Source organism: Hyla sarda, chromosome 6 (genome assembly GCF_029499605.1).
Source record: "Hyla sarda isolate aHylSar1 chromosome 6, aHylSar1.hap1, whole genome shotgun sequence".
NCBI classification, from domain to species: domain Eukaryota; kingdom Metazoa; phylum Chordata; class Amphibia; order Anura; family Hylidae; genus Hyla; species Hyla sarda.
In genome coordinates, this window is record NC_079194.1 from 179733217 (window position 1) to 179987740 (window position 254524).

Consider the following 254524-nt stretch of genomic DNA (forward strand, 5'->3'; position numbering starts at 1 on the left):
TATGGTGCCAGGACAGCAAAAAAAAAACACATGGCATACCATTTTGGAAACTAGACCCCTCGGGGAACGTAACAAGAAATAAAGTGAGCCTTAATACCCCACAGGGGTTTCACGACTTTTGCATACGTAAAAAAAAAATAAAAATAAATAACTAAAAGGTGTGTTTCCCCCCCAAATTTCACATTTTTGCAAGGGTTAATAGCAGAAAATACCCCCCAAAATTTGTAACCACATCTCTTCTGAGTATGGAGGTACCCCAAAAGTTGACCTGAAGTGCACTACGGGCGAACTACAATGCTCAGAAGAGAAGGAGTCATATTTGGCTTTTTGAGAGCAAATTTTGCTCGGGGGGCATGTCGCATTTAGGAAGCCCCTATGGTGCCAGAACAGCAAAATAACCCCCACATGGCATACCATTTTGGAAACTATACCCCTTGAGGAACGTAAGAAGGCGTAAAGTGAGCATTTACCCCCCACTGGTGTCTGTCATATCTTTGGAACAGTGGGCTGTACAACATTTTTTATTTGCACAGCCCACTGTTCCAAAGATCCGTCAGACACCTGTGGGGGGTAAATTCTCACTGCACCCCTTATTACATTCCGTGAGGGGTGTAGTTTCCGAAATGGGGTCACATGTGTTTTTTTTTTTTTTTTTGCATTTGTCAAAACCGCTGTAACAATCAGCCACCCCTGTGCAAATCACCTCAAATGTACATGGCGCACTCTCCCTTCTGGGCCTTGTTGTGTGCCCCCAGAGCAGTTTGTGCCCACATATGGGGTATCTCCGTACTCGGGAGAAATTGCATTACAAATTTTGGGGAGCTTTTTTCCCCTTTACCTCTTGTCAAAATGAAAAGTATAGGGCAACACCAGCATGTTAGTGTAAAAAGTTTATTTTTTTTACACTAACATGCTGGTGTAGACCCCAACTTCACCTTTTCATAAGGGGTGAAAGGAGAAAGAGCCCCCCAAGATTTGTTAGTCAATTTCTCCCGAGTACGGTGATACCCCATATGTGACCCTAAACTGTTGCCTTGAAATACGACAGGGCTCCGAAGTGAGAGCGCCATGTGCATTTGAGGCCTGAATTAGGGATTTGCATAGGGGTGGACATAGGGGTATTCTACGCCAGTGATTCCCAAACAGGGTGCCTCCAGCTGTTGCAAAACTCCCAGCATGCCTGGACAGTCAACGGCTGTCCGGCAATACTGGGAGTTGTTGTTTTGCAACAGCTGGAGGCTCCATTTTGGAAAGAGTGGCGTACCAGGTGTTTTTCATTTTTATTGGGGAGGGAGGGGGGCTGTGTAGGGGTATGTGTATATGTAGTGTTTTTTACTTTTTATTTTATTTTGTGGTAGTGTAGTGTAGTGTTTTTAGGGTACAGTCGGACGGGCGGGGGGGGTTACAGCGAGTTTGAGCTGCCGCGCAAAATTTGCTGCATTGCAAACTTGCAGCCCGATACTCACTGTAAGCCGCCTGCCCATGTGAGTGTACCCTGTACATTCACAGGGGGGGGACCTCCAGCTGTTGCAAAACTACTACTCCCAGCATGCCTGAGAATGTTTGGGAGTTGTGGTTTTGCAACAGCTGGAGGCACACGGGTTGGGAAACACTGAGTTAGGAAACAATGTTTCCCAACCAGTGTGCCTCCAGCTGTTGCAAAACCACAACTCCCAAACATTCTCAGGCATGCTGGGAGTAGTAGTTCGGCAACATCTTTAGAGCCAGATGTTGCCGAACTACAACTCCCAGCATGCTTGGAGTTGTAGTTTTGCAACATCTGGAGGACTAGTTTGCAGACCACTAATACAGTGGTTCCCAATCTGTGCCCTTCCAGATGTTGCAAAACTACAACTCCCAGTATGCCAAAACTGTCCAGGCATGCTGGGAGTTGTAGTTCTGCAACATCTGAAGGGCCAGATGTTACAGAACTACAACTCCCAGCATGCCTGGACAGTAAGGGCATGCTGAGGATGTGTAGTTTTGCAACATCTGGAAGGGCACAGTGGTCCAAAAACTGTGGACCTCCAGATGTTGCAAAACTGCAACTCCCAGCATGCCCAGACGCCAAGGGCTGTCTGGGCATGCTGGGAGTTGTAGTTTACAGGGTCCTATTACAGCAATGCATGTCGCTTTACGGCGACGTGCATTGCTGTAAAGGGCCCGACCGCGGCTGAAGATCAACTCACCTGTCGCCGCCGCCGCCATCTTCCTCGCCGGGATCCGGGTCTTCAGGGACGAGGTAAGTACCGGGGCCGGTCCCCAGCACTCCCCCGTCCCCCGCCGCGTCCTCCGGTCTTCCTCCCGTCCTGTCCCGACTTTCAGGGGCCGGGCAGGACGGGAGGAAGTAACCGCCCCCCTCCTGCGATTGGTCGGTTCACTAACCGACAGATCGCAGGGGATCGGAGGAGGTGGCCGGCTTGCCACCTCGCTCCGATACTTCAGCATGGTCCTGGCTGTCTGTGACAGCCGGGATCATGCGAAATTACCGGGCGGTCGGGTCCCAGAGACCCGATCAGCCCGGTATCGCCGCAGATCGCAAGGGCGATTTCCCTTGCGATTTGCGGCGATCGCCGACATGGGGGGCCTACATGGCCCCCCTCGGCGTTTGCCCTGGATGCCTGCTGAAGGATTTCAGCAGGCATCCAGTTCCGATCTCTGCCCGGCGAGCGGCAGAGACCGGAAAACGCCAGGACGTACGGGGACGTCCTGGGTCCTTAAGGCCCAGGGTGCGGGGACGTCCCCGTACGTCCTGGGTCCTTAAGAGGTTAAAGGGGTACTCCCATGGAAAAAAAAATTTTTTAAATCAACTGGTGCCAGAAAGTTAAACAGATTTGTAAATCACTTCTATTAAAAAAATCTTAATCCTTCCAGTACTTTTTATCGGCTGCATACTAAAGAGAAATCAAAAAAAGAAATGCATTTCCTCTGATGTCATGACCACAGTGCTCTCTGCTGACCTCTGCTGTCCATTTTAGGAACTGTCCAGAGCCGCATATGTTTGCTATGGGGATTTTCCTCTGCTCTGGACAGTTCCTAAAATGGACAGCAGAGGTCAGCAGAGAGCACTGTGGTCATGACATCAGAGGAAATGCATTTCTTTTTTGGATATCTCTTTAGTATGCAGCCAATAAAAAGTAATGGAAGGATTAAGATTTTTTAATAGAAGTGATTTACAAATCTGTTTAACTTTCTGGCACCAGTTGATTTAAAAAAAAAAAGTTTTCCACGGGAGTACCCCTTTAAGCATTCATAACTCTGGGATACTTTTACTTTTAATTCAGATTCCGAGGTTGTTTTTTCGTGGCATATTCTACTTTATGTTAGGGCTAAATTTTCATCGATACTTCTTGGTGAAAAATTCAAAAATTTTATGAAAAAATTGAAAATTTTGCATTTTTCTAACTTTGAAGCTCTCTGCTTGTAAGGAAAAAAGACATTCCAAATAAATGATATGTGGTAGGCCTTAGGGGTAGAGGTAGTATAGTCTGGGTATTGCTTCGGTATATCGGGGGTTAAGGGTAACCCTATAGTTCGTGATGCCAGGCTGAGATCTAGTATGCTGAGGTAATTCTCCGGCCTATCGCCGCCCTTCCCAGTAACGATAGGTGCCTGCATAAAATGACTGAAGGTACTTGAACTTGAACTTGGATAAACTTTACTTAAAGGCTTGCGGTACATCCAATGAACAGTAACAGTCTCCTAAATACAGTCTCTATACACTTCAGTGACTGACAGTTGTTGCAGACCTTGACTTTGGATATACGTCTTTGAATTTAGGGTAATTTGCGAAGATCCGTCCAGATTTAGGGGATAGATAAGGTCCGGTGATCTTGCAGAGTGCTTAGGGATTGATACACTCACAGTTTGGTAATGATCAGCCGTTGCCGCAAGGCTCAGGCCTAAACTCACGGATGACAGCAGCGCAGATCCTTCTCTCACAACAGCCTACAAGAAAAAGAGAATGAGCAATGGCCGCCGCTCCCTTATATGGGCAGGGGCAGGGCCGCTTTGATTGGTCCGAATAACTGTCACCGTTACAAGGAATGATGGGTGAAATACATCATAGGGACCTCCAAAGGTCCTTAAGCAAAAACCATAGAGTTTACCTGATCACGTGACCCGCAGGTCCTGCTACGCTCCGTACAGGTAATTAACCACTTATATACATTTGTACAACTAGATATATAGAAATCCTGAGTAAACTGTTAGTTTAATGACTATCTAGATGAGAGGTGACAAGGGGTGGACTAAATAAGAAGGACCCCGACGTCCTAGAGACTCTGGCTATGGGGACCTATATACAGGTACCGTATAGGATATAGGCGGTACCGGGATACCACAAACCCCCTTACTTAAGATAAGTCGCCCTCGACGCCTGTCCCCTAAGACAGAGGGACTAGGACTAGAACAGGATGATCTATAAATTTGCTATACATCCTAAGCAAACATTGAACACATTTACATTCTCTGATACTCTTACTAGTATCTGAACTAGACAATAGAAATCTATCTAGACATTGGTACTATCTAGGCATTAATGCTGTCTAGACATTAATGCTATCTAGACATTAATGAAGCTATCTAACCCTTAGTTTCAAGCTTCTAAAACATTTTATTAAGCTTACTATACACTTACTAGGCAATTAGGCAGCTATCTGACATGTAGTTGCTAGCTCCTAAGACATTTTATTAGCTCTCTACACATTTTTATGAGGCTAACTAGACATTAGTGTTAGGATTCGGCTAGCTGGATGTGGATCCTCTGTGTCAGCGAGGGATTGGCTTGGACCGTGTCGGTGGACCGGTTCTAGGGTTGCTACTGGTTTTCACCAGAGCCCGCCGCAAAGCGGGATGGTCTTGCTGCGGCGGTAGCAACCAGGTCGTATCCACCGGCAACGGCTCAACCTCGCTGACTGCTGAGAAGGCGTGGGACAGAAGGACTAGGCAGAGGCAAGGTCAAACGTAGCAGAAGGTCGGGGCAGGCGGCAAGGTTCGTAGTCAATGAGGATAGCAGGAGATCTGGAACACAGGCTTTGGACAACACTAAATGCTTTCACTGGCACAAGGCAACAAGATCTGGCAAGGAAGTGCAGGTTACTTTAAGAATTATGTGTTTAATCCTATATTTGCAAGAGCACCTACTGGCCAGGCAGAGCATCTCACACACGCAAAAAAGGAGAAGTGTGAGTGTACCTAACAGTGGCAGGAATTGGGTATCAATATGCTACAATTCCTAAAGTGTTTTCTTAAGTGAGATATTTACTTTGGTGTATGTACTAGAGAAACTTGAAGTAGTACACTTAAGTCAGTAATCTAGAGTACTATGTGTGCAAGTGCTATTATTTTTGTTGAGACAGGTGCTAGCGATGGGCGACAGCCATAATACTACCCTCGGAGGAGCCGAGGTGTCACCTATTTAGCAACTACTAAACACCTTTAGCATTCTATACATTTGTATGTACAAGAATTATTTAAGTTTTTAGTGTTGAGTGTACACGTGCAACACACCGACATTTTTCGTGTACAGATCTGACTCACTTTTTATGTACATAGACATTAGACTATCTTTCTATGTACAACCCTTAACTATTTTTTATGTACACAGAAACGAGGATACCTTCCTGTGTACAAGAACTATATACATATTTACTATACAGACTTACACAATTATCAACACTCCAACATGGTTCAGGCGCATTCACCTGATAAGTGCAACATTTAGTATAAGAGTTCTTATGAAGCTGCTGGTATATACATAAAACAGATGTGTAAGGACCAGCAGTCCACCTACACTAGGAGTCCAATTAAAGGGAAATATACAAAGTGGCATGTAAGGATCAGCAGTCCACCTACACTAAGAGTTCATGGAAGGGAAAGGTAAACACGGCCTTAACCACAACTCAGCCGGGTACAGTCCTTAATGAATCTCCTACAGGCTAGGAGTCTCTTGACTTAATAGTCAGGCACAAGCTTAGTGGTTACGTTGCTGAACTTGGAACTGGAACAATCTTAGCACAGTCCTGCTAGGCACAATTCTTGAACTTGGTTGCTGCTAAATAAAAGTGGTTAACACAAGAAATAATCTGACATTACTTTAAAGTCCCTTCAGAGAATATCCTTCTTTACTCTTGTTGTGCCTCTCTTGGTTCCTCTGTACCTCCCTACATCAGAGGCAGGTGTAGAATTTACATAGCTTTGCCACACCACATTGGTGAGGATGGAGTGGTGGAAAGCAGCATTAGAAGGGGACACACAGAGGAGGTGTATAGGTTACAAGATGACTTGGATAGACTAAGTGTCTGGGCATCCACTTGGCAAATGAGATTCAATGTGGATAAATGTAAAGTTATGCATCTGGGTACTAATAACCTGCATGCGTCGTATGTCTTAGGGGGGATTAAACTGGCAGAGTCACTGGTAGAGAAGGATCTGGGTGTACTTGTAGATCACAGACTACAGAATAGCATGCAATGTCAGGCTGCTGCTTCCAAAGCCAGCAGGATATTGTCATGTATCAAAAAAGGCATGGACTCAAGGGACAGGGACATAATGCTCCCCCTTTATAAAACATTGGTACGGCCTCACCTGGAATATGCTGTTCAGTTTTGGTCACCTGTCCATAAAAGGGACACTGTGGAGCTGGAAAGGGTGCAGAGATGCGCGACTAAACTAATATGGGGCATGGAACATCTTAGCTATGAGGAGCGATTAAAGGTACATTTTCCAAGGTAATGGTTGAAGTACTCTGTGCATGTACTCGATCAGCTCCGGCTCGTCTCCAAACACCCATTGCGGCAATTTTGGTGAGCACGGTCTTGCAATTGGCAAGCTTGATCGAGGTATGACCTCAGAGTTGGAGGAGGAAGAATAGGCCGCCTCTGGCGGGGTACTCACTGCAGACTCCTCCGATGGGATCTCGGCCCACGAGCCCCAAGTTCTGTGGTGAGGGGACAATCTCACCGGCGATGCACCTCCAGGTGTCCCTGCTCTCTCTGCTGGAGGTGTCTCTGGCCAATCGTTGTCATCATCAGGCAGTGGGGGAAGATTGCAGGCCCCCTCTTCGTCTAATGACAACCGCTGCAGACGGTCAGCAAGTTCTTGGAAAAGTCGGGCTGCGACTGCCACAACTTTCTGCTTTTTTGGCGCCATTTTGCTAACTTCACCACGTGTGTCTGTACTCTCCGGCTCTCTGTGCAGACTGAAGAGGTCGCTGTGCGTGGCGTCTTTTGTAGTGGGCTTCCCCAAAATGGCGGCCGGCAGGAAGGATGTTATCGGTGCAGCCCCGACTTCCGGTCCCTCCAGAGACGACTCCTGTGTCTCCAAGTTCCCTTTTGGCTGTGACACAGCAACTTGTCAGCCACGCCCAGGGGCGCGGGGGGGCACAGCGTGGGCTTTCTTCACGCGCTTTTCCGGCAGCAGTTCAGCTCCGCCTGTGCCGACCGGACCAAAGAATCGCAGCATGAACTCATTATGCAGTTTACACATCTTAGTTGTAGATGAATTTTCGCCTCCCCCTTACTTTTCTCGTGGCCCCCTTGTATGGCGCTCCACAAGCACCGCTCCCGTACACAGCAACACGGTTTACAGCTCATGAATAAAGTTCGTTTTCTGGGGGGGAGTACACTTTCACTAGTGGCGTCTGTATTAAAAAATCTTAATCCTTCCATTTCTTTTTATTGGCTGTATACTAAAGAGATATCCAAAAAAGAAATGCATTTCCTCTGATGTCATGACCACAGTGCTCTCTGCTGACCTCTGCTGTCCATTTTAGGAACTGTCCAGAGCAGAGGAAAATCCCCATAGCAAACATATGCGGCTCTGGACAGTTCCTAAAAAATCTTTTTTTGATTTCTCTTTAGTATGCAGCCGATAAAAAGTACTGGAAGGATTAAGATTTTTTTAATAGAAGTGATTTACAAATCTGTTTAACTTTCTGGCACCAGTTGATTTAAAAATTTTTTTTTTCCATGGGAGTACCCCTTTAAAGTGACAGTGGTCAGATGTGCAAAAAACGCTCTGGTCCTTAAGGTGAAAATGGGCTAGGTTCTTAAGGGGTTAATACTGAAAATTACTACACAAAGATCAATTTCTCCACCGAATCTGCATGCACTATTTTTTTCTCTGGTAAACTACCGGATTTCTGACGTACCCCATTCGAGTCAATGAGATCCGTCCGAACCTGGTGGTGACCCAGTGGTGTCTGTCTGACACCCCTCACAGAATGTAATAAGGGGTACAGTGAGCACTTATGCCTCACAGGTGTCTGACAGATTTTTGAACAGTGGTCCGTGAAAATGAAAAATTGTATTTTTCATTTGCACAGCCCCCTGTTCCAAAGATCTGTGAAACGCCAGTGGTGTGTAAATACTCATGTTACGCCGAGCGCTCCGGGTCCCCGCTCCTCCCCGGAGCGCTCGCTTCACTCTCTCCGCTGCAGCGCTCCGGTCACGTCCTCTGACCCGGGGCGCTGCGATCCCGCTGCCAGCCGGGATGCGATTCGCGATGCGGGTAGCGCCCGCTCGCGATGCGCACCCCGGCTCCCCTACCTGACTCGCTCCCCGTCTGTTCTGTCCCGGCGCGCGCGGCCCCGCTCCCTAGGGCGCGCGCGCGCCGGGTCTCTGCGATTTAAAGGGCCACTGCGCCGCTGATTGGCGCAGTGGTTCCAATTAGGGTAATCACCTGTGCACTTCCCTATATTACCTCACTTCCCTTGCACTCCCTTGCCGGATCTTGTTGCCTTAGTGCCAGTGAAAGCGTTCCTTGTGTGTTCCTTGCCTGTGTTTCCAGACCTTCTGCCGTTGCCCCTGACTACGATCCTTGCTGCCTGCCCCGACCTTCTGCTACGTCCGACCTTGCTTCTGCCTACTCCCTTGTACCGCGCCTATCTTCAGCAGCCAGAGAGGTGAGCCGTTGCTAGTGGATACGACCTGGTCACTACCGCCGCAGCAAGACCATCCCGCTTTGCGGCGGGCTCTGGTGAAAACCAGTAGTGGCTTAGAACCGGTCCACTAGCACGGTCCACGCCAATCCCTCTCTGGCACAGAGGATCCACTACCTGCCAGCCGGCATCGTGACAGTAGATCCGGCCATGGATCCCGCTGAAGTTCCTCTGCCAGTTGTCGCTGACCTCACCACGGTGGTCGCCCAGCAGTCACAACAGATAGCGCAACAAGGCCAACAGCTGTCTCAACTGACCGTTATGCTACAACAGTTACTACCACAGCTTCAGCAGTCATCTCCTCCGCCAGCTCCTGCACCTCCTCCGCAGCGAGTGGCCGCTCCTGGGATACGCTTATCCTTGCCGGATAAATTTGATGGGGACTCTAAGTTTTGCCGTGGCTTTCTTTCCCAATGTTCCCTGCATCTGGAGATGATGTCGGACCTGTTTCCCACTGAAAGGTCTAAGGTGGCTTTCGTAGTCAGTCTTCTGTCCGGAAAAGCCCTGTCATGGGCCACACCGCTCTGGGACCGCAATGACCCCGTCACTGCCTCTGTACACTCCTTCTTCTCGGAAATCCGAAGTGTCTTTGAGGAACCTGCCCGAGCCTCTTCTGCTGAGACTGCCCTGTTGAACCTGGTCCAGGGTAATTCTTCCGTTGGCGAGTATGCCGTACAATTCCGTACACTTGCTTCAGAATTGTCCTGGAATAATGAGGCCCTCTGCGCGACCTTCAAAAAAGGCCTATCCAGCAACATTAAAGATGTTCTGGCCGCACGAGAAATCCCTGCTAATCTACATGAACTCATTCACCTAGCCACTCGCATTGACATGCGTTTTTCTGAAAGGCGCCAGGAACTCCGCCAAGATATGGACTCTGTTCGCACGAGGCGTTTCGTCTCCTCGGCTCCTCTCTCCTCTGGTCCCCTGCAATCTGTTCCTGTGCCTCCCGCCGTGGAGGCTATGCAGGTCGACCGGTCTCGCCTGACACCTCAAGAGAGGACACGACGCCGTATGGAGAACCTCTGCCTGTACTGTGCTAGTACCGAACACTTCCTGAGGGATTGTCCTATCCGTCCTCCCCGCCTGGAAAGACGTACGCTGACTCCGCACAAAGGTGAGACAGTCCTTGATGTCTACTCTGCTTCTCCACGTCTTACTGTGCCTGTGCGGATGTCTGCCTCTGCCTTCTCCTTCCCTGCTGTGGCCTTCTTGGACTCTGGATCTGCAGGAAATTTTATTTTGGCCTCTCTCGTCAACAGGTTCAACATCCCGGTGACCAGTCTCGCCAGACCCCTCTACATCAATTGTGTAAATAATGAAAGATTGGACTGTACCATACGTTTCCGCACGGAGCCCCTTCTTATGAGCATCGGATCTCATCATGAGAGGATTGAACTTTTGGTCCTCCCCAATTGCACCTCGGAAATTCTCCTTGGACTTCCCTGGCTTCAACTTCATTCCCCTACCCTGGATTGGTCCACTGGGGAGATCAAGAGTTGGGGGTCCTCTTGTTCCAAGAACTGTCTAAAACCGGTTCCCAGTAACCCTTGCCGTAACTCTGTGGTTCCTCCAGTAACCGGTCTCCCTAAGGCCTATATGGACTTCGCGGATGTTTTCTGCAAAAAACAAGCTGAGACACTACCTCCTCACAGGCCTTATGATTGCCCTATCGACCTCCTCCCGGGCACTACTCCACCCCGGGGCAGAATTTATCCTCTCTCTGCCCCAGAGACTCTTGCCATGTCCGAATACGTCCAGGAGAATCTAAAGAAGGGCTTTATCCGTAAATCCTCCTCTCCTGCCGGAGCCGGATTTTTCTTTGTGTCCAAAAAAGATGGCTCCCTACGTCCTTGCATTGACTACCGCGGTCTTAATAAAATCACGGTTAAGAACCGCTACCCCTTACCCCTCATCTCTGAACTCTTTGATCGCCTCCAAGGTGCCCACATCTTCACTAAATTGGACTTAAGAGGCGCCTATAACCTCATCCGCATCAGAGAGGGGGACGAGTGGAAAACGGCATTTAACACCAGAGATGGACACTTTGAGTATCTGGTCATGCCCTTTGGACTGTGCAACGCCCCTGCCGTCTTCCAAGACTTTGTCAATGAAATTTTTCGTGATCTGTTATACTCCTGTGTTGTTGTATATCTGGACGATATCCTAATTTTTTCTGCCAATCTAGAAGAACACCGCCAGCATGTCCGTATGGTTCTTCAGAGACTTCGTGACAACCAACTCTATGCCAAAATTGAGAAATGTCTGTTTGAATGCCAATCTCTTCCTTTTCTAGGATATTTGGTCTCTGGCCAGGGACTACAGATGGATCCAGACAAACTCTCTGCCGTCTTAGATTGGCCACGCCCCTCCGGACTCCGTGCTATCCAACGCTTTTTGGGGTTCGCCAATTATTACAGGCAATTTATTCCACATTTTTCTACCATTGTGGCTCCTATCGTGGCTTTAACCAAAAAAAGTGCTGATCCCAAGTCCTGGCCTCCTCAAGCAGAAGACGCCTTTAAACGACTCAAGTCTGCCTTTTCTTCGGCTCCCGTCCTCTCCAGACCTGACCCTTCCAAACCCTTCCTATTGGAGGTTGATGCCTCCTCAGTGGGAGCTGGAGCTGTTCTTCTACAAAAAAATTCTTCCGGGCATGCTGTCACTTGTGGTTTTTTCTCTAGGACCTTCTCTCCAGCGGAGAGGAACTACTCCATCGGGGATCGAGAGCTTCTAGCCATTAAATTAGCACTTGAGGAATGGAGGCATCTGCTGGAGGGATCAAGTTCTCCTGTTATTATCTACACCGACCACAAGAACCTCTCCTACCTCCAGTCTGCCCAACGGCTGAATCCTCGCCAGGCCCGGTGGTCTCTGTTCTTTGCCCGATTTAATTTTGAGATTCACTTTCGTCCTGCCGATAAGAACATTAGGGCCGATGCTCTCTCTCGTTCCTCGGATGCCTCAGAAGTTGATCTCCCTCCGCAACACATCATTCCACCTGACTGCCTGATCTCCACTTCTCCTGCCTCCATCAGGCAAACTCCTCCAGGGAAGACCTTTGTTTCTCCACGCCAACGCCTCGGAATCCTCAAATGGGGTCACTCCTCCCATCTCGCAGGTCATGCGGGCATCAAGAAATCTGTGCAACTCATCTCCCGCTTCTATTGGTGGCCGACTCTGGAGACGGATGTTGGGGACTTTGTGCGAGCCTGCACTATCTGTGCCCGGGATAAGACTCCTCGCCAGAAGCCCGCTGGTTTTCTTCATCCTCTGCCTGTCCCCGAACAGCCTTGGTCTCTGATTGGTATGGATTTTATTACTGATTTACCCCCTTCCCGTGGCAACACTGTTATTTGGGTGGTCGTTGATCGATTCTCCAAAATGGCACATTTCATCCCTCTTCCTGGTCTTCCTTCTGCGCCTCAGTTGGCTAAACAATTTTTTGTACACATTTTTCGTCTTCACGGGTTGCCTACGCAGATTGTCTCGGATAGAGGTGTCCAATTCGTGTCTAAATTCTGGAGGGCTCTCTGTAAACAACTCAAGATTAAATTAAATTTTTCCTCTGCATATCATCCCCAGTCCAATGGACAAGTAGAAAGAATTAACCAGATCTTGGGTGATTATTTGCGACATTTTGTTTCCTCCCGCCAGGATGACTGGGCAGATCTCCTTCCATGGGCCGAATTCTCGTATAACTTCAGGGTCTCTGAATCTTCCTCCAAATCCCCATTTTTCGTGGTGTACGGCCGTCACCCTCTTCCCCCCCTCCCTACCCCCTTGCCCTCTGGTCTGCCCGCTGTGGATGAAATTTCTCGTGACCTTTCCATTATATGGAGAGAGACCCAAAATTCTCTCTTACAGGCTTCTTCACGCATGAAGAGGTTCGCGGATAAGAAAAGAAGAGCTCCCCCCGTTTTTTCCCCTGGAGACAAGGTATGGCTCTCCGCTAAATATGTCCGCTTCCGTGTCCCTAGCTACAAGTTGGGACCACGCTATCTTGGTCCTTTCAAAATTTTGTGTCAAATTAATCCTGTCTCTTATAAACTTCTTCTTCCTCCTTCTCTTCGTATCCCTAATGCCTTTCACGTCTCTCTTCTCAAACCACTCATCCTTAACCGTTTTTCTCCCAAATCTGTTCCTCCCACTCCTGTTTCCGGCTCCTCGGACGTCTTCTCGGTCAAGGAAATTTTGGCTGCCAAAAAGGTCAGAGGGAAAAATTTTTTTTTAGTAGACTGGGAGGGTTGTGGTCCTGAAGAGAGATCCTGGGAACCTGAGGACAACATCCTTGACAAAAGTCTGCTCCTCAGGTTCTCAGGCTCCAAGAAGAGGGGGAGACCCAAGGGGGGGGGGTACTGTTACGCCGAGCGCTCCGGGTCCCCGCTCCTCCCCGGAGCGCTCGCTTCACTCTCTCCGCTGCAGCGCTCCGGTCACGTCCTCTGACCCGGGGCGCTGCGATCCCGCTGCCAGCCGGGATGCGATTCGCGATGCGGGTAGCGCCCGCTCGCGATGCGCACCCCGGCTCCCCTACCTGACTCGCTCCCCGTCTGTTCTGTCCCGGCGCGCGCGGCCCCGCTCCCTAGGGCGCGCGCGCGCCGGGTCTCTGCGATTTAAAGGGCCACTGCGCCGCTGATTGGCGCAGTGGTTCCAATTAGGGTAATCACCTGTGCACTTCCCTATATTACCTCACTTCCCTTGCACTCCCTTGCCGGATCTTGTTGCCTTAGTGCCAGTGAAAGCGTTCCTTGTGTGTTCCTTGCCTGTGTTTCCAGACCTTCTGCCGTTGCCCCTGACTACGATCCTTGCTGCCTGCCCCGACCTTCTGCTACGTCCGACCTTGCTTCTGCCTACTCCCTTGTACCGCGCCTATCTTCAGCAGCCAGAGAGGTGAGCCGTTGCTAGTGGATACGACCTGGTCACTACCGCCGCAGCAAGACCATCCCGCTTTGCGGCGGGCTCTGGTGAAAACCAGTAGTGGCTTAGAACCGGTCCACTAGCACGGTCCACGCCAATCCCTCTCTGGCACAGAGGATCCACTACCTGCCAGCCGGCATCGTGACAACTCACTGCACCCCTTATTAAATTCTGCGAGGGGTGTAGTTTCCAAAATGGGGTCACATGTAGGGATCCACTGATCTGACACCACGGGGGGCTTTGTGAACGCACATGGCCCCTGACTTCCATTCCAAACAAATTCTATCTCCAAAAGCTCAATGGCACTTCTCCTCTTCTGAGCATTGTAGTGCGCCAGCAGAGCACTTGATGTTCACACATGGGGTTACAAATTTTGGGGGCATTTTTTCCTATTACCCCTTGTAAAACTGTAAAATTTGGGGAAAAACCTGCATTTTAGTGAAATTTTTTATTTTTTTATTTACACATCCGACTTTAATGAAAAGTCGTCAAACACCTGTGGAGTGTTAACCCCTTAACGACGCAGGACGTATATTTACGACCTGCTCCGGCTCCCGCGATATGAAGCGGGATCGCGCCGTGATCCTGCATCATATCGCTTTGGTCCCGGCGCTCATCAACGGCCGGGACCCGCGGCTAATACCACACATCGCCGATCGCGGCGATGTGCGGTATTAACCCTTTAGAAGCGGCGGTCAAAGCTGACCGCCGCTTCTAAAGTGAAACTGAAAGTATCCCGGCTGCTCAGTCGGGCTGTTCGGGATCGCCGCGGTGAAATCGCGGCGTCCCGAACAGCTGATCGGACACCGGGAGGGCCCTTACCTGCCTCCTCGGTGTCCGATCGACGAATGACTGCTCCGTGCCTGAGATCCAGGCAGGAGAAGTCAAGCGCCGATAATGCTGATCACAGGCGTGTTAATACACGCCAGTGATCAGCATAGGAGATCAGTGTGTGCAGTGTTATAGGTCCCTATGGGACCTATAACACTGCAAAAAAATGTAAAAAAAAAAAGTGTTAATAAAGGTCATTTAACCCCTTCCCTAATAAAAGTTTGAATCACCCCCCTTTTCCCATAAAAAAATAAAACAGTGTAAAAAAATTAATAAATAAACATATGTGGTATCGCCGCGTGCGTAAATGTCCGAACTATAAAAATATATCATTAATTAAACCGCACGGTCAATGGCGTACGCGCAAAAAATAAATCCAAAGTACAAAAAAGCGTATTTTGGTCACTTTTTAAACCATTAAAAAAATGAATAAAAAGTGATCAAAAAGTCCGATCAAAACAAAAATCATACCGATAAAAACTTCAGATCACGGCGCAAAAAATGAGTCCTCATACCGCCCTGTACGTGGAAAAATAAAGTTATAGGGGTCAGAAGATGACCTTTTTAAACGTATACATTTTCCTGCATGTAGTTATGATTTTTTCCAGAAGTGCGACAAAATCAAACCTATATAAGTAGGGTATCATTTTAACTGTATGGACCTACAGAATAATGATAAGGTGTAATTTTTACCGAAATATGCACTGCGTAGAAACGGAAGCCCCCAAAAGTTTTGTCGCACAATGATTTTTTTTTTCCGTTTCGCTGTGCATTTTTGGGTAAAATGACTAATGTCACTGCAAAGTAAAATTGGCGACGCAAAAAATAAGCCATAATATGGATTTTTAGGTGGAAAATTGAAAGGGTTATGATTTTGAAAAGGTAAGGAGGAAAAAACGAAAGTGCAAAAACGGAAAAACCCTGAGTCCTTAACCCCTTCACGACGAGCGACGTACATGTACGGCGCCGTGAAGTGTCACTTGGCGCGCGGCGACGTACATGTACGGCGCGGGGTTCCGGGAGCGCCGCGTCGACGGTAGCGGTGATCGGACCGGGATGACTGCTGTTATCTAACAACAGGCATACCGGCACATCGCCGAGGGGGGTCCTGAGACCCCCCCATAACCGTGATGCGCGCAAATCGCAGGTCAATTCAGACCTGCGATCTGCGCGATTCCGGGTCATACGGGTCACTGGTGACCCGGTGACCCGGAAAATAAGAGGGATCGGGGGTGTCCAAGACACCCTCGATCCCCCTAAAGGGATAGGAGTTTGGTGGCAGGGGTGCCACCCCTCCTATCCCTGCTATTGGTCGGCCGAGCGACCGACCGATAGCAGACCGGGGGAGGGGGGGTTAAAGTTCGGTTCCCCCGCTTTGCCCACCTATCGGTGTCCGGGCAATACGGGGGAACCGTACAGGGATGGTCGGCGCCTAAGGTCCCTACCTGGATCCCGGTGCGCGATCCTCCATGCGGGGATCCCCCACGTGCGGCGGCGGCGGCTTCCGGGTCCTGCTAGGTGAGTTGTTGCCTAGCAACATCCGGAGGGCCACAGTTTACAGTGGTCTCTAAACCGTGGCCCTCCAGATGTTGCAAAACTACAACTCCCAGCATGCCCAGACAGCTGTTTGCTGTGTGGGCATGCTGGGACTTGTAGTTTTGCAATATTTAGAGGGGTTCAGGTTGTAGACCACTAAGTGGTCTCAAACTGTAGCCCTCCAGATGTTGCAAAACTACAACTCTCAGCATGCCCAGACAGCAGTTTGCTGTCTGGGCATGCTGAGAGTTGTAGTTTTGCAACATCTGGAGGGCCACAGTTTTGAGACCACTGGACAGTGATTTACAACTTGAACCCCTCTAAATCTTGCAAAACTACAACTCCCAGCATTCAGGAACAGCATAAGGCTGTCTTGGCATGCTGGGAGTTGTACTTGCGTGCCTCCAGCCATTGCATTACTACATCTCCCAGCATGCCCTTCCGCAATCAGTACATGCTGGGAGTTGTAGTTTTGCAACAGCTGGTTGGAAAATACTGAGTTAGGTCATAGAACCTAACTCAAGGTTTTCCAGCCAGTGTGCCTCCAGCTGTTGCAAAACTACAACTCCCAGCATGCATGGTCTGTCAGTGCATGCTGGGAGTTGTAGTTTTGACCCCCCCCCCCCCTCCCGTGTGAATGTACAGGCTACATTCACACTGGCGGCAGATTACAAAGAGTTCCCCGCTACAAATTTGAGCTGCGGGAAATTTTTCGCCACAGCTCGAAACTCCTAGCGGGAGACTCAGTGTAATCTGCCGCCAGTGTGAATGTAACCTAAAAACATTACACTACACTAACATAAAATAAAGAGTAAAACACTACATATAAACACGTACACTGCCCCCCCCCCCCACCCCCCTCCCCAATAAAAATGAAAAACGTATTGTATGGCAGTGTTTCTAAGATGGAGCCTCCAGCTGTTGCAAAACAAAAACTCCCAGCATTTCTGGACAGCAATTGACTGTCCAGGCATGCTGGGAGTTTAGCAACAGCTGGAGGCACCCTGTTTGGGAATCACTGGCATAGAATACCCCTATGTCCACCCCTATGCAAGTCCCTAATTCAGGCCTCAAATGCGCATGGCGCTTTCACTTCGGAGCCCTGTCGTATTTCAAGGCAAAATAATAGGGTCACATATGGGGTATCGCCGTACTCGGGAGAAATTGCCTAACAAATTTTGGGGGGCTTTTTCTCCTTTTACCCCTTATGAAAAGGAACAGTTGGGGTCTACACCAGCATGTTAGTGTAAAAAAATAATTTTTACACTAACATGCTGGTGTTGCCCTATACTTTTCATTTTCACAAGAGGTAAAAGGGAAAAATGCCCCCCAAAATTTGTAATGCAATTTCTCCCGAGTACGGAGATACCCCATATGTGGGCGCAAAGTGCTCTGGGGGCGCACAACAAGGCCCAGAAGGGAGAGTGCGCCATGTACATTTGAGGTGATTTGCACAGGGGTGGCTGATTGTTACAGCGGTTCTGACAAACGCAAAAAAAACAAAACCCCACATGTGACCCCATTTTGGAAACTACACCCCTCAAGGAATGTAATAAGGGGTGCAGCGAGAATTTACACCCCACAGGTGTCTGACGGATCTTTGGAACAGTGGTCCGTGAAAATGAAAAATTTTGCACAGCCCACTGTTCCAAAGATCTGTCAGACACCAGTGGGGGGGGGGGGGTAAATGCTCACTGTACCCCTCATTATATTCTGTGAGGGGTCTAGTTTCCAAAATGGTATGCCATGTGGGGGTTATTTTGCTGCTCTGGCACCATAGGGGCTTCCTAAATGCGACATGCCCCCCGAGCAAAATTTGCTCTCAAAAAGTCAAATATGACGCCTTCTCTTCTGAGCATTGTAGTTCGCCCGCAGTGCACTTCAGGTCCACTTATGGGGTACCTCCATACTCAGAAGAGATGGGGTTACAAATTTTGGGGGGTCTTTTCTGCTATTAACCCTTTAAAAAATGTGAAATTTGGGGGAAAACCAACATTTTAGTGACATTTTTTTTTTTTTTTTTACATATGCAAAAGTCGTGAAACACCTGTGGGGTATTAAGGCTCACTTTATTCCTTGTTATGTTCCTCAAGGGGTCTAGTTTCCAAAATGGTATGCCATGTGTTTTTTTTTTGCTGTTCTGGCACCATAGGGGCTTCCTAAATGCGACATGCCCCCCAAAAACAATTTCAGAAAAACGTACTCTCTAAAATCCCCTTGTCGCTCCTTCGCTTCTGAGCCCTCTACTGCGCCCGCTGAACAATTTACATAGACATATGAGGTATGTGCTTACTCGAGAGAAATTGGGCTGCAAAAATAAGTATACATTTTCTCCTTTTACCCCTTGTAAAAATTCAAAAACTGGGTCTACAAGAACATGCGAGTGTAAAAAATTAAGATTTTGAATTTTCTCCTTCACTTTGCTGCTATTCCTGTGAAACACCTAAAGGGTTAAAACATTTACTGAATGTCATTTTGAATACTTTGGGGGGTGCAGTATTTATATTGGGGTCATTTATGGGGTATTTCTAATATGAAGACCCTTCAAATCCACTTCAAACCTAAACTGGTCCCTGAAAAATTGCGAGTTTGAAAATTTTGTGAAAAATTGGAAAATTACTACTGAACTGTGAAGCCCTCTGGTGTCTTCCAAAAGTAAAAACTTGTTAATTTTATGATGCAATCATAAAGTAGACATATTGTATATGTGAATCCAAAAAAATTTTATTTGGAATATCCATTTTCCTTACAAGCAGAGAGCTTCAAAGTTCGAAAAATGCAAAATTTTACATTTTTTCATCAAATTTTGGGATTTTTCACCAAGAAAGGATGCAAGTTTCCACAAAAATTTACCACTATGTTAAAGTAGAATGTGTCACGAAAAAACAGTCTCGGAATCAGAATGATAATTAAAAGCATTCCAGAGTTATTAATGTTTAAATACAATATGTCTACTTTATGTTTGCATCATAAAGTTGACATGTTTTTACTTTTGGAAGACATCAGAGGGCTTCAAAGTTCAGCAGCAATTTTTAAATTTTCACAACATTTTCAAAATCTGAATTTTTCAGGGACCAGTTCAGTTTTGAAGTGGATATGAAGGGCCTTCATATTAGAAATACCCCAAAATTTTTAACCCAATTTCTTTTGAGTAAGAAAATACCTCATGTGTATGTGAAGTGTTCGGTGGGCGCAGAAGGGAAGGAGCGACAATGGGTTTTTGGCAAGGGAATTTTGCTGAAATGGTTTTTGGGGGGCATGTCACATTTAGGAAGCCCCTATTGTGCAAGAACAGCAAATAAAACACCCCATATGGCCTACTATTTTGAAAATTACACCGCTCAAGGAACGTAACAAGGGGTACAGTGAGCCTTAAAGGGGTTATCCAGGAAAAAACTTTTTTTTATATATCAACTGGCTCCAGAAAGTTAAACAGATTTGTAAATTACTTCTATTAAAAAATCTTAATCCTTTCAGTACTTATGAGCTTCTGAAGTTAAGGTTGTTCTTTTCTGCCTAAGTGATCTCTGATGACACGTGTCTCGGGAAACGCCCAGTTTAGAAGCAAATCCCCATAGCAAACATCTTCTAAACTTGGCGTTTCCCGAGACACGTGTCATCAGAGATTACTTAGACAGAAAAGAACAACCTTAACTTCAGAAACTCATAAGTACTGAAAGGATTAAGATTTTTTAATAGAAGTAATTTACAAATCTGTTTAACTTTCTGAAGCCTGTTGATATATAAAAAAAAGTTTTTCCCTGGAATACCCCTTTAACACCCCACAGGTGTTTGACAACTTTTCATTAAAGTCGGATGTGTAAATAAAAAATAAAAAAATTTCACTAAAATGCAGGTTTTTCCCCAAATTTTACAGTTTTACAAGGGGTAATAGGACAAAAAGCCCCCAAAATTTGTAACCCCATGTTACGCCGAGCGCTCCGGGTCCCCGCTCCTCCCCGGAGCGCTCGCTTCTCTCTCCTCGCTGCAGCGCTCCGGTCACATCCTCTGACCCGGGGCGCTGCGATTCCGCTGTCAGCCGGGATGCGATTCGCGATGCGGGTGGCGCCCGCTCGCGATGCGCACCCCGGCTCCCGTACCTGACTCGCTCCCCGTCTGTCCTGTCCCGGCGCGCGCGGCCCCGCTCCCTAGGGCGCGCGCGCGCCGGGTCTCTGCGATTTAAAGGGCCACTGCGCCGCTGATTGGCGCAGTGGTTCCAATTAGTGTGTTCACCTGTGCACTTCCCTATATCACCTCACTTCCCCTGCACTCCCTTGCCGGATCTTGTTGCCTTAGTGCCAGTGAAAGCGTTCCTTGTGTGTTCCTTGCCTGTGTTTCCAGACCTTCTGCCGTTGCCCCTGACTACGATCCTTGCTGCCTGCCCCGACCTTCCGCTACGTCCGACCTTGCTTCTGCCTACTCCCTTGTACCGCGCCTATCTTCAGCAGCCAGAGAGGTGAGCCGTTGCTAGTGGATACGACCTGGTCACTACCGCCGCAGCAAGACCATCCCGCTTTGCGGCGGGCTCTGGTGAAAACCAGTAGTGGCTTAGAACCGGTCCACTAGCACGGTCCACGCCAATCCCTCTCTGGCACAGAGGATCCACTACCTGCCAGCCGGCATCGTGACAGTAGATCCGGCCATGGATCCCGCTGAAGTTCCTCTGCCAGTTGTCGCTGACCTCACCACGGTGGTCGCCCAGCAGTCACAACAGATAGCGCAACAAGGCCAACAGCTGTCTCAACTGACCGTTATGCTACAACAGTTACTACCACAGCTTCAGCAGTCATCTCCTCCGCCAGCTCCTGCACCTCCTCCGCAGCGAGTGGCCGCTCCTGGGCTACGCCTATCCTTGCCGGATAAATTTGATGGGGACTCTAAGTTTTGCCGTGGCTTTCTTTCCCAATGTTCCCTGCATCTGGAGATGATGTCGGACCTGTTTCCCACTGAAAGGTCTAAGGTGGCTTTCGTAGTCAGCCTTCTGTCCGGAAAAGCCCTGTCATGGGCCACACCGCTCTGGGACCGCAATGACCCCGTCACTGCCTCTGTACACTCCTTCTTCTCGGAAATCCGAAGTGTCTTTGAGGAACCTGCCCGAGCCTCTTCTGCTGAGACTGCCCTGTTGAACCTGGTCCAGGGTAATTCTTCCGTTGGCGAGTATGCCGTACAATTCCGTACTCTTGCTTCAGAATTGTCCTGGAATAATGAGGCCCTCTGCGCGACCTTCAAAAAAGGCCTATCCAGCAACATTAAAGATGTTCTGGCCGCACGAGAAATTCCTGCTAATCTACATGAACTTATCCACCTAGCCACTCGCATTGACATGCGTTTTTCCGAAAGGCGTCAGGAACTCCGCCAAGATATGGACTCTGTTCGCACGAGGCGTTACTTCTCCTCGGCTCCTCTCTCCTCTGGTCCCCTGCAATCTGTTCCTGTGCCTTCCGCCGTGGAGGCTATGCAGGTCGACCGGTCTCGCCTGACACCTCAAGAGAGGACACGACGCCGTATGGAGAACCTCTGCCTGTACTGTGCTAGTACCGAACACTTCCTGAGGGATTGTCCTATCCGTCCTCCCCGCCTGGAAAGACGTACGCTGACTCCGCACAAAGGTGAGACAGTCCTTGATGTCTACTCTGCTTCTCCACGTCTTACAGTGCCTGTGCGGATGTCTGCCTCTGCCTTCTCCTTCCCTGCTGTGGCCTTCTTGGACTCTGGATCTGCAGGAAATTTTATTTTGGCCTCTCTCGTCAACAGGTTCAACATCCCAGTGACCAGTCTCGCCAGACCCCTCTACATCAATTGTGTAAATAATGAAAGATTGGACTGTACCATACGTTTCCGCACGGAGCCCCTTCTTATGAGCATCGGATCTCATCACGAGAGGATTGAACTTTTGGTCCTCCCCAATTGCACCTCGGAAATTCTCCTTGGACTTCCCTGGCTTCAACTTCATTCCCCAACCCTGGATTGGTCCACGGGGGAGATCAAGAGTTGGGGGTCCTCTTGTTCCAAGAACTGTCTAAAACCGGTTCCCAGTAACCCTTGCCGTAACTCTGTGGTTCCTCCAGTAACCGGTCTCCCTAAGGCCTATATGGATTTCGCGGATGTTTTCTGCAAAAAACAAGCTGAGACTCTACCTCCTCACAGGCCTTATGATTGTCCTATCGACCTCCTCCCGGGCACTACTCCACCCCGGGGCAGAATTTATCCTCTCTCTGCCCCAGAGACTCTTGCCATGTCTGAATACGTCCAGGAGAATCTAAAAAAGGGCTTTATCCGTAAATCCTCCTCTCCGGCCGGAGCCGGATTTTTCTTTGTGTCCAAAAAAGATGGCTCCCTACGTCCTTGCATTGACTACCGCGGTCTTAATAAAATCACGGTTAAGAACCGCTACCCCTTACCCCTCATCTCTGAACTCTTTGATCGCCTCCAAGGTGCCCACATCTTTACTAAATTGGACTTAAGAGGCGCCTATAACCTCATCCGCATCAGAGAGGGGGATGAGTGGAAAACGGCATTTAACACCAGAGATGGACACTTTGAGTATCTGGTCATGCCCTTTGGCCTGTGCAACGCCCCTGCCGTCTTCCAAGACTTTGTCAATGAAATTTTTCGTGATCTGTTATACTCCTGTGTTGTTGTATATCTGGACGATATCCTAATTTTTTCTGCCAATCTAGAAGAACACCGCCAGCATGTCCGTATGGTTCTTCAGAGACTTCGTGACAATCAACTCTATGCCAAAATTGAGAAATGTCTGTTTGAATGCCAATCTCTTCCTTTTCTAGGATATTTGGTCTCTGGCCAGGGACTACAGATGGATCCAGACAAACTCTCTGCCGTCTTAGATTGGCCACGCCCCTCCGGACTCCGTGCTATCCAACGCTTTTTGGGGTTCGCCAATTATTACAGGCAATTTATTCCACATTTTTCTACCATTGTGGCTCCTATCGTGGCTTTAACCAAAAAAAATGCTGATCCCAAGTCCTGGCCTCCTCAAGCAGAAGACGCCTTTAAACGACTCAAGTCTGCCTTTTCTTCAGCTCCCGTGCTCTCCAGACCTGACCCTTCCAAACCCTTCCTATTGGAGGTTGATGCCTCCTCAGTGGGAGCTGGAGCTGTTCTTCTACAAAAAAATTCTTCCGGGCATGCTGTCACTTGTGGTTTTTTCTCTAGGACCTTCTCTCCAGCGGAGAGGAACTACTCCATCGGGGATCGAGAGCTTCTAGCCATTAAACTAGCACTTGAGGAATGGAGGCATCTGCTGGAGGGATCAAGTTTTCCTGTTATTATCTACACCGACCACAAGAACCTCTCCTACCTCCAGTCTGCCCAACGGCTGAATCCTCGCCAGGCCCGGTGGTCTCTGTTCTTTGCCCGATTTAATTTTGAGATTCACTTTCGTCCTGCCGATAAGAACATTAGGGCCGATGCTCTCTCTCGTTCCTCGGATGCCTCAGAAGTTGAACTCTCTCCGCAACACATCATTCCACCTGACTGCCTGATCTCCACTTCTCCTGCCTCCATCAGGCAGACTCCTCCAGGAAAGACTTTTGTTTCTCCACGCCAACGCCTCGGAATCCTCAAATGGGGTCACTCCTCCCATCTCGCTGGTCATGCGGGCATCAAGAAATCTGTGCAACTCATCTCCCGCTTCTATTGGTGGCCGACTCTGGAGACGGATGTTGTGGACTTTGTGCGAGCCTGCACTATCTGTGCCCGGGATAAGACTCCTCGCCAGAAGCCCGCTGGTTTTCTTCATCCTCTGCCTGTCCCCGAACAGCCTTGGTCTCTGATTGGTATGGATTTTATTACTGATTTACCCCCTTCCCGTGGCAACACTGTTATTTGGGTGGTCGTTGATCGATTCTCCAAAATGGCACATTTCATCCCTCTTCCTGGTCTTCCTTCTGCGCCTCAGTTGGCTAAACAATTTTTTGTACACATTTTTCGTCTTCACGGGTTGCCTACGCAGATTGTCTCGGATAGAGGTGTCCAATTCGTGTCTAAATTCTGGAGGGCTCTCTGTAAACAACTCAAGATTAAATTAAATTTTTCTTCTGCATATCATCCCCAGTCCAATGGACAAGTAGAAAGAATTAACCAGATCTTGGGTGATTATTTGCGACATTTTGTTTCCTCCCGCCAGGATGACTGGGCAGATCTCCTTCCATGGGCCGAATTCTCGTATAACTTCAGGGTCTCGGAATCTTCCTCCAAATCCCCATTTTTCGTGGTGTACGGCCGTCACCCTCTTCCCCCCCTCCCTACCCCCTTGCCCTCTGGTCTGCCCGCTGTGGATGAAATTTCTCGTGACCTTTCCATTATATGGAGAGAGACCCAAAATTCTCTCTTACAGGCCTCTTCACGCATGAAGAGGTTCGCGGATAAGAAAAGAAGAGCTCCTCCCGTTTTTTCCCCTGGAGACAAGGTATGGCTCTCCGCTAAATATGTCCGCTTCCGTGTCCCTAGCTACAAGTTGGGACCACGCTATCTTGGTCCTTTCAAAATTTTGTGTCAAATCAATCCTGTCTCTTATAAACTTCTTCTTCCTCCTTCTCTTCGTATCCCTAATGCCTTTCACGTCTCTCTTCTCAAACCACTCATCCTCAACCGTTTTTCTCCCAAATCTGTTCCTCCCACTCCTGTTTCCGGCTCCTCGGACATCTTCTCTGTCAAAGAAATCCTAGCCTCCAAAAAGGTCAGAGGGAAAACTTTTTTCTTAGTGGACTGGGAGGGTTGTGGTCCTGAAGAGAGATCCTGGGAACCTGAGGACAACATCCTAGACAAAAGTCTGCTCCTCAGGTTCTCAGGCTCTAAGAAGAGGGGGAGACCCAAGGGGGGGGGGGTACTGTTACGCCGAGCGCTCCGGGTCCCCGCTCCTCCCCGGAGCGCTCGCTTCTCTCTCCTCGCTGCAGCGCTCCGGTCACATCCTCTGACCCGGGGCGCTGCGATTCCGCTGTCAGCCGGGATGCGATTCGCGATGCGGGTGGCGCCCGCTCGCGATGCGCACCCCGGCTCCCGTACCTGACTCGCTCCCCGTCTGTCCTGTCCCGGCGCGCGCGGCCCCGCTCCCTAGGGCGCGCGCGCGCCGGGTCTCTGCGATTTAAAGGGCCACTGCGCCGCTGATTGGCGCAGTGGTTCCAATTAGTGTGTTCACCTGTGCACTTCCCTATATCACCTCACTTCCCCTGCACTCCCTTGCCGGATCTTGTTGCCTTAGTGCCAGTGAAAGCGTTCCTTGTGTGTTCCTTGCCTGTGTTTCCAGACCTTCTGCCGTTGCCCCTGACTACGATCCTTGCTGCCTGCCCCGACCTTCCGCTACGTCCGACCTTGCTTCTGCCTACTCCCTTGTACCGCGCCTATCTTCAGCAGCCAGAGAGGTGAGCCGTTGCTAGTGGATACGACCTGGTCACTACCGCCGCAGCAAGACCATCCCGCTTTGCGGCGGGCTCTGGTGAAAACCAGTAGTGGCTTAGAACCGGTCCACTAGCACGGTCCACGCCAATCCCTCTCTGGCACAGAGGATCCACTACCTGCCAGCCGGCATCGTGACACCCCATGTGTGAACATCAAGTGCTCTGCTGGCGCACTACAATGCTCAGAAGAGGAGAAGTGCCATTGAGCTTTTGGAGATAGAATTTGTTTGGAATGGAAGTCAGGGGCCATGTGCGTTCACAAAGCCCCCCGTGGTGTCAGATCAGTGGATCCCTACATTTGACCCCATTTTGGAAACTACGCCCCTCGCAGAATTTAATAAGGGGTGCAGTGAGTATTTACACACCACTGGCGTTTGACAGATCTTTGGAACAGGGGGCTGTGCAAATGAAAAATACAATTTTTCATTTTCACGGACCACTGTTCCAAAAATCTGTCAGACACCTGTGAGGCATAAGTGCTCACTGTACCCCTTATTACATTCTGTGAGGGGTGTAATTTCCAAAATGGGGTCACATGTGGGGGGAGTCCATTGTTCTGGCACTATGGGGGCTTTGTAAACACACATGGCCTTCAATTTCAGACACATTGGCCCTTATTTACTAAGAGTGTTGTGTAGGTTTCTTTGTGGATTTTAATTCCCTACAATTTATTTTCCACGGTATTTACTAAGCTTTCCCTACATTTTCCACTTTCCCAACATTTTGCTTTTTTTTTTACACATGCTCTGACCTGTAGGGTTTTCCTCCGCTGAAATCCACCACATTTTCTGTGGAAACTTTAGTAAATATGTTGGGATTTTGTGAAAATGTCTGGAACGCGCACCTTTTCTGTGACCATGCCCCCTTTTCCCGAAGGCCACGCTCGGGTTTTCTTAGCGAAATGGAGAGTTAGTTGGTTTTTTTTCAATCCAGGTGCATTTTCAGGTGCAAATTCAGGCGCAGACAGAATTTCAGGCGCAAATTCTGGTGTAGACAAAATTTTAGGCGCACTGCACCCGAAACTGGCGCACAACCCGACAAAACTTGTCGGGTTTGCAAAAGAAAATGAGGGCCATTTTCTCTCCAAAAGCCCAATGGCGCTCCTCCTCTTCTGAGCATTGTAGTGCACCCACAGAGCACTTTACATCCACATATGGGGTATGTTCTTAATCAGAAGAAATGGGGTTACAAATTTTGGGAGGCTTTTTTTTCTATTTTCCCTTGTGAAAATGAAACATTTAGGGTAACACCAGCATTTTAGTGAAATTTTTATTTTATTTTTCATTTTCCCATTCAACTTTAACACCCTGTGGGGTGTAAGGCTCACTATACCCCTTGTTACGTTCCAAGAGGGGTGTAGGTTGTTTTGCATCCGCAGAGCATTTTACGCCCACATATGGGGTATTTCTGTACTCGGGAGAAATTGCGTTACAAATTTTAAGGGTCTTTTTTTTCTTTTTACCTCTTGTGAAAATAAAAAGTATGGGGCAACATCAGCATGTTAGTGTAAACATTTTTATTTTTTTACACTAACAGGCTGGTGTAGACCACAACTTTTCCTTTTCATAAGGGGTAAAAGGAGAAAAAGCCCCCCAAAATTTGTAGTGCAATTGCTCCCGAGTACGAAAATACCCCATGTGTGGCCCGAAACTGTTTCCTTAAAACACGACAGGGCTCCGTAGTGAGAGAGCGCCATGCGCATTTGAGGACAAAATTAGGGATTGCATAGGGTGTGGACGTGCCTACAGCTGTTGCTAAACTCCCAGCATGCCTGGACAGTCAGTCGCTGTCCAGAAATGCTGGGAGTTGTAGTTTTGCAACAGCTGGAAGCTCAGTTTTGGAAACACTGCTGTACAATACATTTTCATTTTTATTGGGGGGGGGCAATGTAAGGGGGTGTATATGTAGTGTTTAACCCCTTATTATGTGTTAGTGTAGTGTTTTTAGGGTACATTCGCACTGGCCCGGGTTTACGATGAGTTTCCCGATAGGAGTTTGCGCTGCAGTGGAAAATTTGCCGCATCTCAAACTTGAAGCAGGAAACTCACTGTAAACCCGACCATGTGAATGTACCCTGTAGCAGGGATAGGAGGGGTGGCACCCCTGCCACCTCACTCCTATCCCTTCAGGGGGATCGTGGGTGTCTTGGACAACCCCTATCCCCCTTATTTTCCAGGTCACCGGAGACCCGTATGTCCTGGAATCGCTGCAAATCACTGGGCATTGGCACAGGATGCCTGCTGATAGATATCAGCAGTCATCCCGGTCCGGTCCCCGCACGGCGGGGAGCGAAATTCACATGGGCGTACAGGTACGCCCTTGGTCCTTAACCCCTTAAGGACCAGGCCATTTTATACCTTAAGGACCGGAGCGTTTTTTGCAATTCTGACCACTGTCACTTTAAACATTAATAACTCTGGAATACTTTTAGTTATCATTCTGATTCCGAGATTGTTTTTTCGTGACATATTCTACTTTAACTTAGTGGTAAAATTTTATGGTAACTTGCATCCTTTCTTGGTGAAAAATCCCAAAATTTGATGAAAAAATGAAAATTTTGCATTTTTCTAACTTTGAAGCTCTCTGCTTGTAAGGAAAATGGATATTCAAAATATATTTTTTGGGGGTTCACATATACAATATGTCTACTTTATGTTTGCATCATAAAATTTATGAGTTTTTACTTTTGGAAGACACCAGAGGGCTTCAAAGTTCAGTAGCAATTTTGAAATTTTTCACAAAATTTTCAAACTCACTATTTTTCAGGGACCAGTTCAGTTTTGAAGTGGATTTGAAGGGTCTTCATATTAGAAATACCCCATAAAAGACCCCATTATAAAAACTACACCCCCTAAAGTATTCAAAAAAACATTCAGTAAGTGTATTAACCCTTTAGGTGTTTCACAGGAATAGCAGCAAAGTGAAGGAGAAAATTCAAAATCTTCATTTTTTACAATCGCATGTTCTTGTAGACCCAATTTTTGAATTTTTGCAAGGGATAAAAAGGAGAAAATTTTTACTTGTATTTGAAACCCAATTTCTCTCGAGTAAGCACATACCTCATATGTCTATGTTAATTGTTCGGCGGGCGCAGTAGAGGGCTCAGAAGGGAAGGAGCGACAAATGGTTTTTGGGGGGCATGCCGCAGTTAGGAAGCCCCTATGGTGCCAGGACAGCAAAAAAAAACACATGGCATACCATTTTGGAAACTAGACCCCTCAGGGAACGTAACAAGGGGTAAAGTGAACCTTAATACCCTACAGGTGATTCACGACTTTTGCATATGTAAAAAAAATATATATATTTTTTACCTAAAATGCTTGTTTTCCCAAAAATTTTACATTTTTTAAAAGGGTAATAGCAGAAAATACCCCCCAAAATTTGAAGCCCAATTTCTCCCGAGTACGGTGATACCCCATATGTGGCCCTAAACTGTTGCCTTGAAATACGACAGGGCTCCAAAGTGAGAGCGCCATGCACATTTGAGGCCTAAATTAGGGACTTGCATAGGGGTGGACATAGGGATATTCTACGCCAGTGATTCCCAAACAGGGTGCCTCCAGCTGTTGTAAAACTCCCAGCATGCCTGGACAGTCAACGGCTATCTGGCAATACTGGGAGTAGTTGTTTTGCAACAGCTGGAGGCTCCGTTTTGGAAACAGTGGCGTACCAGACGTTTTTCATTTTTATTGGGGAGGGGGGTTGTATAGGGGTATGTGTATATGTAGTGTTTTTTACTTTTTATTTTATTTTGTGTTAGTGTAGTGTAGTGTTTTTAGGGTACAGTCGCACGGGCGGGGGTTCACAGTAGTTTCTCGCTGGCAGTTTGAGCTACGGCAGAAAATTTGACGCAGCTCAAACTTGCAGCCGGATACTTACTGTAATCCTCCGCCCATGTGAGTGTACCCTGTACGTTCACATTGGGGGGGGGGACATCCAGCTGTTGCAAAACTACAACTCCCAGCATGTACGGTCTATCAGTGCATGCTGGGAGTTGTAGTTTTGCAACCGCTGGAGGCTCCGTTTTGGAAACAGTGGCGTACCAGACGTTTTTCATTTTTATTGGGGAGGGGAGGGGGGCTGTGTAGGGGTATGTGTATATGTAGTGTTTTTTACTTTTTATTTTATTGTGTGTTAGTGTAGTGTAGTGTTTTTAGGGTACAGTCACACGGGCGGGGGTTCACAGTAGTTTCTCGCTGGCAGTTTGAGCTGCGGCAGAAATTTTGCCGCACCTCAAACTTGCAGCCGGATACTAACTGTAATCCTCCGCCCATGTGAGTGTACCCTGTACGTTCACATTGGGGGGGGGGAACATCCAGCTGTTGCAAAACTACAACTCCCAGCATGTACGGTCTATCAGTGCATGCTGGGAATTGTAGTTTTGCAACAGCTGGAGGCACACTGGTTGTGAAACACCGAGTTTGGTAACAAACTCAGTGTTTTGCAACCAGTGTGCCTTCAGCTGTTGCAAAAGCTACAACCCCCAGCATGTACGGACAGCGGAAGGGCATGCTGGGTGTTGTAGTTATGCAACAGCTGGAGGCATACTACTTTGGCTGGGGATGCTGGGGATTGTAGTTATGCAACAGCTGGAGACACACTGGTTTACTACTTAACTCAGTGTGCCTTCAGCTGTTGCAAAACTACAACTCTCAGCAGTCACCGACAGCCAACGGGCATGCTGGGAGTTGTAGTTATGCAACCACCAGATGCACCACTACAACTCCCAGCATGCACTTTAGCTGATTGTGCAAGCTGGGAGTTGTAGTTACACAACAGCTGAAGGTACACTTTTCCATAGAAAGAATGTGCCTCCAGCTGTTGCAAAACTACAAGTCCCAGCATGCCCATAAGGGCATGCTGGGAGTTGTGGTGGTCTGCCTCCTGCTGTTGCATAACTACAGCTCACAGCATGCCCTTTTTGCATGCTGGGAGCTGTTGCTAAGCAACAGCAGGAGGCTGTCACTCACCTCCAACGATCCTCGCCGCACAGGTCAGTCCCTCGTCGTCTCCGCCGCCGCCGCTGCTCCTGGGGCCCCGATCCCAACAGGGGCGCCGGGGATCGGGGTCCCCAGCACCTGGGGTGCACGTCCCGCACCCGCTCACGTCCTCCGGAAGAGGGGCGGAGCGGGTTGCGGGAGTGACACCCGCAGCAGGCGCCCTGATTGGTCGGCCGGTAATCCGGCCGACGAATCAGGGCAATCGTGAGGTGGCACCAGTGCCACCTCACCCCTGCTGGCTCTGGCTGATCGGGGCCGTCAGAGCCAATAATTCCGGGTCACCGGGTCACTGGAGACCCGATTGACCCGGAATCCGCCACAGATCGCTGGACTGAATTGTCCAGCGATCTGCGGCCATCGCCGACATGGGGGGTCATAATGACCCCCCTGGGCGATATGCCCCGATGCCTGCTGAACGATTTCAGCAGGCATCGGGGACCGGCTCCGCTCCAGATGGTTGCGGGGGGCCGGTAAAACACATGACGTTCTCATACGTCATGTGTCCTTAAGGACTCGGAAATGGAGACGTATGAGAACGTCATGTGTCCTTAAGGGGTTAAATACCAGGGCGTCAGGGCATACCTGTACGCCCGTGGTCCCTAAGTGGTTAAACAGTGGTAATGGTAGTGGTCTTGGTGTGGCATAACTATTTGTCCCTTGTATAGTGGTGTTATTGGTGTTATTGGTGATATTGGGCTGTGTGTAGTGATGTTATTAGAGATATTGATCCATGTATAGTGGTTTTTATTTTCTTACAGTATGATGGTATTATTTAATCACTGCAGGAGTAATATGTTGCCCTGAAGTGGTGGTATTATTTTATGTTTCTAAGCCCAATACTATGATAAAATCCTGCTTGTGCAAAGGGGAGGGGGCAGGGATATCCACACATAGGCTTAAAGGGGAATTCCAAAGGATAGGGGATAAGATGTCTGACCGCGGGGGACCCAATGCTGGGACCCCCGCGATCTCCCTGCAGCAGCCCTCATTCTATGCGTAGCTGCGCCTGCAGTTTTGGAAACCACCAGGCTTCCGAGACGGGAACATGACGTCACGCCACGCCCCCTCCACTTCTGAGCACGTTTCATACAGCGGGATCGTGACTAGGGCTTACGTGTATGCCCAATGTCTTTAAGGAGATAATAAAGTATATAAACGTGCATCTGTCACATGTTTTATAGACAAGTGTATGTATACATAGCACACCTTCATAGAAGCTGTTCTTTACTTTATTTTACTAAAAACACCCACTTTAATGGGGCTAGGAATGTCAAAGAAGCCTGTCCAGAAGTCCGCCGTTTCCCCTGGCTGCAGCGCCTCTCTCCTGTGACATCATGCCCGCAGTCAGACCTTAAGCTAGGAACCCCAAAATTTCTCATGACAACCCTGAATACATGTCAAATACAATATGGACACAAAAAAATCAAGCTGACAAAAAATGGCCTGAAATTAAGCTTCAAAATGCTTTGAATGAAAAAACGCCTCTAAAATTCCCATGTAAAACATGAATATTCAGAGGTATTTCTGTATAGTCACTGCCACACCGCAGAGTTGGGGATTGTGCCTTCTGCGATGTGCCAGGATGGGAGCTATAGTAAAATGTCTAATGGATTTGCTTTTATATTGTGCAAATCCGTATGATCCTATAGCATGGTAGAGGGAGAATTCCTTTCTAATTCTTGAGAGTCAGCAGCAGAATGACTGAGATACAATAGAGAGCAGGATCTGCCCTGGAAATCTACCACAAATTCTCTACACATGATCATGTAAAGCTGTGGTCTGTCACTTCATCCTCAGCTGCCTCCTCCCCAGGGCTAGGCTTCTCCCAGATCCACCCTTTACCAAGCAGGAACCGTGTTTGTTCTCAGAAGAAAACATCTACAGCACAGAGCAGACCGCAATGTTGGGTAAGTCCTGGACTGTGCACATTTCTCTCAGCAAAGTGCAAGATTCGTAAGGATAGCAGGGATCAAATACATGATGAGAAAGGCCTTATGAGGTGGGAGAGCTTTGTCTCTTTAAGGTTTAATCCTTGATATTCTTAAAAACAAAATCCGCCTTGTGAGCTTGTGTTTTGGTTGCAAGAATTAGTTTCATACAGTCTGCTACATGTCCCCATTTCCCCCCAGTTCTTTGGATAATGGTAATACAAACTGCTTAAATGGTTTCTCATAAGATAAGTCTTAAACAACCTTACGATGGCAAAGTTTTTATGAATTTCCGGCGAGTTTTTTTATTTTGTAATTTTTTTTTAATTTTTATTTATTTCCCCATAAAAGCCAAAATTGCCTCATGGCGTTTTTTGGGAAACAAACCCCACAACTAGATGTTAGCTGGGAGTCAGTAGGGAAATATGAGATGCCAAATCCACGTGCTATTTTTATAATTTTTTTTCTATTGCCATTTTTGGGCTCAGTGACCGTTTTCAAACATCGCAGCATGCTGAGCCTATGGCGTTGGTGTTTTTTTTCTTCTATGTGAGAAAAAAAACGCAAGAAAAAGCAATGAAAGTTTGGCATTTTTTTCTAACACACACACACACACCAGAGGAAAAAAAAAAACTGCCTCTTTTCTGCCATTTCCTCACAGGTTTTTTTTAATGTTTTGGTTACTTCCAAAAAACAGTAAGGCCCCATTCACATGAAATTCTGTTGCAGTGGCACATGGCGGAATTACTGCAGCTGAAACATCTGGCGTAGAAATTCAGATTTTGGAAAGAATGAACATGGTAGTGGTCCCATTGCCGGCTTGTTTTGCAGGTGCCTGCTGCTAGCGGATATTTCAAAGGTTTTTATTTTTTTTATTACTTCGAAAGGGATTTGGAAAATTAACTGGAGCCCTACTGGTTGCTATGAGCAACTGCACCACTTTCCCCATGCACTAGTTTTGATAAATGTCCCTGTAGACACATCAAGAAAAAAGGGAAAAACTAGGTTAGGGCAGAACCAAAATAATAGAAAAAATACCGTATTTATCGGGGTATACCACGCATCGGCCTATAACACGCACCCTCATTTTACCAAGGATATTTGGGTAAAAAAAGTTTTTTACCCAAATATCCTTGGTAAAATGAGGGTGCATGTGTGTGTATGTGTATACCCCGATACACCCCCAGGAAAGGCAGGGGGAGAGAGGCCGTTGCTGCCCACTTCTCTCCCCCTGCTTTTCCTGGGGTCTAGAGCCCTGCTGCCGCCGCTTCTCTCCCTCTGGCTATCGGCGCCGCTGCCCCATTGCCGGGGCCACTGCCCCATTGTCTCCCCCATCCCCGGTTGTATAATTACCTGTTGCCGTGGTCCAGTCCGCGCTGCTTTTGGCTCCGGTGTGGCGTCTCCTGCGTTGTTGGTATGCGCTGTGAGGCGCAATGACGAGTGACGTCTTAAGCGCGACGTCACTCGTCATTGCACAGCGCATAGCAACGACGCAGGAGACGCCACACCAGAGCCAGAAGCAGTGCGGACCCGACCCTGGCAACAGGTAGTTATAAGACCGGGGATGGGGGAGGTAATGGGGCAGCGGTGCTGATAGCCAGCAGGGCTCTAGACCCCAGGAAAGACAAGGGGAGAGAAGCGGGCAGCAACGGCCTCTCTCCCCCTGCCTTTCCTGGGGGCTTCTGCGGGGTCAGAAAAACCAGGGATGGGGGAGGCAATGGGGCAGTGGCGACGGCGGTCTCTGGACCCCAGGATAGGCAGGGGCAGAGAATCGGGCAGCAACGACAGGTCTCTGGACCTGCAAAAGCCGCGGCAGTTCATTGATTTAAAGCGCTCGCTTTAAATCATTGAACTGCAGCGGCTTATTGGCGTATAACACGCAGATAGACTTTAGGCAAAAAAATGTTGCCTAAAAAATGCGTGTTATACGCCGATAAATACGGTAATCCATTTTATTGATATCACTACATGTACAAGCACTATGGCCCTGATTTACTAAGTATTGTGTTTCTTTGTGGGTTTTAATTCCATTAAAGGGGTACTCTGCCCCTAGACATCTTATCCCCTATCCAAAGGATGGGGGATAAGATGTCAGATCGCCGGGGTCCCACTGCTGGGGACCCCGGGGATCGCTGCTGCAGCACCCCGCTATCATTACTGCACAGAGCGAGATCGCTCTGCACGTAATGACGGGCAATACAGGGGCCGGAGCATCGTTATGTCACAGCTCCGCCCCTCGTGATGTCACGGCCCGCCCCCGTCAATACAAGTCTATGGGAAGGGGGCGTGACGACTTGCCATAGACTTGCATTAAGGGGATGGGCCGTGATGTCAGGAGGGGCGGAGCCATGACGTCACACTGCTCCGGCCCCTGTATCGCCCGTCATTACGCACAGAGCGAACTCGCTCTGTGCAGTAATGATGGCGGGTTCTGCAGCGGCGATCTAACATCTTATCCCCTATCCTTTGGATAGGGGATAAGATGCCAGGGGCGGAGTACCCCTTTAAATTTTTTTCCACTCTATTTACTAAGGTTTTGTACTTTTCCTTACATTTTTTTATTTTTATTTTTTTTATTTTTTTTTACACACATGCTCTCCGTCGGGTATTTCCTCAGCTGAAATCCACCACATTTTCTGTGGAAACCTTAGTAAATATGTTGTTTTTTCTTGTGTAAATGTTGGGGACATGCCCTTTTCCCCCGAAGGCCACGCCCCTTTTGGGGTTTTCTCAGTAAAATGGAGAGTTAGTCGGGTTTTTTAATTTCTGGCGCAATGAGACAGAATCTGTCGCACAACCCGACAAAACATGTCGACTTTACAATAGTAAAGCAGGGCCTATATATTAACCCCTTAAGGACCAATCCCATGTTCAGCTTAAAGGAGAACTTCGGAATAGGAAAATTATCGTCCACACTGCCAGCAGTAAAAAATAAATAAACAGGTACATACCTTCCTTCGCTCCTCCGGTAACCGGTTCTTGTCTCCGCTGCGGTCCTCTTCCTGGTGGTCGGTGAGTCATACTGTGCTCAGACAATCACCTGCCACACCTGCTGCCGGGTCCGAAAACGTCACACTGCAGCTCAGCCTATCGCCGGCTGAGTCGGAACTTCGCTGTGGTCGGTGATTTGCTGAGCGCAGTATGACTTGCCGACCACCAGGAAGAGGACAATGGCGGAGATTGGAGCCAGTTACGGGAGGAGTGAAGAAAGGTACGTACCTGTTTGTTTTTTTACTGCCAGCAGTATGGACGATAATTTTCCTATTCCGGAGTTCTCCTTTAACTCCTTGGGGATGGAGGGCATACCTATATCCCCTCAGCCCACTTCCTTTCTATAAAGCGGGGCCACGCTGTGGCCCGCTTCATAGCTGGTCGGGCCCGGCCTCTAACAACGGCCGGGACCCGTGGCTAATAGCGCGCGGCACTGATTGCGGTGCCGTGCGCATTAACCCTTTAGACACGGCATTCAAAGTTGAATGCTGCATCTAAAGTGAAAGTAAAGCACTGCCTTTCAGCTCAGGGGTCTGTTCGGGATCGCCGCGGCATCCCAAACAGCTGTAAAGACAGCAGGAGGGCCCCTCCCTTCCTCCTCGCTCTCTGATCGCCGAATGACTGCTCAGTGCCTGAGATCCAGGCATGAGCAGTCAAGCGGCAGAATCATTGATCAATGGTTTCCTATGATAAACCATTGATCAATGTAAAAGATCAGTGTGTGCAGTGTTATAGCCCCCTATGGGATCTATAACACTGCAAAAAAAAAGTGACTAAAGATTATTTAACCCCTTCCCTAATAAGTTTCAATCACCCCCCTTTTCCCAATAAAAAAATAAAATAAAAACTGTGTAAATAAAAATAAGCATATGTGGTATCGCCGTGTGGAAATGTCAGAATTATAAAAATATATCGTTAATTAAACTGCACGGTCAATGGCGTACGCACAAAAAAGTCCAAAATACAGTATTTTTGGTAACTTTTTATACCATTAAATAATGAATTAAAAGCGATCAAAACAAAAGTGGTACCGATAAAAACTTCAGATCACGGCGCAAAAAATGAGCCCTCAAACTGCCCCATTCGTGGAAAAATAAAGTTACAGGGGTCAGAAGATGACATTTTTAAACGTATACATTTTCTTGCATGTAGTTATGATTTTTTTTCCAGAAGTACGACAAAATCAAACCTATATAAGTAGAGTATCATTTTAACCATATGGACCTACACAATAAACATAAGGTGTCATTTTTACCGAAAAATGCAATGCGTGGAAACGGAAACCCCCAAAATTTACTAAATGGCATTTTTTCTTCCATTTTGTCGCAAAATGATTATTTTTTTTTCTGTTTCGCCCTGGATTTTTGGGTTAATTCACTGTCACTGCAAAGTAGAATTGGTGGTGCAAAAAATAAGTGGAAAATTGAAAGGGTTATGATTTTTAAAAGGTAAGGAGGAAAAAATGAAAATGCAAAAAGTGGAAAAACGCTGAGTCATTAAGGGGTTAATCTGTTGGTCCATACGATTAAAATGATAGCCAACTCATATAGGTTTTATTTTGTTTTACTTCTGTTAAAAAATTATAACTTTGTGCACGAATATTAGTATGTATAAAAATGTCCCCTTTCGACCCCTGTACCTTAATTTCCGTATACGGGGATGTGTGAGGGCTCCTTTTTTTTGGCCGTGATCTGCAGTTTTTAGCGGTACCATTTTGCTATTTTGATGGGACTTTTTGATCATTTATTATACTTTTATTTTTTTTATTTTTTATGGTAATAAAAATGATCAAAAATTCTGGACTTTGACCATGCGGTTTAATTAACATTATATTTTATAGTTCGGACATTTACGCACGTGACCATACCATATGGTTTTTTTTTATTTTTTTCATTTCTATTATTTTTTATGGGAAAAGGGGGTGATTCAAACTTTTAGTAGGGAAGGGGTTAATTCACATTTCCAAACTTTTTTTTTTTTTTTTTACTTACCATTTTTTTGTCCCCATAGGGGGACTATTAAATGCAATCTTCTGATTGCATACACTGTTCAATGCTATGCCATAGCATAGTATGGATCAGTGTTATTGGTGCTTTATTTCTCCAGGCTGCTGAGGCCACTTGGAGCATCAGAGTGTTGAGCAGACAGTAAGGAAGCAGGTAAGGGCCCTCCTGTCATCCTCTCAGCTGATCGGGACACCGCGGGTTTACTGCGGTGGTCCTGATCTGCTCCGCTGAGCTGCCGGGAATGTATTTTTCTCATTTTAGACGTTGCAATCAACTTTGGGGTTAATGCCGGGCATCAACGCGATCAGTGATGTCTGGCATTAGACACAGGTTCTGGCAGCTGATAGCCGCCGGGACCAGCCCGCTCATGAGCCCGCGTCATAGCAGGGGAGCTGACACAGGGCGTACATGTACACCTTGCATCCTTAACAAGTTAAAAGGGTTATCCAGCAATAGAAAAATAGGCTATTTTTTTTCCAAAAAACAGCACCACACCTGTTGTGTGTGATATTACAACTTGGCTCCATTTACCGTATTTTTCGCACTATAGGACGCACCGGCGTATAAGACGCACCCAATTTATAGGTGCAAAATCTAAAATAATAAAGATTTTTAACCCAATAGTGGTCTTCAACCTGCGGACGACCTCCAAATGTTGCAAAACTACAACTCCCAGCATGCCCGGACAGCCGTTGGCTGTCCGGGCATGCTGGGAGTTGTAGTTTTGCAACATCTGGAGGTCCGCAGGTTGAAGACCACTGCATAGGAGGTAATACTCACGTGTCCCCGCCGCTCCAGACCCGTCACCGCTGCCCTGGATGTCGCTCCATCGCTGTTGCCGTGTCCCCGTTGCTCCGGAACGTCTCTGCTGCCGGCCGCGTATCCTCGCTCTCTGTCGCCGCCATCACGTCGTTAAGCACGCCGACGCACGTACGCGACGACGTGATGACGAGGAAGGAGAGCGCCGGCCATACAGGGGATCCCTGAATGGAGAAGACACCGAGGAGGCAGGTAAGGTCCCTCCCGGTGTCCTGTAAGCACTAACTCGGCTATTCAGTCGGGCTGTTCGGGACCGAACAGCCCGACTGAACAGCCGGGTTTAGGGTCACTTTCCCTTCAGACGAGGCGGTCAGCTTTGATCGCCGCATCTGAAGGGTTAATACAGGGCATCACCGCGATCGATGATGTCCTGTATTAGCCGCGGGTAACGGCCGTTGATGGCCGCAGGGACCGCCGCGATAGGTGTGTATCCGCCGTATAAGACGCACCGACTTTTTCCCCACAGTTTTGGGGAAGAAAAAGTGCGTCTTATACGGCGAAAAATACGGTACTTCAATTGGACTCAGCTACAAAACCACACCCAACCTGCAGACAAATGAGGTGCAGTTTATTTGAAGTGATCAGCTCTGTTTTTCTAATGCCGGATAAATCCTTTAACCACTTCTACAAATACCCAAAGCCAGATATTACGGGGAAAAAACAACAGTATAAACTTTGCAACATGTCTCTTGAGAACGTAATTATATCTCCTCGAAAATAAACGTCTCTATAGAAGCAATTGCAGTTCTCATTAGGGAGTTCCAGTATTCCAGCGAGCCTTGACATGAAAATTCTGTTTATTGAAGCTGCCCTACAGTAGACTACAAAACACTCATTGGAGACACTTGTGACTAATACAGCAAGGCAAGCAAAATGAGCAGCCAAAAATATATAGGAGGTAACTTATATGAAATTGTGTAGTTTGTAGTCATACACCAGCCCCCCCCTCCATGCATCTCTATGGGAGAGTCGGAATCCAACAACAGAGCTACAGTAAACTAACACTAATGCCGCACAGTTATACAGCTGGTAATATTTATTACATTCAGGGTCTATAGATATTGATGGCCATTGTAATAATCAATGTAGAATGCGTATCAGTGAGCAGATATAGGCTTATGTACATGGTACAGCAAACAGGATCACACATAACCAGGTTTGCCCTATTAGATGGGTCGACATGCTTCCATCAATCCCTATATAATGTGAGTGCCCCTTCCCTTCCATCACTTGTCGGCCACACGTCCTCTATTACACAGAGAGATATGCGGCCCACAAACTATTATTATTTTGTCAAAGTTGTCAAAAAGAATCGATCAGCTGATGAGTGTGTGGTGTCCCGGTACCGTATTGCATACCGTACCTTGGTTAGGGGTCCCCAAAGTCAGAGTTCCTAGTAACTGTGGGGTTCTGCTTCTTTAGTCATCCCCTAGTCACCCCTCATATAGTTAATATATTACTAAAATAAATGTACATACTGTATAGAAAGTGTATACTTACCTTGCATAGCGTCGCGTAGGGCCTGCGGGTCATGCGACTGTAGTTTAGTAAAAGGACCTTTGGAGGTTTTGGGTCATGTGATACCCACAGTGCCTTGTAAAGCTGATTGGCAGATGGTCTGGACCAATCCTAAAACGGCCAGCCCCTGCCCATATAAGGGAGCTGCAGCCAATAGACACTCTCTTGTTCCTGAGCTGCAGAGCAAGCAGCATCTCTTTCCTCGTGGGCTGCTGTTGAGTAAAGATCTGCGCAGCTGTCATCGGCAGCCACTGGGCCAAAGCCTGCCGCCTCGTCTCGAATCAAACAGTGAGCTTCTTCTAGCAAGGACCCTGGACCTAAACATAACCCTAAATCCAGCAGATCTGCGCATACTAAACCCTACTAAGCTAAAGAACTTACAAAAGTCCCAACCATACGTCAATCTCAGCTGAGCTGTACATAGACTTGGTTATAAAGACTGTTCCTGTATTCGCATGTTACAGAAAATCTTCAGTAAAGTTTATTCAAGTTTTCAGCAAAGCTCTGGTTGTGGACAATACTTTATTCTGCATCTACCTATCGCTCTTGGGAAGGGTGGTGATAGGCCAAGCCATACAGCATTTAACCCTCACCCTGGTGACACGACTGACAAGAGTTAATTATAACCGTGATATACCTCACAGCAACACCCCAACTGCCATACCCCCCCAAGGCACCACAAACGTTTACACGTTCAACCTGTTTGGCCCATAGTCACTTCATGAAATAGGATCCTAACTCTTGTTGGGGGAATGGAGAATGTTTAAAGGGGTTGTCCAGGCAAGAAGGTTTTTTTTTTTTGTGTGTTTTTTTTTCTTAGCTGGCCTAGTCTGCTGTGAAAATAAGAGAGATTCATCTAGCCTTGTCCCCCACTGCTGCCAGTTTCCCAAACTTCTGGTGACATACCATGTGGGCAGTCACTGCCTGCTCAGCCAATGACTTTGCTAAGGGGACGAATCTTGTTCACCAAGAAAGACACTGGAACTAGTAAAAAGAGGACCAGAGGTTAAAGAAATCGGCAGCAGCGGGACAGGCCAGGTATGTATATCTCTTTATTTTCACTGCAGCGGAGGCCATGTTTAAAAATAAATAAAAACATAAAAAACTCCCTGCCTGCTAGGCAACTCCTTTAACCCCTTAAGGACCAATCCCATTTTGACCTTAAAGGACAACTGCAGCGGAATTACACTTATCCCCTATCCACAGGATAGGGGATAAGTGTTTGATCGCGGGGGGGTCCAACCGCTGGGACCCCCCTCGATCTCCCTAACGGGGCGCCGGCATTAGCGCCCATGGTGACATAGCGTCTCCTCCCCGTCCCCATACAGTTCTATGGGGGATGCGGGGAGGCACGAATGCTGCCTCCCTGCCTCTCCCATAGAGATGTATGGAGGAGGCTTGCCAGCCGCAACGTCATGCTGTGGCTGGCATGCCCCCTGCACGGGAGAGCCGCGGCCCCGTACAGGAGATCGCCGGGGGCCCCAGCGTTCGGACCCCCCCCGATCAAACACTTATCTCCTATCCTCAAGATAAGGGATAAGTGTTTGTACCGCTGCAGATGTCCTTTAAGGACCAGGCCAATTTTATTTTTGCATTTTCCTTTTTTTTTTCCTCCTCGTCTTCAAAAAATCTTAACTTTTTTTCATATTTTCATCCACAGACTAGTATGAGGGCTTGTTTTTTGTGCGACCAGTTGTCCGTTGTAATGCCATCACTCATTTTACCATAAAATGTATGGCGCAACCAAAAAAAATACTACTTGTGTGGGGAAATTAAAAAGAAAACCGCAATTTAGCAAATTTTGGAAGGTTTCGTTTTCACGCCGTACAATTTACGGTAAAAAATACGTGTGTTCTTTATTCTTTGGGTCAATACGATTAAAAGGATACCCATGATAATATACTTTTCTACTATTGTTTTGCTTAAAAAAAAAAAATTTGATAACTTTTTAACCAAATTAGTATGTTTTAAAATACTTCTATTTTGATGACCTATAACTTAAAAATTTTTCCATGTAAGCGGCGGTATGAGGACTAATTTTTTGTGCCATGATCTGTACTTTTTATTGATGCCACATTTGTGTATATAAAACTTTTAATTTGTAATTTTTTTTTTATAAAATGTGACTCAAAAGCAGCGAAGGTTTATTTTTTTATTTTTATTATTTTTTACACGTTCACGCTGTTCAACATACGGGATCAGTAACATTTTATATTATAATTGTTTTTACACTTTATGGGGGTAAAATGGTGAAAAAAGGACATTTCACATTTTTATTGGGGGAGGGGATTTAAAAAAAAATAATAAATTTTTTTTTTTTTTTTTTTTTTACGTTCATATTTACACTTTAATAGTCCCCATAGGGGACTATCTATAGCAATCCTTTGATTGCTAATACTGTTCAGTGCTATGCATAGGGCATAGAACTGATCAGTGTTATGGCGACCCCGGGAGACGGCTGGAGCCAGGTGAGGGGACCTCCGACCGGCCTGCTGGATGATCGAATCCCCGCGGCAGCGCTGCAGGCGGTCCGATCATCCATTTAAAGTACTGCACTGCAGCCGATGCCGTGATCTGTATTGATCACGGCATCTTAGGGGTTAATGGCGGACATCTGCGCGATCGCGGATGTCCGCCATTACCGGGACACCGCTCATGATGCGAGGTCCGGTGCTCGCGGTCATGACTGAGCGTAAGTTAAGTACCATGACATACATTGTCGTTAAAGGGGTATTTCAGGAAATTTTATTTATTTATTTTAATATCAACTGGCTCAAGAAAGTTAAACAGATTTGTAAATTACTTCTATTGAAAAATCTCAATCCTTCCACTATATATCAGCTGCTGAAGTTGAGTTTTTTTTTTCTAGCAACAGTGCTCTCTGCTGACATCTCTGCTTGTCTCAGGAGTAGAAGAGGTTTGCTATGGGGATTTGCTTCTACTCTGGGCGTTTCCCGAGACACGTGTCATTAGAGAGCACTTAGACAGAATAATAATAATAATTTTATTTATATAGCGCCTACAGATTCCGCAGCGCTTACAATTATGGGGTACAAACAAAGACAAGTATCAGACATAATATTACACAATAACTATTCAAACAAGAGGTGAGGGGATATGTTGGGGATATGTTGGGGATATGTTGGGGATATGTTGGGGATATGTTGGGGATATGTTGGGGATATGTTGGGGATATGTTGGGGATATGTTGGGGATATGATGAGGCCAATTAGAGACTGTTATAGGCCTGTCTGAAGAGATGTGTTTTTAGGCCACGTTTGAAACTATGGATGTTGTTGTTGAGTCTGAGGGATTGAGAGATAGCATTCCAGAGAACCGGTGCAGCACGAGTGAAGTCTTGGAGACGGGAGTGAGAAGTTCGGATTACAGAAAAGAACTTAACTTCATAAGTACTGAAAGGATTAAGATTTTTTAATAGAAATAATTTACAAATCTGTTTAACTTTCTGGAGCCAGTTGATATGTGTGTAAAAAATAAATAAATAAAAAAGTAAAAAATATATATATTTTTTCCTGGATAACCCCTTTAAGTTTCTCTGTGTGTGCCTGTCTGCTTCTCTTCACCTGTTGGCCAGCAAACCTTTATCTAGCCACTATGGCAGGCATAGGTAGCCTTTAGCACTGCAAATGTTTTGATCTACATATCTCATGATGCTCATGCTGCCAAAGCATCATGGGAGACGTAGTCTAAAACCTCTGCACTTCCGGAGATTGCTTATGCCTGCACTATGGTTTCTATAGACAGACTATTCAGCCTAGCACACACAGCACTGGCATCGTACCTGCACTTAAAGGGGTACTCCGGTGGCAAACTTTATTTTTTTTTTTTTTTTTTTTTTTTTTATGAACTGGTGCCAGAAAGTTAAACAGATTTGTAAATTACTTCTATTTAAAAAATCTTAATCCTCTCAGTACTTTTTAGCAGCTGTATGCTACAGAGGAAATTCTTTTCTTTTCGAATTTCTTTTCTGTCTGACCACAGTGCTCTCTGCTGACGCCTCTGTCCGTGTCAGGAACTGTCCAGAGCAGCATAGGTTTGATATGGGGATTTTCTTCTGCTCTGGACAGTTCCTGATACGGGCATCAGGTGTCAGCAGAGAGAACTGTGGACAAGACAAAAAAGAAATTCAAAAAGAATTTCCTCTGTAGCATACAGCTGCTAATAAGTACTGGCAGGGTAAAGATTTTTTAATAGAAGTAATTTACAAATCTGTTTAATTTTCTAGCACCAGTTGATAAAAAAAAATAAAAAATTTCCACCGGAGTACTCCTTTAACACCTTAAGGACCCATGACGTATGCATACGTCTCCACACCCTGGGCTTTAAGGACCCATGACGTATGAAAACGTCCTGGCGTTTTCCGGTCCCTGCTGGGCAGAGATCAGAATCTGATGCCTGCTGAAATGCTTCAGCAGGCATCCAGGGCAAACGCAGAGGGGGGCCATATCAGCCCCCCATGTCGAAAATTGGCGCAAATCGCGAGGGAAATCGCCCCTGCGATCTGCGGCGTTACCGGGCTGATCGGGTCTCAGGGACCTGACCGCCCGGTAATTTTGCATGATCCCGGTTGTCACAGACAGCCAGGACCATGGGACCATGCTGAAGTATAGTATCCCCTGCGATTCCTCGGTTAGCTAACCGACCAATCGCAGGGGGGGGGGGGGGGGGCGGTTTCTTCCTCCCGCCCTGCACGGCCCCTGGAAGTTGGGAGAGAACGGGAGGAAGACCGGAGGACACGACGGGGGAGTGCTGGGGCCCGTCCCCGGTACTTACCTCGTTCCTGAAGACCCGGATCCCGGCGGCGGAGACGGCGGCGAGAGGTGAGTGGATCTTCGGCTGCGTCGCGGGACCTTTGCAGCAGTCCAGACCGCCGTAAAGCGATCTGGATTGCTCCATCTGGTCCCCTTACACTACAACTCCCAGCATGCCCAGACAGCCCTTGGCGTCCGGGCATGCTGGGAGTTGAAGTTTTGCAACATCTGGAGGTCCGCAGTTTTGGGACCACTGTGCCCTTCCAGATGTTGCAAAACTACACATCCTCAGCATGCCCTTACTGTCCAGGCATGCTGGGAGTTGTAGTTCTGTAACATCTGGAAGGGCACAGATTGGGAACCACTGTATTAGTGGTCTGCAAACTGTAGTCCTCCAGATGTTGCAAAACTACAAATCCAAGCATGCTGGGAGTTGTAGTTCGGCAACATTTGGCTCTAAAGATGTTGCCGAACTACTACTTCCAGCATGCCTGAGAATGTTTGGGAGTAGTGATTTTGCAACAACTGGAGGCACACTGGTTGGGAAACATTGTCTGTTTCCTAACTCTGTGTTTCCCAACCAGTGTGCCCTCCAGCTGTTGCAAAACTATAACTACCAGCATGCACTGATAGACTGTGCATGCTGGGAGTTGTAGTTTTGCAACAGCTGGAGGTTCCCCCCATGTGAATGTACAGGGTACATTCACATGGGCAGGGGGCTTACAGTGAGTATCAGGCTGCAAGTTTGCGATGCAGCAAATTTTGCGCGGCAGCTCAAACTCGCAACGGAAAACTCGCTGTAATCCCCCGCCCGTGTGACTGTACCCTAAAAAAACTACACTACCACAAAATAAAATAAAAAGTAAAAAACACTACATATACACATACCCCGACACAGCCCACCTCCCCAATAAAAATGAAAAAAGTCTGGTACGCCACTGTTTCCAAATTGGAGCCTCCTGCTGTTGCAAAACAACTCCCAGTATTGCTGGACAGCTGTTGACTGTCTAAGCATGCTGGGAGTTTTGCAACAGCTGGAGGCACCCTGTTTGGGAATCACTGGCATAGAATACCCCTGTGTCCACCCCTATGCAAATCCCTAATTCAGGCCTCAAATGCGCATGGCGCTCTCACTTCGGAGCCCTGTCGTATTTCAAGGCAACAGTTTAGGGTCACATATGGGGTATCGCCGTACTCGGGAGAAATTGCCTAACAAATTTTGGGGGGCTTTTTCTCCTTTAACCCCTTATGAAAAGGTGAAGTTGGGGTCTACACCAGCATGTTAGTGTAAAAAAAAATATTTTTTTTTACACTAACATGCTGGTGTTGCCCTTTACTTTTCATTTTGACAAGAGGTAAAAGGGGGGGGGGGAAGCCCCCCAAAATTTGTAATGCAATTTCTCCTGACTACGGAGATACCCCATATGTGGGCACAAAGTGCTCTGGGGGCGCACAACAAGGCCCAGAAGGGAGAGTGCACCATGTAAATTTGAGGTGATTTGCACAGGGGTGGCTGATTGTTACAGCAGTTTTGACAAACGCAAAAAAAAAAAAAAAAAAAAATGTGACCCCATTTCGGAAACTACACCCCTCACGGAATGTAATGAGGGGTGCAGTGAGAATTTACCCCCCACTGGTGTCTGACAGATCTTTGGAACAGTGGGCTGTGCAAATTAAAAATTTTGTACAGCCCACTGTTCCAAAGATCTGACAGACACCAGTGGGGGGTAAATGCTCACTGTACCCCTTGTTACGTTCCTCAAGTGGTCTAGTTTTCAAAATGGTATGCCATGTGTTTGTTTTTTTTTTTTTTTTTTTTTTTTTTGCTGTCCTGGCACCATAGGGGCTTCCTAAATGCGACATGCGAGATGGGGTTACAAATTTTGGGGGGTATTTTCTGCTATTAACCCTTGCAAAAATGTGAAATTTGGGGGGAAACACACATTTTAGTGAATTTTTTTTAACATATGCAAAAGTCATGAAACACCTGTGGGGTATTAAGGCTCACTTTATTCCTTGTTATGTTCCTCAAGGGGTCTAGTTTCCAAAATGGTATGCCATGTGTTTTTTTATTTATTTATTTATTTTTGCTGTTCTGGCTCCATAGGGGCTTCCTAAATGCAACATGCCCCCCCAAAAACCATTTCAGAAAAACGTACTCTCAAAAATCCTTTTGTCGCTCCTTCGCTTCTGAGCCCTCTACTGCGCCTGCCGAACACTTTACATAGACATATGAGGGATGTGCTTACTCGAGATAAATTGGGCTACAAGTAGAAGTATAAATTTTCTCCTTTTACCCCTTGTAAAAATTCAAAAATTGGGTCTACAAGAACATGCAAAGATTGTGAATTTTCTCCTTCACTTTGCTGCTATTCCTGTGAAACACCTAAAGGGTTAAAATGCTGACTGAATGTCATTTTGAATACTTTGGGGGGGGGGGGGGTGCAGTTTTTATAATGGGGTCATTTGTGGGGTATTTCTAAGATGAAGACCCTTCAAATCCACTTCAAACCTGAACTGGTCCTGAAAAATAGTGAGTTTGAAAATTTTGTGAAAAATTGGAAAACTGCTGCTGAACTTTGAAGCCCTTTGGTGTCTTCCAAAAGTAAAAACACATCAATTTTATGGTGTCTTCCAAAAGTAGATATATTGTATATGTGAATCAAATTTTTATTTTTTTTTGGAATATCCATTTTCCTTACAAGCAGAGAGCTTCAAAGTTAGAAAAATGCAAAATTTTCTAATTTTTCATGAAATTTTGGGATTTTTCACCAAGAAAGGATGCACGTTACCACAAAATGTTACCACTATGTTAACCCCTTAAGGACTCGGACGTTTTTTGCAATTCTGACCACTGTCACTTTAAACATTAAGAACTCTGGAATGCTTTTACTTATTCTGATTCTGAGACTGTTTTTTCGTGACATATTCTACTTTAACATAGTGGTAAAATTTTGTGGTAACTTGCATAATTTCTTGGTGAAAAATCCCAGAATTTCATGAAAAATTAGAAAATTTTGCATTTTTCTAACTTTGAAGCTCTCTGCTTGTAAGGAAAATGGATATTCCAAATATTTTTTTTTTATTGTTCACATTTCCAATATGTCTACTTTATGTTTGCATCATAAAATTGATGTGTTTTTACTTTTGGAAGACACCAGAGGGCTTCAAAGTTCAGCAGCAATTTTCCAATTTTTCACAAAATTTTGAAACTCTCTTTTTTTCAGGGACCAGTTCAGGTTTGAAGTGGATTTGAAGGGTCTTCATATTAGAAATACCCCACAAATTACCCCATTATAAAAACTACACCCCCCAAAGTATTCAAAATGACATTCAGTCAGCGTTTTAACCCTTTAGGTGTTTCACAGGAATAGCAGCAAAGTGAAGGAGAAAATTCACAATCTTCATTTTTTACACTCATGTTCTTGTAGACCCAATTTTAGAATTTTTTAAAAGGGGTAAAAGGAGAAAATGTATACTTATATTTGTAGCCCAATTTCTCTCGAGTAAGGACATACCTTATGTCTATGTAAAGTGTTCGGCGGGCTCAGAAGCGAAGGAGCGACAAGGGAATTTTGGAGAGTACGTTTTTCTGAAATGGTTTTTGGGGGGCATGTTGCATTTAGGAAGCCCCTATGGTGCCAGAACAGCAAAAAAAAACACATGGCATACCATTTTGGAAACTAGACCCCTTGATGAACGTAACAAGGAATAAAGTGAGCCTTAATATTGCACAGGTGTTTAGCGACTTTTGCATACGTAAAAAAATAAAAAAAATTCACTAAAAATGTTTCCCCCCCCCCCCCAAATTTCACAATTTGTAACCCCATCTCTTCTGAGTATGGAGGTACCCCATAAGTTGGCCTGAAGTGCACTATGGGCGAACTACAATGCTCAGAAGAGGAGGAGTCATATTTGGTTTTTTGAGACCAAATTTTGCTCGGGGGGGGCATATCGCATTTAGGAAGCCCCTATGGTGCCAGGACAGCAAAAAAAAAACACATGGCATACCATTTTGGAAACTAGACCCCTCGGTGAACGTAACAAGGGGTTAAGTGAACCTTTATACCCCACAGGTGTTTCACGACTTTTGCATATGTAAAAAAAAAATTTTTTTTTACCTAAAATGCTTGTTTTCCCAAAAATTTAACATTTTTAAAAAGGGTAAAAGCAGAAAATACCCCCCAAAATTTGTAACACAATTTCTCCCGAGTACGGCGATACCCCATATGTGACCCTAAACTGTTGCCTTGAAATATGACAGGGCTCCAAAGTGAGAGCGCCATGCCCATTTGAGGCCTAAATTAGGGATTGCATAGGGGTGGACATAGGGGTATTCTACGCCAGTGATTCCCAAACAGGGTGCTTCCAGCTGTTAAACTCCCAGCATGCTTGGACAGTCAACGGCTGTCCGGCAATACTGGGAGAAGTTGTTTTGCAACAGCTGGAGGCTCCGTTTTGGAAACGGTGGCGTACCAGACGTTTTTCATTTTTATTGGGGAGGGGGGCATGTGTAGGGGTATGTGTATATGTTAGTGTTTTTAGGGTACAGTCACACAGGCGGGGGTTCACAGTAAATTTGCCGCAGCTCAAACTTGCAGCCGGATACTTACTGTAAACCTCCGCCCATGTGAGTGTACCCTGTACATTCATATTGGGGGGGGGGGGGAGACATCCAGCTGTTGCAAAACTACAACTCCCAGCATGTGCTGACAGACTGTACATGCTGAGAGTTTTAGTTTTGCAACAGCTGTAGGCACACTGGTTATGTATCACTGAGTTTGTGACATTACTCAGTGTTTCGCAACCAGTGTGCCTCCAGCTGTTGCAAAACTACAACTCCCAGCATACACGTGCATGCTGGGAGTTGTAGTTTGCAACAGCTGGAGACACACCGGTCGTGAAACACTGAGTTAGGTAAAAAAAAAACTGAGTTTCACAACCAGTGTGCCTTCAGCTGTTGCAAAACTACAACTCTCAGCAGTCACCGACAGCCAATGGGCATGCTTGGAGTTGTAGTTATGCAACCGGCAGATGCACCACTACAACTCCCAGCATGCACTTTAGCTGTTTGTGCAAGCTGGGAGTTGTAGTTATACAACAGTTGAAGGTACACTTTTCCATAGAAAAAATGTGCCTCCAGCTGTTGCAAAACTATAAGTCCCTAGCATGCCCATAAGGGAATGCTGGGAGTTGTGGTGGTCTGCCTCCTGCTGTTGCATAACTACAGCTCCCAGCATGCCCTGTTTGCATGCTGGGAGCTGTTGCTAAACAGCAGGAGGCTGTCACTCACCACCTGCTGCTGCTCCGCTGCAGGTCAGTCCCTCGCCGCGGCCGTCGCTCCTGGGGCCCCGATCCCAACAGGGACGCTGGGGATCGGGGTCCCCAGCACCCGGGGTCGTCTTCCCGCTCACGTCCTCCGGAAGAGGGGCGGAGCGGGTTGCGGGAGTGACACCCGCAGCAGGCGCCCTGATTGGTCGGCCGGTAAACCGGCCGACGAATCAGGGCGATCGTGAGGTGGCCCTGCTGGCTCTGGCTGTTCGGGGCCGTCAGAGACGGCCCTGATCAGCCAGTAATTCCGGGTCACCGGAGACCCGATTGACCCGGAATCGCCGCAGATCGCTGGACTGAATTGTCCAGCGATCTGCGGCCATCGCCGACATGGGGGGGCATAATGACCCCCCTGGGCGATATGCCGGGATGCCTGCTGAACGATTTCAGCAGGCATCCGGCTCCGGTCCCCAACCGGCTAGCGGTGGGGACCGGAATTCCCACGGGCGTATGGATACGCCCTGCGTCCTTAACATATTTACAATGGGGGGAACACTGCAGGGGGCCCTTGGGACACTGCCTGACAGGGCAGGGAAGGTACGGGGTAACACCATCCGGTACTGGGCCACCTCATATATGTGGTGCCACGGGGGTTGCTAGGAATATCTGATCACTTTTTGACGCCTGGGCGCCGTTATCCTATACATGGTCAGAGGTTGGAGACAGTTTCTCCTGGGCCAGACACGGGGAGTAAAGAAAGACAACAGGCCACTAGGGTTCTGACAAAGTCCTCAGACTTTCTCCACCAGGCTTGAATTTCCTCTATGCTGGAGATCCTTGCAGAATGGCTGGATAAGACGTTAGGTTTGTTTTGGACCTTCCTCAGAGCTTCTCCACATACAGCTCACACCTTTGCCACACTTGTGCTCTGAACACAGCTCTAGGCTTAACTCGGGGCAACCCCTCCCCCCCCCCACTTCTCTATATACTAAGGAATTTAGGGGTTCCTATTGGGAGGCAGGGTCACATGGGCCTGCCTTTTCCTCTCTTAAAGGTAGAACACATAAATAACACATAACATAATACTTAGGAAAATATACAAAACATCTGATAAAGTGCTTGAACATTATAATAAAAACCAGTCTTTTAGGGGCCCAACACCTGTGCCACAGGTCTGCCTGAGGAAGTTCGAAGCCCACAGGACAGCCTTTAGTCCTGGGACACCACATATAAATTCATTAAAATAAAAAGGGCCTCTTAAAAAAAAAAAAAAAAGCTCTAGATTCTTGCCAATTAGGTGTTGCACTTCCCTGAAAACTGCTGTACATTGCCTTTTGTTAGGGGAATTCTGTCTGTAGCAGCAGAGACCAAGGCACAACATTGGAAGATGGGGTGGGGCTTGCAGGGGGAGATAGAGACTGTATGCATTCAATCTGAGCCTGTCTGTCTCTTCCAGAGGGTTCATGCTGTGTCTGGAAGGTATATCAAAGCTTCTTTCACATCTGTGACCACTAATAATAATTTGCACAGCCATCCCTTGTGTAAATACTTGTGTTCTTACTATGTACACATTGCAGCCCTCTCCCCTCCTTTTGGTTTGTAATCACCACTAGCAGCGGCAGCATATTACTCAGATCAGGGACCTTTGTGATATACCGTATTTTTCGCCGTATAAGACGCACTTTTTCTTCCCCACTTTTTCTTTGGGGGGAAAAAGTTGGTGCGTCTTATACGGCGAATACACCCCTATCGCTGCGGTCCCTGCGGCCATCAACGGCCGGGACCCGCCGCTAATACAGGACATCACCGATCGCTGACCGCCGCGTCTGAAGGGAAAGTGACACTAACCCGGCTGTTCAGTCGGGCTGTTCGGGACCGCCACGATTTCACTGCGGCGGTCCCGAACAGCCCTACTGAATAGCCGGGTTAGTGCTTACAGGACACCGGGAGGGACCTTACCTGTCTCCTCTGTGTCTTCTCTGTTCAGGGATCCCCTGTATGGCCGGCGCTCTCCTTCCTCGTCATCACGTCGTCGCGTACGTGCGTCGGCGTGCGTAACTATGTGATGGCGGCGACGGAGAGCGAGGATACCCGGCCGGCAGCAGAGACGTTCCGGAGCGACGGGGACACGGCGACAGCGATGGAGCGACATCCAGGGCAGCGGTGACGGGTCCGGAGCGGCAGGGACACTTGAGTATTACCTCCAATGCAGTGGTCTTCAATCTGCGGACCTCCAGATGTTGCAAAACTACAACTCCCTGCATGCCCGGACAGCCAACGGCTGTCCGGGCATGCTGGGAGTTGTAGTTTTGCAACATCTGGAGGTCCGCAGATTGAAGACCACTATTGGGTTAAAAATCTTTATTTTTTTAAATTTTGCACCTATAAATTGGGTGCGTCTTATAGGGCGAAAAATACGGTAACTCCTTCTTTGCTGAACATTCTGATCATCTTAAAAACCCAGTGCACCAATAACTCCCTTCTCCCACTGTATTTTATCTATAGTACTGTACGGTGTTAATTATCCCCAGCACAGTGCCAGCCTTTTGAGTCCAGTGCTTTTTCTGGCACCAGCAGAGACTGCTCATTATGTTTGATCAATTGTACAAATACGATAACAAATATTAAAACCACAGAAGGAGGTACAGAAGTAGAAATACGTTTTCTTCTCAACAAGGAAGGCAGGAAAATGATGACCATATGTGCAGGTAAATGCAGAAAGTAATGTAGAGCTATTTGTTGCCCAAAGTAAGATAGGTTGAAGAAAAGGGAATGAGTTATTGAGGCACCTGAGAATCTTGCCAGAATGCCTGGTTACATATCGGAAAATTACCATGACCTAATTCTTATACAGTGTAAACATAGGCACCCGGCCCAGATTTTCACTTCTTAAAAATTTCAAAAAAAAAATGCTCTGGTAAATTGTAACCCAATCTGTGATTAGTTGCTATGGGAAATGCAGACAGATTTTGATAAATCTGGAGTACCTGTTACTATAGTGTTCCTTATGTAATTAGCAGACACTTTCCCATGAACTTGCTTTTAAAATTATCAACATAAATATGTTTAAAATGTAATCTAAAAAACTGTTCTGTTCCCTGCCACAATTAAAGGAGAACTACGGGATTGAACATTTTATCCCCTATCCTAAGGATAGAGGATAAGTTTCAGATCGCGGGGGGTCCGACCGCTGGGGCCCCCCACGATCTCCCGTACGGGGCCCCGGCTCTCTGCATAGAGAGCACGTGCCGACCACCGCACGAGGTGGCGGCTGACACACGCCCTCCATTTACTGCTATGGGAGAGCCGAATCGCTGCCTTCGGCAATTTCCGGCTCTCCCATAGCAGTGTATGGAGGGGGCATGTCAGCCGCTGCTTCGTGTGGTGGCCAACACTCCCTCTCTAACCAGAGAGCCGGGGCCCCGTACGGGAGATAGTGGGGGGCCCCAGCGGTTGGACCCCAAGCGATCTGAAACTTATCCCCTATCCTTAAGATAGGGGATACATTTTTCAATCCCGTAGTTCTCCTTTTAATACAGTTTGGTCTCCTCCTGGCTTGGCAGGAGACCAAACTAAGGAAGTGCTTCTCTGCGCTGAGCTTGATTGACAGCTGCACAGAAAGTGAAAGCGCCACAGATTCCCACAGAAAGCTGCACAGAAAGAAAGCTGCAGGAGAACCTCACTGATGGCAACACAGACTGAAATATGTACAGAACTTGAGGTCTTCTATTCATCACAGCTCTGCAACCATGTGAGGGTAGAAGTGGTCCCCCAGCAGTCCCCCAGGCTTCAGTGATGTCATGCCTGCTGGGAAATGACCACTTTCTCCTGCTGGGAAATTGCACTATGTGAGCAAGAAGAAAGGCAAGATGCACAGCTTTTAAAGCTCTGAAAATTTTAAGGGCTGGAGGGGTGTTAGGAGTAGTTAGGGAACATAGTCTGAGTTAGTTTAGAACAGTTTATTTGGTGACAGGTTCTTTTTAAACATCAAATTTATCACAGCTGTTTACCCAGTTTTGCACCAGACATTTGGCACCACAGGAAGCCCTGGAAGTGAGTCCTTCGGCCGCCACTGCTAGCGGGAGGCCCGGTGAGGCCAGCGGTCGGGGGGCGCGCACGTTGGTGGCCTTGCTGCAGCAGCCACGAACACGGGACGCGCATGCGGCACATCCCGTTAGCGACGTAGGGGGCATGGATCGGCGGCCTGCTCCCACGTGGTGCCCATGGAGAGGGAGCAGGCCAGGAGAGGAGCTGCGAGATCCCCGGCTGTTTGCAGTTTTTTCTGGACGGTTTGCAAGCGTTGCTGCGGGGTAGCGGATTGGGGGTGGGGGAGTCGTCGGTTCCTGGGTGGGGCGCAGCGACTAAGGTAGTAGGGCCGGGTGCGCCGGAGGTGGCGGTTGCTGCGGTGCCTGCTGGCGGTGCTGGGGTTGCTTTTGGGGGGTCTTCTCCTGTTGTCGCGGCTTCTGGGGCTGGAGGGGGTGTTAGGTTGGCTGATGCGGCTAGGGTGGAGGTCTATGTTTGCTCTGAGGGCCCCTTAGGGGCGCACCTCAAAGCGGAAGTGAGAGAAAAAATTTGGAAGCGGGAGTATGTAGATATTTTTTCACTGCTCCCGCTTGAAAAATGTAATCTGGACAAGGTTCGGCCTGACGAGTCGAAGAGGTTGGAGAAAGTGGAGGAGGAGGAGTGTCGGCGGTATCGGCTTATTCCGCGGACCTTCTCGAACTGGCTTCAGGCCTTTGCGATTTTGGCCAGCATAGTGGGGGAAAAGGTGCCTGAGCACTGCTCCGTCCTCTTTTGCTATATGGATGCAGTGGGCGAGGCTTATCGGGTCTATCGGGGCTTGGCTGCGGTACGATGAACAGTTCCGGCAGCGGATGGCGGTGTGCCCTGACTTGCGGTGGGACCATAAGGACATCGGGTTGTGGATGCAGCTTAAGGCAGCTCCACGCAGCGGGACTGGATTGCAGTCCTTTCAGGATGGCACCGGGGGAGTTGGGTCAGGGACGGGGCGGTCGGCGGGAGCAGGTAAAGGGTTGTGTTGGCAATTCAATGAGGGGAATTGCAAGTTCAGAGCCGAGTGCCGTTTCAAGCACGAGTGTTCCGGCTGTGGGAGGTGAGGCCACGGTTTGTCCCATTGCTTCCGTAGGGGAAAAGGCAAGCAGGGAGAGGCTGACCAGAAGAGGGGCGATCCCGGTGCAGGTGGCAAGGATGGAGCCTTTCCTTGCCAGTTACCCAAATAGTCAGGTGGCGGAGTTGTTGCGGTCTGGGTTTACGGATGGCTTCCGCATTCCCTTTACAGGGGTTGAGTCGGGGGGTGGGGCGGTGCGGAATCTGGTCTCGGTGTTGGCCCACCCAGAGTTAGAGAAAAGTTGTTGAAGGAGGTGGCGTTGGGTAGGATGGCTGGACCGTTTGAGTTGCCTCCGTTGGACAGCTTGCGGGTGTCCCCCTTGGGATTGGTGCCCAAGAAGGAGCCCAACTAATTTCGCCTCATTCACCACCTCTCTCATCCGGCTGGGGGGTCGGTGAATGATGGTATTGACCCGGCGCTTTGTGCCGTGTCGTATACCTCTTTTGACGCGGCTTTGTCTTAGGTCCGGAGGTACGGCGTGGGGGCCTTATTGGCCAAGACGGATATTGAGGCGGCTTTCCGTCTGTTGCCGGTGCACCCGGACAGTTTTGAGTTGTTGGGGTGCTGTCTGAGGGATCAGTTTTTTGTGGACTTGTCTGCCCATGGGCTGCTCCATCTCCTGCGCGTATTTTGAGCAGTTTAGCTCCTTTTTGTAGTGGGTTGTGCGGAGTGAGTCCCGTTTGGACTCAGTGTTGCACTACCTGGACGACTTTCTTTTCTTGGGTCCGGCTGGATCTCGGGTGTGCACCATTCTGTTGCAGGAAATGCGGGCGGGCTGGTTTGGTGTCCCGTTGGCTCTGGATAAGACAGAGGGCCCTGCAACTTCTGTGAAATTCTTGGGCATAGTTATCAAAACTATGGCCATGGAGTGTCAGCTGCCTGAGGACAAGTTGGTTGAGCTGAGTTGGTGGCGTGGCCATGTCGGGTGCGCAAGTCATTGCTGGGCCGTCTCAATTTTGCGTGCCGGATCATGCCCATGGGGAGGGTTTTTTGCCGGCCCTTGGCGGCGGCTATGGTGGGTGTCACTAAACCAAACCACTATGTGCGATTGTCGGCGAGTTTGAGGGCTGACCTGGGGGTGTGGCTGGAGTTTTTGGGTAAGTACAACGGTCTGTCTGTGGTGATTGGGAGGTCGGTGTCCAGTGTAGACTTGGACTTATATACTGATGCGGTGGGGGGCTGTGGTTTTGGGGCTTACCTTCAGGGTCAGTGGTGTGTGGGGCAATGGCTGGTGACGTGGCGGGAGTCAGGTTTGACTAGGAATCTCGCTTTCCTGGAACTGTTTCAGATTGTGGTGGCGGTGGTGGTGTGGGGCGAGTTGTTTCGCAATAGGAAGGTGTGCTTTCATTGCGACAACATGGGAGTGGTCTTGGCCATAAACAACCAGACGGCGAATTCACCGCCGGTGGTTACACTGCTGCGGCACTTGGTGTTAAGCGGGTTGGTGGCGTTGTATGTGCCTGGGGTGGATAATTCGGTGGCTGACGCTCTCTTGCTCGCTTACAGTGGGACCGCTTTCGGGAACTGGTGCCGGATGCCGAGGAGACCGGCATTCCGTGCCCGGAATGGCTGTGGCGACTGGTCTAGAGGTGGCGCTTGCTTTAGTCTGTCGGTCAGTGAGCCAGGCAACCTGGGTGTCATATCGGCGCTGGTGGATGGATTGGGAAAAGCTGGTGGGGCAGTTGTCCATTGCGGGTGCCTCTTCTGACTGGGAGGCGGCTTTTTTTTTGTTTTACGTTGGTTGGGCGTTTTGCGAGGGAGTGTCGCCATCGGGTATTAGTCGGCGGATGTCTGCGTTGGCTTTTTGGTTGAAGGTTAGGGGTTTCCCCGACGTGACTGTCGTTTTTTGGCGCGTCAGGTGCTGCGGGGGTTCCGGAGGGGGGCGGTGGCCAGGGATTTGCGGCGTCCAGTGTCTTTTCCGCTTATGGGGCAGTTGGGGGCAGCGTTGGTGGGGATTTGTTTCTCGGACTACGAATGTAGTTTGTTTCGTCTGGCTTTCGCGCGGGCGTTTTTCAGCGCGTTTCGTATTTCCGAACTGGTGGCTCCTAGTTGTAAGCGTGTTGGGTTTACTTTTTTCGGACGTTTGTATTGTCAATGGGGTGTTGCAGTGTTTTTTGCGGCGTTCAAAGACGGATCAGGTTGGTCGTGGGATGGCTGTTCATTTGGCGGCCTTGCGGGGCTTGCCTGTATGTCTGTTTTTTTGTTATACTGCCTTTTTGGAGGTGTGGGGGGGTTGTAGGTCCCCTTTTTCTGCATGCGGACGGCAGTTTTTTGTCAGTTTATTGGGGTTTTTCGGAAATGTTTGGCAGCACTGGGGTGCGCAGCGGAGGGATACAGCTCTCACTCCTTCCGTATTGGTGCGGCCACTGAGACGTCTCGATGGGGCCTGGGTCATGAGGTTATTAGGCGGATCAGGAGGTGGGTGTCGGAGAGGTTTCAATTGTATGTTCGTCCTCATTTGCTGTGAAGCATGTGTTTTTTGTGTCCTGTTGTCTGTATTGTTTGTCTTTGTCGTTTCAGATGCCGGCCCAGGATTGATCTGGATCGTCGGGCACTCTTATGTGGTGCAAGGTGGGGTGCGGGCTGGTGTGCGGCCGGCTGGTCGCCAGTTGGGGTTAGCTAGCACTGAAGGGCAGGTTCATTGGCTGGGGAAGAGTGCAATGCGGTGAGCCGAGTTGTTGGCGAGGGTCCAGTTTTTTTGTCCAGCTGGACAGGGCTCCAGATGTTATTGTGATTCATCTTGGGGGTAATGATTTGGGGGTTCGGAGGTCCGGGGACTTGATTCGGGACGTTAAATTGGACCTTTTTGAGGTTGTGGTCCTCCTTCCCTGGCCCGGTAGTCGTCTGGTCGGAGATGGTGGCCAGGCACAAGTGGAGGCAGGCCCGCTCGGTTGTTGCCTTAAACAGGGCTAGGGTCAAGATTAATAAGGTGGTCGGCAAGTTTGTGGAGCGGAATGGGGGCCTGGTAGTGCACCACCGGGAACTGGAAGGCGGGGCTCCCGAGTTCATGGCTGATGATGGTATCCATCTCAATGTGTTTAGGATGGATTTGTGGCATCTGGAGATTAAGGAAGCGGTGGTTAGAGCCCTTGGTTTGTGGAGGAACGGGGACAAGTAAGGGGGATCACTTGTCGCCGTTGTGGCGGGGGCAGGAGTGGGACCTGGAGGCACCTGGTATGGCATGATGGTGATGGAAGAGAGTGTGGAGGTGGGCTGGGAGCGGTTCCCAGCCCGATGGAGAAGTCATCAGGGGGAAATGGGTCCCAGGACGGTTGAGGGGCCTCACAAACGATGTCCCTGTGCAGGTGACTTGCGGCTAGGGGCAAGTGAGGCCCCATAATAAGTTGGTTAATAGTGCCTTCAGGTCCTCCTCCTGTGATAGGGACATTTCTATGGTTAACACTCAGTACTGTACAGGATCAGGGAACGTGAATCCTTGCTCCGGTACTGTATTCAGGAGGTGCTCTGCTTACCCAGTTTTCTGAGTGATTAGATGACGTGATGTGCGGGGTGAGCAGAGGGCCGCAGAGTAGTAGTAATGCTCCGGACTGGGAGCGTGGGAGTGGAGATAAGACTGGGATTTTTTGGGGGGGATTTTGGGGTTGTGAGGAGGTGCACCAAAATGCACCATCGTCTGTGTAGATAAAAACCCTTGCATCGGCCCTGATTCTATATTGTCCTCATTATTATCCTCATTATTATTATACTATATACTGCCCCCATATTATTATTCACTGTTCCCCATAATATTATACTGCATCTATATCATACACGCCTCCATAATATTATACACTGCCCCCTGATATTATACAATACTTGAATCTCCTATATGAAATGAAGATCTGCAACACACTTCATCTTTACTTTACTACATGCCTCAAGACTTTGTGTACAGCCTGTTTTTTCCTGTCCTTTATTTGTGCCAAAAATGTCTCTTACTCATTAATTTTTTTAATTAATTTTTTACCCTCTATATTTTCTATTATTCTTGTAGTCTGTTCTTGTGCTTATTCCATTCAGGAAATAAGACTCAATACTGTAAATTGTACAACGTAGTTCTTATTAAGCATATACAACATATGTTTTCTCCTTCTATAAGTAAATGGAAAAATGTATGCTATTTGTATTCTATGGCCCAGATTGATCAAAGAATGCCTACAGTAGAGCTATTTTCCCACGTTTATTTGGGTGTTGGGTTTGACTAGCGTGCATCTTATTTATCAAGAAGGTGCAGCAGGATGATGAATTTTGCGCAGCTCTACTGTGGTGGGAAAAGCTCTACCACATACACTTTTTCTAGACGCTTGTGAGGGAGGGAAGTAGACACTTTCCCGGGTCCTGAATTTTGCAGGTTAGGGGTTTTACTTACTTTCACAGAGCTGCCTGGACATTTTTACTTGCGTTTTAGACGCTACAATCAAATTTGATTGCGGTGTCTAAGGGGTTAAATCCAGGCATCATCGGGATGTCTGGCATTAGAGATGGGTCCTGGTGGCAGCTGTCAGGACCACTCAGCTATGACCTGCGCTCAGCTCCTGAGCACGTGTCACAGAAGGGGAGTGGGACACTGTTGTCCACAAGAGGTTAAAGGTTGAATTGCGGAAGGTAGAAATTATTCTCACGCCTACTGGTAGGTGGTGTAGCTTTGCGCCTAAAAAAGTACCTTTGCGCACAAAATAGTGACTTTTGACAAAATTCCCAAATGATAAATGTGTGACCACTGCATGGTGAAAAAGAAAACGTTCTAGGGGTAGGCAAAAAGAGTGAAACTGTCTATATCAAAAGACGCATTAAAAGTCACTAAATATGCTGCTTGCGCCTAAACTGCGCCAAAACATAGACAAAAAAAATGCTCTAAAAGCAATGATAAATCTCCCCCTATATGTTTCTGCACATTCTAAATAAACAATAAAAAGCATAGTAATATATAAACTTGCCTACTCTTTCTGAAAGCAGAATACAGAAGTGGGAGACGCCATAAGAACACCCCAGATGGTAACTATGCGGGAGTCCTGTTCTAATGAGTGGTAGGTACCACTGCTGATAGGGAGACATGGGACCTCTGACCTGCACAGCACTTGGGTTCATGTTGCACCAGAAAACAGCTGTGAAATCGGGGCATTAGTTGACCTTGAATGAGAATGCATTTTGTAGATGCTCTATTTATACGGAGTATATTCATGCCGATCTGTTCTGCAAAACTATACTGCCACCTGCTGCTGGTTATTTGGTTTCCTGGCTGGGGTGTTTTTTTTCCTGCTCTTTAAACTCTGTATATAGATATGGGGTTCATTTTTATCAAAACCTGTATAGAGGAAGAGTGGTGCAGTTTTCCATAGCAACCAATCAGATCACTTCTTTCATTTTCAAAAAGGCCTCTAAAGGAGCAATAATTGGTTGCTATGGGAACTGCATCACTTTTCGTCTACACAGGTTTTGATAAATCTGCCCCACATTCTACATTAATATAAAGAACTCGCTCGTAAATACATTAATTATCTTGCACTGATACTAAGGGGCAGTTAATCATTAGCGCAGATTTATGCGCAATGCGAAAGTGTGTGGTTTTTCTAGTTGCTTTGCAAATTGTATCATGTTGCACACGTCACTTCATAAATGTGTGCAAATGACAGGAAGGGTGAAAAGCTCACACTCCACTCCATTCCAACACCAGCTAGTCACTGCAGAACATTTACACTCCGATATTTTCCTGCACACATTTAGTGCACCAACCAGTGCATCTGCACAGACCATATTCAAATAGCACAAGATTAGATGACAATTTCACCACAACCTGCTATGAAAAATAAAAGCACACTGCGCACGCAATTTTGCAGTTGATTGCCAGTTGATAAATCTGTGTTCTCTAAACTGTGGACCTCCAGTTGTTGCAAAACTACAACTCTCAGCATGCCCATTAACCTTTTCCCATCGCAGCAATTTTTGGTGAGGACATTTTAGAAGGTGACCTTCTAATACTTTATGGTCCAGGGCTAACACTCACATGACTACTGTAGCTGCTTTTTTTGCAGGGAACAGGGATCAGCATGGGCACTCTGAAGACATGTAGTCCTATATACCGCAAACTGATTCTTTGACACTCGCATTAAAGAGCGGACCTGTGGTCAAATCCAAAATCTTGACTAGTTTTTGTTGTTGTGTTTTTTATTTTTATTTTTTTTTAATTTTTTTTATGAATAGATAAGTTAAGGGGCCCTCATCACAGTATGTTGTTTCCGAGATATGACTTTTTATTTCTGGGTGGTCACTTCATTACAATAGGGTTTGTGGTCACAGTGCTGGCTGTGAGGGGGAGGGGTGTAATTGCTGGGAGTGAGTTTAACATTGACTGCTCATAGCCATATATACTGCAACTTTTCCTCTGGATAGGTTTTGGTAAGTCTCCCCCATAGAAACTACTGCTGGCCCATGCCTCCCTCCACTTCACTCCTTAACCTCCTACTGACTGCTATTATTCTGTACCATTATCATGGTGATAAGAATACTGGTGGTTGTTATCCTCCTGCTTGTTGCCTCAGCATTTTCCTCTGTGCGGTCCCCAGTAGTATTGGAACCTTGGGTCTTCCTCTCCTCTGTTATGCAGCGCCTCTCTGCTCTCCGCTCTGTGTGAGGATGAATGTGGCGCTCCCTCAGCCTGTGTGTGCGGGAGCCTCGTAGCCTAGAGTGGAGGAAGACTTGAGGCTCCAATACTGCTGGGGACCGCACAGAGGACACCAAAATGTTATACATTGCACAACAAGTTTGCGCCTGGATATAAAATGGTGCAGTTCTAAAATATGTTACCACGTCAAATCGCAGCTGAAATTTGTCAATGTTTGTCTCTCTAGAGACCTTTCTTAAAGAGTACCTCTCATGATCTTGTTAAATTTTATAACCCTCCCAGGTCACTGCCCCATCATGATAAACCACCCTTTGCCTTTATTTATATTATTTGTCTTTAGTTTTCTACCTTGATATTGCTAAGTATTTTCTGCTCACTCAGATTCAGACTGGAAAGGGGCGTTACCCAGCGGGCGCGACATCATCTAAAGCCATCCAGGGGATAACTTCCTCCCTTACTCTGCTACACACAGCACAGAGCACAGTTCAGTGTGAGATGAGCTATGATTGGAATGATTGTATAAGGCTGCATTACCCCCCCCCCCCCCCCAAATCAGCATTTTCTGCTTTTTGACTTCTGTCAAGCCAGCAAGAGCCCAAAGTCTGTGCAAATGATTGTGGGGGAAATGTGCTCTGGACAAGTAGGGAGACACCTAGTGGCAGTTTTTTTTTTTTATACAAATAAAACATAGAAAACTTTTTTTTTTTTTTTAAACAAAGTGCATTAAAGATTTATTTTATTTACCATAGGGAGTGCAATAGCAAAAAAAATTTTGATGAGTGACCATTTAAGTTTGAGAAAGGTCTCATTGAGAGACTGAAACGTTGCATTTTGTAAACTGGATGGATGAATAAAGCTACTTGCTTCCCTATTGGAGTTCTGACTCTCTACCTTAGATACTTGTTTTGGATAAGGCGTGAGGTTTAGCCTTCAGGGCGCAAAGTTGGACCTGGAGTCCTTGCACAGTGCCGGTTCTTAACAAGGATTGTTTGCTTTCAGGAAAACGTGCTCTTGTAGTCCTGGCTCATCCAGAAAAGACGTCCTTTAATTATGCAATGAAGGAGGCGGCTGTGGAGGCTCTCAAGAAGAATGGATGGGAGGTCACAGTGTCTGATCTGTACGCCATGAAGTTTAATCCCCTTGTGTCTAGAGATGATATTACAGGTAAGTCATCCCATGCTTTCTAAAGAACTATAAAGTAATATGCAGATTCAGCATTAAGGCAACATTATGTGCTAAAAACTACAGAATACTACATACTGTATACATATACAGTGACCCCCCTCCCCCCCCCCCCCCCCCGGCCTACAATGGCCCCGACATACGATCATTTCAACATACAATGGCCTCTCAGAGGCCATCGCATGTTGAAGGCAGCATCAACATACATACAATGCTTTTGTATGTCGGGGCAATCGCATAAACGGCTATCCGGCAGCGTAGACTGCTTCAGCTGCCGCCGGATAGCCGTTTACGGTGCCCCGTGTGCTCCGCTGACGATCACTTACCTGTCCTCGGGGCTCCGGCTCGTCCTCTTCGGGATCCCCTGCATCGTCGGCGCTCTCCGTCGTCATCATGTCGCTGCGCACGCCGTCCCGTCATCCAATTGGAGCGGCGTGCATAGCGACATGATGGCGGCAATGCAGAGCGAGGATGCTGGGGAAGCTGAGGCCTTGCCGGAGCGTCAGGGACACCCCGGGGACGCGACAACAGCGATGGAGGCTGACATCCAGGGCAACGGTGACAGTCCGGAGCGGCTGACACGTGAGTATAACCTCCAATACCAGTGGTCTTCAACTGGTCTTCAACTGTCCGGGCATGCTGGGTGTTGTAGTTTTGCAACATCTGGAGGTCTGCAGGTTATAGACCACTGTCCTATACTTTACATTGCACGGATCCCTCAACATACGATGGTTTCAACAAACGATGGTCCATTTGGAACGGATTACCATCGTATGTTGAGGGACCACTGTACTGTATATAACACGTTTCTTATAGGATTCTTTTATTTTATTGCAACCAAATTGGTGTTCTTTCTACTTGCAGTATCAGAGATGTGATTTACTCTGATTACCCCTAGCAGTTCTTCTAAGGTGTCCATGAAAGGATATCTGTAGCTCTATATTTGTATGGACCTCCTAAGGTGAGCAGTTCCTCCACAGCAATACTGTATGGCCCTATGTTGTGCACCATTGTCTCTTTTCAGTTGATGTTACAAAAGGAATTTACTATTAGAAGAGACCTGTAACGGGGGAGGTTGTCTTCCTGTTTCAGCAGGACATCCACTATGAATATCAAAAATGGGGCATGCTCTTAGTTACCTACCACATGGTTGTCATTTATGTGAAAAGCTAGTATGTACTACTATTTTACACATATTTATCTTCTGTGTGCAGGAGATGCAAAGGACCCTGAAAATTTCAAATATGGTCCAGAGTCAATGAATGCCTGGAAGGAGGGGAGGCTCAGCAAAGACATAGTAACGGAGCAGAAGAAGCTGGAATCTGCAGATCTTGTGATATTTCAGGTATAAACATGCATACGTACAGTTAAGTATAAAAGCTGCAGCAGTTGTTAATAGCAAACCGTCTCATTTCAGCTCTAATTTTTTATATTCCATTCCAAAAATTTAAGAAAGGAAGAATGTCCAGCGCACACACGTGTAAAACCAAACTGCTTTATTGCATGGTTGCCATAGGATACATCGGACACTCAGGTAACGTGACGCATTTCGGCCCACAGGGCCTTAGTCATACGTCATGGTGTATGACTAAGGCCCTGCGGGCTGAAACGCGTCACGTTACCTGAGTGTCCGATGTATCTTATGGCAACCATGCAATAAAGCAGCTCGGTTTTACACGTGTGTGCGCTGGACATTCTTCCTTTCTTGCATATGTTTGGACTAGTCCTGGTCCTGTCCGTGCGCAGAAGCCCGGGGTAGAGCTGGTTCTACTTGCTTGTACCTTCTATTCAAAAAATGTAGGGCCATGTTGCTGACAACTGCACTATTTCTTTGCACCAGTTTTAATAAATATCTCCACTGTTTTTCTTTTACATATTGCAGTTCCCAATGTTCTGGTTTGGACTCCCCGCCATGCTCAAGGGCTGGTTTGATAGAGTTTTAACCCAGGGATTTGCATATACTTTCTCATCCATGTTTGATAATGGACCATTCAAGGTAAGAAAACCAACACGTTACATTTAGTATGCCTTTTCTTGACAACCACTTTTATAAAGTGCTGAGAAAAATGTCTGCTTATGTGTTTTCTTAGGTAAATCTGTCTCTGGAAAGCTGGGTGAATCAATATGGCTTCCCTCATAGCCCCTGCAGGGGTTTCGTGCAGCTTTTCTAGAGTCCTAGTTGTAATGATTTTGGAATGTCTAGTTGTGGGCCACAGAATGTATAATGGAGATTGTTGTATAACTAGGTAGCTGGAAAATAATGAGCAGTGCATTGTGTGTATGTATACTAGATCGCATGGTATATAAAGTGGTGCTACAGCTACATAGACCTGAAGGTAAATATGGTCGGCATCTTCACAAGCCCTAATGTAACTGTATCTGCTGGACTTCTCTGATCAGACCTTTTTCTTCTATCCTGTGGCTAGGGGTTAAGTTGTTCTGATAATGTGTTAAAATGTACAATTTCAGATTTTGCTGCATTTATGCAGCAAAATCTACAATAGCGTTTTATTGTGTATTTTTACTTTCCCATTGAAGGGGTTGTCCAGGGAGTTAAATGCCAGGCTGTGATAGAACAAAACTATAAAAATGCCTACTCACCTGCCCCAATTCCTTGCTGTTGTCCCCCTACTGAGCATTTCCTGGACTTCTCGACACAAGTGTATGCTTAACATATCGCTGCCCAAGAGGGGTAACCGCTGCCACATTTCAGGGTATATTTACATATAACTAATCCGCTGCGGGTTGCCCCCAGCTAATATTTTGCTTGCAGAATTCCCACAGCGGAACTCAGCTAGAGGAATTTACATAGCAGAAAATCTGCAAGTGGATTATGTTGCTACCTGCTTGTGGAAATGAGCTGCAGGCAACCCGCAGTGGATTTATGTGTGAGAACGTATCATAAAACTGTAAAAAGCATTCTCCTTACAACCCTTAAAATTAATGGGGAAAGTTCACAACAAATATGCAACATAAATTGATGTGATGAGGATTTAAAATATGCACCATAAATAGGTCAGTTTCCAAGCAAAGAAATAGAAAGTGGAAGAGATTTTTTACATTCACATCTCTGATACTCTAAGGCCAAATTCACACTATGGATTCCCTTATCCCCTATGGAGATCCCGAGGGTGCTAGGACCGTGCAGACATTGCTGGTCCCCATACATAGAATTTTATTCAGGCTTTATTCTGTCAAAAAAATGAACAAGGTCATGGCCTCCTAGGCTTTGACTTTTCTACAAGCAAATCTGCAGCAGATCTGACCTGTGTGAAAGTATTAAAAATGGATCATTTGAGGTTAGAAATTCTGGTGACAAATTACCATTACAAGTTTCTTACTTTTTTGCTTGTTGTCTAGTAGGAGAATCCACGTTGTAGTAAAACAATTACTGATTTTTTCCCCCCTGTAGAATAAAAAGGCAGTTCTGTCCTTCACCACTGGGGGGCTGCAATCCATGTACAGCCCAGTTGGGATCAATGGAGATATTAATGTCCTCCTGTGGCCAATTCAGGTAACGTGGATCATAACTCATAACGTATAACTGTACTTATAAGGACAGTGGGTGTAAATAAATCGTGCCCAGTCTGCAAAGAATGTTACTAGATAATGTGGTGGCCAACACAGCTGTCCAGCTGCTACCCACTGGAGCCGTCAGTTGGTTTGATGCAACTTGTGCATTTCAGGTGCCGTATTATGTGCCAGATTATGCATACACTGAGGTGTACAAAGGGTTAATATTTACATGTGCATTGCATCACACTGTACAGGGGAATGGTTGATTAAGGGTAGGTTTCCACACAGGATTTTAGGACAGGCATGTTTATTTATTTTTCAATACTGCGATTGCAGCTTTTGAGTCAAAGCCAAAAGTAATTCAATTATATTTCCTATTCCTTTTAAAGGCACTTCTAGCTTTGGCTCCAAAAAAAAAAAAAAAAAAAATCTAAAAAAAACTGTGTGGAAACCTATCCATAGTCACATGTAGATTCCTTGCGAATAGATGCAGTCCCAAGTTAATCCTACTCTCCTGGAGATAGAGGTGGACTTAAGGCTGTTCTACAGCAGTGTAGGTTTGGCCTTTGCCATTGCCACGTCTTGTCCCTCAGCCCTGCTATTCCAGAGAAAACCAAAATTTAGTGAGTCTTGGACATGCTTAAATGGGCACTGTTAGATACAAAAACTTTTGATATGTTGCAAAGCATGAACAACCAATAAGTTTTGAAATAGCTTTCATTAGAAAATTTTCAGTATTTCATAGTGAAAAAGCCAGTCAAACAACTGACCCCCTCCCGCCTGCTTGCACACATACTAGTCCCGCTGTGTCCATGCGCCATCACCTATGTCATGGACACATTTCTTGATTGACAGCTGTAAATGCAGGACTCGCAGCTGGAGGAAAAATCCTCCCACTGTCAGCTTGTGTCCCGCTACTGTCAGTGAGGACAAGCTGGGAGTTGTAGTTTTGCTAATGCTAGGGGAGATGTGAGCAGACCGCATACTGAGGGAGGGGGGCGGAGACCTGCACAGTGAGGCCACGCCTCCTCACTTTGAGAGGAATTCAGACTAGTAAGCTAAATTAAGTATTAAAAAAATTAATAAAGGTTCTAGACAAATAAAAATTAGATGTACATGGTCAGGATTAGGTACGGAGTGATATATTTAAAACAAATTATTTTTTTTGTTTGACGGGTACGCTTTTAAGTTAGGCAAACCTCAGGTACTGGCCATATGTCCCCAGTCTAGTTTGCAACCAAGTTGTTCCTGAGCCCATTTCCAGTCCTGCTGTGGAGATACAATCTACATTTTAGCCCCAAGAAGGATTAATTTCAAACAAGGATAGAATTTTAAAAGGTCCTTGCTGTCTGGATCTTTTATTGGCATCTGGACCAGTGCCACCCTGTCTGCCGAGTCATATGCTTATAAATGTGTCAGAGAGGTTAACAGTAGAATATTGGATTGATACCACTTCACAGCTACAGGACACACATACCACAGGGACTACAACTCCGATCAGACTCCTCCCATGATTTCTGTGGTGACCAACTGGAGCTAATGGGGTATAGTGTCCATGTATGGTGGGGTGCTGCAACACACAGTGGATGTTTCATGACGCAAGAAGTGTAACTCCCCACACTTCAATGTGAAGCAGTCCTCCTGGGCCAAGCACTGAGACAATGAATACTCAAGACCCAGGGTTAGGAAAAACTGCCTTTACTGAAGATCATGGACAGACGTTACAGTTCTTAGCATAGTAGAGTAGAGCAGGGGGAATGCAGAGGAAGCCAAGGAATCATTAGGCCTTGCTGGGACTTGTAGTAGACTTTCTTGTCTGACACTTGACTTGACTGAGCTTAGTTACTGGCTTGACTGAACTTTAGTTGCTTGAAGTTACTGTTACATGTTACAGGAGACAATTAACGCTTACTTGAGATCTACAAAGCATCCATTCAAATTTCCTACCGCCAGGACTAAACCTTTGGACCTCAGCCACTGGAGGGTTTCAATGACGTTATCCTGGACTAGCACTATGGGGGGCCCTTCGACACCGGCTCCTATTCCCCAAAGCTAGGAGTTACCGACTCCTCCTGTGTGGAGGACACTTGCAGATAGAGAAAACCTAAACTCAAGCAGCACTGCTAAGGACTCCATTGTTTCCTTGCAGCACTTCTGTCACTCCTACTACACACTACTACCTCAGACCTCCAACTAACTTGACCCCTCCCTGACTAGACTAGTTAAGGCACAGGGCATGGTCTCCCATTGGGCATAGTGATCACATGACCTCCTCTGTATTTCTCTCCCTTAAAGGCATATTTACTCTTAAAAAGATCAGCATAACTCATACATCAGGAGTCATCATACAACAAAACATAATGTACAATATCACAGCAGGCCCAGAACAGACATTTTGTGAAGAACCTGAGGCAGCATTTACCCGACAGGGCCGTATTCTGTACTGGGGCACCACAGTTCCCACAAATAAATCATAAGAAAATCTCCATTTGCTATCATATTAAATGCTTTCACTATTTACGGTTAAACTAACTCCCTAACGACACAGGGAGTATATATGAAGTCCTGCGCCTGCTCCTGTTATGTGAAGTGCGCTCAGAGGCTGAGCGCGCTTCACACCTGGCAGGTCTCTGTTGCTATCAGCAACCAGGACCCATGGCTAATACCGGAACATTGCCGATCTGGTTGATGTCCGGTATTAACCCTTTAGATGCTGCAATCAAAGTTGATCGCAGCATCTAAACTGGGAGAAAATACTGCCGGTTGGTTCAGCAGAGCTGTTCAGGACCGCTGTGGTGAAATTGCGGCATCCCAAACAACTGAGAGGACAGCGGGAGGCTTCTTACCTTGCTTCCCGTTTATCGCTCTGCTGCTCCATGCCTGAGATCCAGGTTGGAGCAGCAGAGAACCGATAACACTGGTCGATATATAAACAAATATAAACATTATGTGGTATTACCGCGTGCGTAAATATACAAACTATAAAAATATGTTAATTTAAGTTGCACGGTCAATGGCGTACACGTAAAAAAAATTCCAAAGCTCAAAATTGCTTATTTTTAGTCACTTTGTATACCCTAAAAAATGTATAAAAAGCAATCAAAAAGTCCTATCAAAACAAAAATGGTACCGATAAAACTTCAGTTCACGGCGCATAAAAATGAGCCCTCCTACATCCCTGTATATGGAAAAATAAAGTTTATAGGGGTCAGAATATGACAATTTTACACATGCTAATTTTGGTGCATGAAGTTATAATTATTATTATTTTTTTTTTGTAGTAACATAAAATATTAATTGTAACCGTATAGACCGACAGAATAAAGATATGGTGTCATTTTTACCGACAAGTGCACTGCATAGAATTGGAAGTCCCCAAAAGTTACAAAATATTTGTGGTGAAATGATTGATGTCATTACAAAGATTGGTTGCGCAAAAAAATAAGCCCTCATGTGGGTCTGTAGGTGCAAAATTGAAAGTGTTATGATTTTTAGAAGGTGGAAAGGTGACACTCATTTCCACTTTTTTTTTATATATCCTTAGTCCCCATATGCATTACCAGAAGCTCTTTATTGAAAAGATGTGTAGGGATTCTGGAAATAAACTATCTCCTTTTAATATCATTTCTTTATTTCTGTTTTTCCCGCAGAGAGGAATCTTGAATTTCTGTGGCTTCCAATTGCTTGAGCCACAAATCAGTTACAGCATTACCCACACTCCTCCTGAGAAACGCAACCTAATCTTGGAGGCATGGCAGGCTCGTCTGGAGAAGATCATGGAAGAAAATACCATCAAATTTGCAGCTAATGAGGATTTTGACCTATCCTTTGCAGGGGGGTTTGTACTGAAAAAGGAGGTGTTAGAGAATAATTCCAATAACAAATACGGGTTGACAGTGGGTCAGCATGAGGGTAAGGCCTTACCTCCTGATAATCAAGTGAAAGCTGACTGCACCAGTCTTTGAGCATTGCTTGCCACTCCATTGTATCAAATAAAACCGCATATTTTATAGTACTTTGTTTTCACTTTCTTTACTTTATATACAGATGTGGACAAAATTGTTGGTACCCCTCTGTTAGAGACAGAAAGTCCCACAATGCTCCGTGAAATAACTTTAAAAAAGTTAATAATGAATAAAAATGTTACTGAACATAAACTTTTATTGTGGTTTAACAGTATAATTTTGAAAACAATGAAACTGACCTTGACAAAAATGCTGATACCCCTAGAAAAGTTAATAATTTCACAATAGGGACATGTAAAACTAAGATGTGTCCTGCAGTTAGGGTCACAGATGTCTCCAAACTTGTAATCAGTCGCCTATTTAATGGGTGAAAAGTAGTCACTGTTGTGTTGGTATCATGGTGTGTACAATGTTGAACACTGATCACAGAAAACCAAGGAGGGAATGGTCTTGGGAGATTAGAAAAAAGTTATAGGGGGGGCGGGGGGGGGGGGGGGGGGGGGGGGGCGGGGCAATTTTAAAACGTGTGTGTGTATTATCACATTCACTCCAAATGGAGCAACGTTTCGGCTGGCTCACCCAGCCATTATCAAGCAGTGATAATGGCTAGGTGAGCCAGCCGAAACGTCGCTCAATTTGGAGTGAATAAAGACACAACTTTTTTTCACCGACCTGGAGTGCCACTGTTCCTACTTTCTGTGTGTGTGTGTGTGTGTGTGTGTGTGTGTGTGTGTGTATGTGTGTATATATATATATATTTTTTTTTTTACACATACATACACACTATGCAGAACATGTTTATTTGATAAAAAAATAATAATATATATTATATTATATGATATGATTTTTGCAGGCTCCCTCTGCAAACTGCACTCTCAGGTAGGTAAGGTAGCCGCACTGCTCGCTCCACTCATTCCCTCTGCAAACTGCTTTCTCAGGTAGATGATGTGTAGCCATACTGTCCGCTCCACTAGCTCCCTCTGCAAACTGCTTTCTCAGGTAGATGATGTCTATCCGTACTGTCTGCTCCACTGGATTCCTCTGCAATCTCAAGTAGATGATGTGTATCCGTACTGTCCGCTCCACTGGCTCCCTCTGCAAACTGCAATCTCAGGTAGGTAAGGTGTAGCCGCACTGCCTGCTTGCTCTGCTCCCCCTTTCTTGCTCTGCTCCCTGCTCCCCTCTACTTGCTCTGCTCCCCCTTACTTGCTCAGACCCCTGCTGCTCAGCCTCCCCTTACTTCCTCTGCTCCCCCTTCCTTGCTCAGCCCCCTATTAGCTAAGCCTCCTCTTACAGCTCAGCCCCCCTTATTTGCTCAGTCCCCCATTATTGGCTCAGCCCTCCTTACTTGTTCAGCTCCCCCTTATTTGTTCAGCCCCCTCATATTAGCTCAGCCCCCCTATTTGCTCATCCACCTTTTACAGCTTCCCCTTTATTTGCTCAGCCCCCCTTACTTGCTCAGCCTCCCTCCCTTTTTTTTGTTCACCTCCCTTTACTTGCTCAGCTCCCACTTAACTTAAGGGGGCTGAGCTAACAAGGGGGAATGAGCAACTTTGCTTATTTGCTTAGTCCCTCTTTATTAGCTCAGCCCCCCCCCTTACTTGCTCAGCTTTCCCTTACCGTACTTGTTCAGCCCCTTATTAGCTCTGCCCCCCTTATTTGCGCAACCTCCCTCATTTGTTCAGCCCCCCTTAAGTTATTTTGTCAGATCCCCTTATTTGCTCAGCGAAAATAGGGATGATCGGAGCTGTCACTGACAGCCCTGATCATCCTGAGGGATAGGAGCGAGGTCGCAGTGCTGCGATCTCCTCCTATCCCCTGCCATTGGTCAGAACTGATTTTGACCAATGGCAGCGCAGGACAGTGGCAACTTCCCGTTCTGCACACCCCTGGATGTCGGACAGAACGGGAGGAGAAGATGGAGACCGGTACCTGACCAGAAGATGCGTGGGGACCGAAGATCATCCTGGAGACAGCGGAGAGCCCGGCTCAGGTAGGGAAACGACTGAGTCGGGGAATGAAAGTAAAGCGATCTTTACTGTGGCAACCACTAGGGAAAAAAATGCTTAAAAAACGCCAGTGCAATTTCCTGCATCTTGCGTTTTTTTTCTGGCGTTTTTTCATTTGTGTGGAAATAAAAAAGATGCAGTAGTGATGGAGAAATGTATTTAACTAAATTCATATTTTTTATAATGAACTTTTTAAATTTTTAAACAGGGATCAATTTATGTGGGCAGGCAGGGCACTAAAATGTAGCCGACAATAATAAAAATGTAGTGTATGGGTTTTTCACTTAAATTTTTTTTTTTTTAAGGTAGTACTACTACTCCCAGCATGGAATACACTGCGGCTGGCCACTCTTCTATGGTCCCCTGCCCTGCCGTATAAATATATTATATACATACCTATTCATGTTTCCCACAGAGAGTTGTGATTGGCTGGAACAATCTGGCCAATCACAACTCTCTGCGGGAAATAAGGGGTATTCCGGGCAAAAACATCTTACCGTATAAGCAGAGTTTTTCAGCACGATTTTTCGTGCTGAAAACACCCCCCTCGGCTTATACTCGAGTGAACTCTCCGCCCTCAGTGGTCTTCAACCTGCGGACCTCCAGATGTTTCAAAACTACTTGAGGTCCGCAGGTTGAAGACCACTTCCCGGGCCTTTGTCCTCATCCAGCCCCCTCCCCCCTTTTTAGTTTTGTACTCGCCTCCGCTCGGCGGGACGTTTGGGTGAGCTGGTGTGGGCCATCTGTGCTGCAGGACCGTCCGGTGGGGAGGGATAGTCGTTCCGGGCTGTCCATCTTCACCGGGTGGGCCTCTTCTCTGCGCTTCGCGCCCGGAGTAATGACGTTGCCTTGACGAACAATGCACAGTGCGTCGTCGTGAAGGCAACGTCATTATGCCGGGCACGGAGAAGAGGCCCACCCGGTGAAGATGGACTGCCCGGAACGACTAGATGGCCCGGAGCAGCTCACCCGAACGTCCTGCCGAGCGGAGGCAAGTACAAAACTAAAGGTGGGGGGGGGGCTGGATGATGACGAAGGCTCGGGCAGTGGTCTTCAACCTGCGGGCCTCCAGATGTTTCAAAACTACAACTCCCAGCATGCCCGGATGAAGGGTAATGATGAAGGGGGGGAGATGATGATGACAGGTGATGATGCCACACCGGAGCCAGAAGCAGTGCGGACCCGACCCCGGCAACAGGTAATTATAAAACTGGGGATGGGGGAGGCAATGGGGCAGCGGCGCCGATAGCCAGGGGGAGAGAAGCGGCGGCAGCAGCAGGGCTCTAGACCCCAGGAAAGGCATGGGGAGAGAAGCGGGCAGCGACTGCCTCTCTCCCCCTGCCTTTCCCGGGGGCTTCTGCGGGGGTCAGAAACAGTGTATCGGGGTATACACATGAACACACACGCACCCTCATTTTACCATGGATATTTGGGGTAAAAAACTTTTTTTACCCAAATATCCTTGGTAAAATGAGGGTGTGTGTTATAGGCTGGTGCGTGTTATACCCTAATAAATATGGTACTTCCAGCCTAATGTGAGGGAACTATACTGACAGCCTAATGTGGGGAAACTATACTGCCAACCTAATGTGGAGGAACTATACTGCCAACCTAATGGGGGGGGGGGGAGACTATGCTGTGTACTTAAAGGGGTAGTCCACTGCCCCAGCATTTGGAACATTTTCAGCAGGCCAGGGGCGGGTGAGGCGGGTGGCAACAGCTGGAGGCACAAAATGGGTCGGGTCACCGGCAGATCCAGAGAGGTTTCTGGCATGGAAATTCCATTTTCTGTGTCTGCACAGAATGCATGGCTGTCTATGAGACGCTGCATTCCTGTGCAGTCCTAGTGCCGGCATATTATTTCGGTGTCCTGCAGTTTGCGGAATATCTGCACGGAGATTCTCCATGTGGACATTCTGTCTGTGAACTTAGCCTTATAGTATATGTGGGCGCTATTACTGATAGGTAGCATTGAGATCACTGTTTATCTGTGTGCAGTGACTATTACTGTATAAAGAACAAGGTTACAATATAAGGTAAGGGCTACATGGCAAAAATGGGTCGCAGTCAAAGATCACCATGTTGTTCTCCTTGAATGGTGCTGAATCTCAACTAATGTAAGTAAATGTGGTCACACAGAGAAATCCAGCACAAATCAGTTCTTGCTCTTTGGGGGGGGTTTATTAAACCCTTAAAACAGTATCATAAAATGTATGGCTTTCTGTGACCCTGTGGTTTTCTGTAACCACACATTTCATGATGCCATTTTGCGCTGGATTTCTCTAAGTGTGCCCTTACAAGTTGCTGTTGCTCCACAGCGGTCCATGCACTTCGCTCTTGCAAAGGGGGGGAGCTGATCTGCACTAAATGGGGTCACATTGCGACCCCAAATTACCGCAGCCACAAATTAACCCTGGATGGAATTATTACATTTCTCATGTTGTAGTCACAGCCATTTGTGGTTTGCAGCGCAGTCTCATTTACTCGCATTAGCTGAGATGCAGCACAATTCAGGGGGCACAACATAAAGATCTTTGGTCACGCAATGGGGGCCCATTTTTCATTTTTGCCCAGGGCCACACTTAGTCTAAAACCGGCCCTGCCAGCAGGACAATGACCCCAAATATACGTCAAAAAGCACCCAGAAATGGATGTCAACAAAGTGCTGGAGAGTTGTGAAGTGGCAGCAATGAGTCCAGATCTAAATCCCATTGAACACCTGTGGAGAGATCTAATAATTGCGGTTGGGAAAAGGCGCCCTTCCAATAAGAGACCTGGAGCAATTTGCAAAGGAAGAGTGGTCCAACATTCCGGCTGAGAGGTGTAAGAAGCTTATTGATGGTTATAGGAAGCGACTAATTTCAGTAATTTTTTTCCAAAGGGTAATCAAATGTTAAGGGTGCCAATTTTGTCCAGCCCATTTTTGGAGTTTGGTGTGACATTATGTCCAATTGGCTTTTTTTTTCCTCCCTTTTTTGGTTTAGTTCCAATACACACAAAGTGAATAAACGTGTGTATAGCAAAACATGTGTTACTGCAATCCTTTTCTGTGAGAAATACTTAATTTTCTTGAAAAATTTCAGGGGTGCCAACATTTACGGCCATGACTGTATGTCAAAGGAGCTGCAGATATTGTAACATAGATTATGCAGCAATTAATTAAATCATGCCTGTGTCTCTGCAGATGGATTTATGTTTACATAAAATCTATAATCTAAAATCGCTTGCCTAGTAGGCTGTGCTGAGCCACTAAAGTCCCACAGAAGGGCATTCCTCATGGTGTCCCTTCCCTCCTTGATTGGCATATAGGACTCAGCACTGTCCTGCTGTTGGCACACATGCAAGATTTTGAGACAGAACCTTCACGTGTAGCTCACATAACACAAATGAGCAGTGAGAATCCCATTAAGTTAGCCAAGTCCCATAGTTTGGGACCTATGTGCATCATTGAGCTGAGGCACTGTGTGTGTTGCAGGCAGCACTAGGGGCAGGCTCTGAAGCTCCCATTGACTTTAATAGGAGCTTCAGCATGTAACCCCAGTTACATGCTATGTGGTTTCCGGTCTCACATTGAAGTCAATGAAAGCAGGGTTTCCAAGGCTGATACTTCATGTTTACATACAGGAAACGTTGCAGTTTACATACCAAAAACCACTCTGACTATTCCAATGTAAACCTATGGTGTGTAAGTATACAGAATAATAAAGTGTAAATAACAGTGGGTATAAAAACATTTTTATGGTAGAACTAAGATTTTTCACCTTAGCTAAGCAGCAACATAAATGAAGGAGACATTAGAAGGGCATATTTATCTAGTCTATGAAAGCTGGATAACTGCTATAATAAGATCCCTTTAATCACAAGTATAATACATAATTTATACTTCAGATAAAAAAAAAAAAACAATGAACGCAGACTAAAAACTTTCAATGTTTATTTTATCGATTTGAGCTGTTTACAGAAATATAATTGCAAAGAGTATACAAATGTCCCAATAGAAGCAAAATATCCTTTGTTTAATATTTAACACTTTATTACAAGATTGCTAAAAACAATAAAAATACCTCTGCCCCTCGACAGAAAAAACTGTGTAGCTGGTATAAAATAAACTGCTGCTCATGACCCCGGAGCCGTGCCCTGCACCGCTCACTTATGGAAGGAGGATGGAGAGGCTCAGCAGGTCTGTCTGGTGCACCCTATGCCACTAAAATTCAGTGTGATCCCTGGCTGTTACAGCTTCTTGCTCCGTAATTACACATCAACAAAACCATGGGGGTGGTCAGCAGCCATGAATATGTAACTGGCGGAAGCTTAGGTCACGTTGTACGGATGCCATGTCAGGAGTGTGCGATTTATAGATCTTCTGCCTGGTGGGTTTGAATCTATCTTATATTGTACAGTATACAATGGTAATCAGTGGGTCACATAGAACAAGCTCCACTATATTTAAAGCACAACTAGGGAATTGTTTCACCCATATTACAATCAGTACTTATCCTGCCATAGATGCCAACAAGTTAGTGTTCTGTCCTTCTCAGCTTAGTGTTTAATGCACTGTCCATTTAGTGTTTACTAAGATGGATCATACCTTTGTAAACACATTAGAAGCTGTCAGGTAATGATTTGTAGACTGTCAGTGAAGTTTCTGGGAACAACTGTTCCAGCCAAAGCTGAAACTTTTCCTCACCAGCGATCTCATGCGGTTTACTTCAGGGCCCAAACATGGGAACCATATTGTCAGATCCCCTTCTGTAGTCAGTCTAAATAACTGCAAGCTCCTCATGCTCACTGACAGCTCTGCAGACATTGCCGAGTCTAGTCTTGTGATTTCATTTACAGAAAAAGAACAGAACTGATTCTGACAACTTCATTCCCACACTTGGGTAGAGTAGCTAAACTGCATGCCCCCTGAGCACAACCAACAGGGTCCTCACCTAAGGTAAAAGGGCTAATTCCACTGAATGGTGATTTCCCAGTGAATCTGTCCATCCTCCCTGAACACACACATCACAACTGGGATCCTCCAGTGTTTAATTCTGGACAATGATTCCCCCAGATCTGTGATTACAAAAAAACACAAAAAACAGACAAAAGGTAAAGAGAAATGTGCTTTTTTTTGTATCTGTCTTAATGTCACTTTTGTCCATTGGCTATTGCAGCCCCCAAGACAATCATTGTTAATGGAGCTGAAGCTGCAATACCAGTTGCGGCCTATGGACAATAGTAGTGCTGTTTTGGGGGAGAAAAAGCAGGCCCTTTTTTGATATTATATAAACCACCTTTGAGGTCAGGAGCCAGGTCAGTATACAGATATGTGTAATCTTAGGTAATTCTTCTTTGTTAGGCTAGGTTCAGACTACGGAATCTCCGGGCAGAAAGTCTCTGCCCGGAGATTCCAAGTGTGACCAGCGCCAACTGAATCAGCCGACTCTGGGACCGTGCGGGCACTGCTGTCTCCAATAGACTGCAATGTGTTCCGCGAGTATTTCCCCCTGAAGAATGAGCAACGCCATTCTTCAGGCGGATACTTCCAAGCGGATTTTCTGTTCACAAATTCCGAAGTGTGAATGGAAGCCCATTCAATACACTATACATTTTAGCAAGCGGAATTTCTGCCTGCAATTTCAAAGCGGAATTGCAGGCGGAAATTCTGTAGTGTGAACCTAGCCTTATAGTCTGTGAGGCTATGTCCATACACAGTTTTTTGGGTGAGGTAAAATGACCTGTAAAAAATAGTTGTTTTTCCTATTCAACTCTATGGGAAAACAGACATTTGTTGTCACACAGTTTTACAACCATAATTGTTACAGTTCTAAAATAAAGTGCAAAGGACATCTTCTGTGCAGTTTACGTTCCTATATATGTCCATAATTTGGGACGTAAATGTAATTTAATATAAAACAGCCATTATTTGGGCAATAGTTGTTACTTTAGCTCAATAAATGTCTGAAAATACAACCATTTTTTCCTCTGTAAAAACAAAACAAAAAAACTGTTTCCTAAGGTTCAAACAAGCCTCAAAAAACATTGTGTGAACATAGCCTAAAGGCTATGGACAACTTTTGGAAGTGTTTTTTGTTTAAATTTATATGTTGTGATTAAAAAACATTGTATTCATTAACATGTTGAAGCATTTCGCTTTTGCTGTATCACTCACTGTACAAAGAGAGATGCAGAATTCTGTTTAGTGAAATCCCTCACACCTTGTCCAATGGCGCGGTCTCCAGCCGCTACTGCCATCTGAGCGATCATCAAAGCGCAGATCTGATGGTATGATTGGGGCTTCTGCAATATACTATGAACAGTGATACATACAAACTGCAGAAGCCAAATGGTTAAAAAAAAAAAAAAAATTAAACCTATAAAAAATTTTTTTTTTAATTAGCATAACACTCCCAAAAGGTGTCAACAGCCATCTCTCGATGGGTCAATATTTTGAGGACTCCTGATGGGGGGGAATTTGTGCCCACACATTATTTCCTCTAACTCTATAATATCTTCAAACTGTGACCACATGGGGGAGAACGGGGTTAGATACAGTGGGGGAGATTTATGAAACTGTTTCAGAAACCAATCACACAGCAGCTTTATATTTCTTATTGTGTGCCTGAAAAACTAAAGCTGCACTTTGAGTGGTTGCCATGGACAACAAAATATATAGAAAAAGGTCCAGCTCCCAAAAAGAAACATATTTAAAAGTCCAACAATTAATCCATCATCTTACAATCCAAACACAAAAACACCCATGTGAACATAAAATCACAGAAACGCCAAAGGCGTTTCTGTGATTTTATGTTCACATGGGTGTTTTTGCTTTTGGATTTCACATGGGTGTTTTTGCTTTTGGATTTCACATGGGTGTTTTTGCTTTTGGATTTCACATGGGTGTTTTTACTTTTGGATTTCAGATTAAATATTGGACTTTTAAATATGTTTCTTTTTGGGAGCTGGACCTTTTCTATATATTTTGCTCTTTGACCAAAGGAAACTGCTTGGCTATTCAATCTTCCAGATCTATTCCTGCATGCTCCGATATCCTGTGTCTACGAGTTGGTGAGCTGGCTCACACATCTTTTTTTGTGGCTTTTTATGGACAAAAATGCCAGTGTGCCCCACTATTCTAAAGTCATTTTGTCTGGAATGATTTTGCAGCAGAAAATCTTGGGGTTCACTTACATGACTGCATTTGTAGTCTATGCTCCCTCATGACTAGGAAGTGAATGTAGACACCAGATACAGCTATTTAAAAGTTCATACTGCAATACAGGTTTTATAGCCCTTATGCAGTACTTGCAGGTAGAATTGACAGCAGACTATACTGAAATTCTAGCCCATGGAGTCCATAACCTACCAATAATTATCATATGTATGGCTAAAGACAAAAGACAGATGTCTCATGTCAAACAAATCTCTAGGACTTTCTACTAAATTATCAATTCAGTATACTAATCTGTTGTACCCTGCAGTGACTGTAAAGACATCTAAATTTCAAGCAAAAGTTATTTTCAGGCATTTTGTGTCTTTCTGCTAAAGCACAAAAAGTTTACAATAAAGTTTAGGATTTAAGTCACATGACTACCATTCAGGGGTAAAATGAATGTATTAGTAATAATGCAAAAACATGTATTAAGGTTTGCCAAACAGTTAGGTTTCACATTACCCAGTAACTGTACTGTAGGAATTGTGTGGTATCAGCTCCGTCCCTCGCCTCTGGCTCTCGTGCTCGGACTGGTGGGTGGCGTTCCCTTCCGTGAGCAAATAGCAAAAATAGAAAAACGTCCAGCACCAAGAAGGCAGATACAATTCTTCTTTACTGTGGCATCAGTAAAAGTAGGATACACAGAACAAGTAGCCTATGCGTTTCGGGCTATAGAGCCCTTAATCATGGCATCATGCCATGATTAAGGGCTATATAGCCTGAAACGCCTAGGCTACTTGTTCTGTGTATCCTACTTTTACTGATGCCACAATAAAGAAGAATTGTATCTGCCTTCTTGGTGCTGGTCGTTTTTCTATTTTAGTAACTGTACTGTGTACAGTAAGCAGAACTGAAGGTGGGGGCAGGGTGTTACATAATAGGACACAATAAGCTCCTTTCTCCTGCCATACATAATTTGGTGTATGTGTCTATACACCCCTGTTATCATGAACACAACTGCAGGCTAATACTAGTAATTTCATGATCCATCATATTATATAAATATGATTTTATATTGTCGTTCCAGATTTTTTAGGGAAATGTCCCTAAATTGATCCTTTTGCCATCTAAAGCTGGTTAATTTAAGGAACAATTAAAATGAATCCTAAGAAAACTGAGCTGCAATAATACAAGTCCAGCCAACAAAATGTATGTAGGTAATGGGCACAAATTATAGAAGATCCTTAGCATATAACGGTGGTCAGTGACTGGCATGACCGGACTGGTAACTGATCTGGACACAGTTTGCCTTTCATTGTAATGAGACCAAGTAACTTTAAGCCACTTGGGTGAAGGTGGTTTTATTAGTAGTGGAAAAGTAATCCTACCTGATTGAGCAACTTTGTTCATGTGGGTATGCAAAAAATAGGCACACTCAAGGCTGGTCCTGGAAGCTACAGACTCTCTTTCTACTGTTTTCTATCTTTTACTGGAACCTTAAGCTCCAAAATAATAGAACATGGTAAAACCCCATCTGCTTTTTTTTGTGGCCTTGAACATTGCACTATGAAACTAGTAGTCTAGGGCCTCATTCACATCAGTGTATTAGCTGCAATGACTGACTTCAGTTTCATATTTTGTTTTACAATAGAACTATTTCATGTGGTCATGAGTTTTATATCATTATATTCTATTTACCTAATTGCTAACTCACTTCTATGTATGATCTGTATGTGCAGAGCAAGCAGAAGGAAATACAGGTAATATGAGTCTGTATGTCTTTCCATATTTCAATACACTGGTGTGAATGACATCCTAAGGGTACGTTCACAAGGGCATGTTTTCTGCTGTAGATTTGCTGGAGCAGACTTTTCTACCCAATGGGCAGCAAACTCTGCAGCAAATATATGCACACATGAACGTACCCTAAAGGAACATTTGTGCTGAAGCTTCAGCATCTACAACCATTCTAATCTCATAGTATAGGGTCATTAGAAGACTGCAACGTACAAAAAAAAAAAGTTGCAAAGGTAATGAATAAAGATTCGCACTGCTGGCTCCTTCTCGTGGCATATCAAGTTGTAGATTAGAGGAATTTATAAAATCCCAACAACAAAAAAAACAGCAAAAGAACCTGTCTCTTCAGACCTACATACCTTCTCATATACTCCAGGCCATATTTTAAATAAAGAAGCATTTCCAGTTCTTCCCATCCCCTTCTCAAATGAGCTACAGAGACAAAGATGGACAAAATCTGCCACAAATGTGTGCAAAAAGAATATCTTATGTAATGTATTTATATATATAAACCTTTTCATTTTATATACTTATATATACTGCTGCTAACGCACTTTTTTCAGTACATGTAGCAAATACCAGTTTCCTAAATATAAAATAGAGCTTTCAATAAACAAAAAGTAACCCAAAAAATTAAAACACACGTTAGATAAAAAACAGTCAAAAAACTCGAACGATTTAAAACTGTATTCAAAAAAATTAAATGGCCGGCAATGGGCCTCGCTCTGAAAAAATTCCCTTCATATCGGTAATAAACTTGCACTATTGAAACAGTTAAAATCAAGGATTGGGCACTTTTCAGCAATTCCGCTACAGTATTCCACGATGCTCACAAAAGTCTGCTCTGCCAATAAGTGTCCAATCCTGGATGCAACGTCTCCATGGAGGAGAAATTACAGAACACACATACAAAGAACACAGAAGAAAAATTTGCAACTAGAAACAGATAAGATACTAAAATATATCTACATGGCTCAATAAAGTGAAAGTTGCTGCATCTGCCACCTAACTAGACGGCAGCAGAAACACGTTTAAGTGCAGCATTACTTGCCTAACATGTCCCAATCTTCACCCCTCCCACCGAACACTAGAATGGAAAGCCACATCTAGCTGCCATCGGGGGCAATGTTGATAAAGAAAGAAAAAGAAGCACCAGGCCCACATTCTAGATCCAGGCCTGTTTTGCAAAGAACAGTTTCTAAACTGCCTCACTTGCTAACACAGACCACTCTGTAATAACACAGGTATATGCATTAAGCGTACGCTATCACAGCTTCTTGGGAGGGAGATTAAATGGATTCCTTCAGGGAAAAATATAGGAAGAAAAATATATATATATATATATATTATGTACATATTTATATATACATACATACACACCTACATAAACAAAAGATGAAATAAGAGGTAAACATTACAACCACTGGAGAAAGCACCAACGGCTGAGTGTCCCCTTTGGGGGCTCAGGGGTTCTAGCTTTCTGGAGTATGACATCATATTAGCTTTTTAGTCTTGGTAGCTAAATACTGAAGAAAGACAAATACGAGTTGGGAAACACAACACTAAAAACTGTTTCTACTTGGACCGTGACCGATGAACAGAAGAATCCAGTTTCATTATAATCCCATTGACACTGCTCCCGTTGCACCTAAAATGGAAAACAGCAAAATGGTAAATATGTGAAAACTGGGACATATTACGAAATTTACATGGGATGTCATAATTTACTTAACCAACTTGCAGATATGCCATGTGTGTTATCTGCAACAGACCACCCAGTAGATCTCTCATCCCCTCTAGACTTAGCCTAAGTTTCTACTTGTTTTTTTGTCTTGCGTTTTTTGGTTTGAAAAAAACGCCTGAAAAAATGGTAGTGCAATTTCCTGCGTCTGGCGTTTTTCATTTGTGTGGAAATTGCACCTTGGCAGTTTTTTTTTTTTGTACCCAAAATTTGTAAGTATGCAATAGTGATGGAAATTTTTTTATTTAACGAAGTTTATATATTTTATATTTTAATTAATTTTTAATAGTGTGTGTGTTTCACTTATTTATTCTCTATTTTTAACAATTTTTTAGGTAGTACTACTATTCCCAGCATGGAACAGACTGTTCCATGATGGGAGTAGTAGTACATGTAATAACAGACCTATCGCCCCGGGTGTCAGTCGTGACACCCGATGCGATCGTCCATAAGATAGTAGAGATGTGGAGCGGCTCTATACAGCGCTCACATCTCTGCTCTATACTCCGGTGATTCATTCATATTTTCCGCCAAGAGTGGTGATTGGCCGGATGGTTGCAGCCAATCACAGCTCTCTGATGGAAATATGAATGAGTGAGTGGCCGGCCAGAGTATAGTGCAGAGATGCGGAGTGCAGGAGAAAGCCGCTCCATCTCTGCAATAGATAGGATGATTGCAGCGGGTGTCATCCACTGTGATCTTACTGTATAATGTAGAGATGCGGCTGGCCACTCTTCTATGGTTCCCTGCACTGATATATACAGTGATCCCACAACAGACGATGGTAATCCGTTTCAAATGAACCATCGTTTGTTGAAACCATCGTATGTTGAGGGATCCGTGCAATGTAAAGTATAGGAAGTTGTACTCACCTGTGCCCGCCGCTCCAGACCCTTCACCGCTCGTCCCCGCTGCCCTGGATGTCGCCCTCCAGCGCTGTCGCCGCGTCCACGTGGTGTCCCCGACGCTCCGGACCGTCACTGCTGGCCGGGAACGTCGCTCTCACGTTGCCACCATCACGTCACTACACACGCCGCTCCTATTGGGTGACGGCACGGCGTGCGTGGCAACGTGATGACGACGATGGAGAGCACCAGCGATGCAGGAAATCCCGAAGCGGACGCTCCGAAGCCCCGAGGACAGGTAGGAGACCATCACCAGAGCACACGGGGCACTGTAAACGGCTATCCGGCGGCAGCTGAAGCAGTCACCACTGCCGGATAGCCGTTTATGCGATGGCCCCAACATACAAAAGCATCCGATGTTGATGCTGCCTTCAACATGCGATTGCCTCTGAGAGGCCATCGCATGTTGATATTTTCCTATGTCGGGGCCATCGTAGGTTGAGGGGGGGGGTCACTGTATACACATATTCCTATTTCCCACAGAGAGCTGTGGTTGGCTGGAACCATCTGGCCAATCACAGCTCTGCGGGAAATATGAATAGGTGTATAAATACGGCAGTGCAGGGGACCATCTGTACATTATACAGGAGAATAGCATTGGGCGATCTGTCAATTAGTACAGGTACTACTACTACCATCATAGAACACTGTGTTCCATGCTGAGAGTCGTAGTACTAGCTAAAAAAATGTAAAAAAATAAAAATAAAGAAAAAAAGTGAAAAACATACAAACTACATTTTTATTATTGTCGGCTACATTTTTAGGTCCCCGCCCGCCCGCTAGCTTTGCATGGATCAGCGAGCTATGGGCTCGATTGCTCAAGCCTGTAGCTCAGGCTTGGAGCAATCAAACCCAGATCGGACGCGGCGGAGACAGGTAAGGGGACCTCCGCTCGCGTCCTAGCTGATCGTGACATTGCGATTTTATTGCGTCCTTTAAGAGGTCAATGGTACCCTACGAAATTTTATTAAAAAAAGGTATCGCCATCATTAATTTTTTTGGATTGCTCAAGTCCAAAAAAGAATAAAAACCGCCTGCAAAAATGCCTAATTTCAAACCCACATATCGTTTTTCTTGGCATTTTTTCACTCCTATAGACTTCTATGAGAGAAAAACGCCACGATTTTGACAAAAAAAAATAAAAATTCGCCAGTGGCTCAACATGCTGCGATTTTGGAAAACCGCCAAGGAGCTGAAAAACGAAAAAAATAAAATAAAAAAGAGTGAAAAAATGCCTAAAGGATAAAAAAAAATGCCAAAGAGAAAAACGGCAAGTGGAATAAGAATTTTTCTCATTGATTTACAGCTAACATCTGGCCACAGTGTTTTTTGGCCGAGAAAACGCCATGCCGCAGAATTGGCGTCCCCCCCCCCCCAAAAAAGAAAAAAAGTAGAAACTAAGCCTAACAGTGAAGGACAATAAGCCGATATAAATGGAGACACCGTATTTTTCAGACTATAAGACGCCCAACAAGTTAGAAGGGAAGAAACATTGAAGATAAGGAAAAAAAACATTTTCATGCTCATCTTCTCCTACTTTCTGTGACTGACAGCCTCTACAAGGGGTAGAGAAATGACAGGATAGACAAAATGGCTGTAGGAGAAGATGAGCAGCTAGGGGATGGAATTCCTGGCACCTTGCAGCGTTGGGAACACCCTGTGGGCAGTTTAACCTTATTTGTATATTAAAAAAAATATAAAAAAAAAAAACACACCTCTGGAAAAACATTTTCTTCTTCACTAACTCCTGCAATACAAGAGCCAGTGAATTGGTGAATAGGCTACAAGGCATAAATGTCTCCATATAGCCACTTTACCAAAACAAAGATTGATTAATAAATATTAAGCTGTAATAAATATGCATAAAAAAATTATTTTCCCCAATTACACCCAAATGGAAAAGATGTATAATTAATGCAAGGTATGGCCACACAAATATAGATATATCCAGTGCATTAGTGGGTACATGGGTACCACAATGTGGTATATGCACATCAATATATCTGTGACCCCTATAATTGATGGATACACCAGAGACTGATGAATAGTCCAGTGTGTTGGCACTTGGAGCAGTAGAGGACAAAAGAGAAGTGTGTATACATAAGGGCATCTGGTATAGGGGGTCTCTGAAATAATTTATTGAATCTGCATTTGCAAAATGAATATGGACTCCAAACCACACCCCAAAATAAATGAGTCTGGTCAGCCCCTGGAGAACTTGACAAGACGGCCTTATTGGAATTGAGAAGTAAAGGAAAGGTAATGACTCCAATCATGGTAGACCTTGCCTATTAGTCACCGGATGAAATAGTTATATGTTCTGTGACTGAACAGTGTTGCATTCTTTTGCATAATCTGCAGAGTGATGATACTCTTCAGACTATCTTTGTATATCAGTATATGTTCATTGATATATTGGATATATCTATGTTTTTATAGTAACAGTGTTTTCCTGTCCCTGTGAAATTAGGAATTTGTGTTCCATTGCAACTTTCCTTCTGTTGATGGTGTGACCAAACAGAATTTTTACCCCCCTTAAGGACTCTGCTTATTTTCACCTTAAAGGGTTGCTATCACCATCCCATTTTTTTTCTTTCTGTCCATTGCCCATCTATCCCTAACCACCTCCCTGCCTTTACATTTGTTTTTACTATATTAAAAATGCTTTTTTTCTGCCTGGTAGTGTGCTCACCACCAGGCAGACTTCCCCAGCAGGCGTGACATCACTGATGCCTGCTGGGGGGATCCGACTTCCGCCCTTAGTTCAACTTTACAGGGTGCCTCCAGCTGTTTCACCACTACAACTCCCAGCCTGCCCTGACCTCTATTGGCTGTCAGGGCATGTTGGGAGTTGTAGTGGGGAAACAACTGTAGGCACCCTGTGGTGAAAAAAGTGTCAGCTGCAGCTGCCACACATCCCGCTCCCCCAGGCCCCGCCGCGCAACACCCCCCACCCATCTCCCTCCGACCGCCCGAAAAAGACATACCGCTCCCCCAAAGTATTATAAGACCTCAGATCAGACTTGCCCATCCAGAGGATCAGCGCAGCAATGAGTGCGCGCTGCCTCCAGACAGGGTAACGGTGGCGGGCAGGGCCACGCGCGAGGCCAGTGGAGCTGGCCAATGCGCGCAGCCCCAGCTATCAGCGTGCTCGCTCTCGGACATGAGAATTAGAAGCCAGGGGCCGCTAGAAAAGAACGGCAAAGGCCGAAACCTGAGCTGTAAGGGAACTGAGAGACAATCCCAGATCCAGCCCCGACTGTAAAAAGGAGAGAAGACGGGGAACTGAGAAGGTCACCGAGGAGAAGTCCTGAGCTTCACACCAACGAAAATAAGACCGCCAAGTACGGTGGTAAATTCTTGCGGAGGAAAGCTTACGAGCCTTGAGCATGGTGTGAATGACTTGTGAGGAGAACCCGCGGGCCCTCAAAACCGCGGTCTCAACCGCCACGCCGTCAAATGCAGCGACTGTAAATTGGGGTGGCAAAGAGGACCCTGAGAGAGTAGATCCGGGCGGAGCGGAAGGTGCAGAGGAGCGTCGTCCAGGAGCCTGACTACGTCGGCGTACCACGACCTTCGGGGCCAATCTGGAGCTACCAGAATGGTGGGAACGACCTCTGCCTTGAGCTTCCTCAGCCCCCTGAGAAGGAGCGGAAGAGGAGGGAACAGGTAAGGCAGGGCGAAACCCCGTCCAAGGAAACACTAGGGCGTCCACGGCCAAGGCCTGAGGGTCCCGGTACTTGGACACAAACGGAAGAATTTTCCGATTGTGCCGGGACGCGAAGAGGTCCACATCCGGAACGCCCCAGAGGTCGGAGAGCTGCGTGAAGACCTCCGGATGAAGAGACCACTCGCCGGGGTCGGGAGAGGACCGACTGAGGAAGACCACTTCCCAGTTGAGCACTCCTGGAATGTGGATCGCCGAGATGGCCGGAACCTGGCTCTCCGCCCAGGAAAGAATGTCGGTCACCTCGGCCATGGCTGCAGAGGTGCGGGTGCCGCCCTGTCGATTTATGTACGCCACGGCCATGGCGTTGTCTGACTGAACGCGGACAGGACGGGACTGAAGACGGGGCTCCCAATGAAGAAGACAGAGAAGAATCGCCCGTAATTCCAATATGTTTATCGGAAGAAAGGTCTCCCGGGGAGACCAGAGACCCTGAACCGTCCAATCCCTGAACACGCCGCCCCAGCCTGACAGGCTGGCATCTGTCGTAACCACCTTCCAATGAAGGGGAAGGAAAGACAGTCTCTGGATAAGAAGGCGCGAGCGGAGCCACCAGAACAGAGACTGACGGACCATGGGAGGGAGAATAATCTGACGATCGAGAGACAGAGGCGACCTGTTCCATCAAGAGAGAATCGCCAGTTGGAGAGGGCGGTAAGGGAACTGAGCAAAGGGCACAGTCTCCATAGCTGCCACCATCTGACCCAGGACTTCCATACAAATGTGAATGGAGACTGATACCTGAGTCCGCAGGGAGCGGACCCCCTCCCGAAGCGCCAGACGTTTGTCCGGCGGAAAATAAATTCGGGGAAAGGCCGTGTAGAATCGAAACCCCAGAAAGGTTAAAGACTGGGTAGGCCGGAGGACTGACTTGTCCCGATTGACCAGCCAGCCGAAACGAGTCAGAGTGTGGAGAGTGACGTCCAGATTCTCCCGAGTCTGGGCTCTGGTTGGAGCCTTGATGAGAAGGTCGTCCAGATAGGGTATCACCGAGATGCCTCTCGACCGTAACAGGCCCATCACTGGCGCAAGGACCTTTGTAAAGACCAGAGGAGCTGTGACTAGACCGAAGGGGAGAGCTACAAATTGAAAGTGCCCCTCCGAAACAGCAAAGCGGAGGTACCGATGATGGCCTGGAAATATTGGCACATGGAGGTAGGCATCTTTGATGTCCACTGAGGAGAGGAACTCCCCCTGTTCCAGGGACGCCACCACCGAGCGGAGAGATTCCATCTGGAAGTGGAGGATGAGAAGATGACGGTTGAGAGGCTTGAGGCCTAGGATAGGTCGTACAGAACCGTCCTTCTTGGGGACCACAAAGAGATTTGAATAGAAACCCCGAAAAAGTTCCTCTAGGGGGACGGGAACAATCACCCCCTGGAGAAGCAGAGACTAGAGAGCCGCACTAAATTGCTTCGCCAGGGGAGGAGACCGGGGGGCCCGGGATCGAAAAAAGCGATCCCTCGGGAAGGAGGCAAGTTCGATTCGGTAACCGTTGGACACCACGTCCCTGACCCAAGAGTCCTGAATGTGTGAGGACCAGATGTCTCGGAAAAACAAAAGACCAGAGCGGTTGGAGTCCGACTTCCAAGACGGACATGCCCGGAACGAGGGAGCCTTCTTGTCCCTCGAGGGCACCTGCCCGGGCCCTTTGTTGGAGCCAGACGTCCGAAAAGGAAAAAGACTCCCTTTGGGAAGTAGGGCGAGCCTTATTTTAAGGTAACAAGGAACTATTACCTCCCGTTGTCTCGGAGATAATCACATTAAGGCGTTTGCCAAAAAGACGGCCACCCGTAAAGGGAAGCTCAGTGAGAGACCTTTTGGAAGCGGCATCCGCATTCCAAGCTTTAAGCCACATAGAACGGCGGAGGGCTGATAGGTGAACCACAGTAAATGCAGAACAACGGGCTGCCTGCATGAAAGCTGTGCACAGAAAGTCTCCAGCCTTAGCGCAACGGAGAGTCAGAGCAGATAGAGGGGAACGCCCATGTCTATCCGAAGACTCAATGGAAAAGTCAGACAAGGCACCCCTAGTACGCTTGTGAGAGCGTGAAGTATGAGGAGACGAAGAACGGGCCCTCTCTTAGGTCCTGCGCAGGGATGACCCCTTCAAAGCGGACATCATCTCGCGGGAGGCACCGAAGGGGGATCAGGGGGCACCAGGGGGTCTGGGGGAGCAGAGGGGCAGGCAAACCAAGCGGGCTCAGCAGAGCCGGGCATCTTGGTATTACAGAGCTTACAGGTATAGTAAGTCACTAAATAGAAAGGTTACTGTTTAAAGGGATGAACAGCCCAGGGTACTGACATAATGGGGTAAAAAAAGAGAAGACAGGCACTTTCTCACCCAGATCTGTGTCCCCTTGTCAGCTGCAGAGAGGAGAACCTGCTCTCTGCAGCCAGCTAGGCTGAAAAGGCCAGCCAATAGAGAGGGAGGGGCATGCCTGAAGCAAGGCACGTAGTAACTGACCCCTACACACAGAAAATCGCGCCCACGGCGCTGATTGGGCGCTGCTTCATGCCTCTGAGAGCTCCCACGCCCAGTGGGCGGAGCTACAGCCGCCGAGGAAGAACTGCCATGGCGCCCGCTCCTTGTCCCGAGCGCACCTGCCTAGCTGTATATGCGCTCGGGGGAACGGAGCGGGCGGCCAGAGCGCCGGCAGAGGCTGCCGGCGAAGTGAAGGTAAAAAGAAAGCCGGCGCTGAAGCGCATGGCTCATAACAGCGCCGCGGCTGCAGCCGCGTATAAGGCGCTGTAAGATATGACAGAAGCCGGCGCTGAGGGAGCTGGAGCCGAAGAAGCGCCGTGGCTGACAGCCGCATATAAGGCACTGAGTAGTGGCCAAATCATACACACACAATAAAGGATTTTCATAACACATGTGCCTTATAAAAACATGCCCCCTTAGTGTAATTGCTCCCCCTGCATAGTGCAACCCTTGTTAAACAAGCCCCCAAAGCTGAGTGGGCCAAAACAGGGGGTCTCCAGAGGTTGCGAGGCTGTACCTGTGGAAAAAAGTACTTACCTCAGTCAGAAGAACTTACCTAATGGAGTCTTCAGTGAAGTCTTCAGTCAGCTTATGGTCCCCGCATCACGCCTGGCTGCTATGCTCGAGCGAGGCGAGCAGAGACATAGGGGGACCCGGACCCATGAGGTACCACCCATGCACTGACCGTTGGCGAGAGGGGGTTAACAGCGCATATACGCAATGGGGAAACAGTGAACCGCAGTTCCTGAGTCCCCACCTGAAAACAGAAAGAAAAAGGAACAAAAAAACTAACAGAAGACCAGGTCTGGAGCAAACCAGACCCATCCACCTCCTTCAGACACTAAGCTTAACCCGATAACTACCATGGACGAGTATAGACGTCCAGGTTGGCGGGCGTTCCCGCACCTGGACGTCTATACTCGTCCATTCTTCTCGTGGGTGCTACCCAGTGCACCCACGAGATCGCGGCAGGGACTCGGCTGTATCACACAGCCGGGAGCCTGCTGCACTGCCAGGACCGAAGTAAACTTCGGTCCCGGCAGTTTTAACCCTTACAGCCGCGGTCGGAAGTGACCGCGGGCTGTAAGTGTTATGACAGAGGGAGGGAGCTCCCTCTGTCTACTCTGCAGCACCCCGCATCGCGATCGCGGGGTGCTGTGTGTAATACGCGGCTGGCCGGGGCCTGCCACACTGCCGGGAGTGAAGTTCACTTCACTCCCGACAGTTTAACCCTTACAGCCGCGGTCAGAAGTGACCGTGCGCTGTAAGGAGTTCTGACAGAGGGAGGGGGCTCCCTCTGTCTCCTCTGCAGCACCCCGCAGCGCGATCGCGGGGTGCTGTGTGTGGCCGCACTGCCGGGAGTGAAGTTCACAGTGACCGCGCACTGTAAGGAGTTCTGACAGAGGGAGGGGGCTCCCTCTGTCTCTCCTGCAGCACCCCGCATCGCGATCGCGGGGTGCTGCTGCATACCTGGGCTGCCGGGGGTCCTACAAAGACCCCCAGGTCTGCCCTGGGTATTGCCTGAGAGGCACGTCCTAATATGCTGCCTGCTAGTGAAAACTGGCAGGCAGCATATAACTGCAATGCTTTGGAATACTAAGTATTCCAAAGCATTAAAAAGTGTAAAAATAAATAAATAAATAAAATAAAAGTGTAAAAATAAATAAAAATGTTATAAAAGTGTAAAAATATATATATATATTAAAAATACATTTATTAAATGAATCTAATAAAAAAAAAAAAGCATAATGTGTAGGATCGCATTGGCGGACATCCGCAGCATGTAATATGCTGCGGATGTCCGCCACGTGATCCTACACATTATGCAGCAGTCACGGTAATGAGCTCGCTGCTGCGGCTGGGTAGCTTTGTGCGTCCACTCATAGCGGCGGATTTTCCACCAGCAGTCATGAGCTGACACACTGAGCTACCCAGCCGCAGCAGTAATGGATATATTCGCCATGAGCGGGTGCTTATTCCCATAACATGGCGGATATATCCATCAGGAGCCTTAACTGTCACAGACAGACGCGTTATACTGCCAGACGACCAAGGACCAATCAGAGAGGTCCAGCCAATAACTTGTAGGGGTGCGGTATATAAATGGGGTCACTTGTGGGGGTGGGGGTACTGTTCTGCCCTGAAAGCCAAATGGCGCTCCTCTCCTTCTGAGTCCTACCACGCGGCCAAGGAACCATATATGGCCAAAGCGGGGGTATTTCCGAACATGGGACAAGCAGCTAAATAAAATATAGGGTGCATTTCTTTCAATATCAGAAGTGATGTACAAAAAATATGCCCCCCAAATGATGCATTTGTGAAAAATTGCAATTTTCGAATTTTAAACACTGACTTTGTAATAATTCCTGCCAAAAAAACTATGGTGTTAAAATACTCGCTGTACCCCTAGCGAATACCTTGAGGGGTCTTGTTTATAAAATGGGGTCATTTGGGGGGTGTTCCTATGTTCTACTATCTTTTAATTTCTGCAAACCTTGCATAGCACATAAAAAAAGATGTACTTTTCAAATTTTCAACATTTCAAGTTAAATTGTTAGGCTTCTAACTAATTTAAAATGTTAATTAAAAACTAAAAAATGACGTCAAAATAAAGTAGACATCTGAAAGTATAAGTTTCATAAACTATTTGGTCAGTATGTATAAATATATGCAACCAATTAGTGTTAAAATAGCAAAAAATTTTAATTTTTTGTAAAAATTTCATGATTTTTTTGCATTGTAAAAAAAAACTACAAATGATATCGTCTTCCTTTTACTATGTACATGAAGGACAACTTGTGACAAAAAAACAATGTCAGAATTATCGTGATTGGCAAAACGTTACCAGAGTTATTCTCTAATAAAGACAGACATCCCCGATTTGAAAAAACAGGCCTGGTCTTTCAGGGGCGTACAGGTTTATTTGCATTGGTCCTTAAGGGGTTAAACTGACTAGCTCAGAGCCTGAAGGCGGGTATATCCTGCTGGAAGGAGCTGACTTTTTTATTACCATAGTGTCACACCTCCTAGAGACAGCAAGATACACCCACGGTCTGTGTCCCCCAATGGAGCCGATAGAGAAATTGGGTTACATATTTTGGAGGGCTTTTTCCCCTGACTATGGAAATACATCCACATATGGGGTGTTGTGCTGGGCGGGCGCACAACAAGGCACAGAAGTCATAGAGGTCTGTTTGCATTTGAGGCCTATGGCATATCAGTAGCTGACGGTTACATACATTCAGAGGAAAATACAAAAATAAAATACCCACATGTGACACCATTACAGAAAGTACCCACCCTGAGGAAGGGGTATACGGCTAAAGAGGACATTTTGAACACACGGGTGTTTTTTTCAATGTTTATTTTCCAGGAATGGATGAAGGGTAGCTTTAGAAAATTGCAATTTTCAACCTATGCTCTGATTCATCTTTCAGGGAACAACTAACATGTGACCCCGAATTGTCGCCTGTAAATACGACAGAGCTCATGAGCGGGAACTCTTCGCATTTGAGGCGGATGTTTGTTACGGACCTGACAGTTACATACATTCAGAGGAAAATACAAGAAAGGAACACCCACATGTGAGCCTAATACAAACAGTACACCCCCTGGGGAAGGTGTATATGGGTAAAGTGGAGATTTGGAACAGACGGGTGTTCCCTAAATACATTTTTAAGGAATTGATGAAGTGTACTATGGGTGGGGAATGAAAATTGCAATTTTAATACGGATATGCCAATTATATTCCCAGAACGATGACCCAGAGAATAGCCGAAAATAAAAATGATGCCTGCCCCAAACCCTATGCTCTGAATCATCATTCTGGGAATGTGATGTGTGTGGCCGTCCCTATTCTGTTACATCAAATGCGCACCCCGCTCAGGTGGGGAGAGAGCACTTGAGGCAACTTGCAAATTAAATGAGGGAAATGGATAAAAAATTTAGAACTCCATGGAAGTGTGATACTCCCTGAAGCAATCTCTAATGCAGAAGCCCGGATGATCGGGGAAAGTGTCACATTGAGTGGTGGTGTCCTTCAGAATCCCCCTCCTGTGACACACACTGCATTTTTTGGGGGATTGTCCCTTCTTTCCAGTGAGGGGGACCTCACCTGGAAAGTGTTGGCCGGGGACGATCCGGGGAGCCGAAATTCTGACCCGCTCTTTGGCAGTCACCAAAGATTAGGGCCTTTAGAACTGGGGGAATGTCCCTGTGCTGCCAGCGTACTGGGACAGTACAAAAGAGTTATGCAAGGCAACCTATACCATGTAGACTGCAATTTTTTTCTACCATGTTCTTTTTTTCTGCATGGCATCATATGGCTTGAGGACTTGATCAGATAGATCAACTCCCCCCCATATACCAATTGCAGTCCAGAATACAATCGGACTTGAGGACCGGTCCTGCGGTACACAGGGACAGGGGTGCTGCCGTTCCCATGAATTGTGGACAGCATAAGGACATCCCTCTTATCATTATATCTGACCAGCAACAGGTTTTCATGGGTAAGGGCACAGGACTCACCCCAGGGGATAGGTGTGTGTAGGGGATGGGTTGGAAGGCCTCTTTGATTCTTCCAGACTGTCCCACAAGCGACCCAGGATCTGGAGGCGAGGGATGTAAAGAGAGGGATACTAGTATAAAAGTTATCAACTTAAAAGGTGGTAACCTTTATCTAGCAATGGGTGCAAAAGACCCCAAACGATTTTCCCACTAACACCCAGAGTGTGTGTGTGTGTGTGTGTGGGGGGGGGGGGGGGGGGGGACACATTCTGGGGGTTCAATACGGGAATCTCGTCCCTCGTAAATTATAAACTTGCTAGTGTATTGGTTGTGATATATTGCCGGAAGCTGAGTCTCCCCTTAAAGCTGATGAGAGACTCCTCAATAGAGACCTCCCTCCCAGGGACATAGGCCTCCCAAAATTTGGCCCCCGAAGTGAATGATGACCATCCTGATTTTATACAGGCCGCATTATCAGGATAATGCAAACATTTACGAATGGCCTCGAACTGGGGGACGGGTCATGGCGATGCTGTAGAAGAGGGTCTGGTAGAGGATGTCTTCACTCCAGTACTGCCTGACCTTTGGTTTTTTAACTAGGCCAATATACAGCACAAGGCCCCAAAATGTCCTCATTTCGACTGGGAACCAGCTATCGGGCCTAGTTAAAAAGGAGCCCGGATTTGTGGTGATGAACTGTTGGGCGTACAGATTCGTCTGGTCAACCATTAGATTGACAAAGTTGTCACTGAAAAAACTAAAACTAAGGAATCATGTGTTCGTGGACTGTTGACTCAGTCCAGACAAGTTCACCGGTATGGGGCACCAGTAAACTTGGCTGGGGGGCTTGACTAGTATGAGTGCCAGGGTGACTCGCACTAGCATAGGGCACAGGGTCAGGAGCAGAGGAGGTTTGTGGTCCCACATGACGGCATCTCCGCTGCCTTGGTTGGGGGGGGTGTATGTGTGGGGAAAACTTTATTAGTGTATGTGCTGCGTGTGGTGTTTGCATTACTTCCTGCCCTACCCTAACCTGCCCTAATCCTCCCTAACCCACCACCTAACTGAACAAAAATATAAAATAAAACTAAACTAAATAAAACTAGCACTTGGTGGTGGCAGAGGGCGCAGGGGTCAGTGGGGTCCAGCCACTCAGCCAAGAACAGTGGCTGGGGCACTTACACAGACTTCCACACACAATAAATAAATAAATCCCAGAATCCCCGAAAAAACACCTGCACCACAAAAAAAACGTCAATCAATATTACGAAACTGATTAAAAAACATCTGCACCCAAAAAAAAAATGCTTGGGGCAGACTGCAGCGACCTTGTAGGGCCCAGGCCCAGGTCTTTTTCCGGGTCATCGGGTCACCTGAGACCCGAATGCCCCAGAATTGTCTCAGGTCCCCCTCGGCGAGCGGCGGGGACGGGAAACCACAGGGCGTACCTGTACGCCCTGCGTCCTTAAGTGGTTAAAGGGAATCTGTCATCTATATATTTTCTACTAAGAGCTACAGGGATACCGTTTGCTACCCATTGGTACCTGCAACTGTTAGAAGCATTTAATAACTGACAGCTTCCCTTTAAATAATACTACTAAGTAATTTATTGTTTATTAAAACAATAGTAAAGGAGATCTGTAGTGCTCTGAACTTTATCCACTGTCCGAAGGATAGGGGAAAAGTTTTAGATTGCGGGGTGTCCGAGCACTGGGGGCCCCTGTGATCTCCTGTACAGGGCCGTGGCAATGTACAGCAAAGGGGGCGTTCTATCCCTGCATGACGGGGCAGTCGGCACGCCCCTCCATGAATCCCATAGAGATACATGGAGGGGCGTGTCTGCTGCCATGTCATGCGGGGACGGAATGCCCCCTTTCCTGTACATTGCGGCGGCCGCGTACAGGAGATCACGGGGGCCCCAGCGCTCGGAAACATATTCCCTATCCTTCAAATAGGGGATAAAGTTCAGAGCACTACAGATCTCCTTTAAATAAATAATAAAAATATAGCTAAGTCTGTTGAGCAGTTTTTGCTTTAGTTTCATTTTTATTAACAGCACCAAAACACCTTGTCCCTGCCCTAGTATTAATTGGCCCAATTCCTTTTGATGGACTGAAGGGCATCTAGTGACTCTGATTGGGCCACTTCCCGCTAGTATACACTACTTGACAAGACACAATAGCGCAGCAGACCACACTATTGTGTGCTGTCAAACAAGCGTGACTCTATATGGCTTTTATGCTACCCCCTTTTTTGATGGGATGCTGACAGATATGTCTTCCCCTGAACACAGCAGAACACAATGATTTATTCTATAGCAAATACTTCTGCAGCTCAATTACCTCTTAAAAAGAACTGGACATATTGTTCCCCTGATTGTGGAGAGACACCAGTAAATCGCTGATTTTCTCCATATTCTGATCTGTTGTCATTGAGGAGTTCTCATTCATCTGTTGGGACAGGAGTGTGCTCACTGACTGCCCCTCACCTTGGGATTGGCCTGGCTGAGCTAACGCCATTATCTGATCAGGCAATGGTCCGGCTCCTGGAGACATCATCTGACTGCAGCCTGTAAAGTAAAATATAGTAAAAGTAAAATTTTTGTAATTTCTTTAAAAATTTGACAATAATAAACCCTGCAGCAAACATAACTAAACAGCGATTGGAAATAAACTGCCCCAGTGACTACCCAAATATTTGGAAGTTTACATTTCCCATGAAAATCCAAAGCTTTGCATGCTATGCAGAGAAACTGATCCAGCTGCTGGATTCCAGCAGGGGATGTTGAAATCTAAGTTGAGGCCCATAGCATCGTCATTAATTAGGTACTCCGGTGGGAAACTTTTTTTTTTTAAATGAACTGGTGCCAGAAAGTTAAACAGATTTGTAAATTACTTCTATTAAAAAATCTTAATCCTTCCAGTACTTATTAGCAGCTGTATACTACAGAGGAAATTCTTTTCTTTTTGAATTTCTTTTGTCTGTCCACAGTGCTCTCTGCTGACACCTCTGTCCTAGTCAGGAACTGTGCAGAGCAACATAGGTTTGCTATGGGGATTTTCTCCTGCTCTGGACAGTTCCTGACATGGACAGAGGTGTCAGCAGAGAGCACAGTAGACAGACAAAAAATAATTTCCTCTGTAGTATACAGCATCTGATAAGTACTGGAAGGATTAAGTTTTTTTAATGAAGTAATTTACAAATCTGTTTAACTTTCTGACACCAGTTGACTTAAAATACCTCCACCGGAGTACCCCTTAGTGCTCCAACTAATTATCAGTACAGTACTTGTTAGAGTAATATAAAACAATAACTAGTCATAACTCACTGTTCTGGATACCAAATAGGAACATCCCAGTGGTCTGCGGTGATGACGCTGATGCACCTTGTAACTGACTCATGGCTCCCCCTGCTGAGCTGTGGAACATGGTGGCCTGTTGCTGAGGAGGGGGAGTGGTCCCTTGGATGGACTGAGAGTACAGGCTAGTCTGCTGAAGCTCCTGTTGGCCCATACTGTTCTGCAAGGCTGACATTGAGGCTGGCGACATATATAATGCCACCTGTTGCTCTGGAGATGTGGGTGAGGCTTGAACAAGCTGGAGCTGCGGGGAGTTATGAAACATCGGAGACTGTTGCTGGTCATGCTGAGAGTTAATTGGGCTTTGAGCCTGGAACTCCATGTTTTGTGCATGAAATAAGGCTTGGTTTTGTTGCTCTTGGGTAGCCATTTGTTCTTGGCTCTGATTGAACATCATATTTTGCTGCTGTTCTTGTGCAGCCATATTAGCCATAGAACTTTGTGCATTAAAGAGGATTGTCTGAGTCTGCTCATGAGGTGAAGGACTGCCTTGCATACCGACCATGGAGTGAGTTGCCTGGAAAATAGAGGTCTGTTGGTTCTGAGCCTGGAACAGGTTCTGCTGTGACTGCTGTTGCTGCTCCTGGGCGATCATTGAATTCTGAATATGAGACAATTGGGCTTGTTGCTGGAATGCTGCTTGCTGCTCTGGGCTTGTGGCTCCCTGGAGCTGTGGGAGGGAGTTCTGGCTCGAGAAAAATGAAAGTGGCTTCTCTTGAGGCACTTGGCTGCTCTGTAGAGAGCTCAGAGCATACATGTTTGTGGCAGACTGCTCTGGAGGAGATGCAATTGATCCTTGTGAATGGAAAAGTGAAGACTGCATCTGGTCTTGAGAAGAAGAGGAGCCCTGACGCTGCCCAATGGAGCCTGAAGGGTGAAAGAGACTTCCTTGTGTTTCTTGGTTATCTGCTATTGTATTCTGGGAATGGAATAGTGGGGCATGTGAATGTGAAGACTGTTGTAGAAAATTACCTTGCTGGAGTGCCATCATGTCACCAGCTTGTTGGTATAGTCCAGTCCCTTGCTGCTGACCACCTGTTTGAACTCCAAGCATGTTGTCTGCAGATGAGAAGAGGTTGACTTGGGCTTGTCCATCCCCACTGTGCTGCATCTGGACAAGGGATTGAAAAACACTGCTCTGCATCTGCTCTGTCTGGCTCTGTGCATTATCATTATCTGTGGTAGTAGAAGATGGGAAGAGATTTGAGGCTGAGGCAGATACTTGCTGTTGACCTGTGCTGCCATCACTCCCAGTGACTCCCGGAGAGGAGAACATATCACACTGCATTTGCATCTCTTCATTTGCAGTGAGGCTGCTTATTAAGTGAGAACCTTGTTGGTACACAGGTGACTGGATGCTTCCAGGACTCTGGGTTTGGAATATGTCAGATTGCATTGGTCCTGGAGCCTGGTGAATACTTTGCTGCATTTCCATGACCAGGGATGCATTTGTTTCCATAGCTTGCTGTTGACTTGTCATGGAGTTCTCAGCTTGCTGAAGAAGACTTTCAGATCTCCCAGAGAGAACATTATCTGATCTGCTATGCACAGATTCGGATGGTGAATAGATGCTTTGGCTGGGAGAACTCTGTATTGAACCAACAGGTTGAAATATCCCAGAGTTGAGCTGTTCTTGGACTTGCCCCAAAGCAGACTGTTTATTTTCATTCCCACCCTGACTAGAAAACAAGACGCAGGATAACTGCTGTTGAGCCTCCAGAACTTGCTGGACCAGATCCACTTCTGTACTGCCGCTGCTTACCCCCGACTGAAAACTCCCGGACTGAAGCTGGTGAAGTGTATTTTGCATCTGGGTACTAGATGAGGAAAATAAGCTAGTAGATATCTGCTGCTGCAATGTCTGAGCCTGTTCCTGTAATGCTGGCTGCTGAGCCTGTTGTGTAGTTTCTGCCATTTGTGACAAGGTGACCATTGTCCTATCTGACTGAAGAGTGTCTCTGCTTTGTGACTCCATGGCCTGAAATGCTGTTGTCTGCTGTATGATGGAATCCTCGCTCTGGCTGGGAGGTGATGCTTGGAAACTGCTCGGCTGAGTAACTTCTTGAGTCTGGATAGTCTGCTGGTCATTCTCAGGAGATAGGCGAGATACAGTAGGTGAAAAAGAACCAGTGGCAGGTGAACTCTCCAGATTCTGTTGAGCCGATACAACAATCTTAGATGTCTGTGAACAAAATAAAAAGTAAAAAACACTTGATGTTTAAGAAACTTAATTTGAAGATTAATATCAAACTGATGAGTATTTCACTTATTTCCATTAAACTTCCAGAATGCTGATCGGTGTGGACAAAACCTTTACCAAGAGTCATCCTGAGAATAAATGGATCCCTTTACTGTATTCCCCTGCAAAGTCGCAGATGCAGTGTATTCTGCAATAGCTCTGCACAAAAATTCAATTTACTTATCTTGTCCTTATTCTAGGAGATATAATGTCATATTACTGCACCCAAGAGCTACCAGAAGATTGTTCACAAACAGGCAAGTGAACATGGTTTACCACTGGAGGGCACTGCGGCACTAAAAATTTTATATGTAGTTTTATGACACGGATTAGCTGAGTACCCAGGGTTGCCCGATGTTGCTACATAAACCTTGTGGGAAAGGAAAAGCAACGCAGTCCATTCATTTTATTTAATTTTTTTGGCTTTGATTGCACTTGGCCTATAGCTCTACATTTTAATGGAGGAATTTTCTCACCTTAAAATAATCAATATTAAATTAATGCCATTTCAAGAAGTACAGCAGCTAAGTGACATCTGCTGTAGAGAGAGAGAGACGTGTACATTTGGAGCCTGAGCTAGTCTGACAGCCACCTTCGGTTAACTGTCACTAATAGTGTAGCTGTTCCCTTCCACCATGCTTTAAACTGCATTTCAGGTAGAATAGAAGATAAAGTCCACTGCACTCACCAGCAAATATTTTTAAGTCCCTTTATTCTGGCTCCATAGCTGGTAAAACACAGGAGAAGAACACAACAAGAGCTTGGCCTACAGCTGTATCATATCAGACTCTTCACCAGATCCTCCTCTCTCTAGAAGGTCCTGGTAAAAAATGTCTGATGATATAAACTTGATAACTATATGTCGGTGAATACTGTAGACTTTATAGTCAATTTTGTCTGAATATAGTTATTGTTGTCTACGGACATGTGCACAGCTGGCTTATATCTGTGCCATGAGGATTCTGTTTAAGATGGAGCAACAGGGAAAGGTTCCAACTGCTCTGTTGACCCTATTGTTTAAACTGCATGGATGAGAACAGTGAATACAGGACAAGGCAGGTATATAGAGAACCTCTAGAAGAGGCTGCAATTTGCTGCTGCAGGATCCACCCTCTTCTGGGAGGTCCCCCTGTTCCTTCCACTACCCAAAAATCACTGCTCCCCTCAGCCAGAATTGGGATTAATTACAAAACTATAAAGCCAACATGTTACTATTTCAGACAAAGAAATCCAATTGGTTGCATTGGTTCAACAATTTGATACAAGAAAAAGGTTACAACATTGGGGGACATTTCGTACAAGTCAAAGACTTCATATGCTGCCGGACAGATTTTGTAATATATGCATTAATGTGCGACTGTGGTCGGTTTTATGTGGATAGTACCACTCGCCCCATGCACACACGCTTTAGGGAACATATATATGAACATATATATCCCCTGAAATCTGAAAAGGGTTCCCCTAGAGTAATGCAACATTTTAATGAACTTCATGAAGGAAATCCGGCAGCAATGAAGTTCTTTGGAATACAGCGTATCCCATTCAGACCAGGGACGGACAGGAAGAAATTCCTGCTCCGTACTGAAGCCAAATGGATCCTCTGCACAAATGCACATGGTAACCTTGGTCTGAATGACAATCTGGATCTAGGAGTATTTTTATGATACAATGTGCAGAATCTAAGATTAGAAATAATTACATTGCATTTCTGGTATGTTTTTAACCATTTTAAAGTCACTAGCACTTTACTTGTGTAACACGCCCACCTGGTGACGTCAGGTACGAGAGGTGTATAAGCGGCACTGACGTGACCCGGAGGCGTGGCCCGATGAAGTAGCGCAAGCTACGAAACAGCTGTTGCACCGTTTTAGGGAGAGGTCCCGGCGCTACCGCCCGCTGCGGACCCAGCTGCACTATGCACTTTGTACAGCATCACGAATAAAGCTACGTCTAATAGCAGAAGCCTAGTGAGTACCATCCTCATTTTCTTCTTGGAAACATTGCATGGAAGTGATCTGTGCTATCCAGGATAGAGCACCACCTGTACTGCATCACCCCCGCTGACAGATTTTAGCTGTAACACAAACAGACTTTCTATATCCTTTGTAAGTAGTGCCAGATAGTCTGTTTCTCACATTGCTCAATATGTTACTATGTTAGAAGATATGACCAAAAATGTGTCCTGAGCATTACACTGATCCAATCGCCACTACCAGACATTTATCAGCCTTTGTAAAGTTGGACGCACCTTATACAATGGGGAATTCCTCTGGTCTCCAGTTAGCTCCATAGGAGCAACATCTTCATTTTTGATTATGTTGCTTGACTTGTGTGGAGACCCTCTGGCTGGTGGAACCAAATTCACTTGATCCATGTTACAACCAGGCGGGTTTGTAGCTGAGGGAAGAAGAAAGAATACAAAGCTGCATTAGACACTTGAAAAGCTGTCTTGCCTGAAGTTAGAGCTCCCATCCACTTAAAAAAGTGCTGTTCCATTGTAAAGTAACATTTCAAAATGCAGCACCTGAGGGGGCAGTGGATGACACAGCACATATCATTTCTCTCGAATCTATAAATCCCTGTGTCATGGTCCACTTCTTATTGGTTTCAGGATACTCATGACATTTGGACATAATACACTTACTATTGTTCGGAGCCACTGCCACCACATATGTAAATCTTGCTATATTTTCAATTTTTATAAGGCATCATGACATAATGTGAATGAGATCGGAGTATTTTCACATAATAAATCTGATACACTGAACAGCAGAAACCAGAACAAGACAAATTTACTAGGTAAACTAGTTGGTCAACTAAATGTTTGGTTGATAGTATAAACAATAGAGGAAATCTAACATAACAGGTTTGTATAGTTATAGGAATTTTTTCTTCTGACGTGTCAACGAGACAAGAAAGACAATATTATTGGGGCCCCTATTAAAATGAATTGGCCATGTGCCCCTATGTCTTTTTTTTTATACTAGCTACTCTTCCTGATAGGCTTCACATACAAATATATGTTAGGAGGACAGGCTCTTTAAATAATTCATCAAATAGGATAATAATGGTCTGAATCTATAAATCTAAATCAGTGGGTTGTCTGTAATGCAGGACAGAACAGAAATCAGTCACCAACAAGAGTTGTAGGGGTAAAGTCACACATGGCAGATTGGCTGTGGTTAAAAATCCCTTGGATACATATATCTGCAAGTAGTTGATTCTGCTGTGTGTGCATGGATTTCCCAAACCTCCTAAAGCTTAATAAAACAAACAGTCACAGAAATGTTTGCAACAAATCTGCAGCGTGTAAACTAAAGCGTTTCCATTTTATGTTTTTCCTATACACTAATTTTCTTTTTTTTTTGCACACATTACACATTGTTATTAAGTTGACCATAATTATTACTAATTACTGGTCATCTTCTTATACGCTAAAAATGATTTCTTAATATATTTATATATCTTTAAATATAAGTTGTTATTCACTTACTTGCTCTCATTTACAATCATAATTTGGAATGTTATTGTTTTATATATCTCTGTATTGCGCTAGGTAGTTTTAATATTTGTCATGTAGATCATGTGACGTACGGTCACATGATTGCATGTCAGATGGCGAGGCTGCTGTGCGGGCGGCGCCCGTAACTCTCTGATCATGTGAGTGTATCACATGACCGAGATAGGAGCGTGACCTTACCTGGAAACCAGGGAGGATGTGACAACATCCGACCATATGACCAGATCACGTGATTGCTATACAGGCGCGCATTTGGCCCGACGGCAGTACACAGTATGCGGAGGATGTGACGATTCTCCACAGCTGAGGTATAATGGATTTAGGAGGGATACTGCAATGTACTTAGGGATTGGTCCATGATGGGAGGCTGTATGTTATGCATGAAATGATTGGTTGGAGAGAGAAATAAAAGAGGGCAGGAAACCCAGAGATAGCCATGCCCCTGAGGAAGCTCTATAATTTGAGAGAAACATCTGTTGGGGTTTGTACACATATTGGTAAGACTTGTATATTTGCAATAGATTCCGGGACCTATTTTGACCATTGTTACTCTATGCCTATAGCTCTATCTTTAGACTAATATGCACTTATGCACTCTACTTTGAATTAACCTATTATTATTTTGTGAATTGTAAGGCTGTTATAGGATATAGTCTTGGGTCTCTGCATTATTATATTTCCATTACCTTATTCTTACTAATAGTGTATCTCCAGTTGTGATTCATGTTTAAGTGCCAAGTGATGAATTGGTTATATGTTTAGCTTATTATTGCAATTTGATCAATAAAGATTTTTAACATAAAATTTTGGTGTTAGTGTTCACATTTGGGGTACATTTATTATTTATAGCACTACCCCTGTGGGTGTTGGTTGGTAGGCTTAGTACCTTACTTGTTCTCTATTTTGATGTATACATCTGCAATGTGTAAACTAAAGAATTTCCATTTAATCTCCCTAGAGGAGATATTGTTTTTCCTATGTTCTCTACACTTATATTCTTTTTCTGTCAATGTATATTTAATGACATTTCCACAATGTATTGTACAAATAGGTCAGAACTTTTCTGTTTGTTATACTTAAAACCCAATAAACACTATGTGAAAGGCAGTCATAATAGTCATCTGTTTTTTTATTTTTATATAGTAGCCCAACATTGAAACATGTTAAAGGGGTACTCCCCTGGAAAACATTATTTTTTAAATCAACTGGTGCCAGAAAGTTAAACAGATTTGTAAATGACTTCTATTTCAAAATGTTAATCCTTCCAGTACTTATCAGCTGCTGTAAGTTCCAGAGGAAGTTATTTTCTTTTTTTAATTTCCTTTCTGTGCTCTCTAATGACACATCTGCACATTTTAGGAACTTTCCAGAGAAGCAGCAAATCCCCATAGCAAACCTATCCTTCTCTGGACAGTTCCTAAAATGGACAGAGGTGTAAGCAGAGAGCACTGTGGTCAGACAGAAAGGAAATTCCAAAAGAACAGAACTTCCTGTGGAGTATACATCAGCTGATAAGTACTGGAATCATTAAGATTTTTAAATAGAAATAATTCACAAATCTGTTTAACTTTCTGGCACCAGTTGATTTAACAAAAATGTTTTTTCAGGGGAGTACCCCTTTAAAGGCAAAAGAAAAAGACTAGTGAGGTTCAATCTAGAAGGGATGAATTTTGCTAATTACATGCCGTAAAGGAAATATAATATTGTGATGTCTGCAGACATGTGTGCATCTTCTTTTTCGTTGAATCCGGCTCATATGGGCTGGTGAAGCGGATGGACACCAGCCAGCAGCACACACGGAATATTTGCTCAAAGACCAAAAATAGATCTGTTTAATCTGAAGACGCTGAGAGACATTTGTGGCAAAACCTCTCACATTCCCATCTGTTCTCTCACTTAGCGGATACATTCTACTCCCTCTGTTCTTGCAATCTATGCAGGAACCTTTGAAAAGGCTCCAAAATATGGCCAGGAAAGAGTTCTAGAAAATGACTGATCACAACCATTTCTAAGCCCTGGATCTCCTTCCTGTCTGGGGGCTCACAGGAAAAGGGCAAATCATTTATCTGGGCGCATTCAGTGGACACATTCTGATCTCCTTCACATCAAAGAACTGGCATTTTATCTTTAGATCAAAACCTGGAAAGAATTAGCATCAAAACTTGGTCATTAAAGGGCTATTTTAGTAATTGCATACAACGCCTTGATACATATGGGGAAATTTATCAAAACCTGTGTAGAGAAAAAGATGAACAGTTGCCCATAGCAACCAGGGCACTTCTTTTATTTAACAAAAAACTGCTTGTGTGTGGAGGAAGAGTAGTGCAGTTACCCATAGAAACAAATCAGATTGCTACATTTATATTTCACAGGCCTCTTTAAAAAAATGAAAGAAGCAATCTGATTGGTTCCTATGGGCAACTGTGCCACTCTTCCTCTACACAGGTTTTGATAAATCTCTCCCATTAGGGTTACAAAGAATTAAAACTGCTCTAGAGGGTCCTGAACAGAGGATACCCTGCTAGTAACTCAGGATTTACTAACAGGGTATACGATTTATTTTTTTCTAAACTGAACAACCTCTCTTAATCTTCCCAAGGCTTGAGGGCACGTTCACACGCACAGGATCTGCTGCAGATTTAGTTACATTGATATCTGTAGCAGATCCTGTACATGTAAAATGTACCCTGAGGGGTTTCTCCATAACTTTTTCTTATTTTGTCTCCCTACCCATCTCCTTTGGTTTAATTACTGTAGCAATCTTGGGGGTCACAAACTTTCATGGACTGCATTCTCCTGCAATTGAGATTGTTGGCACGCGGAAAAAATGGGTCCAACGTAGTAGTGGACATTTTAAACTGCCCATAGCCCACTTTATTTCTTTATCACCCAGTAAATAGTGCACCTTAACCCCTTATGGAGCAAGCGTTTTTCTGTTTTTGCACTTTGTTTTTTCCCTCTTTTAAAAATCATAACCCTTTCAATTTTGCACCTAAAAATCCATATGATGGTTTATTTCTTGCACAACCAATTCTAATTTGTAATGACATAAGTCATTTTACCCAAAACCCTACAGCAAAAGGAAAAAATAAAAAATAATAATAATTGTGCGACAAAATTGAAGAAAAAATGGCATTTTGTAACTTTTGGGGGCTTCTGTTTCTACACAGTACATTAAAATGACACTTTATCTTTATTCTGTAGGTCCATACGATTAAAATGATTCCCTACTTATATAGGTTTGATTTTGTCGTACTTTTGTAAAAAAAAAAAACATAACTATATGCACGAAAATTTATACATTTATAATTGTCCTCTTCTGTCCCCCTATAACTTTTTTAATTTTCCGCATACAGGGCTATATGAGGGCTCATATTTTGTGCCATGATCTGAAAGTTTAAATCGGTACCACTTGTTTTGATCAGACTTTCTGATCACTTTTTATTAATTATTTTATGGTATAAAAAGTGACCAAAAATACGATATTTTGAAATTTGGAATTTTTTTGCGCCTACGCCATTGACCGTGCGGTTTAATTACCAATATATTTTTATAGCTCGGACATTTATGCAAGTGGCAATACCACATATGTTTATTTTTATTATGTTTATAGATTTTTTATATGGAATTTAGGAAAAGGGGGGAGTGATTTTAACTTTTAATAAGGAAGGTGTTAATGTGTGTTTTTTTCCTTTTTTAATACACTTTTAGTTCACTTAGGGGACTTTTAGGAGGAATCATTTGATTCCTCATACAGATCAATGTGGTTCCATAAAACCACATTGATCTGTGTGCTCTGCACTTGATTGATGAAAGCCTGGTCCTGCCAGGCTTTATCATTGTCAGAGCCGCAGCAGCAGCAGGAGGACAAGAGGTAAGCCTTCTGGCTACCTCAGCAGTGGATCGCCCCCAACCAAAACCAACCCAATACCCCCCCCCCCCTTTCTGTGATCACGCTGTGGGGGGCGATCGATCCCACCGGACCACCAGGGACAGGATAAAGGCACCTTTAGATGTCTATAGTCGTTAAGGGGTTAAAGGGGTACTCAGGTGGAAAAAAAATTCTAATCAACTAGTGGCAGAAAGTTAAACAGGCTGCATCAGGGCATGCTGGGTGTTGTAGTTACTAACTGCAATTCCCAGTATTCCTTGACACAGTCTATGGCTCTGCAGCTGACACAAACCAAAATTACAACTCCCATCATGTTCCACAATAACCTTAACTGTACTACTATACAGTGCAACATGCTGCAACACCCACAGAACCATTCTGACACAAAATGTACCACTTAAACTGGAGAAGCAGAACACCCCCCCAGTAACACATAAGTCCCTATGAAGACTGAAATAGGGATTTTTTTTTCTCATTATGTCTCTCCTAGTTGAGATAGATCTATGATGAAAATTACAGGCCTCCCATCTTTTTAAGTGGGAGAACTTGCACAATTGGTGGCTGACTAAATACTTTTTTGCCCCACTGTATATGTCCTTTGTATTGTCAATCATAGTATGCAAGAATCTCTGGTGTGACCTACAGGCTCTTCCACCATGCATAACTATTAGTGCACACGGTGTGTTTGGTGGGGCCTACAAGCTCTTCCACCTTGCAGCACAGTGCGTGCCTATTGTTGAGCCAGGTTAGCTCTAAATATCGCTGGTGGAGACTTTTGGCTTAGCCGCCTGAGCTGGTGGGGCCTACAGGCTCTTCCACCCAAAAAATTTCCCCCTCTACATGTTTCGGTGAAACAACACAGTCTTCAGGAGGAAAAATACGGCAAACCACCTACAATGTGCTAACTTCCAATATTTATGGATATGGTCCCCATTCATCAATCCGCGTCACTTCTAAGCCAATCAATCGTGAGAATCCATCAATAGTCATGGCAACACGTTAACTTTTGAGTCACAGCCAATCCAATACTTGATTATTTCACATATCCGCATACCTCACATCCTATTTTATCTTCATCGTGCATCAGCATGAAGTCCCGCAATATCTGACGATGGCTCGCGCATGCTCGCAGTCTTATTCTTCTAGTTCATGCCACAGCAAAATCTATATAACCAATCTCTGCGTCTGCACGCTGGTTCCTATGGCCGCGCGAGACTTGTCAGTACTCGTGCATGATCGCGGACTTCAATGCAGGGAATGCCGACATTGTATAATGCGCATGCAGGAAAACTTAGAATTCAAATAGATGTATAATGCACATCCCACTGCGGCAACATTCTGTGCCCTTCCTAAAATGCATAAATCCATCAATCCAGTACGCGGAGGCCAATTGTTTCTGGTAACAACTGCTTGATGGAGGGGGCTAGTGTTTATGTGGATAAAGTACTGGCATAATTTGTGAAATCCTTACTTCCGTATTTATGTGATATGAAGGATACATTATTGAAATTACAAGATATTACAGTTACCAGTACCACTTCACTAGCCTCTCTCGATATAGACTCTCTCTACAGCAACATTAAACAATCACTGGGTGTCACAGCAGTCCCACATTTTCTCAACACTAGGAGCACTTTTTTTTTTCGGAACACAATTTTATTATCGACCTTCTTACATTTATTCTCACACACAATTATTTTTTATTCAATGGCACATTTTTTTCTCCAAACACAGGGCACTGCTATGGGGTCGGTTTGTGCACCGAATTACTCAAATCTTTTTAGAGTGGTGGGAAAACATTATTGTTTTTGGTGATTTATTTGAAGCTTTCACAAGTCACATTTCTTTTTGGGGTAGGTATATCAATGATGTTCTAATTCTTTGGGATGGAGAGAAGGCACTTTTTGAGGATTTTGTTTGTCTTTTGAACACCAATCATATCGGGATGCCATTCACCTCTGAATTTGTCGGCAAATCCATCAACCTTTTTGATCATAACATCTATATTGACGATACAGGCACTATTCATATCAAAATTTACAGAAAATCTACCTCCACCAACTCTCTTTTACATTGGGAGAGTTGGCACCCAAATATGCTAAAGAGTAGCATACCAGTAGGTCAATACCTATGTGCTTGGAGGAATGGTTCGGCAGAGGAACAATTCGAGGAAGAATGTAAAGATCTTTACAGACTATTTAGACAATGGAATTACCCTCATAAACATCTGAAAACGCAAAAAATAGTGACAGAAGAACCTTACTGGTAAATTCCAGACTCCCTGAAGAAACTAACATGATACGCTGCATATGGACCTATGATGGCTATACTAAAATAATGGGAATTCTACGCAAGCATTGGCACTTACTAACCATGGAGAAGGATCTTTCAGATGTTTTGGGAAAAAGAAAACCTAATGTGACATATCGGAGAGGACGCAATCTCAGAGACTATTTGGTTCACAGCCACTTGGAGATGAAGAAAAAGTATGTGGCTGCCTGATAAACACACACACACACACACACACACACACACACACTCACAGCCATCTGCGACTGTCGGAATATGTATGTGGGAAAAACCACACAACCCCTCAAAAGACAATCTCATAACTACTGAATACAATTCAGACCAAAAAAGATACCTCCTTGTCACGCCACATACACTTTGCACATAACAGGGACATTAGGGTACTTCATTTTATGGGTCTTTATGGATCCACAGACTAAAATGTATGGCTCCATCAGGCTTAAATGAGGGGTTCTCATTTGCCGCTTTCCTTTGAGTTAAAGGAGTACTCCGGCGCGCACTTTTTTCCTTTTATCCGGTCCGGGCTGCAAAATAAAAGAAAACACACTTTCTCTTACCTGCCAACGGGCCCCCGGAGCTCCGGTACACGTGTTCGGTCCCCGGGCTGTATTCTTCTTACTTCCTGTTAGCCCGGCACGTCACACGGAGCTTCAGCCTATCACCGGCCGAGGCGGGACATCGCTGCGGCCGGTGATAGGCTGAAGCTCCGCGTGACGTGCCGGGCTAACAGGAAGTAAGAAGAATACAGCCCCGGAGGACCGAACACCTGTACCAGAGTGTACCGGAGCTCTGGGGCTCGTTGGCAGGTAAGAGAAAGTGTGTTTTCTTTTATTTTGCAGCCCGGTCGGGATAAAAGGAAAAAAGTGCGTGCCGGAGTACTCCTTTAACAATGATAATCTAATTTACTATTTTGAAACTTTCTAATGATTAGCAAATCTTCCAGTGGCATATTACATTAATAATTGTTATTTGTTATTTAATAGTAGGATTCACTTGATATCTCGATTCATCATGTATTTTTAGTGGCCAATCATAGATGTTACTAACTGACAATAATGTTGTATGGCACTTTATTAATAATAATAATAATAATAATAATAATAATAATTTATGGCACTCCATTAAATAATTATCAGGCTTCAATATGTTTTATTGATGTGTTAAAGATCTTCATATACTTACCTAGTGAATCAAGGAAGGTTCATATTATACTTATTTGCCCTGATTTATCAAACTGTGTGAGAGGAAAAGTGGAGTGATTTTCCCCCCAGGATCCAATCACAGCTCAATTTTCACTTAACCAGAACTCGTAAGCTGAGCTGTGATTGGCTGCTGTGAGAAAATCCCTCCACTTTTTCTCTCACGCAGTTTGATAAATCTGGGCCATTATGTTTTGAAGCCTCTACTGTTATAGGGGTATTTGCCCATTTGTTCAGTTACCCGCGAGTGAATCTTTTACTAAGTTTTCCGGCATGCGAATTATACAATGTCGGCGTTCCCTGCATTGAAGTTCGTGATCATGCGCGAGTATTGACAAGTCTCGCACGGCCATAGGTACCAACGAGCAGGCGCAGAGATTTCACTCAGCTCTATAGATTTTGCTGCAGCATGAAATAGAAGAATAAGACTGCAAGCACGCGCAAGACATCGTCTGATATCACGGGACTTCATGCGGACGCACGATGATGACAAAACAGGATGTGAGGTATGCGGATATGTGAAATTCTCCTGTATTGGATTGACTGGGACTCAAAAATGTACGTGTTGCCATGACTATTGATGGATGCTCACGATTAATTGTCTTAGAAGTGACGCGGATTGAGGTTGAATGAGGACCATATCCATAAATATCGGAAATTAGCACATTGTAGGTGGTTTGACTAATTTTTCCTCCTGAAAACTGTGTTATTTCATCGAAACATGTAGAGGAGGACGATTTTTTTGTTTTTAATAAGCATTACGTGCATATCTATACAAAACAGTAAGGTGGAAGAGCCCGTAGGCCCCACCAGCTGAGGTGGCTAAGCCGAAAGGCTCCACCAGCGATATTTAGAGCCAACGTGGCTTAACAATAGGCACATACTGTGCTGCAGTAGCTTGTAGGCACCACTAAACACACCGTGTGGACTGATGGTTATGCATGGTGGAAGAGCCTATAGGCCACACCAGAGATTCTTGCATAATAGGATTGACAATACAAAGGACATATAGGTTGCAGTGATGTGAATTTTACCAGGTTCTAATCATTAGGTTTATTTTACCTACATACTCATTAAAAGTTAGGTTTTAGGGGAGTTTTATATATATGGGACTTTAGTGCTCCGGGCTAAAGTGCCTTGGGGCAATTGTAAATATAAAGTCATGGCCGTAAATGTTGGCACCCCTAAAATTTTTCTAGTAAATGAAGTATTTCTTACAGAAAAGGATTGCAGTAACACATGTTTAGCTATACACATGTTTATTTCCTATGTGTGTATTGGAAATAAACCAAAAGAAGGGAGGAAAAAAACGCTAATTTGACATAATGTCCAAAAATAGGCTGGACAAAATTATTGGCACCCTTAAAGGAGAACTTCGGAATATAAAAATTGTCGCCCATACTGCCGGCAGTAAAAAAATAAAGATGTACATACCTACCTCCGCTCCCCCGGGGCCTCCGGTAACCGGCTCCGGTCTCCATAGCGATCCACTTCCTGGTTGCCGGTGGTCGAAGTCAGACTTGGCCAGCGATAGGCTGAGCGGCAGTGTGAAAACGCTTCAGGACACAAAATTCTTCACTAGACCAGCACCTGCGGCCGGGGCCGAAAACGTCACACTGCCACTCAGCCTATCGCCGGCCGAGTCGGGACTTCACTGCGGTCGGTGATTGGCTGAGAGCAGTAAGACTCTCCGACCACCAGAAACCAGGAAGAGGATCACGGCGGAGACCGGAGCCGGTTACCGAAGGCCCCGGGGGAGCGGAGGAAGGTATGTACATCTTTATTTTTTTTACTGCCGACACTATGGGGGACAATTTTTATGTTCTGGAGTTCTCCTTTAACTTAATATTTGGTTGCACACCCTTTGGAAAAAATAACTGAAATCAGTTGCTCCCTATAACCATCAATAAGCTTCTTACACCTCTCAGCTGGAATGTTGGACCACTCTTCCTTTGCAAACTGCTCCAGGTCTCTCGTATTGGAACGGCGCCTTTTCCCAACAGCAATTTTAAGATCTCTCCACAGGTGTTCAATGGGATTTAGATCTGGACTCATTGCTGCCACTTCAGAACTCTCCAGCACTTTGTTGCCATCCATTTCTGGGTGCTTTTTGAAGTATGTTTGGGGTCATCGTCCTGCTGGAAGACCCAAGATCTCGGACACAAACCCAGCTTTCTGACACTGGGCTGTACAGTGCTACCCAAAATCCGTTGGTAATCCTCGGATTTCATGATGCCTTGCACACATTCAAGGCACCCAGTGCCAGAGGCAGCAAAACAACCCCAAAACATCATTGAACCTCCACCATATTTCACTGTAGGTAATGTGTTCTTTTCTTTGTAGGCCTCATTCTGCTTTCAGTAAACAGTAGAATGATGTGCTTTACCAAAAAGCTCTATCTTTGTCTCATCTGTCCACAAGACGTTTTCCCAGAAGGATTTTGGCTTACTCAAGTTCATTTTGGCAAAATGTAGTCTTGCTTTTTTATGTCTGTGTCAACAGTGGGGTCCTCCTGGGTCTCCTGCAATAGCGTTTCATTTCATTTAAATGTCGACGGATAGTTCGCGCTGACAATGATGTTCCCTGATCCTGCAGGACAGCTTGAATATCTTTAGAACTTGTTTGGGGCTGCTTATCCACAATCCGGACTATCCTGCGCTGACACCTTTCATCAACTTTTCTCTTCCGTACATGCCCAAGGACATTAGCTACAGTGCCATGGGTTGCAAACTTCTTGATAATGTTTTGCACTGTGAACAAAGGCAAATCTAGATCTCTGGAGATTGAGTTGTAACTTTGAGATTGCTGATATTTTTCCACAATTTTGGTTCTCAAGTCCTCAGACAGTTCTCTTCTCCTCTTTCTGTTGTCCATGCTTAGTGTGGCACACAGACACACAATGCAAAGACTAAGTGAACTTCTCTCCATTTGATATGCTTTCAGGTGTGATTTTTAAAGGTGAGTTTAAAAGGAGCATCACATGCTTGAAACATCTTATTTTTCCACAATTTTGAAAGGGTGCCAATAATTTTGTCCAGACCATTTTTGGAGTTTTGGTGTGACATTATGTCCAATTTTCTTTATTTCCTCCCTTTTTCGGTTTAGTTCCAATACACAGAAAGGGAATAAACATGTGTATAGCAAAACATGTGTTACTGCAATCCTTTTCTGTGAGAAATACTTCATTTTCTAGAAAAATTTCTGGGGTGCCAACATTTACAGCCATGACTGTATGAATTCCTTCACCACCCCCCCCCCCCCCATTCAGTGGCATCTCCATGCCACTTCAGCAGCCATACTGTCAAATACCAATCTTTCCTTTTGCTTATTTTCCTATAATGTCAAAAACTTTTACAGTAAAGACTGTCAATCCTTTTGTCACTCCACTTTTTATTTTTTTCATCTTGTTAATATTTTACGTATTAATCTAATGTTTTGTGCTCTTTATGGTGTTTACATGATGTAGACAGTTGTTCTACATCATCTAGCAGGGTTCCTGGCTGCTTAAAGGGGTACTCCGGTGAAAACCTTTTTTTTTTTTTTTTTTAAATCAACTGGTGCCAGAAAGTTAAACAGATTTGTAAATTACTTCTATTAAAAAATCTTAATCTTTCGTGTACTTATTAGCTGCTGAATACTACATCGGAAATTTTCTTTTTGAAACACAGAGCTGTCTGCTGACATCTCTGTCCATTTTAGGAACTGTCCAGAACAGCATATGTTTGCTATGGGGGATTTCCTTTTACTCTGACAGTTCCTAAAATGGACAGAGATGTCAGCAGAGAGAACTGTGCTCATGATGTCAGCAGACAGCTCTGTGTTTCAAAAGGAAAATAATTTCCACTGTAGTATTCAGCAGCTAATAAGTAATAAGTACAGCTAATTAAGATTTTTTTTTAATAGAAGTAACTTATAAATCTGTTTAACTTTCTGGCACCAGTTGATTTAAAAAAAAAAAAAAAAAAAAAGTTTTTCACCGGAGTACCCCTTTAATGCTTGTTTAGCATTTATGCCATTTACCCTTATTTTAGTCTCTGTCGGCTCTTCAGGTCTGAATTTCTATTTGAGGAAATTATGAGGCATCTTATTTTCTTGGCAGGGTTTGGACAGGAAAAACAGGAACCATTTCTGAGCCTCTCTGAGGTTTTCCAAGTCATTTTAGAAGAATTTTTCATGGGAGTTCCTTGGCAAAGACTCCATGTCTGTCTCGCTATACTGAGCGGGCCACAAACACTACGTTGTTTTATCACTGTCTGGCACAAAGAATACCTCTGCAGCTGGAGAGCACTGCCCCACATAAACATGTCCCCTGTCACCTGGACTATACACTTTCTATGGGCTTGGAAGTTCCCACCAGTGCTTGTGTGTTTAAGGAATTAGTAGAGGATATTTGCCCTCTCCGTTTTTTATCTCCCTTTTATTCAAAGTCACAAGTCAAGTCCATTACATCCACCATTCACAAAACTGCATTCCGTAGCTCCAGCCTGTGAGAACGGGAATGCAAATCAGTCTACCAAAACACAGGTCACGCTGGAGCCCAGAGGGGATTGGATGTAAACAGCTTTACTACCCAGTTAATGCACGCTGTACTGTAAACAGCACTCCATGGTCCCAAATGACCCCTGGAAGAAAACCACTTCTCAATCACGTTTGCCATTTCCTACAGTGTGACTGCAATCCATGTTCCTTATGCCAATGACAAACAAATCACAATACAATTCTGAACAACAAAGTGGTGTGAAAAAAATACTACAAAATTTAAGAGTACCTGTCACCATATAAAACTTTTACTATAGTGTACCTTGTGTAATTAGCAGACACTTTCCCATTCACTTGCTTTTAAAATTATCAACATAAATATGTTTCAAATATAATATAAAAAAATGGCCATTAGGTGGCTCTGTTCTGTTCCCTGCCACAATTAATACAGTGAGTTAGGTCTCCTCCCGGCCTGGCAGGAGTCCGAACTCAGGAAGCGCATCTCTCCACGGAGCTGGATTGTCAGCTGCACAGAAAAGTGAAAGCTCCACAGATTCTCACAGAAAGCCACACAGACTGACAGCTGAAGGAGAGCCTCACTGAATACTGCTCAGACTGAAACATGCACAGAGGTCTTCTATTCATCACAATGCTGCAACAACATAAGGGCGAAAGTGGCCCCCAGCAGGTTTCAGTGACGTCATGCCTGCTGGGAAACGCCCACTTTCTCCTGCTTGGAAATTGCACTATGCAAGCAAGAAGAAAGTTACACAGCTTTTTAAAGCTATGAAATAGTTTAGAGGGCAGAAGGGGTGTTAAGAGTAGTTAGGGAACATAGCCTGAGGTAGTTGCGAACAGTTTATTTGGTGACAGGTACTTTTTAATATATGGTATACACCTATTGGGGGAGATTTATTAAAACCTATCCAAAGGAAAAGTTGTTGAGTTGCCCATAGCAACCAATCAGCTCGCTTCTTTCATTTTTCATACGCTTTTTCAAAAATGAAAGTAGCGATCTGATTGGTTGCTATGGGCAACCCAGCAACTTTTCTTCTGGACAGGTTTTGATAAATCACCCCCATAATGTAGGCCAACAGTCTCCAAGCTGTGGCTCTACAGCTGCTAGGAGCTGTAATTCTGCAAGTTTCATACTACTTATATAGGTTATCCTGAGCATAGAAATAATCTGTTAGCAATTTAACCATAGATGTAGATATGAAAAGGATATGAAAAGTCATGAACCTACCGTAACACATGACAAAGTATTGCTTGGCAAGCCTCAACAATGAGTACAATTTTTTTTTTCAGGGTTGAGGGGTCTTGCTTCGACTAAAATAATGATGGCCTAACCTCAGAATAGACCATCAATATGACTCGGGCCACCACTAATCAGCTGACGGAAGGGGCCATGGCACTCCACTCTTCATTATTTTCCAGGCAGAGTGCTTTACCTTTAACAGTAGCTGTGCCTGGTATTGCAACCATTGAAAGCACAGTCCCATTAAAGTACATAGAACTGATAAGCAATAGGAGGCACAGCCACAACTAAAAACTTATGATACAGTGTCTGGTAAACTAAAAAAAAGGGAATGTCCTGTTTGCTGGAGGCCCCTCAGTCTGCTTATGGGCAGGGGTTACAGGAGTAAGACCCCCCCAATTGATCTTATAGGCCACCATTAATAGTTTTCCCAGGAAAACCCCTAAATGCGCATGTTATTTTTTGGAAAGAAACTCTGCAGGTCCAGCTACCACTCTGCAATCTAGAAATGCCCAATGATTTTCACAAATACATTCCTTGCAGCGGTAAAGTTTGAAGAAGTCAATAAAAGTTCCCTGTAGACTTCAAATGATCAGATAGTTGTTGAGGGAAGGTAAAATGTCAGATGTTTAAAGCAGGCAGCCCCCTTTATGAAACAGATACAATCTGAGGTTAGATTTAAGTGAAATTCTGAAAACCATATTACTAAAATGTCTTTAACCACTTAACATGATGCAAAAAGTCAAGTAACACACAAATGTCTTTATAGATGACTAGATATAAAATATTGTCCAACCAGAGGTATTATCCATGAGAGGTGAAATACTGTGTCCGCACAAAGTGGTGCTTTCTGGTCACTCATTAGAAAAAGGAGACACTCAGGCTTTGTGCTATGTACGAGACTTATCATAGACAGAGTGTCCCAAGTCTGTAATGTGCCAATATTTACAGGAGTGAGGACATCATTCACTACAATGAGTGTGATTGCCAAATCTGTAACTGAGTACAATGAGTGCTGTAGCAAGAAAATGTTAAAAGAGCAAATAAACCCATCATTGCAAGCTGGCATATAAAGCTAAGGAGTTTTCCTGAGCTAATTCATGTCCATTAATTATGCAGGACCAAATCCTCAAGACAGAGACCCTCAAGCTTTGTGAAAAGCTACCAAAGCTGCATAGTTAAAGGGGCTGTCCAGTGAAATAAAAAAAAAAACTGTATATGGTGTCAAAAAGTTAAACATATCAGCATACTAATATAACGTTATAAGTCAAAGTGCAAAGATCTTCAATTATCAGTGGGGATGTCTCTCTTAAAGCTGTCATGTCCTGGCTGTGAATGCAGAGAGGTCTCCTTTCCTAGCTCATCCCCTCCTGTCTGCTCAGGGACAGACCATTGATGTGAAGAGGGAGAGTTAAGATCACTGCTCAGTAGATTTAAAGACAGCATGAGGCATTTCTCAGATAAGAGAGCAGTGAGCCTGAACTGATTGAAACTACCCAGACTGAGAGAAAATCTTCTTTCTGCCTTAAAATCTAATGAACTGAAAAATGAGCTCAGCCTATATGGAGAGATCTGTGCAGTATGGATAAAAACAGTATATTAGTAAGATTCTTCATTATACTTTTTGACACAGGTCGTTGCTTTTGCCAGACAACCAATTTTAGTCTAATGAGAGCCTTCAAAGCAAACCCTGCTAAAGGAAAAGATCTACTGTATTCGTTTTATACAAAGTTGTTAATATATGACAACTATCAAATCACACAATGGTTGGCCAATCAATACCAATTCCAGCATTTACATGCACATGTTTGTTTAACCCCTTAATGACCAAGCCCATTTTCACCTTAAGGACCAGGCCAATTTTACTTTTGCGTTTTCGTTTTTTCCTCCTCGCCTTCTAAAATCCATAAGATTGTTTTTTGCGTGACCAATTGTACTTTGCAATGAAACCTCTCATTTTACCATAAAATGTACGGTGAACCCCAAAAAATTTTTTTTAGGGAGGAAATTTAAATGAAAACCCAAATTTTGCACATTTTGGAGGGTTTCGTTTTCACACTGTACAATTTATGGTAAAAAGGATATGTGTTCTTTATTCTGTGGGTCAATACGACTAAAATGATACCCATGGCTAGATACCCTTATATTTTTGTACCACTTTAAAAAAATCTAAAACTTTTTGTACAAAATCAGAAATCTAAAAATCGCCCTATTTTGACCACCTATAACTGTTCAATTTTTCCGTATATAGGTTGGTATGAGGGCTCATTTTTTTTTTGCACCGTCTTCTGTACTTTTTTTAGATACCACATTTGCAGATATAAAACTTTTAGATAATTTTTTATAAATTTTTTTTTTTTTTTTTTATAAAATGTGACAAAAAAGCAGCATTTTTGGACTTTATAAATGTTTTACCTTTATGCCATTCACCGTACGGGATCATTAAGATTATAATTTGATAGTTCGGACATTTACACACACGGCGATACCAAATATGTTTATTAAAAAAAAAATGTTTACGGTTTTTGGGGGTAAAATGGGAAAAACTGATCATTTTTCATTTTTATTGGGGGAGGGGATTTTTCACTTATTTTTAACTTTTTATTTTTACATTTTTCAACTTTTTTTTTTAATTTTTTTTCACTTTTTATGTCCCCATAGGGGACTATCTATAGCAATCCTTTCATTGCTAATACTGTGCAGTGCTATGCATAGGACACAGCACTGATCAGTATTATCATGATCTTCTTCTCTGGTCTGCTCGATCTAAGACCAGAGGACCCTGGGAGATGGCCGGAGCCAGGTGAGGGGGACCTCTGGCCGCCATGCTGGATGATCAGATCGCAGCGGCAGCGCTGCGGGAGATCCGATCATCCAATCAAAGTACCGCAATGCCGCAGATGCCGTGATCTGTATTGATCACGGCATCTGAGGGGTTAATGGCGGACATCCGCGCGATCGCGGATGTCAGCCATTACGGGCGGGTCCCCGGCTGCTACTTGCAGCCGGAACCTGCCGTGTATGACACGAGCACCGTTCCGATACTCGCGGTTATACACAGGACGTAAATGTACGTCCTGGTGCGGGAAGTCCCGCCAAACCAGGAGGTACATTTACGTCCGTGGTCCTTAAGGGGTTAAATTGTGATTTTCTTACCAATACAAGTGGGGTCTAACATTCCAAGTACTACATTTTTACACATCTACCATACTTCTGGGAATTTAGAAAGCTGATCTTGCATTTGGCACTACCCGCTTCCTGCAGAACACTATGGACTTTAATTTACAGCGTGCTTCTGTCACACAATGCAGCAAGGCATGCCAACATGATGGAGTGACATCAACCAAGCTGAATGCAGTTAAAGGGGTATTCCAGGATTTTTTTTTATTTGACTATGCTACAGGGGCTGTAAAGTTACAGTTCATAATATAGTGTCTGTACCTGTGTGTGACGGTTTTCTCACAATTCTTATGTGATTTTCACCCCACTATTTATTTTTAACAGCATTCAAAATGACTGCTTTCTCAGATTTTTCCCAGCTTGCAATGCGGTCGAGACCTGACTCACTAGTCAGCTGATGACAGGGAGCCTGTCTGCTTTAATGGGTGGAGCGATCGCTTGGTGGGAGAGAGATCAATCTGCAACTAATGCAACACCTGTAGGCACCCTGATTGAAAACCACAGGTCTTTTGTTTCAATGGGTGGGGTGGCTGATGGGTGGGAGGGAGGAAAATGGAATTGTGGGATTTGTAGTCAAAAAAAGAAAAGTTAAACAGGAAATACAAGTTCATAAAAAGCTAGCCACAGTATTATGGTAATCTCACAACATAGCCATTTAGCCCAAGACAAGTGCAGATGCTTCCTAAGCATGTCCATTACTGCCTGCCAGGTACATACTAAAATAACCTTATGGTGGATAACCCCTTTAATCAGTGCAAACCTATGCAAGTATTGCTGCACCGATACACTGAGGAATCCAACCAAGAGGCGCATGTGTGACCAAAGTTTGGCAGATCAAGTGGACAAAACCCATAGAAACTAAGGAGGAAAATATATGTGCTTTTAGGAGGCAGGAGAAATGATATCTAGTAAATGGTACAGAATCTAAATTTTTTTTTTAAAAATTACAAATATTTTTTGCTTATTAATGATTTCTTAACCCAACATTAATTTAGTGGGAAAGCCCATTAAAAGCTAAAAGATCAATAAAGTACTCACACAACCTCTCCACCAAGCCCCTGTCATAACCAATTGCTGGTTAATGAACCTTGAGTGAGTTTAGTTATCATGTGATACATCTACCAAATACTATATACTATGGCAGCAGCTGTAAAGAGGCTGACACAACTCTCATAGTGAATGTCACAGTTCATAAGTAAAATAGCTTTTACTGCAGGATTTGATGTTGAAAAATATTTTACAACAAAAACAAGCTTTCATATATTAGTAATATCTATAAAAAGGGTAAACAACCAATTGAATGATTTTAAATGGTTTTCTGTGACTAAAACACTGTTTGGCAGAATCTAGGGCATGTGGCAATCCATGGAGTTTGTTTAGAGACTATTCAACCTAGTACTGAAGTAAAGCTCGATTCTAGTGAGCAACATTGTATCTGCATTATTATATAAGCAAACTCTGAAGAGGCTTTTGCACTCTGAAACAGGAGTCAGACACCCACCAATCAGATATTGGTGGCCTATGTTAAAAATAGGCCATCAATTTTTAAAGGGTTACTCCGCTACCTAGCGTCCGGAACATTGAGTACCGAATGCTGTGTGCGGGCTTCCGTGTTCACGCCCACCCCCTTGTGACATTCCGCCCCCTTCCCATAGACTTTCAATGAGGGGCAGGCCGTGATGTCACGAGGGGTTGGGCGTGAACACGGAAGCCCGCACACAGCGTTCGAAACTCAATGTTCAGGACGCTAGGGAGTGGAGTTACCATTTAAATTTAAAGTACCAGAAAACCCATGTGCCTGGTCTGGATAGGGACATCTAGCACATATCCACTTCTAACTATAAACTTATCTTAATTCTACAAATATGAAAGCATACAATTATGGAAGAAGTTGCCTTTTGCAAAAAAAAAAAAAAAAGAAAAGTCTGGGTGAAATTTAGTGAACTTTTGAAACAATATGAAGCATATGAATACCTTTCATAGAGTCTTCAAAAGTACAGGACTGTGATGGACTGGATATCTCTTTCTTTATGAGAACACTTACAGGAATGGCTGCCAATGGAATACAAGAATTAATTACACATTAGGAAAATAAAACACTAAAAATAAGGAGTGAATATTTCTAAGCCATAGCTCTGTTACATAAAAATATTTTCTATATCTCAGCCCCCTTTGCCAATATCCTCTTTTTTAACACACTATGAGGCCTAGTTCAGATGCAACAGCACAATTCACATACATGCCTACAACTTCAAATCTGTGCCCCTCTTTACCAAAAGCAAGGAGGACCATAGACTGTACAGAAGACTAGGACATAGATCTATAACATGGTTAAAAAATAATACACAACGTAAATCCCAATAAAAGGTCTCTTCACCAGCTAAATTTATAATAAAATGCCCTCAAATTATTAACATGTCTATCTTTTATTTACTATAGATTGTCTTGTATATGTAATGTATTCTGATTCCATCCATGCAGTCAATGGGAATGGTGCAGCACAAGGCCCAGAATACATGGCAAATTGTGATTCACAATTGTAGGTCACTGTGTAGCTTGGCCTATGTAATGTGGTCCTAAAACACAGACTTGGTAAGAAAGCGGTACTTACATGGTTCTGGAGTGTATGTGAAAGGCTGAACTTCATGAGATCGACCTGCATTTGTCACCACAAACATTACAACGGAAACAGGGGAAGTGATATGCTGGTCATGGTAAGGAGGAACCTTCACTATAAGATGATTCTACAGCAAATAAAAATGGAATATATAAACAAAATATAAAAAATGATGCCCTCAAAAACAGTGTAATGCCCCAGTAAGAGTTGAAATTCTGCCCCTGTTGATGTGCTCTCCCTACTCTACTGATGACATTCTGAACCCACTGCATCCTCAGTGGATGGATGCAATGTGTTCTAAAGAGAAGGGTGAATGCATCATTAGGGGAAGTAAAAAGTAGCCAGTGCCAGCGCTGGACTGGGTAAGGAGAGTATGCATCATTTTATTATTTTACACAAATATAGCTTCAGTTCGTTTATTTAAGTAATCAGAGATCCCATGAATGTGTCATATGGACAATACACTCAGAGCATTAAACAGCATTCTTGCCAAATTAGCAGTTGTGTCTCTCCAACCCTGATCTGCTTTACATATGTACAGATTTACACAAAATCGCCCTGAAAGTGCTATGGTACCTGGTGAAATAACTCCATGTCTATTTCAGCTTCAGCTTTCCAAGAATTATCATCTGAAACCAAAAGAAAAAAAAACATGATAAATAAAATTCCACAAAAGTACGAAACAACCCAATTTTTATTGACAATCGATGCTAGGCAAATTCCACAAACAACAAGACATTGAGATGAAACAGGAAAAAAACTGCATCTTGCAAGAAATGACAATCAGGATATTAGCAAATTTATGTTAGCAAAGTAGCACAGCATACATATAAACAGTTATATATAGGGACAAAGGCAAAAATAAGTTGCATGTACAAACAAGAACCGTGAGAAAATCATTTATCCAAAGGTCCAAAAATAAAACAGAGCTTGGGCTGAGACTACGAGGAATATTGCCACCTAGGGTCAAGAAAAATATGGATCATATGAATCACATGGCGCATAAACATGTACAGTAGGCAGTGTTAATGAGCCAATGAGGAGGAATCAATAGCAGTATGGGCGGAATTGTTCAAGACATCCCATATTTAATAAAAGTTTGTGAGACCACCCTCACTGATGATAGACCACCTTATCGTTGGGAATAACAGCTCACCAGCTGTTTCCACATTCCAATAGAGGGGAGAGGGTTGTCCATTCAAACAATTAATTTCCTTGCTAGGGACAGAGTCTCCAGCAAGAAAAGCTACTAGCCAATAAAACGTCATGTGCTCCTGATAAACTATTATAGTCATTATAAATTGGTAGTGAGTTAACACAATAGGGATGATTTATCAAAACCTGTCTAGAGGAAAAGTTGCTCATTGAAACCAATCAGATTGCTTCTTTCATTTTTAACAAGGCTTTGCATAATGAAAGAAGCAATCTGATTGGTTGCTATGGGCAACTGGGCAACTTTTCCTTTGCACAGGTTTTGATAAATCTCCCCCAATGTGCTTTAGCACTTTGTTTATTATTCCGTTCTTCAACCTTTGCACCAAGACTTTTACAAATGCTACATAAAGACTCATTGCCAAAAAGAGTAAAACTAACCCCAAAATGTTCTTTAACTATATAAATAGCAAAAAGGTCAAAAATGAAAGTGTAGGCCATTTAAAAAATGATGAAGAAATTATAAACAGGGATCAGGAAAAAGCAAATATATTAAACAAATTCTTCTCCACTGTATTCACCGAGGAAAATGAAATGCCAGGTGAAATACAGTGTGATAAGGTAAACTCCCCAGTACAGATCACCTGTCTAACCCAGGAAGAAGTACAGTGCCACCTACAAAAAATCAAAATAGACAAATCGCCAGGTCCAGATGGCATTCACCCCGAGTTCTAAAGGAATTAAGTATTGTAATAGACAGACCTCTATTTTTAATATTCAGGGACTCTATAGTAACAAGGACTGTTCCCCAGGACTGGCGCATGGCAAATGTGTTGCCAATATTTAAAAAGGGGACAAAAGGTGACCCTGGAAATTATAGTCCTGTTAGTTTAAACTCCGTTGTATGTAAATTGTTTGAGGGTTTTTCTAAGAGATGCTATTTTGGAGTATATTGATAAAAATAAATGGTTTAAGAGGGATCGGTCCTGTCAAACTAACCTGACCAGCTTTTATGAGGAGGTGAGCTCCAGACTGGACCAGGGGCAATCGCTGGATGTCGTATGTCTTGATTTTTCCAAAGCATTTGATACAGTGCCACATAAAAGGTTGGTGCATAAAATGAGAAGGATCGGGCTGGGGGAGAATGTGTATAAATGGTTAAGTAACTGGCTCAGTGATAGGAAACAGAGGGTGGTTATTAATGGTACTTATTCTGATTGGGTGACTGTTACTAGTGAGGTACCACAGGGGTCAGTCTTGGGTCCTGTTCTATTTAATATATTCATTAATGACCTTGTAGAGGGGTTGAATAGTAAAGTAGCAATCTTTGCAGATGATACTAGACTCTGTAAAGCGCTAAACACAATAGAGGACAGTGCACTGTTACAAATGGATCTGGATAGGTTGGAGGTTTGGGCTGAGAAGTGGCAGATGAGGTTTAACACTGATAAATGTAAGGTAATGCACATGGGGAGGAAAAATCCGGGACAGGGTTATATATTCAATGGGAGAACACTTGGGACGACTGACGTGGAAAAGGACTTAGGGGTTTTAGTTAATAGTAAACTTAGCTGTAGTGACCAGTGTCGGACAGCTAATGCAAAGGCAAATAAAATCATGGGGTGCATCAATAGGGGCATAGATGCCCACGACCAGGAAATAATTCTACAGTTGTACAAATCCCTAGTCAGACCACAAATAGTATAATGTGTACAGTACTGGGCACCAGTGTACAAGAAAGATATAGTGGAGCTGTAGAGGGTTCAAAGACGGGCAACCAGGGTAGTACGGGGAATGGGAGAACTACAGTACCCAGAAAGATTATCAGAATTGGGGTTATTTAGTTTAGAAAGAAGAAGGGTTAGGGGCGACCTAATAACTATGTATAAATATATCAGGGGACTGTACAGAGATCTGTCCCATGATCTATTTAGACCCAGGACTGTATCTATAACAAGGGGGCATCCTCTACGTTTAGAGGAAAGAAGGTTTCTACACCACCACAGACGGGGGTTCTTTACTGTAAGAGCAGTAAGACTGTGGAATTCTCTCCCGGAGGAGGTGGTCATGGTGAACTCTGTAAAAGAGTTTGAAAGGGGTCTGGATGCATTTTTGAAGAATAATAACATTGATGGTTATGTATACTAGATATTTAGGGACAGCATGTTGATCCAGAGATTTATTCCAACTGCCATAGTTTGAGTCAGGAAGGAATTTTTACCTCTAGTATGAGGGTTTTTTGCCTTCCTCTGGATCAACTCAGTAGGGACTCATTAGGGATATAGGTTGAACTAGATGGACTCTGGTCTTTTTTTAACCTTATGAACTATGTTACATGTAACTGAGTGATATTAAAAAAAAAACTCCCCTAGGGGTCTCAGGGCAACTTGTAAATCAACACTTTTTAGGGACTAGTCCTTAAGGACCTCCCTAAACTAAAGACAACCTTAATTGGTCAAATAAAACTTAGCTTTTATTAACACTGTTATATGACAGTGCTCTTAGGTACCATTTGTGATAGTGTTTTAAAATTTCATGCACCAACTCAAGTGATAATTTTTTGTACACTGCTCAAAAAATTAAAGGGAACACTTAAACACCACAATGTAACTCCAAGTCAATCACACTTCTGTTAAATCACACTGTCCACTGAGGAAGCAACACTGATTGACAATCATTTTCAAATGCTGTTGTGCAAATGGAACAGACAACAGGTGGAAATTAAAGGCAATTGGCAAGACACCCCCAATAAAGGAGTGGTTCTGCAGGTGGTGACCACAGACCACTTCTCAGTTCCTATGCTTCCTGGCTGATGTTTTGGTCACCTTTTAATGCTAGCGGTGCTTTAACTCTAGTGGTAACATGAGACATGAGACTATAACCCACACAAGTGGCTCAGGTAGTGCAGCTCATCCAGGATGGCACATCAATGCGAGCTGTGGCAAGAAGGTTTGCTGCGTCTGTCAGCGTAGTGTCCAGAGCATGGAGGCGCTACCAGGAGACAGGTCAGTACATCAGGAGACGTGGAGGAGGCCGTAGGAGGGCAAAAACCCAGCAGCAGGACAGCTACCTCCACCTTTGTGCAAGGAGGAGCAGGAGGAGCACTGCCAGAGCCCCGCAAAATGACCTTCAGCAGGCCACAAATGTGCATGTGTCCAAACAGTCAGAAACAGACTCCATGAGGGTGGTATGAGGGCCCGATGTCCACAGGTGGGGGTTGTGCTTACAGCCCAATACCGAGCAGGACGTTTGGCATTTGCCATAGAACACCAAGATTGGCAAATTCATCACTGGCGCCCTATGCTCTTGACAGATGAAAGCAGGTTTACACTGAGCACATGTGACAGAGTCTGGAGACGCCGTGGAGAACGTTTTGCTGCCTGCAACATCCTCCAGCATGATTGGTTTGGCAGTGGGTCAGTAATGGTGTGGGGGTGGCATTTCTTTGGGGTGCCACACAGCCCTCCATGTGCTTGCCAGAGGTAACCTGACTGCCATTAGGTACAGACATGAGAACCTCAGACCCCTTGTGAGACCATATGCTGATGCGGTTGGCCCTGGGCTCCTGTTAATGCAAGACAATGCTAGACCTCATGTGGCTGGAGTGTGTCAGCAGTTCCTGCAAGAGGAAGGCATTGATGCTATGGACTGGCCCGCCCGTTCCCCAGACCAGAATCCAATTGAGCACATCTGGGACCAGTGGCATAGCTATAGAGGTAGCAGAGGTAGCAGTCGCACCGGGCCTGGCGCCTAAGGGGGCCCCAAAGCACATCTTCCCCATAAGAGACCAGTATTGCAGTTGGCATATGGGGCCCTGTTGCAGATTTTGCATTGGGGCCCAGAAGTTACAAGCTACACCTCTGTCTGGGACATCATGTCTCGCTCCATCCACCAACGCCACATTGCACCACAGACTGCCCAGGAGTTGGCGGATGCTTTAGTCCAGGTCTGGGAGGACATCCCACCTCATCAGGAGCATGCCCAGGCATTTTAAGGAGGTCATACGGGCGCGTGGAGGCCAAACACACTTCTGAGCCTCATTTTGACTTGTTTTAAGGACATTACATCAAAGTTGGATCAGCCTGTAGTGTGGTTTTCCATTTTGATGTGTGACTCCATATCCAGACCTCCACGGGTTGATAAATTTGATTTCCATTGATAATTTTTGTGTGATTTTGTTGTCAGCACATTCTACTATATAAAGACGAAAGTATTTCAGACGATTAGTTCATTCATTAAGATCCAGAATGTGTTATCTTAGTGTTCCCTTTATTTTTTTAAGCAGTGTATTTTGATCTCTATCTGTGATTCACTGTATACCAGTATCATCAAGTGCAAGCTATTCTTTAGCATACATTTCTGCTTTTTCCCTTGTTTGGGAATGGCTGCACTTAACCCCTTGGGGACAGAGGGTTTTCAAGTTTTTGTACTTTTGTTTTTTCCTCCTTACCTTAAAAAAATCATAACCCTTTCAATTTTGCAGCTACATCCATATGATGGCTTATTTTTTGCGCCACCAATTCTACTTTGTAATGACATCAGTCATTGTACCCAAAAATCTACGGTGAAATGGAAAAAAAAAAATCATTGTGCGACAAAATTGAAGAAAAAATGCCATTTTGTAAATTTTGGGGGCTTCCATTTCTACGCAGTAAATTTTTCGGTAAAAAGGACACCTTCTCTTTATTCTGTAGGTCCATACGATTAAAATGATACCCTACTTATATAGGTTTGATTTTGCCATACTTCTGGAAAAAATCACAACTACATACAGGAAAAGGTTTACGTTTAAAATAGTCATCTTCTAACCCCTATAACTTTTTATTTTTCTGTGTATGGGGCAGTGTGAGGGCTCATTTTTTGCACTGTGATCTGAAGTTTTTAGTGGTACCATTTATGTATTGATCGGACTATTTGATCACTTTTATTCATTTTTTTATGATATAAAAAGTGACCAAAAATACGTTATTTTGGACTTTGGGATTTTGTTGTGCGTGCGCCATTGACCTTGCGATTTAATTAACGATATAATTTTATAATTCGGACATTTCCGCACACGGTGATACCACATATGTTTATTTTTATTTACACAGTTTTTTTAATGGGAAAAGGGGGGCGATTCAAACTTTTATTAGGGAAGGGGTTAAATGATCTTTATTCACTTTTTTTTCACTTTTTTTTGCAGTGTTATAGCTCCCATATGGGGCTATAACACTGCATACACTGATCAATGGTTTCTCATAGGAAACCATTGATCAATGATTCTGCCGCTTGACTGCTCATGCCTGGATCTCAGGCACTGAGCAGTCATTCGGCGATCGGACAGCAAGGAGGCAGGTAGGGACCCTCTTGCTGTCTTTACAGCTGTTCGGGATGCCGCGAATTCACCGCGGCCATCCCGAACAGTACCCTGAGCTAACCGGCAGTGCTTTACTTTCACTTTAACCCTAAAGGGTTAATAGCACGCAGCACTGCGATCAATGCCGCTCGCCATTAGCCATGGGTCTTGGCCGTTGTTAGAGGCCGGGCCCGACCCACTATGATGTGGGGCCACGGCTTTGCCCCACGTTATAGACAGGGAGCGGGCTGAGGGCATATAGGTACGCCCTCCGTCCCCAAGGAGTTAAATATGTCAGGCTCTTGTGATTTCACATGGAGGTGCTGATCTAAAACCAATAACACCTCCCTAACGTTTCACCAGTTCCCTAGCTTTTTCAAAGGCACAAGGCTTTGAGAAAGCCAGGGAACTGGTGAAACATTAGGAAGGGAAGTGTTATTGGTTTTAGATCGGCATCTTCATGTGAAATCACAAGAGCCTGACATATTTAAGTGTAGCTATTACCAAACAAGTGAAAAAAGCAGAGATTTATGCTAAAGAATAGCTTGCACTTGATGATACTGGTATACAGTGAATCTGAGATAGAGATCAAAATACAAAAAGTCATCACATGAGTGATCACATGAGTTGGTGCACGGAATTTTAAAACACTTTGTCACAAATGGTACCTAAGAGCACTGATATATAACATTTAACTTTAGTGTCAATAAAAGCTAAGTTTTATTTATCAATTAAGGGTGTCTTTAGTTTAGGGCGGTTCTCTGGGACTAGTTCCTAAAATAGTGTTGACATGTAACTGAGGGACTTTAGGACCACCTTTGATCAGGTGTCTTGTCCAATGGGTTAGTCTGCAGCAGTTCACTGAGGGAGGTGGAGGGGGGGTTCTCACAACTCATGTGGAAACTTCTTCCCTCACTTCTCAGAGCTGACAACTGGCTCCTGTTGAGGCTCTGTGACACACCCCCTGCTCACAAAACAGACTGAATGACAAGTCAGGAGTATGCACACACTTCCTGTATTTTGTCGTTTCAGCACAGCTGCTGGCCGAGACACAAAGGCAATAGCTGCAGGGACAAGACGGTGTTTTTGACAGTAGAGGGACCCCTACTGGAAAGTATGGAACATATTTTCACCTAACAATTTACACATTTTTTTGACCAATGTATTTTACAAATATTCTTATCTACATTATGTAAACAGTCTTGCTAATAACTGTGCCTATTTAGGGTGTAGTAGGCAAAGAAAGAAAAAAAAATAGAGGATTCTTGATCATTTTAATATGACACTGGACTAGTAAAACTAAAGTTGTAAATACCTGCAATGTTTTCCTGGAACACAACCTTCGCTCCTTTTAGAAAGTTTTTGCCTATTAAGAACACCTCCTCTTCTCCTTTTACAGAGCAACTGTGCAGACTTTTCTTGAGAATCTCTGGCACCCCTGCAGGCTGAGCTAAAGAGAAGAGAACAGGGCATGTTAGTCTAATAGCGTCTTCTCTATTCATGTACAAAAAGACATCTAGGTATTGAAATTTATTAACAATGTAAAAAAAGATACCCAGGGAATAGGGTAGTGGTTTGCCCTAGAGGATTGACTACTAGAACAGTGCAAGGAAAAGGACCAAAAGTCACATTACTTGGACCACTGATCCCAATGTCAGAGTGACCCTCTAGTATTGGTCCAAGCATTAAAAAGTTTTTTCCTGCAGGCACACAAAACTCTTGTTATGTATAAGGTTCAATTTAGTCCAGAAAGAAATATAAATACTTGACAAGGCCAAGCTGTCGTTGTAATAAGTCACGTTAGCTAGTTTACTATTACGAGTAGTGTTTGGAATGGCACAGCTCAAGCCAAGCCCACAATGATATATAAACATGAACAGTAGTGCAATTCTCATACTAATAATTATAATATGCTTTTTCTCAGGTCCTCCAAACTGTGTTAAAGTTCTATTCATCCAGGCTCTTCTGACCAAAAAACAGAGACCATGTACGTTTTGGCAGGTATATGAATTAAATAGATTTTCTGTGTGCACAGCAGACTGAAAACAAAGTGGGAACAAAGGGCACAAGGACTGAAAACAGATCACTGAATTTTCAAAAACACTAACTTTAATATCTCCTTTTATTTACGCCTTTGACTGTATGCTGTGTGTTTTACTTTCTATGTATGTCTCTGTTTATCTATATATGTAGGTTATGACCTGCCCTAGATCCCCCCCCCAACCCCTTCCCCGACCTCCTGACTGCATCTCTTGCTTTGCCCTCCCATTCCCCTTTCTTTTGCCTGGAATTTTTTATTAATTTTGTTTGCCTTTTAAATACTATTTGTTCTTCATGCCGCGTCCTTTGGGCCACTTTTTTGCACTTGTATTTTGCTGTTTTCAAAAAACTATTCAGTTTGACACTAAAAACACCAACTTCATCATAAACAACATTTTGGATTTCCCATCTGTGTTGCTGTCCATCACAAATACTGGTGAAAACCACACAGCATGCAGCAATACTTTGTCTTGTAAAATCAAGAATATTATGAATCCTAATTGACTCCATTATAGTCCATGGGATCCTCTTGACAATGTTGTTGTCTATCTTGCCATGGATACAACACTGCCATTAATTTCACTGCTAATGTTACTGTTCTCTCTACTTCATATCCCAATAAAGCATTTACTCAGTCTTGTGTTTTCCTAACTCCTCCATATTTTCCACTGAGTTTGAGAAGGAGGAAATGAGTTATTTTGCTGTTCACACAAACTGATTACATGTAAATAGTTTTCATGTTACAAATAAAACTTTGCACTCTTTTCCTTACTTTTAAGTTTCCCAGACTTCTCCTGATTAAACTTTTCCTTATCATTAACATCAATTGGGCTGGCTTGTATGATTTAGGAACTTGAATAGTCTACCAATTGGTATATGTAAATTATATAAATCATAATACCACATTAATACTACCGGTCAACATGGTTTTGTATTGCTGACAATTTTTTTTCCTTTTGTTATGCTTTGTAAAAAGTAAGCATTTAAATAGGAAAATTGAATGGAGAACACTGTGTCTGGAAATTGATGAAAGAGCATCGGGTAAATATTTGCATGTAGATGTAGGTTAAGCTCTCAGAATGAACTTTGATGGTGGTCCTATGCACACCAACTCAATACTGTTCGTGTTTATAGCTGCTATTAGACACCTCAGGTCAACAGACATAAGAAGAAACCAATACTGAACTTCTTCACTATATCTTCACTATAATATGTTTCCATAGTCAGAGTGGTAAACAACTACCCAATGCACATGTATTATACTTCCATAGGTCTTCTTGGTTATCAGCATGATAAGAACCATATCATATAATGGTGGCAATGCTTGAATTGATGTAAAGTGATGAAAACACTTACTACACAAGATTGGGGATGATGGGGTTTGTAAGGTTAAAATTGAACCATCCTTCCGAGGGATGTTTACTCGGAACACAAGCCTCGCTCGCGTGCTCTTCTTCTTGGAACCGGCAATTCCAATTCGGGCTTCAACATCAGCGTTCCTGAGCTTCAGGATTCCAACACAATCAACCCTATGAAAAGAGCAATGTGCATAAAGGGTGAAAATGTGTTGTTGTTTTTTTATTTAATGCAATACCACACAGAAAGCATGGCAGGGTACGGTTTCTATGGCAATTATCGCTAACAGCAATTAACACCAAAAGGGGGGGGGGGGATGGTGGTGATGGTATAAAACAGAAGGCTCAAAACTGCAGCTCAGCAACACAGCTGCAAAACCCCATATTATCCCACAGCATGATCTAGACAACTAGTAAATGGCTCAAGGCCTAAAACACAGACATAAAAATTAATTGGTAACGTAATGTCTGTCGCCCAAGTTTTTATCTTTGGTATTAACCTTAAAAAGGTAATCTGTGAAAAGCGTTACCCGCACCAACCTGTTGGTAGAGGCTAATACTGATAATACAGTGTTTTTGAATGCCTCTGATCATGTGATATTCCCTAAAAATAATTTAAATTAGGTGGCTTTGTGCACTTGGGGTGTTTCCTAGCCTTAAGGTGCACTGTTATGCCTGGCCCCCTTCTTCATACTAAATGTCCCCTTCATAAAAATAAATATACATTTATCTCTATTTCCCTGCCCCTGGGAGATCTCTCTTCTGCACAGTGGGATCTGAAGTACTGCCGGCTCATCGCGACACTGGGAAGCACGGGACTTGGGTAGTCAGAAGGGGAGGATGGTTTAAACAGGTTTGACACTTCAAGCGGCTACAGTGTTCCCTCCTCCCCACTATTCTTTGCCTGGACAGCCTAAGGCTCAGCAGCAGACCCAAACCAATACTGCCATTCCCAGCATTTTGCGCCATAACTTATAGTGCAACATGCTAAGAGTTGTAATTTTTGTTTTGGGTCAGCTGCAGAGCCTTAGGGTGTATTCATGTGCACAGTATCCCACGCATATTTGATGTACAAAATTTGAAGTTACAGATTTTAATGTACAAAAATTCATTGAGCACAGCATAAAATCTGCAGCTTCAAATCTTGTGCATCAAATATGCGCAGCATACTGTATGTGTGAATACATCCTTAGGCTGTGTAAAAATCTAAGATAATACAATTATACAGTAACAATGGGAAAAAAAGTGGGTGGGGCAAGTCATTTTAGTTTTTGGCCAAGCACATCCTAAATTTTCGGTTTTGGCCTTTTGTGCACCACTGGTTAAAACCTTTATAGGGCTGTGTTCACACTGTAAGGGGAATTTACTGTGGGGAAGAAAGATTGGCGTTTCACCAGAGGTTTTGGCAGAATGTCATATGTATGTTTCTTTCGGAAAATGTTCAATGAAAAGGTATGATTTAAAAAAAAGTTTTGGCAGTTTGCTGGCCTGGAGTATTTAGGAATGTGTGAACACAATGCCATGGAGAATAAATGTCAGCAATTATCATAGCAAAGCAATTGGGATAGGCTTTAGGGCACCTGGAGCCACGTCACTTACACAATTCCCATTTGTGTCAACAGGAGTTGCGCAAATTGTGCAAGACAGTTGTCTTGGCTGTTTTTGACCTACCCACTATCTACAGTTGCTCAAAACAGACCTGAGGTGGTCAGGAATACATGATTAGACTTCATGAGCAAACCCCTTTAAAGTGTTCCTGTAATTTCAAAAAACTATTAACAATACAGACATGTCAACATTTTTTGATCGTTAAAGATCTCTTTGCCAAGACGCCCCCCCACCCCCCACCCCCCCCCAACTAACATTAGAACGAGCAGTAAGAGGCATGCAATAGCTCAATTTACTCCATGGCTTGCAGCAATCTACTTCCTGTTTTGAAACCAATGGACGTGGGCAAAATGCAGTCATTGAGTTGACTATGAACTTTTCTGTACACCAGGGTATTCTAGAGAGTCATTGTGAATGCCTGAACATCAGCTAGGAAACACATGGTGCACTGCAAGCTGCATGCATGCTGGTGCGCTGTATATGGACGTGACTGCACTCTGTGCAGATTTTACTAAAATAAAACACATTTGTCAGGCGTTACATGGACGGGACGTGCTGATTAGCTATATTTAGAAAGCTTATAATCAAATAGACCACTCGCGAGAACAAGACGATTAATTGAATGCTGCAAGTAAGAGCTCTACTCAAAGTAAGCCCAGGAGAAGCTGGAGATCTGCTCAGAGACACACAGATTATTAATGGGGTGGCAGTCATTTTATATGAGAAGCCTTTAACTTTTAATTAAATTAAACTATGCACTATTTTAAAGCACCACTGTCATTTACAAAACAAAAAATCCACTTGGCATGTCATCGAGACATGGAAAACATTTGATTGGTTGGGGTCTGGGTGCTGAGCCCCTAGAACAATCACTAGAACAAGCAAGAAGAAGCACTGAGCTATGAACTTCTCAGCCTGTCCTCTCTCTTCCCTTCACTGCAGTAGATATGATGAATACAATCCATCTCCTGCAGCGAGGAGAGAGAAGTGCTTAACTTTTGTAAATTTTGGGGGCTTCCATTTCTACGCAGTGCACTTTTCAGTAAAAATGACACCTTATATTTATTCTTTAGGTACATACGGTTACAAGGATACCCAATTTATGTAGGTTTTAGGTTACTATTTAAAACTATTTTAACTACATGCACCAAAATTAGTAGGTGTAAAATTGGCATTTTCTGACCCCTATAACTTTTTTATTTTTCAGCATATGGGGATGTGTGATGGCTAATTTTTTTGAGCCATGATCTGTAGTTTTTATCTGTACCATTTTTGTTTTGATGGTACTTTTTGATCTCTTTTTATACATTTTTTTATGGTATATGAAGTCACCAAAAATGAGCAATTTTGGACTTCGGTATTTTTTTTAAGTATCTTGCGACTGCATACACTGTTCAATGCTGAGCTTTGGCTCAGGATTGATCAGTGTTACCAGTGCTCTGCTGCTCCAGCCTGCGGTCGCTGGAGGCAGCAGAGGGCCCTCTCGCCGCCCTCTCAGCTGATCGGGACATTGCGATTTCATCGTTTCACTTTTATTTTAGACACCGCGATAAACTTTGATCATGGCGCCTAAAGGGTTAATGCCGGGCATCGTCCAGATTAACCCGGCATTAACCCTGGGTTCCTGGCTGCTGATAGCAGTTGGGATACTCCAGGTTTGAAGCGTGCTCAGCTTGTGAGCACGCTTCAAACACCGGTGGCAGGACCAGGGCGTACAGGTACGCCCTGCAACCTTATGTACCAGGGCACAAGGGTGTACCCATACAGACTGCATCCTTAAGTACCAGGACGCAAGGGCGTACCCATACGCCCTGCATCCTGAACGGGTAAAATATAGATGCAAAATCATAGAAGGTTACAGAATCCTGTAATACTTTTTTATTAAACTATCAGTATAATGTAGAGACAAGCTTTCAGGAGTTCACCATTTATGAAGTCAAAAGCATTTCTGAGCTCATAAGCAGAAAACACACAGGTTACATTTCACAAAATATGCAGGGGTTAAAACAACACGTGAAAAATTAACAATAAAAACTGGGGATAAATTGTCCAGCTATAAGACCACAGACTCCATAGCTAAAGATGAAAAAGGAAGGGGGGGGGGGGGGGGTGAAAGCAGGAGTAAGAATGGTAATAAAGTAGGATATAGAGAAGATAATCCAGCACAGGTTATGTGAAGTTTTGAAAATGAGCTAATAAGCTCAAAGTATCACTTTGGCTTCAAATGCCTAAACTGGGAAGTATAAATCATTCACAAGTCACCTATAGCTTTTATGTCTATAAAAGGTTATACAAAAAAAAAGAAAAAAAAAAGAGAAGAAATATATATATGTATATTTTATTTTTTTATTTTTTTGCAATGTTTCAGGAAAGACTGCATTCTTCACATGGTCCAGTGGTAAAAGAATCTGGAATTTCTGCATTTTAGATAGAAATGTCAGATAACGCCTAATAAGAGCAGCATGCACACATGGCACAGAGACATAAACCTATCACAAGGGGTACAGCAATTCAGCTCCTGAGGGTAAGAGCTGCTGGTAGATTATTTACTTACGCTAGAGTCATCATGTTGCCTGGGTCAAGCATGATCTCTATGACTGTGGTGCCCTCTATATCCACTTCCTTGCAGGGAGTTGTGTTCCTCCCAGTCACTCTGCAGGCCTGGTAGAATCCATGTGGCTTCACTCGTCCAGAATCATTGCCTACAAACACTTGAAGCACCACAGGCTCATTATGACCTTCCAGCTGGAAAAAAGAGGAATAAAATCTCATCAATGTTCGGAACATACAGCGGGTGAAATAAGTATTGAACGAGTCACCATTTTTCTCACTAAATATACTTCTAAAGATGCTATTGACATAAAAATGTCACCAGGTGTTGGTAACAACCCAAGTAATCCATACATACAGAGAAACCAAAACAAAGAAGCTCATAAATGTAAGTTATGTGTAATGCCACAATGTAGGACATTTGCAACTTAAAACAAAAAAAAATAAACAATGGTGTTGGTTACAGGCACATTTCTAGGCTTCTGAATGTACCAGTGTTGGGGAGAAAATACTGAAGTGGAAAGACAATGATTTCACTATAAAGTTGCCTCGACCAGGTGCTCCTCACAATGTTTCTGACGGAGAAGTAAGAAGAATAATCAGAAGAGCTGTCCAAGAGCCAAGGACCGCTTCAAAAAGACCTGAAATTAGCAGGTACTGTCGTCTCAAAGAAAACAGCAAATACTGAAATCTGCCACCATGGCCTGTATGCATGCTCACCTCAATAGACTCCATTGCTGAATAAAAAGCATTTTGAAGCTTCACAACATTTGGAAAAGCCAGAGAAATCCTGGGAGAATATAGTGTGGTCAGATAAGGGCACGTGTGGGATATAAAAAAATAAATAAACCTTTACTCATCTCCAGCGATCTCGCAATGCCTCTGGTGCCCTGCTCTGGTCTTTGGTTAGACAGTTTTCCTGAGTTGCATGCTGACATGTTAGGCCCAGAAAGTGCCCGAACCCAATGTGTTATACTGTCGATCAGTGAATTGCTGACCGCAGCATTGTCGTGCCTTGGCCAGCGATTATCAAGGTGGAATTATGACATACTGGGCCAGGATGTTTCCTGGACCCGACAGTCACACTTCAGACCAGAAAGACAACCGCATTGGGAAACCAGAGAGAAGACACTGAAGCGCCGTAAGATTGCTGGAGATAACAGGGGTGTGGAAATTTTAAAAAAAAAACTACCGTATATACTCGAGTATAAGCCGAGTTTTTCAGCACGATTTTTCGTGCTGAAAACACCCCCCTCGGCTTATACTCGAGTGAACTCCCCCACCCGCAGTGGTCTTCAACCTGCGGACCTCCAGAGGTTTCAAAACTACAACTCCCAGCAAGCCCGGCCAGCCATCGGCTGTCCGGGCTTGCTGGGAGTTGTAGTTTTGAAACCTCCGGAGGTCCGCAGGTTGAAGACCACTGCGACCTTCGACTTCATCCAGCCCCCTCTCACCCCCCTTTAGTTCTGTACAGTACTCACCTCCGCTCGGCGCTGGTCCGGTCCTGCAGGGCTGTCCGGTGAGGAGGTGGTCCGGTGGGATAGTGGTTCCGGGCTGCTATCTTCACCGGGGAGGCCTCTTCTAAGCGCTTCGGGCCCGGCCTCAGAATAGTCACGTTGCCTTGACAACGACGCAGAGGTGCGTTCATTGCCAACGTACTTCTGCGTCGTTGTCAAGGCAACGCCTCTATTCCGGGCCGGAAGCGCGGAGAAGAGGCGCCCCCGGTGAAGATAGCAGCCCGGACCACCTCCTCACCGGACAGCCCTGCAGGACCGGACCAGCGCCGAGCGGAGGTGAGTACTGTACAGAACTAAAGGGGGGTGAGAGGGGGCTGGATGATGTCGAAGGCCGCAGTGGTCTTCAACCTGCGGACCTCCGGAGGTTTCAAAACTACAACTCCCAGCAAGCCCGGACAGCCGATGGCTGCCCGGGCTTGCTGGGAGTTGTAGTTTTGAAACCTCTGGAGGTCCGCAGGTTGAAGACCACTGAGGGCGAATGATGACAAGGGGATGATGAAGGGGGGATGTGTGGGATGATAAGGGGATGATGAAGGGGGGATGTGTGGGATGATAAGGGGATGATGAAGGGGGGATGTGCGGGATGATAAGGGGATGATGAAGGGGGGATGTGTGGGATGATAAGGGGATGATGAAGGGGGATGTGTGGGATGATAAGGGGATGATGAAGGGGGGATGTGTGGGATGATAAGGGGATGATGAAGGGGGGATGTGTGGGATGATAAGGGGATGATGATAAGGGGATGATGAAGGGGGGATGTGTGGGATGATGACAAGGGGATGATGATGAGGATGTTAATGACGGGTCTGGATGATGACAGGGGGGGATGATGTATTTCCCACCCTAGGCTTATACTCGAGTCAATAACTTTTCCTGGGATTTTGGGTTGAAATTAGGGGTCTCGGCTTATACTCGGGTCGGCTTATACTCGAGTATATACGGTACTTGTCCAAGGGACTAAAGCGGAACACAATCTACTTGTCCCTCAAGAAAATCTACTTGTCCTGGTAGATAAAATAATTTCAACCAAAATAGTCTGATCCCCCCCCCCCACTAGACCACCAGGGATGGATATAAGATCCTTTAGACACTGCTGACAGCGCTGATCTAATGGTTTAATAGGTGATCGCAGTATGTCAGGATATTAGCGGCCGGAGAGCTGTAGCTCCTCTTACGCCCGAGACAAGCCCAGAAAAGTCTAGATATAACTTTTTGATAACCTTATAAAAAATTTCTAATATGAAGTGACCAAAAATGAGCAATTCTGGACTATTATTATTACTATTATTTACATTTACACCGTTCACCGTACGGTTTAATTAACATCATATTTTAATAGTCTGGACATTTCCACATGCAGCGATACCACTTATGTTTATTTTTGTACATTATTTTTATTTAAAGAAAATTGGAAACTTTTATTAGGAAAGGGGCTTATTCACATGTATACGCACCTTTTAAAATATTTTAATCACTATTTTTCAGTCTCAATAGGAACTTATGTGTTACTGGGGGGGGGGGGGGTTCTGCTTCTCCAGTTTATATGGTGCATTTTGTGTCAGAAAATGCTGGAAGTTGCATTTAGTTAGCAGATAACTACAACTCCCAGCATGCCCTGATACAGTCTATGGTTGTGTGGGTGTTGCAGCATGTTGCACTGTATAGTAGTACAGTTAAGGTTATTGTGTAACATGCTGGGAGTTGTAGTTTTGGTTTGTGTCAGCTACAGAGCCATAGTCTGTGTCAAGGAATACTGGGAATTACAGTTAGTAACTACAACACCCAGCATGCCCTGATGCAGCCTATAGCTCTGCAGCTGACCCAAACCAAAACTACAACTCCCACCATGTTACACTTTATAGTTCTACAGTTTAGGTTATGGTCCAAAATGCTGGGAGTTGTAGTTTTGGTTCGGGCGTGTTTGTCTGCATCCGTGGGGCTCTTGGTTGGCGGGTGAGTATGAAGGGGGCGGGATTCTGGGGGCGTAATTTAGTGCGGGTGCCACTAAAAATAAATAAAATTAGATGGCACAACTGCCCTAATGCCCGACGTGACAGTCCGCTCCTATACAAAACATTCATGCATACACATATCATACATGCACCAGCCACTGCCCCCATATACATATACACACACACACCCGCCACTGCCCCCCCCCACATCATACATTACATACACACATACACTCACACCATACATATACTCCATACATGTGCACACATCATACATACACCTGCCGCTGCCCCCCCACATCATACATCACATACACAGACATCACACTTAGACATTATACACACATCATACATTATATGCACATCACACAGACATCATACACACATTATACATTACATACACACATACACTCACACCATACATACACCTGCCGCTGCCCACCCCACATCATACATTACATACACATCACACATAGACATCATACACACATACACTCACACCATACATATCCACCAGTGTTTCCCAACCAGGGTGCCTCCAGCTGTTGCAAAACTACAACTCCCAGCATGCCCAGGGCTGGAGGCACCCTGGTTGGGAAACACTGATATACACCATACATATGCACACATCATACATACACCTGCCGCTTCCCCCCATCATACATTACATACACACATCACACATACACTCACACCATACATATACAACCACCCTTCCTGCTGCCGTCTGCATTCTCGGCCTCCTCACCTGAGCCGCCATGAGTGGACATCAGAGCTGTAGTCCCGGCCGGTGTGAGGTGAGATTTCCGTCCTCCCCCTCCCCCCTTGCTCTGTGTTTTCCCCGTGCAAACAAGCAACCGCCCCGTGGTGGATTAGGTCCTGTCTAGACAGAGCAGGGGGAGGGATAGAGCAGGGGGAGGGGGAGGGGGGAGCTGTGTGTGGGGGATGAAGCTGTGCACGGAGCTGTCTACATCCTCTCTCTCACCCTGCTGTGTCTCTGAGCTCCGTCCATCCTCCGGGAGGGGAGATAAGGGGGGTCTGCAGTCAGCTGGAGGCCGCCGCCCCCTCCATACACTCTGAGTGCCGGTGTGAGGTACAGACTGCGCCTCACACCGACATTAAAGAAAAATAAGGGGGAAGGAAGTCTGTCTGTCCCTGCTAGCCCGATACAGGGCTAAATCTATAAACCATTCACCTGCCCGGTGCCCAAAACTACTTGTCCCGGGCGTCGGGCTATAGGATTTCCACATCCCTGAGATAAGTATATATTTTTTTCTATATCCCATACAATGGGCATAGTTTTAAAACTCTACCTCCCCCCAGCGATGGTAACCCCTTTAAGAATTATAGAGGCCAATGAGATTCTGCTGCACTGTGCCTCTGAAATGACGATTCCTGCCTCCACTTAGAAATGCATTGTCGTCTATAAAGACAGCACATTTCCGAGCGGTCCTAGCACTAGCGTATTCTGTCTGTATCCACTGTAAATTTTCTGGATGGACATTCCGCTGTGTAAACATACCCAAAATATATGCAATACACACACCTTAATGCCTTGGGCTTGGTACACAAAGTGCAGTTGAATAACTTACCAACCATGTTAAAACTTCACATTTTATTGCAAACGTAGGGGGATAACATAGTATTAAATAATAGTACCCTGGGCGATTTGGGGCGATTCCGGGTCCCTGGTGACCCAGAAAAAAAAAAGGGTGATAGGTGCCATCCGACACGGCTCCTATCACCCTTTAGCAGCAGGAGTGAGGCGGCACTGGTGGTGATGGTGTTGGGGTGTCCGTAACGGCACCCGCTCCACCCCTACTCCGGAGGGCGAGAGCGGGTGCCAAGAGTATGTACCTGAAGTGGGAGGTCCCGATCCCCGGCATCGGGGTCCCCGGAACGGAGACAGTGGCGGCAGGCAGGATACGGCGTGTGCAGCAGCAGGAGGTAAGGCTGGCCTCCTGCTGTTGCTTAGCAACAACTCCCAGCATGCAAAAAAGGGCATGCTAGGAGTTGTTATGCAATAGCAGAAGACACAACTACAACTCCCAGCATGCCCTTTAGTAGTTTGTGCATGTTAGGGGTTGTAGGTATGCAACAGCTGGAGGCAAAAATTTTCAATGGAAAAGTGTGCCTCCAGAAATTTCATAACTACAACCCCCAGCATGCACAAAGTACCAAAGGGCATGCTGGGAGATGCAGTAGTGTGCCTCTAGCTGTAGCATAACTACAAGTCCCAGCATGCCCTTCGGCTGTAAGTGCTGTAGTTTTGCAACAGCTGAAGGCACACTGGTTGCGAAACACAGAATTTGTTACCTAAATCAGTGTTTCACAACCAGAATGCCTCCAGTTGTTGCAAGCTACAACTCTCAGCATGCACTGATAGACCGTACATGCTGGAAGTTGTAGTTTTCCAACAGCTGGAGGCACACTTGTGGTAAAACACTGACTTAAGTAAAAAACTCTCAATGTTTTGCAATCAGTGTGCCTCCAGCTGTTGCATAACTACAACCCCCAGTATGCACGGACAGTCAAAGGGTATTCTGGAAGTTGTAGTTTTGCAACAGCTGGAGGTTTGTTCCCCCCATGTGAATGTACAGGGTACATTCACACGGGCGGGGGTTTACAGTGAGTTTCCCTCTGCAAGTTTGAGATGCAGCAAATTTTCCGCTGCAGGTCAAACTCCCAGCGGGATACTCGCTGAAAACCCCCGCCTGTGTGAATGTTTCCTAAAAACACTACACTACACCTACAAAAAAGAAAGGGTAAAACACTACATATACACAAAACCCTACACAGCTATCTCCCCAATAAAAATGAAAAACGTCTGGTACGGCACAGTTTCCAAAACGGAGCCTCAAGCTGTTGCAAAACAACAACTACCAGTATTGCCGGACAGCCATTGACTGTCCAGGCATGCTGGGAGTTTTGCAATAGCTGGAGGCACCCTGTTTAGGAAACACTGCCAAAGGGTAATTTTGATATCAGAGGCAAGTCCAATTCTTGCATATGGGTTCGTCCCTATGCAAATCCCTAATTTAGGCCTCAAATTCGCATGGCGCTCTCTCACTTTGGAGCCCAGTTGTATTTCAAGCAACAGTTTAGGGCCACATGGGGGTACTTCTGTACTCGGGAGAAATTGCCTAACAAATTTTGGGGGGCCCTTTTCTCCTTTCACCCCTAATGAAAAGGTAAAGTTGGGGTCTACTCCAGCACGTTATTTAAAAAAAAAAAAAAAGGCTAGTACAGAAATACCCCATATGTGGATGTAAAATGCTCTGCATGCGCACAACAAGGCTCAGGAGTGAGGGCGCCATGTACATTTGAGGTGATTTACACAGGGGTGGCTGATCCTTACAGTGGTTCTGACATAAACGCAAAAAAATAAATAAATAAATAAATAAACACATGTGACCCCATTTTGGAAACTACACCCCTCACGGAATGTAACAAGGGGTATAGTGAGCCCCACAGGTGTTTGGAGAAGTTTAACGTGAAAATGAAATAAAAAATCCCAAAAATGCTGGTGTTTTCATTTTCACAAGGGGTAATAGGAAAAAAGACCCCCAAAATTTGTAACACCATTTCTTCCAAGTATATAAATACTCCATATGTGGATGTAAAGTGCTCTGCGGCGCACTACAATACTCAGAAGAGAAGGAGCGCCATTGGGCTTTTGGAGAGAGAATTTGGCTGGAATTGAAGGCCATGTGCATTTATAAAGCCCCCATGGTGCCAGAAAAGTGGACCCCCCCACATGTGACCCCATTTTGGAAATTACACCCCTCATGGAATGTATTAAGGGGTGCAGTGAGCATTTACTGGTGGGCATTTGACAGATTTTTTGAACAGTGGTCCATGAAAATCAAAATTTTATTTTTCATTTGCACAGCCCACTGTTCCAAAGATCTGTCAAATGCCGGTGGGGTGTAAATGCTCACTGCACCCCTTATTAAATTCTGTGAGGGGTGTAGTTTCCAAAATGGGGTCACATGTGGGTGGGGGGGGGGGGGCACTGTTCTGGCACCATATGGGCTTTGTAAACACACATGGCCCCCGACTTCCATTCCAAACAAATTCTCTCTCCAAAAGCCCAATGGTGCTCCTTCTCTTCTGAGCAGTGTAGTGTGCCCTCAGAGCACTTTACATCCACACATGGGGTATTTTCATACTGAGAAGAAATGGGGTTAAAGATTCATTTACACATCCCACTTTAACCTGTGGGGTGTTAGGGCTCACTGTACCCCTTTGTTACGTTCTTTGAGGGGTGTAGTTTCCAAAATAGTATGCCATGTTTTTTTTTTTTTTCTGTTCTGGCAACATAGGGGCTTCCTAAATGTGACATGCCCCCAAAAAACATTTCAGAAAAACTCCCTCTCCAAAATCTCAGTGTCGCTCCTTTGCTTCTGAGCCCTGTAGTGCACTCGCAGAGCACTTGACATCCATATATAAGGTATTTCCTTCCTTAGAAATTGGATTACAGATTTTAGGGTGATTTTTCTCCTTTTACCCCTTGTAAAAATTGAAAAACTGGGTCTACAAGAACATGAGAGTGTAAAAAATTCAGATTTTTTATTTTCTCCTTCACTTTGCTGCTAGGGTTAACACACATTCTGAATGTCATTTTGAATACTTTGAGGAGTGCAGTTTTTATAATGGGGTCATTTGTGGGGTATTTCTAATATTACGGCCCTTCAAATCCACTTCAAAACTGAACTGGTACCTGAAAAATTCAGATTTTGAAAATTTTGAGAAAAATTGGAAAATTGCTGCTGAACTTTGAAGCCCTCTGATTTCTTCCAAAAGTAAAAACTTTATAATGCAAACATAAAGTAGACATATTGTATATGTGAATCAATATAGAATTTATTTGTCAATTTTCCTTATAAGCATAGTTTCAAAGTAAAAAAAAATGAAAAAATGTACATCAAATTTTTAAATTTTTCACCAAGAAATTATGCAAGTATCGACGAAAATTTACCACTAACAAAGTAGAATATGTCACGAAAAAACAATCTCAGAATCAGAATGAAAAGTGAAAGCATTCCAGAGTTATTAATGCTTAAATTGATATATTGTAAAGCATACAAAACCAGTAGGTTTTGCAATTGCTTTCATAAGAAAATTTTCAGTATTTCATACTGAAAAAGCCGCCAGTAAAACAATCCCCCCCCCGCCTACTTGGACACATACTAGTGCTGCTGTGTCCATGCATCATGAACACACTTCCTTGAATGACAGTTGTGAGTGCAGGGCACAAAGCTGGAGGAAAAATCCTCCCACTGTCAGCTTGTGTCCCGCTACTGTCAGTGAGGACAAGCTGGGAGTTGTAGTTTTGCTAATGCTAGGGGAGATGTGAGCAGACAACATACTGAGGGAGGGGGCGGAGACCTGCACAGTGAGACCACACCCCCTCCCTTTGAGAGGAATTCAGACTAGTGAGCTAAATTAAAAGTGTAATAAAAAAATAAATAAAGGTGCTAGACACATAAAAATAGATGTACATGGGTCAGGATTAGGTACTGAGTGATATATTTAAAAAAAACTTTTTTTGTTGGATCTGACTGGTACGCTTTAAAGGGGTTAAAGCATTAACAAGAGTACAATGTATATTCCCGAATACTAGATTGTCATCGATGACTAATATTTTGCCCATATGGCTTTTTTATTTTATTTTTATATAAACACATGTTTGGCCATCCCTTTTGCTGAAAATAGGCACACTCAATGTTGGATGTGTGGGAGGGGGATCCACTGATTTAAAGATATCATTTGTGACCACAATGAAACAGGGCTTCCAACAGGTACTACAAAATGCCACGCTGGCAGTGGTAGTTTTACCACTTTACAACATTTAGTTTTTACATGAAAACATTTAGGACATAGTAGAGAAAAGCCATCCCTGCTCAGTGTGATTATTACACCTACCTTTACTGTAGGAAATCCCTGTTGTGTTCGGTCTTTCACAGAACCCCGGCTTCCCTCTGTCAGGTATCTGGCACGATGCTGAGTCTCTGGCTGTACCACAATCTTAAGTTCTTTTCCTTCACTCTTCAATGGAAACTGCTCACACAGTATTGGACTCTTCTTCGCTCCCTTTGGAGACTCTGAGGCTCTGAGATGTGATAAAATACATTTTTAGAACTAATTTTTCAGCACCCACCTTTGACAGCTACTCTCATTCATTCAAAAGGAGCATGACTACTCATGGGTAACCACTGACCACCAGTGACCAGAACTAAACCAAACTCATTTTCTGTGATTCTATGTGGCTCCAATGGGCTGTTCCCTTATACACTGCTCAAAAAAATAAAGGGAACCCTTAAAAAACACAATGTAACTCCAAGTCATTCACACTTCTGGGAAATCACACTGTCCACTCAGGAAGCAACACTGATTGACAATCAATTTCACATGCTGTTATGCAAATGGAACAGACAACAGGTGGAAATTATAGGCAATTAGCAAGACAACCCCAATAAAGGAGTGGTTCTGCAGGTGGTGACCACAGACCATTTCTCAGTTCCTATGGTTCCTGGCTGATGTTTTGGTCACTTTTGAAAGCTGGAGGTGCTTTCACTCTAGTGGTAGCATGAGACCGAGCCTACAACCCACATAAGTGGCTCAGGTAGTGCAGCTCATCCAGGATGGCAAATCAATGCGAGCTGTGGCAAGAAGGTTTGCTGTGTCTGTCAGCGTATTGTCCAGATCATTAAGGCACTACCAGGAGACAGGCCAGTACATCAGGAGCCCTTTAGGAGGCCGTATGAGGGCAACAACCCAGCAGCAGGTCCGCTACCTCCACCTTTGTGCAAGGGGGAGCAGGAGGAGCGCTTCCAGAGCCCTGCAAAATGACCTCCAGCAGGCCACAAATGTGCATGTGTCCACTCAAACGGTCAGAAACAGACTCCATGAGGGTCAGACATTTACAGGTGGGGGTTGTGCTTACAGCCCAACACCATGCAGGATGTTTGACCTTTGCAAAGATGGACACTGGAACCCTATGTTCTTCGCAGGTTCACACTGAGCACATGTGACAGACGTGACAGAGTCTGGAGACGCCGCGGAGAATGTTCTGCTGCCTGCAGCATCCTCCAGCATGACCGGTTTGGCAGTGGATCAGTAATGATGTGGAGGTGGCATTTCTTTGCCGGGCCGCACAGCCTTCCATGTGCTTGCCAAAGGTAGCCCGACTTCCATTAGGTACTGAGATGAAATCCTCAGACCCCTTGTGAGACCATAACGCTGGTGCGGTTGGCCCTGGGTTACTCCTAATGCAAGACAATGCTAGACCTCATGTGGCTGGAGTGTGTCAGAAGTTCCTGCAAGAGGAAGGCATTGATCCTATGGACTAGCCCGCCCATTCCCCAGACCTGAATCCGATTGAGCACATCTGAGACAACATGTCTCGCTGCATCCACCAATGCCACGTTGCACCACAGACTGTCCAGGAGTTGGCGGATGTCTGTGGTGCAACATGGCATTGGTGGATGCAGCGTCCAGGTCTAGGAGGACATCCCTGAGAAGCCACCTCATCAGGAGCATGCCCAGGCATTGTAGGGAGGCCATGCAGGCACGCGGAGGCCACGCACACTACTGAGCCTCATTTTGACTTGTTTTGAGGACATTACATCAAAGTTGGATCAGCCTGTAGTGTGGTTTTCCATCATGATTGTGAGTGTGACTCAATATCCACACCTCCATGGGTTGATAAATTTGATTTCCATTGATAATTTTTTGTGTATTTCGATGTCAGCACATTCAACTATGTAAAGATGAAAGTATTTCATATGATTAGTTCATTCATTCTGAGCTAGGATGCGTTCTTAGTGATCCCTTTTTTTTTTGAGCAGTGCATTATGTGTACGTGACACACATGTTCATTTCACAAAACATGTTAAGAGTGTTATGTGAGATCCCAAATTTATGTCTAACATTCACTGAATTACTTTTGTTTTATCTCCCAATTCTCTCCTACCTTTCGACATGCAGTAGTGGTCATCAAGCTTGAGGCTCTTATTGGAGAATAGCCTGATCACCAATTTGGCTAACTACTGTCTATTCTACAGGTCTCTTAAATGTAGATTTTCACCAGTCACTGGTTAGCTAGATTTGCAAGAACTAGCTTCAAATCAATGAGCCGTCTCCGAAAAAAACATGGACACACTATAATAAGGAGGACCCAAAATCAGCATAGCTGGGAATAAAAATTGGAGACCTAACCCTATAATTTAATAATAGGACACTTCGAAAGAAGATACCTAATACATATTAACCCTGCAAAGTGCTTTAATATACAGATCTTTACAAACAACTTAAAAAACAAATAAACAGTGTTATAAAATTTTATAAAAAACAAAAAACGGGTTTTACAAGTACACAATATAGAACAAGGTTCTTAAATTAAATAATGGCTGGCACATTAGATGTTTGCAGAGAATCATTAAGAGAAATCTACATACTTGTGGCAATGTTTACCAAGAACTGCAGGTAAAAGCTGGGATTATATATAAAATTTATAAAATAGGAAACTTCAAAGAAAATATGGGACAACTCTATAGCTCTACAATACATTTACGGACTGCTACTTCTGCTGTTAACTGGCCAGAATAGGGCTACTGACATTCTGACATCTCAGGTAATGACTTCAGAATCAGCAGCATCCATTAGACAAATGGCACAAGATCTACAGACCTGGAAAGTTTCAGTCCCATGGATAGAAGCCTTCAGGAGTGAAACAATGGCAAGATAATATTTATATAAAAAAATAAATAATGACATAATATTTGATATTTCATGTATCAATGTATGTTTCCATCTAAAAGATATAGCAGTGCTCGATTTGTTATTTAACTGTTTAACTGCTCATGCAACATATGATAATGCTTAATCTTATATAAAACAGAAGTTAACATATAATGGCTAGTTGTGCACAAGGACAAACTACAAATATACACAATGAAACTAACTTTATTAAGATGAACAATAATGGAGCCATGCCCCCCCCCCCCTGCACTAACCAGAGGTACTGGCTGGTAGTGCAGGGGACACTGATCAATATGCTGCCTACCATGCCCAGATCCGTCCACCGTTCGCCCTTTATCTTCATTATTCCTGATATGCAAATTATCTTCTAACTGGCATGGGCGGGGTTACAAGGCTCCATCTGGCACTGTGATGTCAGCTCCACTCGTCCGCAGCACAGCCCGGCTTATGAATATTCATCCCCGCCCTACACCTCTCCCTCTCCTCCACGCTCTGTACAGGACTCCATTGCGCACAGGAAGCGGCACATGCGCAGTGGAGTCTTGTACAGAGCAGGGAGGAGCAGAGGGAGGGGATGAATATTCGTAAGCCAGGCGGTGCTGCGGCCGAGCGGCCCTGACATCACAGTGCCAGATGGAGGCATGTAACCCCACCCGTGCCAGTTAGAAGATCATTTGCATATCAGGAATAATGAAGATTATGGGAGAACAGCTGGACAGAGCCGGGCATGGTAGGCAGCATCTTGATCAGTGTCCCCCGCACTACCAGCCAGTACCTCTTATTAGTGCTGGGGGAGTTTAGTGACAGTTTTCCTTTAATGTCTCCTGTGGTGGCACTTCAGGGAAAATGAACGCTTACTGCCAGGTTATTCTATAAATTACAGTTAATAACTCAGGCTTCCAGCCGGACAAAATTCTTGGTCATCAGCTTATGCAAGGAACTTTCATCAGATAGCTTATTTCATTTTTAAAGAGACCTGTGAAAAATTAAATAAGCAATCTGATTGGTTGCCATGAGCAACTGCACCGCTCATCCTCTGCACAGGTTTTGATAAATCTCCCCCTTTGTTACCAGTATGGACTGTTCAAAGCAGAGAACCTCCAAGATTTCTATTGCTTAACAGAATATTAAAATGGAAGTGTTGTGAATAAACACTGAAGGCTCAATCCAACCTATATATCTATATACACAGTTAAGGAGGAAGCTGTCATGATTCCTGTTTACAGGACAAAGATAGACAACTATTGGTTATGGAATATACCATCAATAAAACCACTAATCTTTATGGAAAGCAGCTGTGTCTTTGTTCATGGCAGGGAAATACAAAGACGGCACCATAGTCCTTGAAAAGACAGGCACCAGGCAAGTTGCTCTCCAATAAAGTTAATGACCTGCTAGATCATAACCCTAATGAATATCCACTTCTGCTCCAATAGAGAGCACACAAGAACTATTTATCCATACTGCTCATGTAAAGAAAGGGTTAAGGTTTGCCTTTGGCATTTGCAATATGTTGGGGAGATTTATCAAAACCTGTTCAGAGGAAAATTTGCCCAGTTGCCCATAGCAACCAATCAGATTGCTTCTTTAATTTTTGAAAGGGCCTCTGAAAAATTAAAGAAGCAATAAATCTCCCCTGTTATTTTGTAATAGACCACTTGGCGAGGGTCATTAGGTACTCCCCGACTGCTTTCACCATAAATTGATCCCAGTTTCTGTTCCATTTACTTCCTTCTGCGTAGGGATGTTTTTATAGTATGTTTATCTTAAACATTTGAAAATAAGGAATTATTTTAAAAAAAAATAAAAAAAAGAAAGAAAGGGTTTATAGTTATGTTGCAGCCATGGATTTTGTTGAACTGTGGCAGCCTGGATCATTTGTTAAACTACTTTAAGTTTCCTCTAAGAAATAGGCTAATAATGAATGTTTCTAGTTTCTCAAGATTACTGGTGACCACCACACAATAACTGCTAACCCTAACATATGACATGTTTGTGAAGTGCTCTGTATATTGGCCTATACTATATAGATACAAACATGGAAATATAGGGGGAAAAGTTGCCCATAGCAACCAATCAGATTGCTTCTTTAATTTTTCAGAGGCCCTTTCAAAAATGAAAGAAACTGATTGGTTGCTATGGGCAACTCAGCAACTTTTCCCCTGGACAGGTTTTGATAAATCTCCCCCATGGTGATTTTGCATGTCCGTGTTCCAATCATTATAAAGTCTTCCCCTTCTCTAGTTGTACTTGATAGATATGTCTTTTTCAGCCACATAAACTAAGTAACCATTATCTCGGTATGTTGGCTTATAGTATATAGACTCAGGAACGATGAACTTATTTACAAGCCACACAAGACATAATGCAGATACCGGTACAGGTAACACGTTTCAGCCTCACAGAAAGGCCGAAACGCATCACCTGTATATGAGTCTGCATTTTGTCTTGTGTGGCTTGTGAATAAATTCATCGTTCCTGAGACTTTTGCGCTGGACATTCATCCTTCTCTTGCATATACCTGTGGTGAGGTCCCCGCCTTGTCCGTGACACATGAGGAGTGAGCTGAAGCACTACACGCTTTTGTTCATACCAATATGGAAACACAATAATTGTGAACTCCACTGTTCCAATCATTTTCTAGTCTTTCCCATCTCTGGTTGAACTATGATCCACTCTTATGGTGAGTTACACTAAACATTGAAATTAAAGGCAATCTCCAGCCAAAATGAACTTATCCCCTATCTACAGGATGTCCCAGCGATCTACAGACAGGGGGCATGCAGTAGACTGCATGCTCTCCATTCATTTCTATGGGAGTATCAAAGAGACCTGAGTACAGCACTCAGGCATCATCGATGCTCCAATAGAAATGAATAGAGCTTGTGCCATCTACCGGTAGATGACACACGCTTCTGAGAGAGTCGGGGTCTAATTCCAGAGGTCGCTGGGGGTTTGATCGCTGGGGATAGGGGATAAGTTAATTTTGCCTGGAGTTCTCCTTTAAAGGGCAACTGTCATGAGTTTTTAGCCTCCCAGACTACTACAATGTTGTTACAAATGTCTATAACATTAGTGCAACCATACCTTTTTGGGTTTTCCTCCTTCTTTTATAACTTATAAAATACATTTATCCAGCGGTCTGGCACAGACGGATAGGAGTGGCTTGGGGTTAGCAAAGCCCCGCCGCCGCCACGCCTATCCTCTCCTTTCAGCGCTGGGATCGCTGTGTAGTAAGACGCAGCACATGCGCCCCTCCCATCCTCTAGTACTGCGCCTGCGCAGTGAGCGCATAGGCAGCTGAAGCGAGCGCTCGCTCTATCAATGCAGGGCGGTTGCGCGCGCACATCAGGAGGGGTGCATGCGCTGTGGATGCGCTGTGCAATACTGCACAGCGATCCCAGCACTGAAAGAAGAGGATAGGTATGGCGGCAGCGGGGCTTTGCGAACCCCAAGCCACGCCTATTCGACTGTGCCAGACCTCTGGATAAATTTATTTTATAATTTATAAAAGAAGGCGGAAAACCCATAAAAGGTATGGTTACACTCACATTATGGACATCTGTAACAACATTGTAGTAGTCTGGGGGGCTAAAATCTCATGACAGTTGCGCTTTAAGGTTTATAGATAGGACATAGGGAAAATGCGTATTAAATTGAAATACCAACCCAGTTCCAGCTTGGCCGTTCCCTTTGCTGTCCGAGGTGAGCTGGGAGAGAACATAATGTGGAGCTTTGGCGCTGTCTGCATCAAAAACATCCATGTTCGAATCTCTTCGCTTGGCCCCTGGCCTCTGCTTCGTATTTCGCTTGCGTGACTTACGTGGGACTTCTGTGTTATCATTGTAAGAATGGGAACTCATGTTGCTGAAATTAGATGCGGAGTCTTCTGTCCACATGTTGCAGCTCTGCTCAGAATCCAGTGCACCCCCTTCATCTTGGCAGGACATCAGACTGCTATCCAGCAGGTCTTCCGGGGGTGGAGAAATGTTTAGGACTGTCCATCTCAATGGCACAGACTGCTGCCGGCCTGTATTACTGGCTAACAGCTGGTCACTTACCCCTGGCTTACTTACCCCCGTGGCAGAGGACTGCATAGCTTTGGTATCGGTGAGTGAGGTAGAGTAATTAGAAGGGCTGGAAGTGGTGGTAAAGGAACTGCGAGCACCGCCCATGGTGGAAGAGGAGGAAGATGAGGCATCTGCAGTGTATAATCCAAAAGTAAATACACACATTTTCACCAGCACTGGCCAGCAGTCCCAATGGATTTAACTGATTTTTTCCTTCAAAAATATATCCAATTATTTTAATTCCCACAGAAAAATGTTGAAATTTGGTAAAAATTGAAAAGCAAAAAGTCTGAAAAAAATATTACTATCCAATAAAGGCACCGGTCACTTAAAATGCCCAAAGTGCATTGGTCATGCCAATAATGTTCAAGGCAAAAAGGGTAAAAAAACGGTTACATAATTTGACCCTCCTTGGTAGAATTTAGATTTTTTTGACCAATAAAAAAAAAACTGTGTATAAACCCCCATACGAAATGTGTTTATGGTAAACATTTATTGCCAATTAGAACATTAAATTTTTTTTCTTTTTGAGTGGGACTGACTGTAGCCACAAAATATTAAAATAAGTTTCTAACCTATGAAGCAGAGAACTACTGGTCATTTTTAATGCAGACACTCCCTGCTTCAGAGGCAAATCCTGGAATAAAAATATGAGAAAATAAATGAGAAACAGCTGCTAATTATTCAAATATTAAAAATAATAAAGAAAAAATAGAGTATAAGACAAACTCATGTATTTCGCAAAATGGAACTGATACAGTTTTGGACCCTAAACAGTATGTAAATGGGGTAATTACAAGATTGGGCATTGACTTTAAATTACTTTATCAAAAGAAGTAGTAAGATTACAAACTAAAATGTATTGTTGGTATTATTAAAGCATCAAAACTTTACTGAGCAAACTATATTGAAATGCGCATGTTATGATTATTAAGCAATTGGGCAAATGTGCCACAATATAATATGTTGTAAAACCATTACATCCATTTTTTTCCATCACAACTAACCAAACAGCAAAGACGTTATAGTTCACATAGATGTGTGCTAAGTATTTAGATATAAAAAATTATTATTAAAATAATTATAGGATTCACAGACACAAACTAAAATGTGCCAGCTGGAATATGTACAGTGATAACCTATGTTCAAACCATAAAGGCCACTTATCCCTAAGGGTAAAGAGTCATTTCCTTTTAAATATAAAACTATTATTTTTGGAAAAATATGTTCTTTGAAATAGTTCTATAGCTATAACTATTGTGATAATCACATATCACAGCTTTTATCAACTTTTTTCAGGAAATGAATGAAAAATGAATCTAGTAAAGTATTTTATCAGTTCCATTTTACACTGTGTTTGTGCACATTGCTTTACTTTGCAGCTGAAACAAAAAAATAAATAAAAATAAAATAAGAAAAAAAAAATATTCAGTGACTTTCCAAAGCATTCACATTTAAAAGAAAAATCATAGTATTTTATAGGTGCTGTGGTTGTTTTTTGGTCATGCATTAAGAAAATGCTTCTATATTAATGCTACGTCATTTTAGCTTTACTTAACCAGATTTGAAGCCACTTTGCCTTCAGCACAATCTGCCATTTTAGGTATTTTTTTTTTTATTAACCATTATAGGCATCCCATAATATTCATCACTAATTCCTACTCATGTTCTTTTTAAATAATCTAGTTTATACAGAAAAATTATTTAAAAATATACTTATCTTAGGCAAAACAAAAATTATTTAAAGCAGAAATATTATAGGCTCCTTTATTTTTATTTTTGAATAATATACAATAATAATATCCAACCACACAAAGAACATATATGGTTGGAAGGACCACACGAAGTGGATATAAATCTGATATTTTGTGAACTAAGCTTAAACTTTTTTAGAAAAATCAATGTTCACAAATAAAAAAATTGTTCAAATGCTTTTTTGTTGGATAGAGGGCAGCTTGTAAACCATAATCTTGTAAGGCACTATACACAGTGCTAACAATAACAATGTTTACACCCTTATATGATAGATAATAATACAATCTTCTAATATAGATAATTTTACATAAATCATCTATTTGAACAAAATGGATAACTGAATGAATGTGGCTACAACATTAGGATTAGTTATTACAGGAAGAGGCCCACTTATATAAAAAAAAAAAATAAAAAAATACTAAATTTCAAACCCAGTGCCTTTTATTTAACAAATTCAGTAACTGGGTATACAAACTATAGGGAGTGACCAATTGTACATTATATAGACAGGCCACTACAGAACTAGAGGTGATAAACACTCAACAGCCCTTTACTTCTCAAATCTGACCTCGAACATAATACACATACAAGCAAAGTGGCCACAAATATATGGTTAAAATAAACGTGCCAATTTTTTTTAATTTTTTTTATATATATATTGTGAGGTATAAAATAAACAGCATATTTAAATGAACATTTTTTACCAACATTCATCATCAATCCACTAATCAAAACTGAAAAAAATGAATAAAAGGAACAGAAAGAAAGAAAGAAAAAAAAGGCTTAGGAAAAAGTCTGAAAACGAGACCGACCTATACCCTGGGTGAGTTTGGATGGGTTTAGTGTCTCTGGCAATATTTGTCTTCACTATTGATAGACAGACATAGTCACACAACCCACCACACGATGCCTGCCTCTGAGTGGAGAAGCTAGAATGCAAGTTAACTGTATTAATAGAGAAAACAGCTAGCATCCCAGCAAATAGAAATAAATAAAAAAATAATAAAATAAAAAAAGCAATCCAATTATCACATGGAATTTCTAGGTCAATTTGATCAATATTTTAGTCCACATTCATTCTGAAATATTGCTGTTTCCCCATTCACATCCTTAACCCCTCCCCCACTGTTTTACAACTCATCCGTTCATACAAAGGTTGTTATTATTGCAGTATTCTAATTTCTGCTTTACTTGTTGTCCAGATTTATGTAGACGTTAGACTGATTCGTCTACAGGGTAGAATCTCAATAGCTGGTTGCCTCAGCGAAGATTTCATCCGATTGCACCCCCCACCTTGCCTTGCAATTGGCTGCAGTTGTGGCAGTAATTATAATGGAATACAAAGTTCACATTTATTGGGCCCAGGCATATTAAGAGTAAAAATAAAAAAAGACTGCAAAATTAATTAATTGACCTACTCTTGAGGTTTCTGTTTAACATAGGGGTAGTAGTGGTCTTCAATATTATATATCACCGTTTATCGGTTATGTTTTTCAGACTTGGATGTTCGGGCACCGTTTCCATCACTAACGTTAAAGTAGTCTGAAATCTGTATCAGTTTCTGTCCCTTAATCTTTACAGTGCAGCTCTACTTGTTGATCCTTGCCGCTATGAGTATTAAACCCCCACAGGCTTTATATAGTGTAGGGATTTCTATTACAGCAATGCTACTTTCAACTAAACTCTAAGGATGTGACTTCCTTCTATTTGAATGACTGAAGCTACAACCCAAATGTTAATGTGAGAATCTTATCTTTTTTAAGGAAATTTTACTAATCTTCAGAAAAAAGGGGCTCCATAAATCTGCTGGGAACCAACAGCAATAAAACTAATGTTTGAAATTCTTCCTATTTGGATAATTTAAGTTTCTTAAATTCCATTAGGGGGAGGTAAATGATTTACAGCAGTTCATAACAATTTACTTTCAGTCATAACCTCAATATTCTTACAAAGAATATGTCTATACAAGAATGACTTAAGACAGCTTAATGATACCAAAAATGGTGACATTCTACTTCAGGAAGAGGAGCCTAGTCCTCAACAGAAGAATGCAATAGGGTGGGGTGGTTGTCATGGAGTGTCCATATCAGGCTATTTTCCATCAATGTGTCCTGTTATAAGAATTTCTGGGCCCAATAAAAGGCAGGGATTTCTGGGGTCATAACTTTAGGCTATGGTACAAAGTCACCATTCCACAATCAATGATGAATGAATAAAAAAGTGAAGATTGTATTCTGGCTGTTTCCTGAATAGCAGGATGGATTTTATAGACTTGGGAACTCAGCAGGGGTGTGTATGTACAGCACCATACAACGAAACACAGTAAAAAGGAGAGCACTGACAAACAAAAAATTGTCTCTGTCTCATCAGCTTTAGGCATCCTTTAATATTTTAAATACTAAAGGGCTATATTCCGGGAGACCCCACATGTTGCACAAACCTATGCAGCTTAACATACTGATGATAGTCATTCTACTATAGTCATTCCTTTTACAAGAACTAACTATTTTCCCATCCTTTCATTAACCTGTGTGGGAGAGGTCTAGTAAAGTTTATCCCGAAACTCACAAGACAAGTAGGTAACAGCAAACTTCCCAAATGTGGACAACATCTCAGTGACTTTAATCTCCAGATCATTTATATTTGTAATTCTTTATGTTTTTCTGTTTGTATTAGGGGAAATTTTCATTAGCAGTTTCAGGCTTCTTATTTAATTTTAGCCTGCCCAAGATTTTTAGCAGACATTATAATTCCAGGTGCATTGTTTAAGAAGGTGGGAATTTTACAAAATATTCCGGAATAAAATGTTCCCTGATCTAAACAGCAGGAAGCCCCCAATGTAAAAATATATCCTCCATATATTTATATAAAAGCGGCTAAGTATACCAAAACACTTCTGTTATTAGAAAACAACAGAGGAAAAAGTTTACATTTCATGAACCTTACAGCCGAGGTCAACATTTCCTTTCGGGTAAATTAAGGTCTGGAGCATAAAGCTACACTTATTTTTAGACAGAATAGAATACCTTTTTATCCCCCCCCCCCTATCACAATGTAGAAAGGCGGGAGTGTCAGGACTTATTTAGTAGGTTAATCACCCCGTGCACATTCTGTGATAACCGCATGCGATAAGAGTAATCTCTAATTACCAGCGCCAACCGCAGCCAATATAAACAAGAGGCAGTATTTTTAGCTTACGACAAAAGTGGGTTTGATCAGCGGAAAAGCGGTGAGGCAACAGACAGTATATTCCATGTAATGAATTTGGGCTATTTGTATAGCAATACACAAGTAACCAAGCAATAAAAAATAGACAAACAGCAATCTGTGGGTTTACTGGAAAAAAAAATGGAAGTGCAACTGGAAATTTGGTAGATTACTTAAAAAATAAAAGAAGAAAAAATGAATTGCACTGGATCATACTGGAATAACACAATAAAACCACAGATATGAAGGCAGTGGCAGGTCAATGAACAGCGCTGTAAAGTATAACATTTCATAGGGTTGGTGAAATACGGAGCTGGATTGAGGCGCATGTAGGATTATATCGTGCTAGGTTTATAATAACATGCTGGGAATATTGCATGCATATCAGTATCAGGGACCACAAACCAGATACAACACAATAAAGGGGGAAGGCTGCTTATGGCTGTTATGTATTAAATTAATCCTATAACAGAATTTTTTTTTTTTTTTATATATATAAAAAAAAAATCCATAAACAGGTGGCCATTAATAATATAACTGTAAAGTAATAACCAGAGAGCACAAACGCTTGCAATGGTTTCCAGAGATTGGAGGGATAAAGGAAAGGGGCGATTAGTGTAACAACGAGGAGTTAGGATGTAATGTAACAGGATTACATAATTATTTATAAGCGGAGCGCTCAGGCTGCCAACCAATTCCTCCACGTCCAGCACTGCAATAAATGCTCTACCCATGCTGGAAGCTCCTAACATAACAAGTTGCCAGAAAAATATAGTAATTGTTATACCGTTAGCCCAAATGGAGAGAAAATATGTGAATGTTCACAAACTATATTTAAGATTGTTAAACCAACTGTTATTTTTATCCTGTCTTCAGCAGAGTTTCCTTAAAAGTACTAAGGATCTGCTCAGACACTTACATTCTTTCTTTCTGGACGTTGTTACATAAGCCACGCTCCACTTTAACAGCGCTGTTCATTTGCGCCAGCCAAAAAAATAAAACAAAAAGGGCAGAAAGTCTAAAAAAAAACAACAATTAATGGTGCATTTATTGAACAAGAAAAATGAAATGATATGCGTACCAGCAGCAACTACAGCTGGGGGAGGCGATCCTGCCTCACCTCCGCTCGTCTGACTCATTGGAGCGACAGAGGTTTCACGAGATGTGGGTAACTGCAGCTCCTTTGGGAGAAGGTCATAAACAGATTCTAAAAAGGAAAACAAAAAGAAGTGTTAGATGGTAAAGTATGAAAAAGTGTCTGGTCTTCGTGATAAAAACACATTACATACAATAACAATAATTCTTTATTTATATATCGCACACAGATTCTACAGCGTTGTACATCAGTATGTTTTTTGGAGTACGAGAAGAAATCTGAGTACCCAAAAGGAAACCCACGTAAACACAGGGAGAACATTTAAACTTTTTGCAGATGCTGTCCTTGGTGGAATTTTAACGAAGGACCCCAGTGATACAAGGCAACAGTGCTAAACTGCCCCAACATGCAAAACGTCATGCAACAGATACTATACATACACAAGCAATAAACAAACCAATTACCCATAACTTTAAAGCCACCTAGCTAACATTCTTTAGATCCCTTTGTGCTGCCAAAACAGCTCTGACACATTGAGACATGGACTTTAAAAGACCTCTGAAGGGGTCATGAGGTATCTGCTACCAAAACTTTAGCTGCAGCTCCTGTTGGACTTGTTTTTCCAGCACACCCCACAGATGTTCGATCAGACAAGATCTGGGGAATTTGGAGGCCAATACCTTGAACTGTTAGTCATGTCCCTCAAACCAACCCTGAACAAGTCTTGCAATGTGGCAAGGTATACTTGGTCTGCAATTTTTACATAGGAGGTCAAAGTCTCATCCCCATGAATGCCTGGACCCAAGGTTTCCAGAACACTGCACAAAGTACCAGAGAACTGACTGTTCCCTTGCTGCTCAGTATATCCCACCTCTTAACAGGTACCATTGTCATGAGATAATATTATTCACTTCAGTGGTTAAAGGGCACTCCTACAGGTGGCGCTAGAGACCACAGCTGCCACATGAGTTCTATAATTGCAGGTGGCACCTGGACTTAGCTCTTTATATAGTACACACCAATGATAATGTGAACATGTTCTTAATGTAAGCTAATAAAATATATTTTTATTCAATGTCTTCTGCAAGTGGTTCCTACAGGTTTATATACTCTTTATATAGTGGCAAGTCCCGGTCCAGCACAATTACTATACTAAATCTCATGTGGAAACTTATTCCCTCACTCCTCAGAGAAGACACTTTGCTGCTGTGTTTACTGAGGGTTTGCGTCACACCCCTGGTTCACACAGCAGGCTGACAAGTCAGGGTTTGCATCCACCCCTGGTTCACACAGCAGGCTGACAAGTCAGGGTTTGCGTCACACCCCTGGTTCACACAGCAGGCTGACAAGTCAGGGTTTGCGTCACACCCCTGGTTCACACAGCAGGCTGACAAGTCAGGGTTTGCGGCACACCCCTGGTTCACACAGCAGGCTGAAAAGTCAGGGTTTGTGTCACACCCCTGGTTCACACAGCAGGCTGACAAGTCAGGGTTTGCGTCACACCCCTGGTTCACACAGCAGGCTGACAAGTCAGGGTTTGCGGCACACCCCTGGTTCACACAGCAGGCTGACAAGTCAGGGTTTGCGTCACACTCCTGGTTCACACAGCAGGCTGACAAGTCAGGGTTTGCGTCACACCCCTGGTTCACACAGCAGGCTGACAAGTCAGGGTTTGTGTCACACCCCTGGTTCACCCAGCAGGCTGACAAGTCAGGGTTTGCGTCACACTCCTGGTTCACACAGCATTCTGACAAGTCAGGGTTTGCATCACACCCCTGGTTCACACAGCAGGCTGACAAGTCAGGGTTTGCGTCACACTTCTGGTTCACACAGCATTCTGACAAGTCAGGAGCATGCATAGAGCTCTGCTTGTCTCTGCTTGGTAGTAATGTTTACATGCTAAAGATATATATGTGGTACTTGACATAGGTATAGTCTATGGGGGAGATTTATCAAAACCTGTGCAGAGGAAGAGTGGTGCAGTTGCCCATAGCAACCAATCAGATTGCTTCTTTCATTTTCCACAGGCCTCTAAAGAGGCCTGTGGAAAATGAAAGAAGCAATCTGATTGGTTGCTATGGGCAACTGCACCACTCTTCCTCTGCACAGGTTTTGATAAATCTCCCCATATATGTGCTCCCAGGTAAAATTTGATACTATATAAAGCTCTCTGTTGGTTGCCCGGCCGATGCACTGTGGCCCTCACTTTTGTCCAGTTTTTGAGACTGCTGTATTTATGTTTAATTTGCCCAGAGAAAAAAAAGAAAAAACATGATGACACAAAGAAACCCCATCATACATATCTTAAGGTTTGTGCTTACATAAGTAATGATTAAGACATACAGTAGGTAGAAAGAAGTAGGTGATAGAAGTCAATTAGAAGGGCAGGGAGTGTCTATGCCGAGAGCAATTATCTGCAGGTTGTTTAACTATATTAACCATTTTACATAACAATACAGTAGCCTTGGTGTTGTCTGTCACCAATGAGTTATTCATATTTATGACCACATTAAAGGACCAGCACACAATTCCTATTGTTTCTGATAACACAGCGAAGGATTGCAAGCACACATGGATAGACGGAAAGTAAACTATCGACCATTGTTAAGTCAACTTCTGAGGTATATGAAACATGCAGCAGAAACGAAGGGGAAGATTTACCAAACCATGTGTAAAGGGACAGTAGGACATTTTTCCAGAGCAACCAAATTAGAGCTTTTATTTTTAAATAAGCGTACGAAAAAAAGAGCTCAGATTGGTTGCTATGGGCAACTGCTTCGCTGTTTCTTTGCAAAACGTTTGATAAATCTCATTCAATGTCTTTCTCTTCCTTTGTGTCCCCAGCTGTTATCCTGTTCGTTATTAGAAGGGCCGCCATCAGGGAGGTACAGGCAGTACCCCCATACAGGGCCCAGTGTCCAGGGGAGCCTGGGCTCTGTGACCGACCCCGCTCACTGCCCGCAGGAAGTAGACCCCACCCGGCCGGGTTAAGGGCCCGCCGCCGCTACTAAGGATCCGGGACACTCGTCCCAGATCCCCAGCAAACAGCGCTACCTTCTCCTGTATGTGCGATACACGCACATACAGGAGAAAGCGTCCCCTCTGTGTGAGCTGCATCTGCAGCTTACACAGAGGAGATTTGACTTCCTCGCAGCACACAGTACAGGCGCCAATGACGTCACTCATCCAGCGCCGGTACTGTGGAGGGGAGAAGACACGGGCCCCTGCTGCTGAGGAGATCGCTGCGTGGGACCTCAAATGAGAATCTTTTTTTTTATTTATTTTTTACTTATTTTTTTTGTTAACGATGCCTATACCTATGGGGATGAGATGGGGGGTAACTCTGCCTATACCTATAGGGAAAGCGGGGGTAACTCTGCCTATAATTATGGGGGGGGGGCTACCTAACTTTATACCTGGATGCCTAACTACTTACCTACATACCAGGCTATCTGACTATGTGCCTGGCCTTCATACATGGCTGCCTAACCGCCTAGCTAGCCCCCTCCCTACCTGGCTTGTCACCTACCTACATATCTGGCTTCCTGATCTACCTACCTAGTTACTTATTTACCTGGCTACCTACCTGGCCTTTTACTGTGTAGGACACCAAGGAGGGGATTATTACAGTTTCTGGGCCTATAGATGGAAAGATTGTGTAGAGGAGGGGAGGGCACTGGAAAAATGCAGAGTCTGACATGTTTGTCCTGCAGATGTTAAGAGATCCACATGGCGGTCTTATCCGAACGGAGAAGAAAAGGAAAGAGGACGCCGATGATCAGAAAATACGTAATTGTGAGTCCCAAAATGTAACTGTAATCACTTATATGTTATACACATCCTGTGTACAGCTGATATCTACCGCCATATGGTCCTGTATATAATCACTTTTACAGATCCTTTATAGTATACTGTTCTATGTATAGTGGTTTTATTCAGTACAGTATGGCGGTAATATCCAGTTATTGTGTGGTGGTATATATTTACTCCTTGTATACCAGTATTATTTGTCATGGAAATTAGGGATCGAGAAGCGGGTGACGGCGGCGGCCTATGGCACCACAAAAGCCACTGCAGTGCATTGATTTAAAGCGCCCGCTTTAAATCAATGATCTGCAGAGGTGTCGCAGGGGGGATAAATAGCCGATAACTTATACCGGAATATTGGTATAAGTTATCGGCTATCGGCCCTAACCTCCACCGATTATCGGTATCGGCCCTATAAAAAACTGATATCGGTCGATCCCTAATGGAAATTTACCTACGTTAGTGTTTCTGACATATATAAATTTTAGTTTGTTGTGTGTGGGATTTGGGTGGAATAAGGGCATAGCAGAAGATTGACGAGCTGCAGAGCCTAGCAGGGGCCCTTGCTTTTTTTTAGCTACGGGGGCCCTGAGTGTTGTCAGTCCGCCCCTGGCTTTGACCCATAGGCCAGAGCAGTCGATCCTGACCCCAGACTAGAGAAGGAGTGATTGGACCACGGAAACTGGCCGGTACACAGACATATTGCCTGCAGCCGCATCCTATATATGGCTGGAGGCAGTATGTCTGTGGAGGACCTACAGCAGTATATGGGGGCACAGAGGGGAGGGGGGGGGGGAAGTCATAAAATATATTATGGGGGCCCCAAGGGGGAATCATTAAATATATATATATATATATATATATATATACATATATATATACGGGGCACCAAGAGGGGGAGGGGTCAATAAATATATAGGCGGGCACAGAGGATTGTACATATTTATACAGGGGCACAGAGAGGCACAAAGTGGGCACTATTATTGTGTGCAGCCAGACACATGAGGAGTCTGTAAAGAAGTGGGCATTGTGCTGAAGAAAGGCACCTAAAATGTTTGTCTGGCAGGTTCATTGGAGATGAGTCTTCATGATGGCCTCTGATTAAAGAACACGTAGCTTGTGAGTCAGTAAATTTAACTGTAATCCCTTATAATGCAGAGCCCTTGCTAGTATCTACCTCTGTATGATCAGTATGTGGCACTATTGTTGAATTTTTAGGGAAGTTTCACAGTAAATAGATTAGGGTGTATTAGAATATAGCAGGGTGCAGTGCAGTAAAATACAGTGTAGCACAATGTCTTACTGCACTGCACTCTGCTTTAATCTAATTAGAAATATATAATTAGAAAATAAAATTATATTAGGGACAGGCCCTGGGGGCGGATTCGGGGGGCATGCCACATGGTGGAAGGGGGGGCCCAGGCCTTGAGCTGTGTAAGGGGCCCAGAAATTTCTGATGGCAGCCCTAGTTATTAGAAAGGAATAAAAACAGCCAATGGAGTGATTCACCATTCTAAATAATAATGCAAAGGCTTGAGCTACTGTTTCATAATAAAGAGCCTGAACTGACCAGCCAAACCAAATTTTTTCTTCCCATTGTAGTCTAAGGGAGCTGCCTCTCTATAAACAGACCAATATCTTCATTAGAGATGAGCGAACTTACAGTGATTCGATTCGTCATAAACTTCTCAGCTCGGTGTTTGCTGACTTTAGCCTGCATAAATTAGTTCAGCTTTCAGGTGCTCCGGTTGGCTGGAGACTCTCTCCTAGGGCTGTATCCATCTTTTCCAGCCCACCAGAGCACCTGAAAGCTGAACTCATTTATGCAGGCTAAAGTCAGCAACTGCCGAGCCGAGAAGTTCGTGACAAATCGAATCACTGTAATTTCGCTCATCTCTAATCTTCATCCAACAAAGACTACTATTTTGAGTAAATTCTACAAAACCAGTGAAAATACCAAACTATGGATGTGCACGTGCGTCACCAGGATGCAGATCTGCACTGCATCAGATCCCAAGAGCAAAACAAGCAGTGCCCCGACATTGGAGCAGGAGAAAATAATTTCTATCATCAAAAAGTATCATAGGAATAGAGGGAGGTAGATGGAGGCTGTCAGATGAGGGGAAGTGATAAAGCACTAAACACCCCATACAACTGTTGAAAAATACCATAATACAGACCCCAGAATCTGTCCCCACCATAATACAGACCCCAGAATCAGTCCCCACCATAATACAGACCCCAGAATCAGACCACTCCATAATATAGACCCCAGAATCACCATCTACCATAATACATACCCCAGAATCAGTCCCCACCATAATACAGACCCCAGAATCAGACCCCTCCATAATACATACCCCAGAATCATCATCCACCATAATACAGACCCCAGAATCAGACCCCTCCATAATACATACCCCAGAATCATCATCCACCATAATACAGACCCCAGAATCAGACATTTTTTACAAAGGGTTAAAGGAGAAAAAGCCCCCCAAAATTTGTAACCCCATCTCTACTGAGTATGAAAATAACCCATGTGTGGACGTCAAGTGCTCTGCTGGCACACTACAATGCTCAGAAGATGAGAAGTCAAATTTGGCTTTTGAAAGCAAATTAAGCGGAAATGGTTTTTGGGGGGCAGGTCGCATTTAGGAAGCCCCTATGGTGCCAGAACAGCAAAAAAATAAATAAATAAAAACACACATAGTATACTATTTTGGAAACTACACCCCTTAAGGAATGTAACAAGGGGTACAGTGAGCCTTAACACCCCACAGGTGCTTGACAAATTTCTGCTTAAGTTGGACGTGAAAAAGAACAATTAGAGTAATTGGAGAAAAAGCCCTCCAAAATTTGTATGGAAATGCCCCATATATGGATGTAAAGTGCTCTGCGGGTGCACTACAATGCTCAGAAGAGAAGGAGCGCCATTTAGCTTTTGGTAAGAGAATTTGGTTGGAATAGTAGTGGGAGGCCATGTGCGTTTACAAAGCCCCCTTTGGTGGCAGAACAGTGAACCCCCCACATGTGACCCCATTTTGGAAACTACACCCCTCACAGAATTTAATAAGGGGTTCAGTCAACATTTACATCCCACTAGCTTTTGACAGATCTTTGTAACAGTGGGCTGTGCACCACTTTAAGGGCTTAAGAAGCGCTTTAATGGAAGCCATGTTTATCACCACCTAGCTTTCCCAAAAAGAGACATACACGGCTGAATAGATTCTACATTCAGAACTTACAAGTCATTCTGACATTAATCCAAAAAAGTTATATGCATAGCAACAGCCACAACTATCATACTAATAGTTGTATCTTTTAAGTAAGGAAAAGGATATGGCGCCACTAATTTCCAAATTCCCTGAACAACAAACATATTTGCATACCGTTAAGATCTTTAACTGCTAAAAAATTTCCAAAGAATCTATAAACATGCGAGATAATGTGTGTGGGGAGGCCTGAAGGGTTTAAGAGGTGACCCTAAAGTTGGAAACCAAGTCCCCCAGGACTTATGATTCTGCTAGTATCTAAAGTGGCAGGCTTTTTAAGAAGGAAGTGGTGCCTGCCCCATGCCAGCAGTGCTTGCAATATTTAACCCCCTGGCCTGTTTTTCCGAGAGACCAAATTAAAAACTGGTGCTTGTTTTTGAGTTTCAAGTCTTTCTTCTGCCCTTCTATTTAAGACATCGATAAAAGGGATCTTTAGTTGGCCTGAAGCCATGCTGGTCCTTTGAGGTCAGCAACATAAAAATGTGACCTATTGTACGAGATTATACTCAGGAACCTTGAGAATTTTACTGAGAGTCAGCCCCTCGCAAGGGCTCGGATTAATTTTAAATTCAACCAAGATCTTGTTATGATGTACAGGACACTGCAATAAACTTCACATCCAGCTACATAGAAGTCCTTTTCCTGTGTAGAATTGGTATAAAAAAAATTTCAATTGTAATATTTCTCAGGTTAAAAAAGGAAGAAAATCCTATTGACCTATGCACACAAATTATAATGATCCAGCCAGTACAGTGATCCCTCAATTTACAATGGCCTCAACATACAATAGTTTCAACATACAATGGTCTTTTCTGGACCATTGTAACTTGAAACCAGACTCAACATACAATGTACAGACAGTCCAGATCTGTGAAACGTGTCACAACTGGAGGAACTGACCAATCAGAATGGGCATTCACTGGTAAATCACCTCTATTACTGAAGTGCATACACTGACTGGTGTCTGGTAGCGCCCCCTACAGTACAGGGAGGAACTACAAGTTCTGTACTACTCCTTACCTGTGCCAGGGTTAGTTGCTCCTTTGGACACCAAGTAAGGGCGGCTCCATTTGGGACACGGTGCACTGTATAGGACCCTGAAGAAGCTCCTGTCCTCTACATAAACCCTTGTTTCCCAACCAGGGTGCCTCCAGCTGTTGCAAAACTACAACTTCCAGCATGTCCGGACAGCCAAGGCACCCTGGTTGAGAAACACTGACATAGACAGTGATTTACAGCTCCCAGCAGATCTTTCTTACTTTTATATGTAAGGATTTGCTTTATCTATATTAGTTATCTACTTATTTTTCTTTAATCCTCAGCATTCTACTGATATGTCGGGGTCTCACCATACATACACTTTAATATGGTCTTAAACAGTTTTTGTATTGCTTTTTCCTCCTCACCTTCTAATAGCCATAACGCTTTCAATTCTCCAACAAACCCATAAGAGGGCTTGTTTTGTGCGTCACCAATTCTACTTTGCAATGATCAATCACTTATTTTAACACAAAATTTTGCAACTGGTGACTGGCGATGAAGGGGCCGCCCCCTTAATGCAAGTCCATGGAAGGGGGCGTGGCGGAGTACCTAGTGCTGGGTGGTATACAGGTTCATACCGAATGCCGACATTTTTTTCCTGCACGATATGAATTTTTCCCATAACGCAATACCAGTTGAGCCCCTCCCCCCCTCGAATGAAGGAATGAATTATCAGCTGCAGCACGCTGTCCCCACATCGAAGGACTAATCATATGTGACCCACGGGTGCTGTTCTGCTTCTCTTCCACCCCCCCCCCCCCCAATGAATTATCAGCCCACCACTGCGCTGTCCCCCACATCGGGGAACTAATCATATGTCACCCGCATGCTCTGCTCTCCTCGTCCATCTGTGAGTTGCGGGCCGCCGGCGCTGGAACTCTGCACTGTACTACATATTCCTGTGCCTGGGCTGCAAAAATAAACATAATAAACTTTAGCTCACCTTCCTACGTTCCCCCGTTGCTCCGGTATCGGCCTCACGCTGGGGATGGGAATGTCACAGAGCCGTCAGCCTATCACAGCGCCACAGCGATGTCCCGCCTCAGTCGGTGATAGGCTGAGAGCACTGTCATGTAAGAAGCCGGCCTGCTTATTACATGACAGTGCGCTCAGCCTATCACCGGCCGAGTTAAAGTTTATTTTGTTTATTTTTGCAGCCCGGGCACAGGAATATGTAGCACAGTACAGAGTTTCTGCGCTGGCGGCCCGCAACTCACAGGAGGACGAGGAGAGCAGAGCTTGCGGGTGAACATGATTATTACCGTGGAACTGCCATAATTTCCAAAAATACAGTAATACACATTTTTGGTCATACCGCCCAGCTCTAGGAGTACCCCTTTAAAATTGTCCTCTTGACCTCTATAACTATTTTATTCTTCCATATACGAGGCTGTATTGTTATTGCACCATGATCTGTAGTTTTTAACCCCTTAAACATTATAATACATTTATGTCCTGCACATGACGCGAGCACCTGAGTGGTGCTCTCTTCACGCACGGCATGTCTTGGCTGCTATCAGCAGCCAGGGACCTGCAGGTAATGCTGGACACCAGCGATTGACCCCATTAACCCCTCAGATGCTGTGATTAATACAAATCATCTGCAGAACTGCCCCAGGGATCTGATCATAAGAGATGGCGGACAGATGTCCCCTCACTTTCTCCGGCTGTCATCCCGGGGTCTTCTCTGGTCTGCCTTCCAGAAGACCAGAGAAGAACACCGATAATACTGATCAGTGCTATGCCTATACATAGCCCTGAACAGTATGAGCAATCAAATGATTGTTATAAATAGAAGGGATCGACCGATATAAATTTTTTTAGGGCCGATACCAATAATCTGTGAACTTTGAGGCAGATAGTCGATAACTTATACCGATATTCCGGTATAAGTTATCGGCTATTTCAATTTTCACTTCTTTTATATTTTTTTTTAAGGTTTGAAAAGTTCACCACAAGGGGTCTCCCTAGGAGTCCCTGGCCACAAGGCTCTCTGTTGATTTCGGACTCATGCTGGCCTGGCACGAGTCCGAAATCACAGAGGCTGATCACGTGACGAGCTTAGCGCAGCTCCACACCTGTCAATCAGACAGGCGGGAGCGAGCGCTGTGCTTGTAACACAGCAGAGCGTGCTCTTGACTTGCGCTCCCGGCCTCGAGTCAGTGGAGCGTTGCCCTGCAGTTTGTAAACATCGGGTCTGCCCAGGAAAAACAAATACACTTGAATTCTACTTGATATGTATTCATGTTTGATGTGTGATACCCATCTATCACACATCAATACGCATCAAGTAGAAATCAATACCAGGTTCACCATATACATATATGTCATATCATAAATCCAAATTTTATACTTATACATACCCTATATACCTATATTTCTACATACCTGTACTTATATATACCTATGTATACCAACAAATCACAAATATATAACAAATATGACCCACCTATACAACATATAAAACCAATTCATATGGACTCTCTCAATCATCTAAAAAAATATATACCATGGACCCAGTAATCCATAGAGCCTATAATATTCTTTTAAACACGAACATACATACTATAACAAATAGGCACAAAATAGAATATGCCACAGCTTAATTTTATTTTTATTCTATATTAACACTTTTACCAAGAACAGATTATTTAGTTATTCACACTTATTTTTTTTGCCATTTGAAATAATATATGCCTCATAATCAATCTATAACTGATAGGGATGCAATCCTTTTAAGATTTCTTTTAGAAATAAAATGACTGATGATTTTTTATGAATGAACCACAAATAGGTCTGCTGACATGTTTATTGACACGTCAGCTAGTAGCGCTACTACAGTGCATATCTATGACACCTTTTTAGACACCAGCTGCTGATTCTGGCATCCATTTATTACCTATATATAACACTCTGCAATGTATGTGTGTATAACTGCTGTGGTCATTGAAAAAGAGGTAAGAAACCTCAAAACGCGTCTGACAGGGCAAATATAGGAACATTTGGATTACTAATCAGTCTACTTTGAAGTTTGTCCATGCAAAATGGTTGGCGCCGATCATCCGGAGATTTTTTCCACTGCTACATCTGAGTGTCTACCCATCGAGTGTGAAGAAAAATCCGGACAGCTGCACCGTTACCCCAATATGCTAAAAGGCTTTTAAGGTCGCTGTGTGCCAAACATAACCTAATAAGGTGAGTGGTTTTTCTACACTACTCACCTTGAATACCAATAGTATCAAACATACTGCCCAATGGGAAGCTCTGTATTGTGTTTTTTCCTATCTACAGTATAATTTCCCTACATGAAATTTTTTTTTTAGGTTTTGTCATAGATTTTATGGTAAAATGAGTGATGTCATTACAAACGACAATTGGTCACTCAAAAGGGTCTGTGGCCCTCATATGGGTCTGTGGCCCTCATATGGGTCTGTGGTTAAAAATAAAAAATTATAAAATTATTTTTAAAAGGAGGAGGAAAGAATGAAAAAATAAAATTGGCTGTGTCCTTAAAGAGGCACTGTCACTATTAAAAACTTTTGTTATATTGCAGGACTCATTATAACATGACATGTCACAATATACACCTGTTAAAAAAAAAAATTTCACCTGAAATTCAAGCTCAAAATAGCTGCCACTAGGGGGTAACCTGTCTTTTAGCCAGACAGACTAGTCTAGATCCAGTATAGGAGATTGCTATTGAGTGGATGCAAAACTACAGATAAAGGATGTGTGGACATGCTGGGAGCAGTAGTTCTACAACAGCTGGAGGCAGCACTGCTCTAAGGCTGGGTTCACACTACGTTTTGTCCCATACGGGAGCGCATACGGCAGGGGGGAGCTAAAAGCTCGCGCTCCCGTATGTCACCGTATGCGCTCCCGTATGTCATTCATTTCAATGAGCCGACCGGAGTGAAACGTTCGGTCCGGTCGGCTCATTTTTGCGCCGTATGCGCTTTTACAACCGGACCTAAAACCGTGGTTGACTCCGGTCGGCTCATTGAAATGAATGACATACGGGAGCGCATACGGTGACATACGGGAGCGCGAGCTTTTAGCTCCCCCCTGCCGTATGCGCTCCCGTATGGGACAAAACGTAGTGTGAACCCAGCCTAACACAGTTATTTACAAACATTGCAGCTTCAGTTATTACTAAACTACAACTCCCAGCATGCTGAAATAGTCAAAGCTTTCTCGGACTCCTGAATGACAAAGAAGTTGATCAGACATTCAGGAGTCTGTGAAAGATGAATGACACACATAGTGACAGCTATGCTGATTAGCATCCAGCTTTACTAGGAGAAGGTAAAACAGATAGAACATGTATTCATAAAAATGCTGTACTTTTATCTAAAAAATCCTTGCACTAATTTTATAAAGATCTATTCTTATATTTATACATTTTATCCTGTTATGAATTCACCATAATGTCTTCTGATTACTGCAGGCAAGCTCCAAGTATCTTCCTCTGTGTAACATGACACAGCATAAAACCAGAGAGGAAAGGGTTACAGAGTAGAGAGTACTGATTGGCTGACTGCCCAGGCTTGCTCCTGTGAGGGAGACAGACTGACACGCCCCCTCCAGCCTGCACAATGAAAAAGTAACTCACCAGCAGATAAATGCTTATATTTCTGGATATATAGGTCCGAGACACATAAAAATTATATGCACATGATCAGGATTGGGTCCTGAGTAACATATCACTTTTTTCTTTTTCTTTTTTTTTTGCACTATGACAGGTACGCTTTAAGGCCAAAATGAGCTGTGTACTTAAGATGTTAATTGCTACAATTTTTGTTTTTATAGGACTTTTTGATAACATTTTATAGATTTTTTTCTGGTGTATGAAGAGATAAAAAATTTGTAATCCTGGTATTTTTTTTTCTTTTACGTCTCTTTTCGGCATTTTAGACGCCACAATCAACTGTGATTTCTGCGTCTAAAGGGTTAATGCAGAAGGTCACCTTGATCAGTGATGTCTGCCATTAGTCAGTATTAAGCGAGCTCAGATCCTGTGCTCGCTTCAGAGACCCACTGCATGACTGTGCTGCATATATACGGTGGCCAGGCGTGAAAGGGTTAAGTGACTTCCTTTCAGCGCTAGGCACTGTTGTGGGGAGGAACAGTGGGATGCACGAAAGAGGGGCCCAGCCACCCTGCACAGGAATTGAGCCTGCTGCCATCGCCAGAGCCTGGCTCCTGTGTTTCACCTGAATGTCTGCTCCGATGTGGTGCGGCTCCTTCCATTGTGCGCTCCACTATTTCGCAATTATCGCGATTCTATTGCAATATATCGTGCAGTCCTACTCTGCGTGTTTAATTTCAAGAGGTAAACATCCTTTTGAACATGTAATGTATATATCAATATAACACTGAAAATGTTGCAGCCCATTCACTCCAAGTCTTCATGCCGAATTCAGGAAATGTTCACAACAAAGCTGAGGCTAACCTCAAAAGCTTACAATCCATGTAAAGTAACCAGTGGAATATTTTTAGCCATAAATCTTATGAAAAGGAAACGTAAAGCCTATCTGTAAAAAAAAGTATGTAAACTATGCACAAGGCAACAAAAAGTTCCATAAACTCTCAATGACCCATAATAAAAGAGAAAAAAAAAAGGAAAATAACACTAAGAGATACCAAAGAAAATATTTCACAGCCACGTGATGCTCTGCAATCCTCTTTTTTTCTCATGGTGAGAAAGTGAAGTGTTGGAAATTAGGTTATTTAATATGTTTGCAGCAACGTCACGTCAAAGTCAGCAGTGTTATGGAGGTTTAGATTGGCAGAGGACGGTGTACATTTTGGCATGATGATCTCACTCTGCACAGGACTACAAAAATATGGAAAGAAGTTGGAGATATGGAAAGAAAGAGATTTCAAAGTCAACCAGCCCAACTTTCCTTCACTGGCCCACAACCATTTATATAACAAATCCAACCAGTATAGCGAATATACCCAATAATGTTAAATACGACATACAGTATATACTCGAGTATAAGCCGACCCGAATATAAGCCGAGGCCCATAATTTCACCCCAAAAACCCAGGGAAAAAAAAAAAAAGTTAAACCGGAGTCAAAACCGTGGTTGACCACGATTTTGTCTCCGGTTTAAAAACCGTACTGCAACCGCATACGTTTTTTTTTTTTAACATGGACGTCAATGGGAAACGCACATGTTTACGGTTCCATACAGGAAAAACGTATACGTTTTTACTTTGCACATGCGCATTTGAATCCTAAAGTCCCCACCCAAGACCCCTCCCATTAAAAATGGACAAAATTTTCAAAAACGTATGTTTTTTTTAAAAATAAAAACTGACGGAACTGTATGCACTTTTAAAAACAGTATACTGTTTAAAAACGCATACGGTTTACTTTTTTCCATACTGTTCCATCTGTTTTTTTGCCATACGGTTTTCTTTAGAAAAACGGATTGAAAACAGTATGGCAAAAACGTAGTGTGAACCCATCCTTACAGCGTTTTAGTCACCCTGCAGATGAAACCTTCGTATTTACATGTATTATTTGTATGTTTGGCCAGGATAAAGGCGAACATCAAACATGCGACCCATAGATGGAAATATTTGTACGCGAGAAAAGAACTGTCCTTCACTCAAACATTATTTCCATTCTGATCAAAGCTGAATGAAATAAGGCTGGATATAGATAGTGACTTGGCAAATATCCAACTAGTATTATCTACTATGATGAGTGCCAGCATTAGTACTACAGACAAGAAGAGGTTCCTATGTACAAGTGACAAATTCCACTTTCTAGCTTGTTTGACACCTCAAAGGTTTTAATATTTAATTTCATGTTTGATGGAAACTTATATTATATTCAAATGAAAACAGTTGTTACATGTTGTTTACACGTAGTAAAGATACCAACCCAGATTATGGGATCCTCTGTGTCCCCATTGAGAAAATGTAACTGCACATGGCCATTCAGATTGTAAGCTTCCATAGACACAGAGAGGGGCATTTAACAAAAGTGAACTTGGTTTTTGTTCCCTTTAGATAAAAAAAAGTTACAGGCAAAGTGGCGTCCGTGCGCCAAATTTATCAAATGGTGCACAGACGTTGATGAATGCCCGCTGAACTGCTCTGATTAAATGTCGCAGAGCAGTGGCGGGCCGTGCGACAATTGTATTAAAAGTCGCATGGACCTTAATACAATTGTCGCATTGAGTGATATAGAGCAGTGTTCAATTGTCCGGTGATTTCTTCTAAATCTGGCCCGTGCGACTTTTCTGCGACTTTGTGCAGTGGTCACTAATTTACCACGTGCGACTTTTCTGCGAAAAGTGATCTAAATCAGATAACTTTGTGGTAATAAAAATTGAAACAGTCTAAATGAAATGTCGCTGAAAAAGTTGCACAGGACCAGCCTTCGACTTTTCCTGTGACAAATTTAGATGAATAAAGCTGTCTTAAAGGGGTAGTCCAGTGGTGAAAAACTTATCCCCTATCCTAAGGATAGTGGATATGTTTGAGATCGCGGGGGGTCCGACCGCTGGGGCCCCCTGCGATCTCTCTGTACGGGGGCAAGGCTCTCCTGCCAGATAGCGGTTGTCGACCACCGCACGAAGCGGCAGCCGACACGCCCCCTCAATACATCGCTATGGCAGAGCCGGAGATTGCCGAAGGCAACGCTCCGGCTCTGTCATAGAGTTGTATTGAGGGGGCGTGTCGGCCGCCGCTTCGTGCGGAGGTCAACACGCCCCCTCCCCGTGGGCTGCCGGGTCCCCGTACAGGAGATCGCAGGGGGCCCCAGCGGTCGGACCCCTGCGATCTGCAACTTATCCCCGATAAGTTGTTCACAACTGGACTACTCCTTTAACAGCTTGATGAATTCCCCTTTTACCTTAGATATAGTTGTGGGTCCTGTCATAATAGTTTATAATGTATGTATGTATATATATATATATATATTTATTTATTTATTTTTTTTTTTTTTTATTTTTTTTTTTGAGAGTAAATACTTTGATTGTAGGCTAGAGTGATAAAATCCACACACATGGCTTCTGGAAACCTGTCACGGTTGCCTAACATACATTTTGTATTTTCTAATTTTGTTTTCTGCTATTCTTGCCCCGACAAACTTGTAGGGGGAGGTTTATCAAAACTTGTGCAAATAAAAAGTTGCCCATGGCAACCAATCACATATCTTCTTTCATTTTGCAGAGGCCTTGTTAAAAATGAAAGACATAATCTGATTGGTTGCTACAGGCAACTTTTCCTCTTTACAGGTTTTGATAAATCTCCCACATAATCTCTATTTTAAAGCATCCAAAAGGTGTTCAATGAGGTTGAGGTCAGGGCTCTGTTTGAACCAGTCAAGTTCTCCTACACCAAATTGACTCAACCATGCCTTTCTGGATCTAGCTTTATACACTGGGGGACAGTCATGCTGGAATACAAAAGGGCTGAACCCAAAGAGTTGGGTTTTAAAGCCAAGATGAAAGCATAAAATTGGCCAAAATTGGCCTAAGCTGTATAGTGGTACTCAACTTGACATCAACCCTACATACAGGCACAGTAATGTTCTGCGGCTCAAAGTTGGCTGACTTCTACAACATCCACATGGCTCTAGGTCTACAGTACACTGGGGGACAGGTAAGCTTTAATAAGAGTTATAGTGCAAGGCCGTCAAACAGGATTCTATAGACCATGCCAACTCCAATTCATAAAAAAAATTCTTCATAAAAATAGAAAATAAAACCCATTCGCATTATGTTTTCAGGGGAACATTGCCAGTATATGAATACAGGCAAAAGGGTATTTCAACATATTCCAAGGTGTAACTGTGGTCTGTCCATTGATTTCACAGGAATCTGTTGGCTCATCTGAAATGCACACATTGTCAAAGAGGTGACAGGACAATGATATCACGTTAGTGTGTTTGTTACTACTTATAAAATTATGATTTTCTCCACAGGCTCAAGTGTCAAGAAGGCTTGGCTGAGCTGCTTGAGCATCACAGTAGAGCGTAGGATTTGGAAAAAGGGCTTGGTGCACTGTATGTTAATCAACCAGGTGGGGAGATTAAGCTAGAACAAAAAGGCAAAAATAATCATTTTAAAACTCGTGGCAAAACCATCAACATTAACAAACCTACATTTGATATAATTGTTCTGTCACCTATCTGACGGTGACTGCTGCTCACATCATAAGTATAAGCGGACAGATTCCCTTTATTAGAATGGACAAACCTTTGTGTATCTGGTTTTTCATCCGTTTCACCTCTATACCAACAATATCTTTTTGTTTTTGATTGTATTCCGACATATTTCAGACACTGACATTTCTTTGGCTGCTAATTTAAATGACCACATTGACAGATGATTTTACATTTGTCCTAAGTCGAAAGCAGGTCTAGACAAATGGAGACCGCTAGCCAACTTGCCTAGAAATTTCCTTCTAGCGATGAACCTTTTTGGTTGTTTTTATAGGGTATGGGAATTCATATAAAACTGAACTAATCAAACTGGCTTCTAAAATGAACAGTAGACTGTCCATCTTGGATATAAAATAAGGTCTTAATTTTTTAACCACTAGAGATGAGCGAAGTTACAGTGATTCAATTCGTCGCCAACTTCTCGGCTCGGCAGTTGATGACTTTTCCTGCATAAATGAGTTCAGCTTTCAGGTGCTCCGGTGGGCTGGAAAAGGTGGATACAGTCCTAGGAGAGAGTCTTCTAGGACTGTATCCACTTTTTCCAGCCCACAACTGAAAGCTGAACTAATTTATGCAGGATAAGTCAGCAAACGCCAAGCCGCGAGGTTCATGACAAATCAAATCACTGTAACTTCGCTCATCTCTATTAACCACAATCCCAATTTGTCCTCTGTACATGCTTTATGAATGAAGCAGAAGCTGGTATAGTAACTCTACACAATACTGTGGCACTATGCTGAAGCAGCCATCACCACATCGCACCCAACACAAAGCCAGACATGTGTTTGAGAGGAATCAATGGCAATCAAACCTGCTCATAAAATCCTCTGAATTTGGAGTACTCCATACCTGCCATTTAAAACAGGTTACAGATCACCATACGGTAATGACAGCCAGAAGACTTTTGCTCCCCCCAGGTATGCCCCTATTCTAACATATAATCATCACTCATGGCATTCAGCTGTAATATACCCACAGTTCAGTCTGGTATACAAAAATGCTATTTTAACTATTATATGTTAGAAAGGGGACATGTACCGGCGCACCCTGTGCCTTTACCTCATGGCGGCAGGTATAAAAAGGTGTGTGTAAGATAACTGGGTCCTGTGGCGGTCTTGCAATGTAGAGGTCCGCTCACTCTGTGAGGTTTGTAGAAAAATTTACACTTTTCTGGCACTTGCTGGCTCAGGGGTAAAATGATGCCAAAACTCCAGGTAGTAATGAACAGCGTTCTTTTATTTTAGTGAACACGCAGTTGACAACGCGGTCTGCACCCCTCTTCCTCAGGTCAGGGAGGGGGATACATACACACAAGGGTAGTTATATACATGTCCAATTTGCAAAAAAGCCCGCAAGAGTGCACCCGGTTTGTGGACAGGTCAGGTGACGTCATGATGGGCCTGTGTGCCGGTACAAGGTAAACAAAGAACGTGTGTATTTTGCATATTACATAAAACATACAGTGAGTTTGCATTACATATGCTTAAATGCTGGCAGTGTCAGTCATGAGATATAGCTGCCGGCAAGATTGCAGGGGATCGGGAGTGATATGTTCACCCTGTGCCGTGCGCTGGCGGCATCTGCAGTCCCCCGGTTCGGGACCGCTGTCAGAATGTGCCTGCGCAGAGCTCTGAACGCTGTCAGCTTCTGCAGTGGTTCGGCTTGGGATCACTGACAGGTTGCGCTTGTGCAGAGGGAGAGTCCCAGTGCGCTTGCAACATCTGCAGTGCCCCGGCTCGGGACCACTGTGCAAACATGGCTGGGGCCCTGTGGGGGAGTTCCGGGTGTCGTTGTGGACTGCACTGGCTTGGCTAAGGTCCACTAGACAGGTGCTCCGTGCGGGGGCAAAGGTGAGATGCTGAACGGGGCCCAAGTGGTATCGGATGGAACGGGGTGAATCTTCTCCGTTCTGATGGGTGTGTGGCACACAATGGTTTTAGTGGTAAGCTGGTACAGCATCTGTTAGTGGTAATAGTACTCTTAGGCTGCTGTAGTAGCCCATCCTACACAGTGCTGTACCAAAAGAGACCAAGAATTGGTATATAGCACTGAATTAGGAACAATATTCCACAAATGGTTTTGTAATTATGAAATGTCATTCTTTTAGCACCCAAATGGTGGTGAAGGAGCAATGTCATTTTCAAAAACTTTTTATAATGTAGATAGTAACATTAGTTGCAAAGATATTTGTATGTGATACTATTTATGGGCTGGAACACTGCTGGCTGGCTGCACGATTGGACTTCTGCAGGTGGGACAGGAGGTTCCCCAAATTATTGCGGTGTTTATTTTGCTATTGGATTGTAAAGATTAACCGGTTGCCATTTAAGGACGAGCTGGTTCGTCCTGAGACGGCAAGCGGTGTATGACGCGGGCTCGAGTTGGGCTTGAGACGGCGACCGGCCCCCAGCTGATTCCTGTAGCTGAGGGCCGCCGTTAAAAGCAGACATGCGGCGATTGCCGTGGCCGGCTATTAACCCTTTAGATCGCCGCTGTCAAAGCTGACATCGGCGTCTAAAGGGACCTTTAACACTGCTCCCTGGTGGTGTAGTGGGGTGGATCGCATCGCAACTGAGGGGGGACGATCCACTTCTGAGGTAGCCGGAGGGCTTACCTGACATCCTGTGGCTTTATCAATCGAGCACAGAGCACACAGATCAATGTGGTCCTACGGAATCACATTGATCTGTATGAGGAATCTACTGATTCCTCCTAAAAGTCCCCTAAGGAGACTAAAAGTGTAAAAAAAAAATTAATAAAAAGTTTACCAAATTCGATATAAAAAATATGTAACAATAAAAATAAACATGTGGTATCGCCACGTGCGTAAATGTGCGAACTATAAAACATAATATTAATTAAACCGCACAATCAATGGTGTACACGTAAAAAAGTTTCAAAGTCCAAAATTGCGTGTTTTTGGTCACTTTGTATACCCTAAAAAATTTTATAAAAAGCAAGCAAAAACAAAAATGGTACCAATAAAAACTTAACAGAACACGGCGCAAAAAATGAACTCTCACACGTCCCTGAATATGGAAAAAAAAAAAAGTTATAGGGGTCAGAAGATGACAACTTACACATACTAATTTTGGTGCATGTAGTAACACAAAAAAATAAAACCTACATAATTGGGAATACTTGTAACCGTATGGAACTACAGAATAAAGATATGGTGTAATTTTTACCAAAAAGTACACTGCATAGAATCAGAAGCCCCCAAAATTTACAAAATGGCTTTTTTTCCCCAATTTTGTCCCACAATTATTATTTTTCTGGTTTCGTCGTAAATTTTGTGGTGAAATGATTGATGTCCTTACAAAGCACCATTGATGGTGCAAAAAAAACAAAAACGCCCTCTTATGAAAGCGTTATGATTTTTAGAAGGGGTTAAGGTTATAGCTCAGCATGCTGTGGAGGCTTTCTGGGTTCTGCAGAGCTTGCTCCTACTCTCACGGTCTCTGTCCAGAATGCTAACTGCACTGCAATACATGGGGCTTTATCTATGTAAAACCATATCCCCTTTGCTGTCTCCTATTGGTCTGGGAGATGATTGACACCTAAATCAGAAAATCATTGTGTAAGCTGATGTTATCATGTGATCATTGCAAGGAATGCTGGTCTACCCTGTAGTCATGTCAAGGCCCCTGGCGCCAAAATGCCATGCGTTTCTCAGCTCTTATGTTATTATTGTGCACATTTCCCAGTTCGTGCGAGCCAAACTGGAAACGTTCGAAATTGGGGTGGAATCTGGGTTAGCAGGTTCAGCTCGCTCAGCTTTAATCATGAATGTATAACTTTTCTGTTGCGTTTATTGATAGATTTATCTTGTAAATATTTACAGTGCCACATTTATGTCTGTGTCTCCTTCCACCTACATTCTCCATCTGCAGTGCCAGGAGCGGAGTTTCTTCTGTGCTGCACGATAGACTATGGCTGCTACCCGTTTAGGAGTGGTCTACAGGAGCACAACTAATGAAAAGCTGATAAAGCAAGACTACTTCACTATAAGATTATCAAGGGTGCAAAGAGAATGGGGGCAAGAATTGGGTTCAGCAGGAAGTACCACATGAAAACAAGACATATAGTACAGATAATAAAAAAAAAAAAAAAAATTATATATATATATATATATATATATATATATATATATATATATATATATATAATCTCAAAAATAAAGAGGTTTGGGGAGCACCGTGTAGCAGGATTCCAGATCCACCTGGGTGCCAAGCTCCGGGAACAGACCAATTCCCACGAAGTACAGAAAAAAGGTAGAAGCGGCACTCCGGCTTGTAGGTGAAACAATCACAAAATGTATTCACACATCTGTGCAGGCAACGTTTCGGCTCGACAATAGAGCCTTTCTCAAGCTTTGAGAAAGGCTCTATTGTGGAGCCGAAACGTAGCCTGCACAGATGTGTGAATAAATTTTGTGATTGTTTCACCTACAAGCCGGAGTGCCGCTTCTACCTTTTTTCTATATATATATATATATATATATATATATATATATATATATATATATATATATATATACACACATACACACACAAATTATAATAAATCTAATGCCTCACAGGTTATAGTTGAGACCTGAGCAGCATTCACAATTCTGCTGGTTGCTGCAAACTCACACACCCTTTACGACAATGCTACAAGAGGCCACAAGAGGCCACAAGAGGCACACCTTTGTACACCTTCTTAGCCTATGGGGATCCCATGAAACAGCTGCCCATAATGAAAAGGTTAAAACATGTATGGCTGCAAATGAACTGGGATAAAAAAAATATACACTGCTAAAATGTTACTGGCGATTTCACATTGTATGTCCAAACAAGCATTTGCCATTAAATTTTAAACAGGTTAATCTCAGGGATTACAAAGATGGACAATGTAGAGTAGACTGTAAGAGACAATCATTGTTTTAGGGCTCAGCCAAAATACTATAATACATTCATTAAAAAGAAATACAAGAGGAAATAACTGAGCACTTTAGCTACCTGAGCCCTGGAAATTGTCTAATTCTGGCTTTACCATCATGGCAAATCAGCAGCACTTACTGTTACCTAAATAAGCTGTAGGAGGCAAGAGGCCTATGGGCAGAGAACAAGGTACCCGTATTTTTCGCCGTATAAGACGCACTTTTTCTTCCCCAAAACTGGGGGGGAAAAGTCAGTGCATCTTATACGGCGAATACACCCCTATCGCGGCGGTCCCTGCGGCCATCAACGGCCGGGACCCGCGGCTAATACAGGACATCACTGATCGCGGTGATGCCCTGTATTAACCCTTCAGACGAGGCGATCAAAGCTGACCGCCGCATCTGAAGGGAAAGTGACACTAACCCGGCTGTTCAGTCGGGCTGTTCGGGACCGCCACGATTTCACTGCGGCGGTCCCGAACAGCCCGACTGAATAGCCGGGTTAGTGCTTACAGGACACCGGGAGGGACCTTACCTGCCTCCTCTGTGTCTTCTCCGTTCAGGGATCCCCTGTAAGGCCGGCGCTCTCCTTCCTCGTCATCACTTCGTCGCGTACGTGCGTCGGCGTGCGTAACGACGTGATGGCGGCGACGGAGAGCAAGGATACCCGGCCGGCAGCAGAGACGTTCCGGAGTGACGGGGACACGGCGACAGCGATGGAGCGACATCCAGGGCAGCGGTGACGGGTCCGGAGCGGTGGGGACACTTGAGTATTACCTCCTATGCAGTGGTCTTCAATCTGCGGACCTCCAGATGTTGCAAAACTACAACTCCCAGCATGCCCGGGCAGCCAACGGCTGTCCGAGCATGCTGGGAGTTGTAGTTTTGCAACATCTGGAGGTCCGCAGGTTGAAGACCACTATTGGGTTCAAAATCTTTATTTTTTTAGATTTTGCACCTATAAATTGGGTGCGTCTTATACGCCGGTGCGTCCTATAGGACGAAAAATACGGTAACTCTTCTACTCTCAAGGCAAGAAACTTCCTGGCACTATTACTTGAACTGTTCAGATAGGTGCGTTATTCATGCAAAGCTTGTCAGATACTTGGCGTCACCTGTCTATTCTGGTGGTGCTTCACGTCAATAGCAAGTAATGTATAATAGTCCGATAAAGAAGAAAATCACGGAGAACTCACCACTTCAGATGCTGTAGACAGGTACTTTCTTTTCTTATAGTACACTTCAGGGGTGTGGAAATTTTTTTTTAAAAAACTACTTGTCCACGGGACTAAAATGGAGAAAAATCTACTTGTCCCTCATAACGATCCACTTCTCCGGCCAATTTTCGCTTTTACGCTCTCATTTTTTCCTCCTCGACCTATAATAGCCATAACTACCTACTATAATGATGCCTTATAAATTGTTCAATAACATTCTCTGGACCAAAAAAAAATTAAACAAAAAAAAAATAAAAAATAAATAAAAAGTGTGAAACTGAAATAGTAAAAGATAATTTTGCAGATTTGGTGGTTTTTCTTTTCTACGCCATTTACCTTGTGGTTGAGATAACATGTTAGTTTCATACTTTAGGCCAGCGTGATTACAGCAATACCAGATTTTATATAATTTACGTTATGTTTTACTAATTTAAAAAAAATTCAGAACTTTAAAAAAAAAAAAAAAAAGTAATTGCCATTTTTTGACCCCTGTAGCTTTATTTTTTTCCACATACCAGGCTGTATGAGAGCACATTTTTGGCGCCATAATCAGTTTTTTGTATCGGTACCATTTTGGTATTGATCTGACTTTTTAAATCACTTAACTTTTTTTTCTAGGATATTATAAAAATTGCAATTCTGTGGTTTTGTATTTTTTTTTACATTTACCGTACGGGATACATAATGTTATATTTTAATAGGTTGTATAATTACGCACAAAGAGATACCAAATATGTTTATTTTTATTATGTTTACATGTTTTTATATAGGAAAAGGGGGCGTTTTGAACTTTTAACGTGAAAGGGGTTAATGTGCGTTTTGTTTTTTTTTGTGTTTTTTTACACTTTATTCATCTGTATGAGGAATCTAATGATTCCTCCTATAAGTTCAATAGAGTTCTATTGAACTCATTGATCTGTGTGCTCTGCGATCCATTTTAGAGCCTGATCCAGCCAGGCTCTATCAATGACAGACCTACGGGACAGCAGGAAGCAGAGATGAGCCCTCCGGCTACCTTCATAGTGGATGGCCCCCTTGCGATCGCGCTGCGGGGGGGGGGGCGATCCACCCCACCAGGGAGCATTCACAGGTCCCTTTAGACGCCGCTGTCAGCTTTGACAGCGGCGATATAAAGGGTTAATAGCCAGCCGCGGCAATCGCCGCATGCTGGCTATTAGCGGCGGCCCCGGGCTGCAGAGTATGGAGCGGGCAGAAGTCCGGAGCCCGCTTCATACAGGCTGCTAAGAGCCGCATGCTGGCTATTAGCGGCGGTGTGAAACTTGCGCCCCATGCAGACAAGGGAAGGCAGAGGACATAGGTCTGCACGGGGAGCAAGAAGCCATGCCCCCTCATCTACCCCCGCAGGTCTGCATTGCAGGAAGAAGGCAGAGCAGGAGGAGATAGGGTAAGGGCCGGAAAAATTCACCTGCCCGGCACCCGGAACTGCATGTCCCGGGCGTCTGGCGATAGGAATTCCACATCCCTGCACTTAGACAGAGCTTGAAGACAGGGAAGGTGGACCAGATCTTGTGCGGGGGGTTTCAGGTGTTCACACGGGGCAACGACCGTATTGCGCTGTTGCGCTTCATCGGGCCCCAGAAAATAAAGAAAGTACCTGTCTACAGCATCTGAAGTGGTGAGTGCTCTGTGATTTTCTTCTTTATCAGACTATTAGAGAACAAAGTAACTTCCTTCTACACAGAAATCATTGGCTTGCTGCGTGCTATAGAACTTCTTATTGCAACTATAAACATGACCTATAAACACCCAGAGGCTGCTGGGAGCTGTAGTTTTCAAACAGTTGTAGAGCAGAAAGCTATAAACATCTGCTGGAAACATCCTATAGAGCACAGCAAGCCCGTTATACTTAAATGTTAGACAACTTCCCACAGTTCAATAGTTTTACTTACTACATATCAGAAGAGTTGTGGCTGCAACTACCCTTTAATCTAGTGCAAGAACGTCTGTAGTAAACAGAAATAAAAACTCCAAAAATAGGAATCTGACAAAAATAAAATTACATTGCCACCTAGGGGTTAAGGTACCCCATGAAGAGCCAAGCCACTTCCAAAGCCAAGAAAGCATTTAAGGAATGCAGGGGATGACTGTACGCAAACAAAACGCTAAAGATTAACCGTGTAGCATCCCCTCCCTTACTGTTCCTTCACATGTACAGTCATAGCCGTAAATGTTGGCACCCATGAAATTTTTTATGAAAATTAAGTATTTCTCACAGAAAGGATTGCAGTAACACGTTTTGCTATACACATGTTTATTCCCTTTGTGTGTATTGGGACTAAACCAAAAAAAGGGAGGAAAAAAGCAAATTAAACATGATGTCACACCAAACTCCAAAAATGGGCTGGACAAAATTATTGGCAACCTTAACTTAATATTTGGTTGCACACCCTTTGGAAAAAATACCTGAAATCAGTCGCTTCCTATAACCATCAATAAGCTTCTTAAACCTCTCAGCCGGAATATTGGACCACTCTTCCTTTGCAAACTGCTCCAGGTCTCTCTTATTGGAAGGGCGCCTTTTCCCAACAGCAATTTTAAAAGGGGTTCTCCGGTGCTTACACATCTTTTCCCCTTTCCAAAGGATAGGGGATAAGATGCCTGATCGCGGGAGTCCCGCCGATGGGGACCCCCGGGATTATGCACACGGCACCCCGTTTGTAATCAACGGGGCCAGCGGTGTGTGACGTCACGCCTCCGCCCCCGTGTGATGTCACGCTCCGCCCCTCAATACAAGCCTACGGGAGGGGGTGTGATAGCTGTCACGCCCCCTCCCGTAGGCTTGCACTGAGGGGCGGAGCGTGACGTCACACGGGGGCGGAGGCGTGACGTCACACGCCGCTGGCCGCCTGTAATCAGTCCCGGAGCGAACACGCTCCGGGGACCGATTACAAACGGGGTGCCGCGTGCATGATCCCGGGGGTCCCCGGCGGCGGGACTCCCACGATCAGGCATCTTATCCCCTATCCTTTGGATAGGGGAAAAGATGTGTAAGCACTGGAGAACCCCTTTAAGATCTCTCCACAGGTGTTCAATGGGATTTAGATCTGGACTCATTGCTGGCCACCTCAGAACTCTCCAGCGCTTTGTTGCCATATGACGTATGTTTGGGGTACTTGTCCTGCTGGAAGACCCAAGATCTCGGATGTAAACCAAGCTTTCTGACACTGGGCTGTACAGTGCGACCCAAAATCCGTTGACCCAAAATCCATTGGTAATCCTCAGATTTTATGATGCCTTGCACACATTCAAGGCACCCAGTACCAGAGGCAGCAAAACAAACCCAAATCATCATTGAACCTCCACCATATTTCACTGTAGGTACTGTGTTCTTTGTTGGCCTCTTTCCATTTTCGGTAAACAGTAGAATGATGTGCTTTACCAAAAAGCTCTATCTTGGTCTCATCTGTACACAAGACGTTTTCCCAGAAGGATTTTGGCTAACTCAAGTTCATTGTGGCAAAATGTAGTCTTGCTTTTTTTATGTCTCTGTGTCAGCAGTGGGGTCCTCCTGGGTCTCCTGCCATAGCGTTTCATTTCATTTAAATGCCAACGGATCGTTTGCGCTGACATTGATGTTCCCTGAGCCTGCAGAACAGCTTGAATATCTTTGGAACTTGTTTGGGGCTGCTTATTAGGGGCGTGAATTGGCTAGAATCTGGCAATACGATATGTATCACGATACACGTATTACAATATATCCAGATTCTGTCTCAAAGACGATATATTGCGATTTTTCCGCATGAGGCTGTATGAGGGCTAAGTTTTTGCGCCATAATCTGTTTTTTGTATCGGTACCATTTTGGTATTGATCTGACTTTTTAATCTCTTAACTTTTTTTTCTGGGATATTATAAAAATTGCAATTCTGTGTTTTAATTTTTTTTGTCATTTACCGTACAGGATACATAATGTGATATTTTAATAGGTCATACAATTACGCACGCAGTGATATGTAATATGTTTATTTTTATTATGTTTAAAATGTTTTTATATGGGAATAGGGGGTGATTTGAACTTTTAATATGGAAGGGGTTAATATGGGTCTTTTAAACTTTTATTAAAACATTTTATTTTTATTTTTACACTTTATTAGTCCCTTAGGGGACTTTTAGGAGGTATCATTAGATTTCTCATACAGATCAATAGAGTTCTATTGAACTCAATTGATCTGTGCGCTCTGTGGTCCATTGACAGAGCCTAGTCCAGCCAGGCTCTATCAAAAACAGTGCCACAAACATCCGGGAAGCAGAGGAAAGCCCTCCGGCTACCTCTATAGTGGATCGAGCCCCCCCTCCCCACGATCGTGCTGCGGGGGAGCCATCTCCCCCCCCCCCCCCCAGCCCACCAGGGAGCATTCACAGGTCCCTTTAGACACCACGATCTAAAGGGTTAATAGCCAGACGCGGCGATCGTGAAATCAGCTACTGAGGGCTGCATAGTACGGAGCAGGCTGGAATCAGGAGCCTTCTCCATAAACTCCTCTGAGCTCCGCCGTGCTTGCCAGGGGCTTTCAGGTCCGGCCCTGCTTGCCCGAAGCAGGGCTAAGGACCTGAAAAATTCACCTGTCCGGTGCAAGGAACTGCATGTCCCGGGCATCGGGAGATAGGAATTCCACATCCTTGAAAAGATCGTTTCGAATATATTTTGAATCGATACTAACTAATATTGTCTAATGAAACATTGCAATATTTGACAGAATTGATTTTTTTTGACACCTCTACTGCTTATCCACTATCCGGACTATCCTGCGTTGACACCTTTCAACAATTTTTCTCTTCCGTCCACGCCCAGGGAGATTAGCTACAGTGCCATGGGTTGCAAACTTATTGATAATGTTTCGCACTGTGGACAAAGGCAAATCTAGATCTCTGGAGATGGACTTGTAACCTTGAGATTGTCTATATTTTTCCACAATTTTGGTTCTCAAGTCCTCTTGTCCTCTTTCTGTTGTCCATGCTCAGTGTGGCACACACAGACACACATTGCAAAGACTAAGTGAACTTCTCTCCTTTTTTTTTCTGCTTTCAGGTGTGATTTTTATATTGCCCACACCTGTTACTTGCCCCAGGAGCGTTTAAAGGAGCATCACATGCTTGAAACAATCTTATTTATCCACAATTTTGAAAGGGTGCCAATAATTTTGTCCATTTTTGGAGTTTGGTGTGACAATATGTCCAATTTGCTTTTTTTCCTCCCTTTTTTGGTTTATTTCCAATACACACAAAAGGAGATTGCAACAAACAGGTGTATAGCAAAACGTGTTACTGCAATCCTTTTCTGTGAGAAATACTTCATTTTCTAGGAAAATGTCAGGGGTGCCAACATTTACGGCCATGACTGTATACTGAGAATTGTAGGGCAAAATGCAGGTTACCTGATACTTTAACCAATCGATGAGGAGACCAACAATGGGACAGTCATATAACAGGTATTCAATGTCACCAGCTTGTCAAGCGCTAGACTTCCCATTACAGTATTTTTAGTGTCGTCAATCATGCAAGGAAATAAACACATATTGGCGCACAGACCTCAAATAAGAAAGTTTACTAAGCATATTCCCAAGGATTGCGCCGCACCCCGTGCCAGCCTTTTCGACACAGTAATAGACACCAGCGTCATCAATAGGAAAAATCGCAGACCTCCTGTCTGTGTCACCATGCGTATAAAACTATTTCCAAAACATGTAAAGTCTCAGTTACAAAACAACATAACATTTACTATGGTTGTGGAAAGGCTCCGGGATGCTCAGGAGCTCTATAACCTCTCTCACATGCCCCTTTTAGGCCTTATTTAAAGAAGCACTCCAGCTTTTTCTTTTTGCCCATATCACGCACACTCACCAGCACTTGCTATATAGTGCCATCTGTTTTATTGCCACCCAGCTGCAGCTATAAATTTTTATTACTGTAACCAGGTCATGTGACCCACAGAAAATCATAGTGCTCGATGTGTCAGAGGATGTCAGTCAGTCCTGGGTCAGCTGACTTTCTGTGAACTACATGTTGACATCATCACCTATTAGATCACTCCTCTTAGCTCACAGACCCCTCCTAGCTCTATCTATAGACTGCTGCTACTAACTATATGGCAGGGATTTGCTAAGAATCAAGGAGCCAGCAAAAGAGTTAGGAGCAAGGATGCCGCAAATCACATAACATGACATCACTAAGGAACGGAAACATATGTAACGTCATATAAATCAATCAGTGTTATTTCATCTCCCTCTTGCGGTCTCCTCATCTCCCCCTCGTGTGTCAGTTATTACTATACTGTCATCTCCCCCTTGTGTCACAGTCATTACTGTCCCCTTATCTCCTTCCATGTCAGTCATTAGTGTTCCCTCATCTCTCCCTGTGTGTCAGTCATTAGAGTTTCCTCATCTCTCCCTGTGTGTCAGTCATTAGTGTCCCCTCATCTCTCTCTGTGTGTCAGTCATTAGTGTCCCCTCATCTCTCCCTGTGTGTCAGTCATTAGTGTTCCCTCATCTCTCTCTGTGTGTCAGTCATTAGTGTTCCCACATCTCTCTCTGTGTGTCAGTCATTAGTGTCCCCTCATCTCTCCCTGTGTGTCAGTCATTAGTGTTCCCTCATCTCTCCCTGTGTGTCAGTCATTAGTGTTCCCTCATCTCTCCCTGTGTGTCAGTCATTAGTGTTCCCTCATCTCTCCCTGTGTGTCAGTCATTAGTGTTCCCTCATCTCTCCCTGTGTGTCAGTCATTAGTGTTCCCTCATCTCTCTCTGTGTGTCAGTCATTAGTGTTCCCTCATCTCTCTCTGTGTGTCAGTCATTAGTGTCCCCTCATCTCTCCCTGTGTGTCAGTCATTAGTGTTCCCTCATCTCTCCCTGTGTGTCAGTCATTAGTGTTCCCTCATCTCTCTCTGTGTGTCAGTCATTAGTGTTCCCTCATCTCTCTCTGTGTGTCAGTCATTAGTGTTCCCTCATCTCTCTCTGTGTGTCAGTCATTAGTGTCCCCTCATCTCTCCCTGTGTGTCAGTCATTAGTGTTCCCACATCTCTCTCTGTGTGTCAGTCATTAGTGTCCCCTCATCTCTCCCTGTGTGTCAGTCATTAGTGTCCCCTCATCTCTCCCTGTGTGTCAGTCATTTGTGTTCCCTCATCTCGTCCTGTGTGTCAGTCATTAGTGTTCCCTCATCTCTCCCTGTGTCAGTCATTAGTGTTCCCTCATCTCTCCCGGTGTCAGTCATTAGTGTTCCCTTCTCCCCCATGTGTCAGTTATTACTGTCCCCTCATCTCAGTTAATAATGTCCGCTCATCTACCCCCATGTGTGTCTGTCATTAGTGTCCTCTTATCTCTCATCAAAACAATAAACTGTTCCAACACTGATCCCCTGATCTGCTTCTGGTGTTCAGCATTGTATGTCATTGGTCAGCACTTTGGTGTCATGTGACTGCCACAGCCAATCAAAGGCCTCGTCATGATGCTCCATACTCTTGAGTACAGAGCATCATCGACGAGGTCACTGATTGGTTGTGGCAGTCGCCTCATGAACTGGAGTTTTTCTTTCATTCTGCACAAGGGAATTGTCACAGTTGCTCTGTCTAGTAATTGCCCTATCTGTTCTCCACAAAGGAAGCCATAACATGACCGGTTGGCAGTTCTGGAGGAATCTCCTGCGAAGGAAGGAGTATCATTATAGACAACCTCTTTAATATGAAAGTCAATGCAGCGACACATTTATGACTTCTAAAACCCCTAAAAAACAAGCAGATTTTGCTGTCAACATTTTTCCTGCAGTACCTGGTTTAATGAAAACTTAGTATTGCATGCAGCCATTCAGGCTGTCTTAGGTTATTAATATTTGTTGTAAAACTACAACTTTAAGGCTATATGATAGGTTAATATAGAGTCAAGTAATATACAGATGTTTGGTCTTGGGGATCCCTGTTAAGTTCCAGCCAAATGCTATATGGACCACACCACTGAATTCAGGTGTTTTATTCGGTGCCATTGTCACAGGTGTATACCACCCAGCCAGTACCAATGCAGTCTGTCTGTACATACATTGTAAAAGAATGGGCCATTCTACAGAGCTCACTGTATTCCATGGTGGTACTGTAATAGGACTCCACCACAGCAATATGTCAGTTCCACCATCACCTGAGAGTATTATTGAAAAGAGGAAACAGGGGAACTCTACAGCCACAAAGTGAAGACTACATAAAGCTACAGACCGGGACACTTACTGCTGCCTGAATAACTGCAGAGCTCCATAATACGTCATCTGGCATTAAATTCAGCATAAAATCACTGTGCCAGCAGCTTCATGGAATGGGCTGTATGCAAGCACAATGGGGAAACAGTGGATGGAGTGGTGTAAAGCACAGCGCCACTGGACTCTGGAGGAGTGGAAACATGTTCTGTAGTGACAAATCAAACTTCTCCCTCTGGCAGTCTGATAGTCTGGGTTTAGAAGGTGCCAAAAAATGGTACCTGCCTGACTACACTGTGTCAACAGTATGGTGGAGGAGGAATAATGCTATAGGGTTGTTTTTCTGGAATTGACCTAGGACCCTTAGAATCAGACGCTGACTGGTAGACCTGGTACATGAATGCTTTATTCCATGGTTAAAATTTATTTCACAAACACTATCATTATCCCTGCAGCTGCTCACAGAACCTAACTTCTATTGGGAGACTATTGCATAGGCCTAAGTGTTTAGGACTATGATCTGGATTCAGGGGTCCAGAATTATACTCAATCTTTTCACAGTGTTAAAGCATCACAAATGCAGCAATCACATAGGAAGGATGGTTCCCTCTAATAATCTAATTCACATATGACACAAAACACTGTAGACTTTAGAAACTAGCTAGCTTATTCTGGATGGGTCAATCCAAAGTAGTCAGCAAAGTTCATTACACAACCCAAAATAATAATGCTTACTTAGGGGGAGAAAGCCAAAACCCCTTTATCATACAAGGCTATGTGGATCTGTAATTCTGCACAATTCTGTATGCAGCCATTTAAGGTGGGAAGCCAGAAAGACTATATGAAATCACCATGTTGTTAATTAAACATAGTCATAACCCAGTAAATACACCACACATCACATAAATCCTGCTTATTCAAACAGACATTTTTTTTTTTACAAAAGAACAGTATTTCCTAGGCTGAAACTTAAGTAAACTTGTGTATGTGGAACATGGCCAGTAATAAGCCGTGCTCAATATGTGAATGGCTGCTTTCATCTCGTAGAAAACATCCCTACACTGCCCGGCCCACAGATCTCATCCCAAACTAGTCCACCTCTTGGCATTTAAAGGTTCCTTACGGACAAATCCATCAATTTCAACAGTTAAAGGGGTACTCCGGTGGAAAACTTTTTTTTTTTTAATGAACTGGTTCCAGAAAGTAGTAAATTACTTCTATTAAAAAATCTTAATCCCTTCAGTACTTTTTAGTAGGGATCGACCAATCTAGATTTTTTTAGGGCAGATACCAATAATCTGCGACCTTTCAGGCCGATAACTTATACCGATATTCCGGTATAAGTTATCGGCTATTCGCCCCCAGTCCGTACCTGTCCTGGGGTCCTCCCCAGTCCAACCACCACTACTGCCCCATTGCCTCCCCCATCCCCGGTTCTATAATTACCTGTTCCCGGGGCCCGCGATACTTCTGGCTCCGGTGGTGTCCTCCTGAGCTGTCACTGTGCGCACTGACTGTGACGTCACATTGAAGACGTCACCCGTCATTGCGCTGCGCAGGATGTCACAGGAGCCAGAAGTAGCGCGGACCCCGGGAACAGGTAATTATAAAACCGGGGATGGGGGAGGCAATGGGGCAGTGGTGGTCTCTGGCCGGGGCGGGGCATTATCGGCAAGGTAATTGCCTATACCGACAATGTCCAAAATCGGGAATATCGGTCAAACCGATAATCGGTCGATCCCTACTTTTTAGCAGCTGTTTGCTACAGGAGGAAAATCTTAACTTTTTTTTTATTTCTTTTTTTTGTGTTGTCCACAGTGCTCTCTGCTGACACCTGATGCTCGTATCAGGAACAGTCCAGAGCAGGAGAAAATCTCCATAGCAAACCTATGCTGTTCTGGACAGTTCCTAACACGGACAAAAGGTGTCAGCAGAGAGCACTGTGGACAACACAAAAAAGAAATTCAAGAAGTAAAGAATTTCCTCTGTAGTATACAGCTGCTAAAAAGTACTAAAAGGATTAAGATTTTTTAATGGAAGTAATTTACAAATCGGGTCCACACTACGTTTTCTCCCATATGGGAGCGCATACGGCAGGGGGGAGCTAAAAGCTCGCGCTCCCGTATGTGACCGTATGCGCTCCCGTATGCCATTCACTTCAATGAGCCGACCGGAGTGAAACGTTCGGTCCGGTCGGCTCATTTTTGCGCCGTATGCGCTTTTACAACCGGACCTAAAACTGTGGTCAACCACGGTTTTAGGTCCGGTTGTAAAAGCGCATACGGCGCAAAAATGAGCCGACCGGACCGAACGTTTCACTCCGGTCGGCTCATTGAAATGAATGACATACGGGAGCGCATACGGTCACATACGGGAGCGCGAGGTTTTAGCTCCCCCCTGCCGTATGCGCTCCCGTATGGGACAAAACGTAGTGTGGACCCAGCCTAACTTTCTGGCACCAGTTTTTTTTTTTTTTTTTTTTAAATGAAGTTATCCACCAGAGTACCCGTTTAAGAAATGATGAACCAGGGCCCCACCCCCTACAGAGCCCTGCTGATCTCCTATACACAGCCTTCTACTACAATGGTCTACAGGACGAGGTCACAAGTCAGTATGCGGAACCAAGTGCCAAGGAGAAACTACTCCAAGATCTCATCTTTCAAAGTCAATGATCAGTTCGCACAGCCCTGGAAGGAGACATGTACCTGGCAAGGGAGGACAACTTAGTTAACCCATAAAGTGACTAGCTTCAAAGAAAACTTTCCCTCTGAACAATATTTTACATTTCCAATTAATTAAAAAATGCTACATTAACCTCTTAAAAAGCAGGGGAATTTTTTTTGCATAGAGTCAGCAAAAATATTTTTTACATCTTAAAGGGGTATTCCAGGCAATAACATCTTATCCCCTATTGAAAGGAAAGGATAGGGGATAAGATGTCTGATCGCGGGGGCCCGCCACTGGGACCCCCGCAATCTCCCTGCAGCAGCCCGCATTCTATGCGTAGCTGCGTCTGAAGTTTCGGAAACCGCCGGGCTTCTGAGACGGGGACGTGACACGCCACGCCCCCTCCATTAATTTCTATGGGAGGGGGCGTAACGGGTGCAACGCCCCTCCCCATAGACATGAATGGAGGGGGCGTGGCGTGACGTCACGTTACCGTCTCGGAAGCCCGGAGGTTTCCGAAACTTCAGACGCATATAATGCAGAATGCTGCAGGGAGATCGCGGGGGGTCCCAGAGGCAGGCCCCCTGCGATCAGACATCTTATCCCCTATCCTTTCGATAGGGGATAAGATGTTTTTGCCCGGAATATCACTTTAACTCTATGTACAGGGATGTGGAATTCCTATCGTCTGATGCCCAGGACATGCAGTTCAAGGTGCCGGGCAGGTGAATTTTTCCGGCCCTTAGTCCTGCTGTGGGCAAGCAGGGCCGGACCTTAGAAGCGCAGCGGTGCTCAGCAGTCTGTATGGAGCGGGCTCCCTACTACTGCCCGCTCCATACTCCGCAGCCCCCGGCTGTTCTCAGTAGCCAGGGGCCGCCGCTAATAGCCAGCATGCAGCAATCGCCGCCGCTGGCTATTAACCCTTTAGATCGAAGCTGTCAAAGCTGACAGGGGCATCTAAAGGCACATATGAATGCTCCCTGGTGGGCTAGTGGGGTTAATCGCCCCCCTCAGCGTGATCGCGTGGGTGATCCACTATTGAGGTAGCCAAAGGGCTTACCTCTGCTTCCCTGGTGTCCATGGCTCTGTCATTGATAGATCCCGGCAGGACTAGGCTCTATCAATCGATAGCAGAGCACACAGATTAATGGAGTTCAATAGAACTCTATTGATCTGTATGAGGAATCTAATGATTCCTCCTAAAAGTCTATTAATGTGTATAAAAAAAAAAAGTTAAAAGTTCAAATCACCCTCTTTTCCTATATAAAAACATGTAAACAAAATAAAAATAAACCTATTTAGTATCGCTGTGTGCATAATTGTACGAACTATTAAAATATAACATGTATCCTATACGGTAAATGACGTAAAAAAAAATAAAAAATAAAAAAAAGAATTGCAATTCTAATAATAATTTTCCCTTCCTGTACAAAAAAGTACAGGAAGGGAAAAGATTTTTTAATAGAAGTAATTTACAAATCTGTTTAACTTTCTGGCACCACCAGTTCATAAAAAAATAAAAAATAAAAAAATAAAGTTATCCACTGGAGTACCCCTTTAATCTTATAGACAACAGAAGAGTAGGATTTTTGGCTGTTGTGGATGTTTTCCACAAAGGACTGTGGAAGTTCTTGCCAAGCCTTGTAGTTCTTCAACAGGCTACATCATTGGTCTAGAAGCTCAATGTACAGTACAAGCTATACCGTGTTCTTTGCAGATTATAACTGTAACTGTACAAGATTGGAAGGTTAGTACAAACGCAGCATTGTTCCACTATCATCAGAAAGATTTTCTACGTTATTCATTTTCACACTGCTTTGCTGTTTTCCTTTTCTTTCTTAGGTCTCTTCTCCTTTAGGGCAGATCAGTGATGAGCGACTGTTTGGTAGGACTGTTCTGCTTTTGCCTATGCTTTACACTGAAGCTCTGCAAGTTTACATTGGGTATAGTGCATTTGGACCAGCGGTGCGGAGGTTCAGCAGGTACAGATTTCTATTACTATACCTTTAGAATTATTATAATCTACAAGCAAACAAATCACAAAAGAGAAATAGATTATTAAGTTACGTGTAGAGAAAAATTAGCCTCAGTAAGGGTGGGTTCACACCACGGCTTGTCCACGCAGTTTTTGTATACGGTTTCATATTTGAAACCGTATGCAACTGTATCCATAGACAATGCTATGGAAACCGTAACCGGATGCATCCAGTTTGTTTGAAATAAGAACTTTTAGACCCCCCCACCGTACTCAAAACCGTGTTCTACCACGGTTTTTGGTCCGTGTGAAAAACCGTATTGTACCGTATACTGTTTTTGTATCATGGAAGTCAATGAGAACTATAGTGAACTGGATGTGTCTACGGTTCACTATACGTTTTTTTTTTACTTTGCACATGCGCATAGTGATCCTCACATAAAATTTCATTAGAACAATAGGAACTTTATTTAAAAATGAAAAAAAAATTTAAAACCGGATTGGATTTTTAAAAACCGTATGAAACCGCATGCAACCAGACACACATTTTCCAACCGTATACAGTAAAAAGCTGTATACAGTTTCTTTTTTTAACCACACGGTTGCATAAAGTTTGGTCTGGTTTTGAGGAATACAATTTTGAATAAAAAACCTGATAGAAAAATGTGGGGACAAACAGTGATATGAACCCAGCCTTTAATGGGAATCCTTACTGACAAGTGTTCAGATAATGAAAGAATGTGTCAAGGATTGTTGGCTCGAGGGTTAATCTCTCTAAGGCCATAATGTCACTATTAACATAGTTTAAAGGGAATGTGTCAATAGAAAACTACTTAGGTCACTATGCTAAGACTAAGCTGAGACTTTCTGTTCAGTACAGACCAATTCCCAGCAGTGCCCTTCCCATCATCACGAATTATAGTAAAAGTGAACAACATTGTATAGATAACACAGGCAAGCATGTTAGCTGATGCTCACAGATCAGCCTCCCCCTTCCTGTAGAATGAGCTCTGAAAGGTTCAATAAGCATGCCAAGACACCTTTCCTATACATCTAATGGTACAGCTTCAGTCTATTGTTGCCTTTGTCCATGAGACCTGCTGTAAAGCATATCTCTAAATGCTATTTAAAGCAGTTTAGGCAAGAGAGCTGCCCTCATAATGTATAAAAATGAGTTAACCATCAGGAAACAGAAACAAATTAGAAAAAAATTACATGTTTCAGTGCATGGCTTTAATAAGTAAAACAAAGATCTAGGTGATGTATTCCCTTTAAAGGGGTTGTGCGCTGCCCTGCAGTTCAAAGCTCCGCTCACAGCGTCCGGAAGTTCATTACTCCGAACGCTGTGTGCGGGCTTCCGTGTTCGCGGCCGCTGAGCTTGACGTCACGCCCGGCCCCTCGCCCGCCCCCTCGTGACGTCACGCCCGCCCCCTCTACCAAAGTCTATGGAAAGGGGGCGTGACAGCTGTCGCGCCCCATTTCCATAGACTTTCGTTGAGGGGGCGGGCGAGACGTCACGAGGGGGCAGGCAAGTCGTCACGAAGGGGCCGGGCGTGACGTCACGCTCGGCAGCTGCGAACACGGAAGCCCGCACACAGCGTTCGGAGTAATGAACTTCCGGACGCTGTGGGCGGAGCTCCGAAAGGCAGGGCAGCGCACACAGCGCCTTTAAGAGGCTCAGCATCGGGTTAGGATTATCCATGGTAAAACAGTGGCTGTAAAGCTTATCAGCACCATTGTGTGAAAGAGGAATAACACTCTCTTAGTGCTGGTGACAGCATGTGATTTTATCAGGTACAACTTCCAACTCACCCATAAAATTGTCAAGTTTACTTTTGATAAGTGTAAAAGTTTGGTTAGTTAGAAAAGCAGTGCTGCCTTGGGCTGAAATAATAAAGGATATATATGCACAATACAAATTTATTTCATCTTTCCTTTGTACTTACTATGGTAAGCAAAAAAAAGAAAACACTTTTTTCAATGTTGTTTATTAAGAATGTACAGTGATCCCTCAACTTACAATGGCCTCAACATACAATAGTTTCAACATACAATGGTCTTTTCTGGACCATTGTAAGTTAAAACCAGACTCAACATACAATGCCAAGGACAGTCCAGATCTGTGAAACGCGTCAATGGCTGGAAGATCTGACCAATCAGAATGGTCAATTTACTGGTAAAACACCTGTATTACTGAAGTGTATGCACTGCCTGGTGTCTGGTAGCGCCCCCCTACAGTACAGGGAGGTATTACATGTTCTGTACTCTTTACCTGTTCTAGGGTTAGCTGCTCCTTTGGCCACCAGGTGAGGGCGGCTCCATGTTACTTTTTTAGGACATTGCGTGTACTGTACAGGACCCTGAAGAAGCTCCTGTCCTCTACATAGACCAGTGTTTCCCCAAGTAGGGTGCCCCCAGCTGTTACAAAACTACAACTCCCAGCATGCCCGGACAGCCAAAGACTGTCCGGGCATGCTGGGAGTTGTAGTTTTGCAACAGCTGGAGGCTCCCTGCTTGGGAAACACTGACATAGACCGTGATTACAGCTCCCAGCAGATCTTTAATACTTTTATATGTAAGGATTTGTTTTATCTATATATTAGTTATCTACCTATTTTTCTTTAACTCTCACTTTTTCCTATTTTTGGATGACATTTTGGTGGCTTCAGAACCAATTACCAGGTTTCCATAGAGTTCTGGTCTCAACATACAATGGTTTCAACATACAATGGTCGTCCTGGAACCAATTAATATTGTAACTTGAGGGACCACTAGTTGTTTCTGTTCTATAGCCTCTGCAAAGTTCTGTTTTCAAAGTTAAGTCTAGAGAAGCTCTCCAGAGGGAACTCTGACACCAATTTAGGCCAGGGGCTACACTGTAACTACTTGTAGAGTTACTCATTTATTGTAACTATGGAGCTACAGCTGTAGTGCACATATTGAGTCAATATATGTATGCAATCTTGCGGACAACAGATGTAACATAATAGTTAAAATTCATTAGTAGCCTTACAAAAAATCTGTGTAGCCCAGGCATTATGACCACTGTAAACTTAACCTTTCATCTGCTCAAAAATCAGCTTTGAAACTGTCTGGAGAAGTGAAATAAGGACAGGACCTCCAGACTAGCCTTTCTGACTGACAGGACACTGCAGATGCTGTAGAACATAACTAATCCCATTTTGTGATGGAGACTAGAGATAAGTGAATTTACAGTAAATTCAATTCGTCACGAACTTCTCGGCTCGGCAGTTGATGACTTTTCCTGCATGAATTAGTTCAGCTTTCAGGTGCTCCGGTGGGCTGGAAAAGGTGGATACAGTCCTAGGAAAGAGTCTCCTAGGACTGTATCCACCTTTTCCAGCCCACGGGAGCACCTGAAAGCTGAACTCATTTATGCAGGAAAAGTCATCAACTGCCGAGCCGAGAAATTCGTGACGAATCAAATTTACTGTAAGTTTGCTCATCTCTAATGGAGACCTATGGACAAAATGTTTTTGTGCCATAAGAAGTATAAAAAAGCCATCATGTGTTTGCACGTGAGAAACAGTGCTATTTCTGGACAATATACAATTGTATATTTTATTTTTCACTAGATTTCTGTCTTGCATGTTTTATCTGTAATATTCCGTTGTCCCTGAACTGGTGGGTAATGTGTAGTCTCTATGACGGCACCCATACAACTGCACACACAGGAGATCCAGCTTAACTATATCACTATACCACACCCCTATATCACAAGCAGCAGCATGAAGGACATTACAGAGCAGTGCTAAGCATTGTAAGCTGCGGATCAAGCGTTGGCATGATATAAAACTTAGGGTTCATATTGTGTCAAGTTTTTCATTGTTTTGCTCCATCACTGGCTTTAAAGGGGTACTCCACTGGAAAAAAAATGTGTACATTACTTCTATTTAAAAATCTTAATCCTTCCAGTACTTATCAGCTTCTGTATGTTCCAGAGGAAGTTATCGGACCACAGTGCTTTCTGCTGATACCTCTGTCCATTTTAGGAACTGTCCGGAGTAGGAGCAAATCCCCATTGAAAACCTATCCTGCTCCAGACAGTTTTTAAAATGGACAGAGGTGTCAGCAGAGAGCACTGTGGTCAGACAAAAGAAATTCAAAAAAAGAAAAGAAAAACAATTTCTGAAGCTCAAATTGGCTGCAATCATCTGTGCATGGACAGGCAATGATGCATTCACTCCTTTGGCCTGTACAGACCAGATTGTAGTCAGCTTGGGGGAGATTTAACAACAACTGTGCAGAGGAAGAGTGGTGCAGTTGCCCATGGCAACCAATCAGATCGCCTCTTTCATTTTTAAAGAGACCTGTGAAATCTGATTGGTTGCCATGGGCAACTGGGCAACTTTTCCTCTGAACAGGTTTTGATAAATCTCCCCCCTTTGTGACTACATTCGGATCATTTTCTAAGCCCCTTTTGACTTTGGACTGAGGATGATGCTGAGGCCAACGTAAGGCTCAGGCTGCCCCAGCAACCCATTGGCATCTGATGGGGCCACTAGACACCAGGCGGGATTTAATGTTTAAATGCTAAGATTGCTATTGTGCACAGCATTTAAAGAGTTAAATGAGGGACATCAGAGCAATCTGCATCAGTAATGGTAGATATCAGCTGCTGATAGCAGTGGGCATCAGTTATGGAGCAGACCAGACTCTCGAGCCCACCACATAATGTACATGTACATATTGGTTTATGAAGGGGTTAATTCTAAAGAAAGTTTACTGCTCAGACAGAACAGGGATGATTAACAGTATACTACTACTGTAGCAGAAAGTACAGAAATGGAAGAAGAACCAAAGCAAGGAAGGTGGTATATCACAAAAGCAGCCTGGTATAAGCACTAAACTGCTGCTGCTGATAAGGATGAAGACCAAAGAAAGCAAGAGGGAATAATGGGGTTTATTCAGATGGCAGCACTGTATACATAGAAGAAACAAGTATTTACAAAACACTTATTGGTCTTATGGGTGGTAAAAGAAATAAGAGGGAAGCCTTGATATGGATTTCAGGCACAAGACAGATCCTCTGGAGGAGGCACGATAAGGCTGTATGCACACATACCAGGCTTTTTCTTTGTATAACACAAGTCCCACCCCCACTTTCTCTGTTGCATCTTGATCTAGAGATGGAAATCCACAACCATAAAGAGAACATTTATCGGGAAAGGAGTTGGAGTTTGTTTTGCAATTTTTGTAAACTTTAAAATGTTAACAAAAACATAAAATTAAAAACAAAAACTCCAGGCAGTGGACAAGTTTGTGGGGAAGGGAGACACCTAGTGGCCAAAAATTTGTAGCTTTTTTTCTTAGCTAAAGGAGATATATCAAGGGGAAAAAGTATCCCCTTTCCAAAGGATGGGGATAAGTTTAAGATCGCGGGGGGGTCCGACCACTGGGACCCTCCGTGATCTCTAGTATGGGGCCCCTAATCTCCCAGAGAGCAGCGCGTCACGGCCCCTGCACAAAGCTACGGCCAACACGTCCTCTCCATATATTTCTAGGGTAGAGCGGTTCGGCTATCTTCAGCTCCCCTATAGAGATATATTTAGAGGGCATGCCGTACGAGGGTCGTGACATGCCGCTTCTGTGGAGAGCCGGGACTTTGTACAGGAGATCAAGGGGTGGCCCCAGTGGTCGGACTCCTCCCCCCCCCTCGATATAAAACGTATCCCCTATCTTGGATCATATGCTCCAGGCTTACTCTATAACTGTTTTTTATCCTTTTATAGCTCCTAATTACCATGTTTATGTTCCTCACACTACATGCAGTTCAATGAGGAGGAGGGGGCATTCCCTTGCTTGTCCTTAGATCTCATATGGGCACTCCCGCCCTCACTCCTCAGAGCAAGTGGCTTTGCTTCAGCATTTCTGCTTGTACGGTGTCTTCAGAGTTCAGCCTGAGGAGTGGCATTCTGGGAAATTATTTGATATGGGAAAAACTAACTGTGCATTATAGGTGCTCATAGACGCTTGTCAACTATTTTCAACGACAACCACCACTGAGTACAGATCTTGAATATAATATCTCAAATATAATAAACAAAAATTATGCAACATTTTACGTAAAAGATTAAATCTAGAAATAAACTGCAAAATAGAGTCCAATGATAGGCTCATATGGGGAGATTCATCAATACGTGTGCAGAGGAAAAGTTGACCAGTTGCCCATAGGAACAATCAGATCACTTTTTTCATTTTTGAAAAGACCTCTGAAACATAAAGCAAGCAATCTGATTGGTTGCTATGGACAACTGGTCAACTTTTGCTCAGCACAGCTCTTAATGAATCTCCCTCATAGTAATTCCCCAATGAATTCCTATGATAGATGTGTGTATGATTCCTAGTCAGGATCTGCACAGCAATAGAAGCAGCAGAGACAATAACAGATCGTTGTGCTCCTGTGTAGTCTGGTATTGTCACTCACCATCATAGAGACAGGGCTCTGATACCTAACATCTTCCTATACAGTAGTTCCTAATCCAGGTCTCTTTCTTTACTGTTTTATGTATGTCATCCCTCCTGGTAATAAACAGGTTAAAGCTCACACTATAGTCCTCCAGATCGCTCATTTTCCATCCTCCCAGAGCTTTGTGGGACTCAGCGCTCAGTAATAACCTCTATGCTGGAGACTGCATTTTTCTAGGCTGCTAAGATACTTTGGAGTTTAAACCTACGTCAGTCCAGCTTATAATGGAGTTTGTGATCTACGAGGGAAGCCTGCGGCTGGATTAATAACATGCAAATACTAATGCACTTTCAGCTGAGCTCTGTAACATGAAAATGGCAGCGTAACTTTGCTTTTATTTCCCCAATTCCCCTGTAGTGATGACAGGATGAGTGTACACAATAGATCTGTACCCAAAAATAGCTCAGATCATAGTTTTGGCATCCACGTGAATTGGACCTGCCAAGGGTTTTCAAGAAGCTGGCACCGCTTCTGCAATCAAATTCTGTCACTTCCAAGGGAAACCACTAGATCCAGTCCTTTCCATGACCTCACATGTCAGAGTCACGTTACTGCAAGATCAAAACCGCCCTAAACTTCATGCCTCACGGAAAGCAGAAGACGCTGGAGTCCTGGGAATGAGAGTATGTGGGCCAGGCGGGTGTTCAGCATTGTTACTCTTTTTCCTCCCGAGCCCTCTAGAGCTGTGACTCCTCCTCGTAGACACAATCAAGGACAAATGTGCAGAGTGAATGACCTTGACAAGGCAAGCCAGGTCCCATGGTAACAGATCTGTATGCATGTGCCACAAGCCCTGCTTACCTGAAACACCTGTTTATCTGATTGGAGAGTAGGGGAACTAGTATGGATCTCACACCAACTACTCAGATCAGGAAATACAGCACGATCCTCTCAGCTTCCATTACATCAGTCAGGACATAAAGCAAAAATCTGAGGATTGTTCTGATCTGTAAGCAAGCACAATATAAGACATACCTGTGCAAGAAGCATTATTCTGGCCCTGCAACCTGCTAGAGCCATGAACCTTCCAATGTTGGGAATTGCTTAAACAGCAATGCCCTACTATATCCTATATAAATATTCCAGATGCAAAGGCAGGAAACATGTACACTAAGGAGCAATAGACTGGGATACAACTGACTACATATGTCCCAGATCATTCCTGTTCATAAAGGAAGCTATTCCAACAACAATGGACCTGACCGGTGCTGGAATATCTAATCTATAAGATTAAGGCCGGATTTACACAAGCAGTTTTATGGCCAGAAGTCCCAGGGCAACTGCAGGTCTATTAACCCAAACTGACCACATTATAGGTGTTAGTTTTGGTGATTAGACCAAAGGCTTTAGGCTTGAGCATCATATGGCCAAGACTGTACTACAAAAATACCATTGACACAATTCTCTAACATGGAATAACAGAGAAGTTTCATAGAATCACAATGGCCCCAGTGGCCAATCCACCATAGTGAAAAACTAAGCACAGACGAGAGCAGTGCTTTAAATACCATAACAGCTTCTCAAGATTATGGTTTTCTGGCAGACTACCAATATTCTTTCTACCAAACACTGACGCTCAGTAATGCCAGTGATTCCTAGTTGGCATCATGCCCTTGGTGCATACATTTGACTGTATTGTGAAATACTGACTCAATCCAAAACATGCCAGCCTCCATTAGACATAGGTGACTGGTGCCAGTCTGGTATCATCATTAAGGAATGGCATGCAAGTACCTGTTTTACGCATGTGGTCTATGACATTGAACCTGCATAATGGGGACATGTAAGGACATGCAAAGAAAAAAAAAAAGTGAAGGTAGCACAACCAATGTTCATGTACCCAGATAAGATAGACCAAGTGCAATAGAGAAGAAACCCAGCAAAGAGCCTAGTGAGCAACAAGAACGTGAACCATCTGCACTGTCAGAGTATACAACAAAATACTACATTCCAACAATTCTGCTAGGACAAGGAGCTAATTCATCACCTATTAAACATGTGCATCCTCCCCTAAACCTACACAGTTCATAGAGCACCATTCATCCCCATCTTCCCATTACAAGAATAGAATACAAACTACAACGAAGGCAGAACAGCACAGCAAACACAGAAAATGGAACAATGTTTGCCATTCACAAGTTAGATGAAATATCCGTCCCACACGGACCCAGCCAGGGCATTTTAGTTCCAAAAGGGATACACAGCTGCCACCACATAGTGACTCAGCCAACTAGGAAGAGGGTACTTTCATCTGCAAATAAAACACACTGGTCTGGGACCACTAAAGAGCATCATGTAGATCTGTCTGGAGACTTGTTGAATATGTTTGGAAGCCAATTTGACCCACTTCTTAGCCAGACAATAAAATAAAATTCATAGACATCAACATGCAAGTTTTAGGCATCTTAGCTACAGAGTTCTTGGGATTTGTCTATATTTGCTCAATGGGCACCATCATGGCAGCAGTGGCTGGTTCTCACCCAGTAGCTTCACTGCCAATCAGTTTAAAGGGGTACTCTGGTGGAAAACTATTTTTTATTTATTTTTTTATCAAATGGTGCCAAAAAGTTAAACAGGTTTTTAAATTATTTCTATTTAAAAATTTTAATCCTTATAGTATGTATCAGCTGCTGTATACTACAGAGGAAGTTGTGTTTTCATTTTCTGTCTGACCACAGTGCTCTCTGCTGACACCTCTGTCCGTGTCAAGAACTGTCCAGAGTAGGAACAAATCCCCATAGCAAACCTATCCTGCTCTAGACAGTTCCCGACACGGACAGAGATGTCAGCAGAGAGCACTGTGGTCAGATAGAAAAGAACTACACAACTTCATCTGCAGCATACAGCAGTCTGTTTAACTTTCTGGCACCAGTTGACTAGAAAAAAAACTTGTTTTCTACCAGACCTTTAAAAGGACATACTACTGTTTCTAGCAGCCTACCATCAGATGTTTTATCCTTCCCTGAACAGTAAGGCTATAATGAGGACCGCAACAAGTATCCTTCATATATCCTTCTGACTACATCACACTTTGCAGAACAAACTCTAGTGATTTCATCAGCACATGAGATTACACAGAGGGGACTGCCCAGAGCCATGATCACTTGTCAGGACAGCTCCATGCACCATCAGTGCCACCAAAGGGGTTCCCACCCAACATTTCCAGTTGATCAAGGATAAATCTGGTGAGGCCTCCAGGTGACAGCCTGACGGTAACTGTAAATAAAGTGTTTTATTTGTTTGTTTCTTTTTTAGATGAAACTCATCATATAGTTCATGTAATGTTACAGCTAATCACAGGCCTCAGTTGTCTTTACTTGTATGTACAGCACATGACCTTTAACCTCTTAAGGACCCATGACGTAAACGTACTTCTTGAGTCCACTCCCGTTCTATAACACGGGGCCACGGCGGGTCGGGTCAGGCCGGGACTCGTGGCTAATAGCGTGCGGCACTGATCGCGCTGCCGCGCGCTATTAACCCTTTAGACGCGGCGTTCAAATTTGAACGCCGCGTCTAAAGTGAAAGTAAATCGTTACCGGTTAGCTCAGGGGGCTGTTCAGGATGTCCGCGGCGAAATCACGTCATCCCGAACAGCTGTAAGACAGCAGAAGGGTCCCTTACCTTGCCTTCTGGTGTCCGATCGCTGAACGACTGCTCAGTGCCTGAGATCCAGGCATGAGCAGTTAAGCGGCAGAATCACTGATCAATGGTTTCCTATGAGAAACCATTGATCAATGTAAAAGATAAGTGTGTGCAGTGTTATAGCCCCCCTATGGGAGCTATAACATTGCAAAAAAAAGTGAAAAAATTAAGTGAAGATCATTTAACCCCTTCCCTAATAAAAGTTTGAATCACCCCCCTTTTTCAATTTAAAAAACAAACAAACTGTGTAAATAAAAATAAACATATGTGGTATCGCCGCGTGCGGAAATGTCCGAATTATAAAAATATATCGCTAAATAAACCGCACGGTCAATGGCATACGTGCAAAAAAAAATTCCAAAGTCCAAAATAGTGTATTTTTGGTCACTTTTTATTTAATGAAAAAATGAATAAAAAGCGATCAAAAAGTCCAATCAATACAAAAATAGTACCGCTAAAAACTTCAGATCACGGCGCAAAAAATTAGCCCTTATACCACCCCGTACGCGGAAATATAAAAAAGTTATAGGGGTCAGAAGATGGCAATTTTAAACATATACATTTTTTTCACAAGTACGACAAAATCAAACCTATATAAGTACGGTATCATTTTAATCGTATGGACCTACAGAATAAAGAAAATGTGTCAAAATGGACAGATGTCAGCAGAGAGCACTGTGTTCCAAAAAGAAAAGAACTTCCTCTGTGGTATTCAGCAGCTAATAAGTACTGGAAGGATTAAGATTTTTTAATAGAAGTAATTTACAAATCTGTTTAACTTTCTGACACCAGTTGATTTAAAAATAAAATAATAAATAAAGAAATAAAAATGTTTTCCACCGGCGTACCCCTTTAAGGCCAGTGATTGGCTGCAGTCTCACATGAACAATGTACATGATGTCATTACAGCAGGCATGTTGGGTGGCACTGGAGCTGCAATATGTTTAGATGTGCACAGTATTGTTGTATTTTTGAAAACCTTTATAACTGAGGGTAGTCCCCCATTGAGTACCCACATCTAACAGCCAAAAAGCATCCCCAGGAGTTTCGATGCATTCAGTGTGAACTGCACAATGCTTTACTTCACCTGTGGTGTTGCTGTAGAGAAACTGAGCTCTCGTTGATGGATTTCCTCACAGATTACATCTGATCTGATCTTTCGTGGTCCCCGTTATAGGATTATTTTTTATGGGCCTTTCTAACAAACTGACAGAGCCAAGAAAAGTGCTCAGCTATCTTGTCATTTCCATAGATTTTGGGTGAAGAAGCTGTTGAGCATGCACACTGCCACTCCAATCAAATGGGTCACATGGGCACCCCATTCTTGTGATTGGGAGGTCCCAGGGATGGTACCAGCCACTTATTACCTACCCTGCAAATAGGTGATGTGTAAAACCCTTTTACAAGTCATTTCTTGCTGAATACAAATGTGATAGACTTCAGGCTTAGTATCTATTTACAAGACTGAGGGCCAGCTTCAATCTATTAAAGGCTATCAAGAACCCCATAAAAGACAGCAGCTCTCTCTAGAACAGCGTTTCCCAACCGGGGTGCCTCCAGCTGTTGCAAAACTACAACTCCCAGCATGCCCGGACAGCCAAAGGCTGTCCGGGCATGCTGGGAGTTGTAGTTTTGCAACAGCTGGAGGCACCCCGGTTGGGAAACGCTGTTCTAGAAGCTCCTGGCTTTAGGGTCAGTGTATCTTTAACAGGCAGTACCCATGTTGGGTCACACAGGACAGTTAATCTTCTCATCCAGCTCCATGAAATGCACATTACATAGCGATAATAACAGACTAACTATGTGGTGATCCACACTGGCCCCTTTCCTACAAAGGATCAATGGTGCTCTATAGTTAGAAAGGCATGACTAGCAGAGCACCTATCTGGGTGGAAGTCAAAGCCATTCTAGGAAGCTCAGTTACATGCATAGACCACCTATGAATATATCCCTTTCTGTCAGGACACAAGCAGCATATGTATTGGCTACCAGGCTCCCTGGATTTGTCTGATCCTACCATTAAAGGTGTACTCCGGTGGAAAACTTTTTTTTTTTTTTTTTTAAATCAACTGGTGTCAGAAAGTTAAACAGATTTGTTAATTACTTCTATTAGAAAATCTTAATCCTTCCACTACTCATTAGCTGCTGAATACTACTGAGGAAATTATTTTCTTTTCGGAACACAGAGCTCTCTGCTGACATAACGAGCACAGTGCTCTCTACTGACACCTCTGTCAATTTTAAGAACTGTCCAGAGTAGGAGAAAATCCCCATAGCAAACATATTCTGCTTTGGACAGTTCCTAAAATGGACAGAGATGTCAGCAGAGAGCACTGTGCTCGTGATGTCAGCAGAGAGCTCTGTGTTCCAAAAAGAAAATAATTTCCTTTGTAATATTCAGCAGCAAATAAGTACTGGAAGGATTAACCTTTTTTAATAGAAGTAATTTACAAATCTGTTTAACTTTCTGGCACCAGTTGATTTATAAAAAAAAGTTTTCCACCAGAGTACCCCTTTAAGGGACCAACACATACTGTGCATCAATGGTCCACAACCTGTGGCACTCCAACTACAACTCCCAACAGGCAGGGCTCACTATGATAAGCAGATTATTCCCAAAATTGTTGAAAACCTCTGTGCAATGTCCTGATTCTTCTCCTATATCATGGAAGGCTTGGAACCATTAAAGTTGTTGAGACATCTGCCAATCTATGGACACTGTATGCTAATACCACTATATATATATGTGTACCGTATATAACTGATGGCTAACCCTTCCAATCACATCTATCCTATATCCTTTTCTAGGAAAGTTGGGTGACAATCAATAAGGGAATCATTAACAGTCCCCTAGAGCAGTAATCTCCTACCTGCGGACCTCCAGCCCAGATGTTGCAAAACTACAACTCCCAGCATGCCCGGACAGTCGTTAGCTGTCCGGGCATGCTGGGAATTGTAGTTTTGCAACATCTGGAGGTCCGCAGGTTTAAGACCACTGCCCTAGAGGCTGAGCAACCCCCCCCCCTTCCACAAGTGCCAAACCATAAGTCTGTCTAGTTCTTCTCCAATGTTTTCGGCAATGTTGAGAAGTTTGGGAAAGCAGAGTGATCACCAAGCTTTCTCAGAAACAACAATAACCCAAAAAAAAAATGTACACAGAAAGTGTTAATATTCTGACAGAATAGGACATGTATACAAGTTTATACTGTTCTGTATATTCCGACAGAAGAGGACATGTATACAAGTATATACTGTACTGTATATTCCGACAGAAGAGAACATGTATACAAGTTTATACTGTTCTGTATATTCCGACAGAAGAGGACATGTATACAAGTATATACTGTACTGTATATTCCGACAGAAGAGAACATGTATACAAGTATATACTGTACTGTATATTCCGACAGAAGAGGACATGTATACAAGTTTATACTGTTCTGTATATTCCGACAGAAGAGGACATGTATACAAGTATATACTGTACTGTATATTCCGACAGAAGAGAACATGTATACAAGTATATACTGTACTGTATATTCTGACAGAAGAGGACATGTATACAAGTATATACTGTACTGTATATTCCGACAGAAGAGAACATGTATACAAGTTTATACTGTTCTGTATATTCCGACAGAAGAGGACATGTATACAAGTATATACTGTACTGTATATTCCGACAGAAGAGGACATGTATACAAGTATATACTGTACTGTATATTCCGACAGAAGAGGACATGTATACAAGTTTATACTGTTCTGTATATTCCGACAGAAGAGGACATGTATACAAGTATATACTGTACTGTATATTCCGACAGAAGAGGACATGTATACAAGTATATACTGTACTGTATATTCCGACAGAAGAGGACATGTATACGAGTATATACTGTACTGTATATTCTGACAGAAGAGGACATGTATACAAGTATATACTGTACTGTATATTCCGACAGAAGAGGACATGTATACAAGTATATACTGTACTGTATATTCCGACAGAAGAGGACACGTATACAAGTATATACTGTACTGTATATTCCGACAGAAGAGGACACGTATACAAGTTTATACTGTACTGTATATTCCGACAGAAGAGGACACGTATACAAGTATACACTGTACTGTATATTCCGACAGAAGAGGACATGTATACAAGTATATACTGTACTGTATATTCCGACAGAAGAGGACATGTATACAAGTATATACTGTACTGTATATTCCGACAGAAGAGGACATGTATACAAGTATATACTGTACTGTATATTCCGACAGAAGAGGACATGTATACAAGTTTATACTGTACTGTATATTCCGACAGAAGAGGACATGTATACAAGTATATACTGTACTGTATATTCCGACAGAAGAGGACATGTATACAAGTATATACTGTACTGTATATTCCGACAGAAGAGGACATGTATACAAGTATATACTGTACTGTATATTCCGACAGAAGAGGACACGTATACAAGTATATACTGTACTGTATATTCCGACAGAAGAGAACATGTATACAAGTTTATACTGTTCTGTATATTCCGACAGAAGAGGACATGTATACAAGTATATACTGTACTGTATATTCCGACAGAAGAGAACATGTATACAAGTTTATACTGTTCTGTATATTCCGACAGAAGAGGACATGTATACAAGTATATACTGTACTGTATATTCCGACAGAAGAGGACATGTATACAAGTATATACTGTACTGTATATTCCGACAGAAGAGGACATGTATACAAGTTTATACTGTTCTGTATATTCCGACAGAAGAGGACATGTATACAAGTATATACTGTACTGTATATTCCGACAGAAGAGGACATGTATACAAGTATATACTGTACTGTATATTCCGACAGAAGAGGACATGTATACGAGTATATACTGTACTGTATATTCTGACAGAAGAGGACATGTATACAAGTATATACTGTACTGTATATTCCGACAGAAGAGGACATGTATACAAGTATATACTGTACTGTATATTCCGACAGAAGAGGACACGTATACAAGTATATACTGTACTGTATATTCCGACAGAAGAGGACACGTATACAAGTTTATACTGTACTGTATATTCCGACAGAAGAGGACACGTATACAAGTATACACTGTACTGTATAATCCGACAGAAGAGGACATGTATACAAGTATACACTGTACTGTATATTCCGACAGAAGAGGACATGTATACAAGTATATACTGTACTGTATATTCCGACAGAAGAGGACATGTATACAAGTATATACTGTACTGTATATTCCGACAGAAGAGGACATGTATACAAGTATATACTGTACTGTATATTCCGACAGAAGAGGACATGTATACAAGTTTATACTGTACTGTATATTCCGACAGAAGAGGACATGTATACAAGTATATACTGTACTGTATATTCCGACAGAAGAGGACATGTATACAAGTATATACTGTACTGTATATTCCGACAGAAGAGGACATGTATACAAGTATATACTGTACTGTATATTCCGACAGAAGAGGACACGTATACAAGTATATACTGTACTGTATATTACGACAGAAGAGGACATGTATACAAGTTTATACTGTACTGTATATTCCGACAGAAGAGGACATGTATACAAGTATATACTGTACTGTATATTCCGACAGAAGAGGACATGTATACAAGTATATACTGTACTGTATATTCTGACAGAAGAGGACATGTATACAAGTATATACTGTACTGTATATTCTGACAGAAGAGGACATGTATACAAGTATATACTGTACTGTATATTCCGACAGAAGAGGACATGTATACAAGTATATACTGTACTGTATATTCCGACAGAAGAGGACATGTATACAAGTATATACTGTAGGCCATGATGCAGGGTGAACTGCCCTCAGGGACACGTCAAACATCTTCTAGGTGACAGGTTAGAAAAAGAAGAAAGAAAAAAAAAGGAAGAATTTTATTTACACTTAACAAGTTAATGTAGTACTACCAAGAACTAGCCGAACAAGTCAGCTGTCATGTGAAAGTGACCGGGTAGTCACCTAGGGGACAATGGTAAGGAGGTGACAATGTGACCGTGTCATGCCAATGAGATTCACACATATGTATGGATAAAAAGAATTAGACTGTGAGCTCTTGGGAGCCAAAGCTAAGGTGATTATAATGTAGGCACCATGGCCGGCATTCATCATTGGAGGTGTAAGTGAAGCATTTTTCTACACCTTAATTCTTTTTGTGCTGGTAATGTGTAGGAGCGCCAAATTTATTAACTGAAATTTTTTTTCTGCCGCTGTGCCCGGGCTGTAAAACTATACATAATAAACTTTCACTTACCTGCCTACAATCCCCCGTTGTTCCGATATCGCCAACCCGTTCTCTTCTACTTTCTGCGGGTCGGTGACTTCACTCTGTGCTCAGCCTATCAGCGGCCGTGACGGGACATTGCTGCAGCCGCTGATAGGCTGAGCGCAGAGTGAAGTCACCGACCCGCAGGAAGTGGAAGAGACCGGGACGGCGATAACGGAACAACAGGGGATCGTAGACAGGTAAGTGAAAGTTTATTATGTATAGCTTTACAGCCCAGGCACAGCAGGGGTTAAAAGTTTTAGCTTAGAGAACTCCTTTAAATGGTCACAGAGCATTTGATACATTTTGTGCAGGTCACATTTTCTGAAATTTCTCTCTTCACGTACACCAAAAAGCTAAGTCTGGGCTGGTGTCGTTTTAGAGACTTTTCAGTGGCTTTGCGCCTTTTTTGTGCCTTTTTTAACAAAAAAGCGCAGTTGATAAACCCGTCCATATCATGTGTATTGCCAAAATCAGTGGATTGCAACTCAAAATCAGCAGAAATGTGTAAACAAAAAGGGGCAAATAAACCCCTGCTTGTGCCTTTTTTGTGTCTTTTCTAGACACCAAATGTGGCCAAACTACAACTTCCAGTAAGTCTGTGAGTGAAGATTGATCTGCCAGGATGCTGGGAGTTGTAGTTGTATGTGTCCAATTCAAAAAAGTTATTTTTTTCCAGAGCACAATAGAAAAGGTCTTAAAGGGGTACTCCACTGGAAAACATTTTTATTTTTTTTTATCAACTGGTGCCAGAAAGTTAAACAGATTTGTAAATTGCTTCTATTAAAAAAAACTGAATCCTTCCAGTACTTATCAGCAGCTGTGTGATCCACAGGAAGTTATTTTCTTTTTGAATTTCCTTTCTGTCTGACCACAGTGCTCTCTGCTGACACCTCTGTCCATTTTAGGGGATAGGTTTTCTATGGGGATTTGCTCCTACTCTGGACAGTTCCTCAAATGGACAGAGGTGTCAGAAGAGAGCACTGTGGTCAGAGAGAAAGGAAATTCAAAAAGAAAAGGACTTCTTGTGGATAATAACAGCAGCTGATAGGTACGATTTTTTTTTTAAATAGAATTAATCTGTTTAACTTTCTGGCACCAGTTGATTTAAAAAAAAAAAAAAAAAAAAAACATTTTCCAGTGGAGTACCCCTTTAAATGGCCTTAACGCATACAGCACAGACACAATAGCTACATCCCTATCCCAGTATGGACCTGTAGATACTGTAGCCCCAGGAGATTGCACGGCCACAGGCAGGAGGCTGTACACCAGTGTTTCCCAACCTGTGTGCCTCCAGCTGTTGCAAAACTACAGTGTGCCTCCAGCTGTTGCAAAACTGCAGTGTTTCCCCAACCAGTGTGCCTCCAGCTGTTGCAAAACTACAGTGTGCCTCCAGCTGTTGCAAAACTGCAGTGTTTCCCAACCAGTGTGCCTCCAGCTGTTGCAAAACTACAACTCCCAGCATGCCCGGACAGCCAAAGGCTGTCCGGGCATGCTGGGAGTTGTAGTTTTGCAACAGCTGGAGGCACACTGGTTGGGAAACACTGCAGTACACCATCATCTTACATGAACCAGTCCCTAGAGGAGATATGTGACTTGTGGTTCACCAGGACATGAAGAGGCACTGCTGTGTGGAGAATGAGGATTCCCTTGGCACCCTAGTACATGGTAGGAGACACTGGGCACCATTCAGAGCCATCTATCTGCATCTAGGTACACAGTGCCCACTCCATACAACACATCAGATGCAGCACAGTCACAGGGCAGCGGAACTACACAGAAGTCAATGGAAACTTGTCACAACTGGAATGGCACAAAGCTGATAACATGTGACTGGAAGGGCCCAGCAGGGGCAGCCGTGTGGCCCCCATCCCACAGGACCCCTGAGAGATGGTAGCTGTCAATCCACAGCATACAAATAGTGAGTGCAAGCTCTTGATACAAGTACGTGTCGCCCCCTGCAGGTGACTATGACACCCACCACCGATGAGGGTTACCAGGAGCACTGTTATCTACCCAGAATCCTTCGCGGTAACCAAAGTCAGGAGCCAAAGCGAGAGCTGGCGGTCAGAACAATAGTGTCCAGCGACATGCGTGTCCTCTCCAGCACAGCAGCCCCCGGGGCCCCCGCTTACCTCTGGAGTACAACGATTTCGGGGACTCAAGGTCAAGGTCGGCACTGAGCAGCGATATGAAGTCGGAGGGCATGGCCGCCCGGGCCAGCAGAGGATACGAGGATGAGTCGGTAAGTCCCGGTGTTGGCTCCGGTCTGCTTACACACTGACAGGAACCGACGGCACGCCCCCCTACTGACAGTATTGTGCGCAAGCGTAGGGCGGAGACTCTCTGCTGGGAGACCGTTCCAAGCAGTGGGCGGGGCTTAATAGTTGACAGGCAGCTGAATGTTACTAGGGGTGTGGCGTGAGAGCCAACAAGGTAGTGACGGTAACCAAGGGCGGAGCGGAACGCTGACGCGATGACATATGTTGTACGAAGGGTGACGTCAGCTGTACCTCCTCTGGGCGGAGTTGGAAAAAAAAAAAAAAAAGGTTGGTGACGTTGGAAAGCAGACAGTGTTACCAGCATGTGCTTCAGGCGGCGTGTGCCAGGAAGGTGATTGGCTATGACCTCTCTAAAGCTGTCGGCTGCCAGCCAATGAGAAGCCGTGAGGTGACAGGTGTCTGTGAGGCGTCAGGTGAATGGTCCCGCAGGTGTATAAAGCACATGATGGTCACTACCTCACGGTCTATGATGTCATCCAGGGGAATGAGACACATCATGGTCACTACCTCACGGTCTATGATGTCATGCAGGTGAATGAGACACATGATGGTCACTACCTCACGGTCTGTGATGTAATCCAGGTGAATGAGACACATGATGGTCATTACCTCACGATCTATGATGTCATGCAGGTGAATGAGACACATGATGGTCACTACCTCACGGTCTATGATGTCATCCAGGTGAATGAGACACATGATGGTCACTACCTCACGATCTATGATGTCATGCAGGTGAATGAGACACATAATGGTCACTACCTCACGGTCTATGATGTCATCCAGGTGAATGAGACACATGATGGTCACTACCTCACGGTCTATGATATCATGCAGGTGAATGAGACACATGATGGTCACTACCTCACGATCTATGATGTCATGCAGGTGAATGAGACACATGATGGTCACTACCTCACGGTCTATGATATCATGCAGGTGAATGAGACACATGATGGTCACTACCTCACGATCTATGATGTCATGCAGGTGAATGAGACACATAATGGTCACTACCTCACAGTGTATGATGTCATGCAGGTGAATGAGACACATGATGGTCACTACCTCACGATCTATGATGTCATGCAGGTGAATGAGACATGATGGTCACTACCTCACGATCTATGATGTCATGCAGGTGAATGAGACACATGATGGTCACTACCTCACAGTGTATGATGTCATGTAGGTGAATGTGCAACATGATGTTCACTACCTCACAGTGTATGATGTCATCTAGGTGAATGAGACACAAGATGGTCACTACCTCACAGTGTATGATGTCATGCAGGTGAATGTGCAACATGATGTTCACTACCTCACAGTGTATGATGTCATGTAGGTGAATGAGAGACATGATGGTCACTACCTCAAAGTGTATGATGTCATGTAGGTGAATGAGACACAAGATGGTCACTATCCCCACAGTGTATGATGTCATGTAGGTGAATGAGAGACATGATGGTCACTACCTCACAGTGTATGATGTCATGTAGGTGAATGAGAGACATGATGGTCACTACCTCACAGTGTATGATGTCATGCAGGTGAATGAGAGACATGATGGTCACTATCCCCACAGTGTATGATGTCATGTAGGTGAATGAGAGACATGATGGTCACTACCTCACAGTGTATGATGTCATGCAGGTGAATGAGAGACATGATGGTCACTACCTCACAGTGTATGATGTCATGCAGGTGAATGAGAGACATGATGGTCACTACCTCACAGTGTATGATGTCATGTAGGTGAATGAGACACATGATGGTCACTACCTCACAGTGTATGATGTCATGTAGGTGAATGTGCAACATGATGTTCACTACCTCACAGTGTATGATGTCATGCAGGTGAATGTGCAACATGATGTTCACTACCTCACAGTGTATGATGTCATCTAGGTGAATGAGACACAAGATGGTCACTACCTCACAGTGTATGATGTCATGTAGGTGAATGAGAGACATGATGGTTACTACCTCACAGTGTATGATGTCATGTAGGTGAATGAGAGACATGATGGTCACTACCTCACAGTGTATGATGTCATGCAGGTGAATGAGAGACATGATGGTCACTACCTCACAGTGTATGATGTCATGTAGGTGAATGAGAGACATGATGGTCACTACCTCACAGTGTATGATGTCATGTAGGTGAATGAGAGACATGATGGTCACTACCTCACAGTGTATGATGTCATGTAGGTGAATGAGACACAAGATGTTCACTACCTCACAGTGTATGATGTCATGTAGGTGAATGAGAGACATGATGGTCACTACCTCACAGTGTATGATGTCATGTAGGTGAATGAGACACAAGATGTTCACTACCTCACAGTGTATGATGTCATGTAGGTGAATGAGAGACATGATGGTCACTACCGCACAGTGTATGATGTCATGCAGGTGAATGAGAGACATGATGGTCACTACCTCACAGTGTATGATGTCATGCAGGTGAATGAGAGACATGATGGTCACTACCTCACAGTGTATGATGTCATGCAGGTGAATGAGAGACATGATGGTCACTACCTCACAGTGTATGATGTCATGCAGGTGAATGAGAGACATGATGGTCACTACCTCACAGTGTATGATGTCATGCAGGTGAATGAGAGACATGATGGTCACTACCTCACAGTGTATGATGTCATGTAGGTGAATGAGACACATGATGGTCACTACCTCACAGTGTATGATGTCATGTAGGTGAATGAGACACAAGATGTTCACTACCTCACAGTGTATGATGTCATGTAGGTGAATGAGAGACATGATGGTCACTACCGCACAGTGTATGATGTCATGCAGGTGAATGAGAGACATGATGGTCACTACCCCACAGTGTATGATGTCATGCAGGTGAATGAGAGACATGATGGTCACTACCTCACAGTGTATGATGTCATGCAGGTGAATGAGAGACATGATGGTCACTACCTCACAGTGTATGATGTCATGCAGGTGAATGAGAGACATGATGGTCACTACCTCACAGTGTATGATGTCATGCAGGTGAATGAGAGACATGATGGTCACTACCTCACAGTGTATGATGTCATGTAGGTGAATGAGAGACATGATGGTCACTACCTCACAGTGTATGATGTCATGTAGGTGAATGAGAGACATGATGGTCACTACCTCACAGTGTATGATGTCATGTAGGTGAATGAGACACAAGATGTTCACTACCTCACAGTGTATGATGTCATGTAGGTGAATGAGAGACATGATGGTCACTACCGCACAGTGTATGATGTCATGCAGGTGAATGAGAGACATGATGGTCACTACCTCACAGTGTATGATGTCATGCAGGTGAATGAGAGACATGATGGTCACTACCTCACAGTGTATGATGTCATGCAGGTGAATGAGAGACATGATGGTCACTACCTCACAGTGTATGATGTCATGCAGGTGAATGAGAGACATGATGGTCACTACCTCACAGTGTATGATGTCATGCAGGTGAATGAGAGACATGATGGTCACTACCTCACAGTGTATGATGTCATGTAGGTGAATGAGAGACATGATGGTCACTACCTCACAGTGTATGATGTCATGTAGGTGAATGAGAGACATGATGGTCACTACCTCACAGTGTATGATGTCATGTAGGTTAATGAGACACAAGATGTTCACTACCTCACAGTGTATGATGTCATGTAGGTGAATGAGAGACATGATGGTCACTACCGCACAGTGTATGATGTCATGCAGGTGAATGAGAGACATGATGGTCACTACCTCACAGTGTATGATGTCATGCAGGTGAATGAGAGACATGATGGTCACTACCTCACAGTGTATGATGTCATGCAGGTGAATGAGAGACATGATGGTCACTACCTCACAGTGTATGATGTCATGCAGGTGAATGAGAGACATGATGGTCACTACCTCACAGTGTATGATGTCATGCAGGTGAATGAGAGACATGATGGTCACTACCTCACAGTGTATGATGTCATGTAGGTGAATGAGAGACATGATGGTCACTACCTCACAGTGTATGATGTCATGTAGGTGAATGAGAGACATGATGGTCACTACCTCACAGTGTATGATGTCATGTAGGTGAATGAGACACAAGATGTTCACTACCTCACAGTGTATGATGTCATGTAGGTGAATGTGCAACATGATGTTCACTACCTCACAGTGTATGATGTCATCTAGGTGAATGAGACACAAGATGGTCACTACCTCACAGTGTATGATGTCATGCAGGTGAATGTGCAACATGATGTTCACTACCTCACAGTGTATGATGTCATGTAGGTGAATGAGAGACATGATGGTCACTACCTCAAAGTGTATGATGTCATGTAGGTGAATGAGACACAAGATGGTCACTATCCCCACAGTGTATGATGTCATGTAGGTGAATGAGAGACATGATGGTCACTACCTCACAGTGTATGATGTCATGTAGGTGAATGAGAGACATGATGGTCACTACCTCACAGTGTATGATGTCATGCAGGTGAATGAGAGACATGATGGTCACTATCCCCACAGTGTATGATGTCATGTAGGTGAATGAGAGACATGATGGTCACTACCTCACGATCTATGATGTCAGGCAGGTGAATGAGACACATGATGGTCACTACCTCACAGTGTATGATGTCATGTAGGTGAATGTGCAACATGATGTTCACTACCTCACAGTGTATGATGTCATGCAGGTGAATGTGCAACATGATGTTCACTACCTCACAGTGTATGATGTCATCTAGGTGAATGAGACACAAGATGGTCACTACCTCACAGTGTATGATGTCATGTAGGTGAATGAGAGACATGATGGTTACTACCTCACAGTGTATGATGTCATGTAGGTGAATGAGAGACATGATGGTCACTACCTCACAGTGTATGATGTCATGCAGGTGAATGAGAGACATGATGGTCACTACCTCACAGTGTATGATGTCATGTAGGTGAATGAGAGACATGATGGTCACTACCTCACAGTGTATGATGTCATGTAGGTGAATGAGACACAAGATGTTCACTACCTCACAGTGTATGATGTCATGTAGGTGAATGAGAGACATGATGGTCACTACCGCACAGTGTATGATGTCATGCAGGTGAATGAGAGACATGATGGTCACTACCTCACAGTGTATGATGTCATGCAGGTGAATGAGAGACATGATGGTCACTACCTCACAGTGTATGATGTCATGCAGGTGAATGAGAGACATGATGGTCACTACCTCACAGTGTATGATGTCATGCAGGTGAATGAGAGACATGATGGTCACTACCTCACAGTGTATGATGTCATGCAGGTGAATGAGAGACATGATGGTCACTACCTCACAGTGTATGATGTCATGTAGGTGAATGAGACACATGATGGTCACTACCTCACAGTGTATGATGTCATGTAGGTGAATGAGACACAAGATGTTCACTACCTCACAGTGTATGATGTCATGTAGGTGAATGAGAGACATGATGGTCACTACCGCACAGTGTATGATGTCATGCAGGTGAATGAGAGACATGATGGTCACTACCTCACAGTGTATGATGTCATGCAGGTGAATGAGAGACATGATGGTCACTACCTCACAGTGTATGATGTCATGCAGGTGAATGAGAGACATGATGGTCACTACCTCACAGTGTATGATGTCATGCAGGTGAATGAGAGACATGATGGTCACTACCTCACAGTGTATGATGTCATGCAGGTGAATGAGAGACATGATGGTCACTACCTCACAGTGTATGATGTCATGTAGGTGAATGAGAGACATGATGGTCACTACCTCACAGTGTATGATGTCATGTAGGTGAATGAGAGACATGATGGTCACTACCTCACAGTGTATGATGTCATGTAGGTGAATGAGACACAAGATGTTCACTACCTCACAGTGTATGATGTCATGTAGGTGAATGAGAGACATGATGGTCACTACCGCACAGTGTATGATGTCATGCAGGTGAATGAGAGACATGATGGTCACTACCTCACAGTGTATGATGTCATGCAGGTGAATGAGAGACATGATGGTCACTACCTCACAGTGTATGATGTCATGCAGGTGAATGAGAGACATGATGGTCACTACCTCACAGTGTATGATGTCATGCAGGTGAATGAGAGACATGATGGTCACTACCTCACAGTGTATGATGTCATGCAGGTGAATGAGAGACATGATGGTCACTACCTCACAGTGTATGATGTCATGTAGGTGAATGAGAGACATGATGGTCACTACCTCACAGTGTATGATGTCATGTAGGTGAATGAGAGACATGATGGTCACTACCTCACAGTGTATGATGTCATGTAGGTGAATGAGACACAAGATGTTCACTACCTCACAGTGTATGATGTCATGTAGGTGAATGAGAGACATGATGATCACTACCGCACAGTGTATGATGTCATGCAGGTGAATGAGAGACATGATGGTCACTACCTCACAGTGTATGAGGTCATGCAGGTGAATGAGAGACATGATGGTCACTACCTCACAGTGTATGATGTCATGCAGGTGAATGAGAGACATGATGGTCACTAACTCACGGTCTATGATGACATGTAGGTGAAATATGATGGTCACTACCTCAGTCCACCTTCTATCTGTGTTTTAACACCCCTCTTCCCCCAAAATTGTCTCAGCATCACCCCCTTCCCCACATGTTAGTTCTAGAGAAAAAGACCTCTTTTAATTTAGTTTTTGATGAAGCATGGTAGGAACAGAGACTAATGGTGCGTTCAGAGGCAGCTCCAGACTTTGTGAGGCCTTAGGCAAAACTCAATCAGGAGGCCCCCAATCCCCGGGCCTGTAAATTTAAGAGCATGGCGATGCATATAGTGTATTCATCACCGCTCACCAGTGGTGCACGCAGTATTTTCTTACTGGTTGGGGTTTAAAGACATAAAATAATACTTCCACACCAGGACGACATATTACTACTGCAGTGACTAATACTATCATATTGTTATTACATGAAACCCACTATACAGAGACCAATAGCCCTACTATACAAGTGACAAATAATTGCACCACACCATGACCACTTACCACCGACATCACCCTCATGCAGTGACTGGATAATACTACCATACAGATACTGAATAAAAACCACTATACACTGACCAGAATCACCAATAACACCGATATACAATGGACAAATGATTGCATTACACCAAGACTAACATTACCACCATATGGTGACAGGATATTACTACCATGCTGAATAAAAGCACTAAACACATACCAGTATCACCAACATCACTATACAAGGGACAAATATTTGTACCACACCATGACCACTACCATTACCACCATATAGTAACTTGATGATATTACCATCAGGGGTGTGGAAATTTTATAAAAAACTACTTGTCCACGGGACTAAAATGGAGCAAAATCTACTTGTCCCTCATGACGATCCACTTGTCCTGGCCAATTTTCGCTTTTACGCCCTAATTTTTTCCCCCTCGCCCTATAATATCCATAACCTACTATAATGATACCTTTTAATTTTTCAATAACATATTCTCTGAACCAAAATATATATATATTAAGGGAAGTGAAATTGAAATAGTAAAAGATAATTTAGCAGATTTGGTGGTTTTCTTTTCTACGCCATTTACCTTGTGGTTGAGATAACATGTTAGTTTTATACTTTAGGCGCCTGATTACAGCAATACCAGATTTGTATCGTTTACGTCATGTTTTACTAATTCTGAACTTTTTCTAATTTTTTTAATTGCCATTTTTTAACCCCTGTAGCTTTATTTTTTTTCCGCATACCAGGCTGTATGAGGGCTAATTTTTTGCGCCATAATTTGTTTCGGTACCATTTTTAATCGCTTTTTAACTTTTTTTTCTGGGATATTATAAAAATTGCAAATCTGTGGTTTGGTATTTTTTTTTATTTACCGTCCAGGATACATAATGTTATATTTTAATAGGTTGTACAATTACGCACGAAGCGATACCAAATATGTTTATTTTTATTATGTTTACATGTTTTTATATAGGAAAAGGGGGTTATTTGAACTTTTAACATGGAAGGGGTTAATGCAGCGGTCTTCAAACTGTGGCCCTCCAGATGTTGCAAAACTACAACTCCCAGCATGCCCGGACAGCAAACGGCAGTTTGAAGACCACTGAGTTAATGTGTGTCTTTCAAACTTTTATAAAAAAATTTTATTTCATGAAATTTTTTTTTTTTACACTTTATTACACTTATGAGGAATCATTAGATTCCTCAGACAGATGAATAGATTCTATTGAACTCTATTAATCTGTGAGCTCTGTGATCCATTGATAGAGCTTGGTCCAGCCAGGCTCTATCAATGACAGAGCGGGACAGCAGAAAGCAGAGGTAAGCCCTCCGGCTACCTCCATAGTGGATCGCCACCCTGCGATCGCGCTGCGGGGGAGGGGGGCGATCCACCCCACTAGCCCAACAGGGAGCATTCACATGTCCCTTTAGACGCCGCTGTCAGCTTTGACAGCGGCGATCTAAAGGGTTAATAGCCAGCCGCGGTGATCGCCGCATGCTGTCTATTAGCAGCGGCCCCCGGCTACTGAGAACAGCCGGGGGCTGCAGAGTATGGTGCGGGCAGGAATCGCGAGCCCGCTCCATACTCCCCTGTGAGCACCGCATGCAGTCTCCCAGTGCAGACGTGCCTCCTCCCCTCAGCTCTCCGAAGCTACAGCTGGGGGGAGCGAAGGCAGAGGACGCAGGTCTGCACGGGGAGCAAGAAGCCACGCCCCCTCATCTCCCCCCCCCCCCCACGTCTGCAGACCAGGGGAGAGAAGACAAATACACAGCTTCTCATCTCCCCTGCTCTGCTTCCGAGGACACGAGAGTATGGAGCGGGCAGGAGTCGGGAGCCCGCTCCATACAGACTGCAGATCGCCGCCACACTTGTCAGGTCCGGCCCTGCTTGCCCGAAGCCGGGCTAAGGGCCGGACAAATTCACCTGCCCGGCGCCCAAAACTGCTAGTCCCGGGCGTTGGGCGATAGGAATTCCACATCCCTGTACCATACTGATACTGAATAGAAACCTCTGTACACAGTCAGTGCTAACCCCGGCTCTACACAGACTCTACAGACCATATAACTGATTTACATACGGTTACAGTTGATTCGCAGGTGACCTCTTCTCTGATTGGAGTCGTTCACTTTTCTTTTTTTCTCCATCCGGACCAGACCGTCATGATGATTTCTTCCATCCACAACTCGTCCACACAGAACCTGCTAGACAAACATTTTAGGCTCCGCACTTTTCTAGCACCTATAGGGCTCCATACAGTAATAATAACCAAAGCAGCAGCAGCCCCCTTAAAGTAGTAAACGTAGCAGCAGTGGCCCCCTTTAGGTAGTAAAAGTAGCAGCCCCAGCCTCTGTTAGGTGGTAAAAGTAGCAGCCCCTTTAGGTGGTATAAGTATGGCAACCCCCTCATGACAAAAGCTCCATATTCCAACTCGTTCCCCATCTCCATACTCCATATCCCAACACAGATCTCCATACTCCATATCCCAACACAGATCTCCATACTCCATATCCCAACACAGATCTCCATACTCCATATCCCAACACAGATCTCCATATCCCAACACAGATCTCCATATCCCAACACAGATCTCCATACTCCATATCCCAACACAGATCTCCATATCCCAACACATTTCTTCAATCTCCATTTTCCAACACACATCCCCATCTCCATACTCAATACAAAAATAAAAAAAAAGATACTCACCTAGCTCCTGTAGTCTGCAGTATGGCCTATTCTGTCTTCTCCTCCGGTCTGTGCTCCGGCGCATGATGACGTCACTCATGTTCCAGAGCGAAAAGGAAGGACGCTGTGCCTCTTGTGGTTGCCTACGTAATGTGGGCAGCCACAAGAGTGATTGACAGAGTGAGGAGCCAATGGCTCTTCGCTCTGTCAAAGCAGCCAAGCGCTGCATTTAACTATAGGTGCGCCTGTAAGACGCTCCTATAGTTAAATGTGTCCCTGCCCGACGGCTCTGAAAAATGGCGATGCATACATACATTGTACTCATTGCCACTTACTCAGGGGGACAATTTAGGTGGCTGCGAGGCCCCCTAGAGCGCGAGGCCTTAGGCAGCCGCCTAGCTCGCTTAATGGGAGAGCCGCCTCTGGGTGTGTTTACTTGTATAGGATCTGCTGCATATTTTCTGCAGCTGATTTTGCCACTTATTGAAGTTAATGGGTGGCAAAATCAGCTTAAAAAAATATGCAGCAGATCCTTTTATATGTGAACATACCCTTAGGGCTCATTCACATGAGCGGATTTTGCTGCGGATATTCAGTTGCTTATTTTTTACAGCTTTTTTTTCTGAAGCTTATTTTTTGCTAGTAAGTCAATTAGTTGAAGTCAATGGGCAGAAAAATCTGCAGAAGCAGATCAACAACAGAAAATACATATGTTCACACGTACAGGATCCTGCACAGATTTGATGCGCAGGATTTTCTGCTGCAAATTTCAGTGTAAACTAAATGACTGAGCACATCTTCTAATCTGCAGTTACAAATCCTGCGCATCAAATCTGCGCAGCTGTACATGTGAACAGACCCTTAGGCTAACTTTCCACTTGTTGGTTTTGTTTTTTGGGGAAAACGCTGAGAAAAACGCCAAATCTGCCGCATGGTGGTTTTTTTTCGGCCAAAAAACGCTGCAGCCAGATGTTAGCTGTAAATCAATGAGAAATTGCAAAATTCTTTTTCAACTTTGCATTTTTCAGTTTGCCATTTTTTAAATCCTTTTGGCATTTTTTCACCCAGTTTTTCTTTAGCTTCTTGGCGGTTTTGCAAAGTCGCAGCATGTTGAGCCAATGGCGTTTTTTCCCTTGAAATCGTGGCATTTTTCTCCCATAGAAGTTTATGGGAGTTAAAAAGACGCCAAGAAAAATGACATGTGGGTTTTAACTTTGGCGTTTTTGCAGGCAGTTTTTATTCTTTTTTTTACTTTAGCGATCCAAAGTGATGGAGATACCGGTACGTCATGAGTCCGCTCCCGATCTATAACGCGGGGCCACGCCGCGTCTAAAGTGAAAGTGAAAGCATGCCAGTTAGCTCAGGGAGCTGTTCGGGATAGCCGCGGCGAAATCGCGGCATCCCGAACAGCTTACAGGACAGCTGGAGGATTCCTACCTGCCTCCTCGCTGTCCGATCGCCAAATGACTGCTCAGTGCCTGAGATCCAGGCATGAGCAGTCAAGCGGTAGAATCATCGATCACTGGTTTCCTATGAGAAACCAGTGATCAATGATAAAGATCAGTGTGTGCAGTGTTATAGGTCCCTATGGGAGCTATAACACTGCAAAAAAAAGTGGAAAAAAATGTGAATAAAGATCATTTAACACCTTCCCTATTAAAAGTTTGAATCACCCCCCTTTTCCCATAAAAATAAACACAGTGTAAATAAAAAAAAACATATTTGGTATCGCCGCGTGCGGAAATGTCCGCACGTTCAATGGCGTGCGCGCAAAAAAATTCCAAAGTCCAAAATAGTGAATTTTTGGTCACTTTTTATATCATGAAAAAATGAATAAAGTCCTATCAATGCAAAAATGGTACCGCTAAAAACTTCAGATCACGGCGCAAAAAATTAGCCCTCATACCGCCCCATACGTGGAAAAATAAAAAAGTTATAGGGGTCAGAAGATGACAATTTTACACGTATTCATTGTCCTGCATGGAGTTATGATTTTTTCCAGAAGTCCAACAAAATCAAACCTATGTAAGTAGGATATCATTTTAATCGTATGGTCCTACAGAATAAAGATAAGGTGTAATTTTTACCGAAAAATGTACTACGTAGAAACGGAAGCCCCCAAAAGTTACAAACTTTTTCAATTTTGTCTCACAATGATTTTTGGCCAAAATGACTGATGTCATTACAAAGTAGAATTGGTGGCGCAAACAATAAGCCATCATATGGATTTTTAGGTGCAAAATTGAAAGAGTTATGATTTTCTAAAGGCAAGGAGGAAAAAACGAAAATGCAAAAACTGAAAAACCCTCGGTCCTTAAGGGGTTAATGACGCAGGATGTATATTTACATCCTGCGCCAGCTCCCACGATATAACACGGGGTCACGCAGTGACCCCACGTCATATAGGGTAGGTCCCGGAGGCCATCAACGCCCGGGACCCGCGGCTAATACAGGACATCACCTATCGCGGTGATGGCCTGTATTAACCCTTCAGACGCGCCGGTCAAAGTTGACCACCGCGTCTGAAGTGAAACTGAAAGTATCCCGGCAGTTCATTCTGGCTGTTAGGGACCGCCACGATGAAATCGCGGCTCGCGATGAAATCGCGGCGTCCTGAACAGCTTACAGGACATCGGGAGGATCCCTACCTGCCTCCTCGGTGTCCGATAGGCGAATGACTGCTCCGTGCCTGAGATCCAGGCAGGAGCAGTCAAGCGCCGATAACACTGATCAATGGCATGTTAATACATGCCAGTGATCTGTGTAAAAGTTCAGTGTGTGCAAAGTTATAGCCCCCTATGGCGGCTATAACACTGCAAAAAAAAAGTGTTCAAATATGTGATTTAACCCCTTCCCTAATAAAAGTTTGAATCACCCCCCTTTTTCGAATAAAAAAAAAAGTGTAAATAAAAATAAACATATGTGGTATTGCTGTATTCGTAAATGTCCGAACGATAAAAATATATCGTTAATTAAACCGCACGGTCAATGGCATACATGTAAAAAAAATTCCAAAGTCCAAAATAACGTATTTTTGGTCACTTTTTATACCATTAAAAAATTTATAAAAAGCGATCAAAAAGTTGGATCAAAACAAAAATGGTACCGATAAAAACTTCAGATCACGGCACAAAATTTGCCATAAGACCGCCCCGTACACGGAAAAAAGTTATTGGGGGTCAAAAGAGGAGATTTTTAAACGTATAAATTTTCCTGCATGTAGTTATGATTTTTTCCAGAAGTACGACAAAATCAAACCTATATAAGTAGGGTATCATTTTAACCATATGAACCTACAGAATAAAGATATGGTGTAATTTTTACTGAAAAATGCACTGCGTAGAAACGTTTCTCCATGGATTTTTGGGTAAAATGACTAATGTCACTGCAAAGTAGAATTGGTGGCGCAAAAAATAAGCCATAATATGGATTTTTAGGTGGAAAACTGAAAGAGTTATTATTTTTAAAATGTAAGGAGGAAAAAACGAAACTCAAAAAATGAAAAAAAAAAAAAAAGGATACAGTAGTGATGGAAAAAATTGTCTCTAACGAAATTTATCTTTTTTATAACAACATTTTTATTCATTTTTAAAACGGGGATCAGAGGGCAGAGAACTAAAAATGTAGCCTACAATACCGTATTTATCGGGGTATACCACGCACCGGCCTATAACACGCACCCTCATTTTACCAAGGATATTTGGGTAAAAAAAGTTTTTTACCCAAATATCCATGGTAAAATGAGGGTGCGTGTGTGCGCCAGTATACCCCGATACACCCCCAGGAAAGGCAGGGGGAGAGAGGCCGTCGCTGCCCGCTTCTCTCCCCCTGCCTTTCCTGGGGTCTAGAGCGCTGCTGCCGACCCTTCTTTCCCCCTGGCTATCGGCGCCGCTGCCCGTTCTGTCCCCCTGACTATCGGTGCCGACAGCCAGGGGGAGAGAAGGGGCTGCGGCACCCATTGCCGGCGCCGCTGCCCCGTTGCCTCCCCCCATCCCCGGTGGCATAATTACCTGGGTCGGGTCCGCGCTGCTGCAGGCCTCCGGCACGCGTCCCCTGCGTCGTTGCTATGCAGGGCGCGGCGCACTGACGTCATGCGCCGCGCCGTGCAGCACATAGCAACAACGCAGGGGACGCACGCCGGAGGCCTGCAGCAGCGCGGACCCGACCCCGGCAACAGGTAATTATGCCACCGGGGATGGGGGGAGGCAACGGGGCAGTGGCGCCGGCAATGGGTGCCGCTGCCCCTTCTCTCCCCCTGGCTGTCGGCGCCGCTTCTCTCCCCCTGGCTATCGGCGCCGGCAATGGGGCGCCAGCACCGATAGTCAGGGGGACAGAACGGGCAGCGGCGCCGATAGCCAGGGGGAGAGAAGGGCCGGCAGCAGCGCTCTAGACCCCAGGAAAGGCAGGGGGAGAGAAGCGGGCAGCGACAGCCTCTCTCCCCCTGCCTTTCCTGGGGGTGTATCGGCGTATAACACGCACATAGACTTTAGGCTAAAAATTTTAGCCTAAAAAGTGCGTGTTATACGCCGATAAATATGTAGTGTGTGTGTTTTTCACTTTTTTTTTTTTTACTTTTTTTTTTTTAGGTAGTACAACTACTCCCAGCATGGAACACACTGTCCCATGATGGGAGTAGTAGTACCTTTACTAATTGACAGATCGCCCCAGGTCCGTTGCGATCCTCCTGTATAATGTATAGATGCCGTCGGCCGCTCTTCTATGGTCCCCTGCACTGCCGTATATATACACATATTCATATTTTCCGCAGAGAGCTGTAAATAGCCAGATGGTTTCAGCCAATCACAACTCTCTGTGGCGAATATGAATATGTGTATATATACGTCAGTGCAGGGGACCATAGAAGAGCGGCCGGCCGCATCTATACATTATACAGGAGGATCACACCGGGTGTCAGGATTGATATCCGCTGTGATCTTTCCTTAACTGCAGGTACTACTGCTCCCAACATGGAGCACACTCTACTCCATGCTGGGAGCTGTAGTACCTGCATTAATAGACAGATTGCAACAGGTGTCAGAAGTAACACTCCCTGTGATCTGTGTATTAATGCAGGTTCTACAGCTCCCAGCATGGAACAGAGTGTGCTCCATGTTGGAAGTAGTAGTACCTGCAATTAAGGACAGACCACAGCGGGTGTCACTCCTGACACCAGATGCGATCTTCCTATCTATTGCAGAGATGCGGAGTGGCTCTCTACAGCACTCACATCTCTGCACTATATTCCGGCCAGTGATGTGAATAGAACATCACTCATTCGTATTTCCCTCAGAGCTGTGATTGGCTGCCTCCATCCGGCCAATCCCCACTCTGGGCAGAAAATATGAGTGATGTGAATTTCTATTCACATCACTGGCCGGAGTACAGAGCAGAGATGCGAGCTCTATATAGAGCCGCTCCGCATCTCTGCTATATTATAGACAATTGCATCGGGTGTCACAACTGACACCCGGGGCGATATGTCTATTAGTACAGGTACTACTACTCCAATCATGGAACAGTCTGTTCCATGCTTTGAGTAGTACTACCTAAAAAAAAAAAAAACATTAAAAATAGAGAATAAAAAAGTGAAACACACACTTTATTAAAAATTAATTAAATTTTAATTATAAAAAATATACATTCCGTTAAATACATTTTTTTTCCATCACTACTGCATCTTTTTTTTTTTTTTTGGTACCCAACACATTTTGGGTACCAATTAAAATGCCAAAGGGGCCAAAAATGCAATTTCCACTCAAATGCAAAAAACGCAAGAAAAAAATGCCAAACACAGGAAAATTGTGTGGTGTTTTTCTGGTGTTTCTTTTCTTGTGTTTTTTTAGGCCACAAAAAAAGCAAGTACAAACTTAGCTTAAGGGTGCATTCCCACAGGGTGTATACGCAGCGTCAAATTTATGGCAGCAGCGGGAAATACGCTGCGTATCCCTTGGTCACTATACACACAGGGCTTTCCGGCGGCAGCCCTATGTGTGTAGTGAGTTTTGGAGGCGGAGCCATATGCCGGCGTGTCTGTGACGCGCGGCTCCGCCTCCAAAACTCACTACACACATAGGGCTGCCGCCGGAAAGCCCTGTGTGTATAGTGACCAAGGGATACACAGCGTATTTCCCGCTGCTGCCATAAATTTTGCGCAGCGTCAAATACGCTGCGTATACACCCTGTGGGAACGCACCCTTAGGGTGCATTCACTAGTGCATTTCTTCTGTTGCAGATCTGCAGCAGATTCGTTTCAGCCAATTTTGCTGCCCATTGAAGTCAATGCCAGCAAAATCTGCAGCAAAAATATGCATGTGTAGAGTCACACGTAACAGATCTGCAGCGTATTTTACACTGAGGATCCACCAGTGACCTGACCCATAGTGTGCCTCCAGCTGTTGCCACCCCCTGTTGCTGCTTATTGACCTCCAGCTGTTGCTGCCTATTGACTTGACAATGCATAGCAAAATCTGCTACCTCAAATCTGCAGTAGAAAATACGCACGTGTGAACTGACCCTTAGGGTATGTTCACACGTGCCCTATTTTCTGCTGCAGATCTGCTGTAGAAGAATTTGCTACCCATTAAAGTTCATGGGCAGCAAAATCTGCAGCAAAAAAATATGCACGTGGGAATATACCCTCAAGGGAAAGAGTTTTTGTAAGGCTTGATCCCTTGTGCTGGGAATCTGCGGCAGCCCAGAGGGAAAGCAAGCTGGATCAACTGGGAAACACTTGGGGTATAGGTGGGATCTATAGCCCCATAGCCACTCACTGTAACTTCTGTCACATGGCACAAGGGCTTCACAGGGTAACCTTGCCCATTTTATTCAGGCTGGCACAGTAAAGGGGGCTGCACAGGTGGTGGTGTACATGATAATTCCGCTGAGGCACACTCTTAAATATCTGCCACCTGGCTGCCTTAAAAACTCTTTCCCTTGAAACCTGTTTTTCTCATGTAGGAGCCTCTAGCGCATGCTAAAGATGCACACCATATATTTTTCTATGTAATCTATATATATAAAACTCAACGTGTGTGTGTGTGTGTGTGTGTGTGTGTGTGTGTGTGTGTGTGTGTGTATGTATGTATATATATATATATATATGTATGTATGTATGTTCCACAAAAACTTTCAAACGGCTAAAGATATTAACATGAAACTTGGCACACATGTTACTTATATGTCAACAACAAACATAGGATAGGGGATTTAACCCTTACTCACCCCCATTTGCCAGGGGCGGGGCTTATGTTTAAAGTCCCATACAAGTCAATGGGAAATATGTTACTGCATAACTTCCAAACGGCTGGAGATATTTCAATTACTTTGTCACATGTTACTTATATGTCCACTTAAAAAATAGGATACTTAATTTAACCCTTAACTACCCCCATTTGTGAGGGTCAGGTTTTTTTTTTGTTTTTTTTTTTAAAGTCCCATGCAAATCAATGGGAAATGTATGTTCCCATCTAATTTCCATTAGGCTGGAGCTATTTCATTACCTGGTACACATATTACGAGTCAGGATGGGAGGTCAGGATGGGAGGTCGGGATGGGAGGTCGGGATGGGAGGTCGGGATGGGAGGTCGGGATGGGAGGTCGGGATGGGAGGTCGGGATGGGAGGTCGGGATGGGAGGTCGGGATAGGAGGACGAGATAGGAGGACGGGATAGGAGGTCAAGATAGGAGGTTGGGATAGGAGGACGGGAAAGGAGGTTGGGATAGGAGGATGGGATAGGAGGTCGAGATAGGAGGTCGAGATAGGAGGACGGGATAGGAGGTCAAGATAGGAGGTTGAGATAGGAGGACGGGAAAGGAGGTTGGGATAGGAGGACGGGATAGGAGGTCTGGATAGGAGGTCGAGATAGGAGGTCAGGATAGGAGGACAAGATAGGAGGACGGGATAGGAGGTCTGGATAGGAAGTTGGGATAGGAGGTCGAGATAGGAGATCGAGATATGAGGACGGGAAAGGAGGTCGGGATAGGAGGACAGGATAGGAGGTCTGGATAGGAGGTCGAGATGGGAGCATGGGATAGGAGGTCGAGATATGAGGTCGAGATAGGAGGTCGGGATAGGGGCTCGAGATTGGAGGTCGAGATAGGAGGACTGGATAGGAGGACTGGATAGGAGGTCGAGGACGGGATAGGAGGGACGGTATAGGAGGTCGGGACAGGAAGTCGAGATAGGAGGTCGGGATAGGAGGTCGGGATAGGAGGACGGGATAGGAAGTCGGGATGTGGGGTCGGGATATGACAACAATATATGAGGACGGCATATGAAGTCAAAAGCTTCCTCCTTTGTTTATTTTCCTCCCCAAAAAGGATTAGGAAGGAAAAACCGGGCAACGCTGGGTACTCGGCTAGTAAGCTAATAAGCTAGACGGTATAGTGGAAGTATAACAGTCTTTTAATCCACAAATACTTTGTCCAACAGTATGGAGGCACAGTCTTTTGCTGTTGGTGTGGGCAATATAAAAATCACACCTGAAAGCAGATAAAAAGGAGAGACATTCACTTAGGGGGAGATTTATCAAAACCTGTGCAGAGGAAAAGCTCTCCAGTTGCCCATAGCAACCAACCAGATTGCTTGTTTCCTTTTTCATAGGCCTTCCTAAAAATGAAAGATGTAAGCTGATTGGTTGCTATGGGCAACTGGGTGAGTTTTCCTCTGGACAGGTTTTGATAAATCTCCCCCTTAGTCTTTGCATTGTGTGTCTCTGTGCCACACTAAGCATGGACAACAGAAAGAGGAGAAGAGAACTGTCTGAGGACTTGAGAACCAAAATTGTGGAAAAATATCAACAATCTCCAGGTTAAAAGTCCATCTCCAGAGATCTAGATTTGCTTAGCTGCCATATTCAAAGTGCTGCTGTTTCTAAGTGCATTGGAGAGATATTGCAGGAGACTGACTTGGAGTTTTCAACTGCAACATCTGTGTTTCTACTGTCCAGGAAGATTGGAAATTAGCAAATGTTGTGCCCATTCACAAGAAAGGTAGTAGGGAGGAATCCGGCAACTATAGGCCAGTAAGTCTAACATCAATAGTGGGGAAATTAATGGAAACCCTACTAAAGGATAGGATTGTGGAACATCTAAATTCCCATGGATTGCAAGATGAAAAACAACATGGGTTTACTTCAGAGAGATCATGTCAAACAAATCTTATAAAAAAAAAAAAAAAAAAAAAAAAAAAAGATAAATCTTTTTTATGAATCTTTTTTTTTTTTATAAATCTCTTTTTTTTTTTTACTGGGAGACTAAAATAATAGATGGCGGAGGGACAGTAGACATCGCATATCTAGATTTTAGTAAGACATTTGACACTGTAAATTACTTCTATTAACCCCTTAAGGACACATGACGTTCTCATACGTCTCCATTTCCGAGTCCTTAAGGACACATGACGTATGAGAACGTCATGTGCTTTCCCGGCCCCCCGCAGCCATCTGGAGCGGAGCCGTTGCCCGATGCCTGCTGAAATCGTTCAGCAGGCATCGCGGCATATCACCCAGGGGGGTGATGATGACCCCCCATGTCAGCGATGGGCGCAGATCGCTGTACAATTCAGCCCAGCGATCTGCGGCGGATTCCGGGTCAATCGGGTCTCCAGTGACCCGGAATTACTGGCTGAACAGCCATAGCCAGCAGGGGAGAGGTGGCACTGGTGCGGGTGTCACTCTCGCAACCCGCTCTGCCCCTCTTCCGGAGGACGTGAGCGGGTGCTGGACGTGGACCCCGGCAGCTGGGGACCCTGTTCCCCGGCGTCCCTCTTGGGATCGGGGCCCCAGGAGCGCCGGCGGCGGCAAGGGACTGACCTGCAGTGTGGAGCAGCAGTTAGGTGAGTGCAAAAAGGGCATGCTGGGACTTATAGTTTTGCAACAGCTGGAGGCACATTTTTTCTATGGAAAAGTGTACCTTCAGTTGATGTATAACTACAACTCCCAGCTTGCACAATCAGCTAAAGTGCATGCTGGGAGTTGTAGGGGTGCATCTGCTGGTTGCATAACTACAACTCCCAGCATGCCCGTTGGCTGTCGGTGACTGCTGAGAGTTGTAGTTTTGCAACAGCTGAAGGCACACTGGTTGTGAAACACAGAGTTTTTCTTTAACTTAACTCAGTGTTTCACGACCGGTGTGCCTCCAGCTGTTGCAAACTACAACTCCCAGCATGCATCGGACATGCTGGGAGTTGTAGTTTTGCAACAGCTGGAGGCACACTGGTTGTGAAACACTGAGTTAAGTAGCAAACCAGTGTGTCTCCAGCTGTTGCATAACTACAATCCCCATCATTCCCAGCCAAAGTAGTATGCCTCCAGCTGTTGCAAAACTACAACTCCCAGCATGCACTGATAGACCGTACATGCTGGGAGTTGTAGTTTTGCAACAGCTGGATGTTCCCCCCCCCCCCCCCCAATGTGAACGTACAGGGTACACTCACATGGGCGGAGGTCTACAGTAAGTATCCGGCTGCAAGTTTGAGCTGCGGCAAATTTTCTGCCGCAGCTCAAACTGCCAGCGAGAAACTACTGTGAACCCCCGCCCGTGCGACTGTACCCTAAAAACATTACACTAACACAAAATAAAAAGTAAGAAAACACTACATATACACATACCCCTACACAGCCCCCCTCCCCTCCCCAATAAAAATGAAAAACGTCTGGTACGCCACTGTTTCCAAAACCGAGCCTCCAGCTGTTACAAAACAACTACTCCCAGTATTGCCAGACAGCCACAGGCATGCTGGGAGTTTTACAACAGCTGGAGGCACCCTGTTTGGGAATCACTGGCGTAGAATACCCCTATGTCCACCCCTATGCAAGTCCCTCTCACTTTGGAGCCCTGTCGTATTTCAAGGCAACAGTTTAGGGTCACATATGGGGTATCGCCGTACTCGGGAGAAATTGTGTTACAAATTTTGGGGGGGTATTTTCTGCTATTACCCTTTTTAAAAATGTAAATTTTTTGGGAAACCAAGCATTTTAGGTAAAAAATATATATATTTTTTTACATATGCAAAAGTCGTATGCCATGTGTTTGTTTATTTATTTTTTTTTTTCTTTTGCTGTTCTGGCACCATAGGGGCTTCCTAAATGCGGCATACCCCCAGAGCAAAATTTTCTTTTAAAAAGCCAAATGTGACTACTCCTCTTCTGAGACCTGTAGTGCGCCAACAGAGCACTTTTCACACCCATATGGCGTGTTTTCTGAATCGGGAGAAATTGGGCTTCAAATTTTGGCAGGGTATTTTCTGCTTTTACCCTTTTTAAAAATGTCAAATTTTTGGGAAACCAAGCATTTTAGGTAAAAAAAATGTTTCATTTTTTTTACATATGCAAAAGTCGTGAATCACCTGTGGGGTATTAAGGTTCATTTTACCCCTTGTTATGTTCCCCGAGGGGTCTAGTTTCCAAAATGGTATGCCATGTGTTTTTTTTTTTTTTTTGTGCTGTTCTGGCACCATAGGGGCTTCCTAAAGGTGACATGCCCCCCAAAAAACATTTGTCTCTCCTTCCCTTCTGAGCCCTCTACTGTGCCCGCCGAACAATTAACATAGACATATGAGGTATGTGCTTACTCGAGAGATATTGGGTTTCAAATACCAGTAAAAATTTTCTCCTTTTTACCCCTTGCAAAAATTCTAAAATTGGGCCTACAAGAACATGCGAGTGTAAAAAATGAAGATTTTGAATTTTCTCCTTCACTTTGCTGCTATTCCTGTGAAACACCTAAAGGGTTAAACACTTACTGAATGTCATTTTGAATACTTTGGGGGGTGCAGTTTTTATAATGGGGTCATTTGTGGGGTATTTCTAACATGAAGACCCTTCAAATCCACTTCAAACCTTAACTGGTCCCTGAAAAATAGTGAGTTTGAAAATCTTGTGAAAAATTTGAAAATTGCTGCTGAACTCTGAAGCCCTCTGGTGTCTTCCAAAAGTAAAAACTCATAAATTTTATAATGCAAACATAAAGTAGACATATTGTATTTGTGAATAAAAATAACATTTATTTGAAATATCCATTTTTCTTACAAGCAGAGAGCTTCAAAGTTAGAAAAATGCAAAATTTTCAATTTTTTCATCAAATTTGGGAATTTTTAACCAAGAAAGGATGCAATTTACCACAAAAAATTACCACTATGTTAAAGAAGAATATGTCACAAAAAAAAAACAATCTTGGAATCAGAATGATATGTAATAGCATTCCAGAGTTATTAATGTTTAAAGTGACAGTGGTCAGATGTTCAAAAAACGCTCTGGTCCTAAGGTGTAAAATGGCCTGGTCCTTAAGGGGTTAAAAAAATCTTAATCCTCCTAGTACTTATTAGCTGCTGAATAATACAGAGGAAATTATTCTCTTTTTGGAACACAGAGCTCTCTGCTGACATAATGACCACAGTGCTCTCTGCTGACCTCTCTGTCCATTTTAAGAACTGTCCAGAATAGAAGAAAATCCCCATAGCAAACATATGCTGCTCTGGTCAGTTCCTAAAATGGACAGAGATGTCAGCAGAGAGCACTGTGGTCATGATGTCAGCAGAGAGCTCTGTGTTCCAAAAAGAAAAGAATTTCCTCTGTAGTATTCAGCAGCTAATAAGTACTAGAAGGATTAAGATTTTTTTAATAGAAGTAATTTACAAATCTGTTTAACTTTCTGGCACCAGTTGATTAAAAAAAAAAAGTTTTCCACCTGAGTACCCCTTTAAGGTCCTTTAACCTTTCCTGGTCCTTTAACCTTTATTGGGAGCTGGAATTTTTTGCAATTTTTTGCACCTTTGCTTTTTTTGAATATCAGGAAGTATTACTTTACTGAGAGAGTAGTGGATGCATGGAATTGCCTTCCTGCAGAAGTGGTCGCTGCAAATACAGTTGTTACGCCGAGCGCTCCGGGTCCCCGCTCCTCCCCGGAGCGCTCGCTACACTTCCCTCACTGCAGCGCCCCGGTCGGTTCCACGGACCCGGGGCGCTGCGTTACCACCTCCGGCCGGGATGCGATTCGCGATGCGGGTAGCGCCCGCTCGCGATGCGCACCCCGGCTCCCGTACCTTACTCGCTCCCCGTCAGTTCTGTCCCGGCGCGCGCGGCCCCGCTCCCTAGGGCGCGCGCGCGCCGGGTCTTTGCGATTTAAAGGGCCACTGCACCGCTGATTGGTGCAGTGGTTCCAATTAGTGTTTACACCTGTGCACTTCCCTATATCACCTCACTTCCCCTTCACTCCCTCGCCGGATCTTGTTGCCCTAGTGCCAGTGAAAGCGTTCCTTGTGTGTTCCTTGCCTGTGATTCCAGACCTTCTGCCGTTGCCCCTGACTACGATCCTTGCTGCCTGCCCCGACCTTCTGCTACGTCCGACCTTGCTTCTGTCTACTCCCTTGTACCGCGCCTATCTTCAGCAGCCAGAGAGGTTGAGCCGTTGCTAGGGGATACGACCTGGTCACTACCGCCGCAGCAAGACCATCCCGCTTTGCGGCGGGCTCTGGTGAAAACCAGTAGTGACTTAGAACCGATCCTCTAGCACGGTCCACGCCAATCCCTCTCTGGCACAGAGGATCCACTACCTGCCAGCCGGCATCGTGACAGTAGATCCGGCCATGGATCCCGCTGAAGTTCCTCTGCCAGTTGTCGCTGACCTCACCACGGTGGTCGCCCAGCAGTCACAACAGATTGCGCAACAAGGCCAACAGCTGTCTCAACTGACTGTTATGCTACAACAGTTACTACCACAGCTCCAGCAATCATCTCCTCCGCCAGCTCCTGTACCTCCTCCGCAGCGAGTGGCCGCTTCTGGAATACGACTATCCTTGCCGGATAAATTTGATGGGGACTCTAAGTTTTGCCGTGGCTTTCTTTCCCAATGTTCATTACACTTGGAGATGATGTCGGACCAGTTCCCCACTGAAAGGTCTAAGGTGGCTTTCGTAGTCAGCCTGCTGTCTGGAAAAGCCCTGGCTTGGGCCACACCGCTCTGGGACCGCAATGACCCCGTCACTGCCTCTGTACACTCCTTCCTCTCGGAAATTCGAAGTGTCTTTGAGGAACCTGCCCGAGCCTCTTCTGCTGAGACTGCCCTGTTGAACCTGGTCCAGGGTAATTCTTCCGTTGGCGAGTATGCCGTACAGTTCCGTACCCTTGCTTCAGAATTATCCTGGAATAATGAGGCACTCTGCGCGACCTTTAAAAAAGGCCTATCCAGCAACATTAAAGATGTTCTGGCCGCACGAGAAATCCCTGCTAACCTACATGAACTCATCCATCTTGCCACTCGCATTGACATGCGTTTTTCCGAACGGCGTCAGGAGCTCCGCCAGGATATGGACTCTGTTCGCACGAGGCGTTTCTTCTCCCCGGCTCCTCTCTCCTCTGGTCCCCTGCAATCTGTTCCTGTGCCTCCCGCCGTGGAGGCTATGCAGGTCGACCGGTCTCGCCTGACACCCCAAGAGAGGACACGACGCCGCATGGAGAATCTCTGCCTGTACTGTGCTAGTACCGAACACTTCCTGAAGGATTGTCCTATCCGTCCTCCCCGCCTGGAAAGACGTCCGCTGACTCCGCACAAAGGTGAGACAGTCCTTGATGTCTACTCTGCTTCTCCACGTCTTACTGTGCCTGTGCGGATGTCTGCCTCTGCCTTCTCCTTCTCTGCTGTGGCCTTCTTGGACTCTGGATCTGCAGGAAATTTCATCTTAGCCTCTCTCGTCAACAGGTTCAACATCCCGGTGACCAGTCTCGCCAGACCCCTCTACATCAATTGTGTAAACAATGAAAGATTGGACTGTACTATACGTTTCCGCACGGAGCCCCTTCTAATGTGCATCGGATCTCATCACGAGAGGATTGAACTGTTGGTCCTCCCCAATTGCACTTCTGAAATCCTTCTTGGACTTCCCTGGCTTCAACTCCATTCCCCAATCCTGGATTGGTCCACTGGGGAGATCAAGAGTTGGGGGCCCTCTTGTTCCAAGGACTGCTTAAAACCGGTTCCCAGTAAACCTTGCCGTGTCCCTGTGCTTCCTCATGTAACCGGTCTCCCTAAGGCCTATATGGACTTTGCGGACGTTTTTTGCAAAAAACAAGCTGAGACTCTACCTCCTCACAGGCCTTATGATTGTCCCATTGACCTCCTCCCGGGCACTACTCCACCCCGGGGCAGAATCTATCCTCTGTCCGTCCCAGAGACTCTTGCCATGTCTGAATACGTCCAAGAAAATTTAAAAAAGGGCTTTATCCGTAAATCCTCCTCTCCTGCCGGAGCCGGATTTTTCTTTGTGTCCAAAAAAGATGGCTCTCTACGTCCTTGCATTGACTACCGCGGTCTTAATAAAATCACGGTTAAGAACCGCTACCCCCTACCCCTCATCTCTGAACTCTTTGATCGTCTCCAAGGTGCCCATATTTTTACCAAACTGGACTTAAGAGGTGCTTATAATCTCATCCGCATCAGAGAGGGGGATGAATGGAAAACGGCATTTAACACCAGAGATGGACACTTTGAGTATCTGGTCATGCCCTTTGGTCTATGCAACGCCCCTGCCGTCTTCCAAGACTTTGTTAATGAAATTTTTCGTGATCTACTATACTCCTGTGTTGTTGTATATCTGGACGATATCCTGATTTTTTCTGCCAATCTTGAAGAACACCGCCAGCATGTCCGTATGGTTCTTCAGAGACTTCGTGATAATCAACTCTATGCCAAAATAGAGAAATGTCTGTTTGAATGCCAATCTCTTCCTTTTCTAGGATACTTGGTCTCTGGCCAGGGACTACAAATGGACCCAGATAAACTCTCTGCCGTCTTAGATTGGCCACGCCCCTCCGGACTCCGTGCCATCCAACGTTTTTTGGGGTTCGCCAATTATTACAGGCAATTTATTCCACATTTTTCTACCATTGTGGCTCCTATTGTGGCTTTAACAAAAAAAAAATGCCGATCCCAAGTCTTGGCCTCCTCAAGCGGAAGACGCCTTTAAACGACTCAAGTCTGCCTTTTCTTCGGCTCCCGTGCTCTCCAGACCTGACCCATCTAAACCCTTCCTATTGGAGGTTGATGCCTCCTCAGTGGGAGCTGGAGCTGTCCTTCTACAAAAAAACTCTTCCGGGCATGCTGTTACTTGTGGTTTTTTTTCCAGGACCTTCTCTCCGGCGGAGAGGAACTACTCCATCGGGGATCGAGAGCTTCTAGCCATTAAATTAGCACTTGAGGAATGGAGGCATCTGCTGGAGGGATCAAGATTTCCAGTTATTATTTACACCGATCACAAGAACCTCTCCTACCTCCAGTCTGCCCAACGGCTGAATCCTCGTCAGGCCAGGTGGTCTCTGTTCTTTGCCCGATTTAATTTTGAAATTCACTTTCGGCCTGCTGATAAAAACATTAGGGCCGATGCTCTCTCTCGTTCCTCAGATGCCTCTGAAATTGAACTCTCTCCTCAACACATCATTCCTCCTGACTGCCTGATTTCCACTTCTCCAGCCTCCATCAGGCAAACTCCTCCAGGAAAGACCTTTGTTTCTCCACGCCAACGCCTTGGGATCCTCAAATGGGGTCACTCCTCCCATCTCGCAGGTCATGCGGGCATCAAGAAATCTGTGCAACTCATCTCTCGCTTCTATTGGTGGCCGACTCTAGAGACTGATGTGGTGGACTTTGTGCGAGCCTGCACTATCTGTGCCCGGGATAAGACTCCTCGCCAGAAGCCCGCTGGTTTTCTTCATCCTCTACCTGTCCCCGAACAACCTTGGTCTCTGATTGGTATGGATTTTATTACTGACTTACCCCCATCCCATGGCAACACTGTTATTTGGGTGGTCGTTGATCGATTCTCCAAAATGGCACATTTCATCCCTCTTCCTGGTCTTCCTTCAGCGCCTCAGTTGGCTAAACAATTTTTTGTACACATTTTTCGTCTTCACGGGTTGCCTACACAGATCGTCTCGGATAGAGGCGTCCAATTTGTGTCTAAATTCTGGAGGGCTCTCTGTAAACAACTCAAGATTAAATTAAATTTTTCTTCTGCATACCATCCTCAATCCAATGGACAAGTAGAGAGAATTAACCAGATCTTGGGTGACTATTTACGACATTTTGTTTCCTCCCGCCAGGATGACTGGGCAGATCTTCTACCTTGGGCCGAATTCTCGTATAATTTCAGAATCTCTGAATCTTCCTCCAAATCTCCGTTTTTCGTGGTGTACGGCCGTCACCCTCTTCCCCCCCTCCCTACCCCCTTGCCCTCTGGTCTGCCCGCTGTGGATGAAATTTCTCGTGATCTTTCCACCATATGGAAAGAGACCCAAAATTCTCTCTTACAGGCTTCTTCTCGCATGAAGAGATTCGCAGATAAGAAAAGAAGAGCTCCTCCCATTTTTTCCCCTGGAGACAAGGTATGGCTCTCCGCTAAATATGTCCGTTTCCGTGTCCCGAGCTATAAGTTGGGACCACGCTATCTTGGTCCTTTTAAAGTTTTGTGTCAAATTAATCCTGTCTCTTACAAACTTCTTCTTCCTCCTTCTCTTCGTATCCCTAATGCCTTTCACGTCTCTCTTCTTAAACCTCTCATCCTCAACCGTTTTTCTCCTAAATCTGTTCCTCCCACTCCTGTTTCCGGCTCCTCGGACATCTTCTCTGTCAAAGAGATTTTGGCCTCTAAAAAGGTCAGGGGAAGAACTTTTTTTTTAGTGGATTGGGAGGGTTGTGGTCCAGAAGAGAGGTCCTGGGAACCTGAGGACAATATCCTGGACAAAAGTCTGATCCTCAGGTTCTCAGGCCCCAAGAAGAGGGGGAGACCCAAGGGGGGGGGTACTGTTACGCCGAGCGCTCCGGGTCCCCGCTCCTCCCCGGAGCGCTCGCTACACTTCCCTCACTGCAGCGCCCCGGTCGGTTCCACGGACCCGGGGCGCTGCGTTACCACCTCCGGCCGGGATGCGATTCGCGATGCGGGTAGCGCCCGCTCGCGATGCGCACCCCGGCTCCCGTACCTTACTCGCTCCCCGTCAGTTCTGTCCCGGCGCGCGCGGCCCCGCTCCCTAGGGCGCGCGCGCGCCGGGTCTTTGCGATTTAAAGGGCCACTGCACCGCTGATTGGTGCAGTGGTTCCAATTAGTGTTTACACCTGTGCACTTCCCTATATCACCTCACTTCCCCTTCACTCCCTCGCCGGATCTTGTTGCCCTAGTGCCAGTGAAAGCGTTCCTTGTGTGTTCCTTGCCTGTGATTCCAGACCTTCTGCCGTTGCCCCTGACTACGATCCTTGCTGCCTGCCCCGACCTTCTGCTACGTCCGACCTTGCTTCTGTCTACTCCCTTGTACCGCGCCTATCTTCAGCAGCCAGAGAGGTTGAGCCGTTGCTAGGGGATACGACCTGGTCACTACCGCCGCAGCAAGACCATCCCGCTTTGCGGCGGGCTCTGGTGAAAACCAGTAGTGACTTAGAACCGATCCTCTAGCACGGTCCACGCCAATCCCTCTCTGGCACAGAGGATCCACTACCTGCCAGCCGGCATCGTGACAACAGTGAAGGAGTTTAAACATGCATGGGATAAGCATAAGGCTATCCTTCATATAAGGTAGGGCCAGGGACTATTGATAGGATTCAGATTATTGGGCAGACTAGATGGGCCAAATGGTTCTTATCTGCCTACACATTCTTTGTTTGTCCACAGTGCGCAAAATTATCAAGAAGTTTGCAACCCATGGCACTGTAGCTAATCTCCCTAGGCGTGGATGGACGAGAAAAATTGATGAAAGGTGTCAATGCTGGATAGTCCGGATGGTGGATAAGCAGCCACAAACAAGTTCCAAAGATATTCAAGCTGTCTTGCAGGCTCAGGGAGCATCAGTGTTAGTGCGTACTATCCGTCGACATTTAAATGAAATGAAATGCTATGGCAGGAGACCCAGGAGGACCCCACGGCTGACACAGAGACATAAAAAAACAAGACTGCATTTTGCCAAAATGAACTTCAGTAAGCCAAATTCCTTCTGGGAAAATGTCTTATGGACAGATGAGACCAAGATAGAGCTTTTTGGTAAAGCACATCATTCTACTGTTTACTGAAAACGGAATGAGGTCTACAAAGAAAAAAACACAGTACCTACAGTGAAATATGGTGGAAGTTCAATGATATTTTGGGGTTGTTTTGCTGCCTCTGGCACTGGGTGCCTTGAATGTGTGCAAGGCATCATGAAATCTGAAGATTACCAATGGATTTTGGGTCGCACTGTACAGCCCAGTGTCAGAAAGCTGGGTTTGCCTCCGAGATCTTGGGTCTTCCAGCAGGACAATGATCCCAAACATATGTCAAAAAGCACCCACAAATGGATGGCAACAAAGCACTGGAGAGTTCTGAAGTGGCCAGCAATGAGTCCAGATCTAAATCCCATTGAACGCCTCTGAAGAGATCTTAAAATTCCTGTTGGGAAAAGGCGCCGTTCCAATAAGAGAGACCTGGAGCAGTTTTCAAAGGAAGAGTGATCCGGCTGAGAGGTGTAAGAAGCTTATTGATGGTTATAGGAAGCGACTGATTTCAGTAATTTTTTCCAAAGGGTGTGCAACCAAATATTAAGTTAAGGGTGGCAATAATTTTGTCCAGCCCATTTTTGGTGTGCCATTATGTCCAATTTTTTTTTTGTTTAGTTCCAATACACACAAAGGAAATAAACATTTGTATAGCAAAACATGTTACTGCAATCCTTTTCTGTGGGAAATACTTCATTTTCTTGAAAAATTTCACACGTGCACGGGTGCCAACATTTACGGCCATGACTGTGTGTGTGTGTATATATGTGTGTATATATATATATATATATATATATATATATATAATACACAGGGTGGGCCATTTATATGGATACACCTTAATAAAATGGGAATGGTTGGTGATATTAACTTCCTGTTTTTGGCACATTAGTATATGTGAGGGGGGAAAACTTTTCAAGATGGGTGGTGACCATGACGGCCATTTTGAAGTCATTCATTTTGAATCCAACTTTTGTTTTTTCAATAGGAAGAGGGTCATGTGACACATCAAACTTATTGGGAATTTCACAAGAAAAACAATAATGTGCTTGGTTTTAACATAACTTTATTCTTTCATGAGTTATTTACAAGTTTCTGACCACTTATAAAATGTGTTCAATGTGCTGCCCATTGTGTTGGATTGTCAATGCAATCCTCTTCTCCCACTCTTCACACACTGATAGCAACACCGCAGGAGAAATGCTAGCACAGGCTTCCTGTATCTGTAGTTTGAGGTGCTGCACATCTCGTATCTTCACAGCATAGACAATTGCCTTCAGATGACCCCAAAGATAAAAGTCTAAGGGGGTCAGATCGGGAGACCTTGGGGGCCATTCAACTGGCCCACAACGACCAATCCACTTTCCAGGAAACTGTTCATCTAGGAATGCTCAGACCTGACATTCATAATGTGGTGGTGCACCATCTTGCTGGAAAAACTCAGGGAACGTGCCAGCTTCAGTGCATAAAGAGGGAAACACATCATCATGTAGCAATTTTGCATATCCAGTGGCATTGAGGTTTCCATTGATGAAGAATGGCCCCACTATCTTTGTACCCCATATACCGCACCATACCATCAATTTTTGTGTTCCAACAGTCTTGGAGGGATCTATCCAATGTGGGTTAGTGTCAGACCAATAGCAGTGGTTTTGTTTGTTAACTTCACCATTCACATAAAAGTTTGCCTCATCACTGAACAAAATCTTCTGCGTAAACTGAGGGTCCTGTTCCAATTTTTGTTTTGCCCATTCTGCAGCACCTGAACTACGGATACTGGAAGCCTGTGCTAGCATTTCTCCTGTGGTGTTGCTATCAGTGTGTGAAGATTGGGAGAAGAGGGTTGCATTGACAATCCAACACAATGGCAGCACATTGAACACATTTTATAAGTGGTCAAAAACTTGTAAATAACTTATAAAAGAATAAAGTTATGTTAAAACCAAGCACTTTGTCATTGTTTTTATTGTGAAATTCCCAATAACTTTGATGTGTCACATGACCCTCTTCCTATTGAAAAAACGAAAGTTGGATTCAAAATGGCCGACTTCAAAATGGCCACCATGGTCACCACCCATCTTGAAAAGTTTCCCCTCTCACATATACTAATGTGCCACAAACAGGAAGTTAATATCACCAACCATTCCAATTTTATTAAGGTGCATCCATATAAATGGCCCACCCTGTATAATTTATTTGGAATATCCATTTTCTTACAAGCAGAGAGTTTGAAAGTTAGAAAAATGCGGAATTTTCATGGCATTTTGGGATTTTTCACCAAGAAAGGATGAAAGTAACAACGAAAATTTACCACTTTGTTAAACTAGAATGTCACGAAAAAACAGTCTCAGAATCAGAATAAATGGTAAAAGCATCCCAGAGTTATTAATGCATAAAGTGACAGTGGTCAGAACTGCAAAAAAGGGCTCAGTCCTTGAGGGGTTAAAGAAGTTGTTACTGGTCTGTGAGAGACAGAAATCTTGCTTGTTTGTAGGTGACCAAATACTTATTTTCCACCATAATTTGCAAATAAATTCTTTAAAAATCAGACAATGTGATTTTATGGATTTTTCTTCTCATTATGTCTCTCATAGTTGAGGTATACCTATGATGAAAATTACAGGTCTCTCTCATCTTTTTAAGTGGGAGAACTTGCACAATTGGTGGCTGACTAAATACATTTTTGCCCCACTGTAAGTGATTACTGTGCAAGTGATTACTGTGCAGTTATATTCATTGACTCACAGGTTAAATCTTTTTCATTTTCATTCCTTTTTCTTCTCCAAACCTCCATGACAACTTCTTTCAGCCATGACTCCTGTCAGCAGAATCTGTCATAAACATCGAAGGCCTTTTTCACACTACAAAATTACTCCATTTTAAAGATCCATACGATGTTCTGTCTGAAAATCAGCTGTAAAACGGCAGTTACAAAATCCTATACGGCCGTTACAAAATCCCATTATAGTCTATGGGATTTTTCTAATAGCCGTTTTAACCCGTTATTAATAACGGCCATTATTTTGTGACGGAAGATAGTAACAGGAGAAATAGTGCATGCACTATTTCTCCCGATACTATCTTCCGTCACACAATAACGGCCATTATTAATAATGGGCTATAAACGGGTTAAAACGGCTATTAGAAAAATCCCATAGACTATAATGGGATTTTCTAACGGCCGTATAGGATTTTGTAACTGCCATTTTCAGCTGATTTTCAGACGGAACTTCGTACAGATCTTTAAAACGGAGTAATTTTGTAGTGTGAAAGAAGCCTAAGGCTCCTTCTTTTTCCAACGCACATTGCACCCCGAGTAGACAGGTAGTCCTCCCATTAGCACTGTTGTTACCCAACCTTCCTCAGCCCTGCCAAACAATCTACCCAGCGAATTATAAAGTGGGACTTGGACTCCAAGCAGTTGCCCAAACCACCCACATTATAATCTGTTGGGTAGATTGGGGGGCAGGGCCAGTTGGTCCCTGACAGGGCCACTCTTTTAGCTGGGCCTCATAAGTCACGTACCCTGCCTCTATTGTAGGTACGCTATGATAGATAGATAGGTTAGATAAATAGATACAAATACACATAATTTACATGACATGAGGAGAAGGCTTCATGGACCGTCCTGACCAGAAAAACACTGCAATCAGCATATTGCCATGGTATGACAGTAGCAAAGGAATTCCCATATGCCACCATTTCCTGATTATACCTATTTCCTTTAATCATATTGTAGTTAAAAGGTATGTATCACTTTTTTAAAGCTAGATAGTGTTACATATTCTGTCTTTATCAGTTTTAATTTTCTGAATACATTTTTTTTTTATGGCAGCCATCTTGTCTGAGCTACTGCAATGCTTTTTTAACAGTGTGTATATATATATATATATATATATATATATATATATGCTTTACAGCAGCCACCTATTTGGAAGAATATTGTAGGCATGCTGTATGACCTGTGCAGTGGCCATTGTGCAGGATTTGACCATCACTTATGGTGAATGGTGGATCCTGTGTTATGTATATATAGATGTCTTCTTCCATTGTTATCCTGCCAGTTATGATAATGAGGAGAATGCTGAAAGTAATCTCAACAAAATGGAAAGATTATTATAAGGCTTTGTGGCCAGATTGCAAACTGCAAGATTTTAGTATTTTTCTAAAAATAGATAATGATATATAAAAGTATAAAAATCGCACCAAAATTTCTTTACAAAATACGGTTAATGCAAAAACTTGGTCTTAACATCAGATGTAGGGGCTGTGGCCTAAATGGCGAGCTGAGCGGTCGCACTTTGCTGTGCTCCTGCCAGCCCGACTCCTTTTTACCCTCATTACGTTGCCCTGTGTGCCCTCACTTACCCTGTCAGAGCCTGTGGGGCCAGGAGACCTGCTGGAGGTGGTAGTGGCTGCCGGAGTCAAAAGCGGTGGCCGAGCGGAGGACCCTGCCGGGATGTGGGGCTGGTGGTAGGACCGGAGCGGGCTGTCCTGGAGAGCCGGCAGCGGTGCGTCCTCAGCGCCGGTGCAGTGAAGCTGTTAGTGTCCAGAGGATCCTGTAAGTGCGCTGGAGCAGGGGCGGCTGGTGTTGGAGATGGCATATTACAGCTTGAAGGCCGGAGGTCTGCCATTGTTGAGTTTGGTGGGTGGGGCTTCCTGGTTTCCTGGGGACTTCCATGCCCGGATTGAGTGGCGGGAGTGGGCTTGGACTGAGATGTGCTGGCTATTGTGGCTACTAAGGGAAAGCAGAGATAAAAGCTCCCGCATACCCTTCCTTACCTGCGGACCCTGGCACTGGCAGAGGTAGCCTAGAGGTGCTGTGGAGGGATAATCTGCTGCCCTAGTTTCCTTGTCTGGCTAAAGGACATTGCTGTCTGCTGGAGTTCCCCCTCCCTCTGACCACCGGGGGTCTCCTGTCTGTGAAAGTCCAGGGCTGAACAGTGAGTGCTGCTGATTCCACTAGGCTATTCTCTTCTTGTATTTACACTGCCTGCATTGCTGGACTTTGTTGGGCATCATATTGCTGTGAGTCTTAACTGTTGCACTTAACTGCTGTTACTCTCCTGTGTAATCTGTTGGGAGCTACAGTGCCCTGTTGGGCTTGTCTTGCCTTGTCTACCAGCTGTTGCTACCTGGACTGGGCGTTCTGCTGTGCCTTGTGGTGTCTATATTATAGCTGGCTGCTATCCTACAAGAACTATGGGTGGCTCAAGGATCAAGGCTAAAAATTCTAAACAAGCAGCTGAGGAGGATGCCTCTTCGGATGAGAGCCATTCCGGAGCTAGTGGTCATTCCAGACGGAGTTCCAGTGTTCCCACTCCTCTGGTTTCTAAAGTTTCTGCACATGCTGCCAAGACCCTCAGTCAATTCTCCAGGCCTGCAGAAGCTCTGGAAGACGCTTTGCCCACATCTTCCCCTCCTTTGTTTTCGGGTTGCCCCAGCCCAGGTCCCCCCCCCCCCCCCAACATGCTTCCTGCCATGCTGAGTCTATTGACCAGAAGTTCAATCAATTGCTGACTGCTTTTACTTCCTGTCAAACAATGATGGTGTCCAAGGTGGATGAGCTTAGACAAGAATTTGTTATCCTCCATCACAAGACACAGAAGTTGAGGGAGCACACTGGGGAGATGGAGTGCAGACTCTCAACTGTTGAAGATACCCTCCATGCTTTGCCGGATCAAATAACCTCAGTACAGCGCCAAATTAACCCCTTAAGGACTCAGCCCATTTTGGCCTTAAGGACTCAGACAATTTAATTTTTACGTTCTAAAAATAATAACTCATAACTCATAAATCATAACTCTTATATTTTCATCCACAGACTAGTATGAGGGCTTGTTTTTTGCGCGACCAGTTGTCCTTTGTAATGACATCACTCATTATATCATAAAATGTATGGCGCAACCAAAAAACACTATTTTTGTGGGGAAATTAAAACGAAAAACGCAATTTTGCTAATTTTGGAAGGTTTTGTTTTCACGCCGTACAATTTATGGTAAAAATGACATGTGTTCTTTATTCTGAGGGTCAATACGATTAAAATGATACCCATTATTACATACTTTTATATTATTGTTGCGCTTAAAAAAAATCACAAACTTTTTAACCAAATTAGTACGTGTCACGATGCCGGCTGGCAGGTAGTGGATCCTCTGTGCCAGAGAGGGATTGGCGTAGACCGTGCTAGTGGACCGGTTCTAAGCCACTACTGGTTTTCACCAGAGCCCGCCGCAAAGCGGGATGGTCTTGCTGCGGCGGTAGTGACCAGGTCGTATCCACTAGCAACGGCTCACCTCTCTGGCTGCTGAAGATAGGCGCGGTACAAGGGAGTAGGCAGAAGCAAGGTCGGACGTAGCAGAAGGTCGGGGGCAGGCGGCAAGGTTCGTAGTCAGGGGAGATAGCAAAGTTCTGGTACACAGGGTATAAACACACAAAAACGCTTTCACTAGGCTCAAGGGCAACAAGATCCGGCAAGGAAGTGCAAGGGAGGAGACTAGATATAGCCAGGAAACAGATGGGAACCAATTAAGCTAATTGGGCCAGGCACCAATCATTGGTGCACTGGCCCTTTAAGTCTCAGGGAGCTGGCGCGCGCGCGCCCTAGAGAGCGGAGCCGCGCGCGCCAGCACATGACCGCAGGAGACGGGAACGGGTAAGTGACCTGGGATGCGATTCGCGAGCGGGCGCGTCCCGCTGTGCGAATCGCATCCCCAACGGCCATGACAGGGCAGCGCTCCCGGTCAGCGCTGACCGGGGAGCTGCAGGGAGAAAGGCGCCGTGAGCGCTCCGGGGAGGAGCGGGGACCCGGAGCGCTAGGCGTAACAGTACCCCCCCCTTAGGTCTCCCCTTCTCTTTATCGGGTAACTGCCTCCCCTGGGATGAGGACACCGGGAAAGGATGGAGGGATTCCTCAACGGCAGGCAGAACCGCAGGAGTAGGAATGGGGAGAGAGGGCAGAGGGCGAGACCTGGCACGGGGCAGTGTGACACCAGGACGAGGGCCATGAGGGGACACAGAAGCTTGCCTGATGGAACTGGGAGGGGGGGAGGGGCATTTCCTGTGGCAGGCAGAGTCCTTAATGACCTTAGGGGGACCGGATACAGGAGGAACCACAGAGTTACGGCAAGGGTTACTGGGAACCGGTTTTAGACAGTTCTTGGCACAAGAGGACCCCCAACTCTTGATCTCCCCAGTGGACCAATCCAGGGTTGGGGAATGAAGTTGAAGCCAGGGAAGTCCAAGGAGAATTTCCGAGGTGCAATTGGGGAGGACCAAAAGTTCAATCCTCTCGTGATGAGATCCGATGCTCATAAGAAGGGGCTCCGTGCGGAAACGTATGGTACAGTCCAACCTGGCTCCGTTGACCGCGGAGATGTGGAGTGGCTTGACAAGACGGGTCACCGGAATATGGAATTTATTCACAAAGGACTCCCGAATAAAATTCCCAGAAGCTCCTGAGTCCAGGCAGGCCACGGCTGAGAGGGGAGAGCTGGCTGAAGTGGAAATCCGAACAGGTACCGTGAGACGTGGAGAAGCCGACTTGGCATCAAGAGACGCCACACCCACGAGAGCTGAGTGCGAGCGTGCGTTTCCCAGACGTGGAGGACGGATTGGGCAATCCACCAGAAAATGTTCAGTACTGGCACAGTACAGACAAAGATTCTCTTCCTTACGGCGATTCCTCTCTTCCAGGGTCAGGCGAGACCGATCCACTTGCATGGCCTCCTCGGCGGGAGGCCTAGGCGCAGATTGCAGTGGAGACTGTGGGAGAGGTGTCCAGAGATCTAAGTCCTTTTCCTGGCGGAGCTCTTGATGCCTCTCAGAAAAACGCATGTCAATGCGAGTGGCTAGATGAATGAGTTCATGCAGGTTAGCAGGAGTCTCTCGTGCGGCCAGAACATCCTTAATGTTGCTGGATAGGCCTTTTTTAAAGGTCGCGCAGAGAGCCTCATTATTCCAGGATAGTTCAGAAGCAAGAGTACGGAATTGTATGGCGTACTCGCCAACGGAGGAATTACCCTGGACCAGGTTCAGCAGGGCAGTCTCAGCAGAAGAGGCTCGGGCAGGTTCCTCAAAGACACTTCGAATTTCCGAGAAGAAGGAGTGTACAGAGGCAGTGACGGGGTCATCGCGGTCCCAGAGCGGTGTGGCCCATGACAGGGCTTTTCCAGACAGAAGGCTGACTACGAAAGCCACCTTAGACCTTTCAGTAGGAAACTGATCCGACATCATCTCCAGATGCAGGGAACATTGGGAAAGAAAGCCACGGCAAAACTTAGAGTCCCCATTAAATTTGTCCGGCAAAGACAGGCGGAGGCTAGGAGTGGCCACTCGCTGCGGAAGAGGTGCAGGAGCTGGCGGAGGAGATGGTTGCTGCTGCTGTAGCTGAGACTGAATCTGCTGTAGCTGCGACTGGAGTTGCTGAGTCATGGTGGTCAAGTACGACAGCTGGTGATCTTGTTGGGCAATCTGTCGGGCTTGCTGGGCGACCAGTGTGGGGAGGTCGGCGACAACAGGCAGAGGAACTTCAGCGGGATCCATGGCCGGATCTACTGTCACGATGCCGGCTGGCAGGTAGTGGATCCTCTGTGCCAGAGAGGGATTGGCGTAGACCGTGCTAGTGGACCGGTTCTAAGCCACTACTGGTTTTCACCAGAGCCCGCCGCAAAGCGGGATGGTCTTGCTGCGGCGGTAGTGACCAGGTCGTATCCACTAGCAACGGCTCACCTCTCTTGCTGCTGAAGATAGGCGCGGTACAAGGGAGTAGGCAGAAGCAAGGTCGGACGTAGCAGAAGGTCGGGGGCAGGCGGCAAGGTTCGTAGTCAGGGGAGATAGCAAAGTTCTGGTACACAGGGTATAAACACACAAAAACGCTTTCACTAGGCTCAAGGGCAACAAGATCCGGCAAGGAAGTGCAAGGGAGGAGACTAGATATAGCCAGGAAACAGATGGGAACCAATTAAGCTAATTGGGCCAGGCACCAATCATTGGTGCACTGGCCCTTTAAGTCTCAGGGAGCTGGCGCGCGCGCGCCCTAGAGAGCGGAGCCGCGCGCGCCAGCACATGACCGCAGGAGACGGGAACGGGTAAGTGACCTGGGATGCGATTCGCGAGCGGGCGCGTCCCGCTGTGCGAATCGCATCCCCAACGGCCATGACAGGGCAGCGCTCCCGGTCAGCGCTGACCGGGGAGCTGCAGGGAGAAAGGCGCCGTGAGCGCTCCGGGGAGGAGCGGGGACCCGGAGCGCTAGGCGTAACAGTACGTTTATAATCCCTTTATTTTGATGACCTCTAACTTTTTTATTTTTCCGTATAAGTGGCGGTATGGGGGCTCATTTTTTGCGCCATGATCTGTACTTTTTTTTGATACCACATTTTCATATAAAAAACTTTTAATACATTTTTTATAATTTTTTTTAAATAAAATGTATTAAAAAAGTAGGAATTTTGGACTTTTTTTTTTTCGTTCACGCCGTTCACCGTACGGGATCATTAACATTTTATTTTAATAGTTCGGACATTTACGCACGCGGCGATACCAAATATGTCTATAAAAAATGTTTTACGCTTTTTGGGGGTAAAAAAACGGACGTTTTACTTTTTTATTGGGGGAGGGGATTTTTCAGGAGGAAATTTTTTTTTACACTTGAATAGTCCCCATAGGGGACTATTCATAGCAATACCATGATTGCTAATACTGATCTGTTCTATGTATAGGACATAGAATAGATCAGTATTATCGGTCATCTCCTGCTCTGGTCTGCTCGATCTCAGACCAGAGCAGGGGATGCCGGGAGCCGCACGGAGGAAGGAGAGGGGACCTCCGTGCGGCATTATGAATGATCGGATCCCCGCAGCAGCGCTGCGGGCGATCCGATCGTTCATTTAAATCGCGAACTGCCGCAGATGCCGGGATCTGTATTGATCCCGGCACCTGAGGGGTTAATAGCGGACGCCCGCGAGATCGCGGGCGTCGGCCATTGCCGGCGGGTCCCTGGCTGCGATCAGCAGCCGGGATCAGCCGCGCATGACACGGGCATCGCTCCTATGCCCGCGGTTATGCTTAGGACGTAAATGTACGTCCTGGTGCGTTAAGTACCACCTCACCAGGACGTACATTTACGTCCTGCGTCCTTAAGGGGTTAAACTTGAATGGGCAGACGATATTGAAAACAGAGGCGTAACAATATACGTCTGGCGGGACTGCCTGAAAAAGCGGAAGGCTCGGATCCTGTGAGATTGATGGAATCCTGGCTGAAGGAAATCCTGCCTGCTCACACCTTCTCCCCTTACTTTACGGTGGAGAGGGCACATAGGGTCCCAGCCAGGCTTCCTTGGCGAAATTGCTTCATTACCGAGATAGAGATGCCATTCTGAGGGTAGTCCGCATCAAGGGAGAGGTGCGCTTCAATGACTCTAGAGTAGTCAATTCTCGGTTGAACTCCGGAAGCAGAGGATTAAATTTACATAAGTCCATCTTCGCTTGTGCAACAAGGGATACCGTTATGCAATGCTGTTGCCGGCCAGACTTCGTGTAGTGAATGGAGTGACCACTAAGTTCTTTACATCAGCGGCTGAGGCTCTTCAGTGGGTGGATGCTGTGCCAGCGGAGGGACCTCTGGATTGAGTTTCCTGCGGAGACTCCTGCTGTTCCCCTCCTCTTAGTTAGTCTTGTTAGGTTAGGGAGTTAGGACTTATCTTTTAGGTGTCACTGCTGAAAGACTACCTACAGACTCTCATCTGATAATCTTTAACCAGTTATAGGGGATCTATAGTGAGTTGGCCCATCTAGCCAGTTCTGTTGGGGTTGGGTTGGGGGGAGGGAGTGGGATGGTTTAAGTGCTTGAGTTCTTGCTAGTGCCCATCTGTTAGAGTTTAGGTTCTTGGTCTGCACAAGTTCCCAGTGTTAGACAGGGTTTACTATACTATATTTTGCATTTGTTTCTGTGTTGTTTTGGTCTGTCGTTTGTTTGTCTGGTGTGTTGGTATGTGTGTGGTGTGTATGGTTGGTGTTCCCAAAGAGTCCCCCAGGTAAGCGCTATTGGCCTGGCTGGTTTTTATTGCTGTTTTTGCTTAAGGTAATGAGATGGAATGTCAGGGGACTTAACTCCAAATTTAAAAGATCTTTGTGTTTAGATTTTATCAAACGTCAGGCCCCACACCTAATATGTCTTCAGGAAACACACATCACGGGATATTGTGAGGGGGTATCATTCTACCTATTCATCTTCTGCTAGGGAGGTATCCGTGTTGGTGTCTTATTCCCTTCCCCTGGTAATTGAGCCATTTTGTGGCCATTTTCGTTTCATGTTGATGTCAGCTTTCACGCCCCCTCCCATAGCCTTGCATTGAGGGGGCGGAGCGTGATGGTACACAGGGGCGGAGCTGTGACGTCACAATACTCCGGCCCCGTGATCGGCAGATCCAGGTGTCAATCGCACTGGTGTGGTGGACTCTGGCTCCTCTGGTCTTAATGCCTGGAGCTCTGTGAAACCCAGTGTTCTCCTTTTATTCAGCGGCATACAAAACCTTCTCCAGAATTCATCTGATGTATGCATCGTCT

At 44.4% G+C, this 254524-nt stretch overlaps 2 protein-coding genes across 16 annotated transcripts; one reads left to right on the forward strand and one right to left on the reverse strand.

Annotated features, from left to right (window-relative positions):
- The first annotated feature begins 32262 nt into the window (after positions 1-32262).
- On the forward strand, positions 32263-70548 carry LOC130277662 (NAD(P)H dehydrogenase [quinone] 1-like). Of its 2 annotated transcripts, none has more exons than XM_056528396.1 (6): positions 32263-32551; positions 62699-62863; positions 64096-64226; positions 64764-64877; positions 66294-66395; positions 70048-70548. In XM_056528396.1, exons 1-6 carry the CDS (start codon positions 32545-32547, stop codon positions 70360-70362), a joined length of 834 nt encoding a protein of 277 aa, XP_056384371.1. In that variant the 5' UTR covers positions 32263-32544; the 3' UTR covers positions 70363-70548. The 2 variants fall into 2 exon arrangements, with proteins under 2 accessions (XP_056384371.1, XP_056384372.1); XM_056528397.1 differs by lacking the exon at positions 32263-32551 and adding an exon at positions 40925-40944.
- A 9793-nt stretch (positions 70549-80341) lies between these two features.
- On the reverse strand, positions 80342-214424 carry NFAT5 (nuclear factor of activated T cells 5). 14 transcript variants are annotated; one of them, XM_056525913.1, is made up of 14 exons: positions 214042-214424; positions 159115-159240; positions 152671-153202; positions 146164-146350; positions 136770-136960; positions 132609-132781; positions 130528-130662; positions 123299-123351; positions 122717-122849; positions 122080-122157; positions 102516-102664; positions 97999-100210; positions 97013-97239; positions 80342-82954 (listed from the first exon to the last, which is right to left on the reverse strand). In XM_056525913.1, exons 1-13 carry the CDS (start codon positions 214112-214114, stop codon positions 97016-97018), a joined length of 4266 nt encoding a protein of 1421 aa, XP_056381888.1. In that variant the 5' UTR covers positions 214115-214424; the 3' UTR covers positions 80342-82954; positions 97013-97015. The 14 variants fall into 14 exon arrangements, with proteins under 14 accessions (XP_056381888.1, XP_056381898.1, XP_056381894.1 ...); XM_056525923.1 differs by lacking the exon at positions 214042-214424 and adding an exon at positions 153647-153708 and having other exon boundaries at positions 153078-153202; positions 159115-159206; XM_056525919.1 differs by lacking the exon at positions 214042-214424 and adding an exon at positions 153647-153708 and having other exon boundaries at positions 159115-159206.
- Between the last annotated feature and the right edge of the window lie 40100 nt (positions 214425-254524).

Coding starts and splice junctions, on each gene's coding strand:
- NFAT5 (XM_056525913.1), bottom strand. CDS start 214,114: ATGCCCTCCGACTTCATATCGCTGCTCAGTGCCGACCTTGACCTTGAG. Junction 159,241..214,041: donor GAAATCGTTGTACTCCAGAG/GTAAGCGGGGGC, acceptor TTTCCTTTTTAG/AATCTGTTTATGACCTTCTC. Junction 122,158..122,716: donor CACATACACTCCAGAACCAT/GTAAGTACCGCT, acceptor TTCCATTGGCAG/CCATTCCTGTAAGTGTTCTC.
- LOC130277662 (XM_056528396.1), top strand. Junction 64,227..64,763: donor CAGATCTTGTGATATTTCAG/GTATAAACATGC, acceptor TACATATTGCAG/TTCCCAATGTTCTGGTTTGG. Junction 66,396..70,047: donor TCCTCCTGTGGCCAATTCAG/GTAACGTGGATC, acceptor TTTTTCCCGCAG/AGAGGAATCTTGAATTTCTG.